At 36.6% G+C, this 288,358-nt stretch overlaps 3 protein-coding genes across 9 annotated transcripts; all 3 read left to right on the forward strand.

Moving 5' to 3' along the window:
* The first annotated feature begins 18,657 nt into the window (after positions 1-18,657).
* Positions 18,658-29,012, forward strand: LOC131148998 (calcium uniporter protein 6, mitochondrial-like). The gene is made up of 2 exons (XM_058099014.1): positions 18,658-19,881; positions 28,333-29,012. The coding sequence occupies exons 1-2, from the start codon at positions 19,381-19,383 to the stop codon at positions 28,816-28,818; spliced, it is 987 nt and encodes a 328-aa protein (XP_057954997.1). The 5' UTR covers positions 18,658-19,380; the 3' UTR covers positions 28,819-29,012.
* A 67,305-nt stretch (positions 29,013-96,317) lies between these two features.
* Positions 96,318-236,845, forward strand: LOC131148999 (ABC transporter B family member 25, mitochondrial). 6 transcript variants are annotated; one of them, XR_009135107.1, is made up of 22 exons: positions 96,318-96,445; positions 96,587-96,899; positions 97,013-97,234; positions 97,367-97,553; positions 100,884-100,945; positions 117,651-117,694; positions 130,842-130,944; positions 131,257-131,364; positions 131,586-131,669; positions 131,785-131,845; positions 132,313-132,458; positions 132,546-132,662; positions 160,984-161,069; positions 165,712-165,800; positions 207,457-207,512; positions 207,909-207,989; positions 208,379-208,444; positions 208,565-208,657; positions 224,349-224,413; positions 234,872-235,007; positions 236,152-236,360; positions 236,573-236,845. XR_009135107.1 is itself a non-coding variant. In XM_058099015.1 (21 exons), exons 1-21 carry the CDS (start codon positions 96,339-96,341, stop codon positions 236,290-236,292), a joined length of 2,367 nt encoding a protein of 788 aa, XP_057954998.1. In that variant the 5' UTR covers positions 96,318-96,338; the 3' UTR covers positions 236,293-236,536. The 6 variants fall into 6 exon arrangements, 3 of the variants coding, with proteins under 3 accessions (XP_057954998.1, XP_057954999.1, XP_057955000.1); XR_009135108.1 differs by having other exon boundaries at positions 236,596-236,845; XR_009135106.1 differs by having other exon boundaries at positions 236,599-236,845.
* A 2,184-nt stretch (positions 236,846-239,029) lies between these two features.
* LOC131149001 (sodium/hydrogen exchanger 6) lies at positions 239,030-266,929 on the forward strand. Of its 2 annotated transcripts, XM_058099018.1 has the most exons (22): positions 239,031-239,528; positions 239,617-239,668; positions 240,238-240,297; positions 240,411-240,435; positions 240,572-240,657; positions 240,755-240,866; positions 241,262-241,324; positions 241,460-241,479; positions 241,574-241,668; positions 251,186-251,214; positions 251,310-251,341; positions 251,439-251,486; positions 251,585-251,645; positions 251,731-251,828; positions 251,931-252,006; positions 252,101-252,120; positions 253,983-254,080; positions 254,162-254,271; positions 265,174-265,257; positions 265,661-265,758; positions 265,900-265,988; positions 266,580-266,929. In XM_058099018.1, the coding sequence occupies exons 1-21, from the start codon at positions 239,351-239,353 to the stop codon at positions 265,985-265,987; spliced, it is 1,533 nt and encodes a 510-aa protein (XP_057955001.1). In that variant the 5' UTR covers positions 239,031-239,350; the 3' UTR covers position 265,988; positions 266,580-266,929. The 2 variants fall into 2 exon arrangements, with proteins under 2 accessions (XP_057955003.1, XP_057955001.1); XM_058099020.1 differs by having other exon boundaries at positions 239,030-239,528; positions 265,900-266,929.
* The last annotated feature ends 21,429 nt before the right edge of the window (positions 266,930-288,358 follow it).

Consider the following 288,358-nt stretch of genomic DNA (forward strand, 5'->3'; position numbering starts at 1 on the left):
TATACATAGTTATAGGTTTTATAAAAATGCAAATGATCACCCTTCACACGTTTTGTTTCTTAATTTTCGTGTATGATAACAAAACCTACAACTTCAACCGTTCAAAATCCTTCACAAATTACCGTATGAAAATCCCATATTTGCAAACTCAGTTTTATACGGTTGGATTTCGAAACACCAACTAAAACCATGAATATACATACATATAACGTAGTTTAATTGGTTCAATTTCAATAAAAACCTGACATAACTTAACCCCCTTACTTGTTCTTGAAAATAAGCCGATTACGTTTGGAAAACGGGAAACCCTAGCTTTCAAACCCGCCACCGAAAGAAAGTCGACAAGCTGAGAGAAGAGAGAAAAATTATCGGGGACCAATGACGGACTTCTGGTGATCTTAGAGAGAGAGAGCCACATGAGAGAGAGAGAGAGAGAGAGAGAGAGAGAGAGAAAGAGAGAGAGAGAGAGAGAGAGAGAGAGAGAGAGAGAGAGAGAGAGTGTGTGTGTGTGTGTCATGCCCCAAACCCAGTAACGGGCCCCAAGGGTGATTTAGTAACCTAACATGTACCTGTATCATTCAAACACACATGATACTATACGATGTAAGGGTTCGACCCCGTGGGGTTCTCGTTCACCCTAATCACATTTACCAACACATAACAACCTCCTTATAAAAATACCTTCTCTACTATTTTAAATTAAAACAATTTCCTACACAACGGAAAGCAAATAACATGAAACACAACCTTATATATATATATATATATATATATATATATATATATATATATAATACCAAAGTGTCTAAATATTCCACAAATATTACATATTTCACTGTACTCTCAAGAACTGCTCTTTCTAATACTAGGGCTAACAAAATTGAACCCCAAAAACACTCACCCTAAAAAAGGATGGACTAACAGCCTCTCTATTTGCGAGCCTGTTCCGCTCGCCCAACTAGCTCACCTGAAAAATAATTCAACATTGGGATGAACCAAAGCTCAGTAAGACGAAACATGCTATTACTAGTGTGTGGCTATTGAGATGTGGATCTTTAAAAATTAATCCGAGTTAAGAGTAGTACAAATAACTAAAATTGAAAATGCTGATACTACATAACATATTATAAAACCTTTAACTACATAATTTAACATGTCAAATTGTATGAAATTACTTTTCATAATAATGCTAATATTTCAAAAAATCTGATAATACTATAATATATGAGAATATTTCCTTGGATAGTTGTATGTCATGATTTAACCCCTCATGACAAGGTTGTACTGCCCGAAGGCTGGATCTATCCTGGCTAGCTGACCAAGGTAAACCACTCTACTTCTCGGTTGGATCGGCCCTCCTCAACCCATATCTGATGGGGAGCCTGTCCACAACTAGGCATGATCGACCTCATACCACTTACTATCTGAGTTAAGTGGTTGTACTTTGAACTGAATATCTGTATATCTGTATTTACGGTACCGTGATCTACTGTCTGATCCATCAAGGTCTGATGCTATATAATACGTTTCTATATACAACTAACAATTTTACCATGATTATGTAATAACTGTATAAACCATAATGCTATAATAATTTGTAACTACATTAACTGTATTTTTCTGAGATAAACTATAAATCTACCTGTTATAGTGTTGTAAAACTGTAAAATCATGGTATTCTGAAAGATACTGTAAATGTATTTTCACTGTTTGTATATTCTGTAAAACATATTCCTGAAAATACTGTAAAAACATGTTTTTATACTGTATTCATACTCTCATGCCACATAATAATTTAAAATACTTTAACATCAATAATAAATTGCATAAATTTTTGCTCTAAATATTAATTTGGTAAAAACATAAACTTCATACTAAAATCATACTACGTTTTCCTAGCGTAGCATGTTTCCCTTACCAAACTATCGAAAAGCCCTTATCGTATACCGATCCTACACCCGTAGGGCTTCCTATTCCATACCTTGAAAACCACATTTGTCATAATAGAATATCAATATTTCTTGGCCTACATCATTTCCTACAACTGCCAGAAGGTTAAAAATTAAATAAAAGACCTTACCCTGATTTTGGGGAGAAAGTTGACTCAATCCCATCGACGATTAGCCCCAGCAGACTTGAAGAGAACTCCACTAGGAGCATCGTGGTGGCCTCAGATCATCGATCCGGTGACTGACGGGGGCGAAATAGAAGAAAGTAGAGGAAGAAACCATAGGGGAAAGGAGAGAGAGAGAGACTGCAGCCGAATTTCTATGATTAAAATCAGTTTAGGGCTATTTATACTACGACCTTCATCGACGAGCCACGTCATCTCATCAACGAATCCTGTAGAAAGTTTGTCGACGAACCTGCACCCTCGTTGATGAATTTCAGACTTCCAAAAATCCTCTCTTGGTATCTTCTTGTCGACGAAACTTGCCCTTATCGACGAGACCCTCTTGTACCCTCGTCAATGAATCCCTTGTGTTTGTCAATGAGGTCATAAGAAAATCCCCTTGTTTATTATATTCAAAATGCAATGTCGTCGACTGCCTCCTTCTGTTACTGTTTCCATTTCTCTCCCTCTTTATTATTTAGATACCATTATTCTTCGGGTCATTACAGTTTACGCAGCACAAAATAGTCAAACTATCATAACATGTAATACCATATCGGAGTCTATACAAACCCAACATCCAGGTCCCATAATACAAAACAAAGCCCCATGTGTCTACAAAACCCAGCACGACAACCCAGCCATAATCCAGTACTTACACTAGTACTAAACGCAGCTAGACTGACAACCACACTCCTAACGCTAGGACGCTAGTTCTGGCTACTCGAGGGACCTGAAAACATGTACGTACGATAGGGGTGAGACACCTCTCAGTAAGGAAGAATCAGGTTATATCAGTGTGTGGCATATGAGTGTTATTTTGACATAAAACATAACACAATTCTAGTATTTTCTCAATGCAGTTATAGTATAATCACAAAAACACAGTTCCAGTATATCTTATAAACACATGATCCTTATCCAGTGTCGTCACACTCTTTGGCACAAAGCCGGTCCGCATTACATGGTGTCCCCAACATATGGTGCAGTCCCAGGCTCCCATGGATTGTCGGTACAATATCTGGTGAACCCACACCCTTCGGTGATTAACCGGTATAGAAAGTGATATTTCCCACCTTCCACCTACGACATTATACCGACCCATCTCCACATCTAAGCCTTCGGGGATAAGTCGGCGCACTTCAACCATTATCAACGTTCGGCCTTATTCCGACTCAGCAATTTCATAAAACCTGGAACATTTTGGGAACTCACGTCCCTACTCACGTCCCTATAACTCATTTCAACATATCATAGCCTATGGTACACAACCGGTTCGGCCTTTCACAAACCTGGAACATTTTCAATAAAATAATTCATTCTACACTTATTTGGTAAATACATAAATTATGATTTCAAGAATATAGTTTAAAAACAAGTCAAGGTGCAGCCATCTCCATACAATATACTCAACAATATATATATATATATATATACATACAATTTTTCCTACGAAACAAGAGATGCAACCCAAACCCTCATTTCCCTAAAAACTATAACTTGAAACCCTGTAATTTTACCCGTCAAACTTCCCTAAATAAGTAGCCAAATCATACATATAATCGTAAACAATAGTTTCACCGATTCCGATTTCAAAAATAACTGATATAAATAGAAACCCCTTACCTTAACCCGAAAACCAAAACATGAACTCTACGGCTCCTAAACAGCGAACCTAGTTTCCAAAACCTATAAATCACAGTACAATACATACTTACAAATCCATTCTCCACAGATCTACTGAAATAGAAATGAAAATCGAGCCTTACCTCGATTTTGGATCCAAAACTCAGAAATCCTCAAAACGAAGATCAGTTCCACAAATCATGAAAAGAATCCTTCCCTGATCCTCGCAGTAACGTTAGATCATCGATTCTAACGACGAACAACGAAAAAATCTAGAGAGAGAGAGAGAGTGTTCCCATTGGGTTGAGGGGGAGAGAGAGAGAGAGAGAGAGAGAGAGAGAGTTTTGGATTTCTTAGCCAAGAAGCAATGAAATAGGATATTTATAGAGCCTTTGACTTGGCCAACCTCGTCAATGAGGCGGCATTTTCGTCGATGAGTCAACAAAGGGAGTTCGTCGACGTAGCGGTGGCCTCGTCAACGAGCCTGAGATTTTTGGATTTCCCAAAATGTCGGCTTCTCCTCGTCAACGAACCTCTGCATTTCGTCGCCGAACAATAAAAGGGCCTTCGTCGATGAAACTCTAGTTTCATCAACGAAGCCTACTCAATTTACTGTTTTACCCATTTCTTATTTGTTTATTCCATCTCTCACGGATCGGGTTCTTACAACCTCCCCTCCTTACAAAAATTTCATCCTCGAAATTTGTAATCTCTCATTTACGAACTCATCCACATAATCATATACACATACTCGACTCCAGGAAGAGTCGATGGCCACTTGCAACGCAACCCCATCACAATACATACATGCCCTCGCTTATGGCAGAGGAATATCGTGGTTACATACATAAACCATCTCGAGAGTTCACAATAACACACACTCCCAAAGATTAACCACCTATCACAATACAATAGAAGAGTAATACACACATACTCACTGATTCTACTATCAAAACCACAACTTAGAACAACTTTGGATACTTCCGACATATTTCTGCTTCTAATTCCCAAGAAGCTTCCTTAACCTCGTGATTCCGCCATAATACCTTCACTAATGGTATGTCTTTGGTACGTAGCTTTTGAACTTTATAGTCCAGAATCTGAACGGGTACCTCCTCGTACGCTGAAGTATCCCCAATTTCCAAGTTCTCGTAACTAATAACATACGATGGATCCGACACATACCTCCTTAACATGGATACGTGGAACACATCATGGATCCTCGAGAGCGCTAGGGGTAGTGCAATCTTGCAGGCTACCGGACCCACTCGCTCAAGAACCTCGAATGGTCTGATATACCTCAGGCTTAGCTTGCCCTTCTTCTCGAATCTCATTACCCCTTTCATCGGAGCGATCCTCAAGAATATCTTACCCCCCACTTTGAACTCCAACTCACAACAGCGAACATCCATGTAACACTTATTCCAACTTTGAGCTGATTTAATCCTATCTCGAATCAAACCCACCTTCTCAAATGCTTGCTGCACGAGTTCAGGTCCTAACACTTGACGTTCAACCACCTCATCCCCATATAAAGGAGACCAACACCTTTGACCATATAGAGCCTCGAACGGTGCCATCTCGATACTGGCCTAGAAGCTATTGTTATAGGCAAACTCTACTAATGGCATAAACTACATCTAACCACCACCGAAGTCTAACACGCACGCCTGTAACATATCCTCCAAGATCTGTATTGTTCTCTCCGATTGTCCATCAGTTTGGGGGTGGAACGCTGTACTAAAAGTAAGCTTCGTCCCCAGTGCTTCCTGCAAGCTCTTCCAGAAACGAGAGGTAAACCTCGGGTCTTGATCTGACACAATGGTCATCGTTACCCTGTGCATTTTAACTATATCATGCATGTACAAGTCTGCTAGCCTACTCAAAGGGTACCTAACCTTCATCGGTATAAAGTGTGCAGATTTCGTCAACGTGTCCACGATTACCCAAATGGCATTCTGCCCGTGAAGTGTTGGCGGAAATTCGGTAACAAAGTCCATGGAAATATGCTCTCATTCCACTCTGGAATAGCTAAGGGCTGCAACGGCCTTGCCGGCCTCTGATGTTCAGCTTTCATCCGCTGACATGTTAGAAATTGCTCCATGAACCGAGCAATCTCTCTTTTCATACCACTCCACCAAAAGGTCTTGTGCAAATCTCGATACATTTTCGTGCTACCAGGATGTACCGTATATAAAGAACGGTGCGTTTCCTCTCCAGAATCGTCCTTTTGATCTTGTCATTGTTTGGAACACATAGCTCGGTTCCAAACCTCAACACACCCCTTCCTTAGAGATGCTAAAATCCGCAGCCAACCCCTACTGCATTTTCCCCACTGTCTCAACTAACTCCGCATCACTATCCTGCGCGGCTTTAATACGCTCAAACAATGTCGGCTGGATCACCAAGCTAGCAATGGAAGCCTGATGATCTCCAGCCACCAACTCTATGCCAACGCTTTCCAGATCCCATTTGATATGATGTTGAGCCATAACTATAGATATTGCCACATGTTCCGACTTTTGACTCAACGCATTAGCTACCACGTTAGCTTTTCCCGGGTGATAACTGATGGTGCAATTGTAGTCCTTGATCAGCTCAAGCCACCTTCTCTGCCTCATGTTCAACTTCTTTTGCATGAAAAAGTACTTGAGGCTCTTGTGATCAATGAAAATCTCACATTGTACACCATACAAGTAGTGTCGCTAGATCTTCAGTGCATAAACTACAGCAACCAATTCCAAATCATGCGTAAGGTAATTTTTCTCATATTCCTTGAGTTGTCGAGAAGCATAAGCTATTACCTTACCCTGTTGCATAAGCACACATCCCAAACCCTTTAAAGACGCGTTGCTATAGATCACAAAACCTCCATCCCTAGAAGGAATGGTTAAAACCAGAGCAGTAACCAGTCGGTGCTTCAACTCTTGAAAACACTACTCGCAATCATTGGTCCAATCAAACTTCACCCCCTTCCTGGTCAATCGTGTCAGAGGCCTAGACAACTTAGAGAATCCCTCCACGAACCAATGATAATAACCCACCAGTCTCATAAAACTCCAAACCTCCTGCACACTCTTCGGTCTCACCCAGTCGACCACATCTTCAATCTTGTTAGGATCAACTGAGATAGCATCCTTAGACACCACATGGCCTAAAAATGCAACCCGATTCAACTAGAAATCACATTTCTTCAGCTTGGCATATAACTTCCTTTCTCGTAGAATCTGTAGCACAAACCTCAGATGGTTTTCATGCTCTTTCGGACTCCTCGAGTATACCAGAATGTCATCAATAAATACCACTGCAAACTGATCTTGGTACTTATGGAAAACTCTGTTCATCAGATCCATGAATACTGCCGGAGCATTCGTCAACCCAGAAGGCATGACTAAGAACTCGTAGTGGCCGTATCTGATCCGGAAAACAGTCTTCGCAATATCTTCATATCGAACCCTCACCTGATGATACCCTGATCGTAGATCGATCTTCGAAAAGACCTGTGTACCCTGTAACTGGTCAAAGAGATCATCGATACGAGGCAACGGGTAACGATTCTTCACAGTCACCTTGTTGATTTCATGGTAATCAATGCATATATGCATCGACCCGTCCTTCTTCTACACAAACAAAACTGGAGCTCCCCAAGGTGAAACACTAGGTCGGATAAAGAACTTGGCCAGTAATTCCTGCAACTGCTCCTTCAACTCCTAAAGTTCTATTGGAGCCATCTGGTATGAAGTTTTAGAAATCGGTGCCTTGCCAGGCAGCAACTTTATCGCGAACTCCACCTCACGATCTAGAGGTAAACTGGGTAAGTCTTCTAGAAACACATCCGGGAATTCATTAACTACTCGAATATCCTTGAGCTTCAACTCATCCCGCGGTGGTTCCTTCATGCTAGTTAGGTACCCCTGACATCCATCCAAGAGTAACCTCCTCGCCTGCAATGCCGATAGAATCTGTGGCGTCGAACGCACAAACAATCCTATAAACTCATACTTTTGCTCCCCAGGAGGCTTGAATACTACTATCTTTCCACGACAGTCGATCATAACATAACTAGAGGATAACCAATCCATCCCCAGTATGACATCGAACCTAGACATGTCATATACCACAAGATTCGCAGGTAGCAACCTTCCCAGAATTTCCAATAGGCAGTCTCCTAACATCCTCTTATAAGACGTTACACTCCCAGATGGTGTAGCTATATACAACTCTTCATTCATAACTTGGGTCTCAATCCCACACAGTTTTACAAAATTAACAGATATAAAGGAGTGGATCGCACCCGAATCAAACAAAACCACAACTCTATTTGAAAGAAATATCATAGTACCTATCACCACATTCCCAGCATACTCAGCATCCGTTGGAGTAAGTGAGTATACCCTTGCAGGAGCTGTGTTCGCCTGATAAGTTACCCGAAATTCCTGATTACTACACCTATTCTGACTCGAAGAGGGCATACCCCTCTTTGGTGTGTGACAATCCTGAACCATGTGACCTAACTGGCCACAATTGTAGCAGTTATGTAACACCCTGAACCCTTAAACCCGGGTCCGGTGCGTTATACCTGATAAAATCCTGATAATCCATAATCCATAATATACGTAGCGGAAAACATAACCATAATCTCCATATAATACAATACCAGAGTTTACTAATTCTAACTACCAACCATAATAAATTAATCATCCACTTGTATTCAAATATACATGTCTCCAAAACATTATCCACAAATACTAGTATGTTTCACAACCATCCATATCTTATAAAACTTAAAACATAAATCATAAAACATAAATTTTATATACCCCAAAATTAACATAGAAATATACCATTTTCTTTTAATACTTCTCAATAATGCTATAAAAACCTCGAGCTCTCAAAGCTCGATCTTGATAAAATTCTGAACAAGATAATACATTTATATTCGGGTGAGACACATCTCAATAAAGGAAGAAACAATATATTAAACTCAGCGTGTGGCCATCATGAGATTATACATATCATTTTATAATATTTGCAAATTATTAACATAATACTGAAAGTCATTTGTTGAACCTAACAATCATATGCAAATGTTTAAGCCACGAGATTACCCGAAGATAGGGATGATTACCCGCCCATACAAGTAGCACCCATCTGCTTTGATATTTAGGCAACCCAAAGGTTGTAGCTAAAGCATACTAAGGCACTCACCTTACTCAGTAAATCCTCAAGTGATAAATTGATCTCATACTCACGCATTCAACAACAGTTTACCGGCAAAGGCCCTAAGGATAGGGAATTCTACCCGCCCATACAAGTAGGTTCCCTCTGCCCTAGTGCGTTATGCAGTTACTGCCACATCTGAAACTACTAGTGCACTCGCCTTACTCAACAAGCCCTCAGGCGAAGAGTATGCCTCGCCTAATCGTAACATGTTTTATATACATAGATACTTCTAATATCATAATACATCATTATTTCCATCGTTATTCAATCATTCGCATTCTTTCATGTTCATAACTTAACATTTCCTTGTGTTTCACTTTAAGTGACTCTTTCCCATTTGTATCATTCACATTTCACACTTCATTTCGTTGCATTGTCAGTCCTTGTAATTTCATTTCATAACATTTTCATTTCATTCATTCGTACTACGGCTGCTCTTTAGCCATTATCAGTTAGTCCATATAGAAATGTGTTAGAATCTAACACAACTCCTTTTAGCTGTCATCAGTTAGTTCACATAGAAATGAGCTAGATCTGCTAATATGATTATCTTTCAACTGTCTTACATTTACATGGTTGCATTTAACATACACAGACAACATTATCTATAACATATTTTATTCTCATTGTTTTACTTACTTAACTTGCATCTCGTACATTTAACATATATTTGCATAAAATCTCATGCCACACAGTTTAGCAGTAAAATTCATACATTGCCTGTAAAATAAGCCAAACAACATTTAACATTTATATACTGAAAATACCTTTCATTCCTTACATAATTACACTGAAAATATTTTTCCACTTTCATCCATTTATTTTCACATATACATATCTAATAAACAGCCCTAAACTTAAAAAAAAATATAATTAAAATGGCTGGCTTTTTACCCACACTGAAAAATTACACGTACATATAACACAATTTATTTTTCATTTAATTCATAAAAATTTTGATTTAATATTTATTTTTTCCTTTACCTGATTTCTTGAACTACGCCAATAGGGATTCCGAAAAATACATGCGGCGCTCACCCGGACCCTGAATCAAAAATCCTAATTTCATGTAATTAATCCTGAATAAAATATTATTTTAATATTTTCTAGACTCTTAAATACTAAATAAATAAATACACCCTTAAATATGACCAAATTACCAAATTTTCCAAATCTCACTCTCGCTTTGGAGTAGGGCCTAGAAAACCCTAATTGAAAAATTACCTATGTCAAAATGACGACGACGACGACTAGGACCCCGTGATGGTGTCTGATCGTTGATTTAACAGCAAATTTAAAGCAAAATTGAGAAAATTGGGAAAAATTACCTTTCCCCAGGAGCAGTGCCTAAGCCGTTCCCACGACAAATCTGTTCAAGTAGAAATGTCGGCAGCGGAACCAGGAATCCAACGACACCTTTTTTTTCCCGATCCGCCGCAAACTCGTCGAGAAATTAAGAGAAGGAGAGAGACGGAGACGAACGCAGAAAAAAAAAAAATATTCAGGGGGGACGTGCCTCTTACTTCCTCTTCTTCTTTCTTCTTTCTTCAATATATATATATATATATATTTATAAATTATAATACTTACCTATATATGTATATGTATATATTTCTCCTATTTCAATTAGTTTTTTTTTTTAAATCCAATGTAAATATGTTTAACTTAATAATTAATTATTTCATTATTTAATTTATCTTAATTTAATTTAATTTCTTTAATTATTTTTTTTCTTGTTCCAATGCCATTCCTTTTATTTATTTATTTGTTATTCTATCTATTTTTTTTATTATTTCAATCATTTTAATTTTTCAGGTCTTTACAAGTTACCCCCAAACGATTGTCATTCACCGTCATGCCGTCTGTGACACTTGACACAATGCTCCCAATATTGGTCCCCCTGCGAACCCTGCCACTCTGAACTCTGGCAACTTCTCGTACCATAGTTTCTCTTGTTCCATTTTCCATGGCGAGAACCAGACTGAGAACCAAAAGGTACTGGCCTCTTCTTTGGTTTTTGATCCACCTTATCCTCCCAGATACTGATCTCGATCACAGTGGCCTTATCCACCAAAATCGAAAACTCATGGATCTGAAGCAAACCCACTAATTTGCGGATGTTCTTCCTCAGGCCCTTCTTGAACCTCCGAGTCTTCTCGCACTCGTTCGAGATCAAACACGGTGCAAAAAGGGTATAACTCTATATACCGAGCAACATACCCCCGCACTGTCATATCTCCCTATGTCAGAGCAGAAAACTCATCCGCCTTGGCATCGCATGTGGAAGCCGAGAAGTATCTCTCAAAGAACACTTCCTTGAAGCGGCTCCATGTCATCTCTGTTGGACCAGCTCTCTACTTCTCCCACAGACTCACCGCAGTTCACCATCACCTAGCCTCTTCAGACAGCTAGAAGGTAGCGTAGAGGACTCTTTGCTTATCTGTGCAGTGTAGGACCTCCAGAATCCTTTCGATCTTCTTGACCCAGTCTTCCGCTATCATCGGATCGGGTCCTCCTGAAAACGTCGGAGGGTGCATACACCCTACATCAGTAGGAGAACGTTCACGTTTCCTAACACTCCGCCCTATCTCCCGCATAACCTGCTTCGTCAACCCTCGAGGCACTGAAGGAGACTCAATCCTTGCAGTCTCCTCGAAGCCACTATCCAAGTTGTTATCCTTGGGCTCCATTGTGAAAAAAATTGAATAGGAATCAGTTAGAATTCCTATGCCATGTACAATTTAATAAATCACTGACATCTACCCACGTTAACTACTAATCTCAAGGGTCCAGGTCTGTCTTATCACACTGACACGAAACCATCAATGGTTTGCCATGATTTTACTAAAATCGTCATTCCAGGAAAAACACAGAACATCATCAACAAGTCCCTATCTAGCAACAAAATAGCGCTCGACCTACTCTACCCATTTCCTACATCCTATAATCTAGTATGTACACATAGCTACACCTAACCAAGTCTACAAGACCTAACAACCTTGTTAGCTCTGATACCAAGATGTCATGCCCCAAACCCGGCAATGGGCCCCAAGGGTGATTTAGTAACCTTACATGTCCTTGTATCATTTAAACACACATGATACTATACGATGTAAGGGTCCGATCCCGTGGGGTTCCCACACACCCCAATCACATTTACCAACACAGTTTACGTCGCAAAAATAGTCAAACTATCATAACAAGCCATACCATACCAGAGTATATAAAAACCCAACATCTAGGTCTCATAATACAAAACAAAGCCCCGGGTGTCTACAAAACCCAACACGACAACCCAGTTATAATCCAGTACTTACGCTAGTACTAAACGCAGTTAGACCGAAAACCACGCTCCCAATGCTAGGACGCTAGTTTCGGCTACTTGAAGGACCTAAAAACATATACGTACAATAAGGGTGAGACACCTTTCAGTAAGGAAGAATCAGGTTATATCAGTGTGTGACATATGAGTGTTATTTTGACATAAAATATAACACAATTCCAGTATTTTCTCAATGCAGTTATAATATAATCACAAAAACACAGTTCCAGTATATCTCACAAACACATGATCCATATCTAGTGTCATCACACTCTTCGACACGAAGCCAGCCCATATTACACGGCGTCCTCGACATATGGCGCAGCCCTAGGCTCCCATGGGTTGTCGATACGATATCTGGTGAACCCATACCCTTCGGTGATCAATCGATATAGAAAGTGATATTTCAAACCTTCCGCCTAAAGTATTATACCGACTTGTCTCCACATCCAAGCCTTCGGGGATAAGCTGGCGCGCTTCGACTATCATCAACGTTTGGCCTTATTCCGACTCGGCATTTTTACAAAACCTATAACATTTTGGGAACTCACATCACTATAACTCATTTCAACATATCATAGCCTATGGTACACAACCTGTTCAGCCTTTCACAAACCTAGAACATTTTCAATAAAATAATTCATTCCACACTTATTTGGTAAATACATAAATTACGATTTCAAGAATATAGTTTTAAAACAAGTCAAGGTGCGGCCATCTCCATACAATATACTCAACAATATATGTACATACGATTTTCCTATGAAACCAGAGATGCAACCCAAATCCCCTTTTCCCTAAAAAATGTAACTCGAAAACCTCGTAATTTTACCCATCAGATTTCCCCAAATAAGTAGTCAAATCATACATATAATCGTAAACAATAGTTTCACTGATTTCGATTTCAAAAATAACTGATATAAACAGAAACCTCTTACCTTAACCCGAAAACCAAAATACAAACTCTACGGCTCCTAAACAGCGAACCGAGTTTCCAAAACCTATAAATCACAGTATAATACATACTTACAATTCCATTCTCCACGGATCTACTAAAACAAAAATGAAAATCGAGCCTTACCTCGATTTTGGGTCCAAAACCTGGAAATGCTCGACACGAAGATCCGTTCCACAAATCTTGAAGAGAATTCTTCCCTGATCCTTGCAGTAACATCATATCGTCAATTCTAATGAAGAACGACGAAGAAATCTAGAAAGAGAGAGAGTGTTCCCGCTGGTGTGAGAGAGAGAGAGAGAGAGAGAGAGAGAGAGAGAGAGAGAGAGAGAGAGAGAGATAGATTTTGATTTCTTAGCCAAGAAGCAATGAAATAGGATATTTATAGAGCCTTTGACTCAGCCAACCTCATCGACAAGGTGGCGTCGTCGTCGACGAGCTTGAGATTTTCAGATTTCCCAAAATCTCACGGCTTCTCCTCATCAACGAGCCTCTGCATTTCATCGTCCAACAACAGAAGGGTCTTCGTCGATGAAACTTTGGCTTTTTCTACGAAGCCTGCTTAATTTACTGTTTTACCCTTTTCTTATTTATTTATTTCATCTCTCACGAATCAGGTTCTTACACCGAGAGAGAGAGAGAGAGAGAGAGAGAGAGAGAGAGAGAGAGAGAGAGAGAGAGAGAGAGAGAGAGTCTCAAAAACCTAATTTAGAGAGAGAGGAATGAAAATTATGAACTAAAAATACATTGCTTACTACTTAAGTAAGCCTACCAAGAGGAAAATCGTTGACGATTTTTTTTGGGTTCTTGAAATCGTCGACGGTTTGGCAATTCAATGCTCTCAGTTGTTTGTAGCAGTCGATGATTTTTTCTTAGCTCAGTGAAACCGTCGACGGTTTGGGGTCTTGCCAAACCGATTTCCTCTTTTTCTTTTCTTTTTTCTTATTTCTCTTTTCTTTTATTTATTTTCTTTTCTTTTCTGCGTTTGGGTCCCTACACTTACACTCTTGAATAGGAATCTCCCGAAAGAGAAAACTCCTGAAGAGACATCCCTTGAAAAGGGACAAGTACCTAGAAATAATAATGAGATCTTAATTCATTACATAAGAGAAATGTGGGATAAAAATAAAGTTGTTGTCAACAAGATATTTGCATATGCAGTAGCTATTGACATTACCAAAAGCAATGAGGATCCTGTCATCTTGAAAGTTCAGGAGGATTTGAATTTCACCAAGCAAAGCCTCCTGCTCCTTTCTCTCCATACTTCTCTTTCCTGACGCTCGCCCACTCTCTCTTTCTTTAAGATTTCTTCGGGGAATCGTGTGCCGATTGAAGAACGGGAAGTATCCCTAGGTTCCAAATTCGACCACCGACATTTTAACTGGAGTGGATTTGTTGTAGGGTTGTCATAGGCACCACTCTAGGGATAAGGTAACTCTCTCTCTCTCTCTCTCTCTCTCTCTCTCTCTCTCTCTCCTAAATTTCTTTTCAAATCTTCAGTTAAATTGATGATCAGACATGATATTAGGGTCCTAGCTTCCATCCTCGTTGTTTTAATCAGAGTGGATTTGTGATTTGAGCTTCCTAGGCACCACTCCTGGGATAAGGTGAGGAGTACAAATTATGTATGTTATTTTAAAAATTTAATCGATTAAATTCTAGTATTTAATTATTAAGTTTTAGTATTTGATTATATTAGATTTTTTGAGATATTCCTGAGATTAAATTAAACTGTAGGATTGGATTATATTAGATTTTTGGAAATATTCCTGAGATTAAATTAAACTACATGATTGGATTATATTAGATTTTTTGAGATATTCCTGGGATTAAATTAAACTGCAGTGATTTGATTAAATAGAATTTTTGGGAAATATTGTGGAATTAGATTAAATTGCGAGGATTTTATCATATTGGTATTTTTAAATATCTTAGGAATTAAATTTAAATAGGGAAATTAAATCATACCCGCGTTTTTAGAATTTAATTGGTTAATGGGAGCGTGTGAGCCTAGGAAATACTAAAATAATTGTAATTATGGGGTTGAGTTGATTGAGCTGGGGAAATGTGATTTCAGGGTTTTGAGCTCCGAAACGCCGCGAACTTGGGTTTTAGGATCTTCACAGGAATTCTTTTAGTAAGCAGGTAAGGAGAATAAATTATAATAGATATTTTTGAAAAATGATCTGGTTGATTTATCGTATATGAAAATGAAAATATGGTATATAGTTTTGGAATACTATGAAATGAATATTTTCCCTGTGCTTATTATATTATGATTATCAGTTAAAAAATTGTATGACATGAGGAATATGAAATAACAGTTTTATTACTGAGAATGTGGTTGATATTGAAATATGTGATATAAAGATATGATAATATGAGATACCCATATATGTTTTTATTCAGATGTGAAGTTATGGAAAACCCAGTTATGTTTTATATACAAATGTGCTTTTACTAAGAAATGATGATAAATTGTGATATATAGAATATGTTTACACAGAAATATTGAAATGAGATATGTATACAAATATGAGATGAGAATTATACAAAAATGATGAGAATTACAGAAATGATGAAATGGGAACACAGAAATGTGGAAATGAGAACCCTCATGGACCATAGTATATAGAGCACGGTACCGTTGCTAGCATTGTGTTAGTGCAATCACACGGCTTGCATAGCGTGTGAAGAGGCAGTCGATTGGGTCTGTGAAGGGTTGTGTTACCCCTTGGGGTTCAGATTAGGATTGGGTAGGCCAATTGTACTACAGACTCGTTTCCTATTTTGATTTAACCGGGTAGGCCAACCGTGGTTAGGTACAACCTTTGGGTTGCACAACCCGATCATGTGAGGTGAATGCATGACGATGTGATTATCCTTAGGATGGTTTCTCATTACAGACGCGAAAATGAACTGCCATGAGCTACAGACGCATGGTGTATTTTAGACTGGTGGATGCTCATAAGCTAGAAAATGTTTATGAAAAGTGAAATGATCAACCATGAGTTACAGAGTGTATTTTATACTGGTGGATACTCATGAGGTAGACTATGAAAATGAGATATAATATGAGAAATGAACAGCCATGGGTTACATACGCGTTGTGCTATATGCTGGTGGATAACCATGGACTAGAAAGTGATTATGAATATGAGAAATGAAAGAGTACGTATATGATATAAGAAATGAATGAGTATGTATATGATATAAGTATATGATTACGAAAATGATATGAAAGTTTATGACACTATGTTTTATATTTATGATTATGAGTACATATTGGTATATTTTATCAGTTGTTATAATTATTTAAATGAATATGATGATGTATTAAAACTCATGTGCCACACACTATCAATAATTATTTCGTCTTACTGAGAGGTGTCTCACCCAGAATCTAAACATTTCAGGAAACCAAGACAAACTAGTAGAGAGAGCTCCGGGGTAGAGGAGATTGTTGTACCCTGGGATTCGAGGTAAGTGTTAGAGTTGGGGTATGCAATGTAACCCCTAGAGTACCTATGGATTTTGGGGGATGTACATGTATATGTGTGTGGAGATTATAGCACTCTATTATTGTATTGTATTTTGGACCTAGACATAGTATGTATTCCGCTGCGTGGATAGTAGGTTTGATGGACTGACTACCTGGTACCCACTACAGGTCGGGTTATGTATGATATATGGTATCATAGTTATTTGACAGATGATTGATTATTATCGCTGTTTATTGAAAAAAAAATGGTAGAGAAATCAGGTCGTCACATCCTAAACCTAAATCTGTTAATGAATGTCGATATATAAGTGATTGGCCAAAATGGAAAGAGGTTATCACAACAAAATTAAACTCTCTATTAAAAAGAGGAGTTTTTGGACCTGTAGTCTATATACCAGAAGATGTCCAACTTGTTGGATACAAATAGTTATTTGTGCGCAAGCAAAATGAAAATAATGAAATTACTCAATATAAAGCAAGACTTGTGGCACAAGGTTTCTCACAGAAACTCGGAATTGATTATGAGGAGAAATATTCTCCAATAATGGAGGAATAACTTTCAGATTCTTAATTAGGCTAGCAGTCGCTGAACAACTAAGCATGCATCTTATGGACGTAGTAACAACATACCTATATGAATCATTGGATAGTGAACTTTATATGAAAATCCCTGAAGGATTTAAATTGCTTGAAGCAAAACCCAGAAATTTATATTCAATTAAACTCCAACGTTCTTTATATGGATTAAAACAATTTGGATGCATGTGGTACAATTGATTAAGTGAGTACATTGTGAAAGAAGGATTCATAAATGATGTAGTTTGTCTATGCGTTTTAATTAAAATATCAAAATCCAAATTTATTATAATTTCTGTTTATGTTTATGATTTGAATTTAGTTAGGACTCTTGAAGAGCTCACTAAAGTTGTTAATTATTTAATGGTGGAATTTGAGATGAAAGATTTAGGAAAGACAAAATATTGTCTTCACCTACATATTGAACATGTAAATGACGGAATTCTTGTTCATCAATGTAAATATACCAAAAAGATGTTAAGACAATTTTATATGGATAAAGTTCATCATTTGGGATCTCCAATGATGGTGTGATCACTTGATGTTAAAAAGGACACATTTTGACCTCATGACGAGGGGGAATAATTATTTGGTCTTGAAGTACCATATTTAAGTGTTATTGGCTCTTTGATGTTTTTGGTCAATTATACAAAACTTGATATTACATTTGCTGTAAATCTACTAACAAGATATAACTCCGCTCCTACACAGTGACACTGGAATGGAATTAAGCACATTCTACGTTATTTGAGAGACATTTACAGCAACATCCTTCAATCATTCTGAAAAATTAGCTATCCATGAAACTAATAAAAAATGTGTGTGACTTATATCAATGATTTTTCATATTCAAACAAATTGTGATCTTCAATCAATTAAGGGTATTCTAACAGTTTTTTATAAAGACAACGTTGCATATATAGCTTAACTAAGAGGAGGATACATAAAGGACGACAGAATGAAACATATTTTTCCAAAATTTTTTTATACACATGAATTCCATAATAATTGTGATATAGAAGTTCAGCAAATCCGATCAAGTGATAATCTAGTAGATTTGTTTACCAAAATTTTGCCTACTACAATATTCAAGAAATTGGTTTATCTAATTAGAAATCTTAATAGAATGAGTTAATATATGTGTAACATCTAAGGGGAAGTGTTATGAAAGTCATAAAAATTAATGGTTGTCACCCCTTCGTTTTCCGCCACCATGAATTATGTGCTATCTTTATTGCCCTATAAAAGGGTTCTCTCTCCATCTCATTTGAAGACACACACATAAAGCTTGGAGTAGACATACGACTAGAAAAAATGAGAGAAGAGGAGAGATAAAAAGAAAGATAGATATTTTGTACAATATCGGTCCATATCATCTTACAATTCCTTTCAAGATAGTGAAATTTTTTTATCACATCCACTAATGTAGTAAGCATAACTGAACTATATAAAATTTATATCTCGTCTCTATTTATTTTTTGTATCTTTTATAATATTATCGAACTACGTAAAATTTCTACTTTGTCTTTATTTATTTTTTACATCTTTTATATTGGCTCTCACCTAATGAGACTTTGGATTTGATTTTATTATTATTTTTATTGTTGCTATAAATATTGATGCATATATTTTTAAACGCTCAAGATTTTCTTTTTCATTTTTTATTAAAAAAAAAAAAAAATCCTCACAACTACTTCCACCACTGGCCTCTTAAAATGTCCTTTTGGGGGGACAACCGGAGCCTCCATTATTTCTTTCGCTAGTCCCGGTCGTCTTGCCTCCTTTTTCTCGTTCTAGCGGCTAGCCAAAGTCGTAGGATGATTTTCATCTAGGTTTTGGAAACCTCTTCCTTCCTAACTGTATCGACAGATCTGACTCGGACAAATCATATGTGAATGGCAATGGGATTTTGCAGGGTTATGGTACTGATTCTGCGGGAAAGAAAATGGTATGGAAGTGAGAATAGGGAGATTCAATATTGAATTGGAAAGAGTGTGGATTGGTTGTTTTTTTTTTTCTTTTATTTTTTTAGTTGCTATAATAAAGAATAACTAAAACAAATAATGTGGAGATCGTCATGCTCTTTGTTAAAGCGGAGTGTGTCAACGGCTGTGAGGTATGGAAGAAAACAGCCGGTGGGGTTGGGGGTTTGCTGGGGAAACGACTACGGTTGTGGCTTCCTCTTTGCATCATCAACCTCATCGTCCCTTGTTTTAACTAACGCCTTATCAGCAGCGGCCGCTGGTGGTTCCGACGAGGCCTCCAACTCAGGCGCTGCTGCCGGAGGAGGAGAAAGTACGGACAGCGGTGGCGTTGTGGCAGAAGGAGAGCCCATATCATTTGTGGAGGCAAAGAAGCTAATGAGACTGGTGAATGTGGAGGCGCTGAAAAAGAAGATAGGGATGGAAGGTAAGGAAGTAATCGGGTACTCGGATCTTCTCGAAGCATGCGAGAGCATGGGTGTTGCTAGATCTGTTGATGAAGCCACCGCATTTGCCCGAGTACTTGACGATGCTGGCGTCGTCCTTCTCTTCAGAGACAAGGTTTTCCTTCATCCCGATAAGGTACTTTAGGCTATGGTACTGCTCGTTGTTTCTTCGCCTTTTCGCCTTTCATTCATCCTCACTTCCTACACGCGTCAGCCGCGTCTTTTGGGCCTTCTTCTTCTAAGGTTCATTTATTAAAAAATAAAATAAAAAATAAAAATGCAATTCTTGCTCTAATACGCGACCCTAGAAAGCACAGACCTTCTTTCCTTTGAGAAGATTTTGATTCTCGTGTTTCTTTTTCGTTTTTGCTTTCCGTAAAATCAATTATTTGTGCTGTTGTCAGTTCTTGTTTCTAGTTTCTTAAAGCTCATTACATGAAAACCATAATTCAGTTACTGTGGAATTTTTTGAAGTAAAAAAATTGTCCCTCCCTTATACACCACTCTCTGGTTTACAATACACTAGTAATGTTACACTATTAGAAGTATAGCTGCTGAACAAATTCTGGGCTGTGTGGCTATAGAGGATTCGTTTTCTTAGTTTTCCAAAATGGGAAACCATGCCTTAAGAAACCTCACGGCCACGTTTCATCAAAGGCAGGTGCAATCACAAAACAAAATATAGATACTGAAAGAACACAAACGTTCCAATACTTTGGAAAGGTTATGCTTTTGGTTTTGCAAAAGAAGTAACTCGTCTGGGTTTCAAACAAAGGTTGTCAAGGCGAGCAGTTTTTTGGACTGGAACTGAAGTATGGTTTTCATTTTTCATTGCTCAAGAGATTAGGGTTGAGAAATAGGCTTTTTGATAATAAAAAAAGAAAAGTAAAGGAAACAACAGAAGTTCAAAAATTAATTAGATAACATAGTGATGAAAAAGATTACAAGGTAGCCGCCCCTTCAATAATCAACCGTAAGGCTCAAATTTTCATTTGTAACCCAAATTTTGTTTGGTGCGGAGGACCTTATTTAATGTTTTTAGGATCTTTCAAACACTCCTAAATTTAATGAAAACCAGCAAATTTGAAACCCTAGGAATATTATAAGGTCAACCAAAATTTTAATCCACAACCTCTTAAATAAGAAAATTTTGTGCAGAAAACAATTTTCTAAATTCAAAGCATGACACAACTAAGTGCAAACAAACAAATCTATCATTAAACTACTGCTAATTGTAATGCCCCATTCTGAGAAGTAAGAACAAAATTTAATAAATTACTTGTTCATGAGAAAGCTATGAGACTAGATAACATTCTAATTGAAGTTTGGAAATGCTTAGGTGATAACGGAATTATATGGTTAACTAATTTATTTAATACAATTGTAAAAACTAAGAAAATGCCCGATAAAGGGAGGAAAAGCACTTTAATACCTATATACAAAAATAAAGGAGATATTTAAAATTGTAATAACTATCGTGGAATTAAATTTATGAGTCGGTGAAATTATTTGAAAGTTTAGTTGAACAAAGATTAAGGTTAAAAACAAAGATCTTAGAAAATTAATTTGGTTTTATGCTTGGGAGATCTACCATAGAAGCTATTTATCTTTTAAGAAGATCAATGGAAAAGTTTAGGGAAAAGAAGAGGGACTTGCATATGATATTTATTGACCTTGAAAAAACATATGATAGGATACCTAGGGAAGTTCTATGTTGGGTTTTATAAAAAAAAGGTGTATGTAGTAGGTATACTAATGTCATTAAGGATATGTATGATGGAGTAATGACTAGTGTAAGGACTATAGATGGAGAAATTAGAGAATTTCCAATCACTATAGGCATACATTAAGGATCTGCTTTGAGTCCTTATCTTTTTGCTTTAGTGATGGACCAATTGACTAAGAGTATTCAAAAGGAGGTTCAATGGTGTATGTTGTTTGCATATGATATTGTATTAATTAATGAAATTAGGGACGGAGTAGAAGTTGAGTTAGAATTATGGAGAGAAGTTTTAGAATCTAGAGGCTTTAGGATAAGTAGAAATAAGACAGAAAATATGGAATGTAATTTTAGTAAGTTAGGAGGAATATTGGAGACAAAGTTCAATTGGATGATGAAGAAATAAATAGCACTTGTAGATATCGATACCTTGAATCTATTATGCAAGTTGAAGGAGAAATTAAAGATGATATAATGCATAGAGTTAAAGCAGGTTGGGTAAAATGGAGAAGTGCTATAAGTGTGCTCTGTGATCGTAGAATACCTTTAAAATTGAAAGGGAAGTTTTATATGACAGCTATAAGACCAGTTATGCTATATGGGCGACGAAGAAATATAATATCCAAAATGTAAAAGTTTTCGAGATGAGAATGCTTAGATGGATGAGTGGTATAACATTGAAAAATAAATTAAGGAATGAACATATTCGTGGTAAGTTAGGTGTAGTTTCTATAGAAGATAAGATAAGGGAGGAACGACTCAGATGGTACGGATACTTGCAACGTAACACATAGTGCACCTATGAGGAAAAGTGACTTAGTTATTGTGGGGGGGCAGTAGAAGGGGTAGGGGTAAACCTAAAATAACTTGGGAGGAGATAGTGAATATGAATTTAATATCCTTGAATCTATTAATAGAAATGATACATGATCGCATAAATTGGCGGAAAATGATTCATATAGCCGACCCCACTTAGTAGGACTAAGGCTTGGTTTTGTTGTTTTTGTTCATGGGTTATATAGCCTTAGGATAGAATGCAGTATCTTTGTTTGTCTCATTATCATGTTTTGCATCACTTCTATTTTCTTACTTGTAGGCCTTGTGAAGGTGGCAACACCTTTTACAAATTCAAATTGCTTTTACCTAGCAAATATATTTTGTAATAGAAAAAAGGATAAAAGAACACGTGGAGGATGAGAAATCCTCAAGAAAATCAGAGGAGAAGATAAAAATAGAAGGAAGAAAAGATAAAGAGGATTAAGCTAACAAGGACAGCCAATTGTGCTGATGAAAATAAATTGCACTGGATATCAGAGAAAGCCACATCGCCAAATCATCCTGTAGAGAAATCCACCTGGAAGCAAAAAAAAAACAATCCAAGTCCCAAATCAAATTGATAGATGAAGATCGGTCTTGAAAAATCAGAGATTTCTATCTGGCCAAAATACCTATTAAAAAGAAAAAACTGCACACCACCACAAAATCCTTGCATTCTTTTGTCTTAAATATATAAATCTATGTTTGGAAGAGGCCTTAGATTTGGATTTGTGTGAATTTGGACAAAATATTATATAAAATTGTATTTAATTTTGTCCAAATCCTCTCAAATCCAAATACCAGGTCTGAAATCCATGCTCCCTGCGTAGGTTAAGTAAATATTTTTCATGCCAATTAATTTGATCCATTTGACATTTTTCAAAGTAGCCGCCCCTTCAATAATCAACCATAACACTCAAATTTTCATTTGTCAACCCAAATTTTGTTTGGTGCAGAGGACCTTATTTATTGTTTTTAGGAACTTTCAAACACTCCTAATTTTAATGAAAACAAGCAAATTAGAAACCCTAGGAATATTATAAGGTCTACCAAAATTTGAATTCACAGCCTCTTAAATAAGAAAATTTTGAGCAGAAAACAATTTTCTAAATTCAAAGCATGACACAATTAAGTGCAAGCAAACAAATCTATCATTAAACTACTGCTAATTGTAATGCCCCATTCTGAGAAGTAAGAACAAAATTTTATAAATAACTTGTTCATGGGTTATATGGCCTCAGGATAGAATGCAGTATCTTTGTTTGTCTCATTATCATGTTTTGCATCACTTCTATTTTCCTACTGCAGGCCTTGTGAAGGTGGCAACACCTTTTACAAATTCAAATTGCTTTTACCTAGCAAATATATTTTGTAATAGAAAAAAGAATATTAAGATTAAAGAACATGTGGAGGATGAGAAGTCCTCAAGAAAATCAGAGGAGAAGATAAAAACAGAAGGAAGAAAAGATAAAGTGGATTAAGCTAGACAGCCAATTGTGCTGATGAAATTAAACTGTGCTGGATATCAGAGAAAGCCACATTGCCAAATCATCCTGTAGAGAAATCCACCTGTAAGCAAAGAAAACAATCCAAGTCCCAAATAAAATTGATAGATGAAGATTGATCTTGAAAAATTAGAGATTTCTCTCTGGCGAAAATACCTATTAAAAAGAAAAAACTGCACACCACCACAAAATCCTTGCATTCTTTTGTCTCAAATATATAAACCTATGTTTGGAAGAGGCCTTGGATTTGGATTTATGTGATTTTTTACAATATATTATACAAAATTATTTTTAATCTTGTCCAAATCCACTCAAATCCAAATATAAGGTCTGAAATTCATGCTTCCAGTGTAGGCTAAGTAAATATTTTGCATGCCAATTAATTTGATCCATTGAAATTTTTCAAACTAAGCTGCAAACTTGGGTAGTTTAATATGTTTGATGCACTGGGCACATCCAATCTTGCCTCTTCCTCTATTCAATATATTGATTAAGTGGACTACAAGCCAAGGAATTTGATTTTTCAACATTTCAAGCGGGAACACTAGAACCAGAATAGAGTTTTTCACAGAGATTACCTTGGTCTCCACCCCCTCTCACCAGTGGATCCCAAACTTCTGGGATTGGATTTGATTTGACTCTAGAAACTGACAAATACATCTAAGAACAATAGATGGGCATCATTTTCTTGTCCAAAACACCAATGTGATGCCAAAAATACCCAAAATGAGTTGCAGAAGATTGAAAGGACGTACTTATCTTGTTTTAAACACAACCGTAATGTCAAAACAAGATTCATCAGGCTTCAAGAGATGAAAACAAAGGGTCAACAACCTGTAGGAGAATTTCAATTCATAAAACAATCTCATTCCATGCAACTGCAATCTTCCTAGGTGAAAAATATAGTATGAGTGAAGGATGAAAGCATTGGTTGCTCCCAAAATTCCGAGAAATTTCATAAAATGGTTGTCTTGGGTCTTTGCCAGATGTGGTGGAGGCACTGATATGATAACTGGTGATGGAATTTTAGCGCATTTGTTGTCTTTGATCCAAAATGAACTAAAATTTACCGTAGGTATTTCATTATCAAGTTCATGCAATAAATTGAATCCAGTAGAAGGGAAAGGAAGAAGATGGTTATTGACCCTGTAAAAGGGGAAATGAAGAGTGTCCAAAAATGTTCTCTGCTAATGCTGTTTCAGTCATAATAACAACAGATGAAACACCCAAAATATTCCTGAATGTGTTTAATACTGCCCCTATCTAAATTTGTAGGGTATTTAAATATCGTAAATGGTGGATTTGTTCTTAAATCTAGGCGTGTATTAATTAAACACAAATCTGAATAACATTTAAGGAAATATTTCTAGTAGTTGACTCGGAATATACATAAGATAACTTCCAAGCAAGGTCTTAAATTTCGATTTCGACTCAAATTTTGAAGTTCCAAAAGTACGGAAATTTCGATGGAAATTTCAATTTCGATGTCAATTTCGATTTCAAATTGAAAAAATAATGGAAATCAGTAGTAAAACATGGAATTCTTTGTGAAACTTTAGAAATGGTTAAAAAGCATAATAATGTAAGTTTTAGGATTAATATATTGCAAGTTAAATACATCTATGTTGTGTATGAGGTGGAAACATTGTAATATGGTATATGTAAGTAGTGTAACAAACATATTTGTAACATAATATACATTAAACATATTCAGTTAATACAAATGAAATTCATAAATCATTTAAATATTATTTATTATACAAATAATGATAATTTAGACATGAATGGTTAAATAAAATGTTGCTGTAAGTATATTTTTTCATATAATTTCAAAAGCACATATAAATAAAATAAATTAAGAGAGAAATTTCACTTGCTCCTAAATCTCTCATTTGAATTCCGAGGAAATTTCTTTGTATATTTAAAATTTTTACAAATTTTGCTAAAATATCGAGATTTCCATAAATTTTGGATAATTCGTTGAGATTTTGACAGAAATTATGCCTGACGGAAATTGACTGCCATTTCGATTTCGAGGGTGGCGGAAGCTGGAAATTTCAGCGGAAATTTCGACAATTTCGTGGAAATTTAAGACCATGTTTCCAAGTGTATGGATGATTCACCAAACACAAGAAATGGGACTGGACTAGGCTGATGGTGCTTATGCCCATTCAGTTGCCATGTCAAGCCTAGGCAATTGAAATTCATGTCCAACCTATGATGCTTAGCTGATGTTTGATTCTAGTTTTATTTTGACATGAAATGTGATTTAATGATGTAAGGAAATTCAACACAAATCCAAGCGATTCTTAATCTCCTACACATTCTTAATCCGCTTTCTTTGCTTTTTAAAAAATAACATGCAGTGCAATTCTTTTGTTTATTATAAATTCACATTTGAGGGCAAAAATTATATTTTGATGTTTAAATGTCATTGCATTTCAAGCTTCAAACTTACTGCATTAACTTTATCTTCAACCAACTCTATTGTAAGAAGTTTATGGCTTTATGCATGCACATGCAACACATTTACCACCACCTCTGGCATATTCTGATTTAACAGAAAATAGGCTTATTCTTCTAGCATTTAATCTGGGTGTTGCTTCTAGCATGTCCAAGCATCATAGTGACCATAATCTAGACTAGGCCCGTCCTAACCGAGCCCATGCTCTTGTTTATATGGAGGAACAAAATATCCCTTTTTTTGGTTTGGGGTGGGGTTTCAACAAATGTGTAATTTCAATTTGGATGTCAGCCAGAGCTATTCTATGCATTGCTTTCAATGAAATGGATGTGAAGATGACAACTATTTTGCTTTGCTTTGTTGATGACATAATGTGCTACTTTCTTGTCATTGGTCAATTTCAATTTTTATGTCAGCTAGAGCTAATCTATGCAATGTTTTTCAGTGAATTGGATGTGAAGATGACAACTATTTGGCTTTGCTTTGACGATGAAATAATGTTTTACGTTCTTATCATTGGTACCTCATTTCAATTGTTGGAAAAAATTTTTTAGGTATGTGCATTGACTCATGGCTGTTGTAGCCCTTAGATGCACTTATATAATTTGAAAACCCAAATTAAAACCATATCCTATCCCTTAATGAAATCTGAACCATCCAAAATAGCCTAAATAAGAGCACTTATCCCATATTTGGGAGCTTGGAATTTATATATTAGATTTAGGTGTGCATGGATATGGATAAAATATGATACAAAATTGCACACAGTTTCATCTGAATCCATACTCTGAAACACATCCTTAAAATATTTATAATCCCAAAAAATAAGACTGCTATAGTAGTGTGAACGATACTTATGCAGTTATCAGTTGTTGTGTGAATACTAATAGGATACAATTCTTACTTTAAAATGATTAATTTATTACTCCTGTGTCAATATCCCTACTGCCGTTCTGCTTCTGTAGGAAAGTTTCTCTCATGCCAACAATGTCCAGAGAATAAATTGTAGGGGTCTTAAATGGTTAGTGGCATATAGTGTTTGGAACCCAGAAATAGATCAGAGAAGAGGGGATGACATAGAACCAAAGTTAGGTTTTGTATGGCAGATGAGGAACCACATATTGCATTTTTATTGACACAAAAAAAATTTGATTCACTACTGCAAGAACAAAGAGATTTTTTTTATGAAACTGGATTAACCTGAGTGGTTTTGATGGTTAGATTTCCATGGATCCTGGAATATGGCGATGTTAATCTTACTTGCCCTTATAGGCACATTTTATGCAGAAGTTTTATTACTTCAGGAATCAGTGAGTAGTTGTGCTGGTGGACACACTGGAGCTTTTTTTGTTTGTTTATTGTTTTTTTAGGGTTTTTGTTTTTTTAAATGAATTCCTAATAAAGGATCTTTTTATTCAATCTCAAGTAGTTAGGGTAAAGGCCTTGTTGTTGGTTTGATGAAGCGGCACGTAAGATTTGGTAATTAAATTGTTTGATAGTGTGCAGTTGATGAGTGCAAGCAGAAGGAAAATTTAAATTTGTTGGGTTCATTAGACTTCTATCTTTTACCTAATGATCCTTGTGGTTCATCCTAGCTTCAACACTGGCTGCTCCTGGAATGTAAAACAAACTTTTTGTTGGGAGATATGCATAGAGTGGGTGGCAATGGATCTTGTGAGTAAGATAACCAGCTCAGCCTCCGCCCCAAGTCAGGAAATACAGACTGATTTCCTGGTTGGGTCACATGATTACTGCTTGACTCCAGTACACGAAGTTGACCACTTTGATGACGGATAATTTACAGCAACACTGATTGCCAGTTTGTTTTGTCGATTGATGCTTCATGCCTAACCTCCCATGACCAGCAGCTGCCTCTTCATTTAATTGCTTCTCCCTGTATTGGCATTGGGTGTATACAATTTATATATAATGGTTAAGCAAATCATCAGAATTTTAACCCCAGCAGTAATAATTCGTTTCAGTTTATTTGCTTACAAGCATATATATAGAGGGCTCTAATTAGGAGTTTTTTAAGTTTATTTATTTTGGTCCACTTTTTCTGAATATAGAATTTTGTTTTAGGTGGTGGATTTGGTAAGAAGAGCAGTGCCCCTTTCTCTCACACCCGAAGATGACCCAAGGCGGAAGGAGCTGAAAAGATTGCAGGAGAAGAAGGAAGAAATTGACAAGCTGGCACACAGGCAGGTCCGTCGCATACTCTGGTCTGGGCTGGGTTTAGCTGTGATACAGGTGGGGTTGTTCTTTCGGTTAACATTCTGGGAATTCTCATGGGATGTCATGGAGCCCATTGCATTTTTCACCACGACCACTGGCATAGTAATAGGTTATGCCTACTTCCTTTTCACTTCAAGAGATCCCACGTATCAAGACCTGATGAAGAGGCTTTTTTTATCGAGGCAGAGAAAATTGTTTAAGAGGCACAGTTTTGATGTTAATAGATTCATGGAGCTGCAGAAGTGCAAATGCCCCCTGGATGCTTCAACCTCCACCAAAGGCCAGCTGGTAGGGATAGATCTAGGCCGGGAGGATGCCTTGCATCGAGATTAACCCACTGCCCTCTCTCTCTCTCTCTCTGCTTAGAGAGACTGGCGTTGTGCCAATTTGCCAAAACTATAGTCATTCCCGATAGGATCATGTCATGGTTTCAATTTTTCTTTTTTTAAATGCTATGACTTTTTTGTAAACTATTCAAATGCGAAGGACAATAAAAACTTATATGCAGAATAAGATCTCCAAGATAAGGGTAATGTTGTTAATGCCATTTGGACCAAGGATTTTGTCATTAGAATGGGAGAAGATATCCTCTTACCCCCTTTTCAGTTATAGGTTTCCCCAAGGTACCTTTATTCTTAGGCTTCCATGCAAACTTCAGAATCTCCTTTAGGTAAGCCCAATTAGAAGGCAAAATGTTAGGGCTAATTTTTTTTTTTGGCAAGAGTTTAATGTAAAAGTCTAGTTAACTCATTAGTTTTCCCCTCAACTATATAAATTCTTTTTTCCTCTCGTCCTTCCATTAACAACTATAGAGAAATATTAGTTATTCCTATCAACTTGCTTCAATTGTTTCCCCTAGCCTTCTGTCGAAGGATGTCTTCTTCTATATTATGGAGGGTAAAAAATTCACCCATTTTATGTTTTGCTGCTATAAAACATACGATATTAGTTAGTAAATCATTTTGAGCAAGAATCGTATCTTTGATTGTTGCATTAGCTTTATTGTTTATCCTGTTGAAGAGCTATGAGAACTTCTAAGCTTCCTCTTTAGTAATTTAAGCCATTTAGAAAGAGAAAATTTGTGGGCCAATTATTATAATGGTCCAGGATCTAGCCACTCGAGGTAATAACTATTAATGTTTTGTCTAGCAATTAAGGAACCTAAAGGTGCCCTTATTGGTCTTACACCCAAGAAACTGAAAATGAGATATAAACATGAACAGAAATCTTCTTTGGATGTCAAAAACTATGAACCATAGTTATTTTCTAGAGATCATATTTGGGGTCAACTTCGTTTATTATGTAAGGATTGTGAAGTTATCTTAAGTGAAAGCTTAACCATACAACATAGAGTTTGTGTTAGATATATGTATTAAAAAATGGAAGAGGAAGGATAAAATAAATCAATGGAAGAGAACTATATGGTGAAACGGGAGAAAATATAATAAAATTTAAAGATAAAATGATCAAAAATAGTGATTGGACTATAGAGGATGATGTAGACACAAACACTTTTTGAAGTATGATAGCTAGCTCTATTAAAAAAATAGTAAAAGAGATTTTAGATGAGTCAAGAGGAAGATTCTCGAACAGTAAAGAAAGTTGGTGATGGGATCAAGATGTTCAAAAAGTCATAAAAACAAAATGAATTTGACATAAAACATGACTGCAATATAGAAACATGTGTAACTTCAAAAAGTATAAAGAGGTGGGGAAAGGTGCAGAAAAGGGTTTTAGTGAAGCTAAACATAGATCCTTTAAATAATCTGTATGATATCTTAGATACAATTGAAGGGCAAAGAAATGTATTTAAACTTGTTAAAACCAAATAAAGAAAAGGTAAGGACTTAGGTAATATAAAATGTATAAAAAGTGAGGATAATATTGTTTTGGTTAAGGAAGAAATAAAAGAAAGATGAGAAAGTTACTTTAGTAAGCTATTTAATGAAAATCAAATAAAAGACTTAAACTTAAAATTGACAAATAAAGAAAAGATTAAAAATATGATATTTATTTGCAAGATTAGAGTTAACGAAGTTAAGTTTGCACTAAAAAAGATAAACAATGGAAAAGTTATAAGACTGGATAACATTTCAATTGAAGTTTGGAAATACTTAAGTGATGATGGAATTATTGGTTAACTAATTTATTTAAAACAATTATAAAAATTAAGAAAATGTCAAATGAATGGACACTTTAATACCTATATACAAAAATAAAGGAGATATTCAAAATTATAATAATTATTGTGAAATTTAACTTATGAGTCATACGATGTAACTATAGGAAGAGATAGTTGAACAAAGGTGCTAGAAATGAAGGTTTCAGAAAATCAATTTAATTTTATGCTTGGGAGATCTACTGCGGAAGCTATATATCTTTTAAAAAGATTAATAAAAAGTTTAGGGAAAAGAAGAGGGATTTGCATATGGTATTTATTGATATAAAGAAAGCGTAATGATAGGATACCTAGGGAAATTTTATGGTGGATTTTAGAAAAAAAAAAATGGTGTATGTAGCAGGTATATTGATGTTATTAAGGATATGTAGGATGAAGTAATGACTAATGTAAGGACTATAGGTAGAGAGACTAGAAAATTTTCAAATACAGTAAGTGTACATCAAAGTTCTACGAGCCCTTACCTTTTTCTTTAGTAATGGATCAATTGATTGAGAGTTTCCAAAATAAGGTTCCATGGTGTATGTTATTTGCAAATGTTAATTGTTTGATGGAACTAGGGGTGGAGTATAGGCTAAGTTTGATTTATGGAGAGAAACTTTAGAATCTAGAAGCTTTAGGATAAGTAAAAATAAGACAGAATATATGAAATGCAGTTTCAATAATAGTAGGAGGAATATTGAAGACAAAGTTAAACTTGATAATGTAAAAATAAATGACACTTATAGATTTCGTTACCTTGGATTTATTATGTAAGTTAAAGAGAAATTGAAGAGGATGTAATGCATAAAGTTAAAGTAAGTTAGGTAAAATGGAGAAGTGCTTCAAGTGTGTTTTGTGATCGTAGAATACCCTTAAAATTAAAAAGAAAGTTTTATATGACAACTAAAAAACTAGTAATGGTACATGGATCAGAATGTTGGACAATTAAGAAACAACATATCCAAAAAGTGAAAGTTGTTGAAATGAGAATGCTTAGATGGATGAATGATATAATATTGAAAGATAAATTTAAAAATGAACATATTCATAGTAAGTTAGGCATAACTCCTATAGAAGAAAAGATAAAGGAGGGGTGACTTAGATGAGTTAAGCATTTGCAACGTAGGCCACGTAGTGCACTAGTGAGGAAGAGTGAGTTACTTATTGTGAAGGATAATAGAAGAGGTAGGGGTAGTCCTAAAACAACTTGGAATGAGATAGTGAGTAAGGATTTAATAGCCCTGAATTTGTTTAAAAAAATTGTCCATGATAGTATAAATTGGCGGAAAATGATTCATGTAGTCAACCCCACCTAGTGGGGCTTAAGGCTTGGTTTTGTTGTTGTTGTTGTTGAAAATGAACCAATTTCGATCAAATTGTAGTTTAACTAAATTCAAAACAATAATTGACAATTTGAGTCAATGATTTATATGTTGAATTTTAATAAAATTCAGCTTCCACATAGAATTTTCACAAATAAAGTAAACAAAAATATAATTAAAACACTACACGAATATAGTCTATTGCAATACATCTACTAGTCATACAACATACAATATCTTATGATTTATTTGGTATGTAAGAATTGTTGATGCCCATTTTTGTCCCGGTGTTTTCCTAACTTGATTTCATTACATTACCTTACATGTATTTGCACAACTAGGTGAATTTGAGGTTTTAATTTTGGAAAAATGGTGCTTATCCTTGCTTTAAGGGTTTTTTTTCCTTAATTAGTTTGAGTTTTATTGAGTTCCAAACACCCTAGAGGGCAAGGAGGCAATTCGCCTTGCCTCCAAGGGTACTCATGGAAATAAAGGGAGCTTTTAACAAAACCCTAACCTTATTACTATAAATAAAAGGCTACGGTGAGAGCAAAAGGGGAAAGGTGGGTCACATGTTCAATCTTTAGGATACCATCTTGGAGACTTGGTGGCTTTATATTCAAGAAGAGAAGGGCTCACTTTTTGAAGATTATATGTTCATGATTGGAGGAACCTAAGAAGGAGATACAAATAGTCCTGGAGGCATAAACACAAGGAAGAAACCTCTACTCACGTTAGATCCATTGTTTTAAGAATCCATTGTGCATAGGGGGCTTGATATTCTAGGCAAGGTTGTTAGAATTAGGATCCTATGTAGGATCGTTGGGGGGGTTCCGCTAGATCGAATCATAGGGTTATGTTGAGGATCATAAGATTCTACTTGCAAAGTAACCTATTTAAGCATTAGAGCTAACAAGGAAGAGGACCACCCTTTTCCGTCTCGAAATCACAACATCATTGGTGTTTGGTTTGAGTGCATAAAGGGGATATTACATCTTTCCATCTGTTAATTTCCTTCTTATTGTAGCAACATAAGACAAATATTCAATCAATTACGACAATGTCTTTAGAACAAATGTCGTATGGTATCTACCACCTTCCTTGCGCATAATCAAACTCCAAAACTCTTTTTTTTTTTGTAAATCCTTAGGGTTTCCCTCATTTTATCCCTTCCCTTAAATGAGGTGGCGAGCCCACTTTGTTATGTTTTATCCCTCCATTCCATCCTTTCTGTGTTACACATTAGATGAAAACTAGCATTGATAGCTTGTCGAGTCTAGTGGAGACTACTAGAGAGTCTAGGTCATCACTTTGGTTGTTTGTTTATTTCTAGTTCAGTTTGCTTATCTTGCTTGGTTTTCAATTGTTATTGTTTTCTTTTTAAGTTATCATGTGTGATCCCCATTGACATATGATTGGATTATATTTTAAATATGCTTGCTTTCTTTGGTATTTTTTTCGAATTGCAAATTTAATGTAAGAAAAGGTTGTATGCTGTCACACACATCACTCTTACCACACACTTAACTTTACTCCCTGGTTCATCCTATTAGGTTAGATGGAGGGACGAGTGGTGGTACCCGTAGGGCATCTTGCCTTGATTGTATTCACAAAGCCTTCGCTCAAACTAAAACTTCCTTCATAAGAAATAGCAACTCTGTGGATTTTCCCTTCTTAGCCCTAGGACTATGATGAAAGGCTCAATTGTCCTACATAGATTGTTGAGACAGGTTTAAGGACCTTTAAGACTATATAAGGAAGGTAAAGCTCTAATCTTTGCACTTAAACGTAGATCATACTCGTAAGGTAGTCATTCAATAGTCACCTCTTTGGATGAACCTCTAAAAACATAGGCATATATGTCTTTCTTTACTTTCATGAAAACTTGTCAATCTAAGGTAAATCCCTAACCATACTATTAATATTGCTTGATTACATTCTTATGTTGATCTTGGTGGCCATCACTCTCTTATTCTACAACTATTTTCAAAATCAAATATTTTCTTTCCATAAAGGGTTGCAAGGCCATTTGTTTCCATGTATATTTCAATGTTGTTATTTTCTTAGCTTTTGTTTTATAAGATATATGCAACAATAGCACTAGTTAGGATAATCCATGGAAAGATCGTTTCTTGGAAAGAATTGGAAAAAAAAGAGAATGAGTTAATGTTATATCAACAACAATTCCCTTAGCTAATAGTTGACAGATCTACAATTAAATGACAATGACTAGCTATGGACAAATTGCCAACAATCCCTAAGAGAGTCCAGTAGCCACCCAAATTGCCATCATGGTGTATCTTGGCATTACTGCAACGCCCCGGACCCGCCACGTGAGGCCCGAGGTGTTAAGAGACTGACACGCGTCTCTGATACCATTATCACAGTGGAAAATAATAAAGCAACCTCAAACATAATAAACCAGAGTTCTATAATTATACATCATCAAACTCATTTAATACATCCATGTTCTCTATAATACAAAACCTGACATAAATTTAATAAAACATAAAAACTAAAACATAATCGTTTAGGTCTCACTCACAAAACTACCCCACCTTGGAGCTATCTAAACTTGATCTCCTGGATAACCTGAAAAGATTTAACATATAACAGGGTGAGACACCTCTTAGTAAGGAAAAAATAGTTTACAATAGTGTGTGACTGAAGTGTTTAATATACAACTAAAATATCTATCCAAAGTGCATCCACGATCCACAAGTAACCCAAAATATCGTGCCCATAATCACACAAAGTTAACGGCTTTGCCAACCAATCATATTCCACAATCATCAATATTTTATTGGTAATTCCCGAGAATGGAAAAATTTACCCGCCCATACAAGTAGTTTCTCTATGCTCTAGTGCTAACACTAGGGCACTCACTTTCCTCAGTAAGCCCTCAGGTCATGTATTCAGGTAAAGTCACCAAGAATAGGGAAGATCACTCGCTCATACAAGTGACTTCTTTCTACTCTGGTACCCACAATTAATTACCAGAGTACTCGCTTTTCTCAGCAAGCCCTCGGGTGGAGTAATATACTTTACCCAAGCTACTTAATTAATTAAAGTCACACTTTTACCCTTATCACAATCATTCCACAGAATATTCATACAATTTCCAATTTTACCCAGACAGGGTTTACATCCACATGTCATGTAATCGTTCACACATGACTCTAACAAATCCCAACATAAATGTCCACGCAGGATTGGTCCACACAAGACTGGTCCACACAGGACTAATCAAATCACAACAGAAATGTCCACACAGGACCAATCAAACCACAGCAGAAATGTCCACACAGGACTGGTCTACACAGAACTAACCAAAACAACACTTCGTTCATAGTAAATAGGTAAACAATCTCTTTATACCACTGTCAATGTTTACCTCCTAATATAATCGTCCATATAACGACCTCCTCATACCACTGCCAACGTTATATGACGGTTATACCAGGTACAATATAACGACCTCCTCATACCACTGCCAACGTTATATCGTAATTTACATGAACCACAAGCCACAATTAACAAACAACCAACCATTCAACATATCAATAATTCTATCACAATATACACCACATCAGCATATTCATCTAGCCAGAATTCACATTCAAACAATAATCGCATTCTCAATAATTCTTCATTCCACAATATCCACAATCATTTAATTATCAAAAATGGTTTCAACCACACGATTTTTCCCAATATAATTTATTTATCTAAAAACAACATTTCAATACCATCAAGGTTTAAAAAATTATACTTGTATGTATATATAAATTTATACTCGAAACTAGCCGTTTAAAATTATTAAAAAGCCATTATAAAATATTTTCTCTTACCTGCTCCTCGAAATTCGACCCAAAATCAACAAAACAAGACCTTGGAATTCAGAAATTCCAAATTCCTTAAATCTTAACAAAAACACCGTTATAACACTTCTTAGACTCCAAATGACAATATTTGTTAAGGAAATTTCAAAATAATTCACTTACCTTGGTTTTGGGATGTTTCCCAAACTACTCAAATCAAAGATCCACTCCACCTATATTGTAGAGAATCTTCTCAGGAGTCTCGTGGTAGCTTCTGATCGTCGAATCAAGCTAAATCCGACCTGGAATCAAAGAGAGAAGGTGGTATGGCTGAAGGTTTTAGAGAGAGAAGGGAAACATGCAAGAAATTTGCGCTGAAATGAAAGAAATCCACTATTTATACGTAGGGATTCGTCGACGAGACACGTCGATTCGTCAATGAGTCCTAGTACACAGTTCGTCGACGAGATAGCCAACTCGTCGACAAGATAACCAACTCGTCGACGAATTTCAGTCATGCGAAGAACCCCTGTGGGTAATTCCTTGTCGACAAGACATGTACCCTCACCGACGAGTTAGGAAGAACATTCGTCGATGAGAGCAATCTATTCGTTGACGAATGTTTGCTGCCATCTTTTCGAATTTATTCTTCCTTCCCTTTCTATCGTTTTTATTATCTTAAATTATTTAAAAATTACCTGGGTTGTTACAATTACCCTATATGTCACGTGAATAAAGGTAGTCTGGATCCCCATGGGACTTTGTTTCATTTAGAGTCCATTGTGTGTCCAATTTCCATTCTAACTTTTCGAAATCCTTTGTACATTGACTTTGTATAGGTTGCATATTTTTAAAATTTTACACCTAATTACACACCTATTTTTTCAAACGGTACCAAATTAACCTCTAAGTGTTTCAAATTGAATCAAATGACATACAATTAACTCCTAATTATTATTATTTTTATCAACACCCTAAAAGTAACATTTCCCCTAACAGAACTTCAGTATTTATCCAAACACTACTTTTTTAAAACTCTAGAAATACCAAATATTCATTAAAAAGCCTAAGATAGCCAACTTACCCTGAATCTGGGAGGGTGTCCAAGTTGGCCCTACCAAAGATCTACTCCAGCAGAAATGAAGAGAAACTTCCCAGGAGTAGCGTGGCGGCTTTGGATCATTGAACCGGCGAAGAACCGGCTTGCATTTTTAGAGCGAAGGGGAGGGAAGTTGTACAAGAGAGAGAGAGAGAGAGAGAGAGAGAACTGAGAGAAAGAATTTCTCTAGCAGAAAGGGTCATTTTGGCCTTAAATAGAATGCTTAGCCACGTGTTTTCGTCGACGAGACACGTCACTTCGTTGATGAGGCCATGAAGAAATTTCGTCAACAAACACTTACTCTTTATCGACAAATTTCAGGTCCGAAAAAACCCTTCTCGGTATCTTCTCGTCAACGAGACACGTGTCCTCGTCGATGAGCCCAAGAAGCCCGTACGTCGATGAATGCGTTGCGTTTGTCGACGAGATCCTGCTAAATTTCCTATTTAAATTCCTTTTCTGCTCCTCCTTCTATTTTTTAATTAATATAATTCCTCGGGTCTCTACATTCTCCCATCCTTATAAAAATTTCGTCATTGAAATTTACTATATGTACGTTTCACCACCCCTTATAGAAAAGTGGTCTACTTATTTTATTGCATACCCTCACTTGTGGCGGAGGTATACCTTGGTTACATTTAAGGCTTTAGGAGATTACAATACACATAAAATAAAATTCTCCCACAACTAAAACATTACCTACTAAGAAAACTACTACATATATTGACTAACCTGCAAAAGAAACATTACATAACCATTCACACTTTTCTTGATTATAACTAAACCCCACCGAACAAATGCGAATATTTCTGCCATATCTATTCTTCAAGCTCCCAAGAAGCTTCTTCTATCGCATGGTTTCTCCTTAGGACTTTTACTAAAGGAATCTTCTTGTTTCATAATTCTTGTTCTTTCCTGTCCAAAACCTGCACTGGTACCTCCTAATAGGTTAGTGAATCACTGAACTCTAATTCACTATAGCTGATCATATGGAAGGGATCTGGGACGTATTTCCTCAACATGGAGACATGGAATACGTCGTGTATCCTGGACAAAATAGGTGGTAAAACTAGCCTGTAAGCAATTAGCCCTAATTTCTCAGTAATCTCAAACGGACCAATAAACCTAGGGCTAAGTTTACTCCTCATTCCAAATCTCATAACTCCCTTTAACGGAGCTATTTTTAAAAACATATGGTCTCCAATATCAAACTCTAGTTTCCTATAGTGAGTGTCAGCGTAACTCTTCTGCAGGCTCGGAGCTGCACTGATCCTATCTCGGATGAGTCGAACCTTATCATACGTGTAACGACCTGCTTAATTTGCTACATAATTTATCACATTAAACACCGTGATAGCACTAACTAATCATATAATAAAATCAACTCGAATTTGTGGGTAACGGGGACACACCTATCATATACAACGGAAACCTAAGCAACAGTAAATATAAATTTCAATCACTTAACCATATAACACAATATACCAGAGTACCTATATTCCACCATATACTGTTTAAATATACAATCCTCAAAATCATCAGAAGATAAAAAAACTAGGATCTCCATCAAAATCCCATTGACCTTAGTTCAAAAGATTCACCCTCCTAGGGGGGTAGCAAAAACTGTCTCAACGGCGGGCTCGGTCAGTCGGTCTTTCTAGGTTCCCTGAAATGGTTTAAGCTGGAATGAGACACTTCTCGGTAAGGGAAATAAACTAAATACAGTTGTGTGGTAACATGAATATTTACGTGTTATAATAAATATAATGTACATGTCATATGTTTGGGAACACTGATAAAACATAACTGAGTAAATAAACAATTTCCTGGTTTATTAAATCATACTGTATTTCATTGTTTATAAAATCATCTGATATAACTAGTAATTCTAAAATTTACCCAGGATGAATTGTAACACCCCGAACCCTTAAACCCGGGTCCGGTGCGTTATACCTGATAAATCAAAATCCATAACATACATACGCAGCAGAAAACATAACCATACTCTCCATATAACATATTCCATAATACTGTAATACCAGAGTTTGCTATATCCTAACTAGAAATCCATAAAATTTGTCCAACACCTACATTTTCATATATATAAACACAGTATGTTCACAACCATTTCTCTCACAACATCCTTAAAACATAACGATATAAAACATAAAACATAAGTATTTACATCTCCAAAATAGTATCAATATATACCATGTTTCTTATATAGTCCTCAAAAATGCTAAAAATACCCTCGAGCTCTTAAGCCCGACCTCAAGGATGTCCTGAAAAAGAAACATTCATATTCAGGTGAGACACATCTCAGTAAGGGAAGAAACATACATATATTAAAACAACGTGTGGCTAACATAAGGTATATAGATATCACTTTAATACATTTGCCAATCATTACATAACATTGAAATCATTTTCTGAACCTAAACAATCACATGGAAAGTTTTACGCACGAGATTACTCAAGAATAGGGATGATTACCCGCCCATACAAGTTGCACCCCTCTGCTCTGATACTTAGGTAACCCTAAGGTCACAATTAAAGCATATTAGGGCACTTACCTTATTCAGTAAGCCTTCAAGTGTTAGATTAATCTCGTACTCACGCATTCAACAATAGTTTACTGGCAAAGGCCCTAAGGATAGGGAAATCTACCCGCCCATACAAATAGGTTCCCTCTGCCCTAGTACATTATGTAGCTACTGCCACATCTGAAGCTACTAGTGCACTCGCCTTCCTTAGCAAGCCCTCATGCGAAGAGTTCGCCTTACCCAATCGTAACATGTTCTACATACATACATACTTCTAATATCGTAATACATCATTCTTTTCTGTCATTATACATTCATACACATTCATTCCTATTCATAACTTAACTTTGCATTTCGTTTCACTTTAAGTGACTCATTCCTATTCATATCGTTCACGTTTCACATTTCATTTCATTGCATTGTCATTTCATTGCATAACATTTCATTTCATTACTTCGTAGTATAGCTGGTCTTTAGCTATCCTTAGTTAGTTTTCACATAGAAATGCGCTAGAATTTTCTACAGTTAGTTCACATAGAAATGCGCTAGAATCTGCTAACATGACTGTCTTTCAGCTGTCTTACATTTACATGGTTGCACTTAACATACATAAGTAACATTGTTCATATCATATTTTATTCATAAAGCTTTACTTACTTAACCTGCATCTCATATATCTAACATATATTTGCATAGAATCTCATGTCACACAGATTTAACAGTAAAATTCGTACACATTTCTTACAAAATAAGTCAACCCATGGTTAACATTGATATACTGAAAATACATTTCATTTCTTACTTAATTTCTTAGAAAAATTCCTTTCCAGTTCCATTCGTTTACTTTCACAAATACATAACTATATAAACATTCCTGGGCTCAAAAAACATAATTTCATGGCTGGCATTTTAAACCCACATATAAACATATATACATAAATAACACTTAATCCATTTTTAATTCATGAAAAACCTGAGTTAATATATAAATTTCTCCCTTACCTGACTTTCAACTATGCTTGTAGGATCCCCGAACTGATACCCACACGACGTTCACCTGGACCCTGAATCCAAAAATCCTAACTTAATTAAAATAAATTTCAATTAACTTAAATTTTAAGGAAAATAATTATTTACTACTTCTTAGGCTCCAACATTCATTAAGAAAATCTCAAAATAACTAACTTACCCTGATTTTGGGATGTTTCCCAAACCTCACAACCCAACGATCAACTCCTACAACCTTGAAAAGAATGATCCCACGAACCTCTTGGGGGTTTCAGATCGTCAAACCGGGTCAAAATCGGCCCAAAATTGAAGAGAGAAGGCTGGGAGGTCGTATTTTAGAGAGAGAGAGTGAGGAAGGTTCATGAGCTGCGCTGAAAATGAAGAAAAACCCTTTTCATATGCAGGACTTCATCAATGAGACACGTAGATTCATCGACGAGGCGCTATAGAGACTTCGTCGACGAGGTGCTGTAGAGACTTCGTTGACGAAATTCAGGGTTTCCAAAATTCTCTCTCGGGATTTCTTCGTCAACGAGAAGCAAACTTCGTCGACGAGCTTAGAAGGACACTCGTTGACGAATACAGGACACTTGTTGACGAATACATTCGTCAACAAGGCCTACTTTTCCTTCTAATTTCTTTCCTTTTTCCTTCATTATCCATGAATCCATTTCATTTATCATATTTTCTAATTTAAATTCCCGGGTCATTACATGAATAGCTAGCCGATGTCATGTATTATCCCCCCATAATGGGTTGTGCAGCTCGAAGGCGGGGCCTGACAATGGCTGGCCGACCACTGCCTAGTCAAAAATATCTATAAGTACGATGGACCCGCCACACCCTAGTCCAGACTGCCAGGTGGACGTCTACAACTCTACACTGAAAGCCACATCGACTATCCATCTCTTACCCCCTCTACTAGCAGGGGTAGTTAGCACAAGTTTGAACCGAACTGAATTGTATAACTACGGTACCGTGCTCTTGAAACTGATCTGAACTATCATTCGGGTTATGATAACATATAGTACATGATAATATATTGTTTAACATAAATAGATTGATAGCATTTTCTGAATTCTGTAATAACATAAATAATTACGGTCTTGTGCCGAATACAATCATAACTGAGGCCTTGCGCCGAAAACATGCATAACTACGGCCTTGTGCCGGCTATCAATCATGGCCTTACGCCGAACATATCATATATATTGATCTAATTAAATATACCGTTTATCATATATTCTGAAATCAAAATTTACTATATTACCATGTTATTCCTGTAAATAACCGAAACATGCTTTTCTGTGAAATTGGCTTAACATAATACAATATGCGTAAAATAATATTATTGTGACACAATACTGAATAAAATCATGAATTCTGTTCTGAAATCACATTTCCTAACATTTCATTCTTAAAAATACATATTCCTGTGTAACAGCAGTATTTTCTCAAATATACATTTTCACATATACAGTCATATATAATACATGTTTTCTAAACATTAATCTTCTATTAAATAATAATAATTTTTATGAAAAATTACTGCTTTACTTTATTCCCTTACTTGACTACTGAAAAGCCTCTAAAATAACTAGTCTTGCACCCGCTGGGTTCCCCGTTCAATACCCTAAAAACAACATCTCCTTGAACAAAACTTCAGTATTTCTTCGAGTACTACATTTTCTACGACTATAGGAAAGTCAAATACTAAATAAAAAGACTTACTTTGAATTTTGGATGGAATCCAAGTTAAATTCGACCAATGATCCACTCTAGCAGACTTGAAGAAAACTTCCCCAGGAGTGTCGTGGCGGTCTCGGATCGTCGAACCGGCAAGAAACCAGCCCAAAATCTCAGAGAGAAGGGGAAAGGGACAAACAGGAAAGAGAGAGAGAGAGAGAGAGAGAGAGAGAGAGAGAGAGAGAGAGAGAGGTTTTTGCGTGATTTTTGTAGAAAAATTCGAATTTAGGCTATTTATACACCTACACTCGTCAACGAGCCACGTCGTCAACGAGCCACGTCACTTCGTCGACGAGGCCACGAAGGAAGTTCATCAACAAACGCTTATTCTTCGTTGAAGAAATTTAGAGCTGAAAATAGTCTCTCGGTATCTTCTCGTCGATGAGACATGTGTCCCCGTCGATGATCCCAATAAGCCACTTATTGTTCCCCATTTACAATTTCTTTTTTTTCTTCCATTTTTTATTGTTTAAATACCATAATTCTTCAGGTCTATACATTCTCCCGTCCTTATAAAAATTTTGTCCTCGAAATTTACTATCCATACGATTCACCATCCCTTAAAGAAACATCTTATTTATTTTATTACTTACCCTCACTTATGGTGGAGGAATACCGTGGTTACATTTAGAGTTCTGGGAGATTACATATATAAAATAAAATTCTCCTAAAACTAAAATACTACTTTCTAACTAAACTACTACATATACTAACTAACCTGCAAGAGAAACATTTCATAATTACTTACACTTTACCTGATTATAATTGAACCCCATGGAACAATTGCGGGTATTTATGTCTTATCTATTCCTCGAGTTCTCAAGAAGCTTCTTTTATTGCGTGATTTTTCCATAAGACTTTTACTAGAGGAATTTTCTTATAACACAATTCCTGCTCTTTCCTATCCAGAATCTGTACTGGTACCTCCTCATAAACTAGTGAATCACTAAACTCTAATTCACCATAACTGATTACATGAGAAGAGTTTGGGATGTATTTTCTCAACATGGAAACATGGAATACGTCATGTATCCTGGACAACACAGGTGGTATAGCTAACCTGTAGGCAACCAACCCTACTTTCTCTATAATCTCAAACGGGTCAATGAACCTAGGGCTAAGTTTACCTTTCCTTCCAAATCTCACAACCCCTTTTAATAGAGCTATTTTCAAAAACACATGATCACCGATATCAAACTCCAATTTCCTGTGATGGTTATCGACGTAACTTTTCTGTCGGTTCTAAGCTGCACTGATTTCATCTCTAATGAGCTGAACCTTATCATACGCTTCCTACACTAGGTCTGGTCCCATAACTTGCCACTCACCCATATCATCCCAATATAAAGGAGAACGACATCTCCTACCATAGAGTGCCTCAAATGGTGTCATGTCAATACTGGCCTGATAACTGTTATTGTACGCAAACTCCACCAACGACATGAACTGAGTCCAACTACCCCCAAAATCCAACACGCATGCTCGAAGCATATCTTCTAATATCGGAATCGTCCTCTCAGTCTGCTCATCTGACTAAGGATGGAATGTCGTACTGAAAGATAACTGAGGCCCTAGAGCCTCTTGCAAGTTTCTCCAAAAACGTGATGTGAAACTCGGGTCTCGATTTGACACTATGGACACTGGCACTTCATGAGAACGAACAATCTCTTGAATATAAATTTCTACTGGGCGATTAAGGGAGTAGCTGATCTTGATAGGAAAGAAATTGACGGTATTAGTCAAACGATCTGCAATCACTTAGATCGCATTCTAGCCATGCAATGCTGACAGCTGCCTTAAAACAAAATTCATAGATATATGATCTCATTTCCATTTTAGGATAAAAAAGTGGCTGTAACTAGTCGGTTGGCCTCTGGTGCTCAGCTTTTACCTGCTGGCACATCAAACATTGTGCTACATACTCGGCAATCTCTTTTTTCATACCACTCTACCAATAAGACTCTCGCAGATCCCTATACAATTTCGTGCTACCGGGATGAATTGTGTACAAAAATATGTGAGCCTCTTCTAAAATGGTTTTTCTAATACCAGGAACACATAATCTAGAACGGAACCGCAGAGCCTCGTCATCTGCAATACGAAATTCCTCTCCCTGACCACTTTGTACTCTGACCATTACCTCTACTAATTTTGGATCCTTCTTCTGAGCAGTTTTAATCTTCTCTTATAGAGTAGGTTGTACCACTAAACTGGAAATACATATCTGAGGATCACTCTTGATTAACTCTATGTAGAGTCTCTCCAAATCCATCATGATCGGATACTGAATCTCCATAGCTGCCATCACTGGTCCCACAAACTTCCTACTCAGCGCATCATCTACTATGTTTGCTTTCCTTGGGTGGCAATTGATAGTGCAGTCAAAATTATTAATAAGCTCCAACCATCTTCTCTGCCTCATGTTCAATTCTTTCTGAGTGAAAAAGTACTTTAAACTCTTATGGGTTGGGTAGTTTTTTTCATACTCTTTCAACTACTTGGAAGCATATGCTACCACCCTGCCATGTTGCATCAATACATAGCCAAATCCCTTCAAGGACGCATTACTGTAGATAACATGTTCCTCACCCCCTGAAAGGATGACCAGCACTGGTGTCGTGACAAGCCTTTGCTTCAATTCCTGGAAACTTTGCTCACTACTGTTGTCCCATTCAAACCTGACGTCCTTCCTAGTCAATTGCGTCAGAGGCCCTAATAACGCTGATAATCCCTCAACAAAACAACGATAATAACTAGCTAACCCCAAGAAACTCCTAATCTCCTGGACGTTCCTCAGTCTAGCCAAATTCACTACCGTGTCAATTTTACTAGGATCCATAGAAATTCCATCCTCTGAGATAACATGCCTAAAAAACACAACCTTCCTGAACCAAAATTCACATTTGCTAAACTTGGCGTACAACTTCTTTTCCCCGAACATCTGTAAGACTTGCCTCAAATGCGTCTCATGCTCCTCATAACTCCTCGAATAGACCAATACATCATCAATAAAAACAAAAATAAACCGGTCTAAATATTGGTGGAATATCCTATTAATCAAATCCATAAATATTGTAGGAGCATTCGTCAGACCAAAAGGCATAACAAGAAACTCATAATGCCCATACCTGGTCCGAAAAGCCGTCTTCGATACATCTTATGCGCTTACCTTTACTTGATGATAACATGATCTGAGATCAATCTTAGAATACACCCGTGTACCCTAGAGCTGGTCAAATAAATCATCTATGCGGGGTAGAAGATGCTTATTGTTATTTGTCACCTTACTAATTTCCTTATAATCTATACACATCCTTATGGACTCGTCCTTCTTTTTCACAAATAACACTGGAGCTCCCCATGGAGATACACTAGGTCGTATAAAACTCTTATCAAACAAATCTTACAACTGATTCTTTAATTTCGTCAACTCTGCTCGCGCCATTCGGTAAGGTGCTTTAGAAATCAGAGTTGTACCTGGAAGCAAATCAACAGGAAAATCTACCTCACAATCAGGTGGAAGGCCTGTTAGCTCACCTGGAAACACATTCGTAAACTCTTTTACTACTGGCGTATTAGTGAGCTACAATTCATTCCCTAACATGTCCTTTACAAAGGCCATGAATCCCTGACAACCACTCAAGAGCAGTCTCCTCGCTTGAATAGTTGATACCAACTGAGGTGGTGATTGCATTCACGACCCTATAAACCTGAATTCTTATCTTCCCAGAGGTCTAAATATCACTTCTCTTGAACGACAATCTATATTAGCAAATTTAGCTACTAACCAATCCTTGCTGAATATGACATTAAACCCATGCATGTCTAGCACTATACGATCAGCAGACAAAATTTTCCCCTGAATATCAACTGGACAGCCTCGAAGCACCCTACTACACCTCATTGCTGACCCGATCGGTGTAATTACTAATAGTTTGGTGTCTAATAATTGTGTTTTTGTCTCATGTAGTCTAATGCATTCCATAGACACAAACGAGTGTGTGGCTCCTGAATCAAATAATACAATAACTTTAAAGGAAAACATGTTAATCATACCTATTACCATGACGTCGGCTGTCTCAGCCTCACCCAACGTCAAAGCAAAAACTCTAACTGGAGTCCTATTCCTCTGCTGGCCTCCACGTGGTGCCTGATAACCTCCCCGAGCAGGTCTAGGAACGGGAGCAGCTTCAATCTGAGCCTGACAGTCCTTCATCATATGCCCTGACTCCCCACAACGGTAGTAGATACCTCTCCCGGAACGACACTCACTCGGATGCCTTTTCCCACAATTCTGACAAGCTGGGAATGATTGCATACCTTGAAAGCCACGATTCTCCGACTCCTACCTCCGATCCCTATAGTAGCCACCTCTCTTGCACGAACCATGACTGAACCCCTGCTGAGAACCAGAAGGTGTGGATCTCTTCCTTTGTCTTTGCTCCTCAGCCTCCAACCGCTCTCTAACTTCTGCTATAGTTGCCCTGTCTACCAACTCAACAAAATCTTGCAATTTTAGTATTGAAACTTACTTATATAATTCTCTCCTCAGACCCCTTTCAAACTGTCTTACCTTCTTCATCTCATCTGAAATAATGTACAGGGTGAAGCAAGATAACTCAATGAACCTCGCTGCATACTGATGCACTGTCTGCTGTCCCTGCTTCAGGTTCAGGCACTCCTCAATCTTGGCTTCCCTGGGCGAGGCTGAAAAATACCTATCAAAAAATATCTCCTTAAATCACTCCCACGTCATCTTTATAGGCACTATCCTCTGCTGCTCAAGGAGTTTCACTGCCGTCCACCATCTCTCAGCTTCCCCAGTCAATTTATACGTAACAAACAGCTCCCTCTGCTCCTCAGTACACTGTAGTACTGTAAATATTTTTTCAATTTCCTGCACCTAATTTTCCACGACTGCAGGATCAGTTCCTCCTAACAAAGCCGAAGGATTCATCTTATTAAACTTCTCAATCGAGTTGTCGTGGTCTGCAGACGGACCACTTTGCTCTTTGGAGTTCCTGAAAATTTCAGCCATGACTTGTTGAGCCACGCTGCATAATACTACATTTGAGTCACCATTCGCAATGCTCGAGGGCCCAGCTCCCTCATTACCACTAGCATGGGCGCTACTATCTCTAGGGTCCATCCTGAAAATACAATAAACTTAGCTTAGGACCTTATCACCATAGCATATCATCTAACTAGTATATTATATCCTTAACTAATTCATTATTCCTAATCTTAATTCAAGATTCAATCCTGCAACCTAGATACCCAACCCGACGATAGTTTATCATGGTTTTCCTGAAATCGTCACTCTAGGAACGACACACAAACTATCATGAAAGTCCTGCATCTAGACTACAAAACCAGACATCAAAATCCCTTATCATACACTCTGGTATTGTTACGGTTGCTTTCTAGAGTCTACAAAACCTAGCATCCTAGGCTCTAATGTCAAACTGTAATGACCTGCTTAATTTGTTACATAATTAATCACATTAAACAGCTTGATACCACTAACTAATCATATAATAAAGTCAACCCGAACCCGTGGGTAATGGGGACACACCTGTCATACACAATGGGAACCTAAGCAGCAATAAATATAAATTTCAACCACTCAACCATATAACACAATATACCAGAGTACCTATATTTCATCATATGTTGTTTAAATATACAATCCTCAAAATCATCAGAAGATAAAAAAAACTAGGATCTACATCAAAATCTCAGTGACCCTAGTTCAAAAAACTCACCCTCCTTGCAGGGTAGTAAAAACTGTCTCAACGGCGAGCTCGGTTCCCCAGTCTTTCTAGGTTCCCTGAAATGTTTTAAGTTGGGGTGAGACACCTCTCAGTAAGGAAAATAAACTAAATACAGTTGTATGGTAACATGAATATTTACGTGCTACAATAAATATACTGTACATATCATATGTTTGGAAACACTGATAAAACATAACTGAGTAAATATACAATTTCATGGTTCATTAAATTATATTATATTTCACTGTTCATAAAATCATATGATATAACTAATAATTCTGAAATTTACCTAGGATGAATAGTTAACTAATGTCATATATAATCCCCCATGACAGGTTGTGCAGTCCGAAGGCAGAATGGTGTAGTTGAAAGGAATAATATGTATATACAAGAAATGATCAGAACTATGCTTAACGAACATAAACTACCTAAGTACTTCTGGGTTGAGGCAGTAAATACCGCCTGCTATGTTCTAAATAGAGTTTTGATTAGACCATTTGTAAGAACCCGAATCGTGATATATGGAATAAATAAAAAAGAGGAGGGTAAAATGGTAATTGAGCAAGCTTCGTCGACGAAGTTGGAATTCATCGGCGAGGTCTCTTCTGTTGTTCGGTGACAAAATGTAGGTATTCGTCGATGAGGAGAAGTCGAGGGGTTTCGGAAAATCCAAAAATCTCAAACTTGTCGACGAGACCACCGTTTCGTCAACCAACACCCTTCATTGACTCGTCGACGAAGATGCCACCTCGTCGAGGAGGTTGGTCAAGTCAAAGGTGTTATAAATACCCATTTGGGTTGCTTCTTAGCTAAATTAGCTAATCTCTCTCTCTCTCTCCAAGAACTTGAAATTCTCTCTCTCTCTAGATTTCTTCGTCGTACGTTGCTAGAATCGACGATTTGACGTTACTACGAGAATCAGGGAAGGATTCTCTTCGAGATTTGTGGAGTGGATCTTTTATGATGCCCCGAACCCTTAATCCCAGGTCTGGTGCGTTATACCTGATAAAATCTCTGATAATCCATAAATCAATATATATGTAGCGTAAAACATAAACATAATATCCATATAACATAATATCAGAGTTTACTAATTCTAACTATAGTTCATAATAAATCATCCATCACCTGCATTTCCATAAATCTATATAACTTCCAAAATATTTCAGTATTTTCACAATCATTCCTTACTCAACAACCTTAAAACATAAAGACATAAAACATAAATATTTATATTCCCCAAAATTAACATAGAAATATACCTTTTTATTTTTCTATTTCCCAATAATTCTATAAAAACCTCGAGCTCTCAAAACTCGATCTTAAGGAAATCCTGAAAGAGATAAATTCATATTCGGGTGAAACACATCTTAGTAAGGGAAGAAACAATATATTAAACACAGTGTGTGGCTAACATAAGGTATATAGGTATCATTTTAAATACATTTGCAAATCATTATCATAACATTAAAACCATTTTTTGAACCTAAACAATCACATGCAGAGATTTACCTACCAGATTACCCAAGGATAAGGGTGATTACCCAACCATAGAAGTAGCACCCCTCTGCTTTGATACTTAGGTAACTCTAAGGTCACAATAAAAACATACCAGAGCACTCACCTTACTCAGTAAGCCCTCAAGTGTAAGATTAATCTCGTACTCACACAGTTCAGTAATAGTTTACCAGCAAAGGCCCTAAAGATAGGGAAATCTACCCGCCCATACAAGTAGGTTCCCTCTACCCTAGTATGTTATGCAGCTACTGCGACGTCTGTAGCTACTAGTACACTCGCCTTACTCAACAAACCCTTAGGCGAAAGGTAGGCCTTGCCCAATCATAACATGTTTTACGTACATACATACTTCTAATATCATAATACATCATTTTTTCTATCATTATTCAATCGTACACATTTGTTCATCTTTCCCATTTGTATCATTCACATTTCACATTTCATTTCATTGCAGTGTCATTCCATTGTCATTTCATTGCATAACGTTTTATTTCATTCCTTCGTCCTACAGCTGGTCTTTAGCCATCATTTGTTAGTCCACATAGAAATGCGCTAGAATCTGTTAACACAACTCTTTTTAGCTGTCATCAGTTAGTCCACATATAAATGAGCTAGATCTGCTAACATGACTGTCTTTCAGCTATTTTATATTTACATGGTTGCATTTAACATACACAAGTAACATTATCCATATCGCATTTTATTCATAACATCTTACTTAGTCTGCATCTCATACATTTAACATATATTTGCACAGAATCTTATGCCACACAATTTAACAGTAAAAATTCATACATATTCCTGTAAAATAGGTCAACCCACATTTAACATTTATATGTTGAAAATACATTTTCCATTTTTTACATAATTATCTAGAAAATTTCTTCCACTTTCTTTAGTTCATTCTCACAAATACACAACTAAATAAGTGGTCCTAGGCTTAGAAATCATAGTTTTAGATGGTTAGCATTTTAATAATTCACACCAAAACATACATATATTATAACATAATTTATTACCTTTAATTTCATAAAATATGCTTTAATATATAATTTCCCTTTACCTGATTTCTTGAATTATGCCAACAAGGATCCCGAAAAATACATGTGGCGCTCACCCGGACCCTAAATCAAATATCTTAATTCTATTAAATTGACCCTAAATATAATATTATTTAAATATTTCCTAGGGTCATAAATTTTAAATAAATAAATATACCCTTAAATTTAGTCAAATTACCAAATTTCTCAAATCTCACTCTCGCTTTGGAGTAGGGCTTAGAAAACCCCAATTAGAAATTTACTCATCTCAAAATGACGACGATCACGACTAGGACCCCATGGTGGTGCCTGATCGTCGATTCAACAACAAATTTAACGAAAAATTGAGAAAATAGGGGAAAGTTGACTTACCCCAGGAATGGTGCCTATGCCGCTCCCACAACAAATCCATTCCAGTAGAAATGTCGGTGGCGGAGTTAGGAATCCAATGACACCTTCCGTTTCTCGATCGGCGCTTATTAGGTTGACGAAATAGAGGAGAGAGAGAGAGAGGTGGAGACGAAGACGATGAACAAATGGTGAAGAGATGAGAGAGCGCAAAGGCTCTCTTTCTCTCTATTTTTTCGCAGGAAACCTCTCTTAGGCTTCCTTATCCTTTTCTTTTCATTTCTTTTTTTTTTTTCCTTTAATTACTTTAAGAAGATATCATATACTTATATATATATATATATATATATATTTATATCATATTATTTATTCAATAAATTAAATTTAATCATACTTAATTGATTAATGATAAATAATTTTAATTTAATTTCATTAATTCTTTTATTCCTTTTATTTATTAATTGATTTAATAATGTTTAATTAATTAACTAATCAATAATTACTCTTAATTTTATTTTATTCTTATTTATTTTTTTAATAAATTTTTTTTCCGGGTTATTACATCTTCATTTTGAGCATTAGCGGGATTTGACTCAAAATTGAGGTAAGGCTTGGTTTTCATTTCTGTTCTAGTAGTTATATAGGGAATGGAATTGTGAGTATGTTTTGTACACTGATTTATAAGTTTTAGGAACTCAGTTCACTGTTTAGGAGCTGTAAAGTTTGGGTTTGCATTTTTGGGAAAAGGTAAGGAGATTCTGTTTATATCGATTATTTTCAAAATTAGACTTGGTAGAACTATGGTTCACGTTCGTGTGTGTGTTTTGGTTATTCATTTGGGGAAATCTAATGGGTAAAATTATGGGTTTTGCATATTATAGTTTTGGGAAAAAAAGGGCATTAGTTTGCATCTCTAGTTTAGTTGGAAAACCATGAATATATTGTGATATATATTATGTTATGGAGATGGTCGTGCCTTCACTTGTTTAAACTCCATTTTTAGAAAATCATGATTTTTGGATTACCAAATGAGTGTAGATTGAATTGTTATATGAACATGCATGAGTTGTGTTTTGAAATAGGAACGAGATTCTGAATTGTTCCAGGTTTTGATATTCGACTTTTGTCGAAGAGTGCGCAATACCACTAGATCAGCCAATTTTTACTGAAAGCTATGAAAACACCATATCTGCACCAATTCAACGTTGTGCGCTTATGCTATGCCAGGTTATCGGGGGCACCGGCTTTTGCCAAAGGGTGTGAAATACCACCAGACAATCCGGCTTAGGCCAAAGGGTGTGACGACTTCAGATCGTATTACTTTGTATCGTCGGTATATTGGAACTATTTTGTGAAAATACTGGAATTGTATTGAATTGTGCATATTTTATGTCATGATAACACTCATATGCCACATACTGATATAACCTGGATTTGCCTTACTAAGAAGTGTCTAACCCCTATCGTACGTACATGTTTTCAAGTCCTTCGAGTAACCGGAACTAGCGTCCTTGTGTTGGGAGTGGAGTGGTTGGTGTATTGCGGGAAGTACTTGTGTAAGTATTAGGACTTTATTGGGTTGTCATTTTGGGTTTCGGTTGACACCTGGGTTATGTTTTGTATTATGGAGTTTAGACTCCTTCTGTATAGACTCTGGTATGGTACAATGTATGTATAGGAAGAACAGTTTTTGCTGCCTATTTGTCATATATGTGAATGCATAAAGGGTGTACTGGAACCCCACGAGGTCTGACCCTCATTCATTATGCTGTATCATTGGTCTTTTGTATGATATAGAGACATGTTAGGTTACTAATTCACCCCTGGGTCCCATTACCGGGTTCGGGGCATGACACCATCCCTAAATAAGACTCTGTACGAATTATGGAATGGCCATAGAACAAATATATCATATTTTCATATCTGTGGCTGTAAATGTTTTGTGCTTAGAGACAATAAACATTTATGAAAGTTTGATGTGAAATCAGATGAAGGTATCTTCCTAGGGTATGCCTTAGATAGTAAAGGCTACAGAATATACAATAAACGAACATTAACCGTTATAGAATCCATTCATGTAGTGTTCGATGAGTCAAATCCTTTCACTAAGAGGACTAATGAAGATGAAATTGAGATAAATAAGGAATTTGATAAACTGTCCATTAAAGATGATTTAGAAAAGAGAAATGAAATTAAGAAATCATCCACTGAAACTAATCAAATTGAAAATGAAGTTAATGAACTACCTAGAAAATGGAAATACATAAAAAAATAATCTCATTGATCAAATAATAGGTGAACCATTACGTGGAGTAATCACTCGATCCTCACTTAGGAATATAATTAGTCATTTTGCCTTTCTATCTCAAGAAGAACCTAGGAATGTGAGTGAAGCAATTGAGGATGAATCGTGGGTGTTGTCCATGCAAGAAGAGTTAAACGAGTTTGAGAGAAATAAAGTATGGACATTAGTTCCTAGGCCTAAGGATAAAATAATTATCAGAACAAAATGAATATATAAGAACAAGAAAGATGAACATGGGATAGTTATTAGAAATAAAGCAAGACTAGTAGCTCAGGGATATAACCATGAAGAAGGAATAGATTTTGAAGAAACTTTTGCACCTATAGTTAGAATGGAAGTCATTTGAATGATTTTAGCCTATGCTGCTTTTAAGGATTTCAAGCTATATCAAGTGGATGTCAAAAGCGCGTTTTTAAATGACTACATAAGTGAAGAGGTATATGTAGAATAACCCCCAAGCTTTGAAAACCATAAGAATCCAAATCATGTTTATAAACTGACAAAAGCCTTGTACGATTTAAAGCAAGCTCCTAGAGCTTGGTATGAGAGACTAAGTGGCTTTCTACTGGACAATGGATTTATTAGAGGAAGGGTAGACACAACACTTTTTATAAAGTCTAAGAAATATGACATGCTCCTAGTTCAAGTATACGTAAATGATATCATATTTGGAGCTACAAATAAAGACTTGTGCAATGAGTTTGCTAGCACTATACAAAATGAATTTGAGATGAGATGAGCATGATGAGTGAACTAAATTTCTTCCTAGGACTTCAGATCAAACAAGCGAAACATGGAATCTTTATAAATCAATTGAAGTACATTAGAAATTTGCTCAAAAAGTTTAACATAGAAGATGAAAAAAATACCAGAAACACCTATGAGCTCTTCTTTGAAATTAGACAAAGATGAAAAAGATATAGTAGTAGATGTCAAGCTCTATCATGGAATGATCGATAACTTACTATATCTGATTGCAAGCAGACCTGACATAATGTTTAGCGTATGTTTATGCACAAGATTTCAGGCTGCACCAAAAAAGTCACATTTGTTAGCTGTCAAACAAATACTTGAATACCTTATGGGAATTGTGGAACTTGGGTTATGGTATCCTAAGTATACATTTTTTAGATTATCAACTATTCAAATGCTGATTTTTCTAATAGCAAAGTGGACAGGAAGAGCACGAGTGGTACATGTCATTTCTACGGACATTCGTTAGTCTCTTCATTTTCCAAGAAGCAGAATTCAGTTGCTCTTTCCATAGCTGAGGCAGAATACGTAGCGGAAGGAAGTCGTTGTGCTCAAACACTATACATGAAGCAACAGCTGATGGATTTTGGATTAAGTTATGACACAATTCCCATAAGATGCGACAATTCGAATGTAATAAACATCTCAAAGAATCCTATATTACATTCACGAACTAAACATATAGAAATAAGACATCATTTTCTTCGTGATCATGTGTAAAAAAGAGATGTGACACTTGAGTTTGTTTGCATAAATGAACAATGGGCAAATATATTAACGAAACCACTTGCGGTGGATAGGTTCATTCAAATTAGGCATGAATTAGGCCTAATGCATAGTCGAGAGGTTGCCTAGAATTATATTAGATGATATAATTCAGGGGGAGCAACGTCACTCAATATTTACAATTAGTTAAAAATTTCAAATTCGGCTCATTTGTTTTCATTTGGTATCACATTTGTTCACATTTGGCATTAAACTCATAGCATGATAAGAGTATATTAACTTACACATGTTAATCCTCACTTAGTCTTTGAACTTTAGTGACTGTGTTTTCTAATCCATGTATATAAAGTTTCCCCACTGTGTATGTTCACATTGCAACTTACATTCAACAACACAACTTTCTACATTAGCAAGGGGGAGAAGTAAATTGCAATAACACATAAAGACACATTTCATAGTACAATTTTTAAAAATTTGATGGTTGAATGAGTTTAAAACTTTAAGATTTAAAGGAGGAGAAGAATATCAGGTTATGTTTACTCATGTGCTATTATACACCTTTTTATTGATGTCAAAAGGGGGAGAAGAATCAGGCTATAGCAAAAATAGCAAAATGGGCAAAAATGGTTAGCAAAACTAATTGTGTGTGAGCGTGATCATATTTCATTTGACATGAGCATATTTCATTTTCTGAATATTTGAGGCATTATTTGCGGGGGAGCCTTGTTAGGTGTAACTCATTCTATATTTTTGCTCGTATATTTGTCATCATCAAAAAGGGGGAGATTGTTGACTCTATGAGTCCAATCCGGTTTTGATAATGACAAATCACTTGGTATTTGATCTGTGCATTGAAATTGTGAACATGAACAATATTTAGCATGCACGGAGGATAGAACGTCATGGAAAAACATGAAGACTAAAGTATATCCATCTTGAAAAAATTCATGGAACTAAAAGAGTTAAAGAATGAAGATGCAAGCGGAAAGTTCAAGATCGTTATGGGAATGAGTATTTAGAACTGAATGTATTTACATATTTCATATGATTTAATTTGAAACTCAAAATATACCCCAGACTGACCTTAGAACTCATGCATCTCATGAACATCTTTAGGGGATATTTATGGACTTAGAGATTCTTTAAAACCACAGAAAAGATTTTTATAAAAAGCAAAGAAAGGAAGCAAAAATAGATTTTTGAAACTAAAAACAAAAATCTAGAAAATGTTTTGTTCAGAAGACCGAACTCCCTGATCAAAAGACTGAAGTGTCAACTTCAAAAAACCAAAGTTAAGTTCAATCGTCTGAAGAATTTTTTCAGAAGACCGAAGATTAAGTTCAGTCATCTAAAGAATTATTAGAGAAACACAAAAATAGGCAGAAGCACACCAGAAGATTGAACCCTGACTTCAGTCATCTAAACCCGTAACTTCAAAAGTCTGAACCCAAACTTCAAACATCTGACCCTATGTCCAGGTAAATTTTTTGAAGCTCTAAGGTACTTCAGTCGTTTGAGCTCTAATGCTCAGTCGTCTGAACTTATGAGAAGATTAAAAATTTGATTTTTAATGAGAGAACACGCTAGTTATTTTCACAATCAAGTTGATCCAACGGTTATAAATCATCTCAAAGACAAGGTTACCTATATAATCAACATCTAAACCCTAGTGCCCCTAAAAGAACGAACATTTGGCATACAATCGAGGATATTGTACGTTTAGCACAACTTGGGAGAACTTTGAACACACTAGTAAAGTTTTTACTTGGGATTTTAAAGTTTATATGCCAAATCTGAGCTAAGGCTATCTTGATCTTCAAAAGGCAATCTAGCAATCGTTGTGCTTTCATTTTGGTATTGAGGTTTAGTAAATCGATTTGCTTGTTAATATTGACTCTTATAAAGCTTTTCATCTAAATCGATTTGCTTGTTAATATTTATTCTAAAAGATTTTTTCATCTCAAAATCCATTATTGAATATTGGTTGAGAGATTGATTTTGAGTGTGCTTATATTAAATTGTTTTGACAAGATCATTGCTTGAAAAAAAGTTTTCGCCATTGGTTAAACGGTTTTGATTCAAGTGTGTATTTAATTAAAGACTCGATATTTTCGATATTACAAAACCACTTGATTAAATATCCATAGAGTTCATAACTATATATATTATTGAAGGATATTTTTTGAAAACTATTATATTAGGTTTTTGATCTTTGGAAATCATATCGTGTATATATATATATTTGCATAGTACAAAAAGCATATTGTGTTTGGATACTTGGAAGAAAACTTATTGATTTAGATCTTTATAATATTCAGAAAATTTTTTTAATAAGATCACATTTGGTATTCGTGCATCTAGTAAGTTGAACTAGAACCCTAATTTTTTCAAAGCTTCTACTTATATCATTACTTGGGAGATTTGATAAAAGAGAATTTGTGTTGAAGCATATCATTCATATAACGATTATATCGTTACATACATACTGAGCTTCAAGTTTCATCATATGGATATGTGTTAGGTTTTCAATTGTACTCACTAACTTTGTTATAAGCAAATCTTGAGTTGTTTTGCAGATTTGAAATTCTATATTGTAATCACGGTTCGGGTTGTGAATTGGGGGAGGAGGAAGTTGTGTCTATTATAAGCAGCGGATGTAAGGGAAGCTCCGTCCCGATAAAAGGAGCAGGGATTTAGTGGACTTGAGTGGGTTGCTCAAGGCGAGGACGTAGGCCGGGTTGACTGAACCTCATAAAAATTTTGTTTGCCTTCTCTCTTCCTTTACTCCTTTTATTTTTCCGCAACATATTTCATTATCTATCTTACATGTGTATGTTGAATAACCCCACTCGCACTTGACAATTAATTGGGTAAAAAGAATTCATTGATATAATAATTTAAATCGGTCTTAAACCCCTGCAATTAATTTGTTAAATATTAAAATAGGGATTAAGTGGTAAATAATATTAAACGTTTTTAAAAACACCCAACTCACCCCCCCTCTTGGGATTACACCTAAATTAACATTTGGTATCAGAGCATGTTTACATAGGCTTAATTGTTCATTTGTAAAAAGATCACATGGCACACATCGGTGTAACTCCATTCGATGAGGGACACTCTGTAACAACCCAAAAAATTAATCAGGCCCTCGTCGACGAACACAAAGGATTCATTGACGAGGGTACATGAGGATCTCGTTGACGAGCACACGTCTCATTGACGAGAAGATACCGAGAGGGGGTTTTGGCAGTCTGAAATTCATCGTCAAGGGGTTCAGGTTCATCGACGAACTTTCTTTAGGGACTCGTCGACGAGATGACGTGTCTCGTTGATGAATCTAAGGCTATAAATAGCTAAAACCCGGGTTTTCCGGCAGATGTTAGCACAAGAATTCTTTTTTTCTCTCTCTAAACGTTCCCCTCCCCTTCTCTCTTCGATCCCAGCTTCATTACTCACCGAATCTACGATCTGAGGCCACCACGACACTCTTGGGAAAGTTCTCTCCAAATCTACCGAAGTGGATCATTGGTGGAAGTGATTTGAATTCCATCCCAATTTCAGGGTAAGACATTTTATTCAGTATTTGTCTTTCCCATAGTTATATAAAATGTTGTATATAGAAAAATAATGATATTTTATTATGGGAGATGTTGTTTTAAGGGTGTTGAGTCGGAAACCCTGCGAGTGTAGGACCAAGCACAGTGGGGGGCTTCTGCAGAAGTCAAGTAAGGGAGATATGCTATACTAGGAGTTTTAACCATGTTATCAGAGATTTTATGTATATACATGTATACCAGTTTATTATTCAGTTTTTACAGAATAAGAGTTTTTAATATATGTGTGGCCTAAGTAGATATTTATCTGATAAAGAATTTATACAGCTTTTCCAGCATATCATGTTATACAGTATATACACGTATAGACAAATATTCACAGATATTTATCAGACAGATATAAATAGATTTTATTTAGTTAAGTATATTACAGTATTTACAGAATGCCATGTTTTTCTAATGTCATAACACTCAGATTATACAGATAGATCACATAGACAGACTATACAGACAGATTATACAGTTATAGCATCCAGATGCTACAGTTATTTAATTCAAAAATACAGTATATTTAGTACAGAATTATAGTGTTATGGTTATCTTGGAAACATGATGAAAACAGTAAAGATAATTATAGTATATATATTTATATAGTATCAGATCCCTGAGAAAATAGTACAAACAGATACAGTTTACAGAGTACGGTACCGTTGCTATTTACAGAATATAGTACAACCACATATCTCAGAGAGTGTGTGGGTATCGTCAATCATGCTCGGAGTGGATGCAACTCTCCAGTTTCTGGGTTGAGGGGGCTCGATTTGACGAGGTAGCAGTCCAGTTCCGTGCCTAGGAGAGGATGCTGTTTGGCCGGACTGAGGAAGGGTTAAGTACAGTGACTTACTTAGTGGGTCAACCAGAGTTAAGTCCCGCCTATGGGCCCCACAACCCTGTCATGAGGTTTCAAATCATGATATATAGACTTCCAGGAAAAAAACACAGTTATGTATATGTATACAATTTTACAGCATTTTATAAATATAGTATGATATTAGCAGTATGAAAAATAGAAAATTCAGACAATACCGTTATGTTTTAAGCTACAATAAATGTAAGATATGTTTTTACTGATTTGCCAACTTATACAGTTTCAAATGTTATTATTATAGTTATGCAACTTGGTCGCCACACACTAGTAATAGCATATTTCCACTTACTGAGCATCGACTCATCCCATTACTTTAACATTTTTCAAGTGAACCAGTTAGGCGAGCAGATCAGGCTCGCAGATAGAGTGCTTTCTTGATTGCCCTGCCAATAGGGTAAGTGTGTTCAAAGGGTTGTGTTCTTGGGTAGATGGTATTGGTGTGAGATGTAACTATGGTTGAGAACACTGAATTCTGGTATTGTGTGTGTGTGTGTGTATATATATATATGGATGTAAGATTTTACGTTTCTGCTGTATAGGTGTGTTTATTATGTACAAGAATACCTCAGTGCCCATCTGAGGCCTAAGATGCTCTAGCAGGGGTATCGAAGAAATTTATTTATTAATTGAAAAAAAAATGAAGAAATAATCGGGTCGTTACACACTCGTCCACTAGACAACCTATTTTCTATGGTGTAAATTACACCTTCTGAAAAAGAAGGATGAGTATATATCTGTTAAATGTAAATTGGAAAGTGGAAAATTGTTTCCAAAGGAAACCATGTCCCTATGAAAGAAGTTGATAAGGTTAATGTGCCCAAAACTGAAGATTAGTATACTAAAGAGGACTGGAAATCAGTGCAAATAAATGCTACTGCAATGAATATGTTATTCTGTGCACTAGATGTAAATGAGTTTAATAGGGTAATGACATGTAATTCTGCTAAAGAGATTTAGGAAAAATTAGAAGTTACATAAGAAGGTACTAAGGAAGTAAAATATAGTAGGATAGACATGCTCACTAGTGAATATGAATCATTTAAAATGACTGCTAATGAATCTATTCAATTCATGTACACTAGATTCACAATCTCAAGGAGATGTCGGTTGATGAACTAATTGGATCGCTCATCACCTATGAGCTTGCAATAAATGAGAGGAAAAATGAGCAAATTAAAGCAAAGAAAGCTACAACATTTAAGACATTATCTCACTGCTCCAGTGAGGGAAGTGATTTAGAATCGGATGATAACATGGCACTCATCACTAAGAAATTTGGAGAGTTCATGAGAAAGAACAAGAAATACACCAGAAAATTCAAGGGGCCAAAAGCAGAAAAGGGAGAGTCAAGTAGAAGGAACCAAAAAGATGATCCTCCCATATGTTATAACTGTAGAGAATTTGGACACATCAAGCCGGATTGTCCCCAACTCAAGAAAGTGTCTAAGAAAAAAAAAAAAGGGTCTGAAAGTGGGCTGGGACACTCACAGTACTAGTAGCTAAGAATCTGAATCCAGTTATGATGAGATTGCAAATCTATGTCTGATGGCTCACAATGACCACAAGATACAATCTTTTTGTTCTGCTTCTTCTTACTATTCAAGTGATTCAGAAAATGAAATTAACATGCTTTCGTATGAGGAATTGCATCACAAATATTTGTACACCCTTAAAATGCTTGAGAAAATGAAGAAGAAAAATTCTGATTTGAAATTAAAATTGAAAGAATTTTCAAAGTTAGTTGAACATCAAAATGAATCTCATGCATCTCTCACAAAAGACAAGGATTTGAAAATTGAGGAGTTGGAAAAGAATTTGAAAGATAAATCTAAGATTATTTGTAAATTTACTGAAGATCAAAATAATTTTGAAAAACTCCTAAGAGCTCAAAGAAATTCCCTAGAGAAGGAAAGTTTTGGTTTTAATGGGAAGAAGAATCTAAAACAGAAACATCTCTACATAGGATATTTTGTAAGAGAGTCAAAATCGTATGTTTCAACTAAAGACTATCATAGAAATATTACATATTTTAAATGTAAGAGGTTGGGTCACATAAAATTTGACTGTCCTTTCAAAAATAAAGAAGTCAAACTTAAGAAAGTTTGGAAAGTCAAAGAAGAATCTAGTACTAACCCCCATGGAGCCAAGAAGGACAAGTAGTATATGGATAGCAGATGCTCACGACATATGACAGGAGATAAAGCTAAATTCGCATCTATCATATCCAAAGATGAATGATTCGTTACATTTGGGGATAACTCTAAAGGTAAAATCATTGGAGTTGGTAAAGTTGGTAAGGAACCCTCACTTGTCATTGATAATGTGTTGTTAGTTGATGAATTAAAACATAACTTATTGAGTATAAGTCAACTATGTGATAAAGGGTATAAAGTCTCATTTGAACATGACAAATGCATTGTAGAGAACAAATCTGAAAACAAAATATTGTTTATTGTTGATCGTAATGAAAATGTGTACATCACTAGCCTTGATAACCTTGCTTCTCAACATGTTACTTGTTTCTCTACTATAAATGAGATTAGTTTGATTTGGCATAGGAGACTAGGACACGCAAACATGGACTTAATATCTAAACTTGTTAAGAAATGATTAGTTAAGGTATTGCCTAAGACTAAATTCGTGAAAGATAAAATCTGTGATGCATGCCAACTAGGAAAACAGGCAAGAACGAGCTTTAAGAAGAAGAAAGTAATCTCTACTACTAGGCCACTTCAAATGGTACACTTAGATTTATTTGGTCCAAACCCAATTCAGAGTTTAGGAGGAAAATCATACGCATTCGTCATAGTAGATAATTATTCAAGATACACATGAGTACTATTCTTAGGTCACAAAGATGAAGCGTGTGAACAATTCATAAATTTGTGTAAGAAAATTCAAAATGAAAAAGGTTATACTGTCACTAAAATTCGAAGTGATAGGGGTAGAGAATTTAAAAATCAAAGCATGGAAGACTACTGCAATTCATTAGGAATAGCTTTCAATTTTCGGCTCCTAGAACACCACAACAGAATGGTGTAGTTGAAAGGAAGAATAGGTCTATACAAGAAATGACCAGAACTATGCTTAACAAACATAAAGTACCTAAGTACTTCTAGGCTGAGGTAGTAAATACCGCCTGCAATGTTCTAAATAGAGTTTTGATTAGACCATCCCTAAATAAGACTTCGTACGAATTATTGAATAACCATAGAACAAACATATCATATTTAATATCTTTGGCTGTAAATGTTTTGTGCTTAGAGACAATGAACTTTTAGGAAAGTTTGATGTGAAATCAGATGAAGGTATCTTCCTAGGGTATGCCTTAGATAGTAAAGCCTACAGAGTATACAATAAACGAACATTAACCGTTATAGAATCCACTCATGTAGTGTTCGATGAGTCAAATCCTTTCACTAAGAGGACTGATGAAGATGAAATTAAGATAAATAAGGAATTTGAAAAACTGTCCATTAAAGATGATTTAGAAAAGAGAAATGAAATTAAGAAATCATCCGCTGAAACTAATCAAATTGAAAATGAGGTTAATGAACTACTTAGAGAATGGAAGTATATAAAGAATCATCCCATTGATCAAATAATAGGTGAACCATTACGTAGAGTAGCCACTCGATCCTCACATAGGAATATAATTAGTCATTTTTCCTTTCTATCTCAAGAAGAACCTAGGAATGTGAGTGAAGCAATTGAGGATGAATTGTGGGTGTTGTCCATGCAAGAAGAGTTAAACTAGTTTGAGAGAAATAAAGTATGGACATTAGTTCCTAGACCTGAAGATAAGACAATTATCGGAACAAAATGGATATATAAGAACAAGAAAGATGAACATGGGATAGTTGTTAGAAATAAGACAAGACTAGTAGCTCAGGGATATAACCATGAAGAAGGAATAGATTTTGAAGAAACCTTTGCACCTGTAACTAGAATGGAAGCCATTCGTGTAACATCCTACTTAATTTATCATATAATAATACAAATTTAATAAATAAGTCAACCAGAACCCATGGGTAACAGGGACACCTGTCATTCACATCGGAACCTAGGCAGCAGTAAATGTAAGACATCATCAATAAAAACCACAAAAGATATAATACTAGAGTTAATTATAATCCATAAATATGGTGTTTATATACATCTCCCAAAATACAAAACATATATGCATATCTAGGAACCCACAACTCAAATCTACTGTTCCTAGACAAAACTTACCCTTCTGATAGGGTAGTAACACACTAACTCAACGGCGACCTCGACCCACCGGTTCTTCTAGGTTTCTTGAAAATCATTTAATGTTCGGGGGTGAGACACTTCTCAGTAAGGGAAAATAAAGTAAATACAACTGTGTGACAACATGAATATTTAATGATAATATTGATATACAGTACATTTTCCATACCAGAAAACATTAATCTTTTAATAGCTGCATAAACGTATATCTTCATATTTTTAATAAATCATACTAATCATAACTGTCTGTTATAGCTAATAATACTGAAAACATACTCAGGATGAATAGCTAGCTAGTGTCATGTATTACCCCCCATGACGGGTTGTGCAGCCCGAAGACAGAACCTGACAATGGCTGGCCGACCATTGCTGAGTCAAAAATGTCTGTAAGTACAATGGGCCTGCTACACCCTGGTCCAGACTGCCAGGTGGATGTTTCTAACTCTACACTGAAAGTCACATCGACTATCCATATCCCACCCCCTCGTGGGGCGGTTAGTACAAATCTGAAACTGAACTAAACTAACATTCGAGTTCTAATAACATATAATACTTGATAATATAGCATTTAACATAAATGGATTGATAACATTTCTATACTATCATAAATACAGCCTTGCACCAAACATTTCGTAAATACGGTCTCGCACCGAATATTTTATAAACATGGCCTTGCGCCGGAAACATATAGCATACACTGCCTTGCGCCGGCTATCAATCACGGCCTTGCACCCGAAAATCTTATACATATCATTCTGAGTAAATAAGTATTTTATCATCTACATCAAAATCATCATATACTGCATTATTTCATAATTCCTAAAAACATGCTTGTTCGAAAAATTGTCATAATATAATACGTAACGTGTAAAAATAATATTCATGTCACACAACGCTGTGTAAAATCATACTTTTCATTCTAAAATTACATTTCCTGTATAACAACAGTATTTTCCCAAATATGCATGTTCTCAATAATATTCATATATAGAACATGCTTTCTTGAAAATTAATTTGCTGATAGATAATACTAATTTGCATGGAAAATTAACTGCTTTAATTTATTCCCTTAGCTGGTACTAAAAAGAAACCCCCTAATTTCACTCGTCCTGCACCCGCATGATTCCCCGTTCAACACCCTAAATTAAACAACTCCTAGAACTAAATTTCAGTATTTTCACATAAATATCATTTTTCTATAACTATGAAAAGACCAAATTTTGAATATTTAGTCTTACCTCGAATTAGGGATGAATTTCGTACTAGCCCCACCGACGATCCACTCCAAAAGATATGCAGAGAACTTCCCTAGGAGTGTCGTGGTGGCCTCTGATCGTCGAACTGGCGTAAATTCGGCCCAAAAACTCAGAGAGAAGGAGGAGAAACCGAAGGGAGAAGAGAGAGAGTGAATTTCCTGATTTTTCTGCGTATAAAACTGAGTTTCACACTATTTATACTAGGGGCTTCATTGACGAGCCACGTCACCTCGTCGACAAGGTCAATAGGCAATTCGTCGACAAACTCTCCCCTTCGTCGACGAAATTCAAAATCGCCTAAAAAATCCTCTCGGTATCTTCTCGTCGACGAAATTCTCCTTCATTGACGAGCACATAATGCAACGTCCCTGTTGTGCCCCCTTTTCCCTGTTTCCATTTTTCCACTCTCTTAATTATTATTTAAATACCATTATTCTTCGGGTCATTACAATTTGAATGCTTTTAGCTTATACTGCTTTTAAGGATTTCAAGTTATATCAAATTGATGTCAAAAGTACGTTTTTAAATGGCTACATAAGTAAAGAGGTCTATGTAGAACAATCTCCAAGCTTTGAAAACCATAAGAATCCAAATCACATTTATAAACTAAAAAAAGCCTTGTACGGTTTAAAGCAAGCTCCTAGAGCTTGGTATGAGAGACTAAGTGGCTTTCTACTAAACAATGAATTTATTAGAGGAAGGATAGACACAACACTTTTCATAAAGTTTAAGAAATATGACATGCTCCTAGTTCAAGTATACGTAAATGATATCATATTTGGAGCAACAAATAAAGACTTATGCAATTAGTTTGCTAGCACTATGCAAAATGAATTTGAAATGAGCATGATGGGTGAACTAAATTTCTTCCTAGGACTTCAGATCTAACAAGTGAAACATGGAATCTTTATAAATCAATCGAAGTACATTAAAGATCTGCTCAAAAATTTTAACATGGAAGATGGAAAAATACTAGGAACACCTTTGAGCTCTTCTTTGAAATTAGACAAAGATGAACAAGGTATACCAGTAGATGTCAAGTTTTATCGTGGAATGATCGGTAGCTTACTATATTTGACAGTCAGCAGACCTGACATAATGTTTAGCGTATGTTTATGCGCAAGATTTCAAGTTGCACCAAAAGAGTCACACTTGTTAGCTATCAAATGAATACTTAGATACCTGATAAGAACCGTGGAACATGGGTTATGGTATCTTAAGTATACATTTTTGAGATTATCAACTATTCAGATGCTGATTTTGCTGGTAGCAAAGTGGATAGGAAGAGCACGAGTGGTACATGTCATTTCTTATGATATTCGTTAGTCTCTTGGTTTTTCAAGAAGTAGAATTCAGTTGCTTTTTCCACAGCTGAGACAGATTACGTAGCGGTAGGAAGCTGTTGTGCTCAAACACTATACATGAAGCAAGAATGGATGAATTTTGGATTAAGTTATGAGACAATTTCCATATGATCTGACAATACGAGTGCAATAAACATCTCAAAAAATCTTATATTACATTTGCGAGCAAAACATATAGAAATAAGACATCATTTTCTTCGTGATCATGTGCAAAAAGGAGATGTGACACTTGAGTTTCTTTGCAGAGATAAACAATGGGCAAACATATTCATGAAACCACTTGCGGTGGATAGGTTTATTCAAACTAGGTGTGAATTAGGTCTAATGCATAGTCGAGAGGTTGCCTTGAATTATATTAGATGACATAATTCAAGGGAAGCAACGTCACTCAATATTCACAATTGGTTAAACATTTCAAATTCGGCTCATTTGTTTCCATTTTGTATCACATTTGTTCACATTTGGTATTAAACTCATATCATGATAAGAGCATATTAACTTACACATGTTAATCCTCACTTAGTATTTGAACTTTAGTGACTATGTTTGCTTATCCATGCATATGAAAGTTACCACACTGTGTATGTTCACATTGCAATTTACATTCAACAACATAGTTTTCTACATTAGCAAGGGGGAGAAGTAAATTGAAGTAACACATGGAGACACATTTCACAGTACAATTTTTAAAAATCTGATTGCTGAATGAGTTTAAAACTTTAAGATTTAAAGGAGGAGAAGAATATCAGGTTATCTTCACTTATGTGTTATTATACACTTTTTTGTTGATGTCAAAAGGGGGAGGAGAATCAGGCTATAGCAAAAATGGGCAAAAATGGTTGGCAAAACTAGTTGTGTATGAGCATGAGCATATTTCATTTGGCATGGACATATTTCATTTTCGGAATATTTGATGCATTATTTGCGGGGGAGCCTTGTTAGGTGTGACCCATTCTATATTTTTTGTAAGAACCTGAACCATGATAGGTGTGTTTAAATAAATAAGAGAGGGATAAAATTAGAATTTGAATAGACTTCGTTGACGAAGGCCTTGTATCTCTCGTCGACTAAGTTCAGAGGCTCGTCGATGAGGAGAAGCCGAGGGGTTTCAAAAATCGAAGATCCCAAACTTATCGACGAGGTCTTGGTCTCGCCGACGAGAAGACTATAGAGCCTCGTCGATGAGGACGCAATTCGTTGATGAGAAGTGGCTGGGTCAAAGGGCTATAAATAGAAGTTTCATTACTTCCAAGCAAAGAAAACTCAAATATCTTCTCTCTCTCTCTCTCTCTCTCTAGAACTCTCCCTACTCTCTATCTCTCAAGATTTCTTCATCATTTATTGCGAGAATCGTGAATCTGAAATTACCACCAGGATCGTGGAAGGATTCTCTATAAGTTCTACAGATCGAAATCCCATTTCGGATATTTTCAAGTTTTGGTTTAAAATCGAGGTAAGGCTCGGTTTTCAATTCTGATCCAGTAGTTTAGTAAAAAACAATGTTGTGAGTATCTTCTATACTGTTGATTATAGGTTTTGGAACTCAGTTCGCTGTTTAGGGGCCTTAGAGTTCGAGATTTGCCATTTGGGGAAAGGTAAGGAGAATTGTGTTTATATCAGTTATTTTTGAAATCGGACTCGATAGAACTGTGGTTCACAGTCCTGTGTGTGTTTTGGCTACTTATTTGGGGGGGATCTAACAGAGAAAACTATGGGTTTTTCATGATTACAATTTTAGGAAAAAGGGGGCAACGAGCTACATCTCTAGTTTTGTTGAAAGCCAAATGTATATGTTGATTTATACTGTGTTATAGGGATGGTCATGCCTTGACTTGTTTACACTATATGTGTTTGGAAAACCATGATTTAGATTACTAAATGGGTGTGGTTTGTTTGGTTATATGAGCATGCATGTGTATTTGTGTGATTGGTTGAAATGCCAGTAGGAACGCGGTTTAGAATTGTTGCAGGTACTGAGAGTGTCCGGCTCTATATCCAAGGGCGTATGAAATTGCTGACTCTAGATTAGCAGAGTGTCCGTCTCTATATTTGAGGGCGGGAGCCTATTCCAGCATATTAGGCCGAAGGGTGTAAATCTACCATTTTAGCGCTGGTACAATGCCATAGGAGTCAGGGACTAGCCATGTGTCAGTTGCGCCGTGTTCGCAGGTTGGCTACGGGCCAACGCCGTATGTTGCAGGTTAGCTTCGGGCCGATGGGTGTCACGACACCGAGATTGCTGATCATGTGTGTGTGTGCGTGTATGCATTGTTGTGAAATTAGTACTGGAACTGCATTTAACTGCATGTATGTTGCATCAAGATAACACTCAAATGCCATGGACCGATATAACATGTATTCTTCCTTACTAAGAGGTGCCTCACCCCTACTGTACGTACATTTTTACAGGTCCTTAGTGTAACCGGAACTAGCGTCCTAGTGTAGGGAGCGTAGTGGCTGGTGTATTGCGGTTAGCGCTTAGGTAAGTGCTAGGACTGTGTTTTGGTGGGTTGCCATTTTGAGATGTATTGGGCACCCGTTTGTACATTTGTGATAGAGTCTTGCTTCTACTCTTGTATAGACTCTGGTATGGTACTGTATGTGTATAGAATGACTATATTTTCGCTGCGTATATTCTGTTGTGTTTGGATGTGTATAGGGTGCCTAGGAACCCCACGGGGCTAGACCCTCATCCTTTGTATTGTATCTGTGGATGGTTTGTATGATACAGGGACAAGTTAGATTATTTTTTCACCCTTGGGTCCCATCTCCGGGTTTGGAGCGTGACAACTTGGTATCAGAGCTAACCAGGTGGTTAGGTCTTGTAGACTTGGTTAGGGTTAGCTGTAAGTACATACCAGAGTATAGGATGTTGGATATGGGTAGAGTTGGTTGAGGGTTGTTCTGGTGCTAGACTAGGATTTGTCAGTGGTATTCCGTGTTTTTCCTAGAGTGACGATTCTAGTAAAAGCAGGACAGACCACTGACGACTTTTGTGTCGGTTTGGTAGGACAGACCTGAACCTGGTAGGGAGTGGTTAACACGATTAATAATAGATCATTGGTTCAGCTGTATGTGTTGTAGGGGTGCCAATAGATTTCTATTATGCTGCAGAATGGAGCCCAAGGATAATGACCTGGGAAGTGGCTTCGAGGAGACTGCGAGTGATGAGTCTCCTTTTGTGCCTCAAGGTTTGATGAGGTAGGTGTTACGAGAGATCGGGCGGAGTGTAAGGAGACACAAGCGCTCTCCTATTGCTGTGGGGTGCACTATTGAGAGGTTTAGACGCATGCAACCTCCGACGTTCTCTGGAGAACCTGACCCAATGATAGTAAAGGATTGGTTAGAGAAGACTGAGAGGATCTTGGAGGTCCTGCACTACACGGATAGGCAGCGAGTCCTCTATGCTACCTTCCAACTATCCGGGGAAGTGGATCGATGGTGGACTGCAATGAATCTGCTGGAGAAGCAAAAGGGCGGTTCTAAGCAGATGTCATGGAGACGTTTTAAGGAGGTGTCTTCGACAGATAATTCCCAGCTTCTATACGTGATGCGAAGGCGGATGAGTCTTCTGCCTTGTCGTAGGGAGATATTACGGTGCAGGGGTATGCTGCTCAGTATATAGAGTTATCTCGCTTTGCATCGTGTCTGATCTCGAGCGAGTACGAGAAGACTCGGAGATTCGAGAAGGGCCTGAGGAAGGATATCCATAGACTAGTGGGTATGTTTCAGATCCGCGAGTTCTCAGTGTTAGTGGATTAAGCCGCGGTGAGAGACCGGTATCCGAGAGGACAAGGTGGATCAGGTATCGAGGAAAAGGACTGTATCCTCTGGTTCTCGGTCAGGATCTCGTCAGGGATCGTGGAAGAAGAGTTGACAAGATCGTGGAAGAAGAGGAACAAGGGCTTGGATTACCGTCAGAATACTGAGCGCCAAGGCTCTTAGGGGAGCCAGATTAGTGGTCGTTGTACCAAATGCCACAAATGGCACGAGGGTGAGTGCCGGTCATTTGGGGGTAACCACTACAAATGTGGCCAGCCAGGCCACATGTTTCGTGATTGTCGTGCAGCGAAGCGAGATGTTCCTACATCTAGTGTGAACCGAGGGAGCAACCAGATACCTCAAGGAACCATTCAGACGAATACAGCTCTGGCTAGAGTATATTCTCTTACTCCAGCGGATGCTGAGCATGCAGGGATCGGGGTGACAGGTACTTTATTGTTACTTTTAAATAAAGCTTCTGTTTTTTTTTTTATTCAAGTGCAACCCATTCATTTATATCTGCGAGTTTTTTTGGACGGTGTGGGGTTGAGACTCAAGTCATAAACGAGGTGTTATCCATTACCACACCATCTAGGAGTGTATCATTCTATAACAAGATGTTGGAAGACTGCCCAGTGGTGATTCAGGGGAAACCGCTACCGATGAATCTTATGGTATACGACATGTCAGGGTTCGATATCATTCTGGGGATAAATTGGTTGTTCTCTAGTTATGCTGTGATCGACTGTCATAGGAAGGTAGTAGTGTTCAGACCCCCTAGGAAGCAGGAGTACGAGTTTATAGGATCGTGTGTGCGTTCGATACCACAGATTCTATCGGTACTTCAGGCGAGGAGGCTGTTGGCCTAATAAGGCTTACAAATCTTATTTTGATGATAATAAATCTATTATATGTTTAATATGGTTCAAGTGAAAGTTTCCCAAGAAAGGACAAAACTCAAGTGCATAAGGAAGCCTATGGATTACAAAGAATTCTTGAAGAACATAATAAAACTTATGGATTACAAAGAGCATAAGGAATAAAGTTATACTGGTGAAAAGTTCAAAGAAAAGATTGAAACCACAAAGATGACGGAAGAACAAAGATTGAAGATTAAAGAATTATATGTTTCAAGAATGTTCTAAATGTAAGTACTTCAAAGTAAATTTCAAGTATAAATTTATTTGAAGCTCTCAAGTAATTTAGAAATATATTTTTGAATGCTTTAAAAAATATTTTTATAATCAATGAAAAGAAATGGTTTATGAAAAAGAAAAAGTTTTCAAATAAAGAAGGGCCAGGCGACTACCATAATGTGGTAGGTGACTGCCAAATTAAGTAAAAGCATTTTCAAAAAGTCAGTGGCTAGACAAGCGACTGCCTAAACCTGTCAGGCACCTGCGTGAACAAGCCAGACGACTGTCTTAGTTTTGGCAAGCGACTGCTAACATTCTGTGTTGAGAGTTTGTTCTGTGAGAGACGACTGCCAAGTTGTGGCAGGCGACTGCCACTCGAACATTGACATTAAATCTCTCAACGGGAAGATTTTTTAAACTACATTTTTGGACATAATTATTTTAAAATACTTGGAAACTATTTTAAGGAAACTTTGGGAGTAATGAATGGCTTCTAAACATCTATAAATAGCCCCAATCTTCAAAGGTTTTTTTTTTAACATTAAGCAATATTCAAAGGTTTTTAGATCAAGCAATTTTCAAAGGTTTTGAGATTAAGCAATCGTCAAGCATTCAAAGTTCTCAAAAGATCTCAAACTCTCTTGTGTTCAAACTACTGATTTGCTACTGATTTATACTTTGAAGCAAAGCTTTCAAAAGTCAGAATCTTTCATCTTTTGAAAATTATTTGGTGATTCATACTAAGTATTAAGCTTCAAATTCTTTTATATTTGAATTACTTTGAAGTATCATTGTACTGATTATTGTACTAATCTACTCTGCAGTGAGAGTTTTTCTTTTGTACACAAAATCTCTTTATCTTGATTCTTAGACGATTCAGAGTTGTTGAATCGTTGGACCAAACGAGGGATCGTCGTTTGGAGAGGCGGGCTCTAGCCTAATAAAAGGAGTGGTGTAAGCAAGTGTTGTTCCACCCGGTAACGGAACTGATATAATGGAACCCTTTGGTGTTTTTTCAAGGGCAAGGACGTAGGTTAGCTGAACCTCGTAAAAATCTTGTGTCTTTCTCTCTGTTTTACTTTATATTCTTTACTTGCTATTGTTATATGGTTTAAAAGTGCAGGTTGCAGTTTTTTTTTTAGGTGAGAAAGAAACAAAGATACTTGATATTTAGAAAGTATGTTTTGATTAACCGTTTGCAAAAACCCAAAAGGGAATACGTTGGTTAATCTGCGGAAATCTTGACCAAGAGAAGTGCATACTAAAAGCTTACAGGGAAATCAACAAAAACTCTAATATTCTTGGTTGAGTGATTGAATTACTTTGATTTCATTAATTGACTTGTGAATTTAAATTTTAGTATTTTTAAGTGTGATTATCATTTATATATTTTGTTTTCTAGGTATTAAAATCAAAAGCTTAAAAATCATTAAAATTTAAAAGAATCCAATTCACCCCCCCTCTTGGGAAGCTATTCCTTATTTCAGAGGCTACTCTTGGACGGATGTCAAGGGTACCTAGCTTGTGTGAGGGAACCGTCGCGGGATGAGTTGGGACTCGAGGATATTCGGGTAGTGAATGAGTTCCTAGATGTGTTTCTAGATGATTTACCCGGTTTACCTTCGGATCGAGAGGTGAAGTTTGCTATAGAGTTGCTGCCAAGCAAGGCACCGATCTCTAAAGCTCCATACCGGATGGCTCCAGCAGAACTTCGAGAGTTGAAGAAACAGTTGCAGGAATTACTGGATAGGGGTTTCATTTGACCTAGTGTTTCGCCCTAGGGAGCTCCAGTATTATTTGTAAAGAAGAAGGACGGGTGAATGCGGATGTGCATTGATTACCGTGAGATAATAAGGTGACTGTGAAAAAATTGTTATCCTTTACCTCATATTGATGATCTTTTTGACCAGTTGTAGGGGACGCAAGTCTTTTTGAAGATCGACTTGCGGTCAGGATATCATTAGGTGAGGGTAACAGCTTTCCGAACCATATACGACCACTACGAGTTCTTGGTCATGCCATTTGGGTTGACGAATGCTTCGGCGGTGTTTATGGATATGATGAATAGGGTTTTCAATGAGTACCTAGATCAATTCGTGGTGGTATTCATTGACGATATTCTGGTATACTCGAAGAGTTCGAAAGAGCATGAGGACCATTTGAGGTTAGTATTACAGACTCTACGGGAGAAGAAGTTGTATGCTAAACTGAAGAAGTGTGAATTCTGGTTTAGTCATATTGCATTCTTAGGCCATGTGGTTACTGGTGATTGTATATCAGTTGATCCTAGCAAGGTTGAAGCAGTGGTCAACCGGGCGAGGCCGAAGAATGTGCAGGAGGTTCAGAGTTTTCTAGGACTGGCAGGTTACTATTGTCGGTTCGTGGAGGGGTTCTCTAAACTGTCTAGACCTCTGACTCAATTGACCAGGAAGGGGGTAGAGTTTGAGTGGACCAGTTACTGCTCCAGTGTTGACCATTCCTTTGGAGGATGGTGGGTTTGTGATTTATAGCGATGCGTCTCTGAAAGGTCTGTGATGTGTTGTGATACCTCGATTTTCATACAATTTTTTTTCTTAATAATAAATAAATAATCACACGTCATCCATAACATTCACAAATCGACCACGTCAACAATCCTACTATCATTCGTACGACCTGACCCGCATTGGGTACCGGGTAAAAAGTCATTTTATTTATAAAACCTAACAGTGGAAGATAGTGTATTTATATCATTCAGAATACAATATCCAGAGTATCTACATATACACATATACATCATTATCACAAACTCAAAAACTACTCAACTTTAGGGGAAATTACACACCTCCTAATCCAAAAACTCACCCTGTATGTCAGGGTCCCAGCTCCTTATGATCACGGAGCTCTATCACCTGGTCTATCCCTATTCCCTGAAAAATTTAGATAATTTGGATGAGACACATTTCAGTAAGAAAAAATAAATTAATTACAGTATGTGGCCATATTAGTTCAGTTATAATACACTTTACTTTTCAAACCATCGTTTCATCTGAGAAAATGCATTGATATACACATTCTCATAATCATATAGATATACAACACAAGCTTTTATAAGCTTTAAAACCATTTCTTAAATTCAATAATTCCAAACACATATTTACCGCGAAGTTCCTGAGAATAGGGAAGGTTACCCGCCCATACAGGTAGCTTCCCTCTGCCCTAACACGTTATGCAGTCAGATATGGCCACATCTGATACCTATTAGGGCACTCACCTTACTCAGTAAGCCCTCAGGCGGAGAATTTCACTTCACCTCAATTATTTATATTATTAACTCACACGGTTCCATTTCTCAATTTTATCATCATTTATTTCTCAATTTCCATTCTTTCTTTCAGTTCTCATTTTAGCCAATTTTATCATTCTTTCACTTTTCGTTTCTATTTTACTTTCCGGCTCATGAGTATCCTCGGTGTCAAATACCAACATCGCGTATGTAACTCATGGCCACCCTGATGATCTTTCTATCCAATCCATGCTTCCCCCTTAATAAGCCCCGTAATAACCCCCGTACCCCAAATTTGGGGTTTTGCCCACGACGACCCCACGAGAATTTTGTCCCGCTAGACTTGTAGAGAATCATCCTTAGATTCTCGTGGTGGTGTCCGTTTGTCAATCGGACTTCTAATTTGCAAGAAATTAAAGAAAAAAGGAAAATTGATTTACCCCAGGAGATACGCCTGCGCCGCTCCTACCACCGATCCACTCCAGTAGAAATGACGGCAGCAGAGAATGGAGTCCAGGAGATACGCCTGCGCCGCTCCTACCACCGATCCATCCAGTAGAAATGACGGCAGCGGAGAATAGAGTCTAGTGGTATCTTCCGATTTTCAATCGGGAGAAAATCTGCCACGAAATCGAGGAGAGAGGGAGAGAGAATGAGAGGAGAGAGAGAGTGTCTGTACTCAGGGAGAATAAAATGAATCTTCTGAAGCTTATAGCTTGAGGAGAATAATAATAATAATAATAAATTTAATTAATATTAATAATAACCCTGATCCATACTCAGGGGGCCCAACAACCCTACAAAATGGCACTGTCGACTGTCACGCCACACGCTCCAAGAGTCTGTGTGGTTGCACTAACACCACTAGCAACGGTACCGTGCTCAATATCATAACCATCCGTCAGGTTTCACTACCACATACCCGCAATCATTATGCAATATTGGCATTTCATCAATCATATTTCAGTATATCACAATTCAGTTCAACATAAATATTCTCATCATTTTCTCGGCACATTTCATCATCTCGTAATAATATATATCATATTTCACGTATTTTCAAATTTTCCCAAAATACTCATACCAGTAATTTGTACAAACTCATTTCTCATGCAAATAATTTCCACTTACATATAAATATCACATTTCATTATTTTTCACTAATCACATCAATCATTCTCATTTCAATATTTTCTCAGAAAATACCCATCGTTATAATTCACATTTTTCCACACATGTCATGTGTCACACAGTTTTCATCTAATATTCATAACATATTATTTTCACACTCCAAAATATCACAATTTAAAATTACTCAAATGCCACACAATTTATCTGATATTTATATCATAATAATTTTCAAACAAAATACCATAAGCACATTTTCACATATTAATTTAAACAGTAATTCTAAAAATGCTGTTATAGTTTATTCCCCTTACCTAACTTACTGAGAGACTCGTTAACATCCAGATTCTATGCCCTTGGCACCCGAAACTCAAATCTTGAAATTCACATTTTTCTTAGATTAATTAACTCATTTCACCCAAAACAATACTCAGCTAACCTTCCCTAAACTCCATATACCCCAAATTATCATTTAAACTATTATTTAACACCCCCGCTTAATTTTCTAAATTTTATCTGCGGGTCCCAAAATTACACCTGCAGCGCTCACCCGGGCTCTAAATTCCAGAAATCTTACTTCAACTCCAGATGCTCAACATTTTAGCATTTTTAAATTAATCCTAATTAACTAAAAATAAGCCCCTTAATAACCCCCGTACCCCAAATTTGGGGTTTTGCCCACAACGACCCCACAAGAATTCTGTCCTGCTAGACTTGTAAAGAATCATCCCTAGATTCTTGTGGTGGTGTCCGTTCGTCAATTGGACTTATAATTTGCAAGAAATTTAAGAAAAAAGGGAGATTGACTTACCCTAGCAGATACACCTACGGTGCTCCTACCACCAATTCGCTCCGGTAGAAATGATGGCAGCGAAGAATGGAGTCCAGCGGTATCTTCTGATTTTGAATCAGGCGAAAATCTGCCACGAAATCAAGGAGAGAGGGAGAGAGAATGAGAGGAGAGAGAGATTAATTACTCAATTAATTATTTATTTTTATTTTTTTGGGAATCACTCCACTAATCTTCTATATCCCTTTTTGGGGTTATTACATGTGTACTTATGCAACAGGATAAGGTAGTAGCGTATGCTTCTCGGATACTGAAGGAATATGAGAAGAATTACCCTACACACGATTTGGAGTTAGCTGCTGTTGTATATGCACTAAAGGTCTGGCGACACTATCTCTATGGTGTGCGATGTGAAATCTTTACCGACCATAAGAGCCTCAGGTATTTTTTCATGCAGAAGGAGTTGAATATGAGGTAGAGACGGTGGCTTGAGTTGATTAAGGACTACAATTGCACGATCAGTTATCACCCGGGGAAGCCTAATGTGGTAGCTGATGCGTTGAGTTGGAAGTCAGAGCCTGTGGCTGTATCGGCAGTTGTAGCTCAGCATCATATCAGACGAGATCTGGGAGGCTTTGGAGTGGAGTTGGTGGTTGGTGATCATCAGGTTTATCTTGCTAGTTTGGTGGTCCAACCGACTTTGTTTAAGCCTATAAAGGCCGCACAATCTAGTGATGCAGAGTTGGCAGAGGTTATAGGAAAAGTACAGCAGGGGCTGGTTATAGAGTTTAACATCTCTGACGGAGATGTATTGAGGTTTGGGACCAGACTGTGTGTTCCGAACGACAACGAGATCAGAAGGACGATTTTGGAGGAAGCGCATCGTTCTTTATATACGGTACATTCAGGTAGTACAAAGATGTATCGAGACTTGCGCGAGACCCTCTAGTGGTCTGGTATAAAGAGGCAGATTGCTCAGTTTGTAGAGCAATGTTTGACGTGTCAGCAGGTGAAAGCTAAACATCAGAAGCCGGCAGGGCCGTTGCAGCCTTTGCCTATTTTAGTGTGGAAATTGGAGCATATTTCTATGAATTTTATGACCGATTTGCCACCAGCGCTTTACGGGCAGAATGTTATTTGGGTAATCGTGGACAAATTGACGAAATCTGCTCATTTCATACCGATAATGGTTGGCTATCTTTTGAGTAGGTTAGCAGATACGTATGTGCATAAGATTGTGAGAATGCACGGGGTGCTGGTGTCCATTGTATCAAATCGAGACCTGAGATTTACTTCTCAATTTTGGCGAGCTTGTAGGAGGCACTGGGGATGAAGCTTACTTTCAGTATAGCGTTCCAGCCCCAGACTAATAGACAATCAGAGAGTACGATACAAATCTTAGAAGATATGTTGCGAGCTTGTGTGTTAGATTGCGGTTGTAGCTAGATACAATTTATGCCACTAGTAGAGTTCGCTTATAACAACAGCTTCCAAGCTAGTATCGGGATGTCACCATTCGAGGCTTTGTATGGTCGGAGATGTCGATCTCCTTTGTATTGGGATGAGGTTGGTGAATGTCAGGTGTTAGGACCTAAACTTGTGCAGTAAACGTCTGAGAAGGTGGGTTTGATTCGGGAGAGGATTAAATCAATTCAGAGTCAGCAAAAGAGTTACGCAGATATTTGCCGCCGTGATTTAGAGTTCGAGGTGGGGGTAAGGTATTTCTGTGTATCGCTCCGATGAAAGGGGTGATGAGATTTGGGAGGAAGGGTAAGCTGAGCCTGAGGTATATCGAACCATTCGAGGTACTTGAGCGAGTGGGTTGGGTAGCCTATAGGATTGCACTACCCCCAACACTCTTGAAGGTCCACGATGTGTTTCATGTATCCATGTTGAGGAGGTACGTGCTGGATCCATCTCATATTATCAGCTATGATGAGTTGGAAATTGGGGATACTTTAGCGTATGAGGAAATACATGTTCAGGTTTTGGGCCGTAAAGTTCAGAAGTTTCGTACCAAGGATATACCGTTAGTGAAGGTATTGTGGTGAAACCATGAGGTTGAGGAAGCTTCTTGGGAACGGGAAACGGAAATACGTCGGAAGTATCCATAGTTGTTTTGAGTACTTGTACATTATCCTACTTTGGGTTAGGATATGTGGTTGGTCGTCAAGAGTGTGTATATTGTGAACTCCTGAGACAGTTTATGTTGTAACCACGATATTCCTCCGCCATAAGTGAGGGCGTGTATATATCTGTATGATGGGGCTACGATGTAGTAGTCGCCAGTTTCTTTCTAGAATTGTGTATGTGTGTTTGATTATATGAAAGAGTTTGCGAACGAGAGATGGCAAATTACGAGGACAAAATTTTTGTAAAGAGGGGAGGTTGTAAGAACCCGAACCGTGATAGGTGGGTTTAAATCAAAAAAGAGAGGGATAAAATTAGAATTTGAACGGGTTCGTCAACAAAGGCCTTGTATCTCTTGCCGAAGAAGTTTAAAGGCTCATCGACGAGGAGAAGCCGAGGGGTTTCGAAAAACCGGAGATCTCAAACTCGTCGACGAGGTCTTGGTCTTGTCGAAGAGAAGACTATAGAGCATTGTCGACGAGGACGCATTCGTCGACGAGAAGTGGTTGGGTCAAAGGGCTATAAATAGAAGTTTCATTACTTCAAAGTTAAGAAAACTCAAATATCTTCTCTCTTTCTCTCTCTAGAGCTCTCCCTACTCTCTATCTCTCTAGATTACTTCGTCGTTCGTCGTGAGAATCGTGAATCTGAAGTTACCATGAGGATCGTGGAAGGATTCTCTATAAGTTCTATGGATCGAAATCCCGTTTCGGAGATTTTCGAGTTTCGACTTAAAATCGATGTAAGGCTCAGTTTTCAATTTTGATCCGATAGTTTAGTAGAGAGCAGTGTTGTGAGTATCTTATGTACTATTGATACAGGTTTTGGAACTGGGTTCGCTGTTTGGCGCCTTAGAGTTCGGGATTTGCTATTTAGGGAAAAGTAAGGGGAATTGTGTTTATATCGGTTATTTTTGAAATCGAACTCGGTGGAACTGTGGTTCACGGTCCTGTGTGTGTTTTGGCTACTCATTTAGGAGAGATCTAATGGGAAAAACTATAGGTTTTTCATGATTATAGTTTTGGGAAAAAGGGGGCGACAGGCTGCATCCCTGGTTTTGTTGAAAACCAAATGTATATGTTGATTTATACAGTGTTATAGGGATGGTCGTGCCTTGACTTGTTTAAACTGTATATGTTTGGAAAACCATGATTTAGATTACCAAATGGGTGTGGTTTATTTGGTTATATAAGCATGCATGTGTGTGTGTGATTGGTTGAAATGCTAGTAGGAATGCGATTCCGAATTATTCCAGGTACTGAGAGTGTCCAAATCTATATCCGAGGGTGTATGAAATCACTGACCATAAATTGGCAAAGTGTCTGACTCTATATCCGAGGGCATGAGCCTATTCCGGCAGATCAGGCTGAAGGGTGTGGATCCACCAGTTTAGTGCTGGTACGATGTCATGGGAGTTAGGGACTAGCCATGTGTCGGTGGCGTCGTGTTCGCAGGTTGGCTACAGGCCAATGCCGTATGTTGCGGCCGCCTTCGGGCCGATGGATGTGACGACACCAGGATTGCTAATCATGTGTGTGTGTGTGTGTGTGTGTATGCATTGTTGTGAAATTAGTACTGGAACTGCATTTAACTGCGTGTATGTTGCATCATGATAACACTCAAATGCCACATACCGATATAACCTGTGTTCTACCTTAGTAAGAGGTGTTTCACCCCTACTGTACATACATTTTTACAGGTTCTTCGAGTAACCGGAACTAGAGTCGTGGTGTAGGGAGCGTAGTGGACAGTGTACTGCGGTTAGCGCTTGGGTAAGTGTTGAGACTGTGTTTTGGTGGGTTGCCATTTTGAGATGTATTGGGCACCTATTTGTACATTTGTGATAGAGCCTTGTTTCTGCTCTTGTATAGACTCTGGTATGGTACTGTATGTGTATAGAATGACCGTATTTCCGCTGCGTATATTTTGTTGTGTTTGGATGTGTATAGGGTGCTTGGGAACCCCACGGGGCTGGACCCTCATTCTTTGTACTGTATCTGTGGATGGTTTGCATGATACAGGGACAGGTTAGATTACATTTTCACCCCTAGGTCCCATCTCCGGGTTCGGGGTGTGACATTTTTGCTCCTGTATTTGTTATCATCAAAAAAGGGAAGATTGTTGACTCTATGAGTCCAATCCGGTTTTGATAATGGCAAATCGCTTGGTATTTGATCTGTGCATTGAGATTGTGAACAAGAACAATATTTAACATGCACAGAAGGATAGAAAGTCAAGGAAAGACATGAAGACTAAAGTATATCCATCTTGGCAAAATCCATGGAACTAAAAGAGTTAAAGAATGAAGATGCAAGCGGAAAGTTCAGGATCGTCATGGGAATAGGTATTTAGAACTGAATGTATTTACATTTTTCATATGATTTAATTTGAAGCTCAAAATATACCCTAAACTGATCTTAGGACTCATGCATCTCATAAACATCTTTAGGGGATATTTATAGACTTAGAGATTCTTTAAAAGCACGGAAAATATTTTTATAAAAGAGTAAAGAAAGGGAGAAAAAACAGACTTTTGAAACTAAAAAGAAAAACCCAAAAAATGTTTTGTTCAAAAGACCGAACTCCCTTATCAGAATACTGAAGTGTCAACTTCAGAAGACCGAAGTTAAGCTCAGTCGTCTGAAGAATTTCTTCAGAAGACCAAAAATTAAGTTCAGACATTTGAAGAATTATTGGAGAAACACAGAAACAGACAAAAGCACACCAAAAGACTGAACCCTGACTTCAGTCATTTAAACCAGCAACTTCAAAAGTCTGAACCCAAACTTTAGACGTCAAACCTTGTGTCTAGGTAAACTTTTCGAAGCTCTAAGGAATTCCTGTCGTCTGAGCTCTAATCCTCAGTCATCTGAACTTATGGGAAGATTAAAATTTTGATTTTTAATGAGAGAACCCAGGAGTTATTTTCACAATCAAGTTGATCCAACGGTTAGAAATCATTCTATGGACAAGGTTACCTATATAATCAACATCAAAACCCTAGTACCCCTAAGAGAACGAACATTTGGCATGCAACAAGGATATTGTACGTTTAGCACAACTTAGGAGAACTTTGAACACATTGCTGAAGTTTTTACTTGGGATTTCAAATTTTATACGTCAAATCTGAGCTAAGGCTATCTTGATCTTCAAAAGGCAATCTAGAAATCGTTGTGCTTTCATTTTGGTATTGAGGTTTGGTAAATCGATTTGCTTTTTAATATTCACTCTTATAGAGCTTTTCATCTAAAATGGTCTTCCTGATGTCAGCATCGGCAGGAACACATAATCTGGAACAGAATCGCAACGCTCCGTCATCTACACTATAGAATTCCTCTCCCTGACCATTCTGCACTCTAACTAATACCTATGCTAATTCTGGATGTGACGCCCCGAACCCACGAAGTGGTGCCCAGGTGCCACGTGTTCCAATCACCTGTATCTGATACCATAATTAACATGCACGCAATGGAACATAAATAAATAACCTCAAATAATTACCAGAGTTCTATATAACAACCCAAAAACGAACACTACAATATCCAGATATCCGTATCCATAACCAGTATTTAAAAAATTACCTAGTACAAATATATTTGTATATATATACCAGTATCTCACAATACCCCAAAAAGAAACCACCAAAATTAACTCTAGCTTAGGCCTTCAAACCCGATCTCCAGAAAAACCTGAAAAGTTGTTAATCCACTAGGGTGAGACACTTCTCAGTAAGGGTGGAATAAATTATAACAGTGTGTGACAAATGAGTTTGAATATTTATATACCAAAATAAACTACTTCTCATATAACATCAATAACAACTAAGAAAACGTATCATTAATAACATCACTGACATCTAATATCATACACACATCCAATATGCACAAGTATATAAATTTTATGCAGGCGAAAGTCCCCGAGGATAGGGAAGATTACCCGCCCATACAAGTAGATTCCTTCTGCTCTAGTACCTAAAAGATACCTACCAGAGCACTCATCTTACTCAATAAGCCCTCAGATGGAGAATTACCTTGCCGTCAGTATACACATTTTTATTATTATAAAGGTGAAAGTTTCCAAGGATCGAGATGTCTACCCGCCCATACAAGTAGCATCCCTTTGCATTGATATCAAGAAACTACCTACTAGAGTACTCGCCTTTCTCAGCAAGCCCCCGGAGGTATGTTTACCTCGCCGCATGCACACACATGCATTCACAATATGCTATATCATTATTATTATGTTTTAATTAAATTCACATGCACAACACATCCATACAAAAATCATGCAACTTATACTTCGTATTGCAATGTCCTCAGTACATGACCCACACAGAGCAACTACGTACATATCAGTACATGGCCCACATAGGCACCTACGTACTTCTTATCTACACGTAGCCCACACAGGCACCACTACCCACATAGGGTACATAACATGGCCCATACAGGCGCCACCATCCACACATGATACATAACATGGCCCACACAGATGTCATTATCCACACAGGATATAACATAGCCCACACAGGCACCACTCCAGCTTCCACGACACGTGACCCACACGAGCACCACTATTCACCAGTATCCAATCACCATGACCTACCCATCGTACATCAGTAGAACAAGCTCCTCGACCTGCCATTGTCCTATCCCATATAAATGACAGTATAACGAGCTCCTTGACGTGCCAACGTCATATCATGATTTATATCTAGTCAATATAACAACCTCCTCATGCCAATGTTACATTGAAATGCATACAAATAACCACACCAGTTAGTTCACACAGACGCATCAATGCATTGCCACACAGGTATCAAACAAATCAATACATTCCCACACAATAGTCAAATAGATCAATACATTTTCACATGCAAATCCAAATACTACAGTAATTCATATTCAATTTATTAGGAAAAATTGTTCCCATGTCACACGAATTTAATATCATATGCAATTATCTCAAATATAAACCTTAAACAAAATCATCATTTTCCAGTACTCAAGCTGTTCTAAAAAATCATATAGATAAATAATAAATTTCATATGCTCGTAAATAACCAGTTAACCTTAATAAAATACTGACATAGTTTTATTCCCCTTTACATGATTTCCTAAACCACGCTCCAGGGTTCCCAAAATTGTATCCGCGGCATTCACCCGAACCCCGATTCAATCAAATCAACCCCAATAAAATATTATTTTAACTTCTCGTAATTTACAATAATTAAATAACAATTAATTTCTAAATAACCTATTTATCCTAATTTTGAGGCTACGCTTACAACGATCCCACAAGAAATCTACTCCGCTAGACTTATAGAAAATCATCCCTAAATTCTTGCGGTGGTGTCTGATCGCCCATTTGACTTAAAATTTAAGAACAATTGAGGTAAGAATGAGAATTTGCCTTACCCCAAGAGATATGCCTACATTGCTCCTATGACAAATCCACTTCAGTAGAAATGTCGGTGGCGGAGAATGGAGTCTAGTAGTATTTTCAGATTTTCAATTGGGTGAGAATCCGCAGCAAAATTGTAGAGAGAGAAGGAGTGGAGAGCATGAGTGTGAGAGCCTGAGAGTGTTTTTTTTTTTTTTTCCCCTTTCCTTCCCGTTCTACCGCGTGAATTTTTTTTTTTTCTTCCCTCTCTATTTGTTCTAGGAAGCTTAGCCACTAAGCTTTCTTTTTTTATTTTTCTTTCCTTTATACCTTACATTTTAATTTTATATACTTATATATATATAAAATTTATCCTTATATGTATTTAAGTATATATACAAATATATATATATATATATATACCTACAATCCTCAAATTTCTTAATTTAATTAATTTTCTAAATAATAATTAATTAATTAATAATAATAAATTTATTTTTTTGGTCGTTACACTAGATCATTTTTCTGGGCAGCTTTAATCCTTTCCTGTCGAGTAGGTTGCACCGCTAAACTAGCAATACAAGCCAGAGAACCACTTTCGACCAACTCTATATCGAATCTTTTCAGATCCATCATGATCGGATACTGGATCTTCATAGCTACCAACGCTGGTCCCACAGATTTCCTGCTCAAAACATCAGCTACCACGTTCGCCTTCCCTAGGTGGTAACTGATAGTGCAGTCAAAATCTTTAATAAGTTCCAACCACCATCTCTACCTCATATTTAGTTCCTTTTTAATGAAAAAATACTTTAAACTCTTGTGATCGGAGAAAATTTCACATCGTTCATCGTACAAGTAATGCCTCCAAATTTTCAATGCGTGTACTACTACAACCAATTCAAGAAGATGGGTAGGGTAGTTCTTTTCACATTCTTTCAATTGCCTGGAAGCATACGCTACTACTCTACCATGCTGCATCAATACACAATCAAGTCCCTTCAAGGATGCATCACTATAGACAACATAACCCTCACCTCCTAACGAGATGATCAGTACTGATGCTGTGACTAGCCTCTGCTTCAATTTCTAAAAACTCTGCTCGCAACCGTCGTCCCATTCAAATTTGATGTTATTCCTAGTCAGTTGTGTTAGAGGCCCTGCTAAAGCTGAGAATCCATCAACGAAATGACGATAATAACCAGCTAACCCCAAGAAACTCCTAATCTCCTGGACGTTCTTCGGTTTAGACCAATTCACTACTGCATCAATTTTACTGTGATCCATAGAAATACCATCTCCTGAAATAACATGCCCCAAAAACACAACCTTCTTAAGCCAGAATTCATATTTACTGAACTTGACGTACAACTTCTTTTCCTTGAGCGTCTGTAAAATATGCCTCAAATGCATCTCATGCTCCTCATAGCTCCTTGAATAGACCAGTACATCATTAATAAAAACAATAACAAACTAGTCTAAATATGGATGGAAGATCTTATTCATCAAATTCATAAATATTGCAGGAGCATTCGTCAGACCAAACGACATAACAAGGAACTCGTAATGCCCATACCTGGTCCTGAAGGCCGTCTTCGATACATCTTCTGCCCTTACCTTTACTTGATGATAGCCTGATCTAAGGTCAATCTTATAATACACCCATGTACTCTAGAGTTGGTCAAACAAATCATCTATACATGATAGAGGATACTTGTTCTTGATTGTTACTTTATTAATTTCCTTATAATCTATGCACATCCTCATGGACCCATATTTCTCGATCACAAATAATATCGGAGCTCCCCATGGGGATACACTAGGCCGTATAAAACTCTTATTAAGCAAATCTTATTTGCAACTGATTCTTTAATTCTGTCAACTCTGTTGGCGCCATTCGGTAATGTGCTTTAAAGATCGGTGCTGTACTTGGAAGTAAATCAATAGGAAAATCGACCTCACAATCAGGTGGCAAATCTGATAATTCATCTAGAAATACATCTTTGAATTCTTTCACTACTGGCATATTAGTAAGCTTCAATTCATTCCCTGATCTTTCCTTCACAAATGCCACGAATCCTTGACAACCATTTAGAAGCAGTTTCTGCGCCTGAATAGCCAAAACCAACTGAGGTAGAAATTGCACTTGTGACCTTGTAAATATGAATTCTAATTTTCCTAGAGGTCTGAATATCACTTCTTTTGAACGACAATCTATACTAGCAAAATTATTTACCAGCCAATCCATGCCGAATATGACATCAAACCCATACATGTCCAGTACTACCAAATCAGCAGATAAAATTCTCCCCCAAATATCAACTGGATAGCCACAGAGCACCCTACTACACCTCACTACTGACCCGGTCGGTGTAGTCACTAATAGTTCAACATCTAATTACTGTGTTTCTACTCCACATAGTTTAATACACCTCAAAGACACATACGAGTTTATGGCCCTTGAGTCAAATAAGGCAATAACTTTAAATAAAAAAAATATTAACCATATCTGTCACCACATCGCCAATCGTCTCAACATCACCCGATGTTAAGGCAAAAATCCTGGCTGGAGCCACATTCCTCTACTAGCCTCCACGTGGCACTTGATAGCCTCCTCGAGCAGGTCTAGGACCAGAAGCAGCACTAGTCTGAGCCCGACAATCTCTTATCACATGCCCTGGCTCCCCACACCAATAGCAAATACCTCACCTGACACGACACTCCCCCGGGTATCTTTTCCCACAAGTCGGGCAAGTTGGAAGTGGCAGCATTCCCTGAAAACCACAATTCCCTATCTCTCTGCCTTCGGTCTCTGTAGTAGCCACCTCTCTTCCACGAATCACGACTAGACCCCTACTGGGATCCAGACGGCGTGGATCTCTTCCTCTGTCTCTACTCCTCAGCCTCCAACCGCTCTCCAATTTCTACTATAATGGCCCTATCAACTAGTTCAGCAAAATCCTACAACTTCAATATCTACACTTGCTTATATGTTTCGCTCCTAGGCCCTCTTTCAAACTGTCATACCTTTTTCACTTCATTTGGAATAATGTACGAGATGAAGCGAGATAGTTCAATGAACCTCGCCGCGTACTGTTGCACTGTTTTCTGTCCCTGCTTCAGATTCAGGAACTCCTCAATCTTAGTTTCCCTGGACGAGGTTGGAAAATATCTGTCAAAGAATATCTCCTTAAATTGATCTTATGTCATCTCTACAGGTACTGTCCTCTGCTACTCTAGAAGTTTCACTGTCGTTCACCATCTCTCGGCCTCTCCAGTCAATCTATACGTAGCGAACAACACCCTTTGCTCTTTGTACACTACAACACCGCAAACATTTTCTCAACCTCCTGCACCCAAGTTTCAACGACTGTAGGATCAATTCCTCCTAAGAAAGCCGGAGGATTCATCTTAATGAACTTCTTAATCAAGCTGCCATGGCCTGCTGATGGACCACCCTGTTCTCTAGAGCTCCTGGCAATTTTAGCCATGACTTGCTGTGCCACGCTGCGCAGTATGACATCTGAATCACCACTCACAGCGCTTGAGGGCCCAGCACCCTCATTCCCACTGGCATGGGCATTACTGCCACTAGGGTCCATCTTGAAAAACAAATAATTTAACTTAGAACCCCATCAGCATAACATATCATCCAACTAGTACAATATCTCCTTAATTAATTCATTACTCTGGATCTTAATTCAAGGTTCAATCCTGCAACCTAGATACCTATCCCGATGATAGTTTGCCATGGCTTTCCTGAAATCGTAACCCCAGGAAAATCCACAAACCATCACGGAAGTCCTATATTTAGACTACAAAACCAGACCTCAAATTCCCTTATCCTATACTCTGGTATTATTACTGCTGCATTCTTGAGTCTACATAACCTAGCATCCTAGGCTCTGATACCAAACTGTAACGACCTACTTAACTTACCATATAATAAAACATATATAATAAAGTCAACTTGAACTCGTGGGTATTAGGGACGCACACCTACTATACATAGCGGAAACCTAAGCAGCAGTAAAATAAATTGCATCCATCAAACTACCACATACATAATACTAGAGTCTTTTACAGTCCATCTTAGCACTGTATTTGCATACAACTTCCAAAACATCCAAAAAATAATATATATATATATATATATATATATATATATATAGTATCTCACAACAAAATCTCCTAATCCTAGTCCAAAGACTTACCCTCCTAGCGGGGTAACAACTACTGCTTCAGCGGCGTCCTTGGTCCGCCGATCTATTTGGGTTTTCTAAAAAATTATTTAAGCTGTGGGTGAGATACCTCTCAGTAAGGGAAAATAAACTAAATACAACTGTGTGGCAACATGAATAATTACTGATATAGTAGATATACAATACCTTTTTGCATATTAGAAAACATTCTTCATATCATAACTGAGTAAACATATACTTTCATAATTCTCAATAATCATACTGTTCATGAATGGTATGATATAACTTAATAATACTGTACTTTACCCACGATGTATAACTAGCGGATATCATGTATTACCCCCCATTATGGGTTGTGCGGCCCGAAGGCGGGACCCGACAATGGCTGGCTGACCACTGCCGAGTCAAAAATGTTTGTAAGTACGATGGGTCCGCCACATCTTTGTCCGGACTGTCAGGTGGACGTCTACAACTCTACACTGAAAGTCACATCGACTATCCATCTCCCACCCCCTCTACTTGCAAGGGCGGTTAACACAAGTCTAAACTGTAATAATCTGATCTATATAGCTACAGTACCGTGCTCCTGTAACTAAACTAAACTATCATCCGGGTTCTGATAACATATAATATATGATAATATAGTATTTAACATAAATGAATTGATAGCACTTTTTGAAATAACATACATCATGCGGTCTTGCGCCATTTATTTTCATATATGCGGCCTTGTGCCGAAATCATACATATATACGGCCTTGCGCCGACTATCATAATTCTTGGGAGTCCCAGCCCGGAGTATATAGTCTAGAAGGGGGTTGAATAGACTCTTTTTGCGGAATACGTATTTTTCTACAAAATAAAAACTCTTTGCAAGATACAAGAAATTATATCGCAATCTAAATATAAATCATGCACAAGATATAAAATAAAGAATGTAAGGAGAGAGAGAACAACACTAGTATTTTTACGTGGTTCGGCACCAAGCCTACGACCACGCCTTAGCACCAAGTCAAGGATTCCACAATCCACTAAAGATACTCCTTCACCGGTGGGGAAGCCTTACAACTCGAGAACAAATCCCTACACTTGGGAACAAACCCCTACTACGCTCACCAAGAGCCTTCGCTTCGGTTCACAAAGAACCTTACAACAATGGTTCACAAAAAACCTTACAAGAGATTGGAAATACAATTTAATGCTCCTTAAATGAGCCAATATGAAACACAACCAAATCCTCACTCTATTCTCTCAAGGAATGAATCTTACAAGATAAGTGAGCAAGAGAGGATTGAGCACTTGTGAAGAATAACTAAAATGCAAAGTACAAAGTGCTTAGGTTTTGGATAAAATGATATTTTTCACAAATATGATCAACAACGCTTAAAATCATGTTAATACAAGTCTAATAGCTTGTATTTATAGTCCAAGAACCTTAGGAGCCGTTAACTAGTCGTTGGGGGGAAGAAAAAATACTTTATTTGGCAAACTAGCCGTTTTCCGACTGTTGGGGCGCTTCTACCCAGAATTTGTTGACGAAATCTGAATTTCGTCAACGAGCTCCCTGAATCAAAAAAAGTGATCAACATGAAAGTTGTGGCATTTTGTCTTAACTTTTCAGGGACACCAAGATCGTCTCATTTGGACTTTTGTAGAAAAAGTTATGCCCAAAATACCGAATGGTGTTCAGGACTCAAGTTTGCACTACGGTAATGACGATTGCTTTGTTTTTCCTTATCAAAAATCATTTTAATGACTTAAAACATTCTTGGACAAAAGTATATGAAATATATTAAGTCTAATGAAGATTAAAACTTGTCCAAATGAGTTTCCTTTTAAATATAAGATATTTTAATTAATAAAACACGTTTGAAAACCCATTTTGATATCTTATATGCTTAGTATGTCCTTTTGTAATTATACTCGACTTTCTTTGAACCTTTAGGACATTAAACTTGTTTTAACACAATCGGGACTAAGTATAAAAATGTTCTTAAAACTAGGATATTAAAAACTTGTCCCTTTGAAAACATATTTGAGTTTTAGGATTCATTTGACAAACTCTTGTTTTAACTTAAAAAGTCATGAAAGGTGAGTTTGTGTTTATGTCTTTAGTGCGATCCTATAAACTCATGTGTCCTAGTATGCATGTGCTTTGTTCAACTCTTACTTAGAATTCATGTAAGAAACACACTCACAAGAGTTATAAAACGTACTACCTCACACAACCCTTATTACAAGTAATTCTCCAATTAAGCTTCCTTTGGTTGTGCTTGGGTCATTCCGAGTACGTTTCCATTTGATCTTTCCTTCTTAACGTATACTCGGTCCGATCTTTGCCTTCAATCCAATAATTCATGTACGAGTACCTATAGTAAACATGATATGCAAAGATAGGAAAACACTAGGAACAACATATAGGTTAATATCATCAAAACACATTAAACAATGATGGTGTAGCCACTAAGGCTAACAATAATCACAGCTTTGTGCCAAACATTTCATACATATCAATCTAAATAAATAATTTATTTATAATGTATTTTAAAATTATAATGTAGTACATTATTTCATAATCTCTAAAAATCACTGGAATATACTTTATTTGAAAAATTATATTGAAATCATATAATTTGTATAAAAATAATATTCATGTCACACAATGTTGAATAAAATCATACATTTTATACTGAAATCATATTTTCTGGCATTTCATACTAAAAACATACATTCTAGTGTCATAGCAGTATTTTCCCAAATATACATTTTCTCAGTAATACTTACATGCAGTTCATGTTTTCTGAACATAAATTTACTAATAATTTCATAAAAATTTTCATGGAAAAATCGTTGCTTTAGTTTATTCCCTTACCTGATAACCCAAAAGCCCTTATGTAGTTTTCGTCCAGCACCCGTAGGGTTTCCCGTTCAATACCCTGAAAACGACACCTCCTAGAACTAAACTTCAGTATTTCTCTATGAATAACATTTCCTATAACTATGGAAATACCAAATTCCAAAATAAAAGTTTTACCTTAAATCTTAGATGAATTTCAAGGTAGTCCCACCAATGATCCACTCCAGCAGATTTGTAGAGAACTGCTTCAAGAGTATCGTAGTGGCTTCAGATCGTCGAGCCAACGAGAATTTGGCCCGAAAACCTGGAGAGAAGGGAGGAGGGATGAATCGAGGAGAGAGAGAGAGAGAGAGAGAGAGAGAGAGAGAGAGAGAGAGAGAGAGAGAGAGAGAGAGAGAGAGAGAGAGAGAGAGAGGTTGGTGCGTCAAAATTCAGCCAAAAAATGAAGTTTGGGCTATTTATACACTAACCTTCGTCGACAAGCCACGTCACTTCGTCGACAATGTCAAAAAGGTAATTTGTCAACGAACTCTCACCCCTCGTCGATAAAATTCAGAATCGCCAAAACATCCTCTCGGTATCTTCTCATCGACAAGACACGTCCACGTTGATGAGTCCCTCATGTTCTCTTGTCGACAAATCCCCTATTTTCATCAACGAGGCCCTGCTTAATTACCTTCTTTAATTCCTTTTTCCTCCTTCTTCCATTATTTAAATACCATAATTCTCTGGGTCACTATAGTATGCTTGCTTGAGTGGCTACTCGTCTTTGTGTGACTGTCTTTTGTAGATTGGATCAAGCTTGGTGAGCAGTTGTTCCGTCGACGGTTTCTCTTTTTCCAGCAATAAATTGGGTACTTTATGTTGTTCTTAGTTTGTTTGCTAGCTTTTGGTTGTAATTGCATTGGTTAGCTCATTTTAATTGTAACTTTTTTGTTACTTTATTTGAGAGCTTTGGCCTCCCCCTTCGTAATATATATATATTCGTTCTTATGCCTTTAACTTTCCGTTGTAATTTTCAGAGTTTTTTCCCAGTTTATCTTTTTTTTTTTAAATATATTAAATAATACCCTATTAGGAAAATAATTTCCAGAATGACTCTCATGTAATCTCGCTGCTTGGTCCAGCGAGATTTGTTTATTTACCACGCGTCAACCCCAGCTTATGTCCCAAATAAATATCGCTGGACCAAGTAGCGAGATTTGCTTGCCACACGTCAGACAATTAACTGGTCTACCATTTAAGTCTCATTGCTTGGTCCAGTGAGATTTTAACAAATCTCGTTGGACCAAGCAGCGAGATTGACTGTGCATTTATTTATTTTTTATTAATAATTCAAAGTATATCATTTTCAAAAATCTTTTTGACTATAATTTGTAACATGGATTGTTTTAATTTTTTGTGTTCTCCTTTTTTTATTTAGTTATTATAGTAATAATAAATTAAAATTTTGGAGCGTAGAATCATTTAATAATTTAAATTTTCACATAGAATACATTTAATTTTTTAATTTAATTAAAAATATAAATGTATGTGAAACATGTGAATGTATACTAATAACAATCACAAGTAAATAGTGCCAAAACTATTTAATGATCCATAATTTCACTTACATTTTCACATGTTATTGAGGTGGGATAATTAGAGTTATTTACGCCTCTTAACCCTATATGTCAATTGTAATTATTTTACTACTTGATTTAATTTGCAGGGGACCACAATGCCCACACATTATCATGTGTTGTTAGATGAGGTTGGTTTTTCTGCAGATGACCTGCAGGATCATATTCAGTCATACGTCATATGTGTAAGTAGATTCGGGCAATTGTAGCTACTGAAATGATGGTTATTGAATAGTTTTAATTTAAAATAATCTTATTATTAGTGTATATTTATAATGTATGACTGATATATTGTTGACTAGTGACTCCCATTGCCCATATTCATTCATGCACTTTGAGTTATTTATTTGTTGTTGAACCAATATTCTATAATATGAATAATATCAAGTAAGTATTGGAGCTCAAAATTTGATATACATATCCGCCTTACAACTTACAAGGTCATGTTCTGGTAACTAATTCTTAAAATATAATTAATTTATCATTAATGTAAAAAAAATAAATTTTAAATTTATCATTTCTTTGTTACAAAACTTAAATTATAATTTTCCTTTGTTGTTGAACCAACTTTCTATAATATGAATAATATAATTTAGCGTGGTCTGTGTATCCAATTATATAAAGAATCATTACTGTAAAAATTTCGGCAAAGTCTCATTTTAAAATTGACTATATCCCATCCACGCACCTTTTCAAAGAAAACATTTATCATATACAAACGATACCACTATGTTCACAACTTTCATACACATTCAACGTATCAAATAACTATAAAAATTTTGGCAGAGTCTCCTTTTAAAAAATGACCATATCTCATCCACGCACCTATTCAAAGAAAACATTTTTCGTATACAAACAATACAAGTATGTTCACAACTTTCATACACGTTCAACGTATCAAATAACTGCCTATCCACAGTGACACCCATTTGAGAAATGATTTCGACATATAACTGCACAGTTAAATATGTTGGACCTACGCAGTGTGCATCCAACACAATGCGCAGACCATAATCATTAGATATGAGAACAGCGTCGTAGAAGATTGTATTATTGAACCCTTGCAAAAGGTAACTTGCGGTCACCCGCAATGCATATTGATCTGAATCAATATGCAAATATTTGTATATCTTCGTATACAATTTATTTAATTTACACCTACGCCCAATTTGAATTGGTTGAACCGGCTAAGTACTATAATTAACACCTTCTACTCTAGTGATAATTCCCCCCCCCCCCATATGCACCAACATTGTCACCGGAATACTGCTTGAGTTTACTGCCTTTTAGAGTGACCCTCGGGATATAGTAAAGACCTACGAAAAATAAAATTGTATATATAAGCACATCGCACAAGACATAGGTTCATTTATGCTAGGCTAATCAACTATAATAAAGACTCAATTCATTATGCATTAATCCTTTAAAATAAAGTTCAACATGCAACATTTGTTAAGGATGCGGGCACATGGTTGTCCTCATCTGTTAAACTCATAAATTACCTTAACTATCTACCTCTCATAAGGATACCTGCATACGCATGATGATAAATCTTAACCATTTACCTTGACAAAGAAACTCACATTCCCATAATGGAAAGAAGTAATTAGCCATGTCCAAACAAAGGGAATCTATGTCTTTAACATAGTTATGAAAAAAGGAACCAAATAACAAAAATAGGGTAAGTTCACGAAGTATAGATAGATTCACTCTCTCCATTTTTCCCACTCTCTCTCTTTCACACTTTGACCTGAGAACTATTGGCTAACTTAGGCATCAGAAAGATCTCCCCGATACCATGAGGATCTCACAAGAGCCTAATCTTAATTTTTATAGATTAGAAGTGAAAAAGATTCTTCACTAGCCTTCAACTTAATCAACATCTGAAGTGACAATTTATTTTAAGCATCAAAAGAATTGGCGACTGCATTGGGGATGGCATAGTCATCCCTACAACCTCAAATATGCAGTCAACAAAACCAAACAAATATGCTTTCAAAGAAGAAAACCAACCTCCTGACTGAGTCACTTGAAGTTGGGTAGGTGGTCCTCTACACCCCACACCATCAAAACTAGTGACTCACGATCAATTCACCTCATTCCAAAGGAGGATTGAAGGGATCCTCGAGGAGATTCTTCAAAACCAATAAGCACCGTCACCACATCACATGACCACTATGGCTCCAAGAAGAGAAGAAGAATTGTTGGTCGGCCCAGTTCCTCCAATAGTAGTTGTTTCAATAAAAGAGCATTTTGATGAAACGAACATGACAATAGGTTACTCCTCAATCATCAATGAAAAGTTTAAAGAGATGAATGAATGGTTCAAGATGGCCAAAGAGATGCAAAAATAATATTTACAACAATAATCTTGTTATTAATGTATATTTAAATATTTTCTATTAAAAAATAATATAAAATTATTATTTTTAATTAAAAATAATCTTGTTATTAATGTATATTTACAGCATATTATTATGATATTAAATTATGATAAAAATAAATATTACTAATTAAAGTCAACATATTAATTTATTTAATGTTTATTTAAATTAATAAATAGTTCTTGTTCAATCCAAAATTGAATTATAATAACTAATATGTCATAATACATAGTAAAATAATATATAGCCATTTTAAAATATATTTTGAATAAAAATAATAATACTTTTATAATTAGAAACTTAAAAGCTAATTATTTTAATTTTTAATGAAAATTTAATTATTTTCTATTAATTAAAATAATATAATATTATTTATTAATTAACAATAATCTTATTAATTAAATTAGTATTTTTAATTTTTAATATTAATTTAAATTAATAAATAATTCTTATTCATCATTACATAATTGAATTAAGTTTCATTAATAATTAATATATTATAATATATAATAAAGTAGTATATGATTATCTTCAATCATATAATATATAACTTTTAAAATTTTATATATTACACACAAGTTTTATAAATGCTATATAATTTGGATAAATTTATCAATATTTGTCAATTATGTTGAACAAATAATATAAAATAATGTGTTCAATTTTTAAACCATTTGTAAACCCTTTCAATGTTAAACTAATTTATTAATTAAAAATTTTCCAATCTGCCTAAGTAGAAGACAAACTACGAATCATCAATCACATGATAAAACAAAACAATACAAAAAAAATTTGTGGGAGCAGAATTTGTGAACATGCATTTAGAAATAAAAATGCAAATATATCAAAGAAGAGAAAGATGATTCTGTAAATATGCAGAATGATTATATAATTCAAACATGCATCTCGTTTTTGTTAGGATACTTCGGCATACATGCAACATCATAGAAAGTAAATTTCAAATACAAAAAAAACCTTCTTAAACTTGGACGTTTCCAAACGAAGCCTTCAAACAGCAAATTGAAAGACACAGTAACACTTTTAGCAATCCAACTAAAAAACTCTTCGATCAAAGAAATGAATTTCAATTTTATCAAGCAATCGGTGGAAATCCACTTAGCCCATCTCCTTGAGTTTATATAGCTATTCCTCAACATTAGGCAGCCTCCTGACGAGCAACAGTCACCTGCAACCTGCAACACATCCGGCCTCTGCTGCTCTCTGCCTTAGCAATGGTCACCTGCTCCTTTTCGTCTCTTTGCAACGTTTGCGTAGCCGTAGGACCCTGCTCTCTGTTCACGCACAAAATGGAAAAAAGGAAGGGTTGTGTAAGGGACGAAGCAAATCTCGCTGGATGAACCAACGAGATTTGCCACGCATCGAACGCCGGATGGATGGGCGCATTAGTATTTCGAAGCAATCTCGTTAGATGAATCAGCGAGATTTGCTACACGTCTAACGCTGGATGGATGAGCCAATAAAAATGTTGCTAGATGAATCAGTGAAATTTACTATGTGTCTAAAGCAGCATCATTAGTGCATAGTAAATGTGGCTGCTTGCTGCAATGAGATTTTAAAAAAATTTTACTGTACCAAGCAGCGAGTTAGAGTCATTACCAAGCATAGAGTTAGAGTGATTATGAGAATTCCGGGAAAAAAACTCAAGTTTCAACCTATGATTATTTGCTCCATTTTATACTTCCGTATCCTTACCATGGTAGCGTCGAACACGGTTGGGTTTGATCCTCTTTGCTCAAACAGTGGGTCGTCTCGCGGAAAGAGGTACTGTGCATTTTTAAGTTTCCGGGCTTGTGTCTGTCGGTTTGGATTGGTGTCCAATGTCCATTATTCTTTGGTTTGTAATCCGGGAGCGTGCAGTCCTGTCTAATTTCCTGGAATCGGTTTATTCCGTGCGAGTTGAAGAATGCTAGCTGCTGCTGCTGCGACGAGGTACATCACGAGTCCTGGCGAGGTATTTCGTAAAGGAGATGCAATGATCTCTCTAAACGCCATTTCCTCAGCACAGCGTAATTTAGTTGCAAGCCGTCTCCGCTATGGCATTGGCGAGCGATACTACTTCGGGAATCAGGCTGTAAACAGAAAATCTGCGTATCCCTGGACTGTCAAGAGAACCCGCAATTTGTTCGGACATCTCTATGGGTTTCTGCCGGATTGTTCTCGCTCCTCGTCCTCCTCCTGCTCTTCTGGAGGGACCAAGGTGCCTCACCGAGAACCGGTTAGTAAATACCTCCACTACCTCCGTCCCCCCCGCCCCCCGGCTCGTGCTCTTGCGCGTGCGCGCTCTTTCTAACTTTGAAACTTCTGTTTTAATTCAAAACATGCGAACAGAGTTGGATGCCTAACGGGTACGCTTTCTTCTCAACGTCATCAATAAATGATGCGGCAAAGCAGGTTGGCAGCCGAAATCAGACTACCGCAACTGCAAAAGGTGAACAGCAAGTTGCTGACATGAAGATTCTCCGCACCCTCACCAAGTACTTGTGGTTGAAAGATAACCTAGAATTCCGTCTCAGGGTCATCATGGCCTTGGGCTTTTTGATTGGGGCCAAGGTGAGTATGGTCTTGTTCTTCAATTCTAGAGAGTTTTTGTTCGATTCCGGTGTGTGGATGTTATCTTCTTCTTCATAAACGTTCTCATCATCTGGGTTTTAAATATTAATAATTTGTATTTTTATCATTCAGGTTCTAAACGTTCAGGTGCCTTTCCTGTTCAAGCTTGCCGTGGATTGGTTATCTACAGCGACTGGGAATGCTACTGCTCTTGCTTCCTTTACAACAGCCAATTCAACAGTTTTGGCTCTTTTCGTCAGTCCTGCAGCAGTTTTAGTTGGATATGGAATAGCACGGACTGGGGCTTCTGCCTTTAATGGTATTTACAATTGAAGAAATATCTGAAGCTTATCTACATTTAATTTAGCTCGATTCCAATTTCATTTGGACCTCGAAAGCCATGCTCCGTCTTGTAACGAAATTGAACCACTTTTCAGATATATGTTCCACTTTGTGTTAGTCTAGATTGCCAAACTAGTTTTCTTCAGTTTTTCCTCTATATTTGTGTATACAACAAGAAGAACAACAAACCAAGCCTTAAATCCCGCTAGTTGGGGTGGGCAACATGATTCCTTTTCCGCCAATTTATGCGATCACAAATTCAAGGCTATTAAATACTTATTATCTCATTCAGAGTTATTTTAGATCTACCCATATCCATTCTACTACCCCTAACAGTAACTAACTCACTTTTCCTCACTAGTGCACTATGTGGTCTATATTACAGGTGTCCAAACCATTTGAGTCGTTCCTCCCTTATCTTATCTTCTATAGGAGTTATGCCTAACTTATTGGGAATATGTTCATTTTTTAATTTATTTTTAACATTATACCACTCATCCATCTTAGCATTCTCATCTCGGCAGCTGTTACTTTTTTGAATTTGTTGTTTCTTAGTCAGCTAACATTCTAATCCATATAGTATAACTAGTCTAACAACTGTCCTATAAAACTTCTCTTTTAATTTTAATGCTATTCTATGATTACACAACACACTCAAAGCACTTTTTCATTTTACTCAACTTGCTTTAACTCTATGCATTATGTCTTCTTCAATTTCTCCTTCAACTTGCATCATAGATCCAAAATATTGAAATCTACTAGTGCTATTGATTTCTTCATCATCAAGTTTAACTTTGTCTCTAATATTCCTCCTACTATGATTGAAATTACATTTCATATATTCCATCTTATTTCTACTTAGTTTAAAACCTCTACATTCTAAAGCTTCTCTTCATAAGTCTAATTTAGATTCTACTCCACCCCTACTTTGATCAATCAAGTCATATCATTTACGAACAACATATACTATGGAACCACATTTTGGATACTCCTAGTTAGTTCATCCATCACTAAAGCAAAAATATAAGGGCTCAAAGCGAATCCTTAATGTATACCTATTGTGATTGGAAATTCCCTATTCTCTCCACCTATAGCCCTCACACTAGTCATTACTTCACCGTATATATCCTTAATGACATTAGTATAACTATTACATATACTTTTTTTTTCTAAACCCACCATATAACTTCCCTAGGTACACTATCATATGTTTTATTAAAGTTGATAAATACCATATGCAAGTCCCTTTTATTTTTTCTAAACTATTCCATTAATCTTCTTAAAATATATATAGCTTTTGTAGTAAATCTCCTATGTATAAAATCAAATTGATTTTTTGAGACCTTCATTTTTAACGTTAATCTTTGTTCAACTACCCTTCCCCATAGTTTCATTATATGACTCACAAGTTTAATTCCATGATAGTTATCACAATTTTGAATATCTTTTTTTTTTTTTTTGTATATAGGTATTAAAGTGCTTTTCCTCCATTCATCTACCATTGTCGTAGTTTTTATAACTGTTGAATAATTAGGTACAATGAAAGACCTAACTTCAATGATAGGTCTCTCCTTCTATTTATAATATATGTCAAGTACAATACCAATGACCATAATACTCTTACTAACTCACACTCATTAACATAACTCTTACACATAATAATAATAATGCTAAATGACTAAATAACTATTAACACTCCCCCTCAAGATGGAACATATATATCATATGTTCCTAGCTTATACAAATGAATTTCGCACGAGCACCTCCTAAGGCTTTAGTGAATAAATCAGCAAGCTGAAACTCAGACTTCATATGAATGGTTGTAATGAGTTTTTATACAAGTTTCTCTTGAATAAGGTGGCAATCAACTTCAGTGTTCTTTGTTTGCTTATGAAAGATTGGGTGGAGGCAATATGAATAGCAATTCAATTATTACACATCAACTCCATAGCCTGACAATGTGAAAAACCTAGTTCTTTCAACATTTTCTTCAACAAAACAAGTTTCACATGTAGTGTGCACCTTCACCCTATACTCCAACTCAACACTTGACTTGACCACCATAGTTTATTTCTTACTTTCCCAAGATACCAAATTAGTACCAACAAAGATACAGTCTCTAGTTGTTGATATTCGGTCGGAAGGCGACCCAATTTGCATATGTATATCCCTTAATGAGTGTGGCCCCAATCCTGATATTAGAGGTCTCTTCTTGGTGCACATTTGAGATATCTCAAAAATGCGGATTACTGCATCTTTGTGACGTGTTCTCGAGGAATTGAGAAATTGACTCACAAGTCACAACACTTATGAAGGGTATATCTAGTCGAGTGACTCAACTTTCCAACAAGTCTTTGGTACTGTCTTGGGTTGGGCAACAAATCACCCATATATGACATTAACTTACTATCGGGATCCATGAGTGTATCAACAGGTTTGGATCCCAACAGTCGCATCTCATCTCAAAGATCAAGAACATATTTCCTCTGTGACAAGACAATTATTGTACGAGATCTTGATACTTTTATACCCAAGAAGTACTTCAATAGTCCCAACTCCCAAGTCCTTTGTTTGAAACTTAGTTTGCAAGATATGCTTTAGTCTTTGAATACTTTTATCCATATAATTAGCCATATAATTCCATAATCACCTAGGCATGTTAAATAAAATTATTTAACATGTCCAAACTATTAACAATAACCATGTTAAATAAAATTAGCCATATAATTCCATAATCACCTAGGCATGTTAAATAAAATTATTTAACATGTCCAAACTATTAACAATAACCATGTTAAATAAAATTAGCCATATAATTCCATAATCACCTAGGCATGTCCAAACTTCAATTGGGATGTTATCCAGTCTCCTATTACTTTTCTATTTTTCATCTTTTTTAGTGCAAACTTAACTTCGTTAACTCTAATTTTGCGAATTAGTCTCATTTTAGCCTTTCCCCATTTGTCAATTCTACGTTTAAGCCTTCCACCTGGTTTTCATTAAATAGCTTACTTAGGTAACTTCACCATCTTTCCTTTATGTCTTCTTCCTTAACTAAGACAATACCATCCTCACCTTTGACCTTGTAAAGAATGAGGCAAAAGAAAGGAAAAGACTTGAAAATGCCCAAGTGCCCCTTTCCCTTTTAAAGCAAATTTCATTAATTTCATTTCCTTTCCCTTAAACTCTCTAAAAAGCAGACCAAGATTTAGCACTTTGACCTTTTTTCAAGTTTTTTTAATAATTACTTTTAAAAAATTGCCAAGAATATTATGCTTATAATTTGATGCAAATATCGTTGTTGCAGAATTGCGAACTGCCGTGTTTTCTAAGGTAGCATTGCGGACAATTCGATCAGTGTCTAGGAAGGTATGAGGCTGCCATTTGTTTATCTTTTATCATTTGAGATCTGCTCAAGGTCTTGGGGCACCACAACAAAATCCGGAAAGGGGGAAGAGAGTTAATTAGCAGAGTTATCCTTGATATCTTTGTTTCTTCACGGATCTAAAGTAGGGGCAGTGGATAGTGTTTTGCTGAGGAGTATTTTGGGAGTCTAGGTCTAGAGATAGGGTGTTTTGCCCTTCCTTTGGAGCGATGGGTAGGAGTGGAGGGGGAGGAGATTATGGAATTGTGTCATTGGGTATTTTTCTTTGTCTCTACTATTAGAAGTGAGGGGTTTTGGGGATTGGCGGTTTATATCACGTTGTGGTTCATATTAATTTACATTAAAAGAGATGAATTAATTTTTAATTTTTATTAGTAATTTAGTTATATTGCTCACATTGAAATTTTATTAAAAAAAATGAAATCTGTAAATTTTTTTTTTGTAATTGTTAATTTAATATATATTATGTGAGATTGAAAATTATTTATAATGTTTTTTCGTATATTTTTCAATGTTGATATTAAAAAAAGGTTGCATTTTTGATGGACATTGTCCTCTTCATTTACTTTTCAAATTGTTGAAAGACTAATGGATTTTATTTATTTATTTAAAAAAAGGGCAAAAGACACTCTCCTCCCCTAAGGTTTGGCAAAAAGACAAGGACCTCCTTTAGATTTCAAAAATTCCATTGACTTCCCCTGAGGTTTCAAAAATGCTGTAGACCTCCTCTGAGGTTTGCCAAAAAGACACAAATTTCCCCTCAAAAGACTTGTCTTTTTTGAAAAATACAAGGGGAGGTTTGTATCTTTTTGACAAACCTTAGGGGAGGTCTTTGAAATTCTTGAAACCTCATGGTAGGTCCTTGGAATTTTTAAAACCTCTGGGGAGGTCAGTGTCTTTTTGCCAAACCTCAGGTAAGGTTAGTGTCTTTTGTCCAAAAATAAAAAGTGAGTCACTAGAGTTAATCTCATAACTTGTGTATGAAATTTGAACTATTATGCATTTATTATTGTTATTATTATTATTATTATTATTTTTTTTTTAATATTCTATATTCCATCCTATGAGGCAGTTCAAAATGTGCTGCAATGCAATGTAGCACACAAACTAATCTACTTCAAATAAGTTGCTTATGTATAACACCTCTTAAGTAGCGTACCCCATTCCCCTACCCATACAACGACCCAAAACACCAATAACCATGCTATAGACTGATTAGCTAGGTTACATACTGGTCTTCACAAAATCTTGGCGAATTTTGTTGAAGAGGCTTTGTGAGGAGTTATGGGTGCAATTATTGTGGAATAGCTCACCTTCATTATTAGATGCTGTTTTGGTTGCAATTGAGTGGTGGAGGATGTGAGGAGGAGGGAAGGGAGGGGAGTTTCTAGACTACATAATGGCGAAGAAGGGATTTGGAGGTCTGAAGGAAATGGGTGTAAAGGGTGTTTATTCACAGTGACTATGTGAGTTATAGTGAATGGCCAGCCTAGGGAGTAGTTTAAGGCTTCTAGGGGGCTGAGGCAAGGGGACCCTTCTCCCCCTTTTGTTTCATGTTAGTAGTTGATGTGTTGAGTAGGATGATTGGGCATTCTAAAGGTGTTCTGTGATTCAGGGCCTTAAAGTAGATAGGGAAGCTGCTTTTGCCTCCCAACTTACATTTTTTCCCCCCTCGAAGATAGTGTTGTGAAATTTTGAAAACTTTTCACGTTAATGTTTTTTGAAAAAGTTTCAAGATTGAAGATCAACACGTCTAAGAGGGGAGGTGGCAATGCAGCTTTGGATTGCTCTTTTTTCTTACAGGGGAGAAGAGTGGGTGGCACTGCGGAAGGTAGGAGAGCTTTCAACAGTTAACTATGGGGGCTTTGGAAAAAAAAGAGGATAGAAATGGAGTGCTCTTTGGAGCATGGCAATTTTTGCCATTCTTTGGACCTTATGGATTGGAACGAATGCTAGAATTTTTAGAGTTCAAACAACTTGCTCACAACTACTACGGGATAGAGTAATTTTCCTCGCTTCCTTTTTAGATGCACTCTCTCAGGTCTCTTTTTTGGGGTTTATCACTTTTTGATCACATAAGGGATGGAAGGCAGCACTTTTGTTATTAAATACATGTATTTCTTCTGTATTTTTTCAGTTTTTTTCTGATCTGTGGATCTTTGGTGAGGACTCCTTGTTCTCCAGCTCCAAGACTTGTAATCTGCTTTAAAGGTGAGTTCGAGGTTTTCTCCATTTTTGCTCATTGCAACCATTTTTGACTTGCCTTTGACTTATTTGGGTCTTCTGGTGGCAGTCCCAATTCATCTACTCTTTTGGGATCCTTTGGTGAAGTGAAATGGGGAGTAGACTGAAGGGCTAGAAGAGGGCTTGTTTATCCTTAGGAGGACGAATTACTCTCATTAATGCAGATTTTTTAATATTCCTGTTTATTTTCTCTCTTTTTAAAGATTCCTGTAAGTGTGGCCATTGCCTTGCAGAGGGTTATAAGGGATGTTTTGTGGTCTGGTATAGGGGAATGGAAAAGGGATCATCTTGTTTGCTTTGATAAGGTTGGATGACCTAAATCTGAAGGAAGTTTATTAGGGTGATAAGCTCTCTCACTATGAACTCTCTCTTTCTATTGCCCTTGCGCAAAGTCTATCCTAAAATTTGTCTCTCCTGCTGTACATTATGTTTGTGTTAGATCATGATACTAGGGACTCATTCAATCCAGATGGGAAATCCTTTTATTTGAGATTGCATAAGGTGGCGAAGGTTCTTACTTTCTTTGTTCTTGAAAAAAGTAAGGTGCACAATAGGTGGGTGAGGTTATCATCATTGCAGCAAACTATTTCTTGGATGGCTTGTTCGTGTTGCTTCTTGGAAGTTTGGAAAAGGGTTTTCAAAGCTTTTGGGTGGGCTCTGTGACTTATTGAATGGTGATTCGTGCAATGAGGTTAGGGAAGTTTTTGGAGTTAGGGCATTGTTGTAGAGGTAAGAGGCTTCTTGTCTTTGTTCCTGAAGGTTCTAAAGGTGATAGTTGGCATTGATTTTTGTGGGGGGGGGGGGGGGGGAAGAGTGCAATGGTGAGATCTCTTCTTCCTAGTGCTGATGGTAAAGGCAGTGACAAAATTAGCGACAATCATTCTTGGACTCAACTGGTCTTGCAGAGAAATGAAGTTGCGGAGATGGTGTCTAAATAGTGTGTTGGAGGATGGCATGTTAGCAGATTATAAGCAGGTTTGACTGTGGGCGGAACATGCAAGGGAGTCCTTGGGCTTTCATCGCAGGGAGCAAACAAGGACGAGTTAATGTTGAGGATGGCTAGGGTTTTGGATGGGGACTGGGAGTCAAAGGTTCCAGAGTGGGCTATAATAATTCAGGGACATCATCTCATCTTTTTTTTGCATTGTGATATTGATTGGAGGGTTTGGAACAAGTTTTTTGGTGTTTTTGGGAGAAAGTTGGTTTTGTCTAGTTTTGCTGTATTGGTGGAGGAATTTTTGGCTATTTCATTTTTGGGTTTTGGAAAGACTTCATTATGGAAGCGTGGTATCCTTGCATTGTTGGGGGGTTGATGGCTGGAGCATAATGCATGGGTGTTTTCTGGAAGAAGTTGAATTGGCTGCTTGTTTGGGAAAAGATTCACTGTATGGCCGTGTTGTGGTGTGTGTTTTGTTTGGATTTTTCAGGGGAGAAAGCTTTCAATAAGTACAAGATTGGAGGACTCTAATGACTTGATTTTTCCTTTTCTTTTGTTGTTTTTTAGCTTTTTTCCTTCTGGTATGTTCCATATTTTTTTGGGATGTGTCTTATTCTCCTCTATTAATGAAATCTTTCTTTTGGTATATAAAAAATTCATAATACTACCAAAATGTTTTACTTTCTCGAGCATGCTCTTTACATTGGGGTTTGCTTTATATACAACATTTTCCACATGTCGAACTAGTCCTATTCCACACTTGGACTAAATAATTTCACCAACAAAAACAGATGCTTTGTATCTTCCTGCCAATGTGTAAAACATGTCAAAAGTAGCGATCTCTTGGAAATCTCTTGGAACTTGGAAGGCTTTGCGAGGATATATATGGTCCTCCAGGTTTAACTAAAAATCTGAGGGAAGTTTTATATTTTGCGTCTCAAATGTGCAGACCCTCAGAAAGAGAATTTTTTGTTTTTTGTTTTTTGTTTTTTTGTTTTTTGTTTTTGTGAAGAACTCTCTATGTAGTGTCTAGAATCATAGACAATGATTGGAAGCTATTTGATTGGGTATTTGGATAATGGTATATCCTTCATCTTTCTCAAAGTAAAAAACTTCCTTATCCATAATTGCCTTGCAAGAACCTGTACCCATGTTCAAAGAAAAATGTTAAGATCTCAAGGAAACTTGGTTGTTGGTTTGCATCACCATGAGGAATTATTGCTATCATCATGAAGAAGAATAATAAAGGCTTGTTCCATTGAGTGGATACGATGATGGTTGCGTGACAAATTGTCTTTAACAAGAAAAGCTGACTCCTTAGGGGATGTTTGGTTTGCGACATAAAAAATATTCCCATGAATGACATTCCTAGTAATCTCATTTGTGGGGATCGTAAGCCTGCCTCATAGGAATATTTTTTTTTGGTTTGCGTTGTGAGATTCCTAGGAAAGTACACAAGGTTCCCATGTCAATGTTTGGTTCAACATGAATATTTGGTAGGTATTTTAAGAAGATGACTATTATACTCTTCACATGTGTGTAAAGAATATATGAAGAATAATTATATTTTTCAACACAAAAGCCTACTAAAAATACATAATTAGATTTATATCCTAAATTTTTTTCAACAATTATAAAATTAAAACATAATAATCGATTAACCGAAATAATTGAGGGCAACATAGTGTCTAAGTATTTAACATAATGGACATTTTAAACATTATCTAATTAAAAAATTAATTAAAATTTTCTATTAATATTTTAATTAACATTTTTAATATTTTCTAATTAACAAATTAACTAATATATGTTAATTAATATTGTTTATTGCCATTTTAGTATTTTCCAATTAAAATGTAATTAAAATATTAATTAAAAAATTAATTATTTTTAATTAAATTTTAATTGTTTTTAATTAAAAATTATTTAATTTTTAACTAAAATTTTAGAATTAATTAATTTCTAAAAAAATTTATTTATATTTTCTATTTAAAAATAATTAGTATAACAGCAACAAAACCAAACCTTAAGTCCCACTAGGTGGGGTCAACTACATGAATCATTTTTCGTCAATTTATGCGATCATGGACAATTTATTTTGAAAAATTCAAGGCTATTAAATCCTTACTATCTCATTCGAAATTATTTTAGGTCTACCCTCACCACTTCTATTGTTCCTCATAGTAACTAACTCACTCTTCCTCACTGGCATACTATGTAGCCTACGTTGCAAGTGCTCAAACTATCTAAGCCATTCCTCCCTTATCTTATCTTCTACAGGAGTTACGCCTAACTTACCACAAATATGTTCATTTCTTAGTTTATCTTTCAATGTTATACTATTCATCCATCTAAGCGTTCTCATCTTGACAACTAATACTTTTTGGATGTGTTATTTCTTAGTCGCCCAAAATTTTGATTCATACAACATAATTGATCTTATATTTGTCCTATAAAACTTCCCTTTTTTCTACGATCACAAAGCACACTTGAAGCACTTCTCTTTTTAACCCAACTTGCTCTAACTCTATGCATTTTATCTTCTTCAATTTCTCCTTCAGCTTGCATAATGGATCCAAGGTATCAAAATTTACTAGTGTTATTTATTTCTTCATCATCAAGTTTAATTTTGCTTCCAATATGTCTCGTTCTATTACTGAAATTGTGTTTCATATATTTTATCTTATTTCTACTTGTGCTAAAGTCTTTAGATTTTAAAGTTTCTCTCCATAATTCTAACTTAGACTCTACTCCACCCCTAGTTTCATCAATCAATACAATATCATCTGCAAATAACATATACCGTGGAACCTCATTTTGATACTCTTAGTTAGTTGATCCATCACTAACATAAAAAAGATAAGAGCTTAAAGCAGATCCTTGATGTATGCTTATTGTGATTGGAATTCTCTAGTCTCTTCACCTAGTCTTTACTTCATCATACATATCCTTAATGACACCACTATACCTACTACATACTCTTTTTTTTTTTTTTTTAGTTTGATTTTTTTTATTTTTATGAAAACCCACAATAGAACTTTTGTAGGTACCTGATCATATGCTTTCTCTAAGTCAATAAATACCATATGCAAGTCCCTCGTCTTTTCCCTAAACTTTTTCATTAATCTTTTTAAAAGATATATAGCTTCTGAGACATAAAACCAAATTGATTTTCTAAGGCCTTTGTTTCTAACCTAACCTTAATCTTTGTTCATTTATCCTTTCCCATAGTTTCATCGTATGACTCATAAGTTTAATTCCATGATAGTTATTACAATTTTGAATATCTCCTTTATTTTTGTATATAGGTATTAAAGTGTGTTTCCTCCTTTCATCTAACATTTTCTTAGTTTTTATAGTTGTGTTAAATAAATTTTTTAATCATATAATTTTGTTACCACCTATACAACAACACAACAAAACCAAGCCTTAGTCCCATTAAGTGGGGTCGGCTATATGAATCCTTTTCCGCCAATTTATGCGATCATGAACCATTTCTTTTGATAGATTCAAGGATATTAAATCTTACTCACTATCTCCTCCCAAGTTAATATTAGGTCTACCCGTACCCCTTCTACTGCCCCCCACAGTAACTAAGTCACTTTTCCTCATAGGTGCACTATAAGACCTCCATTGCAAGTGTCCATACCATCTGAGTCGTCCCTCCCTTATCTTATCTTCTATAGAAGCTACACCTAACGAATATGTTCATTCCTTAATTTATCTTTCAATGTTATACCACTCATCCATCTAAGTATTCTCATCTCGGTAACTTTTACTTTTTGGATATTATATTTCTTCGTCGCCCAACATTCCGATCCATATATTATAGCTGGTCTTATAACTGTCTTATAAAACTTCCCTTTCAATTTTAAGGGTATTCTACGATCACATAGTACACTTGAAGCACTTCTCCATTTTACCCAACTTGCTTTAACTCTATGCATTACATCATCTTCAATTTCTCCTTCAGCTTGCATAATAGATCCAAGGTATCGAAATCTACAAGTGCTATTTATTTCTTCATCATCAAGTTTAAGTTTGTCTCCAATATTATGCATTTCCAAATTTCAATTGGGATGTTATTTGGTCCTATAACTTTTCCATTTTTCATCTTTTTTAGTGCAAATTTAACTTCGTTAACTTTGATCTTGCGAATAAACCTCATATTTTTAGTCTTTTCCTCATTTGTCAATTGTAAGTTTAAGCCTTCTATTTTTTTTTTCTTTAAGTAGCTTACTAAAGTAACTTTCCCATCTTTCTTCTCTGTGTTATTCCTTAACTAAGACAATGTTATCCTCACTTTTTAATACATTTTACATTACCTAAATCTAGACTCTTTTTTCTCTAGCTCAAGCAAGTTTAAATATATCTCTTTCCCTTCTTTTGTATCTAATATTCTAATCCATCTATCATACAAATTATTTAAAGATCTATGTTTAGCTTCACTAACAACCTTATTTTGCACCTTTTCTTGTCTTTTTATACTTTTCACAGTTATCCATGTTTCTACATTTTTGCCATGTTTTATATCGAATTCTTTTTGTCTTTATGACTTTTTGGACATCATTGACTCACCTAAAATCTCTTTTGCTATTTTTTTAATAAAGCTAGCTATCCTACTTCAAAGAGTGTTTGTGTCTGTACCATCCTCTATATTCCAATCACCATTTTTGATCATTTTATCTTTAAATTTTATTATATTTTCTCCCTTTAGGTTCCACCACCTCGTTCTTTTACACTAGTTTATTTTTTCCTTTCTCTTCCATTTTTTAATACATATATCTAACACTAGAACTCTGTGTTGTGTGTGGTTAAACTTTCAGCTAGGATAACTTCACAATCCTTACATGATAAACAATCTACCCTCCTAGTTAAGCAAAAATCTATTTGACTTTTATTTTGTCCACTTTTGAAGGTTATTAAGTGTTCTTCTCTCTTCTTAAATCAAGTATTCATTGTAATAAAATCATATAATATAGCAAAGTCTAAGATCATCTCCCTAGGCTCATTTTGTCCCCATATCCATATCCTCTATGTATCCTCTTATAGCTTCGATTATCCCTTTCAATGTGTCCATTCAGATTTGCTCCCATGAATATTTTTTTAGTCCCTAATATGCCTTGTATAATACTATCCATATCTTCCCAAAATTTTCTCTTAAGGTTTTTTTCTAAGCTTACTTGAGGAGCATAAGCACTAAATGATATTTATTAACTCTTGCCCTAAAACCATCTTGATTTTTATAATTTTACCAACTTTATTTACATCTATAGCGCTATCTTTTAAGTTTTTGTTTGCAATAATTTCTACCCCATTCGTATGTTTTTCTTTTCCAATGTACCAAAGTTTAAATTCTGATTTATCAATTTCTCTAGCTTTCTCCCCCACCCACTTAGTCTCTTGAAGGTAGATTATATTAATTTTTCTTCTAATCATTGCATCTACAATTTCCATGGTTTTACTCGTAAGTGTCTCTATATTCCAAGTTGCTAATGTAATCCTAGTCTCTTGAACTACCTTCTTTACCTTCCCATGTCCAGAATGATGTGGGAATCCTCGCTTATTTGACACCATACATGGGAATAGAGTGTGACTATATTGTACTATAGGGGCATTATTGTGAAAAAGCTAAAATAATGAGGGCAATTTGGTTCAAAAAGTAAGATTCTCATAGGAATGGGATTCCCATGAACTTACCTATGGGGGGAGGTGGGAATAGGATGCCTATGTTTCATGGGAATTCTTTTATTCCTGGGAATGTAAACATTCTTGTCACTTTAGTCCCATGCTCAAATAAATGTGGAATGAGATGTCATGGTCATCACATTCCTTGAATCTTGAAAGATGCCGCAAAGCAAACACCCCCTTTAAACTTAATAATGAGCCTGATCTTAACCTTTAATTGCTTCCAAGGTTAAGAAAATCTAATGCTATGGGCACTATTAATCTTAGATTTGTTTGCATGATCAAGAAATCCTTATCCTATGATCACTCCTAATCTTATTTGTTTATGTCTAGATTGTCCCAGTTTTTTCTCAAGGGATGTTTCATTCTCCCTCTTGTAAATTCTTTATCTATTAATGAAATTTTCCATTGTTATAAAGATACAAGCATTCCTCTTCAACCAAATATCCCACAAAACAGCATTAAATTCCACTCTACAACTCCAAACCATCTACACTCCTACCAAACCCCATAAAGGAAGTGGTTGCAAATCTTCCGCTGAATGAGGACCTACCCAAACCTCCCCAAACATACCAATAATCTTATTCTAAACACTGAAAAAAAAAAAAAAAAAACTGTGCAAAGAGGGACGAGAAATTGATTTTGAACTATCAAAATAGAGAAAACACATGCCTAAAGGTAAAGCCTTAGAAGGCCTCCTACCCTGCAGTAGATTCTTGGTGTTAACTTTATTAAGAACAATTTACTACAAAAAAGCTCTAATATTTGAGGGAACTTTGGCCTTCCAAATATAACCATAAAGCTTAAATGACACATTTACTTGAATCAAATGATTGTAAATAGACATACAAAAAAGCTCCCGTGGGGAACGAAGAGTCCACAATCGAGTGGTGTTCCTATCAGGACAGAAACCTTGAAGCAAACCCAACAAGGCTTAGAGGTCATCCTCCTTCTTATCAAGTGACCTACAAAATTAGAAATCACAAGAAAAAGTTTCCTTGTTAATGATCAGGAAATAAAGATAACCCCATTGTTCAATGAGGATAGGCTATAAAGATGAGGAAAGAAACAAAAAGAGCAGAATTTTTCTCAACCAAATATCTTCTTGGAAATGAATAGAAGACCCATTACCAAGAGCAAATTTAGTAAACGAGATTAAAAGAGAATAAGTTGTGAATTACACCATCAAGGACTCTCAAAGGAACATCTTAACACCATATTCGCATCCCACGTGTTCTCGTGCATGCCAAAAAATTTGCTTTTAATAACTTTGTGCCAAAGTGAATTCTCCTCCAAGGGAAACCGCTAGGTGCCATGACCATTTACCCAAAGAGAAATCTTTTTAGACACCAAATTACCAAAACCCAAAGACTTCTCTTCCTTGGATGCTCTCCACCTTCCAGCTAACCAGATGTTCCTTCTTTTCTCCTACTCTAGACCAAAGAATCTCAAATGATTCTCATATCTCCTAGTCTTTGCTACCCCTACAGGGATCTTAAAAATGGACAAGAAATACAAAGGGGTTACTAAAGAGGTGTATGAGAAGTGTAATGTGATCACTTAAAGGAAAAAGCGCACCCTCCCATGCACAAGCCGGTTAATCACCTTCTCCACAAGGTCCAGTAGCAATCTTGTTCTTGAATTTTATCCAAAAGCAATCTGCCATCTTGTGCAAATGCTCACTAATATCGACACTATCATTTTCCAACAAATCATCCTATTTTTCCTCCTCACCCTTGCTACTTCTCACATTTGCACCACCCTTCCAAATAATTTGGGGTTTCACAACACAAAAAGTATTAACCTCATCACCCATTTTGAAACCCCCACCAAATTGCTTGCCCACCCACTAGGAACTAATATACCCGATGTATTATCCACTAGACAAAGTGCAAACACCAACCTCCCTATTGCTCACTTTGAACACACCTAGAAACTACTTGCTTTACCCATATTGTTAAGATTTTTGATTAGATAATGACCTAACTCAAAATAGGGCTCTCTTTCTATTTATAATATGAATAAAATACATTCTAATGACCATAATAGCCTTACTAATTCTCAATAATTAACATAACACTAGCACAATAATAGTACTAAAAGGCTAAAATAACCATTAACATTCCCCCTCAGGCTAGAGCATAGATATCATATGCTCCTAGCTTGTTTAAGGATTTGAATACATTGATCATTATCTTCTGTAATTACAATATCATCAATATACACAATAAGAAGGATCCTACTTGATGAAGTATAACAATAGAACACAGAGTGATCCACTGCACACCGTTAATGGCCAAACTCAAGTAGTACAACATTGAATCAACCAAGCAATGCTTTAGGAGATTGTTTTAAACTATATAGTGCCTTTGTTGAGCCAACACACTAATCTTGATTCCCACTGAGCAACAAACCCAGTTGTCTGCTCCATATAGATCTCCTCCTCAAGAACACTGTGTAAAAAGGCCTTCTTAATATCAAATTGATGCAGAGATCAATGACAAGTGGTAGCCAAGGAGATGAATAGATGTACTGACGTAAGGCTGGCAATAGGGGAAGAAGTATTGGAATAATCGAAACCATGCACCTGAGTAAACCCCTCAAGCAACAAGACGTGCCTTCAGATGAGCCACATTACCATCATGTTTATCTTTCACAGTGTATACCCAGCAAGAGCTAACCATATACTTGTTAGGAAGAAGAGATACCAAGTCTCAAGTATCATTGTCCTATAAAGCATTCATCTCTTCAACCATGGCATTCCTCAACATCTTGGGAAATATGGTCATTAGAAACATTGTGGTAGTGGAATCTTGAGGGGACTTTCTTCCTTGGAGCCGCTGTCGTAAATACACTTGGAAAGTAGGACGATTGAGACGATGAAAAGGACTCAAAATGCATAGAGACAAGTGGTTGGTTGGGTAAGGACAATTAACAGGAATCTGGAAGAATGAGTAGAGGAAGAGACTCATTGTTAGAGACTGAGTGTAGTGTGCTGTGGACTCAAAGAAGGTAACATCTATAGAAAGAAGTAATGCAAAGTAGGACTACAACAATGATATCCCTTTTGAGTATATGAGTAGCTCAGAAAGACACATTTTATAGCACAAGGATCCAACTTATCCACCCTCGGAGTCAGTTGATGAACAAAGAACAAACACCTGAATATATAAGGAGGTAGAAAGAATAGAGGTGAATTAGGGAAGAGAATGGAGTAGGGAATTTTGGCATTAAGAATAGAAGAGGACATCTTGTCAATAAGATAACAAGTAGTAAGTACATCATCACTCCAAAACACTTTAGATACATGCATTTGATAAAGTAAGGTGCGAGTGATTTCAAGGATATGTATATTTTTCCTCTCTGCAACCCTAAGGAGTGTGGGCAAATGTTGATTGATGAACAATGCCAAACTGAGTTATATAAGTAGTGAATTGAGTACTGAAATATGCTTTTGCATTATTGCTCCAACGTATTTGAACTGGCAAACCAAATTAGGTTTTACTTTTAGAACAAAAGGTACAAAATATACGAAATAACTCAAAACAATCTTTTATTAAATATAGCCACATCATCCTTGAATAATCATCCACAAAGGTTACAAAGTATCGGACACCCAACTTGGACACAACTCTACTAGGACCCCAAACATCAGAATGGACTAACATGAAAGGGCTTGCAGCCTGTTTATTGACTTGAGAAGTGAAAGGGGCACGATGGTGCCTTCCCAATTGACAAGACTCACGATCAAGACTAGACACAAAACTTAAATTAGGAACAAGATGTTTTTAATTTTCTAGTGAAGGATGGCAATGAATTTGGAGAGGTGTGGCAGCAAAGTGCATGTGGTAGAAGGAGATAGCGGCTCAAAGTCATAAAATGCACCAGCTTGACGCCCTCTGCCAATCATCTTCCTCATCTTCAAATTCTAAATAACCCCAAAATCAAGGAAAAATTTTACTAGACAATTCATGGATTTGGTAATCTTGCTAACGAACATAAGATTGAAAGGAAACTTTAGAATATACAAAAGTCAAGGAAGAGAGATAGAAGAAATGGGATTTATAGTCCCAATTCCCTTTGCAACAGTGGGAGATCCATCTGCAAGAGTAACACAAGGTATGTTTTCAGGATACTCGAGAGTAGAGAAAAAGTGAGGTATACTTGTGATATGATTAGTGGCAATGGAGTCTATATTCCGATGACTAGGAAAAGAAGCACTGGATGACAAGCATGTTGTGGGATTACCTTTTTGGGCAAGAGATGCAATGGGAAGAGAAACTTGTTGTGACGCTTGATATTGCTGGAACTTGGAACACTTTCCTTTAACATAAATATAGTATGTTGGCCCCCGCTTGGCCCCAAAAGTGTGGAGTCAGTGGTGGTTGCATTGGCTGGCCCAAAAGGCTTGGAGTCAGTGGTGGCTGCATTGGCAACACGTGAAGGTTTATCGTGGAGATTTGAACACTGCTCAAGTGTGATTATCTCGTCCACTGAGCTCACTTGCGAGGAGTGCCTCTACCTTGCCCATCTCTACCACCACAACCGCTTGAACCACCTCTATAACTTTTGGAGTTGTTTGGTAGAGAACTAGAATCACCATACGTGGCAAAGGCTGTCTTGCTAGAGTCAAATGCAAGAGTAGGAGAATGTGTGCTGAACGAATTATGAAGGAACAAATGATGGCAACTTTGCAATACTATGTATTTGGGACCAAATTGCCTCAAACTCATGTTTCAAACCGGCTAGAACCCGAAGAACTATCATTTGCTCCCCCTACTTCTGCATTGCTAGAACATTAGCGGTTATAGGTTGTACGATGTTAAGATCTTTATGAATATGTTACATCTCTCCAAAATAATATGTAATGCTCCTATCTCCCTATTTTAACTAGAAGGATAAATCGTACATACGTGTAATGATACTAATACAGAAGCTTGTCATAATCCCAAATCTCCTTATATGTATCTAGATGCTTGCACATTTGTGCAATCTAGGGATCCATCAAATTCCGCAAGAGGGGAACAACTGAGGCATATTCCTGACTCCACACTTCTTTTTCTCCTCATCAGAAGGACTACAAGTGATCATATTTTCCTAATCTTGCTAAATAAACCTGACTAGCCTTAGACCACTAAACATAATTCTTGCCATCCAAATTTTTCAGTTGTTACCTGTGGGCCTGTGGCAATGATGAAGGAAACATATTTTTGGTATTCATAGACTCCATCCCAACTCTCACAAAGCAACAACCACACCATTGTTAAACAACCACAGACGAGGTGAACCACCTACGAACTGATATAACAATGCCACAATCTCACAAATCAACTTATAAACACTGCAATTGCTCCAAGAGACTCAAAAAAGCCTTTACTAACATAGAAAAACAACTAATGGATTACCATGAGTGCATCGTCGAAGAAGGTTGGATCTATGAGCAAAAAAAAATCCCCAATAGCTTGATATGGTCTAGGGAGGGAATTAGAACATATTGAAGGAAAAAAATTAGAAAAGATGGTTGGAAATACTTTCACGCACTAGCACATGGGGTTGGGATTGCAGGCAATTGGTTGGCACATTTGGGTGCATGGGAAGGTTTCCCACAATGGGATTTTGTATGGTTACGGTTCGGAGGGTTCTATTTTTGGCTATATGATTGGTTTTGTGAAATAATGAAGGGTTGTAGTGGTCTTGAGAAGGGCAGCGACAAGAGGGTGTTTTTTGGTGGCGACTGAGTGTGGGTTGGTGATAGGGTTTAGTTTGGATCATGCTTTGATAGCATGTTGAGATTTTTGGTTAAATGATTGACCTAATTCAAAGATAGCTCCCTCCCTCTATTTATGATACAAATCAAATAAATTCTAATGACCACAACCCTTACTAACTGTCACGATGGTCTTAAATTTCAATGAAATTGTTGAAATTTCCGTTGAAATTTTTGGTTTTCGTCACCCTTGAAATTGAAATGGTGGTCGATTTTTGTCTTGCATAATTTTCATTGAAATCTCAATGAATCATTTGAAATATATCGAAATCTCAAAATTTTAGCGAAACTTATCGAAATTTTAACTATAGAATGAAATTTCCTTGGAATTCAAATGAGAGATTTAGGAGTGAGGTGAAATTTCACTCTTAATTTATTTTATTTATTCCTGTTGGACCAAAATATTGTGATAAGTGCTTTCGAAATTATATGAAAACATTACTTACAAGTTACAACAACATTTTTTTTAACCATTTATGTCTAAATTATCATTATTTGTATAATAATGTTTAAATGATTTATGAATTTCATTTGTATTAATTGAATGTGTTTAATGTACAGTATCTTACAAATATGTTTGATATACATATTATATTACAACTTTTCCACCTCATACAAAACATAAATGTGTTTACCTTGTAATATTAGTCCTAAAACTTACATATTTTGTTTGTTAACCATTTCTAAAGTTTCACAAAGAATACCATGCTATACTGCTGATTTTTGTTATTTTTTCAAACCAAAATTGAAATTGACATCGAAATTGAAATTTCAGTTGAAATTCCTGTACTTTTGGAGCTTCAAAATTTGAGTCAAAATCAAAATTTATGACCTTGACTGTCACTAATTAACATAACACTAGCACACTTAGTGTCACTTCCACTAAGGAAAACAAAAGATGAGAAAAGGGTCTTATTGTTTAAAACTACTTTACGCATTTCTTTAAAGGTTAAGAATTTTGTGTGGATCTCCATCCTTAATAGAGCTAACATCAACAATCTTTATATGGCTTTATCTCTTAATATGTGTGTGTTGTGTTAAGCAATGGTGAGACCCATGCTCGTCTTTTTCTTCATTGATACGTGGCTTGGAGCTTCTTGAACGAGATTTTTGGCTTGCTTGGGGAGTGTTAAGCACGCACTAGTTTTTTGTAGGCTTTTGTGTTGCTCCCTTTAGCTGTTTTGGGAGGTGTAAGGATGCATGGATTTTATGGTAATATGTAGTTTGTTTGTGTTTTTGTGTGCTTTGGATAGAGAGAGACACTCCTATTTTTTGAGACCAAACTTCATCTATTATGATTGTCTTTTTGCCTTAGTTTTTGGGTTTTGACAATTTGTGTTTCTTTGATCTTGTGCACTATTAGAAGGCTTTGCTAAATTTATTTTTTCTTTTTTCATGTATGCGCCTGTTTTTACTTCCTTATTTTTGTTTTTTTTTCCTAGATTGTTTGGGAGGGTTTCTTATCCTCCTTTATTCTTATCATCTTAAAAAATTCCCTTATTTTTTTCCTAAAGGAAAATATAAATTAGGCGTTAAAGATCTAGTTTTCCCATCAACAATAATAAACACATGAGGAATCACAACCCTAAGCTGTTTTTGCCATGTCAACAAAGCCCTTTCTCTTCGTGATATTGTTGTTCATTAGTGTTGCATCTAGGATTTGGTGGTCCCTATTGGAAGAAAATTGCAATTAGGTACCATTTAAGAACTTGCTTTGATATTGAGCTGGAAATTGTAGAATAAATAAATTATTTTTTATCTAAGAAAAAATTGATGTTCTATGATTCTAAAACTAAAGTCAATGTTACTAAACTAACCTACATTTGGTCAATGACATGGTGTATACATTGACAGAATGTTAAAACTTGCATAACACTTAATAGGTCTATCTCTTGTGCTTTTTGGTTTTAACACATTTTAATTATACCTTCATGCTTTTATATCCTTTTTCCTCATATGTATGTACTCTTGAAATTTTATGACCTTTGCTTGTATGCCCAAATTTTTGGGGTGCTAAATTGCTAACGAAAAATTTGATATTTAATTATTGCAGGTATTTTCACATTTGCATGATCTTGACCTTCGGTACCATCTTAGGTATTTCCTCAATAATGTTTTGTTAACTTCATTAAAGGTGTTTTTAGGGTGATGATCTAGCCATGCCCATGCCAATAAAGAAAATGTGGAAGATAACTTCTTTCTTCGTGATTGTGTACTTGTTGTGTTATTACCATATGTTAGGGAGTGTGAGTTAGGAAGGGTATGATGGTTGTTGTGATGTTCATAAAATATATTATAAATCGATAGGGAGACCAATGAGTAAGCTAGGTTCTCATTTGATAACAAATTCTTCTGTTCTCTTTCTTTCTTCTTAACATGGTATCAGAGCGACGGTCTTTAAAACCCTAAAGCACTAAAGCCACCATCTCTATCTTGTGCAATATGTTGCATGCTTAAACCGTTAATGACATTGTGGCCTGTTACGTAACACATTTGTTGTTGTAAATGTTGCTGAAATCTATTCACATCCTCTCATATCAAAAACTAATTCTTGGTCTCCTTTTGAAAAATTAACATTATAGTTGCATTCAAAGGGTTTTGATTTGGATACCTTTGAAATAATTCTTGCAAACATCAAATAGAGTTTAGTTCAAATACTTCATGTTTCGGCAATCACAACTTGATCCTTGAGTCTTCTCCCAATGAAGTTGGTTATCTGGGTAATAAATCTCTTGGGGTTATCTTGATAGATGCTCCTGCTTCTAAGGGTTTTCTTCTCACTCCTAAGGACTTTGTTACTTCTTTTAGTTCGCAATTGCACCAAAAGGAGTCAACCAATGAGGAGGATTGGCATATTGTAGACCTCTTAGGTGTTGATAAGGGCAACTGTGAGGCCTATAACTTCCATGATGGTTTGGATCTCAACTTGGTGAACTGTAAATTGGAAGTTGTGAGGATTGGTATAGTGGGTATAGGTGATTGGAAAATACCTTTGAAATTGAGTATAGAACTTGGCAGAGTTGCATCTTTGTTTAACTACAAAAAGGGAGAGAGGAATTTGAGAAATTTAAGTGGTAACCCAGGGAGCTTCTCTCTTGGAATGTTCGGGGTTTAGAGAACACTAAGAAGCAAAGGGTGGTTAGAGATTAGTTAGTAGAGTTTCCCTAATATTTTGTTCATTAAGGAAATGAAGGTAGAGATTGAGGATAGTTTCTTGGTGAGAAGTTTTTGGAGTAAAGACTTAGAGATTGGGTGTTTAGTCCTTCAACTGGAGCCGGGGGCATTGTATGGGATATTAGCCTTACATAAGGGTGTACAAAATTTGCCGAAAAACTGAGATTCGGACCGAAACTGAACCATTTGAAAATTCGGTTCGGTGTATCGGTTTTGTTTTCGGCTTCTATAAAAATTGACATTTGGTTTTGGTTTCGGTTTTTTAAGAAAATTGAATAAAAAAAGCCAAAAAAACAATTAATATGAAAATAATTTCAATACTATAAATATATATATACAAATACAAATAGATAATAATAATTTCATAATTTTATATAAGAATATAATAAATCTTTAGTTGTATTTATAGAGAAGTAGAAACACCCTCCAAATTCATTTTTTTGATGTGGGACAAGTGACTGGAGTGAAGAGTGAGAGCATTGACTATTGAGAGAGGAGTGAAAGTTGGCTTTGGGCACTGCATGTTGGGAACCATTGTCCCACATCGCCCTGGAGGAAGAAGGAAGACCGTTACCCCTCCTGTAAAAAAGCTTTTGCATGAGCTAAGCAGCATGTTCTTCCTATGTTCAAAAGTAATGGGCCAAGCTTTTCTTTTTAGATGATGAGCTGGGCCAATATATCAAAGCCCATATGTTTTTAGTGTTTAATTGTAAATCTTTGTAGGCTGGGCTTTGTTTATTTAATTAATTGCTGGGCTGTGGCTGTTAAGGCCCATTTCTTTTGGGCATAAAACATATAAATTTTGGCCTTCCTTTTGGCCCACCTTTAGTTGGGCCAATTGAAGTTCAAAATTTTGTAACAAATAATAAAAAAAAAATGGAACCAAACCGAAAAAAATCGGGTTATGGTTAAATTAAATCGTTGGTGTGCGGTTTAGTTTTGGTTTGAATAATTTAAAAATTGATTAGTTTGGTTCGGTTATTGGTTTTGCTCAAAATCGAACTGAAAAGAGCCAATTACATCCCTAGCCTTACTAGGGCTACGCATGTCATGGATTGTGTGGTTGGGCTTTTCTCTATTTTTGTGTTTTTAGAAGTGAGAGGCTTTGTGGATTGAAGATCAAGTCAGTTTGTGGACCCAGTACATCTGTCTTGCAAGCTTCCTTTTCTAATGAGTTGGCTAGTCAACTTGGCCTTTGTAGTCCACGTTGGGTGGTTGGTGGGGATTTTAATGTCATTTACGTTTCTAATGTTAAGTTAGGAGGTTCTAGGATGACAAGTAGTATGAGGTTGTTTGACTTCTTCATTCAGGATCATGGGCCCATTAGTGGTCATATAGATTGGATAGGTTCGAGAGTAGAAGTCTTCTTTCTGTACTGATCATTTTCCAATTTACTAATTAGTGGGGAAATTTTTTCCCTTGTTGCTCAAGAGATTGTTGTCTTGTCGATCATTGCTTGGTGTTGTTGGATGCTTGTCCCTTGAAATGGGATCCTACCCCATTCAGATTTGAAAATATGTGGTTCATCGATGTTAGTAAAAAATAAATTGAAAGAGTGGAATAGAGATGTTTTTTGTGACGTGAAAGAGGAGAAATCCTTGAAGAAATTGAGTGCTTGGATAGATGAGATGAGTGTGGTTTGGATGGTGATGAGAATAGGGTTAGAAGGGGTCAGCTTAGTAAAGACTTGGATTTGATCCTTTTTTTTGGAAGGTATTAGTTGGAGACTAAAGTAGTGGGTTAAGTGGGTGAAAGAGGGTGATTGTAATTCCAAGATGTTCCATTGGGTGTGACTCCGAAATTGCTGTGGAGGGGATTGCAAGCTTCTGCGAGAGTTTGTATACTCATCGTCATGGGCACAAATTGATTATAGAGGGCTTTGATTGGAGTTCCTTAGGTGCAGACCTGGCTCTTTGGTTTTTTGACTTAAATGAGGTGTAGTGGGGGGTAGGTGGGCTTGTTTGAGATGTAAAGAGATGATGCCTTAGCGCTGGTGGTTTTACTGTGACTTCTTTTAGGATAGCTGGGAGGTGATTCAGGAGGATATTATGAAGTTTTTTTCAGGAGTTTCATTGGAATGGGGTGTTGGGGAAGAGTGTTGAATCTATCTACTTTGCCATGTTCCTAAGAAAGAGCGTTCCAAGAAAGTGAGTGATTTTAGAGGGAATGAGCTTAGTTACTAGCCTTTACAAAATCCTGGCTAAGGTTTTGTTGAAGAAAGCGCAACATGTACCAGGGATATAATTACCTTGGAGCAGTCTGCCTTCATCAACAATAGAAAAAAGATTTTAGGTGCTGTTTTGGTGGCTGATGAAGTGAAGGAGTATGTGAGGAGGAGGGGAGGAAGGAGTTTTTTTTTTTAAATAAATATTTTAACTAGATTTTAAAAATGCCTATCGCATGGTGAGTTGGGGTTTTTTGGACCATGTGATGGCTAATAAGGGGTTTGGAGGATAGGGATTAATGGGTGCTTATCCTCTGTAGCTAAGAAGTGTATTTTTTTTTTTTAATTCTAGCACTTCTTCAACTTCAATTCATAGTTGACGTGTATATTTTTGTGCTATCCTCTTGCCATTGGCTTACCTGTGAAAGAACAAGGAATTGCAATCACATGGTTTAACCCCCTTGAACTTAATTTTCTGCCTTCAAGTAATATCCTGAAAAATCACCTTTTCCAACTCATTCTTCATAGAAACTCTTCTAGTCTCCTCGCTATTGGAGAGTATAGACTCCTCGTCCTTCCTATCCAACAAGAGTCTAGATTTTCTGATTCTAACATTGCCAAAGACCTCCTCATTTGAGTTTTTTAGCTTCTCCTTCAAATGTTTCAATTTTTTCATGAATATAAAACCTTCCCAACCCCTTTTCCATATCTCCCTTCACCCCCACCCCCTCCCCCAACCCCACCCCCAAAAGACTTCTTGACCAAAGGCTTGAAAGTCATGTTGTCCAGCCATATGTTCTTGAACCTAAAGGGAGTGGGGCCCCATGCCACCCTATTGGATTCCAACAAAATAGGAAAATGATCAGATGTGATCCTAGGGAGATTGAGTGAGATTATGAGACTCATCCTCCCATTCACTGCACAATAGGAATCTATCCAATCTACTAGCAACTTCTCTAGCTTGCCCCTCCCCCACAGACTAGGTAAAAGAAGTGTTACCCAAGGGGAGGTCTCTCAAACCACATTCCCTAATGAACAAGTCAAAGTTTTGTATACTTGCAGAAACCCTACCCCCCCCATTCTTTTCTATGGGAAATCTTACCACATTAAAGTCCCCTCCCACAATCCACATATGAGTGCAGTATCCATAAACAAAGTAAATCTCATCCTAAAAGACACTCCTAAGAGTTGGTTAGGAAGGCCCATACACTGAGGAAACTCACAATTGACACCAAAAGGGAAAAAAACTTTCTAATGGGTCCACTATGGTAACATTCTGAGAATGTAACATGACAAAGAAACCAGCAGAGGCACCACGCGAAGGTAGATATTCCCAATCCCTACAACGACCCCTCAAATAGTTCTGTTAAATCCCCCCTCCCCCCAATGGTTTCCAATTTGGTTTTTTGGATGTGGAAAATGTCTGAGGAGTACTTGACCAACACACACTTAATCAAAATCCTTTTCCTAATCCCCACTTGCCCTCTAATATTCCAACTAACAATCTTCATAACTTATCCAACCCTTTACCTCCCTTATAGTTAGTTGAAGAAACAAGGTTTTCTAGCCCTTTATGGACTTTCTTTTTCGTCCACTCATAAGTGCTAGGCCTTAAACCCACCCTCACCATATTTCTAGCATTGTCTAGAAGTTTCAAACTTGAGTCCTTGAGGATCTCTTTTGGGTCTAGGTTGTCTCTCTCACCACTCTCAAAGCAAAGCCCGCAGCCCTCCCTTCTATTATAAACCTCCCTTTGGCATAAAGTATCCAAAGAAAGAGAGTGTTGAGAAGGAAGGGGGAGGATGCTTTTACTAGTTGAGAATACCTTTACTAGTTCTTGATGGACCAGGATCCTCCATGAAAACATCACCATTCTTAGAATCATCCCCCCAAACACCAATAGAAGAAGATGAATTAATCACAGGAGAAATATAGGGCCCAAGGCTACGATTGGAAGACAAAGACCCCTAATTATTTAAAGCTAACAAATGATTAGAATAATGATTAACAAAATTTATACCTACTAGTGCGTTCTTAGGATCCAGCTGAAGACAATCTCTCTCTGATTACAGTGGAGTATTAACTATATTTTTGCTGCTAAGGATCCTGTCCCCATCAAAATCTCAGTTGTTTTCAGCAGAAGCTAGTTTAACCCATCCTCTTCTGTGACTCTAAGGTCAACCCTTATCTGATTGACCAATAATTCCTTCTTATACTCAGCTATGCTGCCCATCTCTTCTTCCAAGTCATAGTGTAACTCTTGTTCTTCATTATACTCCCTTGTATCAGATAATAAAGGAGAAAACTGAATGCTGGTTCCCACTTGCTCCCTACTGATCATGGGGGTCACTGCTTTGTTGCAAATGATTTTTGGACCTTTGCCTTCCGCAGAGATTGTTGCACTCTGTCGACTTAACGACCAGCGCAATCTACTCTAGGTTGTTGCGCCTCTTGGACTTAGCTCTTCTTGCCATCCCTTATTAGTATCATAGTTTATCTTTGATGACCCAAACTGACTTTGATATCTTATTGCCACATGTTTTGGGCTGTAAAGTGTCCAACCTAACCTTATCACATCTTTCATCCTCCCAATAAATTTAGAAGCCTCCCCTATGACCTAATCGATTTCCCGTATGGTGCTAGGATACCTATTAGGGTAGAACCCCACCCCCACCCCTCCCCTCCCCCCAAAATATTTCTTTGGCTGTGAATGAAAGCCATTTCATTCACACTATTACTCGGTGAAGGGAAGTCTTTGGAACACACTATTATTGTTTTGTTTTGTTATGACATTCGAAGAGCCACAACCTGAGCATCTCTTGTTGCCCTTGTAAGTTTTGTAGGCCTCATTCGTGTGCGACTAGAATTTTCAATGTAGTAGTAAGGCCTTCCACCCATTTTTTTGATCACCCTTAGGATATGAACATCAAGGAGGCACTTGCTACTATCCTTATCCATGCAAACAAACTTGCCTTTGCCATTTTCAAAATCCTTCGAACTCACCTTGTTTCCATCCTCTGTGAGTTTGACGCTATGACTACTAATAGCAGTTCCATCATTGGTCTCATAGAGCACACACACCTATAATTTTTAGGACCCACAACCCTGCACGAGTTCCTCCTTGGCCAACAAAATGTATGAGACATGTCTTCTTGCATATTCTATGATATTGGAGGTAAATGAGTTCAAACGTATGACTAAGATCACTTTTCTCTCTGTTTTAAATGTAGCAAACTCTCCCATCCCTGTGTCAAGTATGAGCACGACAAGGAAGATGGGCCAAAAATTTAAAAGAATAGTAAGTTAAGAGATTGAGGTAGAGAGCGAAGTAGTAGAGGACCTTGCAGCCTCTCTGGTTAAAAGAGATGGGAATCGAGTTTGAGGAAGGGTGGTGATGCTGAAGAAACTAAGGTTCGGATGGATTCTCGTGTTGATGATTGTAGCAAAAGCCTCTATGAATGATTTCAGGAATCTCAATGATCGATCAAGAGGGCTTGAAGAAAGAAGATTGTTGGAGAAGAGTTGAATTTGAATCAGTCTACTAGGGTTTCATTTCGAAATAAAGAGTTGGAAAAAGGATGGATGGTGAGGAAGATTTGTCTTTGATAAGAGAACAGTCAGCTAGGGTTCGACTTCGAGAATAGGAGTTGCACTTCTATGAACATACTAGTGGCGAAGCGAACTAAGAAGAGGAGCGGAAAGAGCAATGGGGAGATCTTTTCCATGCTTGAGGACTCAAGGGAGAGTATTGCCAAGAGGAGAAACATTGCACACTCTCCTAACAATTGGATTTCAACATTTCAACTTTTTTCATAAAGCAAAATTTTTTCCCACCTTTCCACAATGTGCTTCCCCCACCAACTCTTAATCAAACATTGAAAATCAGTATGAGAAAGCGACATGTTTTCAAATCGAAACAGAATTGGGAGTCATTTAATGGGATGAGATTCAAGAATCATGGGGGCAATGGCTAGAAATAACTGTAAGGAGTAGTTCTTGAGTAAGAGTAGGAAAATCATCTTCCCAGTTAGTAGTAAACAGAAACCTATCAATCCTAGTAGCTATCGTCATCAATGAACCAAGTAAAATGAGCATTCAAAAGAGCAACAACCCTTAATTGAAAATCCCTAATAAATATTTTTAAACTCGCATACTTGAGGCAATTCTGGAGCCTCCCAATTTTTCGTTTTCAAATCTAATGACATTGAAATTGCACCCCCACAACCTACTGGAACACATGCCATGCTCCGAAGCTAGTTCATTCTAAACAATACCTCTTAGTGAAGGATTATTAGAACCATGAACCAAGGTAAACCACAACTAACCTTTACCTATGAGTCTATGACCTCTAAACAATGTTTTAAAAGGCGAATTTGACCCTTAAGAGGTAGGGTGTAAGCCTTTTGAGAATTTTATTTTCACGTAAAAACATGTAAATAAATTACATATATGCTAAAAATAAAAAAGCTAAGAAATTCACAAATATAATGTAAAAAGGGGAAAAAAGAAAGAAATTCACGAGTATAATGTTAAAAAAATCGACTATAATTTGCAAACTACTTTTTGGCCGTTCAAAAATTGCTAATTTGAATCGATTACATAAAACATGACAAGAGAGCTATACAAACTTCTAATTGTTTTCAAGATCTAAGATACAACTCTTAGTCATTCTTGAAATCCTGAGGTTCAAGAGCTCTAGAATCAACTCAAATTATGACATTTCTTTTATATAAACATGGAGTTAAACTTTCTAGCCAAATCTAACTTGAGAATTGCACACCTAGAATGCGTAAGCCTTAACTAAAATGGTGCAAAAGGCTTGCCTTTAATACAAATGCGTAAGCCTCAGCATGTAATGTGTTGGGCTTTTTGGGGTTTGGCATTTTATATTGGGCCTCAAGGCGTTTTAGGCTTGTCTTGCCTTGAGGTGATCCTCAAGGTAAGCCTCGATTGAACCTTCTAAAAAATTGCTTCAAAATGAATAGATACAAAAAAAGAACCAATGAGAACATCCAATTGTTTAAAAGGCTTCAAAATGAACAGATACAAAGAAGGAACCAATAAGAACATCCAATTTACTAGTAAATCTTGTATCCTAAATAATAGAAATATCCCCTGTGGAACCAGTAGAAGCTAACCATGCCCAATATTTTATTTTAGAATCCTAGATGCTCCTAACAAGAAAACCACCCACAATTTCCAATTTAGATTCTTGGATCATGAGGGTGCTAGAGGTAGCCTTGACTATAATATCTTTAATCTGACGATTGTCATCAAGACAACCAAACCTTTAACATTCCATCTTAGAATTTTTGTTTTACCAAATTACTACCCCTAACTTCTTTCCCTTTCCCCTCTATAATTTATAAAAGAGGCTAATTTTTGCAATTTTTTTTCCTTTTATGGGTTCTATATGAAATAAGTTTGCATCCAAAAAAAAGGAAAAAAAGGAAAAATTCAAACTTGTACTACGTTTGTGTAACACAAATTATCTTTGTATGCACAGCCAGTTATAAGCTCATATAAAGGAGCAAGTTTGTGTTAGGTACCTAATAGCTTGCATAAAACTTTGTTTGATTTTTGTATCATGAATCTTATCAAATCCACTTGGTTCAAGGGAATAGACTAGGTTAGTATAGAAAGGAGAGGACTAAAAAGTTAGCACAAGAAACTGGGATTAGATTATCAACATGGAATATAGGGACACTTATGAGCAAAAGTATGGAAATAGTGGAAATAATGTTTAGAAGGAAAAATAACTTAATTTGCCTTTAAGAGACGAAATGGGTAGGGGAGAAAGCTGGAGAAATTGAAAAATCAGGATTTAAACTTTGGTGCACTGGAAAAGAGAAACTTAAAAATGGAGTAGGAATTATTGTAGATAAAGACCTAAAAGATAATGTAGTAGATTCTAATAATACAAGATAGGATCATTAAAATCAGGATAAGAGTCCCCTCTAGCTTCTACTACCATGCCTTTGGTTTCCTCATATAATGTTCATACTCCCCATGATGTTGATCCTCCTATTGCTGTTCGGAAAGGTAAGCACACATACTCATCATCCCATTTCCAACTATGTTATGAGTCCTTATCACCCTCATATTATTGTTTTGTTACACTGCTCTATCACCTACTACTCTTCCTAAATCTATTTCAGAAGCCTTAGCCTATTCTGGGTGGAGGAATTCTATGTTGAATAGATGAATGCTTTATATGACAATGGCACTTGGAACCTGGTACCTCTTCCTACTGACAAGTCTGTGGTTGGTTGTCGCTAGGTTTACATTGTGAAAGTCAACCCTGATGATTCTGTGGCTCATCTTGTTGCTAAGTGATACTTAGGTGTATGGTCTGGATTATTTTGATACTTTTTCTCCCAGTAACCAAACTTACATTAGTACATCTGTTTGTCTCCTTGGCTACTACTTGTCACTTGCCTCTGCATCAATTAGATGCGAAGAATGCCTTCTTACATGGTGACCTTGAGGAGGAGGTTTATATGGAGCAAACACTTGGGTTTGTTGCTCAGGGGAGTCAGGCTTAGTGTGTTGGTTCAAGAAGGCTCTTTATGGTTTAAAATAGTCTCCTGGAGCATGATTTGGTCGTTTCAGTGTTGTAGTACTTGAGTTTGGTCTTCAATGGTGTGCAGTGTATCATTTCGTATTTTGCCGTCATACTTCATCAGGTAGAATCCTTCTTGTTGTTTATGTGGATGATATTGTTATAAACGGTGATGATGATAAAACATATTCTAAAACTTTTTCTACAAACTTAGTTTCAAACCAAAGATTTGGGATCATTGAAATATTTCTTGGGTATAGAAGTATCTAGATTTCGTATGGGGACTGTTTTGTCACAAAGGAAGTTTGTTCTTGATTTGTTGGATGAAACTCGATTGTTGGGATCTGAGCCAGTTGATACACCCATGGATTGTAACAGCAAATTAGTTCTGGATATGAGTGTTTTGCTACCTAATCCTGGACAATACTAGAGACTTGTTGGAAAGTTGAATTACCTCATAGTCACTCGGCCGGATATATCTTTTGCGACAAGTGTTGTGAGTCAATTTCTACATTGTCCGAGGACAAGTCATTGGACTCAGTAATTCACATCTTGAGATATCTCAAAGGTGCATCTGGGAGGGGTCTTTATATCATAACGAGGCTCACACTTATATCCATGGATATACAGATGCAAATTGGGCTAGGTCACGTTCCGACTAAGGATCCACAACTAGTTATTCTATCTTTGTTGGTCGTAATTTGGTTTCTTGGAAGAGTGGGAAACAAACTGTAGTAGCCAAGTCAAGTGCTAAATCATAATATTGAGATAAGGCTCATTGTACTTGTGAACTTTCCTAGTTGAAGAACATGTTGAAAGAATTGGGTATTTTTTTTATTCTTAGCTATGATGACAATCAAGCTGCTCTTCATATTGCCTCTAACCTAGTCTTTCATGAACAGATGAAGCACATTGAAGTTGATTGCCACTTTGTTTGGGAGAAACTTGTGCATAAGCTCATTACTACTGCTTATGTGAAGTTTGATATGCAGCTTGCTTATTTGTTTACCAAAGCGTTGGGGCGTGATCGTGTTAAATTTATTTGTAATAAGCTAGGAGCACATGACATTTATGCTCTAGCTTGAAGGGGAGTGTTAGAGGTTATTTATGTCTTTTAGTATTATTATTATTAAGTGTGTTAGTATGTTAACTAGTGAGAGTTAGCAAGGGTATTATTGTCGTTAGAATGTATTTAATTTGTATTATAAATAGAGGGAGAGACCTATCTTCAAGTAAGATCATTCATTTTAGTCAAAATTTTAATAATTGTAATTAAGAATTTTTTTCATATTTTGGCCAATGGAAAAATGAGAATGACTTTGATTAGGAATTCAAATTTTTGGGCAGTGAGGGAGGTGAAGTTAATTCTGAATTGAGGCCTTTTGAGGAAAGTGAAGTGAGGCAGTAGTCTATGGGTTGGAGACAGGTAAGGCTCTTGGTCCACGTGTATTTCATATTTCTTTCTTCCAGGATTGTTAGGATGAGATTAGGGTGGATTTAGTTAAGGTATTTATCGAATTCCATATGAGTGCTATCTTATGCAAACTTTGCTTTTATTACTTGGGTGTTTAAGAAAGTTAGTCAATTAAAGTTACAGCTTTTTGGCCTATTAGTGTTGTTACGAGTGTTTGTAGGATTATTGATATGGTTCTTGCTGATTGGTTAAGTTTTGTGAAGGAGACTCTATTTTTAAGGCTTAAATTGCCTTTTTGAGGGTTAGGCAGATTGTGGGTTATTGATGTGGTTCTTGCTGATTGGTTAAGTTTTGTGAAGGAGACTTTTTTGAGGGTTAGGTAGAGTGTGGATTCTATTGTTGTAGCTAATGAGGTTGTTGAGGATGACTGTAGGTGGGAATAGAAGTGGGTTGTCTTTAAACTTGATTTGAAAAGGGCTATAACCAAGTAATTTGGAAATTGTACTTGAAGGTGATGGAGGGTCTCATTTTTGAATGTGCTTGCTGTCTTACAACTTTTGAGTAGGTTTCAGGCATAAAAATTTCGTAAAGATTGGGATAGCTGGTATTAATCTGAGTGACTCTAGATTATTGGATTTTACCTGTTTTGATGACATTGAAAAAACATAGCTCTGATGGGCAAGTGGCTATGGTGGTTTCCCTTTGAGGAGAATTCTCTTTGGTAGAACGTCTTTAAAACTAAATTTGGGGTGCAGGAATTGGGTGGGATGCAAATATGGTGTATGATGTTCCTTTGAAATTCTTTAGAGATGCATTTAACAGTTTTGTTATTTCTTATTGCTTATACCGAATTTGTGGTGGTTAATGGGTCTCACTTTTGTTTTTGGGAAGATATTTAGGGGGTGATTTTGAGTTTTTCATTTGTTTTCCCGAAATTCCCTTGTTTTTACGAATGGGGACAACTTCTCCTGTGATTTCCATTTTAATTGGTCTGTTAATGATAGGGAGGTGGAGGGACACTCAACTTTGTTTGATATTTGGAGGGTTGCCATTCTTCTAATAGGGAGGACCCTCAGTTGTGGCTCTATATTCATGTGGATATTTTTCTTGTAAATCTTCTTTGAGCTTTTAATTTGAGAAAGTATGCCCTTGTACCTTACATTATAGTTTTTTGAAGATCGAAATTTCCTTCAATATTGAGGTTACCTCAGTTGTTTATCTTTTTTGGAGGGAGTTGGGTTTGCCCAGCTGGAGGATTTGTTGTCTGTTTCCTTTACAGGGTTTGGCAGGAGAGAAAGGTTTGGCATTGTGGGGTTGGGGATTTTTTTTTTTTGTGGTCTCTTTGGTTGGAACAGAGTGCTCTGTATCTTTATGGAGAATAAGATGTCTTGGCCTTTGCTCTGGGATGGGATTCAGTATTTTGCCTTGTTATGGGCTTTTGCAGCAGGATGCTTTAAAGGGGTGTGTTTTTCAGTTTTACCGCATGACTGGATGGCTGTGTTGTTTTGATTGTTATTTTTTCTTTTGTCATGTTTTCTTCTTAGAAGTATTTCTTATGCTCCTTTTGTATTCGTCTGTAATTAATGATATTTCTTTTTTTTTTTCCCCTAATAAAAAAGAATTAATAAAATGTTAGCAAAATTTTTTTTAAAAAACTATTGCCTTGGGAAGGCAGCAAAAATTAAAGAATTTAAATTGTTAAAACACACAAATGGAAAGTCATGTGAAGTTGTTGTACTTTTGTGAAGTCTGGTGATGTTATTTTTGTAACTTTGTAACATTTTCAAATTTTGAGTTTGGTTCCTTGCCATGCTAAAATTAACAACACAAACACTTGCTTGCACCCTATTTCCTTCTTTCCATCTTTTGAACAGTTGAAGGACATGTCTTTTTATTTTTTTAATGTCTGATGTTCTCTCTGTGTTTCCAGTCGAGAAACAGGTGCCTTAAATCGAACAATTGATCGTGGTAGCCGTGCAATAAATTTTATTCTTTCATCAATGGTATTCAATGTTTTTCCAACCATCTTAGAGGTATGACTCTGTAGGTGCAATCACTATTAAGCTACTTGACATTGGACTTGCATTTCCTGGATCTCGAACTCTATATGCTGCCACCGAATATTCATAAAGCTACTTGACATTGGACTTGCATTTCCCGGATCTTGAACTCTATATGCTGCCACCCAATATTCATATAAATGTTTTCCATTTTTTATTAATTACACATTTTATCTTTTCATTTCACAGTCTCAATTTTGAGCCATTTTTCTTTTAATTACTTGCCTATTTTTTCTACTCATTGTTTCTGATCAGTATAGACAGTTTTAACATGCATCCTTCCAGATATCTATGGTATCAGGTATACTGGCATACAAATTTGGGGCCCCTTTTGCATGGATTACTTCTTTGTCAGTTGCTGCATATATTATTTTCACATTGACTGTGACACAGGTATAATAACTCATTCTTGCCTATTCCACCTACATAACAGTCTTTTTTGCAATAAATGGTGCATATTATCCATCTGTTATAGATCATGTCACAATTGTCTTCATCTGTTGGTGTCCCGAGTGTGGTGTATCCTTCTGAGTTCCGAAGACGGTGAAAAATTTATTTGTGACTTCTGCTTAAAATTTTTGCTGTGTGTGTGTGTTTTTTTTTTTGTTCCCCAGTGGAGGACCAAGTTTCGGAAGGCCATGAATAAAGCTGATAATGATGCAAGCACAAGGGCAATTGATTCACTTATCAATTATGAGGTGTGCTTAAAATATATATTTATGGATTTCTCCCTTATATGCATCATATGATGTGTTTTTTTTTTCCTGGTGTAATTTTGAAAATTTTTGGTCATATAATTTGATATATTTTCAGACTGTGAAATATTTCAACAATGAAGCTTATGAAGCTGAGAAATATGATGATTTCTTAAAAAGTAAGTTTCTGTCAAATTCTTTTTTTCTGATGTGTAACTAGCAATCTCCTAAATCCCTTTCCTTTTGAAAAAATAAAGGTTGTTGATTTGCAGATGAATACACTCACAAAGGCATATGCATGTCTATAATTTGTATGCTTGAACAAGTGTGCTGTTATTTCTAATGTTTCTAAATTGAGTGGGCCTTACCATTTAACTGACCTTAGTGAAACAACATATATATATATATATATATATATATATGGTAATGCTTTGAGTGGTGGGTGGCCCGGAAAAACATCAGTTATAATATTTTGCATCCACCTCTTGACGCTGGTTGAAATTTGTGTGTGTTTGTACCTTGTTATGCTTTCTGGATTTAACTGTTCTATTTTCTTCAAGTGATGATTTCTTTTTATTGTTGTTTCTTTTGGAAAGAGTTGCTTTAGTTGATTGATGCTGCTGCTGTGGCTGCAACTCTGATTCAGGATATGAAGATGCTGCCTTAAAAACGCAACGTAGTCTTGCCTCCTTGAACTTTGGCCAAAATGTAATATTTAGCACAGCTTTGTCGATTGCTATGGTTTTGTGTTCACACGGGATTATGGATGGCAAGATGACAGTGGGTGATTTGGTAAAATTTCTGCTTGATTATGGTTTATTCATATATTGTAAAAATTGATGATGGTTGAATCAATAAGAAATCTATTTTGGTATGCAGGTAATGGTAAATGGGCTTTTATTCCAGCTCTCACTTCCACTCAACTTCCTTGGCAGTGTGTATCGTGAGACGGTGCAGAGCCTTGTTGACATGAAAGCTATGTTTCAATTGCTTGAGGTACTTCAATGGAACTTCTGACTCAGTAGTTGCTATTTTAAAAGCTTGTCTCATTCAAGTTCACATAATATGTTGACCAATTAAAAGCTCCTTGGGCACGTGGCTTATGTGGTTTTATATCTATAATCTGGAACAATGACTAAAGCTTTTTTTCTAATAGCTTGTCAAGATTTGACCTGACTTTGATTTATCATACGTTATTGATTAAGAATTCCTAAATTTATTTGCTCTCTATGATTGCTTTGATCTTTCTATATGTTGGGAAACAACTTCATGTTTCATTAGGTCCTAATGATGAATTACAAGATATAGTAACAAAAATATAAAATGAAGAACAGTTGGAGGGATTCAGGAGTGATTTCTGATGTAATTGTTTATAAACCTTGTAATATTTTCCCATAATTGGTTCGAAAGTGTAGGTGATTTGGAAATCATCCTGCTGCAACAGCCCAAGGAGGCCACATGTTGAATCCTATCCCAAAGCATAGTAGAAGTCATCCTCTCCACTACTCCCATACCCCCGCAAAACTGTAAAATTCTCGATAATCAGTGTTATTTATCATGTGTTATCTCTCCACATGCTGTTGGGCTGTACGTGCATGGGGAGTGTTAAAGCTTGGTATACATTGTTGGACCACAACCTAATAGCTTAAGAGTTTAGGTAAAGTGGTAATCTAACAAAGGTGAAAAAGATACAGAATACATGACACATTGTAAATAAAGAGAGAGACCTATATTGTGATCAAGTTTTTCCAATTTTCTAAACCTTCTTAGTGTGGTACCCGAGCATTATCCAGAGACCTAAAACCTAAGTGCAGTAGCCAATTCCAAACAAAGCTCGAAACCTTATAAGTTATAACCCTATATGCATTTCTGCGACTGTCCACACCACCAATAGTCTGAACAACTCCAGCTTTCATCCGAAAAAAGGCAGCCCTGAGGGTGCAGAAGCCAATTCCAAACAAAGCTCAAAACCTTATAACCCTATATGCATTTATGCGACTGTCCACACCACCAATAGTCTGAACAACTCCAGCTTTCATCCGAAAAAAGGCAGCCCTGAGGAAAATATTGGACGCCACTGCCAGTTCAAAATCATGAGAACCCTTCATATTTTTAAAACCAACGTCACAGTTACGCAGATATCACCATTATGTAGCCCCTACAGTTTGGATTATGCTGAAGTATTCAATTTGGTTGCCAAACTTGACTTGGTTCATTTGTTTTCCTCCTTAGTCACCACTTATCAATGACCTCTGCATTGGTTATATGTGAAGAATGACTTCTTTTGTGATGACCCTCAAGAGGATGTTTATATGGAGCAACCACCGCGGTTTGTTGCTTAAGGGGACTTAGCATTTGAGCTTTGTCTAAAAAAATCCTTGTGTGATCCGAAGCGAACTCATACAGCATATTTTTGTTGGTCTGGTGCGGTAATTTGTATTTTGTCGCCATACTGCCATTCATAGGATTGATTATCAATAATGATGATTAGGGTATCTGGAATATAAGGCAATTTCTCTAGACACAGTTTCAGACTAAAGATTTGGGTCCAGTAAATTAATTCCTGGGTATTGAACTATCTTAATGTAAGTATGGGACCAGCTTGTCATAGAGGAAGTATGGGACTGTCTTAGCCAAATTTAGTATCCTTTAGATCTTTTAGATGAGAATGGGATTGAAACTCACTCAGATTGGGCTCGGTCACCCTTTGGCAAGATGTCCACAACAGGCTATTGCATGTTTGTTTGTGGTCACCTCGTATTATCAAAGAGTAAGAATATCATACTTGTATTTAGGGTTATGCAGATGCTGATTGGCCCGACTCATCCTTGGATGGCCCACCACTTGCTACTGTGCATGTGCTTGTGGGAACCTAGTATTATGGAAGAGTAAGAAACAAATTGTTGTGGCGTGTTTGAGTGCTGTGTCGAAATACAAGGCCAATAACATGATCTTAAATTCCATGAAGTTGCAAAATATTTTCCCTTTCCACCAACCTAGAAATTGAAATGGCAGTCGATTTTTAGTTTTACAAAATTTTCATTGAAATTTCAGTAAGTCACTCATAAATTATTGAAATCTCAAAATTTGAGTAAAATTTGTCATATTTTAACTATAGAATGAAGATTCTTTTAAGTTTAAATTTGAGATTTAGTGTCATAATTGGAATTTCTCCCTTGATTTATCTTTTTTTTGTTAAATTGAATTGAAAGATTATTTAAAAATGGATATCAATAGATTTTGAAAAATGAAACTTAGATCTAAGCTACACCACTTTATTTGGCTATTTATGTCTATCCATCTATTTCTGTTTTTTTAATAAATGATATTTAACTTATTTATGAATTTCATTTACATTAATTGAATATATTTAATAAGATTATTATAGTGTACTTAATGCACCTTTTAGACCAGTTATTCATCCTTCATATATTTCATTTGCAATGTTTTAGTTCAGAATCTTGCATTATTATGCATATTTATAGTTTTTAAAGTTTCCTAAAAGAATTCCATGCTTTCCTTCTAAGTTACATCATTTTCTGAAGTCAAAAGCAAAAGTGACTTCAACATCGAAATTGCATACAATTTTCTTTACTTTTTGAGGCATAAAAAATTCTATTTGAAGTTGAAATTTAAGACCTTCCTGTAGCAAAAACAACATTTGAACTGGTTTGGATAAGGAAGATGTTGGAAGAACTTAGTTACCAGCTTGTCAGCTTATGGAATTGATGTGTAATGATAAAGCTACTATTTAGATTGCCCCGAAGGCTTCAACCCATTCTTTAATGGGCATAAAATACACATTAAAGTTGATTGTCACCTTGTTAAATTAGAACTTGTGTAGAAGCTCATTACAACCACTCAAGAAGTTCAAGTTCCAACTTGCTGATTTATACATTATAGCTTTTGCGAGTTCTTGGGTTAAATCCATGTAGAACAAAGTAGGAGCATATGAAATCTATGCTTCAGCTTGAGGAAGAGTGTTATTGGTTATGCTGCTGTGTCGTTGCAAGCATGAGTGAGTTAGGTATTGATGGTCATTGCACTGGGCATTACACACATTATAAATAGACAAGAAGACCTATCATGTGATTAGGGTTTTCTAATTTACTAACCTTCTCAACAGGGAGGAATACTTCCCTAAAGTCACCTAAAAGATCCTCTTCCAAGGTTATCACTAGTACATTGTGCATATGCATGCCCACCTGGTTTGGGTTGGTTGCATAAATTGGGAGCCAACTCCTTTCATCTTTGAAAACATATACGGCTGAGGGAAGGTTTTGGGTAGCTTATTGAGGATTGGTGGTGGACTCTGCATTTTGATGTCTTTGCAATTCTTATGCTTGTTGAATGGGACTAAGGAAAATTTTAAATGGTGGAACAAAACCCTTTTGGAAATATACTTGAGGAGGATGCTATCTGAAGGAAAATTTAGGTGCTTAACATTAAAGAAATTTCTCAGTCTCCATGATGTAAAACAAGCAAGAGGGGTACTTTTGAGGAAACACCTATTTGGAATCGATCTAGGGCCTTGAGGGATAAGGGTCCATTTTCCCATGGAACTTCCCTATTTGAATGGTGCAAATTGGGAAACTTTAGAAGAAGACAAGGGACATCAAAATAGTTTGCAAATTCTATGCAACCCTTTGCCTTGGCCATCTACTACGAGACCACAAGTTGAGGGGATTAACTTAAGGAGGATCCGCACCTATGCAACTTTATGGGTTGGAAAAAATCCTTATAGTGAGGTATGAATCTTTCAAGCTCTAGAAGATTGTAAGACTGAAGGCTATGTACTGACACTCTATTATTTATTAGCCTAAACATCTTCATTAACTCGTTTGCCTACTATACTATATGTCTATACTCTACTATGCAATACATTAGTAGGGTAGGCTAGGCTATAACATCTTTTCTAAATTCAGGTCAAGGATAAAAGCTTAGTTGGAGCAGATTTGCGGTTGGATAAGGTCTTTGAGGATTACTGTTTGATTTTAGGGTTCAATTTTGTTATTCTAAGGGGGTGGTGCCCATAAGTGAATGTTAGGGTGTGACTAATGATACAATGGCTGTATCATTCGTTGGGGAGACCAACAACTTGAGATGGGTGTTCAAAGGGGACAAACTGGATTCTACAGAGGGTGATATTCCTTTGTTGAATGGCTCACGAGTTTGAGAAGATGTTTCTTTATCTCAGATGAGGGGCTTGAGTGTGTGTGGACCATGAATTAGAGTTTAATGGCAACATAGAGACATCCAATGTAGCTGGTGCAAGTTCCTTGTATTTTGGTTATGTTGGGTTATGGACATGCGTGCTTCTAATATTTTGAAGGAACTAGGGGCAGAATTGGATCTTTGTTAGTCAGATGAGGCCGATCCTAGGACTCCACTTTATGTTAACAACTAGAGAGGTAAACTGTTCAATAATCTATTGTTTGTCTTGTTTTTAGAAAACCAACTTTGGTCCTGATTCTAGTGTAAACTCTTATCCTTTTTATTTCTCCTTTGGGTGATTTAAATATGGATTAATGATTTTTTGGGCTGTAGTATGGGAAATACTGTTGAAAATACAATAGAAGGAAAAATATTTACTAACAAAACTAATATTAAATAAAAATACCAATACTTATCACAAACTGAGGCGTAAAAGGACCACCGTCCTTAAAGCTAATTTCGAGCCTACAGAGAACATTTCTCGGTGCATATAGCCACTCATGCATGACCTTCAGGATTACTCAATTGGCTTGGTTTTGTGTGCGCTCACAAACACCAAAGCTATAGGAAATATAGTGTCATTTAATTACCTAACAGAATATAAATCTCGAAAGAGAATAGAAGATAAAGTTGTTTTGGAGAAGAAAAACGTATCTTGAAGTTGGATCACAGTTTATATAGGTAAAATAAAGTATAACTTCCAGCATCATAAGTACGAAATCATTAAAGTAGTAGTTAATATTTTAAAATGTTGAAACTAATATATTAAATTTAACGTATATTTAATTAAAATAAAATCGATGTTTGTTATATAATATTTATTATATATATATATATGTATGTATTTTTTTTTTTTAATTTGAAACATCCGAGATAAATACCAACAATCCCCTACATGGTTCAAATTAAAGAAATTGAAGAAAGATAAAAAATTAGTGTTGGGTAACCACGAGGTGTAATGCATTAGGTGACAATACATTTAAGTTTGAATAGCATTTAGAGAGAATATGTTATAAGTTACTAGAACTTGGTCAATCTTAAATTCTTGAACCAAATTCCTTCAGCGTACCAATATAAACATATCACTCACATAACATCTCTAGACACGAACTCCTGCGAGTTGGCACGAATAGGCCATGCACCATACCTGGATATTCATGAGTGCTTTAGAAAGTAAACTTTCATAGGAAGTGGCCCCACTTCCACACTCATATAGTTAAATCCATCAAGTGTGTAAGTACAACTAAACACACTACCTAACAAAGGATATATGAATTTATTAAGAGATAAACTCAACCTCACAATCGTTATAGTTGCACCATTCAAAACACCATGGGGATGATCAAAACAAATAATATTGCTCACCAAATTGCTCAATGATTTGTTATTACCCATTGAACCTAATTCGATACCCAATCACATAGGTTGGGTTGCTATCATCAGTAGGTTATGTTAAGGGCTTAACACACATCCCCTTTGATGTTTATTTTCTATTAGCTTTTTTGCTAGTCCTTTAGTTAAGGAAATCATTATCAACATATGTTTCTCACTCTCATATTTTGATCATATTGATATTAGGTATCCTCACATTTTTGTAATCACATTAATAATTGCCCAATTTGACTATTCAGTTAGTTCAGGTTAGTTCATAAATATACTAACCAAAGCCAATACTATGGCTATGTGTCTATTATCCACTTGGATAATGCACCCCAAAAAATGATAATTTACACACTTGTGTGTTTGCACTTTAATTTCTCCATGCCATTTTACAGCTAAGTGACTTCATCCTCACATCATTGCTTCCATGTATTATGCCTTATTTGCACCTGTTAATTTGCCTCTCAAAGACGTAAAAATCATTAATAACATCATGAAGCATATATACAACAACAACAACAAAGCCAAGCCTTAGTCCCACTAAGTGGGGTTGGCTATATGAATCCTTTTCCGCCAATTTATGCGATCATGGACCATTTCTTTTGATAGATTCAAGGATATTAAATCCTTACTCACTATCTCCTCCCAAGTTATTTAAGGTCTACCCCTACCCCTTCCCCTTCTACTACCCTCCACAGTAACTAAGTCACTCTTCCTCACAGGTGCATTATGTGACCTACGTTGCAAGTGTCCATACCATCTGAGTCGTCCCTCCCTTATCTTATTTTCTATAAGAGCTACACCTAAACTTACCACAAATATGTTCATTCCTTAATTTATCTTTCAATGTTATACCACTCATCCATCTAAGCATTCTCATTTCGACAACTTTTACTTTCTGGATATTATGTTTCTTCATTGCCCAACATTTCGATCCATATAGCATAGCTGGTCTTATAGCTGTCCTATAAAATTTTCCTTTTAGTTTTAAGGGTATTCTACGATCACAGAGCACACTAGAAGCACTTCTCCTTTTTATCCAACCTGCTTTAACTCTATGCATTATATCATCTTCAATTTCTCCTTTAGCTTGCATAATAGATCCAAGGTATCGAAATCTACAAGTGCTATTTATTTCTTCATCATCAAGTTTAACTTGGTCTCTAATATTCCTCCTATCATTACTAAAATTACATTTCATATATTCAGTCCTATTTCTACTTATCCTAAAGCTTCTAGATTCCAAAGCTTTTCTCCATAATTCTAACTCATCCTATTCCGTCCCTAGTTTCGTCAATTAATACAATATCATCTATAAATAACATACACCATGGAACCTCCTTTTGAATACTCTTAGTCAATTGGTCCATCACTAAAGCAAAAAGATAAGGACTCAAAGCAGATTCTTGATGTACACCTATGGTGATTGGAAATTCTCTAGTTTCTCCATCTATAGTCCTTTCACTAGTTATTACTCCATCGTACATATCCTTAATGATATCGGTATACCTACTACATACATCCTTTTTTTCTAAAACCCACCATAGAACTTCCCTAGGTATCCTATCATATGCTTTCTCAAAGTCAATAAATATCATATGCAAGTCCCTCTTCTTTTCCCTAAACTTTTCCATTAATCTTCTTAAAAGATAAATAGCTTCTGTGGTAGATCTCCCACGCATAAATCCAAATTGATTTTTTGAGATCTTTGTTTTTAACCTTAATCTTTGTTCAACTACCCTTTCCCTTAGTTTGATCGTATGACTCATAAGTTTAATTCCACAATAGTTATTACAATTTTGAATGTCTCCTTTATTTTTGTATATAGGTATTAAAGTGCTTTTCCTCCATTCATATGGAATTTTCTTAGTTTTTACAATTGTATTAAATAAATTAGTTAACCAAATAATTCCGTTATCACCTAAGCATCACGCATTTTCATGAATGAACAAGAATACGAAAACCACATTGGATACCCCCCACAACTAAAGATAATAAATTTGTGTGACTTATGATAATTCGCCTCATCATGGGAAAAATAGGTAATATTCTATTTTAGTAATAGAATTGAAAGAGAAAATATTATATATTGTCTGCCACAAAAATAGTAAAAAATGAATCACTGAAAATGCTAATGCCACAATAAAAGTTTTACATTTGAATATCACTAAATAAATTACTTTACTATATCCTGTCCATGTACATGGCTGGAGCAGTTAAAATAAAATTAATTCAAGAATAATGTCAGCTTATTTATGCACACATGCTTCCACCACTTAAAAACAAGTCATAACAATAGTGGGGAGCACTTAAATTCTTTTATTACTGTAAACCTCACTATTAATTAGGTTGTGATCTATAGAGGGAGCCTCACAATCCCAAGATTCCTCCCCCCATTTTATAAACAAATTTACCATCAGTTTGAAAAAGGAAAATAGGGTCTTTAAGAGAAATCTAAAAAATTAAGAAACGAGAGTTATATAACCATATTTTCTGCCCTCTTGAAATGCATGCTTCACGCATTGAAGGTAATAATATTGAGCTTGAGGATTACTATCTCTACGCTCCATAATAGATGGGGTTCTTTTGCATAACCAACAAGTATTTGACACTCTTAAAGCATTATTACCATTTGAAGTCTTCATAAATGAACTTGGATTTGGTTTACAAATCATGCAAGTATTTTGAAGTAAATCAAACCCAAATTATAGGTTCTAACGATTCATAAGAATTAGGTGAAAATGCAAATGTGATGGAGCATAAAAAAAAATTGAACATGTCAATGAAGCAGATTGGAGAAGAACACTCTTGCCTAACAGAATCACTTACACATCCCAAGCCTTGGTCATCGCTTGTAGAACAAAATGAAACTAGCCAACACACACCAAATTAAAATTTTTTCGCAAAATAAATAAACTAAATGCAATTTTACTAAAATTGCTTTACAAATTAATGATCCAAAATTTCTACAATATTTGTGACATCATTTGCAATTGATTTTTCTAATGTTCCTATTTGACTTGCACAATTGGGAAAATAAAATATCTAAACTTCTTGCAAATATAAATAATATCAATTTAACGGGTTGTCAAACAGTTTGAAACAAAAATAAAATCAAAACTACAAGAGGCTAATTTAAGTTAAATAATAGTGAAAGAGATGGTGATTATATCATGGTATTAAGCAAAGGAACAAACACATTATTTTATTGACACTTTACTTGTTCCACACATTTCTTGCCAACTTCAGCAGATCATGATTGCACCAATCAACAAATTGCCTTGATCATCTATACGACAATTAGGGCCCGACCAAAGCACCAAAATTCAACCACAACAAATGAGGACAAGATGGTTAAATGTAAATACCACACGTGCAAGACACAATTTGTTACTATGTGCGTTGTGCTAAAATGAATGGGCTTTAAGATTGTTGGAAATATAATAGAAGGAAAAATATTTATTAATAAAACTAATATTAAATAAAAATACAAATACTTATCAGAAGTTGAGGTGTGGAAGGACCGCTGTTCTTAAAGCTGAATATACGCCTATGGAGAACATTTCTTGATGCATATAGTAACTGCGCGCACGACCTCTATGGTTGCTCAGCTGGCTTGGTTTTGTGTGCACTCACAAACACCAAAGCTATAGGAGATGTAGTGTCATTTAATTGCCCAACAGAATATAAATTTGAAGAGAGAATAGAAGATAGAGTTGTTTTCAAGAAGAAAAACGTATCTTGAAATGAAGCTGATCATTGTTTATATAGGTAAAATTAAGTATAACTTTCAGCATCATAAATATGAAACTGTTAAGAGTAGTAGTTAATATTTCAAAATGTTAAAGCTAATATATTAAATTTAATGTATACTTAAAATAAAATCGACGACGGTTATATAATATTTATTAAATAGATATATATATTTTTTAATTTGAAACATCTGACATAAATATCAACAAATACGACCTTAATTGAGGGATCCCAACCATTCCAAAAAGGTCATACATGCTTGTGATTTATGTTATTATGAAAAGGCTTCTGCTCATAAGTGATTGTTTTGACTTACTAAGTTTTTATTTTTTCTGGACAGCAAAAGAAAAGACTTCATTGTAAAAATTCTAGAAAAATCCAGAAAAAAAGAAACTATACACAAAAAAATACTCTGAATTTGTGAAAGCAAAAAATTTCTCCAATCTCAGCGAATTTCTAAAAATTTCTCTCCTTTAAAGCATCTAGAGCCAACACACTATAGAGAGGTCAGATACGAATCTTCTCCCAAGCTAGATGCCTGTTCAATTTTATCCTTGAAAAAATCTGTGTATTGTTCCAATCATAAACCCCACAGCACTGCAAGTATTCCACACTTCCACATAGCAGCCCTATCCTTTCCTCTTCCAAAGTCCTCAAAAGAGATGGCCAATATTCCATCCACTGTCCTAGACAAACCCAAACTTGTCCCAACATGCCCAATAAATTATTCTAGATGCTTCAAGCAAAATCACAGTGCAAGAACAAATGAGGAGCCAACTCATAGTTCAAATAACATAGAACACAAACATCTAGATAAAAGGCCTTCAAAGCTCTCATAATTTGCAATAGATTCTTAGTATTGATTCTATTAAGTGCAATATGCCAAATGAAATCCTTAATCGTTGGGGGATATTTGGCCTTCCAAATACCTGAAAATATAGGAAAACAAAAGTTGGAACAAGTCAAAAAGTCGAAAAAAGATTTACAAGAGTATATTGTATACGCTTGAATGATCCAAAGCCCAAGACTGAGTATCCCTAGCTAAAGAAAGATGAGAATTATTCAATAAAGACAATGAGGAGTAGAGTTCCATCATTTGTGTATCATTTAGAGGTCTTCTAAAAAATGAAAGTTCCAAGATACTAGAGGGCTAACCAAATCAATTACAAAAAAAGTCATGCTATCTTGCCCTAAGCTCAATTGGAAGAGGTGAGGATAAGATTTGGAGAGGATATCATTCCCCAACCACGAATCTTTCTAAATATGAATCTGAGAACTTGTCCCCTCAACAAAATTAATGCGAAGAGTGAATAAGGGATAAATTTGAGAAATAGATCTCCATGAACTCTCCAAAGAATATCACAAACAAATATGGGTCCCACCATTCACACTCAACCCATGTTTACTCCTAATCACTTTATGATGAAGTCTAGGGGAAAATGTTGTAACCATTTAGCTAGGAGAGTGATGATTTTAGACACTAAAAGATCTTGAAAACCCTTTTTCAGGACTTGCATACCTCCTCCCACCTAAATAAAAGATACCGAAAACCCCCAACTCCTGACCATAAAAATTCTCTCATTATTTCCTCAAATCTTATTAGCAATCGCCACTATAATTTTGAGAGTTGACTAATAATATAAGGGAATGTTGGATAAACAAGCTTGAATAAGGATAATTCTCCCACCACGGGAAGAAAATGTCCCTTTCCAAACATCCAACCTCTTAGCCACTCTTTCCATCACTAAATTCCAAAAAATTGTGGCTCTAGGATTACCCCCTAAAGGGACCCCTAAGTAAGTCAAAGAACACTCTAAAAAACGACAACTCTTCTTTGAGGCTTGCTCCTTAACATGCTCAGGAGACATTAATATTAGCTTGACCATTTTTCTCCAATTTTTTTTTTAGCCCCAACACCCTCTCAAAGACATGGAAGATTCCCAAAATTCATTTGAAAGAAGGCCTATGATCCTCTAGAAAGAAAATAGTGTCATCTGCAAACTGAAGATGAGAAACCGCTCCCTCTCTCCTTACTTTCAAACTTTCACCACCTTGATCTGCAACCCTATCCATCGTTCTACTCAACACATCAGCTCATTGGATAAACAAAAAAAGGGGAGAGTTGGTCTCCTTGTCTAATGCTGCTAGAAGCCCTCAATCGAGACTTAGGTTTCCTATTCACAACAACGGAGAACCAAACATTGAATGAATAACTCCTTAAGCATTGGTGCCAACACCCAACAAAACTCTTTCTCGCAAAAATATTGTCCAAGCAACTCCAACTCTGTCGTGAGCCATCTTAAAATCTAGTTTGAATATGAATCCCCTCTCGTTCCTCCTTCAAATATCCTCCACCATCTTATTAGCCACCAAAATGGCGTCCGCTATTTGTATACCCTTGACAAAAGAAGTCTGAGTTGTTGAAATGGTCTTAACAAGCACCATGGTCAGCCTATTTGCTAGAACTTTTGTGATTATCTTTTAAAGACTAGAGAGTAGGCCAATAGGTCTAGTGTCCTCAATCTTAATAGACCTAATTTCTTAAGTACTAGGGTAATAAAAGTAGAGTTAAAGCTCATACTCAGAATTCCATTCCCATAAAATTCACGAAAGACTTAGCAAATCGTCCTTAATAAAGCCCCTGTAGTCTTGGGAAAAATTATATTAAAGCAATTTGGACCCAGAGTCTTATCCCTATCCATCTCGAAAACAACTCCCGTCACCTCCTCCTCCTTAAAAGGTCTCTCTAACCACAACATTTGATCTCTGGAGGTATCAACCATTGGCCTACAACTATCCTCTTCAGAATAAAGATTAACCAAAAAATTAGAGATCTCAAAGGCTATCCTATTAGGGCCAATAATTCTCCCTCCTCGAACTTCCAACTCTAATCATGTTTTTCCTCATCTTACCTCTAACTACCCTATGAAAGAATCTAGAATTACAATCTCCTTCTCTAAACCATTTAAATTTGGTCCTTTGTCTCCAACTCCTCATTTCCTTAAAGATTACCTCTTCCAAATCATTTATTAAAGGAATCTTTTTGGCCTCCTCACTCTTCGACAAGTTAGTCTCCTCTCCCTTTCTATTTCAAAAGATCCAACTCATCTGAGTTGTGGGCTTTTCTAATTCTAACATCCTTAAACACATCTTTATTCCAAAATTTTAGATTCTTCTTCAAACGTTCATCTACCTCACAAACCTAAATCCTTCCAAAACCTACCCTATGTCCTCTTTCCACGAGCTCCTCACTGAGGGCTTAAAAGAAGCATGGTCTAGCCACATATTCTTAAACCTAAAAGGAGTGGGATCCCAATGAAACTGTTCTATATTCCATCATATAGGGAAGTGATCAAAGTAGGTTTTAGGAGAACAATTGGAGTAAGGTTGGGGAATTTGCCCTCCTAATCACTACAGAGCAGAAATCTATCCAATCTACTAGCCTCTGCTCTAGTACCCCTCACTGACCATGTAAAAGAAGTTTTGCTCAAAGGAAGATCTCCCAGGCTAGAATCCCTAATAAGAAAATGAAATTGGTACATATTAGCACTAGCCCCCCTCCTTTTTTCTTCTTCCTCACAAACCTAACTGCATTAAAATCCCCTCTTATTGACCACCTAGGAGAGCAACAACAAGCAACAACAACAACGAACCAAGCCTTAAGTCCCATTAGGTGGGATCAACTATATGAATCCTTTTCAGTCAATTTATACGATGATGGAAAATTTCCTTCGACAAATTCAAGGCTACTAAATCCTTACTATCTCATTTTAAGTTATTTTAGGTCTACCTTTACCCCTTCTACTCCCCCTCCCAATGACTAACTCACTCTTCCTCACTGGCACGCTATATGACCTATTCGCAAATGCCCAAACCATCTAAGTCATCCCTCCTTTATCTTCTGCAGGAGTTATGTCTAACCGACATCTAATATGTTCATTTCTTAACTTATTTTTAATGTTACACCACTCATCCATCTAAGCATTCTCATTTGAGCAACTTGTATTTTTTGGATATGCTGTTTCTTAGTTGCCCAACATTCTGATCCATATAGCATAGCTAGTCTTACTGCTGTCCTATAAAATTTCCCTTCTAATTTTAAGGGTATTCTATGTTCACAAAGCACACTTGAAGCACTTCTCCATTTTACCCAACCTGCTTTAATTCTATGCATTACATCCTCTTCAATTTCTCTCTCAGCTTGCATAATAGATCCAAGGTATTAAAATCTACTATCTTCATCTTCAAGTTTGACTTTGTCTCCAATATTCTTCCTACTATTACTAAATTTACATTTTATATATTTTGTCTTATTTCTACTTATCCTAAAGCTTCTGTCCATAATTCTAGAGTCTACTCCACCCCTAGTTTCATCAATCAAGACAATATCATTTGCGAACAACATACACCATGGAATGACATTTTGGATATTACTAGTCAATTAATCCATCACCAAAGCAAAAAGATAAGGGCTCAAACCAAATCCTTGATGTATACCTGTTGTGATTAGAAATTCTCTAATCTCTTCACCCATAGTTCTAACACTAGTCATTACTCCATCGTACATATCTTTAATAATGTCAATATACCTACTACTTACACCTTTTTTTCCCTAAAGCCCACTATACAACTTCTCTAGGTACTTTATCATACACTTTCTCTAAGTTGATAAATATTATATGCAAGTCCCTATTCTTTTCTCTAAACTTTTCCATTAATCTTCTTAAAAGATATATAGCTTCTGTATTAGATCTCTTAGGCATGAATCCAAGTTGATTTTCTAAGACCTTGATTTTTAGCCTTAATATTTGTTCAATTACCCTTTCCCACAGTTTCATTGTATGACTTTTAGTTATGACAATTTTGAATATCTCCTTTATTTTTGTATATAGGTATTAAAGTGTTTTTCCTCTATTCGTCTAACATTTTCTTAGTTTTATAATTGTGTTAAATGAATTAGCTAACCATATAATTCCATTATCATCTAAGCATTTCCAAACTTTGATTGGGATGTTATCTTGTCTTATAGATTTTTCATTTTTCATCTTTTTAGTGCAAATGTAACTTCATTAACTCTGATCTTGTGAATAAATCTCATATTTTTAGTTTTTACCCACGTTTTTCAATTTTAAGTTTAAGCCTTCTACTTGGTTTTTATTAAATAGCTTACTAAAGTAACTTTGCTATTTTTCTTTTATATGTTCGTCCTTAACCAAGACAATATCCTCCTCACTTTTAATACATTTTACATTATCGAAGTTTTTACTATTTCTTTCTCTAGCTCTAGCAAGTTTAAATATATCTTTTTTCCCTTTTGTATCCAATCTAGCATATACAAATGATTAAATGGTCTTTGTTTATCTTCACTAATAACCTTTTTTTGCATCTTTCCTTGCCTCTTTATACTTTTGAAAGTTATCTATGTTTCTACCCAAAAATGTAATACAACTCATCCTAGAGAGCGCCCCTAAGAGTTGGTTTAGATGGACCATGCATAGTATACCCACCATTGGCACCTTCCTTTCACTTCAACAAGAACAGAAAGGGAAAACAACCCCCTAAATTATCTACTTTAGAGAAGTTTCGAGAATCCCACATAACTGGAACACCACTAGAGGCACCTCCGAAGGGTAAGAAGCCCATCCCCTCCAACGACCACCCCAAATGCTCCCAATAATGCCTTGGTCAATCATCTCTAGTTTAGTTTCCTAAATCAATATGATGTACAGTGAATACTTATACAACACTTCCTTAATCAAACTTCTTTTTCCTCACACCCCCAAGACATCTCACATTACAAATTTACAACTGATAATCTTCATATCTTAAATTTCTTTCTGCCGTTCCCTATCCCCTTAACCCCCACCATCCCTAAACACCCCGACGGGTGCCAAGAAAAAAAGAATGGTGGATACCAATTTTCTTAGTTCTTTTTGAACTTTCTTCTTCCTCCTCTCATAGGTTCTAGGGCTCAAACCCAACCTCACCTCCTTTATTACGGGGTGTACTAGTTTCAGGCCAAGGTCTTCTAGAATGTTGAGCGAGTCTATCAAGTCTCTTTTACCTCCCTCAGAGCTAAAGTCACAGCCCTACCCTACAAGAATCCTTCCTTTGGCATAAAGTATTACAAATAAGATGAGGTTGAGTAGGAAGGGAAGGATACTAATACTAGCTCTAGAGTGGCCTGGATCCCCCAAAGAAGCATCTACCTTCTCAACATTGACCCCCCTCCCCTCGCCCAAGGAAGAAAAATCCAAGTTATCAACATGAAAGAGATTAAGCTCAGGGTTAGAAGACAAAGACCCCCTATCGTTTGAGGCAATCAATTGATGAAAAAATGATTAATAGAGTCCTTGTTTGTGTACAACGAGGATCCCTATTGTTGACCAATATTCTCCATAGTGAGGCATTGCCATTCAAAACCTCATCTTCAATTGCTCCTTCAAATAATTTGAATAGCCCATTCTCTTCAGCAAGTTCAGCCTCAACTCTATTCTAATTTGCTAAAATAAAATCTTAATTCGCATGAAGGCTAATCCCTTTCTAACGCTGAGAACTTTGCACTGGAATATTGGCTTTATTTAACCTAGTCCCTTCAAAATCCTTGCTGATGCCTTCAAACATATAAACGAGCCCTTTCTTTTCAAAATCAGCTCTCAATCGCCAAAAGCTCCTTCTTTGATTCACACATATTGCCCATCTTCTCTTCTAAATCATACACCAAATTGTCAATTGTTTCCCCCTTTTGATGTTGAGTTCATCCTCACTATTGTAGTTGCAGTTGATGGAGCAACTTGATTGTAAGGGTCACCTTGCTTCTAGCTGCTCGTAGAAACTTCTTCGATAATACTCTCTGGTGTTGGTTTTTCTGATCCAAGCTGTCCTTTGAAAGCTGCCTTCCCAGGACGTTCAAATTAACTTGTTTTGGACTACCCTTCTTTGGCTCTATTGTTGGCCTTAATTGCTGTGTTTCTTTATTTGGATCCCTCACAGAATTTGATTCTATTTTTTTTTTAATGATCCGCACAGCCTTGGCTTTCTTTTGCCCAGAAAAATTAGACCTGTGAAATACCACCCTAGCTACAGCCAGCCCTTTTGGCCCCACAAACAACACCCCCCCCCCCCAACCGGTAAGAATGAGTGTTTTCCTAGTGCCCCCACCCTTGTCAAGGGGATAGGATTAGTAATAGTTGCATTGCTTCCGGAGCCCTTTCGTAGTGGGTTGTTTCCATTGCATCTTCCTTTCTCGTTGTTTGTGTTTGTATAGCCACACCTGCCTTGGAGGAGTTCAAAGATAACCTCTAAAACATGCTAGTACTCTCCTTTTCCTCAACTCTCTGAATGTCCAATGACCCGCAGTTAGAACATCTCCATTTACAACTATTAGGATTGGGTACATCTATTGATGACGCAGATAATTCGAAATAACAGCAAAGAAGTCCCTCCACTCAAATGCAATGTCGTAGAGATTCTTGCTATTGGCCTTCGTCAAATGTAAGAACCTTCCCTTACCATTTTCAAGTTTTACCGACACACTGATCTCTACCTTTCAATACAAAACTCCACTATAGCTTGTTGTGCCCCTTTCATTGTCTGCACATAATACCCCATCTTCATTACCCACACGGTTTCCTCTTTAGTTGGGATGATGAAGAAAAGAAGCTTGCCTGCTATTTAGTTGTGTGGAAATTCAAAGCATCTAGGTGGGTTTTAGCAATCACCTTCTTCTTAGTTTTAAAAGTGGCGTGTTTATTGTTTCCATGTTGAGCCCTAGTGAGCCGAAGAGTCTCGACAGTTATTTTGCGAGACTAACAAAGAGAATAACTCTTCTTTCTCCCTACCTTTCAAGGATCTCCAAAAGTGAAAATCCCAAGAAGGTGAAGAGGGGATAACTATGAGGTCTTTCCAAAAACAGATATTGCAACCTTTACCTAGCAAAAATTCAGTATGTAGATTAAAGAGGGAATAACTATGAGGAATAGCTTTCCATGGACTTTCCGAAGAACATCTGGAACCCAAATTAGTATTGCACCATTCTCATCCATTTCAAACTTACTTTTAATAACTCCATGCCACAAGGAAGAATCCTATAGCGGGAACCACCAAAGCCATTTCACTGTGGCCAAGAGAGTTGCTTCTTTGGACACTGAATTTCCAAGACCCAAACTGCCCTCTCGTTTGGATATTTCTTTTTGAAAAAAATAGAGGATCCGTCGATAAAAACTTTCACGACATCGAATCATTTCATCATGCTTCGGTTGAGAGCCAACAAATTTGGTCGTTTCTTATCTCTGGAAAAGATTACAAACAAAGGTGGGATACTAATGATTTGCATGCTAGAAGGGAAGGGGCAGGGGGGATGAATGAGGTTTTTTGATATTTGTCAAGGTTCTTAAAGAACACAAGAAAAATGGAAGCTTTAGCTCTAAGGAGGGACTGAGAATGTGCTGTTTGGATTGTAGATCAACAAAGGTAGGAGCAAGGGCTGTGTTTATCGATCAGAATTTTTTTGGTGAGAACAAGCAGTATGATAGAAGTTCTGGGGAAGTTACAAATTAGAGGGTAGGAGGAACTCCAATGAGGATGGACGGAGGGGAAGAAACTCTAGTGAAGGAAATCTTGAAAGGATAGAACCTGGACAAGTTAAGTTTGACTCCTTATTTAATGGGGGGTTTAAGGAGAGATTCTATAGACAATATCCAAGATTTCCCCTATGCAATTACAATGAAAGGAGATATTTGGAAACAATTGGAACTTTTAGGGGGCCTGGAGTTTCCTAGTAGGCTAGAAAAATGGTGCAAATGATTGGCCCAAAAAGATTAATTCATATGGGTCTAATTTTGCAATTTTGGAATTGCAAAATGGCTCGAGAACAGTTATAATAGGAGGCATCTAGGCTTTTTTCCTAATTAGTGGGTAGGTGCCCTCCTCTTCCGAAGAATGTTTTTTATGGGATATGAAGAATAAGAACCTTGAGGACATCTATGGTGCAATTGGAGCAATTACATTTGGGTGAAGAGGGAGAAGGGGAATAGAAAGGTTGGGGGAAGTTCAAAGAAACAAAAGATATTGAACTCCAAGAAGGAAAGGCAGAGTAGTGATGGATATGCAGCGGACTCCTTGGATATTGAATAGATTGGATGAAGTCAATGGTCGCACAAACAATAAGATGATGGAGGCAGGACTTCTAGATAAGAGGAAGGGTAAAGTTGTGGAATCCAAAAGCCATGATGAAACTAATTTGGAATATATAGAAGATGGCGAAGAGTCTTTGTGATCATTTGAGCTTGAGGAGAGGAGGCGCATGACTTCTGGATAAGAGGAAGGGTAAAGAAGTTGTGGAATATGAAAGCCATGACGAAGCAAATTTTGAATATGTACAAGATGATGAAGAGTCTTTATGATCATTTTGAGTTCGAGGATGAGGATTTGCTAATAGAAAAGTTAAAGAGGGACAAAGAAAAGAATACTGTATTTGTAGAAAGTTGTATTGGTCTAGGTTTGAATAATTAGAACACAAACGAGGTTAGGATTTCAGATCGATGTTTTCTTCCCATTGCAACTATAGAGCCCCAATCCTTCGATAAACCCAATCATTTACCTTTTGCGATCTTATGAAGAGAAGACAAGTAATTCAGTAAACAACTCCAAGGAAAAAAAATTGGGGAGCACTGCTATTTTCGAGGGTATGCCATTTAATCCCGTGTTTTCTCGTATCAGCTCTAAACTATTGAATTGCCTTAAGGAATCAGGGGATGAACGAAATCTACAAATTGTTGACCTTTTAGGGGATGACAGACAAAACTAGGCAAATACTCTATGGATATAGTCTATATCCAGGAGACTAAACTGGAGAGGTTGATGGGAGGGGGTTCTGAGGTGCATTTTTTTTTTTTGGGGGGGGGGGGGCATAGTAGGGAGTGGGAATTCTTACTCTTGAGTGGTGCTTTTGGTGGCATGCTAGTTATATGGGATTCTAACAATTTCAATTGGACACCTTATATATATATGTGTGTGTGTGTGTGTGTGTGTTTTTTTTTTTTAATGTTTTATTTTACCCTTTTTGTGTTATTTGAAGTGAGAGGGTGGGGTCAATGTTGGGTTTCTTCTGTGTATGGGCCTACTAGACCAACTCTTAAGAGTTCTTTTTTAGAGGAGTTGTATTATGTTTGTGGTTTCTGCCCCTCTAGGTGGATTGTGGGAAGTGATTTTAATGTAGTGAGATTTCTTAGCAAGAAGAAAGGGGGATGTAGAGTAGCAGCTAGCATGCAGAATTTCGGTTTGTTTATCAGGGACTGTAGTTAAGAGATATTCCCTTAGGGAATGCTTTATTTACTTGGTCTATGTGGGGTGGGGGGTTAAGAGTGGCAGCTAGCAAACTTGACAGCTTCTTTTTTTTTTTTGCAGCGAGTGGGAGGATGAGTTTCGAGGCCTTTCTCATTATGTACTTCTTAGGACTATGTCTGATCATTTTCCAATCACGTTGGAATCTAGAATGGTGTCTTGGGGTTCTGCACCTTTTAGATTTGAGAATATGTGGCTGGATCATGCAGCCTTCAGGTCTTTGGTTAGGGTAGGAACTGGAAGTGGATTGGGGTGTATTCCGATTCATGAGAAAGTTGAATGGCTGAAGGAGAAGTTGAACGTTTAAATAAAGAAGTGTTTGGTGACATCAGAATTAGAAAATCTAACATCTTGAGCAAGTTAACTTCACTCAATAGGAGGATCAGGATTGTAATCTTACAAACAGTGAGGAGATTAGGAGGGTTTCCTCAAGAAACTAGCTAGAAGGGGTGATTTTTTAGGAAATGAGGAGTTGGAGATAGAAGATCAAATTCGAATGGATTAAGGATGGTGACTACAATTCTTTTTTCTTTTATGACTAGCTAATGGGAAGAGAAGTAAGAATTTGATTAGGGAGTTAGACATGGGGATGGGATAGTTTCTAGTAATCTATGTCATATAGCTTCTGTTATCACGAATTTCTCCCAAAACTTGTATTCGGAGGAGGATCATTGTTAGCCGATGATAGAGGGGGATTAGGTTTGAACCTTATGTCTGTTGATCAGATGTGTTGGTTAAAGAGGTCTTTTGATGAGGAGGAAGTTAGGGGGTGATTTTTGGGATGGAAAGAGATAAGGCTCCAGGCTCGAATGGTTTTAACATTGCTTTCTTTCAAGAGTGTTGGGAAATAGTAAAGGTGGATCTGTGAAAGTTTTTAGTGAGTTCTATGAAAACAGAGTCCTTAATAAGAGTATTAATTCCTCTTTTATAGCCTTGGTTTTGAAGAAAACTAATTCTATTAAAGTGGAGGATTTTAGACCTATAGTCTTGTCTTTAGTGTGTGAGATTATTACTATGGTCTTTAAAATAGGTTAAGTGCGGTTCTTGATGATACCATCTCTAGCGCTCAAAGTACGTTTATGGGGCGGAGGTAGATAGTTAATGCTATTTTAGCTGCCAATGAGGAGGTAGAGGATATTCGTAGGAATAATAAGAGGGGGTTCATCTCTAAACTAGATTTTGAGAAAGCATACAACAAAGTGAGTTGGAGCTTCTTGGATAGAGTTTTTATGAGAAAGGGTTTTGGGGTGCATCGTCATCGTTTAATCAGGGGTTGTTTGTTTGATTTGTGGTTTTCATTAATCGTGAATGGTGAGCCTTAATCTTGGTGTGGTGCTTTGAGGGGTATTAGACAAGGAGACCCTTTATTCCCCTTTTTTGTTTGTCCTTGTAGTGGATGTTTTGAGTAGGTGGATAGAGCGTTGGAGAGGGGTGTGGTTAGAGGTCTAGAATTGGGGAGAGAGAGTGTGGTGGTTTCGTATCTCCAGTTCATTGATGACACCATCTTCTTTTTAGAGGATCATAATTTTCTTTTGGGAGTATTTTGGGTATCGTTCATATTTTCGAGAGGGTGTCTGGGCTTAAAATAAATATGGGGGAGAGTGGTATAGCGGCTATAAATTTTCCAGTTGAGCATGTGAGGGAGGGACTAAAAAGGTGGGCTGTGGTATATTGGATTGGCCTTTGACATACTTAGGTGTCCCTTTGGGGGATAACCCTAAAGATGTAGATTCTTGGAACCCGATAGAGGAAAGGGTGACGAAGAGATGAGATGGTTAAAAGGGAGTCCTCTTCTCTCTTGGGGATATAATTACTTTGATTAAGGCTTGTCTTGCTAGCATCTCATTATATTTCCTGTCTATCTTTAAGATTCTGGTGGGAATTGCTAGCAAGTTTGAGAGGATCATGCAAGAGTTTTCGTGGTCCAGCTGGGGGAGTCATGGGTACCATCTAGTGAGTTGGAATGAGGTATGTAAATCTAAAAAGCGGGTTTGGGCCTTTGCAAGTTGGTGCCTAAAAACACCTATCTCCTAGCTAAATGGCTATGATGCTTCCCTCTAGAAGAATCATGCCTCTAGTGTAAAGTAATAAGAAGTAAGTTTGGGATGGATGAGAACGGGTGTGACACTATTGCTAATTTTAGATGCTCCTTGTGGGAGTCCATGGAGAGCCATTTCTCAGATCTATCCTTCTTTCACCCCTCACACTAACTTTGAGGTGTGAGGGGTTCTTATATTCGTTTTTGGAAAGACCCTTGGCTAGCAAATGCTCAATTTTCTGCTTCTTTCCCTTGCGTCTTTCATCTAAGTTCTGAACAAAATAAATTCTTTTTTTTTTTTTGTTGGTGAACTGAGTAGTCCTTTGGTTTTCTGGATTCTTCATTTTGGAAGACCTCTAAACAATAGGGAGATGGTTGAAAAATCATCTTTGCTATCTTTATTTAGTGAGAGAAACCTTTCTTCAGGGAGGGACATTCATTCTTGGTCTTTGGACCAGTCAGGTGTGTTTTCCTGCTAATCTTTTTTGAATTTTTGATTCATTCCAACTCTTCTTTCTCTCTATACTCTACTATTTGGAAGGCTAAGATTCCACCTAAAATAAAGGTTTGCACTTGGTTGGTTGTGCTTAATAAGATAATGCTAATAATTTGTTGAAAATTAGGAGAACTATGAAGGCTCTCTCTCCCGATGTATGTGTGCTCTGTTACAAGAACTCTGAGACAACTTCTCACCTTCTTTTGCAATGTGAACTTGGAGTATATGGAATATGTTTTTTGGAGTTATAGGAGAAAGCTGGGTTTGTCCTCCCTTGGTGGAAGAGTTCTTAGGAATATCCTTCACTGGATTTGGTAAAAGAAAGGGCAAGGAAACTTTATGGAAGTGTGGCTTTTCTTAGTATTATGGGGTTCATGGATGGAACGTAATACTCGGATGTTTTTGGGAAAAAAATAAAATATTTAGCCTCTTTATGGTGTGTCAAGTATGGATTTTTTGAAGAGGAAAACTTTCAGGAGTTTCAAAAAGATTGGAGGAACATGTTGACTTGATGATTTTTTTCTTAGGCATTTTTATGTTTTTTGTTTAGTGTTAAGAGTGTCTTAGTTTGTCTTGGGAGATCTCTCATTCTCCCTCTTGTAAGTTCTCTTTCTATTAATGATATCTATTTTGTTATAAAAAAAAAAAAAAAAATCAGCTTGCCTTAAGAAGTATTCAGAGAATGTCAATCGCATTGAAGACTTGAAAAGCATATCCCCTTGAAGTTTCTATTACCCACACACCAAAAGAGAAGCCAAAAAAAATGATCTTCTGCTACATCAACAAAAATGATAATTTTTCCGTTGAAAATATACATGACTTACATTTCTTCCGCAAACCCCAAAGTACTGCAATTAAAGCACAATTTCATAGTGCTATTCCTTCCTTATTCCAATCAAACCCAACAAAAGATATTACCAAATTTCTTTTCACTGTCCCTAGACAAACCCAACTTTCTCCAAAATAATTGAATAGCCTGTTCCACACCCTCCATGCAAAATTGCAATGCAAGCAAAAATGTGGAGCGAATTCTGAGCAATTAAAGTTAAAATTAATAATTGTATCTTATCCTCCATGCAAAATATTGATAGACCTTTTCTTAGGCATCAAGTTATAAAGGTAGAATTACTTGTAATTATTAAGCTTTGATGTAAAGGGAGGATTTTATTCTCCTTGTCTTCCTTTTCGTTTCATTCTTCTTGTACATTCTGTGCTCTCTAATAAAATTTGTTTGTTATTGAAAAAAAAAAAAAACCTTTTTCCAGTAAAATTCATTATGAACCTTTAGCAAGTCATCTTTAACCACTGCCAAACAATCTTGAAAGAAGGGCACATTGAAACCATTCGGGCTTGGAGCTTTATCCCTCTCTATTCCAATAGTTGAAAGTCACACTTCCTCTTCCTTGAAAGGTCTCTCTAGTTATTTTATCATTGGGCAAAGGTCCCACTCTAAACCTTCCACCATCATCTACTATCATCCTCCCTGGAAAACTAATTATGATAAAAATCAGTGATCTCAGAGGTGATCTTGCTAACATCTGAGATAATTTCCCCCGTACCCTAACTCCTTAATCAAATTCTTCCTTATTTCCCACTAGCTATCTTATGAGAAATTCTAGTATAGAATCACTATCTCTTATTTATTTAAACTTTCTCTTCTGCCTCCAACTTCTTATTTCCTTTAAAATCATCGCATGCAATTCATTTTTCTATGGACTTTAACTCCTACTCCCCAATGAGATTAACAACTACCTTTCTAATTTATCCAACTCTCCTGAAATGCTAGTCTTTTTAAAACTAATATCTCCAAACACCTCCATATTCCACTCTTTCAATTTTTCCTTCAACCTCTTCAATTTTTTCATAAATCTAAAGCCTTCCCAGCCCCCTTCCACTTCTTCCCTGCAAGAATCCCTCACCAAAGGCTGGAAAGAGCCATGATCCGAAAATATGTCTTTAAACCTGAAAGGATTTGGACACCAAGAAACCTTGATTCCAATAGGATAGAAAAGTGATTAAAAGGGTTCTAGGTAAGACGATTTGAGTGAGATTAATGAACTCATCCTCCCACTAGCTAGAGAACAAGAACCTGTCAAGTCTAACTGCCCTAGCTCCACCCGCTGACCATGAAAAATTAGGATTACATGAAGAAAGATCCCTTAAGCCCCATTCCCTGATTAACAAATCAATTGCATTAACCCTACATTCCTGGGGAAACCAAATCACCACCCATAATCCACTGATGGGAGGAAAATCCAGAAACAAAATGAAGCTTATCCCAAAAGGAACTCCTCGGAGAGCAGGTCTAGAGAGACCATACACCCAAGAAACTCATCATTGACCCCAATGTCATAGTTCTAACAAGAAAGAGAAAAAAGCCTACTAGACTATACACTTTGGAGATATAATGAGCATCCCACAACGCAAGAATGCCAACTGCTGACCCGTGAGAATGTACAAAAATGCAATCCTTATTATGCCCTTCCCAAATCCCTTTTACAACATCCCTATCAAATATATCAGGCGTAGTCTGCTGGATCAATACAACATCAGGAGAACTACTAAGAAAAATCTCCCTAACCAAACTTCTCGTCATAACATCCCTTATACCCTTAACATTCCAATTGTCAGTTTTCATTGTCTGATGCATTTACCCCCTTTCTTGGTACCCTTTCCACTCCTATAATTGATGGAAGAGGCCAAATTATTTAACTCTTTCTGAAGCTTCTTCTTCTTTGGCTCATAAAGGAACAAATTCCGCTTCATTAATACCCCTCCCAACTTCAGAAAGAAGACCAGCTGAGTCCACCTTATCATGTGTAGGTTTAGGAACTGGCAACAAAGACCCCTTTTTAGTCAATTCTTTTGTCTTGTCTGGGTTGTGCTAACATAATCTTCTTCTACATGCCCAATGTCAGAGGATGAGAACTCTCCTCCCCACAATGCTGAGTAACTTGTTAGGGATTTTCAATCTACTTTAACATCTCCTCCTTTTCATTCACAAATGTCCCTGTGAAAGTTGAGTCCAATCATCTTCTTCTTACATATATAAATCGACTCTCAACTGATAACCCAGCAGACCATTTTTAGAATCACATAAACTGCTTAAATTTTCTGCCAAATCAGATATCTTTTCCTCATCTTCACCATTTCCCTCCTCATGTGCTCTCTCAATATCAGAAGGTAGTGGAGGATGAAAACCATTATTAAAACCATTCTCCACTATATTGCTGCTAGATGGATCATCTTCCAATTGGTTGCAGACACCTTTTTGATGTAAATACTTAAATTCCAAGTTGTCATTATTGTCCCTCTTTGAGTTACCTTCAACTATGTGCTGCACAGACCCTTTAGCTAAAATACTCCTTCCCTCGATTTGGATATTGATTCTTCATAAATGCCATTCTTGCCTTTAGATTGATTGTCCTTCTGAGAATTATCAAAGCAACAGTCTCCTTCTGAACTTACTACAACTAGAGGAAGCCGGAGCTTAGGCAAATTTCCTTTCTAGCCCTGACTTCCTCACCTTCTAGTAATCTAGTTCTTGCTAGGTTGCGAATTAATGAGCCCACTGCCTTAAGCCCACAAAGAGGCGGATCATCCTTTTGAGTTGGCCTAGGCCCAATCCTCCCCTTTTCTTTAATTACAGGCCCATTCCTCCCTTTTGATGAAAACGAATTTGGAATTGGAAACAAATTTAAAATTCGAACCGGATAGTGAAGCTATCCTTCTGCCCTTGAAATGAAGGGATTTGTTCCTCTCGGAAGATCTCCTCCACCTCACTAGCATTGTTCCAACAACGTCTACGAAGGAGTGCTGCCCCAATTGCTTTGATACCCAACTCCGCTTCATCTTCTACTTCTCATGGTTGATAAGGTTCAAGGAGCCACAGTCTATACATTGAAATGCACATCTGTCATCATGTTCAGTCCAAAGCTTCGAAAGAGCTTTGAACTTTGAAGAAGGTTCTCCACCCTTCGCTATTCTTGCCCACAGGGAGACATAGGGCTTGTTTCTTTCCTCCTTTGATACCCTTTTCTAGGTGAATGAATCTCCCCTTGTTGATTTGCAGATTGATAGAGACCTAGATGCCTTTGCCTTTGAGAAGAAGGCCTGCTCAATTAAGCTCTTTGACTCCTTGAGTCCTAATGCATAAAAACTCCTAATTATTCACCAAGATGTAGGAGAAGTGTCTCTCAGTGAACTCTAAAATCTAAAAGACTGAGGGATCACTGCGATATGCAAATAGGTTTGACCCTCCATCCTACCTATGGAATGTAACTCGACCTCAAAGAACCTACCTTCATGATTTGTCTTTATTGTTGTATCCAATGTGATGAAGAAATCAGTTGAGAATGAACAGACCCATTGCACTGCTGAAATAGTATGTATGTTCCACTAATTTCTAAATCAAGATTTGTCTTCTGGATGGATGAAACCCCATCCCCAACCTTTTCAAGTAACAAGTGGAAGGATTTCCTCTTGATTTGTAGAGGTTGGAGGAGATTCTCCTCCATAACTGACCTTGCTCCATCACATTAAGAAGAAAAGCAGGCAATGATAGGGAATACAGGAGTGGAAACAAGAGACATAGCCCTTATGAAAGCACCTCTCTTATTAAGGACATTTTTGTGCTTTCATAGTTCAGAGCTTGGCTCTTTTCTTTTCCAACATTCTTCTTTTGCTTGGAGTATAGAATAGATTGTTTGGTTATTTGGAGAGAGTTGGCTTATCCAAAGTAGATTGTTTGGCTATTTCCTATAGCGGTTTTGGCAGGAGCCAAGATGCTACTAGCAAGGTCTTAAATTTTGGTAATTTTTTTTAAAAACTTGATCAAAATTACATATTTTGGGAGGGATAAAAATGAAATCAATTTCTATGTCCTTTTTGGCAGAATTTTTGGAATTTCAGCGTGAATTTGGGGAATACCTGCTGAATTTTTTGAATTTCTAAAATAAAAAATGAAAGAGCAAAATTTGGGAATTTTTTTATTTTGTTTTTTAAATTATTCGCGATCATCAATTTTAATATTTCCCAAAATTTCATTCGTAATTTCCAGAATTTGAATTCAAAATTTTTGTAAATTAAGATTTGAAGTTTCTGTTGTAGTAGTTAATCCTTGGCTGGAGTTTGTGGAAATGTGCGGTTTTTTTTTTTTTTTCAGGGATTTGGTTTAAACAGAATGTGCATGTGTTTACAGGCAAGAGTTTGTTGGTACCATTGCTCTAGGATAGGATACCTCGGGTAGGTCTGCTTTGGCAGGTGCTGTATTTTGATTTCTGTTGTAGTAGTAGGTAGTCCAGACGGATTGGCAGGCGCTTGTATTTTGATTTTGTTTTAATTTTTTTTTTTGGGTTCTATTTCATTTTTGGAGGATTTCTTATCCTGCTCTCTGTATGTTCTTTCTCCTTTAGTTGAATATTTTGTTTTTGTATAAAAGATGTGAATGACTAAATAACTATGCAGGGGATGTTTTTAAAAATATTTGGTGCAGATAATTTGTATTTTGACATGTATTTGGCACTTGTTTGTCTAATGACCATGTAGTGGCAAATTGTCCTTTTATGATCTATTATTTTTATTTTAGATAACAAAAGAAGTGATTTCATTGGTAAGAGAAGAATTTACAAAAAAGAGAAAAAGACTTCTCCCATTGAAATTCTGTATAAATCTCTTCCCCCCCCCCCCCCCCCCCCCCCCAAAAAAAAAAAAAAACTGGAAAAAAAACACAAATCCGAGCAGAAGATTCCTCCATTCTAACTTCCTTAAAGCAACTGAAACCAACACACCATAAAGAGACTAGGTAATGAATCTTCTTCCACGTCAGCTGCCAATCAATTTTCTCCCTAAAAAAATCCATGCATTACGTTCCAACCATAATCCCCAACACTGCAAGAACACCTCATTTCCAAAGTGCAACCCTCTCCTTCCTTCTACCAAATTACTCAAACGAAATAGATAACAATTCTTCCACTGACATTGGGCAGACCCAATATTCTCCCATCACTCCAAATAATTGGTGATCTATTATTTTTGTTTTTGTGGTACTTGTTTCTTTATGTTTCTTACAAAATATTCTATCATGATGGCAGGAGAAGGCTGAAATTAAAGACAAACATGGTGTGAAGCCTTTGCAGTTGAATAGGGGGAATATTCAATTTGAAAATGTACACTTCAGGTATTTATTAGTAGTTGAATTTATTATTCTTTACTATTTACAAAATTTAATGGTGTGTCTGTTTAATTTGATTTACAGATCTTTTGCTTTGGATTTAAAGAATCATAGGCAGGCAATTGACACTTATACATATGACTTGAGAACTAGATTTAGGTGGTAAATGGTTGTGTCATCTATTTCAATAAAAAATGAGAACATGTTTTTCACAATGTTAGATTTGATAATGCTTTGTAATGTGTTTGGAACCTATCTATGGATGTTGAAAAGAATGCAAAGTTAGTGTCTTATTATCATCTTTGATTTTTCATTGCGAATGAGTGGCTGGAAATCTCCATTCTTTCAGCATTTGGATTAGCTTCTCTAATTGATCTTGTTGTAATGGTTATTTAGTTATTTTGGGGATGACCTGGTGCCCTCTGGTGACCTGCATTGCCACTGAGTTGATACAGTTTTCATCATTCATTTAAAACTGATAGAGAGGTGTTTAATTTTGATTAAATTGTTATGCAGTTAGCAGTCTTCATTTAGTTTTCTGTTGCTATTTTTGTGTGCTAGGGATATTTTTGTAATTTTTTCAGCTTTGGGGTTCATTTGGTCAAATTAGCCTTGGTGGTCTTTTTTAATATTCAATGGTATTCTTATGATTGTAGCTATTTTTGGTAGGCTTTTAGATGATGCGTGGCATTTAGAGGGGTTATGTGCAAAATACAAGTGGCTTCTCTTGGGATCTTCTGGGCTAGTATAAATAGGAGTCTTCAGATATTTTTCCAGTTGTTTTGGCATTTTATCTTTTAGAAGATTTCTCTCCAGAATTCAGCTCAAGACCAGCTAGGGTTTGAAGATTTGGAGGCCTGGGTTTTGAGGTGTTGACCCTGCAGTGCCTACCAATCCCTCCATTGCGGCATAAGGCGCAAGAGGCTAGCAAAAAGCTGCTGTTGCAGTTCCGAAACAGTGCCAAGGCTGGTACTGCTTTGAGGATTAAATTGCTGTTGTGACTGGAATCTATATTATTTGCTGAACTGAAATTTGCAGCAGTTATTTGAGTCAAGAAAGGTTGCTAAAATAGAATCCTGAGTTCTCAGTCTTTGTTTCTGAATTTCTTGTTCTATTTCTACACCTATTTGCATTAAATTGATGTCAGAGCAAGTTTGATCCTGTGGGTTCATGGCTGCAAGGGTGGAAGAGAAAATAGGGGCCATAGAGGTAGGTGCATGACTGCTGAGTTGTTTGGAGAGCTGCAGGAACGAGTTATACTACTTAATGAGCTTGTTATACAGTCTATGGGTAATCGAGGCTGTTGAAATGATGGTGATAGTGAATATGAAATAAATGAGCATTATGAGATTGAAATTGACACCTTTAGTGATGATAGAAGTTCTGGAAGTGATGGCCTGCACGACAAAATGAAAGGCCTCCAAGATTGGAAGATCACAGTGTACATGCTCGACAAAATCCCAAAGAGTATGGTGTACAAGTAAATATTTCAGAATTTGATGGTGATGTGGAAGCTAAAGAATTCTTGGGCTGGGTTGATAGCATTGCGAGTTATTTTGAGTTGAAAGATGTGTGGGAAAGGAGGAAAGTGAAGCTTGTGGGAGCAAAGCTGATGGGACCCTGCTTCTACTTGGTTGATTCATTATCAAAATGATCATGAGAACAGGAGGAAGAGGAAAATCAGAAGATGGAATAAGATGAAAGAGAAGCTGAAAAGGCTCAACTCCTACCCTGGGTTATGAGCAAACCTTGCTCCGAAGGGTTCAAAACTTGAGGTACTGTGGTAAGTCAATCAAAGAGCTCACCCAGGAGTTTCTTAGGCTTTCATTGAGGTGCAATCTTGCTGAAACCAATGCTCAAATGGTTAGTCACTATGTGTGAATGGTCTCAAAATAAATATATACAAGACCAAGTAAACTTGCAGCGTCCTTATAAGGTGAGTGATGCCTAGCAGCTTGCACTAGAAGTTGAGTCACAAGTTACCCACAACATGTCTAAGAAGATTGGGATTGAACGCAGCAGTGGTGCATCAACTAGTAAGGTGGGTTTAGGATGGTAGCACTTAAGATGACCAGATAGTAGCCCCTATGCGTGCTAACCATCCAGTCAGCAATAATATTGGTAAAGCAGCCATAGTAAACCAGGGAACAACAGTGGTGAAATGTTGTAGATGCTTCGAGCTTGGCCACAAGTTTAATGAGTGTCCAAAGAAGGCTGAAGGCAGAGCTAATCTTGCCGAGGATCCTGAGGCTGATGGTGAAGAGAATTTTGCATTTCTTGAGTGCCAAGAGCAGCAATTGAAAACTGAAAGGGATATTGCTGAAGAAGGGATTAAGCATTATGTCCTTGGTGAAGATTTAATCATTCGAAGGTCTTCACTTTTTCCTCTAACCAGCATCATCAATTGGCTTCTTAAGAATGTCTTCCGAATTAAATGTGCAGCTCATGGAAATCTTGCAGCGTGATAATTGATAGTGGGAGCAGTAAGAATCTGGTTTCTCAAGAGATGGTAGACAAGCTAGGATTGAAAATAGAAAGACACCCACAGCCATATTCAATTTTGTGGTTCAACAAAGGAAATGAGTTTATACATCCACGACCATATCGGATTTTGTGGTTCAACAAAGGAAATGAGCTTATCATCTCTTCGAGATGCCTTGTTAATTTCTCAATCAGTTCCTTTAAGGAATCCATTTACTTTGATGTGGCTCTCATGGATGCATGTCATATTTTTCTTGGGCGGCCGTGGCAATATGACGAAGGCATAATGCATGATGGTATCAATAAAATTTATTAATTTTTTGTGAAAGATGGTGAGAAAAAAGAGGAAGCTTGTGCTGAACCCTGAAACTGATGAAGGATGATTGGCTGCAGAAGACTTGTTTTAGAACAACATGCACAACAAGAGGAAGCTTTGTAAGTTAACAATTGACAACAACATCTGCAAAAATCTGTTTGCTGAAGTGGTGGCAAAATTGAGGTGGAACACCTGCAGCCATATCGGATTCTGTGTTCTAATAAAGGGAAGGAAGCATTCATGACAACAAGATGCCCGATCAGTTTTTCGATTGGAATCTCTTATAAAGAATGTATGGGAACATTTTTGTCACTGAGGAAGTATGCTCTTGATCTATTGGATGAAACTAGATTATTGGGATCTAAACCGATTGATACACCCATGGATCCTAACAGAAAGTTGGTGCCGGATAAGGGTGGTTTGCTTCCTAACCCTAGACAATATTGAAGACTTGGAAAGTTGAATTATCTCACTGTCACTCGGCTGGATATATCTTTTGCAACAATTTGTGCGAACCAATTTCTAGATTCTTTGAGGACAAGTCATTGGGATGCAGTAATTCGCATTTTGAGATATCTCAAAGGTGCACCTGAGAGAAATCTTTTATATTGTGATTAAGTCACACTTATATCCATGGATATACATATGTGAATTAGGCTTGGTTGCCTTCCGATGGAGATCCACAACCAGGTGTTGTATCTTGGTTGGTGGTAATTTGGTTTCTTAGAAAAGTAAGAAACGAATTGTGGTGATCATTCAACTGCTGAATCAGAGTATAGAGCTATGACTTACACTACTTGTGAACTTGTCTGGTTGAAAAACATGTTGGAAGAATTGAGTTTTTCACATTCTCAACCTATGAAGTTGTTGTGTGATAATCAAGCTACTCTTCATATTACCTCTAACTCGGTATTTTATGAGCAGACAAAGCACATTTAAGTTGATTGCCACTTTGTTCAGGAGAAACTTGTGTAGAAACTCATTCTAATGACCATATGCAGCTTGTTGATTTGCTTACCAAAGCTTTGGGGGGTGCTAATGTTAAATTTATTTGTAACAAGATAGGAGCATATGGCATTTATGCTCCAGCTTGAGGGGGAGCGTTAGATGTTATTTTTTTTCTTTTAGTATTATTATTGTTATGTGTGTTAGTATTATTATTGTCATTAGAATGTATTTGATTTGTGTTATGAATAAAGGGAAAGACCTATCTTCAAGTTAGGCCATTCATTTACTCAAAATCTCAACAGTTCCCATATTCCAACTTCACCTTTTGTTGATGAGTGTTTGAGGTTGATATTTATTGTAACGAGGGAGAGTGATGATGAGATAAAGTGTTTATTGTGGAGACTTGGACCTATTCAGATGTTGACGCATCATTCAAGAAAAGATCCATATTTTAAGATTTTTTATTCGATTTATGTTTGACTTGGCCATGGAAATATTTCTATATAGCAAATTTGGAGAGTATGTCTTTTAGAATTTGAAACCACAATTTTGGAAGCTAACTATTTATATATAATGGGGCAGAAGCTTGTGGAGGCAACATTGAATATTGAATTGAATATTGTTTATGGTTTAGGATCTGATACTCGGAGTATGTGTGTTGTGTGTCCTTATGTGCGATCTACTACATCTAAATCTAGAATATGTGCTCAGATTATTTGGTAAATCAATAAAACAAAAAAATAAAATACAACTTCCATGGCTAAAATATCCTTTATTTAGAATAAAATATTGGTGAACCTTCTAGTTTCCTTCTATACCTCTAGATGCAAGCTTCTATTTATTGCTTTTATGGTGGTTGATGATTATTAGCTAATGCACTTTCTTTTGTGTTACTTGTTACAGTTATCTAAAAGAGAGAAAAATTCTTGACGGGATATCTTTTGATGTACCTGCTGGAAAAAGTGTGGCTATTGTTGGGACAAGTGGCAGTGGTAAACCTTTGAATTTGTCTAAATTCTTGGCCCTAACTAATTGTGATTCATATTGTTTCAAGTTGCACATTGTGTTTTTTTTTTTTTCCGTTTTTTTCTTTTGGGGATCAAGGAAGAAAAAATCATTAACAGAAACCAAAGGGGTGACTGAAAAGCACTAAAAAACAAAAAATGACCACCCTAACTGCAGGGAATAAAAAAATCCGGAATTTTATGAATATCAATAAAAAAATGTGAAGTATTTGGTCAATTGAAAGACCTAATGTCAATGATATGGTTCGATGTAGTGGTAGTCATGTAATTAGGGTTAAGGTCAGATCTTGCTTTGATATCATGTTGAATAATTGGGTAAAATGGAAGATCTAACCTCAATGATAGGTCTCTCCCTTTATTTATAATATATGTCAAATTTAATTCCAATAACCATACTACCGTTACTAACTCATACTTACTATCACAACTCCAGCACAAACTAATAATGCTAAATGACCAAAATAATCATTAACACTCCCCCTCATGTTGGAGCATATATGGCTTATGCTCCTAGCTTCTTACAAATGAATTTAACACAAGCACCTCTGAGGAATTTAGTGAATAAATCAGCAACCTACAAATCAAACTTCACATGAGTGGTAATGAGCTTCTGCACAAGCTTCTTTTAAACAAAGTGTCAATTAGCCTCAATGTGCTTTTTTTGCAAATAGAAGATCAAGTTGGAAGCAATCTAAGTAGCCGCTCGATTATCATGCATAAACTCCATAGATTGAGATTGTTGAAAACATAGTTCTTCCAATATGTTTTTCAACCAAACAAGTTCACATGTAGTGTGAGCCATGACCCAATATTTTGGCTCGACACTGGACTTGGACGACACAGTTAGCTACTTAGTCCTCCTAGAAGGCAAATAACCACAAACAAAGATTCGATATCTAGTCGTGGATCTTCTATCAGAAGATGACCTAGACAAATCTACTTCTATATATCCCTAAATATGAATATGATCCTAATCTTGATATAAGAGACCTCTTCTAAGTGTGCCTTTGAGAAATCTCAGAATGCGAATTACTACATCCCAATGACTAGTTTTCAGAGAATTTAAAATTTGATATCCAACACTTGTTGCAACTTGCGAATGATTTGTTCAAGTGACTATGAGTTTGAGATAATTCAACTTTGCAACAAGTTTATAATACTATCCTGAGTTAGGCAACAAATCACCCATATCTAGCACTTATTGTTGGGATCTATGGGTGTAGCAATAGGTTTGGATTCCAACAACGTTGTCTTATCTAAAAAATCAAGAACATACTTCCTTTGTGATAAGAGCATTTACGAGATTTTGATACTTCTATATATCTTGGGTTAGCCATCACCATTAGAGGCCAAACTTGTGTACAACAACACTGAATTAACCAAACCATGCTCTAGGAGACTATTTTAAATATAATGATTTCTTGAGTGGACACAATGAGCCTAAAGATCACCTTGTTGGAAAGCTTTCTTCACGTCTAATTGATGTAGAGGCAAATGACAAGTAGTGGCTAAGGAGATGAACAAACGTATTGAGGCTAACCACACACCTAGGTATTTCCCATAGCAACTGTTAAGATTTGATTAAAATGAAAGACTTAAATTGAAGATAGGTCTCTCCCTCTATTTATAATACAAGTTAATTACATTCTAATGATAATAATACCCTTAAAACTATCACTAATTATCATACTAACACACTTAATAACAATAACACTAAAAAACATAAATAACCTCAAACACTCCCTCTCAAGCTGGAGCATAAATGTCATATGCTTCTAGCTTGTTACAAATAAATTTAACATGAGCACCCTCCAACGCTTTGGTAAACAAATTACAAAGCTGCATGTTCGACTTCGCATAAGCAGTTGTAATGGGCTTCTGCATAAGTTTCTCCCGAACAAAGTGGCAATCAACTTCCATGTGCTTCATCCGCTCATGAAAGACTGGGTTGGAGGCAATATGAAGAGTAGCTTGATTGTCACACATCAACTTCATAAGATGAGAATGCGAAAAACCCAATTCTTCTAACATGTTCTTCAACCAGAAAAATTCACAAGCAGTGTGAGCATAGCTCTATTTTCTGATTCTCCACTTGACCTTGCGACCATAATTTATTTCTTACTCTTTCAAGAAACCAAATCGCCACCAACCAAGATAGAGTACTAATGGTAGATCTTCGAGTGGAAGGCGATCCAATCCAATCCAATCCAATCTGCATCTTCATATCCATGGATATAGATGTGACCTTGATCACGATATAAAAGACCTCTCCCAGGTGCACCTTTGAGATATCTCAAAATGCGAATTACTGTGTCCCAATGACTTGTCCGCGGAGAATTTAAAAATTGGCTCACAACACTAGTCGCAAAAGATATATTTGGTTGAGTAACTGTGAGATAATTCAATTTTCCAACAAGTCTCTGGTATTGTCCAGGATTTAGTAGAAAATCACCCAATCCAGCATTAACTTGCTATTAGGATCCATGGGTGTATCAACCGGTTTATATCCCAAGAAGCCAATTTCATCCTACAGATCAAGAACATACTTCCTTTGTGACACTATAGTTTAGATACAAGATCTAGATACTTCTATACCCAAGAAGTATTTCAGTAGTCCGAAATCTTTGGTCTGAAACTTAGTCTAAAGAAAAAGTTTGAGACTCTAAATGCCTTTATCATCATCACCTGTAATAACAATATCATCTACACAAACAACAAGAAGGATCCTACCCAATGAAGTATGACAATAAAACACGGAATGATTCACACCGTCAAAGACAAAACTCAAGTACTACAACACTAAAACGACCAAACCATGCTCTAGGATACTGTTTTAAACCATATAAGGCCTTCTTAAGCCGACACACTAGGCTTGACTCCCCTTGAGCAGCAAACCTAGGTGGTTGCTCCATATAAACCTCCTCTTCTAGGTTACTATGCAAGAAGGCATTTTTCACATCTAGCCGATGCAACAGTCTGCAATACTCCTATCTCCTTGTTGTAACTGAAAGTACTCCTGTGATAAATCATACATACGTGTAATGTTATTGTAGTATAGAAGTTTGACATAATCTCAAATCTCCTTGTGCATATCTAAATGCATACACATTCGTGCAATCCGGTGGCTCCATTGAATTTCATGAAAAAGAAACAATCAAGCCTTCTTCTTGAACCCACACGTCTTTTATCTTCTCATTAGAAGGATCAGATTGGAGCAAGTGCTCAGATTTCTTTAAAGAAGGCAGAGTAGAGGAAGGGACTCATCAGTTCCCTAAAATCCACTGAAATTCATCAACTTTCAACAATAAATGCGAAAAAAATCTTCCTGTAAATAAAAAATTGTGGAAGGACAATTATCCAGAGAATCAATGTTAATCATTGTTAGATTATCACTTTACCTAGAAGCTTAAGCTATTAGGTTGTGGGCCAACAACGTATATCAAGCTTTGACATTCCCCTGCATGTGCAGCCTGACAGCACATGGAGAGATAAACACACGATCAATAGCACCCATTACTGGGAATATAATAAATGTTTTAACACTACATAAGAAACTCGGGCAACAAAGACTAGAACCAAGGACCTCCTTGGAACCAACTCTAATAGCATGTTCGATTACCATTTACCTAACAGCTTAAGCTATTAAGTTGTTCAATAACAATGTATATCAAGCTTTAACAATCACCTTTCAATAAGCCTTAAAAGTTTGGCGAAACTTCATTAAGATAATGAAATTCAAACTCTCTGATCCAGTACTGCAAGTCTCTGATCGAGAGTGGTCGAGTGTAATTGGAGCTCCTTCTCAGTGCCTTAGTGCACTGCTGTAGCTGTTGCTGCTGCAGCTGCTGCTCTGCTCTAAGATTTTCCTGTTCTGTTCTCTCTCAAATTCTCCCTCTCGCACATCTGCTTGTTTTATTTATTTATTATTCTCTCTTGCGAGTGAAAAAATATATCTTGAAATGAGAATCTTAAGATCTTCCTATGCATGGTCATAAATTTCCGTGAAATTGTCAAAATTTCTGTTCAAATTTCCGCTTTTCGTCACCCTCCAAATCAAAATGGCAGTCTATTTCTGTCTTGCATAATTTCCATCAAAATTTCAACGAATCATCCAAAATTTATCAAAATCTTGAAATTTTAGCGGAACTTGTTGAAATTTTAACCGGAGAATGCAATTTCTTAGAATTCGATGTGAGATTTAATCACAAAGTGAAACTTCTTTCTTAAATTATCTTATTTATTTTTTTATTGAAACAAAATATTATTAGTTATTACAAAGGATTTTGAAATTACATGAAAAATTAAACTTTCAACAACATTTTATTTAACCATTCATATCTAAATTATTTTTATTTGTATAATTAATCATAGTTAATTGATTTTTGAATTTCATTTATTTCAACCTAATTTGTTTAATATATGTATTTTTACAACTATTGTACCTCATACACAACATATATGTATTTAATTTGTAATGTGTTAGTCCTAATGAAATTAAAGATGCAATCCCAAGAGGGGGTGAATTGGGTATTTAAAAATTTTTTAGCGGAATTTCAGTGAATATTAACCCTTTTAATTTAAATCACCACAACCACTTTAATATCAATCGCAATAAACTAATCAGCTACCGTACTATACCAATTGACAATCCTAGATATGAATATGAAAGCTGAAATTACAAACCAAATTTAAACTTCAATGAATCTAGTGAAAATATCAGAATCAGATTTTCAGCAATAATCAGTGATGTTCTCAAGACACAAATTCAGTAATACAACTGAGGTTATCTTGGCACTTATGCTTCAATTAAATAATCAATCATTCCAACTTAATCTCAGCCAAACACAACTAGATTCAAATATCAAAACTTATTTGATTTTTCATCCAATAACATAAACCAACATTCAATATGGTAACTTGATTAAACCACAATCAAATCTCAATATTCAGCAAGTTCCCAATGAATTCAAAATCATACACGCAGATTATAACTCACAAGAATTGAAGAGAAAGGGAAGAAGAGTGAACACAAGATTTTTTACAAAGTTCGGCCAGCAGCTTACGTCTTTGCCTCAAGCAACTCGCTGCGAGGATTTCCTTTACCCGCTTCGTTGAACAGGTGAAGCACCCCTCTCTCCGTTCGAAGGTGGAGACCCCTCTCTAACGAGAACAACCTCTCGCTAGGCAACGATTCAACATGCCTGAACCATCAAAATTTGCACAAAAGCAAAATACAATTCGTACAAGAAAATAACTCACAAAAGAGCAGAATTTGTACAAATTTAAAGCTCAATATACTTTAGGTAATGAATATAAAAGTGAAGCTCATGAATATATCACAAGTATTCTGATTGTAGGATGTGGATTTTAGATAAACAAATCAGAATTTCGCTAGGTATTTCAGTAAGAACCCACAGCAGCTTTTCAAAAAGAATTTCAAGAGTATAACACGAATTTAGAGTTGTATGTGAGTATTGGTTGTTCTAAATTACAAAAAGATTAACTTTATATAGGGTAGAGACAATAGTTACCGTTTTCCCCAAGTTTGCTTCAAGTTTGGAAACCCAATGGTTTGAATTTAGAAACAAAATCCGTGCTGTTATAAGTTTAAAACATCGACTTCAGTTGCTTGATCCATAGGGTCAGTCGCCTGAGCTTATTTAAAATAGCGCATAAGAACTGTCAGTAGCAGGTCAGTCGCCTGACTGATGGTTCAGTCGCATGATCCCATTTTGTTCTTTTATTAATGCTGGCTGTATTATATCAATCGTGTGATGCAAAGTCATTAGTCGCCCAACCACTAACTACTTAGTGTTTTTCAAACTTTAATTCCAAAACTTGTTTTTGTTAACTTGGAATATTTATTTTAGACCTTATGAAAATATTTTCCATGTACTAAATCAGGTCTCGAAGTCCAGAATGAATCCTAAGGGCTTCAACTTCAATATTGAAAATAGAAGTACTTACACGAGACTTAATCAAAGTAAAACCATCTAAGTTCCTAAGTCTTCTTGTTGTAAGGCTTTCAATAACCATCTGAGTTTTGATCAATTGCTCAATATTCTTCATATTCCTCATGACTTGTAGCTTTAAGTCTAAGCTTCAACAATTTTCTTCAAGTATAATTACTTGACTTCATAAATCACTTGAGTCCTGAAACTTAACTTAAAAACACGCTTAGTAACCTTGATTTGTTATCATCAAAATGAGATTAAGCCTTGTTAGGCCAATAATCTCCCTCTTTTAATGATGACAAATAAGGAGCAAAATGAGAAAACCTTAATAAGGCTCTCCCTCACAATAATATTGCTCTTATTAAGTCATTACATGAATATCAACAATTTCAAAGCTTATGTCAGAATTTTAGAATAATAGGTAACAAACTAATCATGCATTACTCCCCCTAAATGTGATATCTCCTTTAGACACTATTCATTATTCAGTACATTCATAAGAGAAACACAATTAGTATGCATAACATTTTGTCAAAGCTCAAAACTCATCATATCATCATCATATCATATCCCAAAACATATAAAAATTTATAGCATGTATCAAGAACATGTATAAAAACTCATGCTTATTCTAACACAACATCATTTTGCCACTTCTCCCCCTTTTGACATCAACAAAAAGGATTAACTCAGAAAAGTAACATGCAACTCAGCATAGGACAAAATGTCAGCATTTAGATCACAAATACATGGTCCAAAAACCAGCATGCAATTCTCAATTCAAACATCCAATCTGGATATCCAATAGTCAACATGCAAATAATATTCAAGAAGATTCAAAATCAGCATGCAGTACAAAATATCTAAAATAAACAGTAAGTAGGAGAGAGAAAGTGTCGAGAAAGATAAGAAAATGATAAGCAACAAAGAGAAATAACAAGTATGAAAATATTACAACCCATTAATTTGTAATAAAAGAGAATAAAAAAAAAAGATGTATTCTTTAGCATTTTCATCGTCACCATCGGATTTAGTACCCTCCTCATCATCATCACCTCTCAAGCTTGTCTCCATGGGAGCCTTCCCTCGCGAAGAAGAAGAACCGCCCATATAGCTTTCAAGACGCCCGAGCCTCTGATCAAAGGAAGTGAAGCTGAACTGAAGAGCACTAAAATTCGTATTCATTTCTCCACAAAATGAACTCAACTGTGAATCCTTATGCTAACGATAATCTACAAACCACGAAGGAGCATCGGTTGCTGGTGGTACATTTTGTTGTGGTTTCGGAGCCTGTTGCTAATCAGCCTGGATACCCGAATCAGCTCTACGTGCCCTACTAGGCCTAGGCATCCATCCATTTTCCTGATACTTTTCATATCCCATTTGCTTAATAGTAGTGGAAGAAAAGTTGTCATAATGAGTTTGTTTGATGAACAAAGTGGATGGGGGTAGTGACTCCTAAATTTTCAAAGATTAAGGTTAAAATTCCTCCATAAGGAAGAATTACCCTTCTTGTTTCTTCTCTTGATATCATCCATTTCAGAATCAAACTGGGCAAATCAAGGCGTTTTCCCTTATACAAACACCACATTGTGAAACAATCTAAGTAGGATAGATGGTCATGAGACCCTACCCTAGGTAAGATATTATAGGTAACGAGGCTATGTATTATCCTAGCTTCCAGATTTCGCTGCCTATATAGCGGAGGGTGACCAAAATAAACAGGTTCTTTGGTCATTAGCATGGGTAATAATTCCTCAGGAGTGAAGTCTTGACCCATAATCCAAGATTGTCCAAGTTGTGGACATTCAAACTTGCCTTCTTGGATTCTAATTTAATGGCCAGTGTTTAAGGAGTTAAAGCAAATTCCTTATTCAGGACTGTTGTGGAATACACATTATCACCCTTTTTCATGTTTGCATAGAATAGCCTAACTAAATTAGGATATACACCCCTAGCCCGATACGTGATAAATCTTTCCCAACCCAAAGCATTAAACAATGGCCAGATATTGGGAAAATCCTCTCTTATAAAAGAAACATCTAAAATCTTACCAAGAATAGGTTCGATAGATCGGATGTGTTCACGATACATTCTTCTAGCTTAGGGAGTGACCAACCACTTTCATTGTCTTGGGTATCATCTTTCTTAGAAGTGGAGTCTCAGTTTGCCCTTTGCTTGGTTTTTGGCATGGTTCTTAAAGAAAGTGTTCGGTAGAATCTTCTAAAATGAGAGTGTAGGAAGAAGGATTTTAAGGTTTTGTGAAGATTAATCAGTGAAATCTGTGGGAGAGCACTTGGAAGTGAGGAAATGGACTTCGGGAGAGAAGAAAACGAATGCCAGTAGACTGAGGTTCGAAAAGATTAGTGCTTTTACGAACGTAAAGTATTTATATCTCCACAGGTTAGTCGAATGACTTGATACTGTTAGTCGCCTAACTTGTATATATGTTAAAATCTCACAAGTCAATAGCGAGTTAGTCGACTGATCTTGATTAGTTAGTCGCCTGATGTGCCTGAACTTGAGATATTCGTAAGTCAGTATTAGTCTAGTCGACTGAGAGCTAAAGATTAGTCGCCTATCCTTCAAGACTTACTTGCTCTTTTGACTCAACCACTCATTCTTATGAACTTCTCCTTCTCAAATCACCTCTCTACAGTGCAATAAACCTAATTCTTGTTTTATAGAGATGAACCTATCCTCAGAAAGAGGTTTTGTGAAAATATCTGCCCATTGTTCATATGTGTTTACGAACCCAAGAATAATATCTTCCTTCTGCACATGATCTGTAAGAAAATGATGTCTAATGTCTATGTGCTTGGTTCTAGAGTGAGATATAGGATTTTTGGAAATATTAATGGCTCTGGTATTATCACATTTAATAGGCATAGCGAATATTCCAAATTGAAATCCTTGAGCTGTTGTTTCATATACAATGTTTGTGCGCAATAGCTACCTGCTGCTACGTATTCAGCCTCAGCAGTAGATAATGCCACGAAATTCTATTTCTTGGAAAACCTAGATACCAGAGATCGTCCTAAGAAGTGGCAAGTAGCACTTGTACTTTTCTAGTCTATTTTACATCCGGCATAATCCGCATCCGAATAGCTAATCGCTCAAAAGCTGTATCTTTAGGATACCATAAACCTAAGTCAATAGTACCTATCAGATACCTCAAGATCCTCTTGACTGCTATTTGGTGAGATTCTTTAGGTGTCGCTTGAAATCAAGTACACATGTAGACATTGAACATAATGTCAGGTCTACTAGCCGTCAAATAAAGCAAGCTACCTATCATGCCTCGGTAGTATTTAACATCTACCGGCTTTCCTTGCTTATCTTTGTCAAGACTAATAGAGGTGCTCATTGGTGTTCCCAATGGCTTGCCACCTTCTATGTCAAACATCTTAACCCTTTATGTACTTTGATTGATTTATAAATGTTCCATTTTTGGCTTGTTTGATTTGAAGACCAAGGAAATGCGTCAGCTTGCCCATCATGCTCATTTCAAACTCATCTTGCATGCATGTAGCGAATTCCTTGCATAATTCCTCATTTGTAGCACCAAAGATAATGTCATCAACATAGATTTGTATGATGAGCATATTATTATTTTTAGACTTTATAAACAGGGTACTATCCATTTTTCCTCTGGTGAAGCCATTTTCTAACAAGAAGCCACTCAATCGTTCGTACCAAGCTCTAGGAGCTTGTTTTAATCCATATAGTGCTTTTGTTAGTCTAAACACATGATCAGGAAAATGAAAGTCCTCAAAACTAGGGGGTTGTGCTACATATACTTCTTCATTTATGTATCCATTCAAAAATGCACTTTTCACATCCATTTGGTAGAGTTTAAAGTTTTTGTGAGATGCATAGGCTAGTAACATTCTAATTGCTTCCATTCTAGCTAGAGGAGCAAAGGTCTCATCATAATCCATACCTTCTTCTTGATTGTAACCTTGAGCTACTAGTCTAGCCTTGTTACGGACTACAATGCTGTTGTCATCCTTCTTATTCCTAAAAACCCATTTGGTGCCAATTATCGAATGATCAGCAGGTCTAGGAACTAACTTCCAAACTTTATTTCTTTCAAATTGATTTAGTTCCTCTTGCATGGCTTCTATCCATGAATCATCATTTATTGCTTGATTTATGTTCTTGGGTTCCTCTTGAGATAGGAATGCACAATGATAGCATAAATTCTTCAATGATGATCTAGTGGACACCCCTCATGACGGTTCACCTATAGTTTGGTCCTTAGGGGGTGATTCTTTACAAACATCCATTCCTTAGGCAATTCAGATTGATCTAGAGAGTTACCAATCGAAAGTGTGCTGGTTTCATTACTCTCATCCTTTATTTCTTAAATTGCTAGGTCGTCTGAACTTTTTCTAATTTCTACTTCATCAATGTATGTAGGTTTAGAAGAAAATGGACTAGCCTCATCAAATGCTACATGAATGGACTCTACAACTGAAAGAGTTGTTTTGTTGTAGACTCTAAAGGCTTTACTGTTCATAGCATATCCTAGGAAAATTCCTTCATCTAATTTGGCATCAAATTTACCTAGGTCCCCTTTATCATTTAAGATAAAGCACTTACATCCAAATACATGGAAGTAAGAGATATTTGGTCTTTTACCTTTCCAAAGTTCATATAAGGTTTTATCTAGGCTGGTCCAAAGGGAAACTTTGTTCATCACATAACAAGTGGTGTTCACCGCTTTAGCCCAAAAATATTTAGGCAACTGATGCTCATTGAGCATAATCCTGGCTATTTCTTGAAGTAACCTATTCTTTCTATCAATAACTCCGTTTTGTTGAGGTGTGAGTGGTGCTGAAAAATTGTGAGAGATTCCATGTTCATCACAAAAATTTTCAACATCTTTATTTTTAAATTCTCCACCTCTATTACTTCTAACGTGTAGAATGCCATACCCTTTTTCATTTTGAAGCTTCTTACAAAGGTTGGTCAACATCTTACACACTTCATCCTTGAGGATAAGAATAACTCCTAAGTAAACCTAGAGTAATCATCAACAATGACAAAAGCATATTGCTTCCCTCTTAGGCTTTGAGTTTTAGTAGGGCCGAACAGGTCTAGGTGAATTAGTTCTAGTGGCCTGCTAGTGGAGATGTGTTTCTTCTTCTTAAAACTTGTCTTGGTTTGCTTCCCAAGTTGGCAAGCATCAAACACCTTATCCTTTACAAATTTTGTGCTAGGTAGACCCCTAACTAAGTTCGTTTTCGCTAATTTGGACAGCAGGTCCATACTAGCATGTCCTAGTCTCCTATGCCATAGCCAGCTAGCTTCATTTAAGGCCGTGAAGCATTTAACTTCTTGAGATACCAACTTTTCAAAGTTCATGCAATATACATTTTCAACCCGATTTGCAATAAACATGGTTTCATGCTTTTCCCTATGTTCTACTATGCATTTGTCCTTATGAATGTTACGACAAAACCTTTATCACTTAGTTGACTAATGCTAAGAAGGTTATGTTTTAACCCTTGTACTAGTAAAACATTATCAATTACAAGGAGGGTTCCTTATCGACTTTCCTGATGCCAATAATTCTACCTTTAGCATTGTCTCCGAAGGTGACATGTCCACCATCCTTTAGTGTCAACAAGGTGAACTTGGATTTGTCTTCGGCCATATGCCTTGAGCATCCACTATCCAAGTACCATTTGTCTTTTGATGGGGTGGGCCTAAAACATACCTACAAAAAGGGATTCAAGATGTTATTTTTGGTACCCAAACCTTCTTATAGGTCTTTTTGAGTTTGTTTTTTTAACTCCATACTTTTTTGGTTTTATCATTCTTTCTCTTGAACGGACATTCAAATTTTATGTGTCCCTTCTCCTTACATAAGAAACACGTAGTGTGTTCATATGCATTAGTTGAAGATGTGCTTCTATAATGTTTTGAAGCTTTTGCAAAGTACCCTATGTAGAGGTTCTTTTTCTTCTTGTTTTCAACTCCATTGAATACTATGCCTTCCTTATCCAAAGACATTCTTTGTGTTGGAAAGTTTCAAATCTGTTTAGCCAACTTTCCTATTTTTCTAAGAGAATCTCGACTGTAAACGTGTGAATATCCTAGAATATTTAGTTTCCTTAGAAGTTAGCATCTTTGGTTCTTTCCTTCTTGGTTCTTTCCTTCTATTCTTTTGTTGTACATCTATTTATTCAGACCTGTACCTATGTTACGATTAATGATAATTATTTCCACAAGAAGCTATTCATTCTAGATGGTATCAGAGCTAGGTCTGGCTCTTGGCCTTGTGTAAACCCTAGTTTCCCTTGGCGACTCCAATCTGACCCTAATCTCTGTAGGGTTATCTTTCTTGTTCAGCTCTACCCTAATCTCTTCTGTTGCTATAGCCACGGCTAAACCCAAAACGAAACCTGAAACCAGACCTACCCATTCTGAACCTTAATCTGTCCAAATTACCAATATATGATTGAATGAAGCCAACTTCCTGCGGTGGTCACAATCTGTCAGGATGTATATTCGTGGAAGAGGGAAGATAGGGTACTTGACTGGTGAAGTTAAGGAGCCCGAGAAGACAGATCCATCTTATGCTATATGGGATGCTGAAAATTCCATGGTGATGGCATGGCTCGTGAATGCTATGGATGAAGAGATTAGTGCTAATTACATGTGCTATTCTACTGCAAAGGAATTCTGGGACAATGTGAGTCAGATGTACTTTGACCATGGGAATTACTCTCAGATTTATGAACTGCAGTAGAATATCAGCAATACTTATCAAGGAGACGGCAGTGTAACAAGGTATTTCAATGTTCTTATGGGCCTATGGCAAGATCTGGATTGATTCAATGATTATGAATGGAAAAATCCTGTTGATTGCAATCACAATAAGATGGGGGGAGAATGCAAGAATTTTTAAATTCTTGGCTAGACTTAATGATGAGTTTGATGAAGTAAGGGGAAGAATCTTAGGGAGACAGCCTTTACCCCCACTCGGGGAAGTATTTTTTGAAGTACAATGAGAAGATGTTGAAGGAGTGTGATGATGAAGAAAAATGAGGATGCGAGACCATGGAAAATTTTGCTCTACTTGCTGCCAATAATCCTGCTTCTCATGCTGCTGGTAACACAGATTTGGCTATTGCCAATACTTTTGCACAACGGCCTCACTCTAATCAAAGGAGGTTGGAAGATAAGCCTTGAGTATGGTGTGACTATTGCAATAAGCCACGCCACACTTGAGAAAATTGATGGAAAAGCAAACTGGAAGAGCAACAAATCTAGACCCTTTGGTAGCAATCATGCAGTCCCTAAAGCCAATGAAGCTAATTTTCTAAGTGCTGAGCTGGTGGATCATGTTCTTCAACTGCTTAAATCTAATTCTGCCTCTGGTCTTCCTATTGGTTCATTGGCCCAAATAGGTGATGACTCTAATGCCTACCCTTGTTGCTTAAATCTTACACCATGGATTATTGATTCTGGTACATCTGATCACATGACTAGTACCTCACATTGTTTCAATCTTATTCTCTTTGTTCTGGTAATAAAAAGATTAGAATTGCAGTTGAAAGTTTTTCATCCATTGTTGGAACAGGTTTTGTCCCAATCTCTGAAAAAATAGAACTCAAATATGTCATTCTCGTCCCTAAACATGCTTGTAACCTGCTGTCTGTCAGTAAACTCTCATGGGATTCTAATTGTCGTGTCATTTTCTTTGATTCCCATTGTGAATTTCTGGATCAACCCTTGGGGAGGATGATTCGAAGTACTAGGATGATTGATGGACTCTACTACTTTGATGAGACTTTATTCAACAATAAACAAGCTTAGGGTTTTAGTAGTAGTGCTAGTTTTTTTCTGTATGTGAACAAATAGTGCTTTGACATCTTAGACTAGGACGCCCTAGTTTTCTCTATTTAAGACATTTGTTTCCCAACTTATTTAAAAAGCTGAATTGCAATTCTCTTCATTGTGATGTTTGCCACATATCCAAAAGTCATCGAAGCACCTATCAATCAAAAGCTTATCATTCTTCCACAACAAAATGGCATTGCTAAGAGAAAAAATCGCCATTTGTTAGAGTTTTCGTGGGCCCTAATGTTTTCAATGCAAGTTCCTAAATATCTATGGGGTGATGCTATTTTAATTGCTTGTTATCTCATTAATAGGATGCCTACTCAAGTGCTTACATGACTCCCTTAGATTGCCTAAAAAACCTGTTTCCTACATGTCGGATAACATTAGACCTGTCACTAAAAGCGTTTGGATGCACTATTTTTGTTCATATACCTACCAATCTTTGATCCAAGCTTGATCCTAGGGCAGAAAAATGTATTTTCCTTGGATATGCTCCTAATAAAAAAGGGTACAAATGTTTTAATCTTCTGACCAGAAAAGTTCATATTTGTATGGATGCGTTTTTTATTGAAAACCAGCCCTTTTTTGACCATAACTATCTTCAGGGGGAGAAAAAGGAAATTGAAGATGAGTTCTAGCAAACCTCTAAACCTCTTCCAAATATTTTCCTTGACATTGACATCCACTCTTTAAAGGGTTAGGAAATCGATACTTTAACTGGCGAAAATAATGGAAATCCTAGCCTACCTATACAAGGCATACCTGATTCACAAACAAGGGGAGAAGTACTATCAAATATTCCCCCATCTGAGCTTCGTGTTTATACCAGAAGAAGAAATCATCAGAATAATATAGTTGTTTCTTCAAATCCAAAGCAAGGCCAATCATCTTCACCTACACAAGTTGGTCCTCCTTCACATACTCCAAGTACTTTTTCTTCTCCAGATCCTTGTTTTGATAATTCTTCTGATCTTGACCTATCCATTGCCCTTAGGAAAGGAGTTAGAACATCTACCACATATCCTATTTCCAACCATCTATCGTATCATGGACTCTCCGGTTCTTATAAGGCCTTTACTTCAAATGTTTCTCATCTTTTTATTACAAGAACCATTTAGGAAGCACTAGATCACCCAGAATGGAGATTTGCTATTCAAGTAGAAATGGATGCACTAATTGCTAACGGCACTTGGGAAATTGGTGACCTACCGGAGGGGAAGAAGATTCTTGGCTGTAAATAGGTGTTTACAGTAAAGTTCAAGGCTGATGAGAGTATAGAAAGGTACAAAGCAAGACTTGTGGCGAAGGGGTTCACTCAACCATATGGACTTGACTACTTGGAAACATTTGCTCTTGTAGCCAAGATGAACTCAATATGTGTGTTGCTCTCTCTAGCAGCTCACTCTAATTGGCCCTTATATCAATTAGATGTGCCTTATATCAATTATATGTGAAGAATGCCTTGTTAAATGGAGAGTTAGAGGAGGAAGTCATTATGGATCTACCACCATGATTTGAAGGGAAAGGTGGCAAAGGCAAGGTGTGCAGATTGAGGAAATCATTGTATGGACTCGAACAATCTCCTAGAGCTTAGTTTCAACGCTTTGGGAAGGTAGTAAAGAGTCATGGCTACAGCCAAGGTCAAGCCGATCATACTATGTTCTATAGACACACGAGTGAAGGTAAAATGGCTATCCTTATTGTCTATGTAGATGATACAATTCTGACAGGTGATGATAGCAATGAGCTAGAGAGGTTAAAGAAGATCCTTGCTCAGGAATTTGAGATCAAAGACTTAGACAACTTGAAGTATTTTCTTGGTATGGAATTTGCAAGGTCAAAAAGAGGAATTTTTTGTTTCCCAACGCATGTATGTGCTTAATTTACTTGGAGAAATAGGTTTGCTAGAGTGCAAAGCAGTAGAAACACCTATAGAGCCGAACATAAAATTCCAACCAGCTATGGCTGAAGAAGTGATCAACAGAGAGCAATACCAAAGATTGGTAGGGAAACTCCTTTGTCTCTCTCATACACGTCTTGACATGGCCTTTGCAACAAGCGTGGTAAGTCAATTTATGCACTCACCAGGACTTGAGCATTTTGATGCTGTGTACAAGATTTTAAGGTACCTAAAAGGGACTCCAGGTTAAGGTTTATTATTTGGAGGACATGGGAATTTACAGGTTGAAGTATACACTGATGCATGTTGGGCTGGAAGTATCACTGATCGAAGATCAACTTCTGGCTATTGCACCTTTGTTGGAGGAAACCTAGTAACATGGCCCAGCAAGAAACAAAATTTGGTGGCAAGGAGTAGTGTAGAGGCATAATTTAGGGTTGTTGCTCATGGAATTTGTGAAGCACTATGGATGAAAAGGTTGTTGGAAGAATTAAAGGTTACTAATGCACTGCCATTGAAACTGTATTGTGACAATAAAGCTGCAATAGCTATTGCTCACAATCCAGTTCTTCATGATAGAACTAAACATGTGGAGGTAGACAAGCATTTTATCAAGGAGAAAATAAATGAGGGAAAAATCTGTCTGCCATATATCTCGACAACCGAACAAGTAGCAGACATATTGACAAAGGGATTGCCGATGAAGCAGTTTGGAAACTTCATTAGCAAACTGGCCATGGAAGATATCTTCAAACCAGCTTGAGGGTGAGTGTTGGAAAGTTTCAAATCTATTTAGTCAACTTTCCTATTTTTTTAAGAGAATCCTGGCTGTAAATGTGTGAATATCCTGGAATATTTAGTTTCCTTAAAAGTTAGCATCTTTGGTTCTTTCCTTCTATTCTTCTGATGTACATCTATTTATACAAACCTGTACCCATGTTACGATTAATGAGAATTATTTCCACAAGCAGCTATCTCGTTCTAGATTTTGTGATCCAACTAGTTTATCAAAATTCTCCTTTCCTCTCGTAAAATTGTAAATAATTTTAATCCTCTATTTTACTTTCAAGGCAAAGTATTATTGGATCTTTTATTCCTTTACAATTAGCTTGTAGCTCTACTAGTTCTTTAGCCGTCTAGTTTATTTTACTTTCAAGTTTATCAATAACTAGGTCCTTTTCTTTTTCAGCCGATTTACATGACTCTAGTTGTTTCATTAACATTTCATTTTGTCCTTTTAGTGTAATGTTTCTTTTGGACACTTTTATGAACCTCTTATGCAGTGAGAATAATTCAGCTTGAATTTCATTATACGAAGGCATGCTCACACATGAGTCATTGCAAGATTCATCACTAGATTCGATAGATGAGTTTGAATAAGAGTTTACCTTGTCATCACTCGCCATGAAGCACAGGTTTGCTATTTCTTGATCACTTGATTCGCTTTCTGAGCTACTTGAGCTGGAGTCATCCCAAGTTGTTGCTTTCATTGTTTTTTTTTTTTTTCTTCTTCTTCTTGGCATCTTTCTTAAGCTGTGGACAATCAGGCTTTACATGTCCCACCTTTTTACAATTATAGCAAGTCGGGGGTTCATTCTTTGTTTCTTTCTTGCTTGTTTCAACTTTGTCTTTTTTTGACCCTTTGAATTTTCTAGCAAATCTTTTATTCTTTTTGAAGAATTTGCCTAGTCGTCTAGTGAATAGGGCTAAATCATCATCATCCAACTCATTGTCCTCTTCCTCACTTGAGCTTTCCTTTGAAGCTTTAAGAGCTATTGATTTCTTTTGTTTACTAACTTTAGTAGTTCTTTCGTACATTTCCATCTCATACGTCAGAAGCGATCCTATAAGTTCATCTAGGGAAGTATTCTTCAAGTTTTTGCCTTTAGTTATGACTGTGGCCTTAGGTTCCCAAATGGGAGGAAGTCCTCTAAGGATTTTCCTAATCATCTCGTATGTAGTGTAATTCTTTCCTAGTGCATTAAGAGAGTTAATTATATGGGTGAATCTAGTATACATACTAGTAATGGACTCCTCAGGATTTATCCTAAAAGCCTCATACTCGCTAGTGAGCATGTCAGTCCTACTATCCCTAACATCTACAGTTCCCTCATAGGTGACTTCTAACTTGTGCCAAATTTCCTTAGCAGATTTGCATCCCATAATCTTATTGAAGTCATTAGCATGTAGTGCACAATATAATGCATTCATTGCACTGGAGTTAATTTGCAACTGTTTCATGTTAGTTTCATTTAGTTTAGCTTCATCCTTGGGAACTACTTTGTTATCTACGGTCTTGGAAGGCACATAATCACCTTGGGTTACAACTTTCCAGACTTTCCAATCCATAGTTTGCAAAAATATCCTCATGCGTTGTTTCCAAAAAGTATAGTTCACTCCACATAAAATAGGAGGTCTAGACGAAGATTGACCTTTACCAAAAGGGGATACACCTATGTTTGTCATAGAGATCTTTGTGTAGCTACTAGTTAGGATTTACTACAACTTAGGTCTCTGATACCAATTGAAATTAAAGATGTAATCCCAAGAGGGGGGTGAATTGGGTAATTAAAAATTTCCTAGTGGAATTTCAGTGAATATTAACCCTTTTAATTTAAATCACCACAACCACTCTAATTTCAATCACAATAAACTAATCAGCAACCATACTATACCAATCGACAATCCTAGATATGAATATGAAAGCTGAAATTACAAACCAAATTTAAACTTCAATTAATTCAGTTTATTAAACATCATAATCAGATTTTCAGCAATAATAAGTGATGTTCTCAAGACACAAATTCAGTAATACAACTGAGGTTATCTTGACACTTATGCTTCAATTAAATAATCAATTACACCAACTTAATCTCAGCCAAACACAACTAGTTTCAGATATCAAAACTTGTTTGATTTTTCATCCAATAACATAAACCAACATTCAATATGGTAACTTGATTAAACCACAATCAAATCTCAATATTCAGCAAGTTCCCAATGAATTCAAAATCATACACGCAGATTATAACTTGCAAGAATTAAAGAGAAAGGGAAAAAGAGCGAGCACAAGATTTTTTACGATCCTTGCCTAAAGCAACTCGCTGTGAGGATTTCCTCTACCCGCTTCTTTGAATAGGTGAAGCACTCCTTTTCCTGTTTGAAGGTGGAGACCCCTCTCTAACGAGAACAACCTCTCGTTAGGCAGTGATTCAACAACCCTAAACCGTCAAAGTTTGCACAAAAGCAAAATACAATCGTACAAGAAAATAACTCACAAAAGAGCATAATTTGTACAAATTTAAAACACAATATACTTCAGATAATCAATATAAAAGTGAAGCTCACGAATATATCACAAGTATTCTGATTGTAGGATGTGGATTTCAGATAAACAAATCAAAATTTCGCTAGGTATTTTAGTAAGAACCCACAACAGCTTTTCAGAAAGAATTTCAAGAGTATAACATGAATTTAGAGTTTATGTGAGTATTGGTTGCCCTTAATTGCAAAAAGATTAACTTTATATAGAGTAGAAACAATAGTTACCGTTTTCCCCAAGTTTGCTTTGGGTTTGGAAACCCAACTGTTTGAATTTAGAAACAAAATCCGCATTGTTATAAGTTTAAAACATCGACTTTAGTCGCCTGATCCATAGGGTCAGTCGCCTGAGCTTATTTAAAATAGCGCATAAGAACAGTCTGTAGCAGGTTAGTCGTCTGACCCTGATGGTTGAATTGCATAATCCCATTCTGTTCTTTTATTAACACTGGCAGTAGCATATCAGTCGTTTGATGCAAAGTCATCAATCGCCTGACCACTAACTACTTAGTGTTTTTCAAACTTTTATTCCAAAACTTGTTTTTGTTAACTTGGAAAACATATTTTAGACCTTACGAAAATATTTTCCATGTACTAAATCAGGTCTCTAAGTCCAGAATGAATCCTAAGAGCTTCAACTTCAATATTGAAAATAGAAGTACTTACGTTAGACTTAATCAAAATGAAACCATCTAAGTCCCTAAGTCTTCATGTTGTAAGGCTTTCAGTAACCATCTGAGCTTTGATCAATTTTTCAATTTTCTTCATATTCCTCTTGACTTGTAGCTTTAAATCTAAGCTTCATCAATTTTCTTCAAGTACAATTACTTGACTTCATTAATCACTTGAGTCCTAAAACTTAACTTAAAAACACGCTTAGTAACCTTGATTTGTTGTCATCAAAACGAGATTAAGTCTTGTTAGGCCAACACCTAAAACATACATTATTATGTCTATTAACCATTTCTAAAGTTTCATAAAACAATTCCCTACTTTACTACTATTTTCCATCATTTTTTTCAAATTGAAACCAAAATTGACATTGAAATCGAAATTTCCATACTTTTTGAAGCTTTGATATATTAGTCAAAATCGAAATTTAAGACCTTGCTCCTATGTATTGTTTTGACATGTCTATTTCTTATTTCTAGTCCTTGCATGTTGAAGCACTTTCCAAATGCCAAAATTGGGTGGAAGAATGCCATGGATGTTGAAATAGGTGCTTTGACCACTCGAGGGATGTGGGACTTAGTGGATCCTCCTCCAGTAAGGAGTTGGTTAGGTCTCATTGGGTCTACGCTAGTAAATAAATATCTTCTTGATAGCTTTATCGAACAACTTAAGGCTCAATAATTTGCCAAGGGATACACCCAAACATATGGTATTGATTATTTTGAGACCACCTATCCTGTTGCTCAATTAAATTCTATTCGTGTATTGATCTTGTTGGAAATTAATTTTAATTGGCCCTTATACCAGTTGGATGTGAATGCCTTTTTATATGGATTATAGGAAGAGGTATAGATGGAGAACCACCTAGGTATGTTGCTCAAGGGGAGGATGGTAAAGTATGTAGGTTGCATAAGGCATTTATGGTGTTAAGCAGTCTACTCAAGCCTAGTTTGACAAATTTAGTGTGGTGGTTTCTAAATTTGGCTTCATCCAAGGCTATTACGATCATTTTGTCTTTGTCCACAAAGTAGGGGCAAATGTGGTACTTTTAGTAGTTAATGCTGATGATATCATCGTCACTATCAATGACCAAAGTGAGATTGCAGATGTTAAGCAGTGGCGTCAAGATAAATTTGAAATTAAGAACTTGGGTGCTCTATGTTACTTTCTTGGTTGATATTGTACAATATGGGAAATGGTTGAGTCTATCTCAGTGAAAATATACTTTGGATTTTCTAAGTGTGACTAGTTTGTTAGGAGCTAAACCAAATAATACTCCTATGGCTCCTAAGATGAAGTTGCCTAGGGATGTTGGAGCAGAATTTGAAAAAGATAAGTGTCTATATAAGCAATTGGTTGGCAAGTTGATCTACTTGTCTGTCACTAGATCTGACATATTTTGCAATAGGGATTGTATGTCAATTTGTGGAAAATCGCAAAGGACCACATTGGGATATTGTTTGTAGGATTTTGCGGTATCTCAAAGACTCTCTTGGAAAAAGTTTGAAATATAAATGTAATGAAAATATTGAGATCATAGGATACTCTAATGCAGATTGGGTAGGCTCTATTGATAATTGAAGGTCTACTATTGGATACTGTACATTGGTGGGAGGTGATCTTGTTACATGGTGTAGCAAGAAACAAATTACCATAGCAAGATATAGTGCTTAAGTAGAATATCGAGCTGTGGCTCATATTGTGAGACCTTGTGTGGCTAAAATCTCTTATGTTAGAAATGGGGTATTTGGTAATGAAGCCAATGGATATGTTTTGTTGATAATCAAGATACCATTTATGTCACTAGCAGTCTCATATTCCATGAGAGGCCAAAGCAGGTTGAAGTTGATTGTCATTTTGTTAGGGATGTTTGTATTAAGGAGGGCTGTGAGGACTCCTTTTGTGAAATCTGTTGATCAGTTAGGCAACGTTTTTCAAAAGCTTTTAATTAAGCCTTCCTTGTCTAATGGTTATAACAAGCTGGCGTTGGGTGATATTTATACACCTTCCAGCTTGTGAGGGGGTGTTAAAGAGAATAGGTTATTTCAGCAATTAGGATTTGGAGTAGGGGTATTTTTGTCCTTAAGACTTCTATTAATAATAATATATAAGAGGGTAGACCCAGAGCAGTACATATGTCTCCAGGAAAAAGCCGCCTCATTCTTTCTCTTGCTTTCTTCTTCTTTTCTTATCTTCTTCTCCTCCTTTAACTTTACAACTATCTTTGAAGGAACTTGAGCATCCCTTTTGCTGCAAGAAAAAGCAAAAGATATATGTGCCTTAACAAAAGAAGGAAGATTTATATGAATGAAACCCCCAAGAAATCTAGATTCCAAATTCTAGCATCATCCTAATGGAAATATAGCAGTCGTCCAACATAATAAGCAAAAAAGAAGCTCCTAAAATTAAATTTCAAACAAAAGGAATATGTCTTAAGCATAAGGGAAGATGAAACCTCATCATGGTGAGAAGAAAAACAATATTAAGGAAAACAACAGGATTGTGCAACTTCTTCTGCTCAAACATCTTCCAAAAACTGAATACGATTTCATCAATCCAAATGGCATATATTCAGAGGAAGACTGTAAACATGTGATATGAACCTCTAAGGACTCTTTGAGGGAAGATTGTATGTGGGGTACTATGATGTGAACCTCCAAGGACAACTCAAAGAACTTTCCAAAACCTGCGTTTACATATCTTGCTCATTCTATTGCAAGCCAATTTTTTTTTTTTATAACTTTTTTTCAAAGGGAATTCACTTCCATGAGGAGCACCATAATCATTTAGCCAAAAGGGTGTTGTTTTAAGAAACCACATGTCGAATACCCAACCCTCCCTCTTCCAACCTACACACCACCTCTGCCTTCTCTCCTTTACGCCTGACCAGAGAAGACCTTATTATCCTCTCAAGCTTCTAAGACACCTTCAACCAAATTGGACGCCTAAATAAGTTATAGACCACTCTAAAACCAATCACGTAGCAAGGAAGGTTAGGTTTGAAACCCTACCAAATTTAAGATTAATAGCCCCAACATCATTCTTCCCCAAGTTAATTCTAAGACTGAAGACCCTCTCAATAATTTGCAATATAGTGAGAATGTTTACAAAGTGCATGTCAACACGTTTTGAATGGCGAACTCGATATGAGAAATCACCATAGGGATTGAGATATGGATCGAATCATGTCAACAAAATCTCCCCTACCTATTTTGTCCTAGTTGGTTTTAGAATATTTAATTTAATTAATATCAATGTTATGGTCTACTAGCTACTCCTAGAGTCCAAAGAATCAATAATTTATAGTTTGCATACCAAGGTCAGGTTTGGTATTACGATTGTGTGAGGGGAAGGTATAAGCACCCTCTACACGCCTATCCTTTCAAAGGGTACCATGATAGCTTTGAGATGTTCAAACATTAATCAAACAAAGACTTTGATTCTTCAATTTTAATTAAAGTGCCTTCCTTTAAGTATTTTTCCACCTTACAATCAGCAGGTATCCCATCAGGCCCATAGGGCTTTCCTTACCTTACCATGAGAGTCCCAAAAGAACATTATAACGAGAATTCTATGTTCCGTTGTCAAATTTTTTAAGGTGTTTTAATGTTAAGCAAGATACAATGTAGGTGGTCAAGTTAAAATACAGAGATACTCTACTTAATCATACAAGGGAAAGCACAGTAAGACAAGTGACTCACTCGAAAAATGAGCAGCTCGGAAGCTATCCCAAGTATAGGAGTTCTGTTGTGTAATATTTAGCCCAATGGCCAGATCGTCTCCTCAGGGAATGCATTTTAATTCCAAACTCGTGTAATTCCAAAAGAAATTAAGAAAAGAAAAATTTACTGAATATAGTTCAGATTCAGTTTCCTGGGATTTTTGAGATTTTGTGACGAAATTAAAACAACGTGAAATTTAATTTATGAACCTAACACGCACTAAATTAACAACAAGAAACAGGAAACAAACACAATAAAATAGGTGGTAACAAAATTAACTGCAGAAAAATAATCCTACATCTAACCATTCAGACAAGGAATAAAACTTATGTTTGAAATTTCGGACAGAAGCCTAAAAACGAAAGCTTTATTACGCAAGTGAAACATTTAACCTTAAAATCTTCAATCAACCACTAACGCAACCAAAATTAAATTTTTAACACAATCAAAATCTTAACATAACGTAAATTAAAAACTAAACTTTAATTATAACCAGACAGAAATTAAAAATTCCAATGCTTAAATTAAAACACAACTTAAATAAGCAAGATGAACTTAAACAATTATTAAGGAAAAGAGAGAATGAAAGAGAGAGAAAAGAAGAGAGATGGAGCAAAAATTTATCTAATAATAATATTCTTAAATTAAAGAACTAACTTAAACAAAAATTTAATCCCAACTTAGAATTGAAATAAACTAAATTCTTAACAAAAATTAATTCTACACTATTAAATTCAAAGAAAGAGAGAGAGAGAGAGAAACTGGAGATGCACGCCCAGCTGCAACTGCTGCCCCGGCCTCCCAGCCAGTTGCCAAGCTGCTGCCCCTAAAAAAAAACTCAAGAAAACCTAATCTAAAGTTCCCCAAAAGCAAACCTCTCTTTGACTTTTTCAAAATAACCCATAAATCCCCCTTCTTTTTACAATTCAGCCCCAGCAACTAGAAGAACCGTACGTTCCCAGCTTGCTGCATGTGGCCCTCACGTGGTCACATCAAGCTCTTTTTTTTTTTTTTTTCCTTCATTTTGTTAACACATAATCGGTTCTGCACTTTAAGGCCGATTTTGACCTAGTAAACATCCGTATCTCTCAAAGGTCAAAACACGAAAGTTGTAGAACTCTTTCTCATCTTTCCCCAGAATTTTGAATCGTCTCGATCGGAGCTCAGACGAGAAAGTTATGCCCAGATTACAGAGTAATGCTGAAACAGTCCATAAAAACAGCGTATGGTAACTTCATGTCTGATTTCGACCTTGATGCAGCTAGTATTTCTCAAAACGCAAAACATGAAAATTGTAGAGCGTTTTCTTATCTTTCTTCAGCATCTTGAATCATCGGAATCAAAGGTCGGATGAGAGAGTTACACACAGATTACGAAGTATCGTTGGTTTTTAGCTTCCAGTAGTCACCTTGCAATAAAAAATATCAAAAATTCTTAAATTACTCAATAAAATTCAAATATTATAAATAGAATACTGTGCTAAAATAATAAGAGTAATTAGGTATTTAATTAAAAATATAAGCCTCATTGCATGAATTAAAGCACCTAATTACGCAGTTTAAGCGCGTAATTAACAAGCAATAAACGATCAAAGCAAACCAAACATTTAGAGAATAAAGAATACTAAAAGAAGAACAAAATCACATGTTTTAAAAAAGCAACTGAATAAAATCCAATCCTACATTCTTGTTTTTTTTTTTTTTTTAAATCTATATTTCTATTTTTAATAAACAAAATAAAGAAAGATCAAAACTTTTATTTACACAGAAGCAACTTTTGATTTTTTTCAACTTTTCCTTTTGGGAATTTGGAAACGGAAACCCTAATCCGCAAGAATGCTAAAAAAGAAAACCCTAGAGGCCCTAAAAACCATATGAAGTAATTTTTTTAAGAATTTTTCTGTATTTTAAACACCTCTTTTATTTTTTGAAAGTTATTTAAAGGAAATTAGGGTGAGAAATAAATAATAATATTATAAATATTATTAACACTAATAATAATTGGTATCTAGTACTACAAAAAAAAAAAAAAAAAGCAAGGCAAGACAATTTTGTAATTTTTTCAGAAATTTTTTTGTTTTTTTACAATTTTTTTTAAGAGTAAAATAGATAAGATAATCTTATAGTCTTTGTGTCATCTAGGATCTTCCCACTAGTCCTTGGGTTATCGATTTTGCTGCCTCTAACCATATAACAGGTGCAACCTACTTCTTTTTTGCTCCCCATTATCCTAAAAATATACCTAAGTCCCTTGCTAATGGGTCCATTATTGCTGTGAAGTGGATAAGAACAATGAATCCTACTCCTTCCATATCTCTTTCTTCTGTTTTATACATTCCTAAATCCCCTTTCAATCTCATGTCAATTATTAATCTTGCAAAGTCAGTAAATTGACTTGTTAACTTTCTTTCTTAATTTTGTGGTTTTTTTCTATCTAAAGACGAGGTAGACAATTGACACAAGAGGTGAGGCTCGTTGGCTTTACTACATTGAGTCGCTTTCTCCTCCCATTGATTGCACAATCGCAGCTACACCACTTCAAATCCATTGTCGCCTTGGTCAACCATCCTCAGACAAGTTGAAACAGCTAGTTCCTACATTGAGTTTTGTGTCTAATCTTGATTGTGAGTCTCGTCAATTGGGAAAACATCATCATGTTCCCTTTGTTTCTTGGGTTGAAAAATGGGTGATTAGTCCTTTCATGCTAGTCAATTCCAATATCTGTAGTCCTAGTCATGTCACATCAAAGTTGGGGTTTCGGTATTTTGTTACATTTGTTGATGACTACTCCAGGATTACTTGGTTTTATTTAACAAAAGATTGTTCTGAGTTTTTAATATCTTTGTGCCTTTTGTTCTAAAATAAAAATTCAATTTGATATGTTACTCAGGATACTTCATAGTGATACTGCTAAGGAGTACTTTCGTACCCATTCACTGTCTATATGACTAATTTTGGTATGATCCATCAATGCTCTTGTAGCCACTCTCCACGACAAATTGAAGTTGCAAAGCGAAAAAAACATACATATCCTTGAAGTCAGTTGTACCCAAATGTATCAAATGAATGTCCCAAAAGCCTTTTGGAGTGATTTTGTGCTCACAATTTGCTCCTTCATCATTAAAATGCCATCTTCTATCCTTCGTAGCAAAATCCCCTAGTCAATTATAAATCTCCTTTATTCTCCCTTCCTCCTTGTATATTCGGTTGTGTCCTTTGTCCATTAGTATAATCCATGAATGGATAAGTTGGATCCTCGTGCTATCAAATGTATTTTTTTGGGCTATTCCTATACTCAAAAAGGATATTGGTGTTATAGCCCTACTTTGCATCAATTATTTGTCTCTACTGATCTCATCTTTTCTGAGTCTACCCCATACTACTCTGATTGCTTGAGTTTTGTTGACCTTGATGAGTCCCTTCCTTTACCTTGCCTTCCGAAACCCAACCTATTATCTATGCCCAATCCTTCTACATTTTTGTCCAGTTTGAGTTTTTCTACTCGCTTGGATTATTCCAATTTTCAAGTATACAAACGATGACTCAAGTGAGGAGAGCCTCTTCTAGCTTCTACTACTACGTCTCTAGATCCCTCCTGAAATGATCTTATTTCCTATGATGTTGGTGCTCCTATAGATGTTCGGTAAGGTAAATACACTTGTATCTAACATCTAATCTCTAATTTTGTTTGTTATGATTTCTTGTCACTCTCGTATTATTGTTTCGTTAGTGCTTTGGCTTCTGTTGCTCTTCAAAAATCTATTTCTAAATCCCTATCCCAGTCTAGGTGGGGGAGTGCAATGGTTGAAAAGGTGTGTGCACTATGTGATAAACATACGTGGGATTTGATACCTTTTCCTTCTGATAAGTATGTGGTTGATTGTCATTGGTTGTACAATGTGAAAGTCAATCTTGATGGTTTTGTAGCTCATTTGAAGGTTTGCCTTGTTGCTAAAGGATATACTCAGGTGTATGGTTTGGATTATTTAGACAAATTCTCTCCGGTCACCAAACTTACCTTAGTACGTTTGTTCATCTCTTTGGAGACTACTTGTTATAGGCCTTTACATCAGTTAGATGTGAAGAATACTTTACTACATGGTGATCTTCATGAGGAGGTCTATATGGAGCAACCACCTATGTTTGTTGCTCAGGAGGAGTCAGGCTCAATGTGTCAACTTAAGAAATCATTATATGAATTAAAAAACAATCTCCCAAAGCACAATTTGGCCGATTTAGTATTGTAATACTTGAGTTCGGCCTCTGACAGTGTGCAGTAGATCACTTTGTATTTTATCGTCATACTCCATTTGGCAAGATTTTGCTTATTGTATATGTGATGACATTGTGATCTTTGTTGACGTTAATCGAGGCATCCAATACCTAAATATTTCCTTACAAAGTAAGGTTCCGACCAAGGACTTGGGACCATTGAAGTACTTTTTGGTTATAGAAGTGTCGAGATCTTGTGCGAGAATCGTCTTGCCACAAAGGATGTATGTTGTTGATCTTTTAGATGTGACAGGGTTGTTGGTATCCAAATTTGTTTATACACCCATGGATTCCAATTGTAAGTTAGCGCCACATATGGGTGCTTTGTTGCCTAACCTAGGGTGGTACCAGAGACTTGTTAAAGAGTTGAATGACCTCACAGTCACTCGAAATACATCCTTCGCAACAAGTGTTGTGAGTTAGTTTCTCGATTCTCCGAGAACAAGTCATTAGAATCTAGTAATTTGCATTTTGAGATATCTCAAAGGTGCACCTGCTAGAGATCTCCTATATTAGGATGGGGGTCTAACTCATATTCCGGGATATAAGGATACAAATAGGGTCGAGTCACCTTCTGACCGAAGATCCTCAATCAAGTGCTATATGTTTGTTGGTCGTGATTTGGTGTCTTGGAAAAGTAAGAAATAAACTATGGTGGTCAAGTCAAATGCTAAGAAAGAGTACAGGGCTATGGCGTATACTACATGTGAACTTGTTTGGTTAAGAACATGATGAAAGAACTAAGCTTTCCACATTCTCAGCCTATGGAGTTGATGTGTGATAATCGAGCTATTATTCATATTGCCTCCAACCCGGACTTCCATAAGTAGACAAAGCACATTGAAGTTAATTCACTTTCTTCGGCAGAAACTTGTACAGGAGCTTATCACAACTACTCATGTGAAGTCTGAGTTTCAGCTTGCTAATTTGTTCACTAAAGCCTTGGGAGGTGCTCGCGTGAAATTCATTTGTGACATGCTTGGAGCATTTGATATATATGCTCTAACTTGAGGGGGAGTGTTAATGGTTATTTAGTCATTTAGTGTTATCATTATGTGTTGGTTATGTTAGGAAGTGTGAGTTAGTAAGGGTATTATGGTCATTGGGAGAGACCTATCATCGAGGTTAGGTCTTCCATTACCCAATTATTCAACAAGAAGTTCAATTAGTGTGCAGTTGCATACAAAGGTTGATGGAGTAGGCATTCCCACCTCGTGTCAATAATCTCAAATGCCTCCTTGAATTTATCCTCTTTCTCACTGAAAGTCTTAGTCATGGCTTCCTTAGCCCTATCCATAGCTTCATAAGTATATCCCTTTGCAGGTTTCTTTTTCCCATTTACCAAACAGAGCACACGGATACTCTAAAGGTTGGCATCAAAACAATACTAGCTACTATTTTCCAGCTGCCTCCTTCAACCATTTACTAATTGTTGAATAATTGTGTAAATTGGAACACCTAACAAGAATGATGTTTCTCCCTCTATTTATAATATATGTCAAGTACAATGCCAATGACCATAATACCCTTACTGACTCACACTTTCTAACACAACTCTTAACAAATACTAATAATGCTAAATGACCAAATTTTCATTAACATTAATATTTCAATCTTCAGAGGCAAACATATTTCTAAAGTTGTTCTTCTGAAGGTGTATTGAATGAAGAGTGATGAAGGCAGCTGCAGATCTTGTAATTGCAGGCCTTATTAACTCCTTTCCTCCTGTGAATTACCTCATCAAGTTCACCGCACCAACATGGTTATAAATATAATCATTCGAAAATATTGCTATTTTCAAAGTTGTATGAATTGTAGGCATCTTTCCAATATCCTCCAACACAAAATCGAGGCAATGGGCAGCACAAACTGTCCAATATAAATGTGGCCTCTTTGCTTCCAACAATCTCCATTTTCAAAAATCAAAGAGTGAAGCCATTAAAAAATTAAAATAGTATGCAGTTTTAGGAATAAGTTCTTACCTGCTGCAACATAATTTAAGGAATTATCAGTCAATGCTTAATCAAATTTGATTCTCCAATTTCCTTCACCATCTCATCAAGTAATCTATACATTCTATCTGCATTCTTGACAACATTAGAAGCATCAATAGACTTGATGAACACTGATCCCTTTGGAGAATTCACTAAGAAGTTTATTATTTCCTTATTAGCAACAGAATCCCTCCCACTATTGAACGTAATCGAGAATACATATTTTGCATATTCCTCCTTATGGATCTTAATCAAATCTTTCATTTCACTAACTTCCTTCTTCAAGAAAGGAATTCTCACTTCATGAGAGCTAAGCAGTTTTATTTCTAGGACCATATTGCCTAATCGATTCAAGTGCCATTGCAATCTCCAAATGACAGCATTAAATGGTATTCAAGCATCATACATCCACTTAACAGAATCTGTTATTGCCTTTTTTCTTAATTCTTTCTTGCACACCTCATTATTTAATTGATGTTTGCTTCATCTTTCCTTATTTTCTATCTTGAATTGCTTTCTTTGGATCAAGAGTAAAAAGAAACTAGTTTATAGGTCCCTTTTGTTTTGGTTTCCTCAAGATGGATTTGAAGGAACTCTGACTTCCACTACTAATCACTCTCTTGCCATGAGCGCAGTTTCCTAAACTTCATTCTCTTCATCTTCACCATAACAATCTATGTCATCGAAGTCGGGCAATTGCTCATTTTCCTCCTCTCATATTTCTTCAACATATACTCCCTAAACTCCTCATGGATATAAGGAGAGCACTTAGAGCATTCTTTTACATTTCGAAATCCTCGAACGATATGTTGTTTTGCCTGAAATACTCCTCCCTTTGTGATTTTACCACAAAAATTGCAAGTCAAATTCTTTCTATGTTTTTTTATCTTCCAAATGTGCATACTTCCATGTAGGATCTTTCCTTGCAGAGCCTTTGGGATCCATTTAAGATTTATGCCTTGTTACCCTAATTGCAGAAGAAGTGTATATTTTAGACAAACATAAATTAATTAAATTTTCCATTTCTTTATCTGGTATCCAATATCCAATTGGATTATTGGATTGGAATATAGAATATCATAATAATGGTACGGTAGGGGCAGATGGAATTTCAAGTGGAGCAAAGAAATGCATAGAGATCGGAAAGAACACCAACGACAGAAGCACTCTACTGGGCCGACACTGACACTGAGAGACGAAAGCTAGGGGAGCAAATGGGATTAGATACTCGAGTAGTCCTAGCCGTAAACGACAGGAAAATATATGTTGTATTCCAAGAAAAATGGAAACTAAATAATTCAAAAATGTATATATGTACTTGCATTAACTTGCATTTAATTGCCTAAGAGCAGGGAAGCTTGCCAACCACCAGTAGCAGCAAATTACTGAGCCCTGAGGCTAAGTTTCCAAGAAGATGTAGAAGAATAAGAAGAAGAAGAAGAAGAAGAAGAAGAAGAAGAAGAAGAACTGTGGCCCAACCTGGTTGAATCGAGACTCGGTTACTCAGGACCAAGTTTCGAAGAACTAAGAAGAAGAAGAAGAAGAAGAAGAAGAAGACTTACCTATTTGAAGAAGCTGATGACTCACGAACAAGGTCTTAAATTTCGATGGCAACACAAATTTCGAAGCTCCAACAGTACATAAATTTCAACGTCAATTTCGATTTCAATTTCTAAAAACAACAAAAATTAGTAGTAAACCATGGAACTCTTTTTTTAAATTTTATAAATGGTTAATAAACATAATTATGTAAGTTTTACAGCTAATATATTTCAAGTTAAATACGTCTATGTTGTGTATGAGGTGGAAAAGTTGTAATATAATATGTGCATCAAACATATTTTTGAGATAATGTGCATTAAACATATTCAGTTAATACAAATGAAATTCATAAATCGTTTAAATATTATTTATTATATGAATAATGATAATTTAGACATGAATGGTTAAATAAAATGCTTTTGTAAGTTTCTTTTTTCATATAATTTCAAAAGCAATCATAGTAATCTTGTTTCACAAAAATAAATAAAATAAATTAAGAGAGAAATTTCACTTCACTCCTAAATCTCTCATTTGAATTCCAAGTAAATTTCTTTCTATAGTTAAAATTTCAACAAGTTTCACTAAAATTTTGAGATTTTAATAAATTTCGAATGATTCGTTGAGATTTCAATAGAAATTATGCAAGATAGAAATCGATTGCTATTTTGATTTCAAGGGTGACGGAAAATGGAGATTTTGACTGAAATTTCAACAATTTCGTTGAAATTTAAGACCATGCTCTTGAAGACAAAGGCTCTAGCAAAGACATCTTACCCTTATTTACTCACGAAGATAAAGGCTCTCGCTGGTTCGAAGACTCTAGTGAAGATGATGGCAGGGCTCTCTCGCTAGTTCGAAGGCTCGAAGATGAAGGGCTCTAGCTCTCACGCTAGGGCTAGAGCTTAAAGTAAAAATAAAAAAGTAAATTTTTTGCTTGAAAGGTAAAAAATTAAGGTTAAAGGCCAGATCTATCAAGGCAAGATTCACTAGGCCTCGCACCTACCTGAGCTTCGCTGCACCTATTTGCGCTTCATTTAGGTCACATCACCTCAAGCCTATTGATGCGCCAGCCTATTACCTCTCTACGCCTTGCACCTAGGTGCGTCTCAGGCATGCTTGACTGCTATGAGCTCCAAGGATATCAATGGCTTTTTCCATAGGACTCAAGTGTGCATGTATCCCCCCTTTAATTGAACATGAATCTGAATGTGTCTTCGACCTATGTCTCTTCCCATGCTTGAGCCTCTCCAATGAGTATCTCTCTCTAAGCTTGAGTTTCTTTGACTTGTATCTCTCTCCAAGTTTGAGCCTCTTCAACATGTATCTCTCTTTCAATTCAACATACCCCTCCCCCCAACTTGCAAAGGGAACCCTAGCTTCCTTTTTATAGAGAAAAGGTAGATAGGGTGTTGTCCTAATACCTTATTTCCACGAGCACCCTTGATGATTAAGGAAATCCTGTCCTTGTCCCACAAGATTGCTTGGACACAAGCAATTAAATATAAAATTGGAGGCCACAATCTAGCCCAAAATTAAATTGCACTAGCAAGAGCTTAGAGAAAGGTAGAGAAATCACAAGTAGTTGCCTCATGACCAATTATTATCCTTTATCCTCTACTCAGTTGAGAAATTTTCATCCCAAACAAAATTGGGTCTATAGAGTCAATATGGTCATCTTGAAAAATGATACAGTCATCAAGAATTGCAAATTGGAAGCAATCACCTCCTCCCTAGCCACCTTAACAGCCCTGACTACTCTTTCCACAGCCCTATCGATGCTCTTTCTCAAAGCACCCAACACAAGGACAAGTTAAAAATGGGCGAAATGATCCTCTTGCCTGACCTCCTTAGATGATCTAAGTCACTCTTTAGGCTGCCATTAATTATGAATGAGGAAAAAGCAAAATAAATTTAAGCATCTATAGATTCTTTGCTAGAAAAAAGGGATAAAAAAAAAATTGGTGGTGGGATCAAGCTGTCCAAAAACCATTAAGAGGAAAAAAAAATTGGTATAGAACGTGGCAAAAATATAAAAAAAAAAAGTGAACCTTACTATTGAATAATTGGGTAAAATGGAAACCCTTACTAACTCACACTTAAAAACATAACTTTAACACATACTAAAAATGCTAAATGACCAAAAATAACAACACTCCCCATCAAACTAAAGCATATATATCATATGCTCCTAGATTTACAAATGAATTTCACACGAGCACCTCTCAAGACTTTAGTGAACAAATCAGCAAGCTGAAAATCAGGCTTCACATGACTGGTTGTAATGAGCTTATGTACAAGTTTCTCCCCAACAAAGTGACAATCAACTTTAATGTGCTTTGTCCAATGTCCGCTCATGGTGGGTTGTAGGCAATATGAATGGCAGCTCAATTATCACACACATCAACTCCCTATGCTAAGAATGTGAAAAACATAGTTCTTCGAACATGTTTTTCAACCAAACAAGTTCACTTTTAGCGTGAGCCATAGCCCTATACTCTAACTCAGCACTTGACTTGGCCCCCACATTTTGTTTCTTACTCTTTCAAGAAACCAAATTTACTACCGGCAAAGATATAGACTCGATTGTTAATCTTTCGTCAGAAGGCGACCCAACCCAATCTGCATTTATATATCCCTAAATATGAGTGTGGCCCCAATCATGGTCTTTATTTCCATGAAATTGTCGAAGTTTTGTTGAAATTTACACTTTCCATCACCCTTCAAATCAATTAGCAATTAATTTTTGCCTTATATTATATAATTTCCATCAAAGTTTCAACAAATCATCCAAAGTTTATTGAAATCTCAAAATTTTAGCAAAACATGTTGAAATTTCAAATATGGAATAAAATTTTTCGGTATTAAAATGTGAGATTTATATGAAAAAATGAAACTTCTCTCTTAATTTATCTAATGTTTTATTGAAAGAAAAAGATCATTTCAAGGGCTTTTGAAATTTTCTGAATATTTGAACTTACAACAATATTTTATTTCACCATTCATGTCTAAATTATCTTTATTTGTATAATAAATAATCTCTAATTGATTTATGTATTTCATTTATATTAACCAAATATGTTTAATACACATTATATTACAACTACTGGACCTTATACACAACATAGATGTATTTAGTTTGTAATATATATTAGTCTTAAAACTTCCATTATTATGTCTATTAACCTTTTTTAAAGTTTTATAAAAGAATTCCATGCTTTGCTATTAGTTTCCATAGTTTATTCAAATCAAAATCGAATTTGATATCGAAACCAAAATTTCCATCCAAATTTGTGTACATTTTAGTCAAAATCAAAATTTAAGATTTTGAGCCTAATCCTATCATAAGAGACCTCTCCCTAATGCACCTTTGAAATATCTCAAAATGCAAATTACTACATCCCAATGACTTGCTCTCGAAGAATCAAATAACTAACTCTCAACACTTGTTTCTAAAGATATATCTAGTCAAGTAACTATGAGATAATTCAACTTTCCCACAAGTCTCCTATGTCATCCTGGGTTAGGCAACAAATCACCCATATTTGGCACTGATTACTATTTGGGTCCATAGGTATATCAACAAGTTTGGATCCCAATAACCAATCTCATCTAAAGGGAACACAATGATGTTTTCCCAACTAACAAAATCCACACTCAAGCCTAGACACTGAACTTAAGGTAGGAACTAGTTGTTTCAATTTGTCCGAGGACGGATGACCAAGGTGAGAATGGATGTGAAGTGGTGTAGTAGCGGTTGTGTTAGCCATGGGAGAAGATAGCAATTGAAGTAGTAAAGTCCACGAGCCTCACGCCTTCTGCTAATTGTTTTCCTCGTCTTCAGATCCTGAATAACTACAAAATCTGGAAAGAAGGTTGCATAACAATTTAGTGCCTTTGTAAGCTTACTAAGTGACATGAGATGAAAAGTGGACTCAAGAATGTACAACGAAAGAAAGAGAGGTGGAGGAAGTAGGATTTACTATTCCTATTCCCTTAACTGTAGTTGTGGACGCATTGGCAAAAGTAACTTAAGGCAGTTTTTTAGGTTACACCTGTCATATGGTCAATAGCAGCAGAGTGTATAATCCAAGGACTCGTGGGAGAGATACCAGATGACATATAGACTGTAGGATTACCCAAAGATGCAATGCAATGAGATGCTTGTTGGGATGCTTGATACTGTAGGAACCTTGAATACTCTTCCTTTGAGACAATTATAGTACATGGTTCATCTGAACCAATGCTTAATGAGGGAAACACACTTTTGGGACTTGAGGACACCATCATGACACACACAACCTCGATACAACACAAATCAAAAGTACAAAGCAAACAAAATACTCTTGGGATTCCAAAAGTGAACTTTTGGACCAACTGAAACAACCACGACTGAACTTCCGGACCAACTGAAACAACTACAAATGATCAATCACTTATTCAACCATGAACAAGTCACCAACAACTAGACATAGTGCTGCCACAGCCCCACAAAATTAATGTATAAATGTTGCCACTGCTCCAAGAGACTCACCGATGAACTTTACTAATACCTAACAACACTAGATTGCCATGAGTTCATGGTTGAAAAAGGTTGGGTTTTTGAGCAACAAACATGCCCAATAGCTTGATGTTGTGGTCTATGGAAGTAATCAAGACATTTTGCAAAAATAAATAAATAAATAAATAAAAATGATGGCCAAGAATTTGTCTCATGTTCTAGCGCATGGAGTCGACACTTTTGGTAGTCGGCCAACGGTGGGCGCACATTAGTGGGTTTCCAACGATGGGGTTTTGCAAAATCTATAGATTTGAGCGTTTTTTTGGTTATATGGTTGGTTTTTTGAAAAATGGAAAGGTTTTGAAGGTTCTCAAAAGCACAGCGATGGCTACGGAATTTTATGGCAATGGCTGAGTTTCTCGCCAATCCATAAACTTGTTTCTAGGCTGTAGGGTTGTGGTTGATCCTCCTATATTGATTGATTTGCATAAGACGGTTAGGTTTAGTGTTTGGTTTGGAGGTAGGTTTTTGGGTTTGGTGGTGGCGGTGCTATTGTTTAGGTTGGATCTTGCTCAAATGCTGAATGATTGAGTAAATTGAAGGCCTAATATCAATGATAGGTCTCTCCCTTTATTTATAATGTATGTCAAGTTCAATACGAATGACCAGAATGCCCTAATTCACTCTTAATACAATAAGTCCAGCACATACTAATAATGTTAAATGATGAAATAACCATTAACACTTATAGAGGAAGTGAAACAAGAAAATCAAAATTTGCCACAAGAAGCAAAACCCCATATTTCTTCTAAACTATCTCCTTATTGTTCCAAAGCAACTAAGCAACTAGAAGGAGATGGAGCCTTTAGTGAAGCTAAACGAGACGTACTTAAAGTTGCTAGGGCTAGAGATAGGACTTTGATGGTGTAAAACTTATTAAAAAAATGAGTGACTGTCTTGGTTAAAGATTAAGACGTAAAATAAAGATGGCAAAGTTGCTTTGATAAGATTTTAATTTAATGCAAACTTGGAATTGATAAATTAGGAAAAGGCTAAAAATTTGAGACTTGTTCGCAAAATTAAAGTTAGTGAAACTTAAGTTTGTTTTTAAAAAAATGACAAAGAAAAGTTATAAGATCAAATGACATCCTAATAGAAGTTTCGAAATGCCTAGGGGATAACAATGTTATATGTTTAACTAATTTATTTAACACAATTATATGAACTTAGAAAATAACAGAAGAATAGAGGAAAAGCATTTATACAAAAATAAAAGAGATATTCAAAATTGTAATAACTATTGTGAAATTAAATTTTTGAGTCGTACTATGAAATTGTGGAAAAGGGTAATTGAACAAAGACTAAGGTTAGAATTAGAAACGAGGGTCTTAGAAAATCAATTTTGTTTTATGCCTGGGAGATCAACTATAAAAGCTATATATCTTTTAAGAAGATTGATGGAAAATTTTAGGAAAAAGAAGAGGGACTTGCATATGGTTTTATTGACCCAAGAATCCTATGATGGGATACCTAGGAAAGTTTTACATTGAGCTCTATAAAAATAAAAAAGGGAATATGAAACAAGTATACAAATGTCAATGAGGATATATATGATGGAGTAATGACTAGCATTAGGACTACTGGAATTTACAATTCCAATAGATGTACATCAAGGATGTGCTTTGAGCCTTTATCTTTTTGTATTACTGATGGATCAACTTACTACAAGTATCCAAAATGAGGTTCCATGGTGTATGTTGTTTACAAATGATATTGTCTTGATTGATGAAATTTGGGGTGGAGTATAATCTAAGTTAGAATTATGGAGAGAGGCTTTAGATTCTAGAGGTTTTACAATAAGTAGGAATTAGATAGAATATAAAAATTGTAATCTTAGTTATGGTAAGAGGAATATTGAGATGAAAGGTTAAACTTGATGGTCAAAAAATTAATAGCACTAGTAGATTGCAATACCATGGATCTATGCAAGTTGAAGAAGAAATTGAAGAAGATGTAATACATAGATTACCCGTAAAATTAAAAGTAAGTTTTATAGGATGGCTATAAGTTAGGCAACTAGAAGCAATATATCTAAAAAGTAAAAGCTTCCAAAATAAGGATGCTAAGGTGGATAAGTAGCAAAGTTAAAAGATAAATTTAAGGAATGAACATATTCACAATAAACACTCCCTCTTTTACCAAAACCCCAAGAATTCACCAATATAAAGTCATACACTTTCAGCAGAGCTACCCAATCCTCAAATACTTTTCATACTTAACATTTAGAAAAGGATGAATAGTAGTCTCGTTTGCCTTATGGCAGAGCACACAAACATATTCACTGAGAGTTTTATGAGGTCTCCTTTTATGTAGCAACTCATTTGTACTAATCCTATTAAGAACAAGTGTCCAAATGAAAGCTTGGATCTTGAAAGGAACCTTTGCTTTCCAAACAGCTTGAAAGAATTGGAGTTTGAAGATTGTTTTTTTTTTTTCTTTTTATATAAAAAAGATACATTAAGAAAGGAAAATAATACAAGCAATAGTGGAGAAAGGATCCTCAAGAAGGAAAGTTAAAAAACAAAGAAAGAAAAATAACCCCAAAGCCTAATTGCCCACCAACCCAAAGATCTAAGAAGCACCACCAAAGGGGAAAAAACCGCTTTTAGATCATTTCTATCATAGTTAATAGAGCATTTCACGTTTGTCAATTCCTTTTGACCCCGCTTAGCCTTACTTTCACCACCATCGAAGTGGATTTCCTGCCCCCCTGAATTAGCTAATGGCGGACCCATATTATCCAACAAATGTTGAAACTCAGTGGAACAAGCCCAATATGCTCATCCTTGCCGATTCCATCATTCTTTGAACCCAAAAATCCTTTAGAAAAATCTGATTCTCAACCAAGTTGTTTTCGAACCCCATCAATAAGAGCTCTCTATCATAATAAAAATCACTCCAACTCACCCTCCTTGTTGTGAAGCATAACTCCATTTCTTATTCTTAATAGAATTTCCTTCATTGACCTTTTTTGGTATATCAATTTTCGACCCAGTCAAGGGCTCCTCGATGTAAAAGTTGTCGTTTCTATGTCCTCTTAAAAACTTAACCTCCATTGCATCTACACTAGAAAACCTCTCAATTGAGGAGTCCCTTTGTTTCATATTCTTCTGGCCCCATTAAGAATACAATCATGATAATGCTGACTTTCTAGTAATCCTAGATTTTGTCTTTGCTTAAATTGCCACCTTGTTATTACTAAAACTCACACTGTCTATACTCTGAGTTTGTTCCACTAGGAACTGCATATTGGGATCTTCATCTTTGAAAGATACCCTTCTTGGGGATTTGAAGAATTTAAGAAAAATTAAAGAGAAGACTTTGAATAGAAAGACTATTCCACCTGTGATGCACTTAATTTCCTAATTTTTCACACATAGTTAGTCTCTCGCCCGAGCAAAGGAGGGTTGGATTGGGTAGCTGACAGACAAAGTAAAACTTGTTATATCACTATGATATGAAACCTTATCGATTATTCATTGGGGCATCCCCTACAAGTGGCGCTTTGCACCACCTAGGTATAGCGGAAAGTGGGCGACGGTGGGCTAGGTTGTCGCCCCGAAGCAATGTTGTGTCAGCATCTGGGTATGGTGTCAAATATACGAGGGTTCACACATTATTCTAGATGTGAGCGAGTAAAGAAGTTAGTTCATGAGACTAGGATTAGATTAGCAACTTGGAATATAGGGACAATTATGGGTAAAAGCATAAAAATTGTGGGCAGAATGACTAGAAGAAAAATTAATCTAATCTACCTTCAAGAAAATGAGTGGGTGGGGGAGAAAGCTAGATAAATTGAAAAATTAGGATTCAAACTTTGATACACTAGAAAAGAAAAGCATAAAAATGAGGTAGGAATTATTGTAGACAAAAAATTTAAAAATACTGTTGTAGATGTCAAAAAAGTAGGGGATAGAATTATAAAAATCAAGATGGCCTTAGGCCAAGAGATGATAAATGTTATTAGTGCTTATGCTCCTCAAGTAGGCTCAGCCAAAAAGAAACCTTAAGAGACAATTTTGGGAAGATATGGACAGTATTATACAAGGGATATCAAGGACTGAGAAAATATTCATAGGAGCATATTTGAATGGACATGTTGGAAGGGATAATAAAGGTTATAAGAGGATGCATGGAAAATATGGATATGGAGAAAAAAATGAGTTTGAGGAGATGAACTTAGACATCGCTGTGTCATATGATTTTATTTCAATGGATACTTGCTTTAAGAAGAGAGAAGAGCACTTAATAACCTTCAAAAGTGGACAAAATAAAAGTCAAATAGATTTTTTCTTAACTAGGAGGGTAGATTGTTCATCATGTAAAGGATTGTAAAGTTATCTCAAGTGAAAGCTTAACCACATATAGTTTTAGTGTAAGATATTTGTATTAAAAAATGGAAGAGAAAAGATAAAATAAATAAATGCAAGAGAACTAAATGGTGGAACTTAAAGCGAGAAAATATAATAAAATTTAAAGATATAATGATCAAAGATGGTGATTGGACTATAGAGTATGGTGTAGACACAAACACTCTTTGGAGTAGGATAGCTAGCTCTATTATAAAATAGCAATAAGGATTTTAGGTGAATCAACAAAAAGATTCTTGAATAGTAAAGGAAGTTGGTTGTTGGATCCAGACAGCTGTAAATACAAAGAGAATTTGGTATAAAACATAGCTAAAATGCAGAAACATGGATAACTTTGAAAAGTATAAAGAGGCAAGAAAAATGCAAAAAAGGTCGTTAGTGAATCTAAACAGAGTTCATTTAATAAATTTATATGCTAGATTGGATACAAAAACGAGGGAAAGAGACATTTAAACTTGCTAAATCTAGAGAAAGAAAGAGTAAGGACTTAGGTAATATAAAATGTATGAAAATTGAGGATTATATTGTCTTGCTTAAGGAAGAAAACATAAAAGAAAGATGGCGAAGTTACTTTCATAAGCTATTTAATGAAAACCAGGTAGAAGGCTTAAACTTAGAGTTGACAAATGAGGAAAAGGTTAAAAATGTGAGATTTATTCGCAAAATTAGAGTTAACAAAGTTAAGTTTGCAATAAAAAAGATGAAAAATGGAAAAAGCTATAGGACAAGATAACATCGCAATTGAAGTTTGAAAGTGCTAGGTGATAATGGAATTTTATGTTTAACTAATTTATTTGACAATCTTATAAAAACTGAGAAAATGTCAGACAAATGGAGGAGAAGCACTTTGAGTTAGTTATTGTGAGGGGCAATAGAAGGGTATGGGTAGACCCAAAATAACTTAGAATAAGGGTTTAATAACCCTGAATTTGTCGAAGGAAATTGTTCATGATCGAATAAATTGGCGGAAGAGGATTCATGTAGCCGACCCCACCTAGTGGGACTTAAGGCTTGGTCGTTGTTGTTGTTGGGACTTGATCCTTCACCCTCATAGACATTTCCTTTCTAGGAATGAGGGCAATGAAAGTAGAGTAAATACTTTGGCACGTCGCCCTCAAAAAATCTCATGACGCCATTTGTCAAAACTTACTCTATTATTCTTAAAAGCAGCCATTGTAAAACCATCCAGAGTCAGTGCTTTATCCCTATCCATGTCAAGCACAGCCCTCCTAAATTCCTCCAAATCAAAAGGCCTCTCCACCAATTTGCAGGGTGGGTATCATTCCTCTAGGAATTGCCATTGTGCAAATAAGTTGTTCTTTAAAGACTCGGCATCATTCCTCTAGTAACCATGGATTGTTGTTGATTGAAATTTGACTACCTAATTGGAATGAAATTTGAATAGGACAATATGTCTGCTTTGCAGCACCATTAATAAGTTTTGTTTGGCATTTATGTGCAGGAAAATCTACTATTCTTAGGTTGCTTTTCAGATTTTTTGAGGTGCATTCGGGGAATGTAAGTTACTATTTCTGTTATTATTCACTACTTTTAATGATTTGACCAATCATCTTTGGCATTTTTGTACTATCAGTCCCATGATTACATCATCAATGATGCTTTACTATCTTGTGTACTTTTGATCTCATGTATTAGTCCCTGGATCTAGTAAAACCTGGAATTTTGATTAGGAATGCTAAATAAAGTTTGGTATCGCAGCATAGCTAATTGGATGAGTCCAATAGTTGATATGCAGATAAATGTGATTTATATATTTTAAGTTTGATGGTATTTAAAGTTGACTTTGGCCTGCTTTCCATGCACAGCCATGAATTTTTTGCTAGGACGGCATTTAAATTTCACTCACTTGGTTTCCTTGAATCCTTACATATCCATTCACCATTTGCTCCATAGATAACGATAGATGGTCAAGACATACGGGACGTAACACTTGAGAGTCTTCGGGAGTCCATTGGTGTTGTTCCACAAGATACTGTAAGCTCACAAAAGCAGCATATTTTTCTTTTCTTATAAATAGAAATGCTAAAAGTAGTTTCTCCTTGTGGTCTCCTGATACACTTACCCTATGATTTGGCCACTTGGCATTTAAAAAACAAAAAACAAAAGTCGATAGCTTTTAACCCTAAGCCATTATTTATGAAAAGAAATATATAAAAATAGGTAGCTTTGATATTTTAAAATCGTCTGAAATGATTACCTTATATTATATTTCAAAAAATAGCCAAATGACCCAATCATAGGCCAAAATTTTAAGGAGACTTCATTGGAGCAACTACTCTTAGTATCCCTCTTCACATCAGCTTCCCACATCAGACACTGCAAGTTATGGCATTTGCGGGCAAATCATTCATGCTTGATGGCAGGTACTTTTCAATGACACAATATTTCACAATATTCATTATGGTCGTCTTTCAGCAACTAAAGAAGAGGTTCATAATCAACTTCACTGTCACATTAATTTCCTTCTTTCCCTAGAAATAAAAATAAAAAACTGCTGCTAATTTCAACTAGTTATTTAAAATTGACTAGTTTGAATGATTCTTGTTTAGGTGTATGATGCTGCTCGACATGCAGCAATTCATGACACTATCATGAAGTTCCCAGAGAAATATTTTACTGTTGTCGGGGAGCGAGGACTGAAGGTTAGAGTTATCCTGCTATTAATTAAATGTTACTGTGACAGAATACTGTTTGAGGTGGTCAGTGGGTTTGGCGTTTGGGCTTCAAATTATTGGCTGCCAAATCGGGTGCCACCTCCTCAATCTATATCTCATGAAAAGAACAAAAGAAATAAATAAAAAAAAATGGTATAGTTTCAATTAATGTAATGTCACCGTGATTTCAAGTTAAATTATCAGATTTTACCTGCTGGTTTAAGGGTTCTCCATAATCACTTGCCATTTAACGGTGTCTCGCCTTATAACCAAAAAGCAAATAACAATTTGAAATTGTTTTGAGCAAGTTATAAAATAAATATACTGTTTGTCGGGGGAGGGGACATTGAAAATGACCCCAAAATTTTGTGGGGGTATGAAACTAACTTTGATAAGATAATTACCAGAGCAAACCAAGGAAACTGAAATAGTGACTGAAAGTATTGATTGCCTTCATTTTTTGTTTTTCATAAATGATTAACAAGATGGTCCTAGTGGGAGGATGCCCACAGTAATTATTCTCTTGTTGGATCCAAGTGTTTTTAAGGCAAGTTCACTCCCATAGGAATTGTTGCAAAAGAAAAAATAAAAAAGTTCTTTAAATTATTGTTCATAGCACTGTACCAGCTTCTGTAGTGTGACCAGCCAAGCTATTGCTTCATGTTACTGTACCATAATATCTTGATGGGACTTTTATGTACTTTCAAACTCTTTTCTCTTTTTATCTTGAACCACTACTAAATATGTGAACTAAGTGGTGTATGGAAGCAAGAAGACGTAAAAGAATCAAATACTATAAGTGTGGTGGAAGTGTTTATTTAAACTATATATTATTTTATAGAAACAATATATTAGTTAAAACCTTGAAATGCGAACTAACAATGTTTAATGGCTTTTCCAACTCTCAAACTAACATAACTATATAGAGATATAATTTTTATGAAGCAGTGATTAGGAAGTTACAAAATACTATGTAAATCCATGTGTCCTATGTTTTGGGTGAATTGACACCCAAACAATATGGTGTCAACAATTACCCCTCTTTAGCTACATATGAGGAAGTCGCCTTTCTTGTGTTCTTATTGTAGTAAATGCATATGGATGTGGATGAAAATTTTGGATGAGGGGTCAAATCGTCAAAAACACAATATTAGCCCATACCATAAAAGAAGAGATGGTCCATTGCTAATGTTCTTTTGGCCTTACCCATGAATTTTCTATGTCTCCTCATCTGCCTTCATGATTCTTACCCAAACCCATACCCATTTGAACATTCCAAACCAAAATTTATTCATTATCTGGTGGACCTTACTCCTGTTGTTTTTGAAACCTTTAGTTGTCTCGTGCGTTTGGGATAGGTTTCCATCATGTAAATACTAGTGCACGTTAATTTTCTAGTAGCTGTTTCTCCCCATGCCAAATAAGGCAGTATTGACTCCTCGGTCACTTTGATGTTTCCTAGTGCCAGGATGAGAATTGCGTGTACAGCTCTTTAGGGGAGGGTAAGTGTTCATCAATCTTGTTAAACACACTATGTAACGCCCCGGCCCTCTAGTTGGTCCCGGAGTGCTACTAAACATACATACCTTCTGATACCATACATATACAACCTGCCTAAACAAGGGACAACGAGTGTTCTATACTAATCCGTATAAACATACATAGCGGAAATACAAACATCATCTAATACATACCAGAGTTTCTAACTGTTCTCCATATACACCCATACATAATTAAATCATAGTCTGTTACTACAATCCCCAAAAGACAGACACTGACTAATATCTCACCAGCTCTGACAAGGATTGTCTGTTATCTAACTCAGCCCAGAAGAACACTAGGCTCGATCCATTGGAGGACCTGAAAATACATTTGTATGCTAGGGTGAGACACCTCTCAGTAAGCCAAATTACATTATCATCAGTGTGTGGATAACATGAGATTTTGTGTTTACATAATACTACTAACATTGATCATTTAACTGGAATTTTAAACTGTACTAAATTGTATATCTGAAAATACATGCTTTCATAATAACATATTGCTAGCTCAATATAGCCCTTTCTGTAGTAAATGTGCCCATATATGCCTAGAAGATACAACCTGGTCTGTAGGACTAGTGTCATCATGCCATCACATACACCTGCGACATGATTCCCACCATGATGGGTTGTGCAGCCCGAAGGCTAGACCTAGCAAATAGCCGCCCGACTAATGCTAAGTCAAACATAAAGTAGTACGATGGTGCCTACTCAATTTGTACCCGAAGGCCGCTCGAAGGTTGAGTTATCCAGAATTACTACATCGGATGGAGCCCCAGAAAACCTTTGGGGAGTACTTTACCCAAGTCAGCAATCGTCTTTCTCATCCACACTCTCGGTGTGTGGATTGCACCTCTACATACATTTTGCTACGGTACCGAGTTTCAACATGAGAACATATTAACAGGGCTCTACTATCATGTATGGCAATTTACATTGTATAAAACCGTAATTATAATTCATTTCATAAAACCGTACATATGTCTCCTACATATTTTCTGGATAATGACTCGGTAAAAACCGGCATATCATATCTCATATCTCGGCATATAGCCGTTACGTTTCAATTTCACATAACCTGCTCATTTAATGATAAGTAAAAACTATACTCATGCCACACAATTTTCATCAGTTAATTCATCAATAAATCATCTGCTTGATAAAGTAATTTCTGCTGCTAAAATTGAGGTATGAATATCTCCAAGTTGTTATTTTATTAAATATAGATATATAGCTAAATGTTGGAAAAATGGAGAAAATCAACCCTACCACTTTAGTTAATTTTAAAATAAGCTTATGGTTCAAAATACGATTTTCCAACCGGCGAAAACGTTCATAAAGACCTATACTATACTTTAAAAATATCATACATGAATTTAAACGGTTGGTTTCGAAAATAAGGTCGGTTAACCGAACTCCAGGCCCAGAAATCTTAGAAAAACCGTAACTAAATATATAAAAATCATTTTAACATTCCATTTGATTAAAACTCTTAAACATAACTGACATAATATAATCCCCTTACCTGATTCCTAAAAGCGACCCGAAACGCTCGAAAACTGAACCCAAACTTTTCCTCCAGTTCTAGAATCTACTTTGCTAGACTAGTAGAGATTTGTCCCCTAATCCTCATGGTATCTTTCGATCATCGAAACAGGTGACGAATGACGATCAATCGAAGAGAGAGAGAGAGTGGGCGTGGGTTCTAAAGAGAGAGAAAGATATTTTTAGATTTCTTAATGAAGAAGCAAACAAAAATCCTATTTATAGCCCCTTGACCATGTCAAATTCGTTGACGAAATGACACCTTCGTCGACGAGCCATACAAAGTCGTTCGTCGACAGAGGAAAAGCCTCGTCAACGAACCCTAGGCCTGATATTTTCCGGACGTTCTAGATATCTTCGTCAATGAGGCACTGAATTTTGGCGATGAAGCACAAAAGGGCCTTCGTTGATAAGAACCTTGGCTTTGTCAACGAAGCCTGCTGTTCCATGTTGAAATTTTCCTTTCTTTCTTTCTTATTTAATTCTCGGTTTTCAGGTCTCTACAATCTCACCTCCTTATAAAATTTCGTCCTCGAAATTTGTTACTGGTTTTTAACATATCATCTGAACTATCACTGCTCTGACTCTAGGAAGAGCTGGCAGCCACCCACATAGCAGTCCTGTCCCAAATTTATTACCTAGCCTCACTTATGGTGGAGGAATATCGTGGTTACACATAATATCTCGAGAGATTACAATATCCATACAAAACTCTCCCGGAGACCATACCTATTCTAATCTATAAATAAACTGACTTTGTTACGATACATACATGAAAACCATTTACATACTTATTTGCTTACCTAACTAACTCCGAGCATCTCTGAAAAGGTGAGGATACTTCTGACGTATCTCTGACTCTTAACTCCCATGAGGCCTCCTTTATTGTGTGATTATGCCACAGTATCTTTACTAGAGGAATCCTCTTTGTACGTAACTCCTGCTCTCTATGATTTGGGATCTGAACTGGTATCTCATCATATGCTAACGTGTCCCTGAATTCTACCGACTCGTAACTAATCACATGTGAAGGATTTAGAACATACCTCCTAAGCATGGATACGTGAAACATGTCATTAATCTTGGACCATATGGGAGGTAATGCTATCTGGTACGCCACCGAACCGACTCTCTCCAGAATTTCGAACGGTCCAACGTACCTTGGGCTCAGCTTGCCCTTCCTACCAAACCTCATCACTCCTTTCATCGAAGCAATACTCAGAAATGTAGCATCACCTACCTCGAATTCTAGCTCCCGTTGGCATGTATCTGCGTAGCTCTTTTGCCGACTCTGAGCTGCTTTAATTCGTTCCCTGATGAGCGTGACCTTCTCTGAAGCCTGTTGGACTATCTCTGGCCCTGGAATATGACACTCACCAACTTCATCCCAAAACAACGGAGATCTATACCTCCGACCATATAGTGCCTCAAACGGTGTTATCCCGATACTAGCCTGGTAACTATTATTGTAGGCGAACTCAACCAATGGTAGATATCTGATCCAACTGCCCCCAAAATCCAGTACATATGCCCGTAATATATCTTCTAAGATCTAGATGGTCCTCTTAGACTGACCATTTGTCTGCGGGTGAAACGCTGTACTGAACGTAAGTTGAGGTCCCATTGCTTCCTGAAGACTCTTCCAGAACTGAGAAGTAAACTGTGAATCCCTATCTGAGACAATCAACACCAACACTCTATGAAACCTGACTATCTCCTATACATATAGCTCTGTCAGCTTATCCATGGAATAACTGACTTTAACCAGGATGAAATGGGCAGTTTTCATTAATCTGTCAACCACTACCCAAATTGCATTTTGTTCGTGAAGTGCTGATGACAATCCCGTGACAAAATCCATGGAAATGTGTTCCCACTTCCATTTAGGAATGAGTAGTTGCAACGGTCCCACTGGCCTCTGATGCTCGGCCTTCACCTGCTGACATGTCAGACACTGCTCTACGAAATGGGCGATCTCTCTTTTCATGTTATACCACAAAAAAGATTCGCGTAAATCCCTGTGCATCTTCGTACTCCCTGGATGTATTGTGTAGAGCGAGCGATGTGCCTTTTCTAAAATGATCCGTTTAATCTCAGCGTCATTCGGTACACAAATCCTAGTATGGAATCTCAACACCCCACACCTGAAATGTTGAAATCTGGCTTCAATTCATCCCGAACTCCCTCCATAACCTCTACCAGCTATGCATCTGTCGTCTAAGTTGCTCTGATCCTCTCCTGTAAGGTCGGCTATACCACCAAGCTAGCAATGAAGACCTAGTGATTTCCTTCCACTACTTCTAAGTCCAACCTTTTCAGGTCCATACATATCTAATGCTGAGCTCCCACGGCTGAGATTGACACATCAATTGACTTCCGACGCAAAGCATCAGCTACCACATTAGCTTTTCCTTAGTAATAGCTAATGGTACAATCGTAATCCTTTATCAGTTCGAGCCATCTACGCTGCCTCATATTCAACTCCTTCTAGGTGAAAATGTACTTAAGACTTTTATGATCAGTAAAAATTTCGCACCTTTCACCATACAGGTAATGTTTCCAGATCTTCAATGCATATACTACCGCTGCTAAGTCCATATTGGGTAGTTCTTCTCGTACTCTTTGAGTTGACAAGAAGCATAAGCAATTACCTTACCCTGATGCATTAGAACACACCTGAGACCCTTCTTAGAGGCATCACTATAAATAACAAATCCACCATCCCCTGACGAATGGTTAGAACTGGAGCAGTAACCAGCCGCTACTTTAGTTCCTGAAAACTCTGCTCGCACTCATCAGTACAATCATATTTCACGTTCTTCCTCGTGAGTCGTGTCAATGGACCTGATAAACTGGAGAACCCTTCTACAAACCGTCTGTAGTATCTTGCAAGACCTAGAAAACTCTTGACCCCTTGAACATTCTTCTGTCTCGGCCAGTCCACTACTGCTTATATTTTACTTGAATCCATTGATACCCTTTCTTTGGACACTACATGCCCCAGAAATGCCACTTGCTCTAACCAGAGCTCGCATTTCTTGAACTTAGGAAAAAGTTTCTTCTCCCTAAGTACCTGAAGTACCAATCTCAAATGAACTACATGCTCGTCGGGATTCCTCGAATACACCAAGATGTCATCAATGAAAACGACCACGAATTGATCTAGATACTCGTGGAACACCCTGTTCATCAAGTCCATAAATGCTGCAGGAGCATTGGTCAACCTGAAAGACATAACCAGAAATTCATAGTGGTCATACCTAGTCCGGAATACAGTCTTCGGTACATCCTCCGATCTCACCTTTAGCTGATGATACCTTGATCGTAGATCGATCTTGGAGAAAACCTGTGTGCCCTGTAGCTGGTCAAACAGATCGTCAATTCTGGGTAATGGGTATTTATTCTTCATAGTCACCTTGTTAATCTCTCTATAGTCGATGCACATTCTCATCGACCCATCCTTCTTCTTCACAAACAGTACCGATGCTCCCCAGGATGAAACATTCGGTCGAATGTAGCCCTTATCTAGTAACTCCTGAAGTTGCTCCTTCAATTCTCTCAATTCTGTTGGAGTCATACGATACAGAGCTTTTGATATTGGTGTCGTGCCTGGAACCAACTTTATAGCAAACTCCTCCTCACGATCAGGAGGCAATCCCGGTAAGTCCTATGGAAATACATCTGGAAACTCACTTACTACGGGAATCTCCTCCAACTTAAGTTCTCCTCTCAGCGTTTCTTTCACTAATGCCAAATACCCTGGGCATTCCTCCTGGAGTAACCTTTTAGCCTGAATAGATGAAAGGATACGTGGTGCAGAACGCACACACGACCCTATGAACTTGAATTCCTGCTCTCCAGGAGATTTGAATATCACCTCTCTCCTTCGGAAATCGATGCTGGCGTAACTTGCTACTAGCCAATCCATCCCCAGAATAATGTCGAAGTCGTGCATCTCAAACACAATTAAGCTGACCGGCAAAACTCTCCCCTGAATCTCCACTAGGAAATCTTGAATCACCCTACTATACACAACTATTGACCCTGACGGTGTAGCCACTGATAAGACAACATCTAATAGTTGTACCTCTAACCCACATAACCTGACGAATCCCCGGGAGATAAAGGAATGTGTTGCTCTTGAATCAAATAATATCACAGCTTTATTTGAAAGCATATAAATATTACCTGTCACCACGCACCTGCGTTCTCAGCGTCGTCAAGAGTCAAGGAATACACTCTCGCTTGGGTCGTACCCCTCTGATAACCACCATGTGGCGCCTAAACACCTCCTCGATATGGCTGTTGTGGGGGTGCGTTGCCCCCTGGCGTGCCGCAATCACGCCTCAAATGCCCTGGTTTACCACATCGAAAGCACACACCTGAACCCATCAGACACTTCCCTACATGCTGCTTGCTGCAAGGGGACAAGCTGAGGAAGATGTGGTACCCTGAGATGTACCACCGCCCGTCTCTCGCCTTTGGCCTCCGCCATCGTTATATTTCTTCCAAGTGCCCTGCCTCACACCGAAATAAGAACTGGGAAGCGCTGGCCTCTTCTTCGGGTTTTGGACCTCTATGTCATCCTGTAGGCTCTCCTCTGCCACAGTGATTTTATCCACTAACGTGGCAAAGTCTCGAAGCTGCAGTATTGATGCCTGCTTCCGGATCTCCTTCTTCAGATCTCTCTTAAACTTCTAGGCTTTTCTCGCCTCATCCGGTACCATAAACGGAGCAAAGCGCGCAACTCCATGAATTGGGCAGCATACCGCTAAACTGTCAGGTGCTCCTGGGTCAGGATCATGAACTCCTCCATCTTCGCATTCCTGACAATGGCTGGAAAGTACTCTCAAAGAACACCTCTCTGAAACGGTCCCATGACATCGCCACCTATACTGGCCTCTGCTCCTCCAACATCCTTATTGATTCCCACCATCTCTCGGCTTCGCCCACCAACTTATACGTCGCGTAAAGCACCTTCTGCTCATCAATGCAATGTAGAACAAGCAAGATCTTCTCGATCTCTTGAATCTAGTTCTCTGCTCGGATCAGGTCGGCATTCCCTGCAAAGTTAGGGGGCTTAAGTCGAGTGAACCTTTCGATAGAATCACCCAGCTTAGCCGTGGTTCGATCCTGCCCTTTGGATGTTCGCACCACCTCAGCCATAAGCTATTGGGCGAAGTCCCATAGTACTACTGTGGAGTCACTACCGGTCTCATGGCCAACTCCCTCACTACTACTGCCTCTTGCATTAGCAGTATTATCCCTGGACTCCATCCTGAAAAGACAATCGAGAAAATTGTTTAGAATCTTGGTACCTTACCTATCTGCTATCACTACAATACTTATGAAATTTATCTTAATGAATTAACATCCCTAATGACAACATACTCTGCCAACTTAATACTCCCATTCTAGCTCAAGTTCCGCCCCTCCACTTGGAAACAAAACCGTCAATGGATTGTCGTGATTTTCTAAACCCGTCGACTGATCTAGAAAAACTCAAAAGTCTGCCAATGGATTTCTGTCTCCAGGCTTACGAAGCCAAACTCGAAAGTCCTATCATACCCATTCCTATCTTTATCCTACTCTAACTCTTAAACTTTGGTAAGACTCTTTGACTTAATCTGCAGAACTTAGCAAACATAGGGCTCTGAACATTACCAAACCCAAGCGATGTGAATCTCATCACATTTCCGGTTGGGTATTGTCTCTGATACCATCTGTAACGCCCCAGCCCTCTAGGTGGCCCCGGAGTGCTACTAAACATACATACCTTCTGATACCATAAATATACAACCCGCCCAAACAAAGGACAGCGGGTGTTCTATACTAGTCCGTATAAACATATACAACGGAAATACAAACATCATCTAATACATACCAAAGTTTCTAACTGTTCTCCATATTTATCCATAAATAATTAAAACATAGTCTGTTACTACAATCCCCAAAAGACGGACACTGACTAATATCTCACCAGCTCTGACAAGGACTATCTGCTATCTAACTCAGCCCAGAAGAACGCTAGGCTTGATCCCTCGGAGGACCTGAAAATACATTTGTATGCTAGGGCGAGACACCTCTCAGTAAGACGGATTACATTATCATCAGTGTGTGGATAACATGAGATTTCGTGTTTACATAATACTGCTAACATTAATCATTTAACTGGCATTTTAAACTGTACTATAATGTATATCTGAAAATACATGCTTTTATAGTAACATACTGCTGGTTCAATATAGCCCTTTCTATAGTAAATGTGCCCTTATATGCCTAGAAGATACAACCTGGTCTATAGGACTAGTGTCGTCACGCCATCAAATACACCTGCGACATGATTACCCCCATGACGGGTTGTGCGGTCCAAAGGCTGGACCTAGCAAATAGCCACCCGATTAATGTTAAGTCAAACATAAAGTAGTACGATGATGCTTACTCAATCTGTACCCGAAGGCTGAGTCATCCGGAATTACTACATCGGATAGAGCACCAGAAAACCTTTGGAGAGTACTTTACCCAGGTCACCAATCGCCTTTCCCATCCACACTCTCGTTGTGTGGATTGCACCTCTACATACATTTTGCTATGGTACCGAGCTTCAACATGAGAACATATTAACAAGGCTCTACTATCATATATGGCAATTTACATTGTATAAAATCGTAATTATAATTCATTTCATAAAATCGTACATATCTTTGCTACATATCTGCTAGATGATGATTCGGTAAAAATCGGCGTATCATAGTATATCATATCTCATATCTCGGTATATAGCTGTTACATTTCAGTATTTCACATAACCTGCTCATTTAATGTCAATTAAAAAATATACTCATGCCACACAATTTTCATCAGTTAATTCATAAATAAATCATCTGCTTGATAAAGTAATTTCTGTTACTAAAACTAAGGTATGAATATCTCCAAGTGGTTATTTTATTAAATATAGATATATAGCTAAATGTAGGAAAAATGAAGAAAATCAACCCTACCGCTTTAGTTAATTTTAAAATAAGCTTATGGTTCAAAATAACGATTTTCCCACTAGTGAAAACGTTCATAAAGACCTATACTATACTTTAAAAATATCATACATGAATTTAAACAGTTGGTTTCGAAAATAAGGTCGGTTAACCAAACCCTAGGCCCGGAAACCTTAGAAAAGTAGTAACTAAATATATAAAAATCATTTTAACATCCCATTCGGTTAAAACTCTTAAACAGAACTGACATAATATAATCCCCTTACCAGATTCCTAAAAACGACCCGAAACGCTCGAAAACCGAACCCAAACTTTTCCCCTAGTTATAGAATCTACTCCGCTAGACTAGTAGAGATTTGTCCCCGGATCCTCGTGGTATCTTCCGATCGTCAAAACGGGCAACGAATAGCGATCGATCGAAGAGAGAGAGAGAGAGAGAGAGAGTGGGTGTGGGTTCTAGAGAGAGAGAGGGAGATTTTTAGATTTCTTAATGAAGAAGCAACAAAAATCCTATTTATAGCCCCTGGACCTGGTCAAATTCTTCGACGAAATGGCGCCTTTGTCGACGAACCACACAAGGCCGTTTGTCAATGGAGGAAAAACCTCGTCGATGAACCCTAAGCCTGATATTTTCCAGACGTTATGAATCTCTTCGTCGAGAAGGCACTACATTTTAGCGACGAAGCACAGAAGGGCCTTCGTTGACGAAGCCTGCTGTTCCATGTTGAAATTTTTCTTTCTTTCTTTCTTATTTAATTCCCGGTTTTCAGGTCTCTACACACTAGCTATTGTCAACGTGTTTAGCCTACTTGCCTCCCTCGCTAAACACACAAAGATAATGTAGGTGTTGTTAATGAATTACGTTTCTTCGATGTTTATTAGCTTGCTTGACACTGCTTTCCTAAGTGCTTATTGCTTCCGCTGATATTTGATTGAATGATAATGAAAGTGTGTCATGGATGAATTGTGTTAAACGACAGGCTAGCTAATTAAGCAAGAGTGCTTTATTTAGCGCCGCACGGTCTTTTCACAAAGGTGTGAAATAGTCGGCCTGTGACACCCGGTATCAGAGCTCAGTTAGTTGCTATATGAATTCAATTGCCTTCATTGTGGGATTGGGAAAGCTTTGGTAAATGACCATGGCACCAATTCATGCTGGGAGAATCAGTGTGCTGGAAGCATAAGCTGAGATGACAGCCAACAATGTGGCCACCGAGATGGCCCAATTGAGGGGACTTGTTGATGAAGTGATGGAATTACAAAAGCATCAAGCAAGTTTGATAAGTGAAATGTCAGAGGACTTACACTATATTGTGGAAATTTTGTAATCTTAGATAGCTTATCTGGATGCAAAAATGAATCTAATGGTTCTTGCTATGGGAAACTCTAAAACTCCGGGGTTTGGCAAGACCAAGGTACTAGAACCCAACACGTATGGGGGTGCCCGTGATGCCAAGGAGTTGGAGAACTTCTTGTTTGATATGACAGCCTTAGAACAGGTGAAAGTGGATACTGAGACCATGTACTTGGTTGATGATGCCAAACTGTGGTGGCGTACCAAGTACAATGAAATTGAAAATGGATGTTTTGTAGCGGATAGTTGGGTAGACTTGAAGAGAGAGCTCAAGGCCCAATTCTTTCTTGAGAATGTTGAGTACAATGCTAGGAAAAAGCTAAGAGACCTCAAACATACCGGGTCAATCAAGGAATGCGTGAAGCAATTTTGTGCTTTGATGTTGGATATCAGGGACATGTTGCAAAAGGATAAGTTATTCTATTTTCATGAAGGGTTGAAACCGTGGGCAAGAACAGAACTTCATAGGCAAATAGTTCAAGAGTTGTCTACCGCACAAGCTGTCATAGAACACTTGACTAATTATGCTAGTGATACTACCGCTTCGTCCAAAAAGTTTGGCGTAGGTGGAAACAGCAGAGAGTCTTTCAAGAAAGGCAAACCCCAAAAGTGGGGGAGCCGACTATAAGGTCTCAACTTCGAAAGAAGCTTCATCCTCTTAAGGATTCAACGCACCTAATGGAAAGGGTAAAATTTCATGCTACTTGTGTTGAGGCCCTCACAGAGTTATTGAATGCCCACACAAGGGATTACTCAATGCCTTACAAGCTTCCACTTTGGGACAAGTGGTGGAAAGTGATGGGGAAGAGGAGGATACCCTCGAGGATGGGTTCAATGCGGTTGGTTAGTGCATTGGAAAAGCAGGCGAAAGCTCCAAAAGTTACATAAGCAAAAGGACTGATGTTTGTCGACTTGAGGATCAATGGGAATAGGTACCCGCTCTATAGTGGATATCGGGGCTGCTCATAATTTTGTTTCGCAACCGGAAGCATGGTGACTCAACTTATCCTTGGAGAAGGATACATGACACAAGAAAGTAGTGAATTCTGTAGCCCAGTCTACTCTGGGAGTAGCCAAGCAAGTGACGGTGAAGCTTGGATAGTGGGAAGGTCATGTGAATTTCACAGTGGTACCTTTGGATGACTTTCAAGTCATTTTAGGAATGGAATTCCTAAAGGGGATGAAGGCAAAGCTGATGCCTTCCGCTGGTTCCCCGTGTCAATTGGGAGATCACCCTTGCATGGTGCAAGTCGTTGCAACGAAAGGAGACGATGGGAAGTTTCTTTTAGCCATGCAACTCAAGAAGGGATTGAGAAAGGGTGAGCAGACATATCTAGCCACGGTGGTGTAGATCAAGAAGTAGGCAAAGATGGTGCCTACGACCATCCAAGCGGTATTGGATGAGTACAAAGAGGTGATGCCGGATAAGCTGCCTCACAACTTGCCTCCACGACGAGGTGTTGAGCATGAGATCAAGTTGTTGCCAGGAGTCAGATGGCACCTCTAGAACTAGCAGAGCTGAGGAAACAACTTGATGAGTTGTTGGAAGCGGGATATGTTCGCCCTTCCAAAGCACTGTTCAGAGCATCAATGTTGTTTTAGAAGAAACATGAAAAGCATCTACGAAAGGTGTTCGGCAAGTTTAGGGGGAATAGTCTGTATGTGAAGAAAGAGAAGTGCTTTTTCGCTCAACGGAGCATCAAATTCCTTGGTCATGAGATTGAGCAAGGTCATATCCAGATGGATATGGGGAAGGTAAGGGGCGATTCAAGAATGGAAGATCCCCACGACAGTGAAGGAGTTGCATTCCTTTCTTGGCCTTGCCAACTATTATAGGAAGTTCGTAGAGGGGTATTCGCGGAGAACGGCACCAATGACAAAACTACTGAAGAAGAGATATTATTGGCTGCACATGCGCGATGATGTGGTTGATTATACTATAACTTGTCTCACTTGCCAACAAGACAAGGTGGAGTGGAGGAAGATTGCAGGGTTGCTGGAGCCCCTACCAGTACCACCCAAACCATGGGAAAGTGTCTCACTAAACTTTAGCACCAACCTGCCCAGAGTGGGAGATGCAGGGTCTATACTTGTGGTTATAGATAGGTTTTTGAAGTATGGTATGTTCATAGTTGCACAAAAGTACTGTTTGGCAGAGGAGACAGCACAATTATTCTTGAAGAATATTGTGAAATATTGGGATGTTCCCTAAGACATTGTTAGTGACCGAGACTCAAGATTCACTGGCAACTTATGGACAGAACTTTTGAGAATCTTCAATTCACAACTTGAAATCTCTTCGAGCTACCATAAAAAAACAGACGGATAGACGGAGAGATTCAATAGGCTAGTGAGTACTTGCGCCATTTCGTCAACGCCAACCAGAAGAATTGGGTGCAACTACTTGATGTGGCTCAGTTCCGTTTCAATGTCTAAAGGAGCTCAACAATGAACAAGAGCCCTTTTGAGCTTGTTACAGGCCAACAACTATTGTTACCTCACACAATGGACGAGTCATACAAAGGAAAGAGTCCCAGGGTGTTCGTCTTCACCAAAGAATGGAAATTGAATGCAGAGATTGTCCAAGCCCACTTGGAGAAAGCTTCTCATCAGATGGAGAAGTGGGCAAATCAGGGGAGAAGACCGCAACACTTCAACATAGGTGACTTGGTGCTTGTTAAGCTCAATCCTAAATAGATCAGGTCACTACGAGGACAAGATAGGAGACTACTTTGCAAATATGAAGGACCAGTCCCCATCTTGGCCAAAGTCGGGAAGACCTCTTATAGAATCAAACCTCCGACTTGTATGAAAGTGCATCCCGTGTTTCACTTCAACTGCCTCAAGCCGTTCAACGCCGACATCGACGATCCGAGCAGAAGTCAGTTGAACAAAGCAGAGTTGAAGACAATGCAACCTAACAAACATGAAGTTGAAAACATCTTTGTAGACAAAGAGTTCACATCCGCAAGGAAGAAGCAGCGGGAGTTCTTAGTGAAGTGGAAAGGCCTTGGCAACAAAGAAATCAGCTAGGTTTATGCGGAAGATATGCAACTGTTCGTGGACAAAGTTGAAGTGTACCTAACGTCAAAGTCTGCGAGGACGTCGACTACATAAGTGGGGGAGCGTCACGAGCCAAGCTTGTTCAGGGCATTATGCTTGCCTATGACCGCTTGTCTCGTGCATTTGGGATGGGTTTCCATCATGTAAACACTAGTGTAGGTTTATTTTCTCGTAGTTGTTTCTCCCTATGCCAAATAAGGCAGTATGACTCTTTGGTCACTTCGATGTTTCCTAGTGCTAGGATGAGAATTGCATGTAAAGCTCTTTAAGGGAAGGTGAGTGTTCATCAATCTTGTAAAACTCACTAGCTAATGCCAACGTGTTTAGCCTACTTGCCTCTCTCGCTAAACACACAATGTTAACAAAGGTGTTGTTAATGAATTACGTTTCTACAATATTTATTGCTTGCTTACCACTGCTTTCATAATTGCTTACCGCTTCCGTTGATATTTGATTGAATTATAATGAAATTGTTTCATGGATGAATTATGGTAAACAACAGGCTGGATAGTTAAGCAAGAGTGCTTTAGCTAGCGCCGCACGGTCCTTTGACAAAGGTGTGAAATAGTCGGCCCATGACACATTGCCCATGTAGTGGATGCCCTGGCAAACAATCAGATTCATATCATAAATATTTGACAAGTTTTTCACTAGCTAGGTGACCCTCTACTTTATCCAAGCTTGCGACTTGCCATGTTCGGAAAGAGTTAGGACACTGAGTGCAGCAGGGCTAGACTTACCTTGAAGTGTAATGGACCTGGGAATTGAGACAGAAGAAGTTCTGGAAATTAGTGTAAGATGCATAGTATAAGGAAATCTGAAAAGGAAAAAGCTAGAGAGGGAAAATGGGGAGAAAAAAAAAATAGAAGGGCAAAAATAAAGTAATGGAGGCTTATAGATGGGACATAAGGCAAAATTACAACAAAATTGTTTTGGTTTTGTACATATAAAATGCATGTTGTTTAGAAAATTATGGTGAAAAAAAATTGATGTAGTGTATAAATATACAACTTGGTGGACCCCTTCAGACTTTTGTTTACTGTTGGGACACACAATTCTTACTAATATTTTGAAGTTAGTGAAACTTTTTTAACAAATTACTTCTATGATTAATGGTTTACTTTCTATCTGTTATTCAAAATACAAGTTTACAATGATTAGGTGAGTTTTCTCTTTTTGAGCAGTTAAGTGGTGGTGAGAAGCAGCGAGTGGCACTAGCTCGTGCATTCCTGAAGGCACCTGCCATTTTGTAAGAATTATCATTATTGTTGTTGTTGTTGTTGTTTTTTCTTTTATTGGAACCATTGTTTCTGCATTTTGCCTTTTTGTTTACATCCTTGTAAAGACACATATCTTATAAAATAAAATAAAATAGATCCGATGTTGATATCTTACTGTTAGAGGTTGTTTATGTCTTTTAGTATTATTATTGTTAAGTGTGTTAGCATGTTAGTTAGTGAGAGTTAGTTAGGGTATTATTGTCATTAGAATGTATTTAAGTTGTATTATAAATAGAGGGAGAGACCCATCTTCAAGTTAAGGTATTCATTTTAATCAAAATCTCAATATGGTATGAGCGTGATCCAACCTATACCCTATTATACTCAGCTGCTTCCGGAAAACACATTCCCAAGGCTGCCCTTCTCATATCCACCTCCACCCTTCATTATTTTACAAAACCAACCATATAGCCAAAAACAGAACCCTCCAAAGCCTACCCCTACAGAACCGCATTGCCTGAAAGGACCCACGCACCGCCACACACCGGCCAACTTCCAGCAAGGCCAACCCCATGTCCTGGCGCGTGACATTGTTTCTGGCCACCTTTTTTTTTTTTTCCCCTCTGCCATGTTCTGATACCTTCTCTAAACAATTTTGTAAAGCTGCTGGGCATGTTTTCTGCTAAAAAATACAACCTTTTTCAACCATGCACTCGCGGTAGTCTGTTAATTTCTGTTCAGTGTTTGTAAAGGCTTGTTTGTGAGTTTCTTGGAGTACTGGCAATGTTTGTAAGTCAAGTTGTGAGGCTGAGGCAGTGCTATATTAGTAGGTGACTCGTTCAGTAGATTTCTTCAGCACTAAGGTAATAAAAGGATAGTTAATGCTCTTACACAGAATCCCATTGCCATAAAATTCATGAAGGATTTTATGCAAATCATCCTTAACATTACCCAACAATCTTGGAAAAAAGATAGACGAAGAGCCTTATTCCTATCCATCCCAAAAAACTACCCCCCTCACCTCCTCCTTTTCAAAAGTTCTCTCTAGCCAAAGCATTTGATACCTAGGGATGGGATTCCTCTGTAACCTTTCAACCATCGGTCTACAACCCTAATCTTCTGAATAAATATTATTAAAGAAATTAGAGATCTCAGAAGCTATTCTATCAGGGTCAATAGTAATTCTCCCTCCTTGAACCTCCAACTCTCTAATCAATTTTTTTCTTATTTTCCATTAGCTAACCTATAGAAGAAGCAGAAGCAAATGTTACAATCTCCTTCTCTAATCCATTTAAATTTAGTCTTTTGTCTCTAACTGCTCTTTTCCTTTAAGATCACCTCTGTCCAAATCATTTTTTAAAGAAATTCTTTTGGCCTCCCCACTCTCGGAAAGATTAGTCTCCTTTTCCTTTCTATCCATAAAATCCAACTCACTTACAATGTTGGCTTTTCTAATTCTAACATCTCCAAACACCTCTTTACTCCAAATTTTCAGATTCTCTTTCAAACATTTAAACTTCCTCATAAATCTAAACCCTTCCCAACCCCTTCCTATGTCCTCTCCCCACGAACTCCTCACTAAGGGCTTAAAAAGAAGCTTGATCCAGCTACATATTCTCAAACCTAAAAGGAAATTTAAAATGAGGGCAAAAGACATTGACCTCCCTTGAGGTCTGGCAAAAAGACACTGACCTCCCCTGAGGTTTCAAGAATTCCAAAGAGCTCCCCTAAGATTTGCCAAAAAGACACAAACCTCCTCTTGTATTTTGCAAAAATACAAGTCTTTTAAGGGGAGGTTTGTGTCTTTTTGGCAAACCTCATGGTGGTTTGTGACATTTTTAAAATCTCAGGGGAGGTCAATAGAATTTTTGAAACCTCAGGGGAAGTCCCTATCATTTTGCCAAACCTTAGGGGAGGTATCTTTTGCCCTTAAAAATATAGTACAATTTTGCAATTAATATAGAATTTGGATCATTACGTAATTGATTCGGTTTAGATATGTACCTAATTCTATAGGTAGGTAGTTATAATATTGACTGCACCTATGGTATGAAATCAACTACTTAATTATATGATTACATAATTATTACTAGGGCAAAAGGCACTGACCTCTCTTAAGGTTTCAAAAATTCCAAGAACTTTTGTTAAAAAGACTCAAACCTCTCCTTTATTTTGCAAAAAAGATAAAGTCTTTTAAGGGGGGGTTTGTGTCTTTTTGGAAAATCTCAAGGGAGGTATGTGGCATTTTTGAAACTTCAAGGGAGGTTAATGGAATTTTTGAAATCACTGGGGAGGTCCCTGTCTTTTTACCGAACCTCGAGGGAGGTGAGTGTCTTTTGCCCTTATTACTATAATATCGAATGGTAGACTAAACAACCCTTAAGAATAGTAGGAAGATATGGTGACAACAATATTTGAAGCTGTAAGTTTCACTTGATGTCCAACAATTGGCTTCGCATGTAAAATCAAATGGGTGAATGGGTCGACCAACTCAACCCATGTCTAAAGGACAACATTTTATTTAACCATTCATGTTGAAATTATCTTTATTTGTGTGATAAATATATTTAATTGATTTATAAGTTTCATCTATATTAACCGGATATGTTTAGTAAGGTGGAAATTGACTGCCATTTTTATTTTGAGGGTGATGAAGGAAGAAATTTGGACGGAAATTTTTAAATAGTTTCATGGAAATTTAAGACCATTTCATAAATGGGCCAAATTATTTTATATGAATGGGTCACTAATGACCCAAACCACCTTGACCCGTACCCGCCTATTTAACATGTGTGTATAATACTCACTAATGGACTTTGTTTCCTGGTCATTTGAAAAGTTTCTCATGTTTGTCAAATAACATTCAGGGTGCTGTAGTACTCACTCATGGACTTACTTTTCTTGGACTTTTACTTCTGTATTAATATACATACACACACACACACACTGTCTGAGATCACAACTGGTAGTTGGCAGATCCAACTAATTTGATGGCTGTGATCTGTACCTTAGTAGCATTAGTCAACACTCTCTTTAGAGGCCATCGAAACCACTCCCTATATCCTACAATTAGTGCTGTAGAGTATCGGGAATAAATAACACAGAAACTATGCTGAATCAGGCAGCATACAGAGGCACGTGGCAGCACAGTTGCTGCAGGCATATTTGCTGGTAGAACCTAGAAGTGAGTGCAGGCAAGAACAGAAAATGGATTATTGAACCTCAATCAAAACCACCAGCTTCTGATACAAGATTGCAAGCAGGCAAACTATCATGAACACATAGCATTAAAACGGCATCATCATGCCACAAGCAGCCAATGAACAGAAAAACAGTGCCAGCAATATACACAAAACAGAGTATAAATGGTTCACATCAGCAAACCACCACAAACACACATTGTCCTACCAAGGATGCTGCACAGTCAAACCAAGATGAAAAGTGACTAGGGAAAGATTAGAAAGAAAATAAATGAAAAACAGAGTTTCTGAAAAACAGCTCAGATAAATCAGATTTAGGGGAGATTAAAGCTCTCATACCAACCATATTGTAAAGTTAGAGATGCAGTGAAGAAGAAGAGAAAAAGAGAATAAAAGAAGAATAAAGCAAGAGAAAAAAGAGGCGGCTGTTTCTTGGAGCCTTATCTACAACTCCAGGTCTGCCCTTTTATATATTAATAAGAATTTAAAAAAAAAAAACTTAAGGACAAAAGTAGCCCCACTCCCACAACCTAATTACTAAAATAACATACTCTCTTTGTAGAATAATATATAAAAGAAATTCTGAAAACGAGGACTGAGAATGATACAAAACTCTACTTTTCTTTTTCTGCAATTTAAAATTTTTAATTGAGTATTGCGTGGCGGCCATTGGAACATTCCTCGAAGAATCTTAAATGGGTATGCTTACTTTTTTTTAGTTAAAATAAAATTTTTAACATAATAGCAATGTTATCAAATTCAAATTCATGAGAAGAATGAATTATATATATCATACAAATTTCAGAAGTAAGAAGATCTGAGGAAGCTCCAAAAGGTTAATGCTAATTTTGGTATTTTTAAATTATAAATCATTATATTTGCGGCAACTAATTATATATCCTACTTCAAACTTTAAAGATTTTTGTCTTATTAGATTTCTAAAATTTTGAATTATTTAGTATTTTTGTGAGACATCATCTGATTGGCCTTTTTTTGGATGAAAAAAGGAAAAGATTTTATTAAGGAGAACAAGAAGTACAAGAAGGAGCATAATCAGTCTGCCTTATAAGGTACAAGAGTAAAAAAGAAAAAATATGAAAACTATCGAGCATATCAAAACAGGGCAGCCAGCCAATCACACCGTAAATCTGAAAAAGAAACTCCTCTCTGCTGGGAAACCCCGCAAGGAGTCCAATACTGAATCCTATCCCAAGGGATAATTGAAGACATTGTCCTCCCCAAAAAAGAAAAAATATGAAAACTATCAAAAATATCAAAACAGCACAGCCAGCCAATCATGCTGTAAATATGACAAAGAAACTCCTCTCTGCTGTGAATTCCCACAAGGACTGTTAAATCTTGATATAAATTGTTGGCTCACAATCTAATAGCTTAAGCTTTTAAGTAAAGTAGTAATCTGACATGGTATTGGAGCTTGTTACTAGGAGGTCCTAGGTTCTAGTCTTGTTGCTCGTGTTTATTATGTGGTGTTAAAAAATTATTATATTCCCTGTAATGGTTGTTATCTATCATGTGTATATCCCTATTGGGCTGCACGTTGGGGAGGGGTGGGGGGTGGTTGTTAAAGCTTTATATACTTTGTTTGCCCACAACCTAATAGCTTAAGCTTTTAGGTAAAATGTTAATCTAACAGAGACGAAGTACTATATTCTATCCCAAAGGATAATCAAAGACATTCTCCTCTCCCACAAAACTTCACCATTCTACTCCAACCAAATACACCTTCAAAACTGCTAAAACCACCCACCTCCATAACACCAAACAATCTCTGCCCCTCCTGAAATCTGAAAATGATTTTCCCAAAAAATCGTCCCATCAGCTGTGGACAAACCAATTCTCTCCAAATTAGCTGACTCAATGAAAAGGAGCAGTAAGGAACTCATGAGAAATAAATTTTAAACTTTCAGAACAAAGAGAACAAACATCTGGAGGTAAAGCCTTAAAAAGCCTCATAATCTGCAAAAAATTGTTAGTATTAACTCTGTTAAGAACAACCAACCAAATAAAAGAACCTTCATCTTTGAGGAGACGTTAGCCTTCCAGATACAACTATGAAACAGAAAAGACATGTTTTTATTGGTCAAATGCTAAAAAAGGCTTGCAAGAGTACTCCCCTGAAGAATAAAAAATTCACTAATGATAGTCCCTATCAAAAACAAGACTACCCTCCAACAAACTTAATAAGGAGCTGAGTGCCAACACCTTTCTATCTTTAAGAGTTCATAGAATGCCCACCTAGAGAAAATAAAGCACCCTTGAATCCAAGATCGTTGAACTTTCTCTGCCACAGAATCCCAAAACCCAACCGCCCTAGGATTACCACCCTAGAGTCACACTTAATTGAATCACAGGCCATTGAAGAAAGCAACGCCCAACTAAAGAGGACAACTCCAGATATCTAGAAATATCCAAATTAAACCACAGGCCCTCTTGCAAAATAGTTAGCCCATTTCAAAGACTCCCTATTATCTTCCAAAAATAAAATAATATAATCTGCAAATAATAGTCAAGAAACCATAATCCCCTTGCTCTGCAACCCAATACTCTCACAAACCCGTCTCTCTACAGCTTGTAAACCAATCTACTCAATACATCTATTATAAAAAACAAAAAGGAGAAGAAGGATCTCCTTGCCTAACCCCCATGAAGCCTTAAACCAAGATTTAGGCTCTCCATTGATAATGACATAGAAAGAAGCATTAGATAAACACCCCCTTCCTCAGACTCCTTCCTTAAAAAGATTCTATCAAGAAATTCCAACCAACTTGGCCATAAGCCTTTCCAAAATCTAATCTAAAGCAACCCCCTTAACTCTCCTTCTACAAAAATCCTGAACAACCTCACCTTCTACTAAAATAGCATTCTCCACAAAGCACTTTGAGCCTCTGACATAACATCTCATATTACATATCTCAGCCTATTAGCTAAAACCTTTACAATGATGTTATACACACTATTCATTGGACTAGTAGGCCAAAACTCTACAATTTTTATAGACCTATTCTTCTTAGGCACCAACGTGATGAAAGTTGAGTTAATATTTTAAAACAAATTCCCATTAAATAAGAACTCATTATAGATATTAGTTAAATCTCTTTTAACCACATCCCAACAGTCCTAAAAGAAAGCCATACCAAACTCATCTTGACCGGAGCTACCTCTCTCCATCTTAAGCACAACCACCTTAACCTCATTTTCCTCAAAAGGCTGTTCCAACCACCTCATCTGATCACTATAAATAGGACTCTGCTCCAACCCCTCACACATAGGACATAGCCCTACAAACATCCTCCTCTACGAACATTGACAATATATATATATATATATATATATATATATGTAATTTCCTCAAAAATCAAAGAAGAAACAGTAGTAACCTCTCTTCCACTCAACTACAATTCCATAATCATATTCCTTTTTCTCTTCTCAGTAATAAACTAATGGAAAACAACTACACTCACCTTCCCTAACCCATTTAAACTTCATCCTTTGCCCCATTAATCAGCTTTACCCTCTTAGCCTTATCTCACTCTTCTTCTTTCCTATCCTACAAATTAAGCCCACCTAAAATCCTGTTTTTCTTAGCCCTAAAATTCCCACAATATTCCAAAATTTTAATTCCTCTTTTAGGTGCTTTAGTTTTTACAAACCTAAACCCTTCCCAACCATTTACAACATTCTCACTCCACACCTTCCTAACCAAAGACCTAAAGGACTTATAACCAAGCACATCTTTTCAGATCTAAATGGAGTCACCCACTCACACCCCCCCCCCCCCCCGGCGCCCCCTCTTTGATCTTGCTACACTAACAAAATAGGGAAATGATCCAACATTGGCCTAGAAAAGACCCCCTTGTGAAAGATTAGGATACTCATCCTTAGAAACAAGAACCTATCTAAAAGACAGCTATTTATCCCCATTGTCCAAGAAAATAAAGCATTATCCAAAGGAAGATTTCTTAACCCCTACTAAACCTATCAAAACTCTTCGTAGTTAAAACAATCCAACCTCCCCACTTTTTTTCCATAGGAAATGACACCACATTAAAGTCTCCCCCTAAATCTTTCCTAGGATAGCAAAAACCATACACAATAAATAACTTGTCCCAAAAGTAAGACCTTAAAGTGAGTCTAGAAGGACCACAGACCAATGAGAACAACCATTGACCCCTTCCTTCCACTTCCAACAAAACCAACAAATAAAAAATCCCACAAGATCATCAATTTCAACAACTACACAAGTATCTTAGAAGATGAGGATTCCCTCAGCCGCCACCTAAGTGGTAAGAACTTCCCACTCCTTTGTTTATCCTTCCATATACTACTAATCACCCTCCACACTCAAGTTTAATTTATTGGATAAAAACAGCATTAGGATAACTCCTGTTCAAAATTTCTCGTGCAACAACTAATGAACTTCATAATGAACTACTCCCACCAACCCACCTCATACCCTACCCCCTCCATGATTCACTAAGGTAGCTAACTTATTCAATTCTTTTTGCACCTTCTTTTTTTCCCTCTCATATGTCTTGCGGGAAACTATCAATTTCATCTCTTATCCTAAGGGTTTCACCATATTAATTCCCATCCCCTTGAGGATCCCAATTGTCTATCTTATCCCCCGAATGAATTAACGGTCACAACCACTCCCCCAAAAGATGTATCCTTTTGGCACAAAGAATTAAGAGTAGGAACTTGACAACCAAGGGATAGTACTGTTGAAATTTGGAGTAAAACAAAAGACTAACACAATGATAGGTCTCCTCCTTTATTTAAAAATATATATCAAGTATATTCTAAATACCATAATACCTGTACTAACTTTCACTTATGAACATAACACTAACACACTAATAATACTAAATGACTAAAATGCCATTAACACCTCCCCTCAAGTTGGAGCATAGATATCATAGACTCCTAGCTTGTTACAAATAAATTTAACAGGAGTATGTCCCAAAGCTTTGGTAAATAAACATGCGAGCAGCATATCGGACTAAGTAGTGGTAATGAGCTTCTGCAAAAGTTACTCCAAAATAAAGTGACATTCAACTTCAATGTGTGTTGTCTACCCATGAAAACAGGGTTGGAAGCAATATAAAAAGCAACTTGATTATTACACATCAACTCCATAAACCATGAATGTGGAAAACTCAACTCTTTCAACATGTTTTTCAACCAAACAAGGTCATATGTAGTGTGAGCCATGGCCCTAAACTCGAATACTTGACCCGGCCACTACAGTTGTTGTTTTTTCTACTCTTCCAAGAAACCAAGTTACCACCAACAAAGATACAATAAGCGATTGTGGATCTTCTGTCTAAAGGTCATTTGACACAATCTACGTTGGCATATCCTTGAATATAAGTATGACCCTGATCTTGATATAAGAGACCTCTCCAAGTGCACTTTTATGATATCTCAAGATGTGAATTATTGTGTTAGTGCATCCTAGTGACTTGTCTTCGTAAGATCTAGAAATTGTCTCCCAACACTTTTTGTGAAAGATATATCTAGCTGAGTGACTCTGAGATAATTCAACTTTCCAACAAGTCCCTGGTATCATCCTAGATTAGGTAACAAATCACCCATATCTAACACTAACTTGCTGTTAGGATCATGGTCTTAAATTTCCACGAAATAGTGGAAATTGTCGAAATTTCCTATTTCCATCACCCCTGAAATCGAAATGGCATTCGATTTCTGTTTTGCATAATTTCCATCAAAATTTTAATGAATTATTCGAATTTTTCAAAATCTCAAAGTTTTAGCGAAACTTGTTGAAATTTCAATTATAGAATGAAATTTCCTCAGAATTTAAATGCGAGTTTTAAGAGGAAAGTGAAATTTCTCCCTTGATTTATTTTATTTTTTTTATTGAAACAAAAAGACTATTACAAGGGATTTTGAAAGTATATAAAAAAATAAACTTACAACAACATTTTTTATCTAAGCATTGACATCTAAATTATCATTATTTGTACAATAAATAATATTTAAATGATTTAGGAATTTCATTTGTATTAATTGAATATTTTTAATGCACATTATCTTATACACAAGTTATATTACAACATTTCCACCCCATACACGATATAGATGTATTTAATTTGTAATACATTAGTCCTAAAACTTATATTGTTGTGTCTATTAACCATTTTTAAAGTTTCATAAAAGAATTTCATGATTTACTACTGATTTCCATTATTTTTTCAAATCAAAATTGAAATTGACATCAAAATCAAATTTTCCTTTGAAATTTTTGTACTTTTGGAGCTTCGAGATTGAAATTTAAGACCTTGGTTAGGGTCCATGGGTGTATCTACTGGTTTGGATCCAACAGCCTAGTCTCATCCAAAAGATCAAAGAACGTACTTCCTCTGTGACAAAACAGTTTGTGTACAAGATTTAGAAACATTTATATGCAAGAAGTATTTCAATGGTCTTGAATCTTTGGTCTAAAACTTAGTCTATGGAAAATGTTTTAGACTCTGATACCATGTTGAAATTGGAGTAAAACAGAAGACCGAACTCAGCGATAGGTCTCTTCATTTATAATATATATCAAGTACAGTTTAATGACCATAATACCCTTACTAACATGATAATAATACAAAATGACTAAAATAACCATTAACAAGTACTATACCATTTTGGGATGTAGGACCCTCTTGATCCTCCATGAAAAGGTCATTCATGGCCATATCTTGTTCTTTTACTTGAGAAAACCATTAATTATTTGACTAGGAAGACATTCTCTCAAAGGAAAAATAGCCAAAGCATCCTCTTCACAAGTGGGATGCCTCACACAAGTGAACTAACAAATTTCAGTCAATAAAACTTGCCTAGTTATCAATTTCATTTAACATAAAAATGGAGTCCTTAAGGCCCAACAGAGCTCAATTTCTTGAGCTTGGTGTATGATATTCAGTTAATTTTGCTTTTGCACTATGTTCTTTTGTTCTCTCGAGTGCTTTGTTTTTTATATAATCAACTTGCTTTGGTTTTGGTGGGTTTACCTATTACTGCAACTTTTAGAGATGAAGCTTCTTGGAGTATGCATGGTTAATTGCCTTTTATCAGCTTACATCATGTTTGTTTGCTTCTGCCCACACTTTCTGTTTAATGATAAGATTTGACTTAAATTCCTTGCTTTCTGTACTCTATGAATTGTGAGCTGTTTCATGGTATTTCTTTTTATACGAGGAAAGACAAGTAACCCATTGTCCATCCTTTTCTTATAAACTCTATTTCATCGTTTAGGCTTTGCGATGAAGCTACCAGTGCACTTGATAGTACAACAGAAGCTGAGATACTTGGTGCATTGAAGTCCCTTGCAAGAAATAGAACCTCAATCTTTATTGCGCATAGGCTTACAACTGCTATGCAATGTGATAAGGTAAGCAGCTTTGGTCATGATTGTTTGTTTCCACCCACCACCACCAGTAGAGAGAGAGAGGCAAAAAATCTGGGGCTGATAATGTAGAGGTGGTGGTGAAATAGAACTAGAAACACCATTGCCGCTGTCACTTGCATGAGCGCCCCCTTTGTTGTCATCAAGACGGCATTACATATTCCTAAAGAAAGTAGTGGCTTGAGCACATTTATTTATTTGTTTTTTTTTTCCCTTTTTTTTGGTGTCTAATTGAATATTTTATTTTTAAAAACATGAGCAATAATTTTAATAAATAATACTACTAAGACAAAGGTGCTTATAACGGAAGGCAAATAATTGATCTTGAAAATGTTATTTTCATTCAAAAGTTCCTTGCTTCAATATGTTTTCCCTTTTAACTTGAATGTGAGCATTCTATAATGATTATGGCCTACAAATGCTTGCACTCACACACTCGCACGTGGAGCAATGGATGTGTACTGATTAATCTTTCTATTGGTACTTGGCCTTGCAACTGTTTTGGTTGATTGTATTTTTCTCATATGTGTGTTTTTTTTTTTTCTTTTTGAGGTGGGGAAAGATTTATTTTGATCCAGACCTATTTGTCACGATCTCACATCATATGTGTACTAGAGAGATCTTGGACTTATAAGGATGATTTGGACTTCAACTGTGTGAGGTGTCTTTTATAAGACAAACTTGTGAGGTTAATGGGCCAAAGCAGACAACCTCACCAGAGTTCGGTCTAAGACCGTTATATTTCGTATCGTAGCCACCCTGAGATACTATCATATGGATGGATCCTACACAAAATTATAAGCCACTCTGACGAGGGCGTCAGAGATCGAATGAGAGAGCATGTCATGGTTCCACATCAAACGTATACTAGGGAGATCTAGGGCTTATAAGGATGCTTTGGAATCTAACCATGTGAGACACTTTTTATAAGACAAACCTGTGAGGTCCATGGGCCAAAGCCAACAATATTTCACCAGAGTTGGGCCTAAGACCGTTGCACTATGATAATTGTTTGAAGCATCCACGAATTGTTATGCTTAAAGTTCTGCAAAAGCCAGCCAACAATTTTTCTGCACTGTAGTAGGTCTATTTATTTATTTTGGCATGTTTTTTTAATTGTTATTTACAGGTTATAGTGCTCGAGAATGGAAAGGTGGTTGAGCAAGGATCCCATGAAGTTCTCTTGTTTAAAGCAGGACGATATGCACAGCTCTGGGGCCAGCAAAATAACACTGATGGAGTTGATGTGGCTGTTAAACTGGATGCATGAATGTCCTTCTGAGACACCTGAAATTCCAGTTTTCTGATGATGCCTGTTCTGGCCATCAAAGTTGAGGTGTAAGTGGCTCGTGTTTTCAATTTCAAATTAATTTAGACAGTACTTGTGAGCATTAATTTCAGATCTTAAATTTGAGTTTGTGTGAATTTAAATGAAATTTAATATAATTTTGTGTCATGTCTTATTTGAATATACGCAAATTCAAATTTAAAGACTTGAAATCCAAATTCTCAAACACTAAGTTACATATTATGTGCAATGGGTTTTATAGCTTACAGATGTTTCGAATGGCAGCAGTTGATGCTTCCATGCAGTGAGCACCAGATGTTGGAGCTGTGAACTTTTGGGTGGTCAGTTAAAATCAGAATATTGAGTTTTGAGGGTCTATTTTAATTATTGAAAATATTGCAAGAAAATAATGTTTTACAGTATTTGTATAAAATAAATTATCAACGATAGCAGTTTTGATATTATTTGCTTGTTAAAATAATTTAATTTTTCATTTCTAATTTTTCAATGATCATAAAAATGCCATCTTGTTTTTCAATTTTTCAAATATATAAAAAAAGTTAGAAAATATTTTCTCATTATTTTTCTAGATTTTAAACTTTTACTTTGTATATGAGAGTGAAATTTTAATATTAATTTCTTGCGGATTATATGTTGAGTTTCTCTCAAATTTATATAAATTCAAATTCAAGAAAAATTTATATTTCAAATATTATCCTATAAAATTTGAAAAACTAGAAAACATCAAGCAAAATTTGTGTCTTTCTATCAAAATTCAAGAGGGTTCACAAACAATAATTTATATAAAGTATAGCCAATTTTGTTTAAATTTACTCTTGTTTATGAATATTTTGTCTTACTTTTTAAATATAAGAATATTTTTTCATAAAATAATTTATCTTACTCATATTTTTATTAATTTATAGCATAAATATAGATGTGGATATATATCGCTAAATCCCATATTATTGGGCAGTATCTAAAATTCCATATGCAGCCTTTATTCAAATAAAATTTAAGCTTGAAAATAATTCATAACCCACATTTTTTTTAAAATTTTTTTTTAATGTTGTTCCTTCCATAATCACTGCAGTTGGCGCATATGTTATCCCTTCGAAACTATTATATGCTCTTTTATTATTATTACTATTATTATTATTATTTTGAAAACATAGTAAAATATCGCTTTATTATTTAGGACATTATTTATAGTTTAAATAGCATATGCTAAGACACAGAAGAAAACATGCATAGCAAATATGCCTAAAATGTCATAGAATTATTATTCCTAATTGTAATTAGTTTTGAAAATTTAAAATTTCACCTCGTTGTCTTAGTTATATTAAGTAAAACGTATTCAAGGTACATTGGGAACCAAATTTAATTTAGCATCTATATTTTTTTCTTTTCAAAAATAGAAATAAATGGAAAAATAGTGTATGAATTCTTTAATTTTTTTACTTTCATTTTTGAAAAAAGAACTTTTAAATTAAATTTTTATTTTTAAATTGCTAAAAATCTTGTTTTTTTTTAATTTTTAAACAATTCTAAAATTATTTAAAAAGGGGAAAAAAATTAATTTAAATTCAATTTTTCAATATCTGAAACATACTTGTCAAATTCAAAAATTCAAAATTAGAATCTCAATTTCATGTTAAATGTTTTTAATGATTTAATACGTATTATTTTATTTTTTAACAAAATAAAAAAAATATGATATGAAATTATTAAAATATTAGAAATTTCAAACTTTATTTTGGCAAGCTATAACGGGTCATAATTTTTTTTTATTTTAAAATTGAAAATTTTTATTCTATTTTTTTAGGAATAACTTCGAAATAAATAAAATTTTGAAAAAATATATTCAAATTCTGAATAAGATTAGAATATTCATAAAATTGAATCTCACTCTAGTAATGCTCTCTCTCTCTCTCATCTAAGTATCGTAATAAAGTCATTATTATTGTATTTTTTATAAATATATTATTTTTATAAATACAAATTACAGGTGATATGCATGAAGGAGAATCAAACACTTAATCTCCATTGGTGAAGGCAATCACCATCGACCTAGGCCCAGTTGCTTTAATTAGGAGTCACAACTCGTTAAAATGTTACTATGAGCTAAAGAGCTAACAAAATCAACAAACCTAGAAAATGAAAGAGGAAAAGTTCTCCAAAGGTGAAAGACCACTAGCCCACATCAATTGTCTTTGTGTTTTTTATAAGGTGTGATATCTTTCACACAAATAGTTACTGAATCGTTATTTGGATATGGCGAAAGGTGTTAAGTGTTGAGTGTTGACAAAACTAACTTCTCGGCCATAGGCTCAAAATAGTACACTGCATAGAAAGACAAAATTATATGACGACGATAAAAGTACACATGAGCGAGCATCCCTTTATATATATATATATATATATATATATATATATATGAATATATTTTTATTTTATATTTCATTTTATTAAATACAAGGTAAGGTTACGTACTATATACTAATTGTAGTTTGTCTCTTTCCTAGATCTCGCATACACAGGAGCTTTGTTATATATATAATATATTTCATTTTATTATTTTTATTTATTTATTTGTCTTTGAGAAATTGTTGGAGGGTGGGCTGCAAACAAGCTGAGAATTTAAATGAAATAGAATATTGTATGTGGGACGCTGGTTGAGTTGGACCAAAGTTGAACCGGTGAACCACTCCGGTTCGTCCACCGGGGTCTCGGTGAGGCTCCGTGCACAGCAAAAGCAAATTAAAATAGGAACAGAACTATGCAATGGGTTGGGAGCGAATACATGGAGTCGTCGGGACAGTCTGACTAACTGGCGGGAGAGTTTAGACTCAGGGCGTATTCCTTATGTGTATTAGCGGGGGCAACCCCTTTATCGAAGGCTGCAATTGACGGCGGCGCTCATACGCCACGAGCTCTTTCCCGCCCCTCTTCCTGCCCTCCTAAGGGTCGATTGAAAATTTAAGGGCTTTGCCTTTCTTGGCTGGGAGATCCAACATAATTTTAGTTAACAGTTTTTAAAATGGTGGAAATATCGTCATCGGCCGATGAACGGGGGAGTCCTGGGAAGGAGCAGCAAGCCGCCGGCGTCGGCATACTTTTGCAGATCATGATGCTTGTTCTCTCTTTCGTCCTCGGTCATGTCCTCCGCCGTCACAAGTTCTATTATCTACCTGAAGCCAGTGCTTCTCTTTTGATTGGTATTTCTCTTTCCCGCTTTCTTTAGCCAGAAAATATGAGGAAGAAACGAAAGTAATATTCAATTTTAAACTTGTTTTGCTTTTTCAGGTTTGATCGTCGGTGGACTAGCTAACATCTCAAACACTGAAACTAGCATCAGGTTCCTACAACGTGTCATGCTCAATTTTTTTTCCCCTGTGGCCTTTCTGCTTTTTGGTTATAAATATTTTATTTGCATAAATAAAACTCTCGTTTTAATCAGTAGTGTAACTGAAAGAAAGAGAGTAAGTTTTTCAAAGAATTACTAAAAAACTAGAAAATGATACATTTTTTTTGGCACCATTCACTTATGGAAAATAATTTTATTTTTCATTTCTAATTTTCTAAATAAGTACAAAAATGTCATCTTGTTTTTGAATTTTCTAAATTTGTATAATAAAGTTGGAAAGTTTTCTAGATTTTTATATAATTTGTGAAAAATTGAAAAACAAGGTGTGATTTTATAATTATTTTTAAATTTAGAAATAAAAAATGAAAATTATTTTCTGAACAAACTCTTTATCTTCTACCTTCTTAATCCAAATCTCAGAAAACTGAAATAAGTTGGCATTTGTACAATTCTTTTAAGAACAAAAATGAAAAATGAGAGGTGTTTTCCATAACTAAATGGGCCCAAATGTTTTTTGAGGGTAGCTAATTGGTCAACTCTGTTCTCATTCATGTCTACAGGGCCTGGTTCAACTTTCATGAGGAATTTTTCTTCCTCTTCCTGTTACCTCCAATTATATTATATCCTTGTGACTCGTGCATTCCTTTTTACCCTACATTTGTTTCTGTTATTATTATAATTTAATCAATCTCAGTTGGTTTCTACTTGTTTTTCTTGACACCTTTATGCTTACTCAGTCGGGATTCAGTCTCCAACCTGTAAGTACTACTAAAATCTCAATCCCTGGACATGTACACATGCATTTATTTCTTAGAGGATGTTGTATTCCAGTCTGCTTTCAATGCAACCTATCAAATTTTGGTGTGATATATTAAGCTCTTTCAACCTCCATAGAAACCGTTCTTCTCAAATTTTGGAGCCATTGTGACATTTGCAATCCTTGGGACATTTATAGCTTCAATTGTTACAGGTGTTCTAGTGTAAGTTTTCTATTCTTTCTGCATTAAGCAACCTTCCCTTCTATTTTGGGGTATCAACTCCTTACCAAACTTTTCTTGTCACTCTTTTCCATCGCAGTTACTTGGGTGGCGTGGTCTACCTCATGTACAAACTTCCATTTGTTGAATGTCTGATGTTTGGTGCTCTTATATCAGCGACTGATCCTGTCACTGTCTTGTCCATATTTCAGGTGGTTTTATTATCCTCTTCTGTTTATCACTTAATAATCTATTATCATTCATGCGAAATTAGTATTGTAAGATATGATGTCAAGTTTTGATAAAAACAAATTGCTCTACAAAAGTCTTGTTGAGGTTCCACCAAATGGATAATGAATATACTACCCCTGGCCTATCAATGTTTATGTGAGGAGTATTTGACAAAGTGAATAACATGCTTTGAAGTATGAAATTATAATATAGCATCATTTTAGTTGTTTCATATTAATTTGGAATTACCAACCAAAGGAAAAATTGAATCACTGTGCTGCATATGGTGAAGTATTCCTTGAGTGTTCTAAGTCTTTGTAAATTATCATGCACCAATATTTTTGGAACAGATACTTATTGGTGGCTTTAATTGCAGGAACTTGGCACAGATGTCAACCTATATGCCTTGGTTTTTGGGGAATCTGTTTTGAATGATGCAGTAAATTTTACTGTTGATTTCTATTTTTTGTACACGTGTGCACACACAGCATACTTTTATTAAGTTGATCATTTGTTTAAGTACATGCTATGCTTACTGTGTTTTTTACTCTATTTGTTGTTGCAATGTTGGTAGATGGCAATTTCGTTGTACAGGTGCATAAAGCTAAACTAAATTGCCTTTTTCCCAGCAATAACTGTATTGTTGTTCTGTTATAACTCCTGCACCCTGCATCATGCTGACATGCAGGACAATGTCACTGGTAAAAAGTCATGAATCTGGACAAAACTTCTTCATGGTGATTGTCGGGTTCCTTGAAACCTTCGTTGGTTCATTGTCTGCAGGTCAAATTGCTGTCCTAAATTCTTATAATAATTTTTTTTATCCATATTTATTATGAATTGAAGAAAAAAGTATCACTTGTTTGGTCAATATTGTCTAGCTTTATTTTGTGATCTTGTGTTTCTCGTTTTCTTTCTTTTTTCTTTGCTTTTTTTTTTTTATTCAGTGGACTCCTATTCTCACATGTTGTAACTTTCCCTCTTTCTATCTAATATAGCTTCTCTTTTATCGAAAAAAAAAAAAAAAAAGAAGAAGAAAACAGTGCCACTTCGTATTTTCTTCTGAATCAATTTATTATTTGACTGATGCTGGCAATTTTGTTCAAGAGTACCAAAATGGAAGCAGGATTTTTGAAAGGAATATATTTATTCAAGTTCGGGCATTTTAAGCAAAACAAGAGAACTCGAAGAAGTAATATGACTTGAAAGTTGCCTGATTACCTTGCATGTTATCCTAGGCTTCTGTTAGGTTATTTAAATACAAAATATTTTGGTTCTTCATACTATCTCATCTGCTCCCATGATTGTCTAATTGGAGGAAAATGATTCGTGTAGCCAACCCCACCTAGTGGGACTTAAGGCTTGGTTTGTTGTTGTACTATCTCAGCTGCTGATTAGCTGGCTTGATTATGCTTGGGCTTTATTTTGTTGCTTATCCATTAACTTGGGGGATTTTGTGAGCCATATGAATGTATTAATGCCCAATTTTGGTAGATAGACACACTTGAGATTACAGTTTTCGTGGAAGTAGTATATATAAATAATTTATCATTATTTTCTGAAGCTGATAAAGACTGAAATATGTTTCAGTGCGCTATTTGAATGTGTTAGAAGAAAATATGCTATTTTAGTAGTTATGCAATGTGAGTAAGGGTATTGAGGTTGTTGTCTTCCCTAGAACCTATGAGAGGAAAAAGAATTGCAAAAATTAGCCTCAAACATTAACTATCAAATGGGGAAGGATAAGAGGTTTAGGGGTAGTAAAGTAGTAGAATGAAGATTTCGAGTTGGAATATTAGGAGTTTGGGTTGCCCTGGTAAACGTCACTAGATGAAGGACACCATTGTCAAGGTAGCCCCAGACCTAGTTATGCTTCAAGTGTCTAGAGGTGGTGGACAGTTTTTTTGTTAGGAGCATTTGGGACTCAAGATTCAAAGATTGGGTCTAGTTAGCATCCATGAGTTCCTCAAAGGGTATTGTGATAATTTGGGACACCAAATTTGCAAGCTTGCCCCCATTGGTTCTTTTCTCGCTTATGTTTATCTAGATGTCGAAGGCAGCAGTTGATGGTGGTTTACGTCAATCTATGGACTGAATGACCTTGGTTGAGGGGCATTTTTTGGGATGAATTAGTTGTAATTTTTGGAATACATTCCCCTCATTGGTGTTTTGGGGGGGGGGGGGGATTTTAATGTTATTAGGTCCACTAATGAGAAGTTGGGAGGTTCCAAAATCACCTTAAGCATAAGGGTTTTGATTCTTTAATTTGTGTGTGTGATTTGAGGGATATTCCCACCTCGAATGCCCATTTTACTTGGTTTGCAAAAGGCAATAGGACTGTGGCTTCTAGGATTGATAGGTTTTTGTTTACCGCTGAATGGTTTGATACTTTTCCCACCCTTACTCAAGAAGTACTCCCTAGAGTGATTTGTGATCATTGCCCTTTGGTTTTTGAATCTAATCCTGTTAAGTGGGCCCTCCATTTAGATTTGGAAGCATGCGGTTGACTCATCTAGATTTTCAAAGCTTGGTTACGAATTGGTCGGGTGGGTGCCCTATGGAAGGTTGGGGAACGTCTTTGTTTTATGAAAAGGTTGAGATATGTGAAAGAGAAGTTAAAAATTTAGAATATGGAAATATTCTTGAGGAACTAGATGTGATTGATAGATTGGTTGAGGGAGGGGCCTATTTCTGAGGACATTGTTCATAGACGAGTCTGATTGTCTAATGAATATGAACAAGTTGTTTTTAGAGAAGAGAGGAGTTGGGGACAAAAATCTAGAATCAACTGGGTAAGGAATGGGGATTGTAATTCTAGGCTTTTCCATAGGGTGGCTACCGGTAGGAGAAGGGACTTTATTAAAAAAAACTTGAGAATAATAGGGAAGCGTTATTAGGGATCTTAGTTGTATTGCTGGTCTGATTACTGAATTTTACAAGAATCTATTTTTAGAGGAGGATGAGGGTAGAGTTATGATTGAGGGGCTGGATTGATGTTCTATATCATCTAATAAAGTTTCTTGACTAGAGAGGCCTTTTAAGGAAGAGGGGATTAAGAGCTCAATTTTTTGAGATGGATAGAGAAAAGGTTCCTTGGCCAGATGGGTTTACCATGGTTTTCTTTCAAGATGGTTGGGAGACCTTAAAGGGAGGCCTCCTTAAAGTTTTTATTGAATCCTTCCACAATGGAGTGGTAGAGGAGTTTGACTTCCACTTTTATTGCCTTGGTCCCCAAAAAATATGGTGTGGTTAAAGTCAAAAGACTTTAGACCTATTAGCTTGATAACTAGTGTCTATAAGATTTTGACTAAGGTGTTCTCTAAGAGGTTGGCTATTGTTTTTTGAGGACACTATCTTTTAGCCAAAGTGCTTTTATAGGTAATAGACAGATCCTTTATGCCGCCTTGATAGCTAATGAGGTGGTTGAAGATGTTGATCTTATGGATAAGAGGGGTCTTGTCACTATGTGACCTGGAGGTCACGAGTTTGAGGCATGGAAACGGCCTTTTGCAAAAATGCAAGGTAAGGTTGCGTACATAGACCCATTGTGGTCTGCCTCTTCCCTAAACTCTACAAACATGGAAGCTTTGTGCACCGGGCTGCCCTTTTTTGTGTTGAAATTGGATTTTGAGGAAGCTTATGATAGAGTGAGATGTAGCTTCTTGGACAAGAGTGTGGCTAGAAAAGGTTTTGGTCTGAGGTGGAAGAAATGGATTAGAGGGTGTCTATCTTTTGTGGTCTTTTTTGTCTTAGTCAATGGTGAGGCCAAGCCTTGATTTCATGCTCTAGGGTCTAAAATAGGGAGATCTTCTTTCTCCCTTTCTCTTTACTATCATGGTTGATGTCGAGTAAGATGATTAAGAGAGGAGTAGATAAGGGGTTGGTGGAGGGGATTAAGCTAGGTTATGAGAATTGCAACATTTCTCATTTTCAATTCACAAATGATGCTATCTCTTCCTATCAAATAAGGTAAGTTGCTTATCTTACAAGCGTTTGAGGAAGTGTCTAGACTGAAAATTAATCTCCCTACGAGTGGTCTAGTGGGTATGGGTATTAATGTGGATCCTTTTTCTAGGCTAGCTGGTTGTGTCATTTTGACTTGGCTTATTACTTATTTATGTGCCCTTCTAGGTGGTAATCGCAGACTCTTTCTGGGACCCTATTTTTGAGAGAGTGGCTAGGACATTGGATGAACGGATGGAAAGGAGCGTTATTCACTTTAGGGGACTGTATTACCCTTTTTCATGCTTGTCTATCTTCCATATTTCTCTTTTTAGAATACCTTTGAGATTCATGCAGAGACTTGAGAAATTAATGAGGGATTTCTTATAGTCAAGTGGGGGAGAGGGTAGTAGAGATCATCTTGTAGGTTGGAAGACTTTTTGTAGGCCTAAAACGGAGGGAGGCTTGGGTCTTGGTAACTTGGTGTCCAAAAACACCTCTTTGGTGGGGAAATGGTTGTGGTGATTTGTTTTAGAACCTAATTCTATTTGGCATAAGGCAATTTGCTATAAATTTGGAATGCTACAAAATGGCGGGATGCTAAAGTGGTGATTTAACACTATTTATTCTAGTCCTTGGAAGTTTGTCTCTCAAATTTATGATTATTGTACAGTGGGTAATGGGGAGTGTATTTGCTTTTGGGAGGATCATTGGGTGGGGAAGGTGCCTTTGGCTAGTTTTTTTCCTCGTTTTTTCATTTATTGAATCTTCATGACACCCTGATTTTTGCTTTTCTTCTTTTGCAAGAAGATGGGCATCTTTGAACTTCCATTTTGGGGGAAATCCAAATAAGAGAGATTGATGAGGTGGTTCTTTGGATCAGGTTGCACTATTCTTTTCATGTTCATTTGGGGAGTGATAATAGGGGTTTGGGGTTTAGATCCTTTTGGGGAATTCTCTTGTAAATCTTTTTTCACCTACTTGACTTGTGATTCTACTGTGATCCTTTTGCTTTGTATCCTTTGATTTGGAAAGCTAAAGCTTCCTCACACATAAAAGCTTTTATTTGGACTGCAATACTTGGAGAGTTAATACCAATGATTTTGCTGCAAAAGAGAAGACCCAATAAGGCCTTGTCCCCCGATATTTGTGTCCTTTGTAAAAGGAGTAAAGAGACTTGTGCACATCTCTTTCTTCATTGCCCTTTCACATTGGCTATTTGGAATAAGTTATTTGGTATATTTGGTTAAAATTGGGTCTGTCCATACACTTTGAAGGCCTTTTATACCATTACTTTTAGGGATTTTGGCAAAGGAAAGGATAGGAAAGCTCTATGGTGTTACACCGTTATGGCTGTTGTTTGGTTTGGTTGTAAAGGAATGCTATAATATTCAAAGGTTTAAGGTGTGGCTACTGCTAACAATATTGCTTTGGAATGGAGCGGTATAAGTGTCATTGTGGGTGTGGGCAAATGGTTTTTCTTTTGTCAAGTTTCTTTGGAAGACTTACAACGGGATTGGATGGCTTTGTTATATTGAGTTTGGTTCTTTGTTTAGGTTGCATTCTTTGTAACTAGTTTCTATTGATGTAAAAGGATGATTTCTTATTCGTCCTGTTTTTTCTTGTTTTCTTTTCCTTCTCTTTCTAATTTTTTGACATACATTCATCTCTACTTAAATAAAATTCTTTGTTTATAAAAAATAAAATTTGATAAGCAATGAAAGATAGTTTTTTAGCCACTTATAAGTGACATTATTCATAGGAAGGTCACTTTGTAAATATAATAAGTTTTAGTAGCAATTTTCTAATTTTAGAAAATATATTATAAAATGGTCATATATTATTTTATTATGTATTATAAAATATTTATGAGACAATTCAACTCCAGAATGAAGGAGAAGAACCATCTATTAATTTAAATTAACATTACATAAATTAAAAATATTAATTTAATTAATAATATTATTCTAACATAAATTAATATGATAGTCATATGTTATAAATATGCATGAAGAACAAGATTTTTTTATTAAAATAATATTATATTACTTTAGTTAATTAAAATATTTAAATGCTAATTAAATTTAATAATTAACATAATTATTAATTAAATTGTTGATTAGAAAATATTACTGTTTTTAATTTAAAATATATTAAAAATTGATCATATATTATTTTATTATCTATTTAGCACATCAAATTATTGATGAAATATAATTCAATTTTGGAATGATAGAAAGAACCATCTATTAATTTTAATTAAACATTAAATAAGTTAAAATTTTTAATTAAGTTATAATGCCATTTTTAATAAAAATTAATCTGATAATTATATGTTATAAACATGCATTAATAACGAGATTATTGTTAACTAAAAATAATATTATATTATTTTTATTAATAGAAAATATTTAATTCTCAAAGAAAAAAATTAACGTAATTATCAATTAAATTAATTATTACAAAAATATTAATATTTTTAATTTAAAATATATTTTATAATAATAATAATTTATTATTGTATTTTATATTAGAACATATTAGCTATTAATGAAATATGACAATATAAATTCATATAGGACATATAAAAGTGCGTGTCAAGTACTTCTAGAGGGATTAGAGGCTGGTGTCGACAGGATTAATAAAGAAGAAGAAGTTGGATTGAGTAGGAAATTTGGTGTGTCAGGATTTAATTCTGAAAAATCTAAGTGTCCTAAAGTGTATGCTCTTCGAAAGGCTTCAATGATGGGTGCGGAAGTGAAGAAATTATATGAAGCGGAAAGAGAGCATTCCAGTGAGATAAAGCCAAGACTATTAAGAGAGATTTTGAAGGAGAGTTGAGCATTGTGGAAGATACACTTGCTAAGATGATGGAGTTAGCAAAGGAAAGGAGGTTAAGAAATGGGGAGATTGTTCAGATAACGATAATGATGACATCAGCGAGTTTGACTGTGGTGGTGGTTTGCTGTTGGATGAGATTTGGGAACAATATGGTTATGTTTTTCATTCTTGTGATGTTCTTGAGGATCTATCATGTGTAGATCCTGCCCCGATGGAAGGATTGGAGGGGGTTCCTATTTTTGAGAACAATGATTTGGATAATAAACAGCAGCGCAATGAAGGAATTTTGCCTAAATTAGTGGCGGTGATTTCTAGGAAGGATGTAGAAGCGCAAGATATAATGGATAAACTGGATTTGAAAATGTGTGATGCTAGTGGAATTGAAGTGTGGTTTGATGGGGGTAAGTACATGGTGAAGAAGGGTCAAAGGGAGCTTGCAAATTTAAAGAGCTTGCTGGATTATGACGGAAAGGGATTGAAAAGTGGTTTTCTTGGATAAGAGTACTTGTTGGTTATTTTTTATTTTTTATTTGCTATTTTTTAATTTGCATCTTTATTATTATTATTATTTTTTGTTTATTTATTTTTATTTTTTTTCAGGTGGACCTCTTGCCCCCTTAGGTTGTAACTTCTATTTCTCAATCTAACATTCCTTCTTTTATTATCTAAAAAAAGTATCACTTATTTTAAATACAATCAAACGCCACTTGTAACCTTCTACACTCTTCCAGTTTAGGTACTTATTGTTGGCACTTATTAAATTCAACAATTTTTTTGAAAAGCATTTTTACGTAAGTGGTTTGAAACAATCCCTAAAGAACTTAAAAAGGATTACCAATGTTATGATTTCCACACTTGCAGGAAATATGTTAAAAAGGGGGACACATTATTTCTCCAGTGTCAGATCCTTCTTGGATGAATCTATTTTGAGTTCAAATATTTCTTGTTCCCCTTCATGTGTTGATCCTTTTGTTGTTACCCTTATCCCTCTAGAGAAAACTTCCTCCCCTTTTCAAAATTGATCAATTACTAGCCTAGAGAAACAAATGATGAATGATGGAACATAAGCATAAACATCACCATCATGTTCTGCATACTAGCCATCAAGTTTTATCCTCATGCTACTAAATGTGTCTTTGTTGGGTAATCAAGAACTCAAAAAGGATATATATGTTATGTTCCATATAATCGTAGTAGATGTTACCTTTTTTAGAGGATGTTTTGTTTCTTTTTTGCCAAGTCCTCCTTGGATGAATCTATTTCAAGGCCATGAATGATCTCTCCTTCCCCTTTGTGTGTTGATAATCTTGTTCCTATCCATATCCCTTTGGAGGAAACTTTTGCTCCTCTTTTGAATCCATCAATTACTAATCCAGAGAAAAAAATTAAGGGTTTATGAACAATGGAAAGCAAGCATAGACAACATGCAACTGCCTCTTTTGCCCTTCACTATTTTGACTTCTCGTTCCTGGGATCTGTCCGGCGTGACTTGGATTTTCCATTGCTCATTGAAAAAGTGCCCGAACATGTACTTTGCACCTCTTAGTTGCAGATCCTTTTGTTCATTATGTTTCATTTCTCGTTCTATTTCCTCTGTTTCCATCCCTTCCTCACATGTTGAAGCACTTTGTAACCCTAGGTGGAAGCATACAGTGGATCTAAAAATGGATGTCTTGACCAGGGACATAGGATTTGGTGGATCTTCCTCCTAATAAGGAGTTAGTCAGGTTTCACTGGTCTACATCATCGAATATCTTCCTGACAACTCTATTGAACAGCTTAAGGCATGCTTAGTTGTCAAGGGTACACCCAGACATATGACACTGATTGTTTTGAGACCTCTCTTATTACTTGATGAAACTCTATTCATGTATCAATCTTGTTGGCAATTACTTCTGATTGGTCCTTGTACTAGTTCGATGAGAAGAACGCTTTCTTTTATTGCAAGAAGAGGTATACATGGAGTAATCTCCTACTTATGTCACTCAGGGGGAGGATGGTATCGTATGTAGGTTGCATTAGGCCATTTATGATCTTAAGCAGTCTTCTTGAGCCTGGTTAACTAATTTTGTGTGGTGGTCTCCAACATTTGGTTTAATCCAGTGCTACTCATTTGTTCACAAAGGAGATTTGGTATTGTACTTTTAGTAGTTTATGATGATGATATTATCTCCATCTGCAGTGACCAGAGTGAGGTTTCAGATGCTAAGGTATGTAAGTTGCATTAGGCCATTTATAGTCTTAAAGCAGTCTCTGCGAGCCTGGTTTAACAAATTTAGTATGGTCACAGGTGGTCTGTAGTGGGATTGAAGATGTCAAGTAGTGGCTTCAAGCAAACTTTAAATCAAGAATTTGGTGTACACTTTAAACACGAACATTGAGATAGGCAATTGGTTGGCAAACTTATGTACTTGACTGTCACTAGACCTGACAATTGATATATTCTTTGTCGTGGGGTGGGGAGTCAGTTTATGAGACATCCCAAACAACCAGACTAGGATGTTATTTTTTAGGATTCTACAGTATCTAAAAGTATCTAAAAGGCTTTCCTATTAGAAGTATGATGTATAAATGTAATAGAAAGTTAGATCATGGGATACTCTAGTGCAGTTTAGGTTGGTTTTATTGATAATCAAACGTTTTCTATTGGATATTGTACATTTATGGGAGGTAATCTTGTTACTTGGCATAGTAAGAAAAAAACTACTTAGTGGGATCTGGTGCTAAAGGAGAACACTGAGCTATGGCTCATTATATGAATAAGCTTACATGGTTGAGATCTATTACATCATAGATGGGATTTTTGGTAGTGAAGCCCATCTATACGTTTTGTGATAATCAAGCTGTCACTTATATTGCTAGCAATCCAATGTTTCATTAGAGGAAAGAGCACCTTGAATTTATTTAAGCATGCCTTGTCTAATGATTGTAACAAGTTGGGGTTAGGTGATATTTTTACACATCGAGCTTGAGCAGTGTTAGAAGGTAATGGGCTATTTTAGTAATTATGTGGCATGAGTGGGGATAATTTTGTATTCATGCTTTTTTTGTTTATTGATATATAAGAGGGCAGACTTGGAGCTGTACATAAGTTCCAGGAAAACTGCTGCCTTATTATTATTATTATTTTTCTTCCCTTCTATTCAACTCTTCTTCTCTTCTCTTTTTCTCTTCCCTTCTCTAACCCTAAGTGCTGTATTTTCTTCATTGAATCTATAATTTATTTCAGATTTACAATTGATGCATAAGATGTCCTTGTTTACACGCGATGCCAATTTTTTCTATCTTCTTTTCCAATCTTTGTTCTCATTTCCCTACAGATTTATGAGCTATAGATAGTTTACAACCTTATTTGCCCATTTATTAAGATCATATTCCCAGTTCATTTGCTAAATTAAAGGCCTTGAGCAAGATGATGGCATGAACACAAAATTATTTGGAACGTTGATATTATGTTAATTTTTAAGTTTATGTTTGTTTCAAGATCACTGACGGTGAATTGTACTTTGCTTTGTAGGTGTTGGAGTGGGATTTACATCAGCTCTAATATCCTTTCAGTCCATTATTATTATATTATGTTATTATTTACTCAAAAAGCTTTTGGCTGCTAAAATGATTTGTGATTCCTTAATAATCAGAACCTTTTTAAGTATGCAGGGCTGGATATTGATAAGTGAGTATTGCATATATATTTTCTTTGCCAAATATTTGCCATTCTCACAAAGAACATGAATGTAATCGAAATTATTGATATCTCTTTTTTTGTTCAGTCTTCAGAACTTGGAGTGCTGTCTTTTTGTTCTTTTTCCATATTTTTCGTAAGATCTCCTTAGCCATCCCTTCCATCTTTTTGAGAAACTTTCTTCAATTCTTTTGAGTTAAATGTACAATATTAAAACCTTTTTCTTTTCTCTAGCTACATGCTTGCAGAAGGTCTTGGTCTCTCTGGCATCGTATCAATACTGTTTACAGGAATTGTAAGTTGATTTTATATCTTCCTACTGTATCATATTCCACTATTCTCTGAATCTGTGTTATGGAAAGATTGACCTTCTGTTTTAGGTGATGAAACATTATTCATTTTCAAATTTGTCAGAAGATTCACAACGATTTGTATCAGCATTCTTTCATCTGATATCATCGTTAGCAGAGACATTTGTGTAAGGGAGTACTTCATTATTGTTATCTTATGTCAAATAACAGAAATTTTGTGTTTAGTGTTCACAATGCTGTGCATCTGAATTGTTTGCTTTAACTTGTAGGTTTATATATATGGGCTTTGACATTGCCATGGAACAACACAGCTGGTCCCATGTTGGATTCATTTTTTTCTCAATTGTATCCTTGCATCTTATGTCATACAACTATAGTTTTGTGACTTCCTTTAACTGAAACTTGGTCTTCTTCCTTAACTGCTGAATGATTGCTCAAGTTATTTATCGGGGTAGCAAGGTATGCATAGCTAATATTGTGAAATTTGAGCATCAAACTGACTTTTCTCTGGATAGTAAACGAAATTTATATGAAATCCTACTAACTATAGAAAAATAGCAAAAATAAAAAATAAAAAATATATACAAAAGAAAATGACAATGAAATCAACCTACAGTGCCAACCCATCTCATCATATTCAGAAATACCCACATTTCCAAAGCAAACCTGATGAATAAAGCAAACAAGAAATCCAATCTGAAATCAAATAATGGTCAAAACCTGATCTCAAAAAGTACAAGAATTTCTCTCCAGCCAAAGCCTGCACAAGAGAACAAAAACTGTACACCACCATAATGCCCTCACATCCTTGTGCCTCCCAAACCTTAAGGTTATGTTTGGTTCGCAAATAGCTATTCCTTGGAATAAGATAAAATATAGTGAAAAGTTTGGGAATAGGGGTAATAACTATTTCTCATATATTCCTTATTGTTTCATTCAACATGCAATAAGAAGGGATAGACATTCCCACGGTGAAATTTGGGAATAGTTATTCCTTGTCTATTCCTTGTGGACTCGAAAAAAAAGGTTCACATGGTTATTTGCTTTATGCTAATAACAGAACTTTTTGCATAACTAATTGTAACTAACCTATTACAACTAATATATTCCTAGGAATAGGCATTCTATGACCCAAATGTAACCTAAGTCGTTAAGAGCTAGGACACCAACACTCTTAAAGAAGATCAAAAAGCTTGTTCTGCAAATTCCAAGACAAAAAAAGAAAAGAAGGATATAAGCATGCATCTCACCACTTGCAAAACACACCATACACACATTAGGAGACAAAGCCTTATAATTTTAAGGGCTTCTAATTTGTAACAATTTGTTGGTGTTTATTACGAGTGGCCATCCAGATAAACTCTTTAGCTTAGAAAGAACCTTAGCTTTCGAAAAATGATTAGCAGGAGGTAACAAATGAGATGTTTGAGTCAAATTTATAAAAAGAAATGCAAGAAAAAACACCAGAAGCATCCAAACTGTGAACCCTGACCTGATATCTCCAGTATAAGAATGACAAAAGGAATAACTACAAAAGAAGAAGTAGGTGCATCATGATATAAAGAGAGGATGAAAACAACATCAAAACAATCCCCCCTCCCCTAAGCCGAAGATCCTCTTTGTTAAAAAAAAAAACAGAAAAATAAAAAAACCTGAAAGCCTTCTCACAATTTAAATTTGGTGGAAGAAGAACAGAAATACCTGAAAAATGAATTTTCATGAGTCATTCTAACTCTACTATTAGCATCCCACCCATTTGTTTGCAAGCCAAATTTACTTTTGATTACTTTATGCCAAAGAGAATCAATTTCCAAAGGTCTGTGCTTTTAGACACCAAGGTTGCATTAGTTTCATGGTTGCCACTCCTAGCCTTTGTTTGGTGTAGCAAAAGTAATGGACGGGACAGGCTGACTAGGAGGAGGCTTCCCATGAGCATGAGCTAGAGCTGACCCCCACCAAACAGCTCAAGCTATAGGGCAAACCAAAGGCATGAGAGCAAAAAAAAAAATTCACCATCTCTTATAAATGACAGACTAAACACTGACAAGATAATTACCATGGCCAATCCAATCCTGCAAAACCTTAGCCTGTGAAACAATTAAACAGACCCCTAGTTACTGCAACCAATTCCCCTTTACTCTTATACCTCTTAATACCTCCTCAACTCACAAGACAACTCGCTCATAATCCTCCCCAGTTTAACAGCAACCTGAACTTGAATTTTATATTAGATATTATTTGGGAACATAATTTATGTCTTTTTCTTAGTTACCGCTTTCTGCTGCAAATTATTAACCAGATCTGGACGTCATTTCATCTAGGGCAGCGAATGTATTCTCTTGTGCATATTTGCTCAATTTGGTACGACCTACTCATCAGCAGATACCCTTAAAGCATCAGAAAGCTCTTTGGTATAGTGGTAAGAGGAGCAAAATTTGATGGTTATTTTATTATTATTCTTTGTAATTGTCAAATTATCAAGAATTATGGGTGCGAGTAGGACTTCGAGGGGCTATGGCTTTTGCTCTTGCTCTACAATCAGTTCATGATCTTCCAAATGGACATGGCCAGACTATATTCACAGCAACTACAGCAATTGTTGTTCTTACGGTGGGTGAACCAACTTTTCTTTTTAAATTAAAACTCTCCTTTGAATCTTGGGTACATGCCTTAACCCTACATATACACGGATTTGTATGCATTGCTCAGCCATAAATATTATATTTGAATTTACCAAGCATGGCATCCATCCATCCATCCTTGTGGTAAAGAAGTAACATAAAGGATTTGATCAGAACAATTTATAGCATATCTTCCAATTGTTTTATGCCTATGTATGCCTTCCGCGGTTATTTTTTCAACCATTTTATTTCCATCATACTTCTCATAGCATTTGCAGATGTATCTTTGCATTTGCGTGCACTGCAGATTTTCTGTGTGGAAAATTGCGTTCATTCATTGTAATTAATTTTTTCCTTGAATAAAAAGCAAGTAACTTTTTCCCAGCCAAAATAAGTGTGGAACTGTATTCGTCGTATGGAAATAATATTTATTTTATTTTTTTTGAGATGGAGAGAGCATAGGATGGCTCAATCGTGATGGGCTCATCCCACCCCTACATTCAAGCAGGACAGTAAAAACTTATGTTAGCTCTTCTTTTGAATTTCCTCTTCTTCTTTTTTCCCTAGTCTAGTAAAAATTTTTTTTTTGGGGGGGGGGGGGGGTAAGGGGGTGGGGAGGGGTTGGTTTCAAACATGGAGCCTCAAAAACAGAAGTGATGTCACTCCTTATTTTAGCTTCCTTATCTTTCCTTGTTTGGCTTCTGTTGTTTAAGTTTAGTTTATTAATCAGGGTTCCCAAGAGTAGTAAGTTCCAAACTGGAATTGCCATTCCTTCTTAGACGACAACACTTGCAGATAAGCAGTCTGCATAATCTGTTGATGGCTTACTTGCTAAAATATTTTCTTCAGCTTTTGAAGCTTACTGTTGATTACAGTTTCCTTCTATGTTTGATTGCTCAAGGAAAGAAAAGAATAGAATCAAAGAAGTGGATGGATATTTCTACTTCTTCTTGTTCTGAATTTTGCCTGCATAAACCAAAGCTATTGGAAATTATACAAACCAATTAAAGCACTGAAATTCTGTCCCCTACTGATGCGATGCTCTCCTCCCATTGTCTCCCCCCTTCGAAACCGTGAGCATGGTCATCTCTTTCCCTCCCATGTTTCTAAATCCCCATCCCCAGAAACCAACTTCTATCGATCTCCTGTCACTCCGCCATCCAGTCGCAGAGGTCGAACATCGTCGCCTTTATTTCCATTGTCCAATACTACCAAAATTCCTCGTCTACCATCAGAAACCTATTCTCGTCCACCAGAAATTCCTCACCTACCATATGAAACATTCATCTACCTTGGCAAACGCCAGAAATATTCAGCATCAGCTCTTTAACTTGCAATCCCAGCCATAGCCTCTGCTTCTTTTCAATTCTTCTTGGGTACCAGAAATGGGAGGTCACTCTACTGTCAAAGTAGAATGAAAGGTGTTCAGCGTAATTCATTTAGACTCCTTCACATTTCATATCACTGAGTTTGCATGTTGGCACGTTTCCTTCATTGTGCTGAAGGAGGAGGATTTTATTTGGGTGATGAAGATGATGGGGTTGCTGTGCAAAGGGGATGGAGGAATAGAGGTGGGTTGAGGGGCTCACACCATCACAGATAAGAGACAATCAGTCAGTATAAGGACTCGTTTGAATGAGAGGATCAATTTTCTCCTACTGAAGAAGGAAAATCGTGGAGGGAGGTGATCATGCTTTTGAATATTAAAGGGGGAGCAGTGTATGGGGCGGAAGTCCTTCCTTGTAGCATTGGTGGAATTGTCAAGGCTTAGCAAGATCGATGTAGACATCCTCAAGGGCAGACTAAGGTGCTTCAACTGTGGGTCGTGGAACATCCAAAAGGTGGGGGGAGGAAGGTGGACAATCTGATTGCTATTCAGAATCCTCGGTGAGCCCCTCTTCTGTCGAGCTTCAGCGGTGAAGATGGCCAGCAAAGAGAACACTGAATCCCTTAATCACTGGGATTCAGAGGGTTTATATCCTAAACCATCCCCTTTAATTAAGCACATTACATGGAGGATTTTCAAATTTTAAAAATTTTAATGGGCTTAAAGGGCTAGAAACAAGTGGGCCTTATGTTCGAAGGCGCAAATCAGTTGGGTCTGTGAAGACAAAACTAGTGTGGATTGAAAAGAAGGGGGCTCTTCTCCTAATGAGGCCGGCAGATGTGCTTCTACTGTTGGAATGAGGTTTAATAGAATTGAGGAGGGAGAGAGGCACACTCATGTTCACAATGGGCTGATTTGTAATGATGGATGGAAGATTGTAGTCAATATTAACGAAGGCAGAGCAGATGGTAAATGTTCAGCAACTGATGATTCTTCTCACAACAGAGAGTAAAGCTCTAATTCAATCAAGAACTCTTGGACTGGATTACAAGATTTCAATCTAAATTTGACTAACCACCAATTTTCTCCTATAAAGTCAGATTTTAAGGAGAAATAGAAGGCTATTTTTGAAGAGGAAACAAATCTTGATTCTTTGTTTGACTTAAGAGGACAATATGAGCAGCATGTACAAATCTGAGAAGGAACTATTAGTTGGCCAGCTGAGAGCTGAGTTCAAACTCAGGTCTATTCCAACTATTTGAAGGAGGGTTCATGTACATGGGCAGGTAAAGATTTTATTGATAATTTTTTAAATCAATTGATTGCCTTAAATGATAAGGAGTCTTTGCCTTCTAACTCTGAGCTTGATCTCCTTCATGTGAATAATTTGAATGCTTCTTCCTTGGGTGCTGAGGGGGATAATGATGATAAGGTAGATGATTCTTTGGGGAATCCGTGTTCCTATATAACTAGTAATGATATATTTCCCCTTCCCACTCAACCTCTTCTTGTTTCTAATACTTTATGCCAAAAGGAGGATTCTTGGAGGGAGGGCTGTGGGTTTAGCTTTGAGGGAGGTGAGAGAGACTTTAAAGACTCACATAAACTCCTAAAAGACCTAGGCCTGAAACTAGTGGACCCTTTAGGTAAGGAGGTTAGGTTGGGTTTGAACCCCAATAACTATAGGAGAAAGAAAAAGAAAGTATAGAAAGAATTAAGAAATTTGGTCTCTTATTTTAACTATGTGGGTGGTAAGGGGCTTGGAAGCGATGGTGAGCATGTAAAGATATGAAGATTACTGAAAGGAGAATTAATGGGAGTGCAATGCTCTCCCCAAGGCAATACTGCCTCTCGAGTCGTCAAGCATGGCAAACATCTCCCTGACACACTCTCTCCCTTCCTCTTCCTATTTCTCTTGCTGTTGAAGCTGAACCCATGCCGACTGTTAACTCCTCAAAGACAGTTCTTGATCGCCATTCATCCTCCTCCCAGTTCTCTATTATCAAAGCTGGTACCCAGTCAACTATATTGAAGTCAACACTTATCTGAAAATCTTCTTCTCCGAGATCTCTTGTGAATCCAAAGTCCAGTTGACTAAATTGAAGTCCATTCTCCTCTGAAAATATTCTCCCTATGAGTTCTCCTGCCAATTGTCTGGATTCCTGAAAACACACACAAGTTTTTTGCTACAGTCATCACTTGCGAGAACCCACCCAACCCTCGTTTTTTTCCACCCTTGCGACCCTTCCTCAAGCTTGATTCTCTTCTCTTTGAACCAGAGAGATTGCGAGGTCCTCTACAACTGCAAGATGGGAGAGTTCGCTACATTTAAAACTTATAGAAAAGTGATCTTAGTCATACGATTTGACTCAGCAACCTAATCTTGTCATTGAATATGCAGGAAGATACGCATCTTACATTGTGTTGGATAGGGAGGAACTCGTGTGGGTCCTAAAGATTCTGGGTGTGTTCTGTGAGGCCAATGATGGGATTGCTGCTAATCGTGGTGGCACCAGATTTATGAAGGATGGAAACAAGGTAAGCTGAAGGTTTTAGGAAATGGCAGAGGCAGGTTTGTTTGCATGGAGAAGAAATGTAGAAGGTGCCTCCTTGACATTCGTATTCCTGAGGGCAATCAAAAAACTGGATGGAGGGCCTTAGTGCCCTATTGGAATTATTTTCATCCATAGATGAGCCCTTCAATGCCAGCAAGGGCAACTAGAGATGCTTAAACTGTGGCTCTTCATATGTTAGGCTAGAGGAGAAGAGTAAGAATGTGTTACAGAGACTTTCCTTCGTTGATGTTACCAGACAATTTTTAGCGACTAGGTCTGATCCAAATAGGGCTCTCATTCGCAGCCAAAGGGATTTTTTGGGTGGGTTTTTTTTTGGGGGGGGTGTGATCTATCCTAATAGGAATCCCAGCACCATATGAGAAACCGAACAGGTTGCAAGGGAGGCTACTAAATTTACTAGGTGGCCTTTTAGGAGGAAGAAAGATATGATAGGGTTGGGTTGGCCACTTGAAGGCTCAAACTTATTAGGAATAAGACATCTAAGTCAATGTGGATCATCAAAGAAAAAACTATATTGGAACAAGGGATAGCAGGAAGAGTTTAGTCTAAAAGACGCAGCAACCTAGAGTAGATTGCACAGGTCCATTGGATCTGCAGAATGCAGCAATCTCTAGGGAAGGCAAAGGCCCAGAGATCAATTGCAGCGAAGCAGCAATCCCCATGATCAACAGGGAGCAAGCAGAAACCAGCAAGTAGTTATCTCCTTTGTTATCAGATACAAGGGAAGATAATGAAGTAGAAGAGCTATACTTTGACTTGGAAGAACAGAGGAGCAGCATAGCTAAGTCTGAGAGGGAACTATTGTTAGATCAGATGAGAGCATATATAGAAGACACAGAAGAGGAGGGGTTAATCAGCTTTTTGCTGAAAACAATGGAGATTATAAGGGGAGGTGATCCTTAACATAAAAAGTATGTTTAAGATCCTATGGGATTCGAAGAGAGATTGTCTTCAGCTGAATCCTAAGAACGCACAGGCAGGTATAAATTTTATTTTTCATTATTCTGGTATTTTGTTACCATTAAATGATGAGGGGCCTTTGTCTTCTGATCCTAGCCTTGGGCCCAATATTTCTCCTGTGTTTAAGTCAGTTATTCTTTCCAGTGGTGTTGGGGGATGTGTTTGCGAAAAGTGATCTTTTCACGGAGGATCCAACTCCATCTAGAACCAATAAAAGTATTCTCCCTCTTCCTTCTCAACTCTCTTTCTTTGCACACTTTATGCCAAAGAGAGGTTTCTAATAGAAGGGAGAGCTGTGGGGTTTGCTTTAAGAGTGCTGAGAGAAACAAGCTAGACCCACAAAAACTCCTTAGGAACTTAGGTTTGGTATTTTTAGGCCATGCTGGAAATTTGGTAAGGGTGGGTTTAAGCCCTAGGTCTTATGAGAGAAGGAAAAAATAAGTTTAGAAAGATCTGAAAAACCTTGTTTTCTCAATTAACTATGAGGAGGTAAAGGGCTGGGGAAAGGGGGAAAATGTGTTAAGTTATGAAGGTTGTTAGCTGGAACATTAGAGAGCTAGTGGGCTAGAAAAAGGATTATTTTGATTAAGCAAGTGTTGATCAAGTACTCCCCAGACATTGTCCTCCAAGAAACCAAATTGGAAAATATCTACCCTCATGTGGGGCCTCTGGCTATATCCTTATCAATGCTAGGCTTCGTCAATGTATGGGTCTTCCGGACCAAATCTTAGAAGTGTTTTTTTTTTTTTGGGATGAAGTACACTATGTTTATGGATTTTGCATTCCTAAGTGGATAGTCGGAGGGGATTTTAATGTGGTAAAATTTCCTATAGAGAAGAAAAAAAAAGAGGGGGAGGGGGGTATCTGCAAGTATTCAGAAATTAGAATGTTAATTAGGGATTGTGCTATGAGAGACCTCCCATCGGATAATTCTTCCTTTGCCTAGACTATAAAGGAGCTAGAGTTGTTGCTAATTGATTGGATAGATATCTTTATTGCTAGAAATGGGAAGACGAGTTTTAGAATCTCACTCATTGTAGTCTCCCTAGGACCACATCCGATCACTTTCCTATCTTGTTGGAATCCAGTAGGGTAGCGTGGGGTCCCACTCCCTTTAAATTCTTATTTCTTTCACAAGTTAGCTAATGGCAAGAGGAGTAAAATTTGGTTAGGGAGTTAGAGATGGGGGGAGGGGTAGTCACTAGTGATCAAGATCAGATTGCATCCACTTTTACCAACTTCTTTTAGAACTTCTACTCGGAGGAGGATTATTATAGACCAATTTAATGGGGGTTGAATTAAAATCCTATTTTTTTTTATCAGAAGAGTTGGTTAGAGATACCCATTGAAGAAAAGGAAGTGAAGGGGGTGGTTTTTGGGTATGGATAAGGATAAGGCCCCAAGCCTGAATGGGTTTAACATAGCCTTTTTTCAAAGATTGTTGGGAGGTTGTTAAGGGTGATTTGTTGAAAGTTTTTATTGACTCTTTGGGAATGGGATTTTGAGCAAAAGCATCAACTCCTCTTTTATTTTCTTGGTGCGTAAAAAGTTCAGATCTACTGAAGTTGAGGATTTTAGACCTATTAGCCTTGTTTCTAGTGTTTATAAAATTATCGCTGAAGTCTTAACTAATAGGATGAGTAAGATGCTCATTGATACCATTTCTATTTGAGTATGTTTGTGGGAGGGAGACAAATAATGGACGCTATACTTGTTGCCAATGAGGTGGTGGAGGATGTTCGTAGGAATAAGAAGAGGGGTTTTGTCTTTCAAGTAGATTTTGAGAAAGCCTATGATAGAGTGAGTTGGAGCTTCTTGGATAAAGTCCTTGAGAGGAAGGGCTTTGGCAAGCATTGGCATTGGTGGATTAGGGGCTGTTTGTCTAATTTGTGGTTCTTGATGATGGTTAATGGTGAGCCAATATCTTGGTTTAGAGCTTCTAAGGGAATTAGACAAGGTAACCCTTTATACCAGTTTTTATTTGTCATTGTAACTGATGTGTTGAGCAAGACGGTGATATGGCTATGGAGAGGGGGTTGGTTAAAGGTCTAGAAGTAGGGAGAGAGGGAGTGTTGGTTTCTCATATTCAATTTGTTGACAACATCATTTTCCTCCTTGATGATCATAGCCCACCCTTTAAGAGAATTTTGGGCATTCTTCAAATTTTTGTGAGGGTGTTGGGCCTTAAAAATAATATAGGGAAGAGTAGATTAGCAGCTTTGGATGTGCCCATGTAGCGAGTGAGGGAAAAGTCCACTGAAGTGGGGTGTGGCATTTTGGATTGGCTGATGACCTACTTAGGGGTCCCTTTGGGGGGTAACCCTAGAGTAGCAGCTTTTTTTGGAATCTTGTAGTGGAAAGGGTGACTAAGAGGTTATACAATTGGAAGGGGGCTCTTTTCTCTTTAGGGGGTAGAATAGCCTTGATTCAGGCTTGTCTTTCTAGCAGTTTGTTATATTCCCCATCTGTATTTAGGATTCCGATGGGGATTGCTAGCAAGCTCGAGAGAATTATGAGAGAATTTATGTGGTTTGGTAGGGGGGAATCACGGGGACCACTTAGTGAGCTGGGTTGAGGTTTGTAGGTCAAAAAAGGAGGGAGGGTTAGAAGGTGTCTAAAAACATGCTCTTTTAGCTAAATGGCTATGGTGCTTCCCTCTAGAAGAATCGTCCCTTTTGCATAGGACAATAAGAAGTAAGTTCGGGTTGGATGAGAATGGGTGAGATACCAATGTTAGTTTAAGATGTTCTTTGGGTAGTTGGTGGAGGTTCATTTCTCATATTTATCCTTCTTTCATTCCTCACACCAAACTTGAGGTGTAGAGGGGCTCTTGGATCCCTCTCTAGAAAGACCCTTGGTTGGGTAATGCATCCTTATCCAATTCATTCCCTCGTCTTTTTTATTAAGCTCCCAGCAAAATAGGGCTATATCTTTCTTTGTTGGGGATTTGATTAGTTCATCGGTTTCTTGGAATCTCCCTTTTAGGAGACATATTAATGATAGGGAGATGGTGGAACTGTCTTCTCTGTTATCTTTATTGAATGGGAGTAATCTTTCGTAGGGGAGGGATGTTCGGTCCTAGTCTTTGGATCAGTTGGGAGTGTTTTCTTGTAAATATTTTTTTGAATTCTTGACTCACTCCAATTCTTCTTTCCCACTTTATCGTTTCATTTAGAAGGATAAGGCTCCTTTAAAATCAAGGCTTTCACTTGGTTGGTTGTGCTCAATAAAATTAATACTAATAACTTGCTGCAAATTAGGAGACCTTTGAAGGCTTTCTCTCCCGATGTATGTGAGCTCTGTTACAAAAATTTACGACGGCTCATCTTCTTTTGCACTGTGAATTTTCTTGGAGGATTTTGGATATGCTTTTTGGTATTTCTAGAGAGAGCTGGGTTTCTCCTTCGGTTGGTGAATTATTAGCTATTTCTTTCAAAGTCTTTGGTAGAAGAAAGGACGAGACAGTCCTATGGAAGTGCGGAATATTTGCAGTTTTATGGGGTTTATGGTTGGAGCATAATGCAATGATATTCAATGGGAAGAAATTAAATGGGGTGCTGGTTTGGGAAAAAGTCAGTATTTGGCCTCATTGTGGTGCTCTGGTTTGGGTTTCTTCAGAGGAATTAGTTTCCATGAGTTACATAGAGATTGGGGGAACACTTTGGAATGCCGATTTTTTTTTTTTTTTGGTATTTTTAGCTGTTTTTATTGGATAATTCCAAGCCTTATTTGGGGAGATGGGAGATGTCTCGTTCTCCCTCATGTAAATTCTCTTCCTATGAATGAAATTTTATTTTTCTATATATATATATATAAAAGATATGAAGGTTATCAGTTGGAAGGTGAGAAAGTTTAGGAAATGTGAGGAAGAGGAGCCTGATCAAGGAAGTTTTTGTCGATATTGTTATGATTCAGGAAACTAAAATGGAGATGATTGACCAAAGGATCATCAAGAGTATTTGGGGTGGTTGGTGTAGGAAATGGAACTTCTTACCCTCTCGATGTGCTTCTGGAGGTGTTCTGGTTATGTGGGGCTCTCAGTCCTTCTCTAAAGTGGATAATTTAGTAGGGTTCTTTCGCCTTCCTGTTCTTGTTGAAGTGAAAGGAAAGGGCCAATGGTGGGTATCCTCTGTGTGCAGTCCTCCTAAGTTAAGTCTTAGGAGTACTTTATGGAATAAGACTTATTATGTTTTTGGGTTTTGCTCTCAGGTGGATAGTGGGAGGTGATTTAAATGCAATGAGGTCTAGGGGTTGGAGGGAGGCAGAGTTACTACTAGTATGCAGCAATTTGACATGTTTATTAGGGAGTGTGGCCTGAGAGATCTTCCTTTGAGTAATGCTTCCTTTACCTGGTTTACGATTGGGGGCTAGGGCGGTGGCTAGTAGACTGAATAGATTCCTGTTTTGTATTGATTGAGAGGATGAATTCTCGAACCTCTCTCAAACTGTTCTCTCTAGATCACCTGCTAATCACTTCCCTATTTTGCAGGAATCAAGTAGAGTATCCTAGGGTCCCAATCCTTTTTTAGGTTTGAGAATATGGGGCTGGACCATGCTTCTTTTAAGCCATTAGTGAGGAGCTCCTGGAACAAGGAGATTAATCTATCAAAGGGTGAGGAGGCAAAAAGTATCTCTCTAAAGAATGAATTGGAAGAGGTGATTTTGAAGGAAATGAGGAGCTGAAGGCAAAAGACCAAATTTAAATAGGTCAGAGGTGATTGTAACACTGGTTTCTTCCATAGGCTAGCTAATGGAAAGATGAGGAAATATGATTAGGGAGTTGGAGGGTGGGGGAGGGAGAATTATTAATGATCTTTGTAGGATTGCCACTGAGATCTTTAGTTTTTTTTTTTTTTTTTTTTTTTAAAGTTATTATTCTGAGGCTTGTAGATCAATGGTTGAGGGGTTTGAGTGGAATCCCATATCTAGAGATCAGATGTTTTGGTTAGAGAGACCTTTTTTTCTTGGATTTGTTTCTAGAAAGACCCATTGTTGGGGAATGATGTTCTACCATATCTTTTCCTCGTCTGTTTTGATTGAACTTAGGGCTAAATAGCATGATTTGCTTCTGCTTCTTTGTTGTGATTTGTTAGCCCTCAAGTTTCTTGAAACTTTCATTTCAGAAGATCTCTAAATGATAGAGAGCTGATGGAACTTTCCTCCTTGTTGTCGTTATTGAACAATTGTCATCTTCCTTCAGCTAGGCATACTCGGTTTTGGGCTTGGAGCATTTATCGTTATTTTTTTTTACTTGTTCCAACTTTTGTTTTCCTTTATATTCATCTATTTGGAAGACCAAAGCTCTCCAAAAAATTCAGACTTTTATTTGGCGGATAGTGCTTAATAAAAGCAATAATAATAACCTGTTGTAGATCAGGAAGGCCTTATCTCCAGATGTTTGTGTGCTATGTTATTTGAATTCTGAAACAGCATCTCATCTGTTTTGACACAGTGACTATGCTTGGAGAATCTGAAATAAGTTATTTGGTGTGATGGGGGGAACTTGGGTTTGCCCAGCTTAAGTGGAGGGAACGTTGGCTATTTCTTTTGTGGATTTTGGAAGAATGAAGGATTGGGCTGCAGTTTGGAAGTATTTTTGCAGTGTTGTGGGATTAGGGTTGGAGCATAATGCATGGATTTTTTTAGGGAAAGAATTGAATTGGTGTGTTGGCTTTGGATGCTTTAAGGGAGTTAGCTTTTCAGGAGTTCAGTGAGAATAGAGGAATCTCTTGCTTTGATTTTCCTAGCCTTCATTTGTTTTTGAGTTTATTCCATCTAGTTTAATCCAGAATCTTGACAGGAGATGTTGTATTCTCCTCTTTGTAAATTCTTCTCTTATTTATGAAATCTTTTCTTCTATTATCAAAAAAATAAATAACAAAATTCTGTTTCCTGCCTCTTCCACCTACACCTAACCCGATTCTTCTTTGATTTGAATTTGCCCTGCTTAACTAATAGTCATGTTATTGGTAAGCTACATACTTTGTATTCTTATAACTAACGTAGTTTTTTTTTAACCCTGTTCCAGGTGTTACTTATTGGAGGTTCAACAGGTACAATGCTTGAAGCTTTACAAGTTGTGGGTGATAGCCATGATGGTCCCTTGGGTGAAGTAAGTCATGAAAGGACATTAGTTCATTACTAGTTCCGCATATCTGTAGACTATTGGGATTTGGTGATTGGGGAGAATTGTTAAGTTCTTGAAATGCAAATTTTATGAGGACAGTATATGGCAATTTTATGAGAGATGAATAACCATGTTCCTTCTCTGCTTAGTTGAGATGAATTACCTGTGGCCCCAATCTCTGGTATTTATTTACTTATTTTAACTATCCTATCTCCCCTGCCTACCATTACTTAGGCATATGATTACAATATATCCTGCTTAAAGTGCTTGAGCTGAAAAGAAGACAACACACACTGAATAAAAGCCCCTTCCCCACCCTTAAAAACCGAACTTTCTGAATCTCTAAAATCTTTCTTTGTGATATTTCTTTTCTTTTGTTTCTTCTCAGAGCTTTGAAGACCAAAATGGCTATGTTGCTCCTTCATATGGTGGGGAAACATCATCAGGGAACAAGATCAAGATGAAACTCAGAGAGTTCCATAAGAGGTGAGTTATGGGGGTTCACCTTCCCTTGTGAAGTTGCTATTACTTTCATGACTTCTACTAAGCTATGAGCAATTCCACCCTTCCCTACTCATTTATTTTCTCACCCATTTTCCTTCAATCCTCCCATCCTCTCTCTTGCAGTGCGGCATCCTTCACTGCTTTAGATAGGAACTACCTCACCCCTTTCTTTACTAGTCAAAATGGAGATGATGATGATGATGAAGGGTGAGGTAAGATGACATGGATCTTCCAAAATGTTCTGTACAACAAATTTATCACTAATGTCTTTATCTTGACTTGCCTTGGGGGATCTGTTTTAAGGATTCCTGTATGTCTGACTAGCTGCAGACTAAGATCTGAAAGCTGCCTGTAGTTCAGTTTTTTGCGGTACCACATTAAAAATATCTCCTTGTTTTATGTTTTTATATTAGCAAAATGAGTAGGGATTTTTTCTTTTTTATCATTTGCGTAACATTTAGAAATCATGCCACTTCTAGTTTAAAGTTAGATTGCTTCCTTGCTCTGATTAGTTTCGAAGGACAGTGGCGTTGGAAAAAAGAAAAAAGAAAAAATGGGTACTGGACGTAATTTCATCAAAAGAAAGATGCCCAAGAGAGGGGCATGCTCTTTTATGGAATCTCTTGTAGATTTATTTTATATATATATGTATCAAGGATGTAATTACTTGTCTGTTTCCATGCTGGAAGTTTACATTACTGATTGATATTCTTGGCAAATGAATCACTGCCCAAATCTGAAAGGGGAGCATGACAACAGATATCATTCTGACCATTCACTTAAAAACCTATACGATGATGCAGGATGACGTTGATTTCCATAAAGTTTGCAAGATTTTGTTTGTAACTTAGCTGGAGTAAACCGGCAGAGCCTGCTAAACGTTGGCACCTTTGTTCATTCCCACTTTCAAAGGATACAGTTTGTGATTGGCATACAGTGGAGGAGGTATTTAATGTAGTTGGGCATCTGTGTCAAATGTAACAACCAGATTGATTATTGCAACCATATCATTGAATAGGATTTGTAAATGGATTGAACCACATCTAGCAGTTACTGCTTATACTTGCTATTATTTCTGGTTCACTTGATTACTTGACTGTTAAATTGTTTATTCTCTGGAGACAACTGATCAATCAAGCTGAGTTTAACTGAATATAGTGACTAAGCATCAACAATGTACTGATTATATATTTGTCAATGTTTATTTTAAATGTAAGTTCGTTATTGGCTACTTGCTCAAGTTAGTATCCCGCGAGTGTTCAAAATTTGAATCGGGATTTTGTGTCACCTCTCAATGTAAAGTAACACAAGCGAGCTTGCCCCACTATCAAGTTTGGTACCACTCCATGCCATGTTAGAAGCATATAATGTTCGTAAGTGTATTTTAGCATGATAAAAGAATATGTAATTCACATTTTTCTACAACTTATGGACAGATTTTAAGATGAGGGTGAAAGCAGTTTGACACCTGATTTAAGTTTCTTCTCTTTAGCGACAGCTGTGTTAAGGAAACTAAACTTAAAAAATAATTATTTTATTTTTTTGCATATGTAATTCACATTTCACTTGCTTACGTGATGGTGAACGAAAGAATTGATTATAAGAGTACTTAAATAATTTGCTTTTAGAAATTTTAATTTGGTCAAAGCTTATGGCACCTATATTTTTGTATTGTGACAATGAGACAACTTTGTCACGGGCATATAGTAATAAATATAATGGTAAATCCATAAATATTGTTCTAAGATAGTTATGTGAGGCAATTAATTATTGATGATGTAATTACCATAGATTTTATGAGATCAAGTCAAAATTTGGTTGATCCATTAACAAAAGGACTTGCAAGAGGCATGGTTTGGAAAACATCAAAGGGGATGGAACTTAAATCAATAACCCATAGTCACCAATGATGGAAACTCAACTCTAACTCTTTAAATTTTCATGCCCTTGAGTTCAATGATCAAAGTACATCATATGTAGTGATTGGAAGTACTAAAATGTATGTGTTACATAATCCAACCCAAGAAAAATAGTGCTTTGTATCTGTAATGTGAAAAAAGTGAAAGCTCTTAATAGGATTATAACAAGTTATGTGAGATACTTTAATTACAGGGGTACCTTTAATAAACCTACCTATATGAGTGTCGGAAGTGGTGCCGCTTCCTATGAGAAATGGATTTATCTTTAGAGCACTTATTAAACTAGGATATAGACGCAAGGCCAATTCACGTGTCGGTTTTTGGTAACACCCAAGGATCTGATAATTTGTGTGTGATATGTATCCGATTAATCAAAAGAGGATTGCTAGTTCAAAGTTCGTCTACTATGTAATCCTGATTAACTTTAATATGTATTCACTAAGTGAAAGTTCAAGTTCTAGAAATACCTTCATTTATGCATAAATTTTCTCTTATCTGAATAAATTGTTTTTCATCTATATTTTGAAAATGGTGGGGGAATGTTGAAATATTTTCTAAAATATATTTAAAGTTATGTAGGTTTGTCCCACATTGGTAAGAGTGAAAAAGAAAAAGTCGTTAATAAATAATAAGGTGGAATATTCTCTTAAAATTGATTAAGAGATGGTGCTAGTGTGTACCCTAGGATGGTGCTTCGCATCGTCCACACACGCAAACGTGCACGCGCACGCGTAGCGTGAGCTGTAGGGCGCTAGTGGCGCATTTAAATGGCGCACAAGGACTTAGCACTTAGCACACTTACATCGTTGCAAGATCATGACCATTGATCATGATCGAATGACCTAAAATAAATCTTATATTTTTTATAAGATCAAGTGGTGCGATCTGAATCGTATAAATAATCTGACGATCAGAATAATTGACTTTCCAGAATGTCTCGACCAGGAGACCTTGGAAGTGCGACCATGTCTTCTGAATATGAAGAAATAATTGTTTTTCCAGAATTTGTCGACCAAGGCTCGACCATGGCACGACCAAGTTAATGTTAGGTGTGACCAAGTCAATGCCTAGTGCGTTTTCAGAAATCTGCTCTGCGAATAAACAGATGTAACCTTTCGGAAAAAGTATAATTCTGTCTATTTAAAGACAGAATTCACTCCAAGAATACTATAGAGATTTCATCATTCTCTCCTTCTCTTTCTTACAAAAAATTTCTACAACTTATATCTTTTTCAAATATAGGTTATGTTCTCTACAGAAATAGAATACTAGAAATTTATTTTAAATTCTTCTAAGGGTGTTTGTAATCAGTTTTTGTTTGTATATAATGTAAAGTGATATTAGAATTAAATTTTGGGTTTCATTGTATCTTGAAAACGAATTTTCCAGCTCAATACACACCGATCTGATGAGCACAAATAACATTTTAAGGAAAATAATATTGTAACGTGCCTTGAAGCATATTCTATTCTACAACATATTTTCTATTTAATTCCTACATGAGGGAGTAAGTGTAAATTGTCCCATGATTCACATGGATGATGGAACATAATGTGAGAAAGAGAGTGTTGCACATAAAATGGCTTTTTAGAGTGAAAGAGGGGATGGGTAGAGGAGTAAGCACACATTGTAATGACCCAAAAATTCCTGCCATTTTTTTATATATATTATAAACTATGAAATATACTACTTTGATACCTCTGTAATGTCTACTGGAATACACCTATGCAGCAAAAAACATAAAACTGTACAACCATAATTACAATACCAGAATTCAGTATTTTCCTCAAAACATGCATATACACATCACTCTAGAAACACTCACCAAAACTCCTAAGATCTACTCAAAAATACATTTCCCCGAAATACTTACCCTGCAGACAGGGCAATATAACTGTCCCCTCCATCTCCGAGCTTGATCCGTTCGTCCAACTGGATCACCTGAAATGTGTTAAATTACTGGGATGAGACAACTCACAGTAAGACGAAATATGTTATTACCAATGTGTGGCAACTGAGTTTACATAAATATTACACTAATAATTAATTGAAACTGAGATAGCATGTAAAATAATATATATTATAACTCACACCTATGTGGCTTAAAATACAATTGTTTTTTAACTTTCTATTCAATCATACTTTTAGTAACTACTAATATAACTGCTGTTTTTCTGTAAATCTATATATATAAATAACTGAGAAAACTTCCCTGGATGAGTGTATGTCGTTGTAGCGCCCTGACCTTTTATACGGCCCCGAAGTGCTACTACTCTTGTATGATACACCTGTCTTTGATAAACATACATATAAAACCCGCCCTAAATAGGGACATACGGGTGTTTCACACTAATCTATAATCTCATGCACAGCGGAAAAACATAAACATCTACATGGAAATCTAAAAGACATAACAGAGTTTCTAATTATATTCTCACAAACATACAATCGTGCTTAAAACATAACTTGTTCTTACAATCCCCAAAAAGACATTCTGAACTAAGTCTATTAAATATACAAAACACTTACGTAATCTAAACACAATACGACACTCCAAGTTCCACTAGCAACTAGGACCAACGTCCTGCAGGACCTGAAACAAAGGTTGCATGTTGAGGTGAGACACTTCTCAGTAACGTGGAAGATATTACATTAGTGTGTGACAACATGTGTTTATTTTAGTTGAAATCAGTTACATATAAAGCATATTCTCAATACTGTAATATAGGATATATATATATATATATATATATATTTATATATATATATCCTGCAATAGATAGTTTAGCATCATAACAAGCGAGAGTTCCCGAGTTTAGGGTAGGGTATAGGCCCATACACTGTACAATCCCTCCGCCCAGTACTCAAACCTACGACTTTGTCTATTTTAATTTTTAAATCATGTATATGCATATATAGAACACTGTCCAGTTTAGAAACATCATCACTAATGCCAACACTACCCCTTGGCATGGGTTATGCGATGATAAAGCACTGCTCAAGCCCTACCTTACACAGGCACTTGTCAGACTTCACCATTATTATAGTCCAACTGAACCTCCTCCACCTAGTCCATTACTTCACCAGTGGCCCTTCTTACCCAGTCGACTATCTCGATACCCACACTGAAAAACAGATGTGTGGTTGCACTGTATTTGAATATAGCAACGAAACCGCACTTAAGCTTTTTAAGGCTTCATATAACGTTGAGCTTTTTAAGGCTCTCATAGTAACAAGTTGTGGTCCCAATATCATATATAAAATTTACAATAAAACAATTTAACAATATCGGTGGAGTGACCAGCCGCTACTTCAAGTCCTGGAAGCTCTGCTCACAATCATCGGTCCATTCAAACCTCACATTTTTCCTCGTGTGTCGTGTCAATGGACCTGATAATTTGGAAAAGTCATCCACAAAACACCGGTAGTACCTTGCCAGACATTAGAAACTCCTAACCTCCTAAATGTTCCCCAATCTCACCCAGTTCACCACTACTTCTATTTTACTCGGATCTACTGATATGTCGTCCCTAGAGATCACATGCCCGAGGAAAATGACTTGCTTCAGCCAGAATTCACATTTCTTGAATTTAGTGTATAACTTCTTTTCCCTTAATAAATGCAATACCAACCTCAGATGATCCTCGTGCTCCTTAAAGCTCTTCAAGTAGACCAGTATATCATCAATAAATACCACAACAAATTGGTCCAAGTACTGATGGAACACCCAATTCATTAGGTCCATTAACACTGCTGGTGCATTAGTCAATTCGAACGGCATTACCAAGAACTCTTAGTGCCTATACTTGATTCGAAAAGCTGTTTTCGAAATGTCCTCTGCTTTAAATTTCACTTGATGATATCCCGACCCAAGGTCAATCTTAGAGTAGACCTAGGTCTCCTGGAGCTTATCAAATAAATTATCAATTCTAAGAAGAGGATATTTATTCTTAACTGTTAGTTTATTTATTTTTCTATAATCTACACACATCCTCATAGTCCCGTATTTCTTCTTCACGAATAGGATTTGATGCTCCTCAAGGCGACACGCTAGGCCTGATAAATCATTTATCCAATAACTCCTGCAACTAGTCTTTCAATTATTTCAGTTTAGCTGGAGCCATTCTATAGGGTGCTTTAGATATTGGTGCTGACCCTGGTAGTAAATCCACGGCAAATTCAATTTCTCGATCTGGTGGTAAGCCAGGTAATTCTTCTAGAAAAAACATCTGGAAATTCTCTGACTACTAAAATATCAGCATGTTTTAATTCTTCCTTTGGCATTTCCTTCATATAGGCAACATATCCTTGGCCACCACCTTGAAGCAGCCTCCTCACCTAAATAGCAGACACTAACCGTGGCGAGGCACACACACGTGATCCCACAAACCTGAATTCCTGCTCACCTCGAGGTCTGAAAATCACTTCTTTTTTATGTCAATCAATGTTGGCGTAGTTAGCTGCCAGCTAGTCCATACCCAATATCACATCAAACCTCTGCATGTCTAACACCACGAGATCGGTTGGTAATATTTTCTTCTGAATGCCCATTGGATAACTTTTAAGTGCCCTCCTACACCTCACTACTAATCCAGTGGCATAGCTACTGACAACTCAATATCTAACAGTCGTGCCTCAACCCCAGATAATTTAGCATATCCTGACGACATGAAAGACTGGCTGGCACCTGTGTTAAACAAAACAACAACTTTATATGGTAAAGTAGTAAGAATACCTATCACGATGTCTCCAGTAGTCTCAGCGTCTCCCGACGTCAATGCATAAACCCTCGCTAGTGTTGTATTCCTCTGTTGGCCTTCATGGGGCACCTGATAACCTCCCCGGAATAGTCTGAGAGCTAGTGCATGGGTCGACAGTCCCTGACATGACCGTGCCATATGATCGAATCTCCCACACCGATAGCAGACGTTTTGTCCCAACCAGTATTCACCCAAATGTCTCTAGCCACACCTAGGGCAGATGGGATAAGTTTGCTCGCTCTGAAAACCACGGTGTCCCATCATCTGCCTCTGACCTTCACTATACTGGTCTCCTCTCCATGAGCCCCGATTAGAACCCACCTAGAAACTCGGAGGCGTGGGCCTCTTCCTCTAACTCTGCATCTCAGCATCCCTCGGTAAACTCTCCTCTGCTACAATAGCCCTATCAACCAGCTCCGTGAACTCCTGCACCTTTAAGATCGCCACATGTGCATAGAGTTCTCGCCTCAAACCTCTCTCGAACTTTCTAGCCTTCTTAGCCTTATATGGTACTATACAGAGAGCAAATCGTGACAGCTTGATGAACTTTTTTCGCATACTGCTGAACTGTCATCAGCTCATGAGTCAAGCTCAAAAACTCCTGTACTTTAGCCTCTCTGATAGTGGCTAGAAAATATTTTTTGAAAAATATCTCCCTAAACCGATTGCAAGTCATAGCCACTGGTATGGGCCTCTGCTTTTCCAATAATTTCATAGTCGTCCACCATCTCTTAGCCTCACCTGTCAACTTGTACGTGGCATAGAGGACCCTCTGCTCATCGGTGCAATGGAGCACCATTAGTACTTTCTCAATCTCGTGCATCCAGTTCTCGGCAACTGCAGGATCAGCTGCTCCTAAAAACGCTGGAGGGTTCATCTTCATGAACTTTTCTAACATACACCCCTACGCTATAGATGGGTCTCCCTACTCCCTGGAGCTCCGTGCAATCTCAGTCATGACCTATTGAGCTACGCTGCACAAAATAGTATTTGAATCCCCGCCGCCCATGCTAGATGGCCCTGCACCATCATCGCCGCTAATGTGAGCACTACTACCTCCAGGGTCCATCCTACAATAATACCAAATTATTCTGAGAATCTGAATCTCATAATGCTATTCTTACATTAAAGTAGCTAAAATATCCTCATACCACCTATTACTAACTTAAGGTCTAGTCCTACTATATGGAAATAGAAACTGACGATAGTTTACTATGGTTTTCCTGAAATCATCACTCCAAGAAAATCACAGAAACCACCCCAAAGTTCTTGCTTCCAAACTGCAGAACAGAACCCCAAATTCTCATCCTAATTCCCAAACATTAACTCACTGAAATTATGTTCTATCTCAATTTCTATCTTTTTCAAAATTACATTCCTATATTCTGGTATTGTTTCCCACTGTACACTAGAGTTTACAGAATCTAACAACCTAGGCTCTGATACCAAGCTGTAACGATCTAAAAATTCCTGCCATTTTTTTTATATATATTATATACTGTGAAATATACTACTCTAATACCCCTATAATGTCTACTGGAATACACCTATGCAACGAAAAACATAAAATTGTACAACCATAATTACAATACCAAAATTCAGTATTTTCCTCAAAACATACATATTCACATCACTTAGGAAACACTCACCAGACCTCATAAGATCTACTCAAAAATACATTTCCCAAAAATACTTACCTTGTAACTACCTGCTTAATTTACTACATAATCAACCACATTGAATACCATGATACCATTAACTTATAACATAACAAAGTCAACCTGAACCTATGGGTAACGGGAACACACCAGTCACAAATAGTGGACACCTAAGCTGTAGTAAACATAATTTCCATACAAATTATACAATACCAAAGTTTATAAAAACCTTACTATGTCTATAATCTATATATATACAATCCTCAAAACCTCAGAAGACAAAACTAGAATCAAACACCAAAAACCAGCTAATCCTAGCACAAAAACTCACCCTCCTAGCGGGGTAGTAAAAACTGCCTCTAATGGCGCAGAGCTCGATCCTCCTGTCTGACTAGATTTACTGAAATAATTTTGAGCTGGGGTAAGACACCTCTCAATAAGGGAAATAAACTAAATACAGTTGTGTGACAACATGAATATTTGCGTACTATAATAAATATAGAGTACATATTACATACCTAAAAACACTGATAATATCATAATTGAATAATCATACATTTTCATAGTTATACTGAATCATACTGTATCTCAATGTTTATAAAATCATCTGCTATAAATATTAGTACTGAAATATATCCAGGATGAATAGCTAGCTGGTGTCATGTATTACCCCCCCCCTCCCCAATGACGAGTTGTGCAGTCCAAAAGCAAGACCCAACAATGGTTGGCCGACCACTACCAAGTCAAAAATGTAATAACCCCAAAAAGGGCTATAGAAGATTAGTAGAGTGATTCTCAAAAAAAAATTAATTAATTAATTAACTAATTAATTAATTAATCGAGTTTAAAAAAAAGAAAAAATAATAATAATTAAAATTTTTTATTTTTATTAATAAAATATATTATTATTAATATTAATTAATTTATTTATTTTATTATTATTACTATTATTATTATTATTATTATTATTATTATTACTTATCCTGAAGCTTCTCAAGCTTCAGGATGTCTTTTTTCTTCTTCTTCAGAGATTCCTACGCAGAGGGAGACCCCCTCAATTGTCTCTCACTCCTCTCGTTCTCTCTCCCTCTCTCCTCAGTTACATGATAGATTCTCGCCCGATCGAGAATCAGAAGATACCATTGAACTCCATTCTCCGCTGCCGTCATTTCTACCGGAGCGGATCAGTGGTAAGAGCGGCGTAAACGTATCTCCTAGGGTAAGCCAATTTCTCATTTTTCTTTAATTTCTTACAAATTATAAGCCCAATTGACGAACAAACACCACCATAAGAATCTAGGGATGATTCTCTCCAAGTCTAGCGGGACGGAATTCTCGTGGGGTCGTCGTGGGTAAAACCCCAAATTTGGGATACGGGGGTTGTTAAGGGACTTATTTTAATTAATTATGATTAATTTAGAAATGCTAAAATGTTGAGCATCTGGAGTTGAAGTAGAATTTTCGTAATTTAGGCCTTGGGTGAGCGTCGCGGGTGTAATTTTGGGACCCGCAGGCAAAATTCAGAAATTTGAGTAGGGGTGTTAAATATTAATTTAAATGTTAATTTGAGGTATATGGAGCCTAGGGAAGGTTAGATGGGTATTATTTTGGAAAAATAAGTTAATTAATCTAAGAAAAATGCAAATTGCAGGATTTGAATTTCGGGCGCCATGGGCGTAGGATTTGGGTCCTAATGAGACTCTCAGTAAGTTAGGTAAGTGGAATAAATTATAGCAGTATTTTTAGACTTACCGTTTAAATTAATATATGAAAATGAGCATATTGTATTTTGCCTGAAAATTATTATGATACCAATATCAGATAAATTGTGTGGCATTTGAGTAATATTAATTTGTGATGCTTTGGACTCTGAAATTAATATATTATGAATATTAGATGAAAACTGTGTGGCACATGACATGTGTTGAAAATTTTGAAATATAACAATGGGTATTTTCTGAGAAAATATTGAAATGAGAATGATTGATGTGATTAGTGAAAAATAATGAAATGTGATATTTATGTGTGAGTGAAAATTATTTGCATGAGGAATGAGTTTGTACAAATTACCGGTATGAGTATTTTGGGAAAATGTAAAAATACATGAAATATGATATATATTATTACGAGATGATGAAATGTGCACAGAAAATGATGAGAATATTTATATTGAACTGAATTGTAATATACTGGAATATGATTGATGAAATGCCAATACCGCATAATGATTGCAGGTATGTGGTAGTGAACCCTCATGGATGGTTATGATATTGAGCACGGTACCGTTACTAGTGGTGTTAGTGCAACCACACGGACTCTTGGAGCATGTGGCATAATAGTCGACTGAGCCATTTTGTAGGGTTGTTGGGCCCCTTGAGTCCGGATCAGGGTTATAGGCCGGCCAATCGTACTACAGACGCGATATGTGATATGATACTTTAACCTAACCGGGTCAGCCAATCGAGGTTAGATCCAGCCTTCAGGCAGCACAACCTTGACCATGGGGGGAAGCATGGCGGGGATAGAAAGATCCTCAGGGTGGCCATGAGTTACAGACGCAATGTTGGTATTTGATACCAAAGATACTCATGAGCCAGAAAATAAAAATGGAAACGGAAAGTGAAAGAATGATAAAATTGGCTAAAATGAGAAATGAAATAAAGAATGGAAATTGAGAAACAGAGAATGATAAAATTGAGAAATGGAACTGTGTGAGTTAATAATATAAATAATTGAGGCGAAGTGAAACTCTCTGCCTAAAGGCTTACTGAGTAAGGTGAGTGTCCTGATAGGTATCAGATGTGGTTATACCTGGTTGCATAACGTGTTAGGGCAGAGGGAAGCTACCTGTATGGGCGGGTAATCTTCCCTATTCTCAAGAACTTCACAGGTAAAAATGTGTTGAAATGATTGGTTTTGAGAAATGGTTTTCAAGCATATAAAAGTTTGTGTTGTATATCTATGATTATGAGAATTTGTATATCAGTGTATTTTCTCAGATGAAATGATGGTTTGAAATTCCCCTATCAGTGTATTTTCTCCATGATCATAAGGAACTGGGACCCTAACACACAAGGTGAGTTTTGTAGACTAGGGGAGGTGCAATTCCCCTAGAGTTGTGTTGTTTTTGAGGTTGTTATGGTAGCGTATATATTTGTATGTATATTGATACTCTGGGTATTGTATTCTGGTTATTAAGTATGTATTATCTTCTGCTGTTAGGTTATATGAATAAAATGACTCTTTACCCGGTACCCAATGCAGGTCGGGTCACATGAATGGAAGTAGGATTGTTGATGTGGCCGATTTATGGATGTTGTTGATGATGAGTGAATATTTATTTATTATTAAAAAATTACAAAAATCGGGGCGTCACAAAAAATGTTTGTAAGTACGATAGGCCCGCTGCACCCTGGTCCGAACTGCTAGGTGGACATCTACAACTCTACACTGAAAGCCACATCGACTATCCATCCCCCACCCCCTCTACTAGCAGGGGTGGTTAGCACAAATGTGAACTGAACTGAACTGTATAACTGCGGTACCGTACTCCTGAAAACTGATCTGAACTATCATCCAGGTCCTGATAACATATAGTACATGATCATATACTGTTTTAACACAAATAAATTGATAGCTTTTTCTGAATTCTGTCATAACATAAATAATCACGACCTTGCACTGGATAACATACATAACTACGGCTTTGCGCCGGCTATCAATCAGGCCTTGTGCTGGCTATTAATCACGGTTTTGCACCGAACATATCATAAATACCAAACTGAGCATATGTACTTTTTATCATATATTCTAAAACCATAGTATCCTGTGTTATCCGTGTTATTTTTGAAAATAACCGTAAACATGTCTTTTCTTTAAATCTGACTTAACATAATACAATATACGTGAAATAATATTCATGCCACACAAGCTAAATAAAAACATGAAATCTGTTTTAGAATTACATTTTCAGACATTTTACACTAAAAACATATAAAAGCAGTATTATTCCATATATATATATATATATATATATATATTCCAAAATATACTCATACATAATACATGTTTTCTAAAAATTAATATGCTATTAAATAATAATAATTTTCATGAAAAATTACTGCTTTAGTTTACTCTCTTACCTGACTACTGGAAAGCCCCTAAAACAACTAGTCTTGCACCCGCAGTGTTCCCCACTCAACACCCTGAAAATAACGTTGCCCACAAACAAAACTTTAGTATTTATCCAAATGCTACCTTTTCTACAATTGTAGGAAAGTCAAATACTAAATAAAAAGTCTTACCCTGAACTTGGGATAGAGTCCAAGTTAACCCCACCAACGATCTACTCCAATAGACTTGAAGAGAACCTCCCCAGGAGTAGCGTGGCGGCTTTAGATTGTCGATCTGGAAAAGAACGAACTCAAAATTTGAGAGAGAAGGAAGGAAAATCGAAGAAGAGAGAGAGAGAGAGAGAGAGAGAGAGAGAGAGAGAGAGAGAGAGGTTCTTCGCATAAATTCTGTGGTGAAAACTGAGTTTAGTCTATTTATACACTTGCACTCGTCGACATGACAGGTCACCTCGTTGACGAGGCCATGAAGGTAGTTCATCGACAAATGCTTATTCCTCATCGACGAAATTTAGAACTAAAAATAGCCTCTCGGTAACTTCTCGTCGACGAGACATGTGTCCTCATCGATGATCCCATCAAGCGTGTTCATCAACAAGACCCTGTTAAATTCTAATTTACAATTTCCTTTTCTCTCCTCCTCTTATTATTTAACTAATATAATTCACTAGGTCTCTACATACCCTACAGACAAGGCAGTACAACTGTCCCATCTATCTCCGAGCCTGATCTACTCGTCTAATTGGATCACCTGAAATGTATTAAATTACTAGGATGAGACAACTCTTAGTAAGATGAAATATGTTATTACTAATGTGTGGCAACTGAGTTTATATGAATATTACATCGATAATTAATTGAAACTGAGATAGCATGTAAAATAATATACAATATAACTAATACCTATGTGGCTTAAAATACAACTGTTTCTGAACTTTCTATTCAATCATACTTTTAGTAACTATAAATATAACTGTTGTTTTTCTGTAAATCTATATATATGTATATATATATATATATATATATATATAACTAAGAAAACTTTTTTGGATGGTTGTATGTCATGATTTAACCCCTTATGACAAGATTGTGCGGCCCGTAGGCGAGACTTAACACCGGTTGGCCTACCAGGATAAGTCAACTAAAACCTCTGTCATCAGACCGACTGCCTCAACCCAGACTACTGGGGAGTCTGCAATCTCTCCCAAGGCACAGTCGACTACTCATAAAATCCACACACTATCTGAGATATGTGGTTGCACTCTGATCTGAATAGCTACGGTACCATGCTCTGAAATCTGAATTGTCCCATCAGGGTCTGATAATATATAATACTGTTTAATATATCTTACTATTTTACCATGATTCTATTTCAACTGCAATAATCATAACATTGTAACAATTGATCTGAATATACTATATAATCTGGATAAACTGTAATATCTGAGTAAACTGTAAACTGTAAAATCTAAATGTTATGGTTCAGTAAACTGTTTATCAAACTGTAAAATCTAAATGTTATGGTTCAGTAAACTGTATATCATGGTATTCTGAAAATTCTATCAAAATATATTTTTGTACGCATGCTGTAAATTATAATTCTGTAAAACATTTTCTGTAAATATATCCTATAAATAATGATACTCTGAAAATTGTATGCATTCTGTACTGAACTAATATTGTCATGACTTGCTCATTTTTTCCACATATTTTTTTTTTTTTATATCATCATAAAATCAATAACACACATCTCATATTCCAGCTCAGCAGGTTACAATCGACCTGGACCCATGGGTACCAGGGATACATCAGAACATACAACAGAAGCCTACGCAGTAGAAGATGTACAATCATATACATAGCATCATATCATACATCACAATGTACCAAAGTTACTACAAGCATTGTACTTCCATATATACATCCCAAAAATGAAATCTAGGGACAATTCCCACAAAACCATACTATCCCTACCAAAAACTTACTTTTCAAAAAGGGCAGATAAACCACACTATGTCAACGGGGCTTTTCCCGCTCTCCTATCTAGGACTCCTGAAAAATTTGTAAAGTTTAGGGGTGAGACACCTCTCAGTAAGGGAAATAAACTAATACCAGTGTGTGGCAACATGAGTATACCGTGTTCTACATATACCATACATATCATACTCAATATTGTTTATCAAATCTGGGAAAACATATGTATATCAAAACATGGCAGAACATACTGCATTTTCATAACATATCTCATCTCATAATAATAATAATATAAAACAATCTTGGTACGTTAGCTGACTGTTGTCATGTATTACCCCCACATGACTGGGTTGTGTGGCCCGAAGGCGGGACCTAACAATGGTTGGCCGACCACTACCAAGTCAATAGTCTAGTCTGTAGGTCCGATGGGTCTACCCGGACTGGTCCGTACACTAGGGGTGATAACAGTACACTTTTTGAAAATAACCACATTGACCATCCAATCTCACACCACTTCGTATAGCGGCGTTAACACAGATATCATGATCACAAGGACCATGGACACATAGCAACTGTACCGTGCAAGTGCTAGCCTAAACCAAGCCAACCAGGTTCTGATATCATATACATATACTAAAATCGTGATACATGGATATCTCATATCAATAATTATCAAATCAAGCATATCATTTTTCACATATGCGTATTTCATGAAAATCATCGGCCCGTACGCCGGAATTACACATTTCATCATAGCTCGGCCCGTATGCTGGCAAATCACATAGCACAGCCCGTACGCTGGCAAATCTCATCCACATAGCAAGGCCCATACGCCGACAAATCACATATACGTATAAATATATTTCGGCCCGTACGCCGGTTTTTCCATCATAAAAACTCGTGCCATAATCACATTCCCAGAAAACAGTTTTTCATACATTTTATACTCATGCCACACAAACAGATTTTCACATATTCAATCATACGATCATTTTCACAGTATTTTGCAAATATAAAACATATATATCAATATATATATATATTTTCCACAAATCAAATGCTAAATATATACATATACATACATTTTCTCAAAACAAAACTAGTTTAGTTTATCCCCTTACCTGATTCCTGGAAAGCCCCTAATAAAACTGCCCCACACCCGTAGGGTTCCTAACTCAACACCTTGAAAATGAAAAATCCCAAAATTAAACTTTAGTATTTCTAAGCATATAATACTTTCCTCAACTGTCAAAAACCCACATATTGAGTAGAAAGTTTTTACCCAAAAGTATTCAAGTTTAACACCTGAGGAATTCCCTGACCAATACCTTGAAACTGAAAACCCCCAGTATTAAACTTCAGTATTTTCGTGCTCACAACATTTCTTATAACTAGCGTAAGACCAAATATGGCTTAATAAGCCTTACCTCAACTCTGGGATGATTTCCAACTAGCTTTCTCCCACAATCCGCTTCAGCAGATTTGGAGAGAACTTTGCCAAGAGCGTCGTGGTGACTTCAGATTGTCGATTCGATGTATATCTGGCCCAAAAATGATGAGAGAGAGAGAGAGAGAGAGAGAGAGAGAGCCGAAGGGGAAAGAGAGAAGAAAGAGTTAGCTTCTTAAAGAAGCTTTAAAAATCTGGATTGTCGTATATATAAAACAGGGGATTTCGTCGACGAGCCTGTTCTTCGTCGACGAGTCCTTTGCAAATTTCGTCGACGAGACCCTGTATTCGTCGACGAAATTCAGGCTACCTCAGAACCCCACTTGGTATTTTCTCATCGACGAAGCCCTGTGTTCGTCAACGAAATATTTAAAGCATTCGTCGACGAATCCCCTATATTCGTCGACGAATCCCCTATATTCGTCGACGAAGCCCTGCTAACCCTCTTTCCTTTAGTCCTTCCAAAGTTCAATGTCGACGGCCTCCTTCTTTTTCAGGTTTCCATATCCCTTTTCTTTTATTATTTAACTACCATTTTATTCGGGTCGTTACAAATATTTCCTCATGCCACACAACTGAATAAATGAAACCCATGTTAGCCTAACAAGGCTTTCACATCTTGTTTTGATGGTAACAAATAAAGGAAAATTTTAACATGTTTGTGTTCAAGTGATGATATTTTAGGAACTTCAAAAAGCCAAGATTCAAAAGAACTTTCTAAAGATCACTAAGGCCTCAAAGACATATTACAAGGTGATCAAGAGAAAGCTCAAGAAGACTCAAAGCAATAAAAGACTCATTGGATAATCAACCTCAAATGAAAAAGAAATGATGATCATGAAGATTTCAATGATCAAGAAAGTTTTCATATTTTAGGAAAGCTTCATGTAAGTACTTCAAGTATAAAATATCATTTTGAATGAAATGAAGCTCATTAGGGGATATAAATGGACTTAAGAGACTTTATTTTAAAATCCAAAAAATATTTTTCAAAAGTAAGAAAGCAAGAAAGCCAAACATTTTTTAAAAAGAGAGAAGAAAAACAAATTTTAACTGTTCAGGCGACTGAAGATTTATTAAAAGAAATCAGAACAGGCAGTGTTGCCTCAGGCGCCTAACCCTGTATCTTCAGGCACCTAAACCCACTTCAAGCTACTGAAGTTGCACCTTAGGCAACTGAAGTTCGGTAAGGGCCATATTTTTCAAACTTCTTGATTTCAAATTTAATTTTCTTGCACCCTATTCTTTTTAGAAACTTGAGGGCACTCCAAGTAAACTTGGGCAGTACAAATGAGAGTGTTTCTAAGCCTATAAATACATGGGTTATGAACTTTAAACTTACCAAGAATTGAATAATCTCTGAAAGCTCTCTCTCTCTCTCTCTCTCAAAGCCCTCTTGCTATTGAATTACTGACTAAATTGCTGCGAAATCACTGAGATATTTTTTAGTATATCAAGTCTTCTTTGAAGCATATAATCTGAGTTCTTGATCCTTATCAAGAGAAGTAATTCGGTGATATAAATCTTGAGCTTTCTACTTCATTCTCTTGATATTTTTGAATTGAAGTATATTAGTTTTCAATTGTACTAATCAGCTCTATCTGAGAGCATTCTTTGTACACATCTATTTGTTGTATCTTTTGTAGATTGTGACAATTCCAGGATTGTTGGATCATTAGCTAAGCGTGGGGGATTGCTTAGAGAGGTGCTGCTCTAGCCTAATTAAAGGAGTGACCGAGTGAGGAGATATCACTTGGAAAGGCGGGCTCTAGCCTACTGAAGGAGTGTGTAACAATGTTGTTCCGTCGGGCAAAGTAGCTGATTTAGTGAAATCCTTTGGTGGTTTGCCAAAGGCAAGGACGTAGGCTAGGGATAAGACGAACCTCATAAAAACCATGGTCTAACTCTCTCTTTCTCTTGCTCTTTATTTTCAGCACATATATTAACTGTGTGGATGTTTTAAATTCCTAAATCATATATACTACGTAAATTTGGAAATTAAGTAAACTTAAAGTTTAATATTTATTTGGGATTGCGGAAATTGAAAGGGAGTACATTAGTTGATTAATACTTTGCGGAAACCTCAAAGGGAGTACGTTGATTGGTTAACACCCAAAGATAAATTAACTAAGAGTTTATTTGAATTCTGAATTTTAGGAAGAGTGTGGACGATTTGTTGAATATCAAATTGAGAAAAAAATTTCATAAATACAAGGCTTGATTTAAAATCTCATTCACTACAGGGCTATAAACAAACTAAACATCTTGTTTGAATTTTTTGTGGATTTGATTGATTGGTTTTAAAGTTTGGTGTGGTTGATTTGTTTAATTGTGTTGTGGATTGTATAAAAAGAACTAAATTCTTGTGTGATTGTTAAATCAAACAAAGAAGTCAGGAATTAATTAAAAAGATTTAAAAGAAATTTTAAAACCCAATTCACCCCCCCCCTCCTCTTGGGACTACACCTTAGTTTTCAATTGGTATCAAAGCGGGGTTATAGCAAATCTTAATTAGTAGCTATACAAAGATCTTAATGGCACACTTAGGCGTAGCTCCCTTTGGAGAAGGACAATCCTCAACTAGGCCTCCCATCTTTTGTGGTTTAAATTATGCATTTTGGAAACAAAGAATGAGAATATATCTTCAAATTATGAATTGGAAAGCTTGGGAGGTTATCATGGATGGTGAACTAATTCTCCTCAAACTAGTAGATGGAAAACAAGTTCTAAGGAGAAAAAGGATATGACTGAAATAGATCACAAAATGCTACAAGTTAATTCAAGTGCTATCAATGCTTTGTATTGTGCTCCAGATATTAATGAATTCAATAGAGTCATGGCTTGCAAAACAGCCTAAGAAATTTGGGATAAGTTAGAGGTACTATGAAGGAACGGTAGATGTTAGAGACAATAAAATTGATATGCTAATACGAAGCTTTCAAAATGAATCCCAAATAATCAATCACTAGTATGTACGCTAGGTTCACCCATATTATAAACTCCCTCAATGCCTTAGGAAAAACATATTCAACGTATAAAATGATTCGAAAAATTCTTAGAGAGCTACCACCAATATGGGAACCAAAAGTGTTGACCTTATAGGTCACGCCCAATTTTGATAATGACAAATACTCATTATATTTAATGCATGTTTGAGGTTATGTGCAGGTATTCAAATTGGCAGATCATGATGATAGCATAAAAAGAGAGTGAAGTTGAAGACCCAATATTTATGTGTTGTATTTTACTTCACTTTCATTCAAAAGGTCTGTAATAGTAAATAGGACTTGGTCTGTAATAATCACACACACTTCACCTGCATAATCTGATGAGTAAGCTCAAACTAAAAATAACTAAAAAAGATCTAGAAATGACCCTAGGACACTCACTCATGCATACACATCTTTGGTCATTTGAAATAGGGTGATTATTGGCTGAAACAGGACCGAAATGCACAAAGTGTGCACACTCGGTCGACCGAAACTTCATGTGTAAATTGCCCCCGGTCGACCGACCAAGGACCAAGTCAACAAGTTGACCACAACCCAGTCGATCGAACTATTATAGATCATTTGACCTCGATCGACCGAACTCCCCAGGAGTCAACTTTATTGACTTCCTCGTTGACCGAGCATATTTTGTATATCACCAACCTGGTCGACTGAGTTCCCACGTGCGGGAACTCAATGGTTTGATCGACCGACGAGCTCAATTCAAAATGGTTTCGGTTGACCGAACCTCGAAAAAATGGGAAAATCGCCTTTGGACATATGAGTCTAGTCGACCGAACTCATAGTTCATTTCACGCCCAGTTTAGCGAACCCCAAGAACTTTAGTCAACTGAACCTATCCTGATCGACCGGTGCTCTCAAGTTGGTCTGAATTTTTTACCGTGGTGAACTCATTTAAACAGGGTTAATTTAATTAAATATTACTAAAATATTTCTAATAATTCCATTTGTGTCCGTAACAGTTATAATCCAGGGGAAGTCTATATATACCCCTTTATTTTGAATGATTAGCAACTCGATTAGCAAATCAGATTAAAAATTCTCTCTCAATTTCAAAATCTATACTACTCATTTCTAAGCTACAAACACTCATACTTACCTTCTCTTATTGCCAAATATCCTTTGTAAGTTTGATTTGAGTGTTGATTGCTCAAAAGGTTTGCTCTCCCAAGGTGTGTGATTGATTAATATGATTTTACTTGAAAGTAAAACCTTAAGTATTCTTAGGGGACTTTGTTAATAAGTCTCTCCTAAGAAGACTTCTTTTGATTGTCTGAGATTGCATATCCATTGCAACATCTTGAGAAGCTCGTATATTATTTTGGTTGCAAAATCTTTTCAAAATCATTTGCAAATATCTATTGTGCTTTATCTTGAAAAATATTTGGAAAGATATTTGTTTATGAGGTGAAAATCTTTGCTACAATATTCTTTGAGTTATATCATCTGTTGAACACAAAGATTGAATCTCTTTTTGCAAACCAAATTTATACGTTGCTTGAGTTTTATATGATTGAGAAAATCTACTAGTTGAAATATATGAAGTTTGATTGACATCTTTGTTTGAGCATTTAGATTGAACATTTTGTGATACAAAGATAGTACTGGTTTGCACTTTCATGCACTGATTACATCTATTGCATATATATTTGAGAGTTCATATATTAAACCACATTGAGCTTACTTATTATATCATTTGGTAGTGTATATGATTGCACGTAACTGAGTACATATCTGCTTTACATAAAAGCACAATCACTATACCAATATTATTGTTGTGAAATCTGAGTGTTTCCAGGCATAGCCTGAGGGGGTGGTAATCCAGTCCAGTAAAGATTGGTAATAAAGGTTGAGGTCAGCCCTACGCTAATTGACCTGGTTTGTTTAGGTACCGCTCCACCTATTTAAGTGAGCAATCATAGTGGTAATTCTTGTGTTTGTTAGCCAAGGCAGGGACGTAGACAATTGGCCGAACTTCGATAACATTTCTGTGTGTCACTCTTCCTTTACTGCTTTCTGGTGTTAGTCGTGTTAATTAGATTGCTTTATTTAGTTACTCGCACATATTACAACTGATTTACATTACTTGCACTAGATTGACCATAGGGTTGTGAATATACTGTTGTTAGGAGATTTACCTAGGGCTTAAATTTTAAAAAGTACCAATTCACCCCCCCTCTTGGGATCACGGTAAAGCTAACAATTGGTATCAGAGCCAAGTAGCATAGAGTAGTTTTTATTTTGCAAAAAAAATAACATATGGCTCATAACTTTGTGACCCCTTTCCTTGAGGGATCATCTTCCACACGACCTCTGGTTTTCAGTGGTGTTAATTATACCTTCTGGAAACAGAGGATGCACATCTACAAAATACTGATTGGAAGATATGGAGGATTGTCTCTAAGGAAAATTATGTCCCTAAGAAAACTGAGGGTGCAACTAGAGTTCCTAAGACTGAGGATGAATATGATGATGATGATGATGACATGAAAGTTATTAGTCTAAATGCCACTGCTATTAATATCTTGTACTGTAGTCTTGATCTAAATGAATTTAACAGAATTATGACATGTTTTACTACAAAAGAAATATGGGATAAGTTAGAAGTCACATATGAGGATACTAAAGATGTGAAAGATAGTAGGATAGATATGTTAACCAGCGAGTATGAGGCCTTTAGGATGAATGTAGGTGAGTCCATTCAGAGCATGTACACTAGATTCACACACATCATAAACTCACTACATGCATTAGGAAAGACCTATCCCACATATGAGATTATTAGGAAGATCCTTAGAGGCTTACCTCCTGTTTGGGAAGCCAAGGCTACGACCATTGCTGAGGGTAGAGAACTTAAGGCCATGACTCTAGATGAATTGATAGGTTCCCTGATCATTTATGAATTAACCATAAATGAGAGACTAAATGAACATAATAGGGCTAAGAAAGTGACTGCATTAAAAACCTCCACTAACTCATCTAGTGAATGCAGTGAATCCGATACTGATGATGATATGGCAATGCTAACTAGAAAGTTTAGCAGGTTTTTCAGGAAAAATAGAAAGCCATAAAAAAAATATAGGGAGTCTACATCCGAGAAGGGAGAATCTAGTAAAAGAAAAGAAAAATCAAATGCTCCCACATGTTATAATTGCAACAAAGTTAGGCACATCAAGTCGGACTGCCCACTATTGAAAAAGGAGGCTAAGAAAAAGAAGAAAGCCATGAAAGCTTGGACATCATAGGATAAACTAAGCAGCAGTGATTAAGAATCAGACCATAGTGACTCAGAGGTCGCTAATCTGTGCTTGATGGCACACAATGATGAGGTATCGTCTTCTTGTTCATTATCTTCATATTATTCGTCTGATGATTGTGATTCTGATTGAATGTCTGCATTTAGAGAGTTACAATATGAATATATTCGTGTATCTAAACTGTTGGGTAAAATGATAAAAGAGAATGATGATTTGAAAAAGAAATATGAAAATTGGTCAAAATTGTTTGGTATTGCAAAAATCTATCATGCTTCTATTTTAAAAGAAAAAGATGTGACTATTGCTGAATTTGAGAAGAAATTGGGGGATAGCTCCAAAACTATTTTTAAATTCACCGAGGGCAAACGCAATTTTGAAAAACAGCTTGGTACCCAAAGGAATTCCTTAAGTAAAGAGGGTCTTGAT

The sequence above is a fragment of the Malania oleifera genome, chromosome 2 (genome assembly GCF_029873635.1).
Source record: "Malania oleifera isolate guangnan ecotype guangnan chromosome 2, ASM2987363v1, whole genome shotgun sequence".
Classification (NCBI taxonomy): domain Eukaryota; kingdom Viridiplantae; phylum Streptophyta; class Magnoliopsida; order Santalales; family Ximeniaceae; genus Malania; species Malania oleifera.

Excerpts from the sequence above, each read along its gene's own strand:
- LOC131148999 (XM_058099015.1), top strand. The coding sequence starts at position 96,339 with ATGATTATTTGCTCCATTTTATACTTCCGTATCCTTACCATGGTAGCG. Across the intron at positions 208,658-224,348 it reads TCGGGGAGCGAGGACTGAAG|TTAAGTGGTGGTGAGAAGCA; the intron begins GTTAGAGTTATC and ends CTTTTTGAGCAG. Across the intron at positions 224,414-234,871 it reads CTGAAGGCACCTGCCATTTT|GCTTTGCGATGAAGCTACCA; the intron begins GTAAGAATTATC and ends TTCATCGTTTAG.
- LOC131149001 (XM_058099020.1), top strand. The coding sequence starts at position 239,351 with ATGGTGGAAATATCGTCATCGGCCGATGAACGGGGGAGTCCTGGGAAG. Across the intron at positions 239,669-240,237 it reads AACACTGAAACTAGCATCAG|GGCCTGGTTCAACTTTCATG; the intron begins GTTCCTACAACG and ends TCATGTCTACAG. Across the intron at positions 265,759-265,899 it reads CTCAGAGAGTTCCATAAGAG|TGCGGCATCCTTCACTGCTT; the intron begins GTGAGTTATGGG and ends TCTCTCTTGCAG.
- LOC131148998 (XM_058099014.1), top strand. The coding sequence starts at position 19,381 with ATGTGGAGATCGTCATGCTCTTTGTTAAAGCGGAGTGTGTCAACGGCT. Across the intron at positions 19,882-28,332 it reads TTTTCCTTCATCCCGATAAG|GTGGTGGATTTGGTAAGAAG; the intron begins GTACTTTAGGCT and ends ATTTTGTTTTAG.